Source organism: Monomorium pharaonis, chromosome 7 (assembly GCF_013373865.1).
Source record: "Monomorium pharaonis isolate MP-MQ-018 chromosome 7, ASM1337386v2, whole genome shotgun sequence".
In the NCBI taxonomy this organism is placed as follows: domain Eukaryota; kingdom Metazoa; phylum Arthropoda; class Insecta; order Hymenoptera; family Formicidae; genus Monomorium; species Monomorium pharaonis.
The window spans coordinates 519,067-728,872 of record NC_050473.1 but is presented as its reverse complement, the minus strand read 5'-3'; the positions used below and the strand labels follow the sequence as shown (position 1 = coordinate 728,872).

Below are 209,806 nucleotides of genomic sequence, written 5' to 3'. Positions count from 1 at the left end.
TCTGTTTATTAGTTTCTCATCTAATTTTTTTTTTAGTATCGGGGGAGGAAATTCTCATGGATAACCTTAGGCTCTCACATGGGATCGAAGATTATGCCAGACTCTTACTGACTAAAACCCCCTCGGGTGTCTTTGATCTGATACTTTAAGAATGTTTTGAAAATCACAACGTGTTGTTTCCAGGATGTTTTCTTGTCTAGAATTATTTTGTTGGACACGCCTTTTTTAGAGAGATTAGGGATGTATTTCTTTTATATTTTAAGGAAAAAATTCTAAAAGTAAAATATAAATGATATCGTATAACATGATCCAACAAAATCTTTTGTTGATATAGACAGATTTTTTGATATCACAAACAAAATGTATCGCTAATTTTTGTATCTGATGCTAAAATTTTGACTGTCACGTATAGAATTTGAAAAGTCTGCTTCTATCGGCTAGATTTATTAGATGCAATACATATACATATCACAGTATTTGCTATTTATTTATCTATCTCAGCAAATTTTTACCCACATATAATTTTGTTGAAGTTGCAAGACTTTTTTTCAAGTATTAACTGTTAACAACGTATTCTTAATTTTATCTGTTATTTGATGGATATTTTGAAAGCAATAATGTATAAAATAAATTATTTATTTAGTATTAAGTTAAAAACAAAGCATCCTATAAATATACCAAAATATTTCATGCATTAACAATAATTTTAAGAACATGTATTATTTAGGATATAATCTTATTAAAACACTGAGATGTTATTTTTTTTACATCTAAAGAATATTTAATTAATCATTTTGCATAATAAAAAAATCACAGATACTTCAATCAAAAGCGAGTTTACAATTTATAGTTTTACCATAAATTATATTATATATTATTTGATATATTGATAATAAATTTGAATTAATTAACTTGTTGTTGTATACGTCAAGCAAAGAAATTTTGTATTTGCTTTTTGATAACTTATTCTTTAGATGCTTTCTTTTTGTTTGAATGAACAATCAACTCCACAATAATAATAATGAAGAGATAAAATTCGTATGTTTAATCACTTTATTATATCTGCTTTATCATTCTTTCTCATTTAACGCCACGTAAGTGTATGTGCAATATTTGATTTTTGTCATATCTTATACCTCGAAATGCAAGATGCGTTTATTTACCGTAAAGAAATGCCAGCTGTTCGCCGAGGTCAAGTTACAGATCCCCTATAAAAAGAGGAAATGGAAATTGCTGTTCTCATTCCCAGTTTCATTTTTGATTGGGCTTAAGTTAGTTATCGATCATGCTACCATTTATTTTCTTGGTGATCGGCGTTCTCGCGCAGCGTAAGTAGAGGCATATGTTGCATAAACGTTTTGCTCATTAGTCATTTACAGTGATATGTACCGGTCTATAAAAAACGTCTAATATGCATTTTGATTTGCAGAGACGTTCGCCGAGGAACCCGAAGCGATCGTCGGTGGCCAGCCCGCCGCACTAGGCGAATTCCCGCATCAAGTTTCCTTGAGGGTGAATGGCAATCACATTTGTGGCGGCTCTATTATCGCCCCCGACACGATCCTGACTGCGGCGCATTGCGTGGAGGGCATTGTGTATCCACCCTACAGCAACCTCAAAATTGCCACTGGCACTATTGACGTTCGTGGAGGACAGCTCCATTCTGTGGCGACAGTGGTTGTGCATCCGCAATACACTGGCAGGAGGGAAGACTCTTGGAAAAATGACGTCGCAGTGATCAAGGTACATTTTGTTGCAAGATGGTTTGCCACTGCAATTTGCCTTTGCAATTTCAAAAGTTACAGTTAATAATTTCTTTCTCATTCTTCTACTATCGACCTTCCATTTTTCTTCTTTCATTTAAATCATTTGATTTGTTCGTTTCAGCTCAGATCGCGAATTCAATATAACTCATACCAACAACCGATTGGCCTGGCCAGCTCTTCTCCAAGGGGCGGACAGTCCTGCACCCTATCCGGATGGGGTAAGACTAGCACAAACGGACCGCTCGCGCGCGAACTTCTCAAAATGAACCAGGCTGTGGTAAGCAGAACCCAATGCCAGCAAATCCACCGTGGTATGCCTTTGACCGGCAGCCATTTGTGTGCGATGAATCGCTTTGGAATTGGTGCCTGCCAAGTGAGTAACGTATAAATGTGTGGGAACAATTTTCCCGATGACAATTGGAGACAATTGATTCACAGTTGTTAGAAAAATTTGATAGTTGAACGGAAAGTTAACGAAAATCATCTGTATTTTCAGGGTGACAGCGGTGGCCCACTCATCTCCAACGGTGTACAGATCGGTATTACTTCCTGGGTCATGCCTTGCGCACAGGGTGTACCTGATGTCTACACCGATGTCGCCTATCATCGTGGCTTCATCCAATCGGTCTAAAGAGACGCATAAAGACAATCTATCTACAATATAATAGACTAACTCGATGTATCATATCAATTGGTATCGCCGAAAAAATACAGCTGTTGCAATATCGAAATTACATGTAGCAACATACTGCTACATAATTAAAACAGAAGAAATACTTTTGTATTTTAATATTAATAAATAAAGTACAACGATTAGATTCATTAATGTTGTTGATTCTTACTCAATATTTCCCAGCAAACACAGAACATAGCAGCAACATTGCGGCAATGTTATAACATTGTAGCAACATCACAACAATATTACAACACGTTCCGTGTTTGCTGGGTTCTCCCCGTTTTTTTTTTATGAAATAGATCAAACTTTTCACGGTATTATTACTTTCTCATGTAACAAAATTTAAAATTTTAAAATTCTTTATTTTTATATAGAAATATCTTAGAGAAATATCCTTAGAAGCAAAAAACATTGGCGCAATATTGAAAAGTAATGTGAACACAATATTCCCAATATTGTAAAGTGGACGGCTTCATCTTATTCAACTAATTTGTCTAAGCAGCAATATTGGTTCAATATTGGTTCAGCATTGGGCCAATATTAAACCAATCGATTTTTTATATTGGACACTAATTACATTCTAATTTGGAGACAATATTTTAAAACCAATATTGGCGTTACATTGCAAAACATTGGGAAAACGTTGCCAATGCATTCCCAAATATTTAGCCAATATTAGCCAAATACTATCAATTAATTTATTAGAGATAAAATCTAAGAAGTATCTAAGAGAAATATAAATTACACGCAACTCATGTTGAAAAGATAACAGAGTATTATCGATCAAACGTCTCATAGCACAAGTTCAGACCGTAAGCCTGTTGTAATATTTCGGTAGACATATACAACAATAATTTGTACCATGCAATATTCCGGTAAGCCAACGAATTTATACTTTCGAAAATCTATAAGCTGCAGTATTTAATTTTACAAGTATTTTACTATATAATTATTGTATACATTTCTAATGACGAAGAAGCAGAATGCGAGGCTCTAGATGCTTCTCCTAGAAATCATTCGGAATCGGGGGAGGAACTCGATGAATTTAATCAAGGCAGACAATTACGATCTCCGATACTTGGCCATCAATGTCAGCTTCCCGATCTGCTAACGTGTTGCGTACCATCTACAATCTTGGACACATCTCTGCTATATGTAAGATTCAACCGCAATGTATTCGTTGCAAGAATTAATAAAAAATATTTCAATTTTATTTCCAGTGTTTTTAGTAATCTCGTCGCCACAACTGTCAACAACTGTCGTTGATAATAATTTTACTACATTAAATCGGTTTGCAGATTCCCATTTATACCCATTTAAAGATATACGACCTGAAGCCTGTGCAGCTGCCGGAGCCACCATCGATCTTACCGGCGTTACAATTGCAATTTTCGTAAGTTATTTTTCTTCATAAGTTTTTTCACATTTAATTATCTAATATGCCTTACTTTCAGAGAGGGTACCATGCTCAGCAAATCTTCAAAGGAAATCTCGTCAACTGCACGATTAAGCGAAGAAGATGGAATATCCGCCTTGTGCGTCAGTGCTCGAAATAGCAAAATTGCTAATAAGAAACGACGAGCAGAAATGTAAATTAAATATTAGCATAATAAACAAGAAACATATCTTCTAAAAAATACACTTTTTTATTTTTAATTTTTTTTGTCTCACAAATATAATTGGTCTCACGAATAATTTTTCGATACTTTAATCGATTTTTAAAAATCTTTTTATTTATTAAAAGTTATAAATCTTTTGTCTATTAACAATAATTACATAAAATTCTCGACAATGGATACCAAATTGTCCTAAGCGCGTTTGAATTTCGTTGTATCTTTTTAAAAGGTAACCAGTGAATTTTTCTTTTGATGTAAAATTGGCTACACTGTATCGGGCTCTGAAAACATGGTGGACAGAAATGTAGGCCGTTGAAGGAAGTGAGAGAGAGAGAGAGAGAAAGAGAGAGAGAGAGAGAGAAAGGAAAAAAAAGGAGCGGAGCAGCTTGACGCATTAGGTTATAATACTCGATGGAGTAATTCGGTTTTCTTTTCTACGCGAATATTGGCTCGTCGCCGTCGGCTCGGACGAGGAGGCGAGCGTCGGCAGTGATCAACAATGCGACAATGAGACTCAACGAGCTTCTCGCGATCTGTGTCGTGTTACAGTGCTTATACGGAGTATGCACCACACACTTGCTCATAAACGTCAAAAATCAGGTAGACAAATGTAATCTGTTTTATATTCATTATATATATCTTTCAGTTTTATCTTTACATAATTTATAATTTGTTAAAAATTATTTAAAAATGTCAAATATTTCCTTGAGTTAACCTCCAACAAAATTTGACACATATTGAATATCCTTTTTTTCACATCAACGTATAAACAAAATTTAAAGATAATTTTTCCTATTATTTTTTATTTGCAGGGCGGTGATATTCTTTTAGAAACAATCTCGTCTAATGTTACGGAAGATCTGATCACTCTCGAATTCCAACGTTCCGATGGCACACTGGTCACGCAACTCATTGATTTCAAAAATGTAATTATTTTCCACGCGTAAAGACTTATGAGAAAGAGAGGAGCAATTATCTATGATTTTCTTCTATAAGCAATATGGTTCTTGCAGGAAGTTCAAGTTATAAAAGCCTTAGTACTTGGTGAGGAGGAACGTGGGCAAAATCAGTATCAAGTCATGTGTTTCGTGAACCATTTTTACAAAGTAGATTTTATATCGTCTGACGCGATGTCTAAACTACGTCAGAAGAATCCAGGTACCGTACGCGTAGCGGAGGAGGACAAAGGTCATGTCAATTACACAATGGACTTGTTTCTGGACGTTTCTCAGTCCAAGGAAATTTCGAAGCACGTTACCACACTTTGTGCGGAAGCAGCTGGATCGACATACACCAGAAACGACGACATAAAACAGTGGATTCAAAGACCAGGTAATTATCTGTGATGTGAATACAATGCGATTAGTGTTGTGTATATGATATGCTGTAATACTATTAGCGATAACATTGTGATAACATTAATTTTGACTTGACGTCGTCAGGTTCCTCGGAAGAGTTGCTTATGGCAGCTGTATATAACTTCACAAATGTGCCGCAATCGGGCATGAATGACACAAGGTCATTATTGGTGTCTAAATGTGCTGACACGTCAAATCTTTGGGCACCTTGCACATGCTCCCTCGAATTATGTATCGGCTGGTATCCGTGTGGTCTAAAATTTTGCAAAGGGAAGACAGACGGCAAAAAGGTAGCAAGCACTTATCGATGTGGCATAAAAACATGCAAAAAATGTTTTATATTCTCATACTATTCTAAAATGAAACAGAACTGTTTATGGGATGAATGACATATAAGAACACTATAGATTAAAATTTTGAACATGAACTTATAGACAGTTGTTGCAGTGCAATAGAAAAAAAGAATGCTAGAAAAATTTTAATATCTCAACAAATTTTTCTAACTAATCTAGTTAGTTAAAATGAAATAGAATTCTCAAAAATGATAAACTAAAATTTCTAATTTTTTAAAATTAATTTTAATTTATGTGTACATAGATAATTTGTCTTTTTTTAGTAAATATGAACAAGATATTTATTAAGAATTTTCTTTCGAATTAATTTAAATATAAAATTTTGCTTTATACATTTTTTGCCTTTCTTTAGTAAACGTGAATAAAATATTTATTAAGAATTCTCTTTCAAATTAATTTGAATATAAAATTTTGTTTTATACATTTTACTTTAAAGTTTATCGTAATTAAAGCCAAAGCCAAATCGAGCAAAAGTATTTTTGCAAGATGAAATATTAGATTTAAATGGGAGGATTGTAGAACTTTATAACAATAGGGTTACACTTTAAAAGGGTTTGTGTAAACGGAGCGAACAAAATATTAATTTAACTCTTGTTTAGGGAAAAATCATTAAATGTTAAAAAATGTCATTTGTGGTTTTGTAGATCTTATTAATATACGATGCGTACATGTAATAACGTAATTATGTAGATTTTACTGAGTGGATATTTGTAACATTTAATTTCTTTTTTTTTGCCCAATTTACATCAGAATTTTATTTCTGTACATTCCAAGATTTGTAATAAAATATTTTGACATATTTTATTACAAATATTGTTCTTAATTCTACTTTTGTAGAATTTGGTATAATTCTGCTATAAGAAATTTAAAGAATGAAAAATTATCTATATATAGATAAAAATACATAAAACATTTCCTGTGATCAGCAATTATATGTTCCAGAATATTATTCGCAAATACTTGTTTCTATTGTAATTATTTATAACATTCCTAGTTACAGTATTTTTATTTATGACAAGTGAAATCATTCCAATTATATACCCGCTAATTTTTTGTATTAACTATCTAATGTTTTTCATCCTGGCTATATGTTACAAATAATCCATTCAAAACTCAGAAATGTTCTGTTTCATCTCTCAAACAGAAACGTAAAGAATTTGTACGTAGAGAATTTTATACGTGATTTGTAAAGCTGCCATTTATACACATTGTATGTGTGTACATTATATGTTATAATTGTACATAAGACATATATATACATATATATATGCAGAGTCACAAATAACAATATTGATACAATAGATACCGATGAGCTAGATATATATAAATTCATGTACATACAAATTCATGTTAATAGCCAAAAATTGTACAGTTTATGTAAGATTTGCAGTACTGTGCGAGACTTTATAAGAATATTAGCAATTTATATAATGATACGTGAATTAATCTAATTTGTAACGAATGTCTTTGCACGTTTTATTGAGAGAGCTATATCTAGCGGATCATCGTGAATAAGACTGTAAAATCTGTCCATTTAACGTATAGCGTTAAGCCATTGCTCTCTGAAATCTCTTACATGTACGTTATATTTACAGTAGAGATCGTTTTCGAAGCGAAGGAATACGTACGTATATACTTACGCTTGTAATCTGATGTTCACGAAATATTTATGATCATCTAGCAGTATTTGGTGTCAGGTTTTAGTCAACAACCACTATACTGCGAATAGAAGACGTACAATATGTTAATGCCGAGAAAAATGTACTCGGTATGATTCCCCAAATAGACCTCGCCATTTATAATTCTATTAGCAATTGATTGCTACGAAAGCAAAAATAGTGATAAAGAGACATTCACAACATAGCTATGAAAGAGCCGGGATTAAGCGATTGAAATTATTAATTATTAATCATTAATTATTCTAACGATTAAATTTATTATTAATCAACTTTAATATTTTTCTTAGATTTTCTTAGAAACACAAAATACGTATATAATTCTGTGACAGAAACAATGTCTTTTTTTTTTTTCATTTAGAATTGAAATATGCCACTGATTTTTTTCGTTATACGCACAAGTTAACAGAGAATTTTATATTCTTTCTTGAAAGTATATTTAGAATATAACTTCAAGTAAGAAAGAATTGTATATTACTAAAAGAATTCATTCTTTATATTTTTGTCTTAACAATCCTGGTTCTGCTACGAATGATTGATAAATTGCATCGAGCGACGTCAGCCTCCTTCACACATACCATATTATAATGGTAAAGCAAACATAAACGTCGCACAATTCGATTATAATCGTAAATATATTTACGTGTAAATCAATGGGGATTAATACATAAAATGTAACAAAAAATTCGTAAAAATACATTGTTTGCATAGAAATATATGCATGCTGATTTAGCAGGGAGAGTTGGAGATTAATTTTGAGATCTTACTTTGATATACTGACTTTAGCATTGATCATTTCAGTTATCAAATGGCTTTGCGACAGATATTAAAAAGGGCGATATGTGCAATAACAATTCCTAGATAACTCGAGGAAATATTTATAAATGTCTTATTGTAGACTCGATATTATAAAATATTTATAATAATTTATTTAATACTTGTTTTCTTCATGTGCCTGTTGTTTAATATAAATATATTTATTTAGTAAAAAAGAATTTATCTATAGATATCTGTGACCTTCTGGTGCGAGAAGCGTCAGAATTATATAATGGAAAATGAGAAATATTAAATATTTAATTATTGTATCAACCCCCTTTGATGTAATTTATGGATATCACTACACTACACTACACTATGTATGATTTCAGCTTTACACATAATGTTGTATCTTATACACATATTTTTTATATATATTTAATAAAAAGAATTAATATACATACATGTGTGTGTTTTAATAACATGGAAATCAATCCTGAAAGGTCACTTTTAATACATGTACGTGATTAAAAAATATATTAGCGCGATGTATTACCTCACGGGGATGTAATATTCTTTTAGAAAGTTATATAATTTTATTGTGTGAAACCCAATGAGAAATTTATTTTAAGTGACGAAATGGACAACATAATATAATATTTTACAATATAATATATATGTATGCATGTCTCATACATATATTGTGTGTAGTACCTACCACATACGTGTGCGCTACATACATAAAAGAAACGATATGCACAACAATATAAAGCGCGTCAAGAATGTGTTATATTTTTTATGGAAGGATATTCTTTGAAGAATATATGCAGGTAAATGTTTGTTCACAATCGATTCTATTAAGTACGATACATTTAATAATAATAATAATAATAATAATAATAATAATAATAATAATAATGTTAATAATAGGTAAAATTATAATAGCAAAATAATAGTATGATAATAATTTACCCAGAATTCTTTACACGTCTCTCTATACACATCGAAGACATTTTGCACCATTCGCATTTCTACAAAACTTGACGTGCAGACTTTGTGCACAAGTTACTAGAAACGTCACCCTGATGAGCAAGAAAAGGAAAATTTATTTACACACAAAAACATAAGTTTATGTAAAACCATCGTTTGTGACAATTAAAAATAAGTTTTTGGATGATAAAGCTCACAATGGTGTAGCACCAAAAGTAAATGCTGCTATCTCGAAGTAAATATGAGATGATCTGCTGATGCAAAACATTTCTTGACATGTGAAAGTTTTCTAATATAATAACATAAATTTAATATCTCTCGCTATCGCTATTATCTTTGCTACTGTTATCTTTGATAATGAAACTAATGTGACAAAATAATGTGACATCTATATGAGTATACAATTCTCTCTGCAATTTTAATGCTACATTATCCGTGCACCACCAGCCGCCTAGTCATTACGTTTTTTCAAGTCTTAAAGTGTTCGTATAAATTTGCAGATAAGATATCAGAAATCCAGGAAATTTAATATTTTGTAAAAAATTCCAATAAAACGATATTCATTGTAACGAAATATGATGACATTCTTGATCATATCAGGCAGTTTATCATTGTTTATATCGTATTATTGTATTCGTATCGTATTTTTATCGCAATTTCGCTTTCCGCAACTTGTTGACAGGCGACAATTGTACGTCACTGACTCGCATGAATATAATTTCAGTTGTACTGAAATCCATAAGAGATCGTGCTTATATTCAAGGGATATTCATAGACAAAGTTCCAAAAAAAAAACCAATTAAATATTTCCCGTATTGGAAATTGAATGAATCGATTTTTAGCAAGCAATATACCTTTTGCCCGACTGAGCCCGAAATTGTTTCTGAAGTTAACGAGAAGAACGTACCTTTTATCACGAGATATAAAAATGCTTTGATATATTTCGCGTAGCACCGGCCACGTGATGACTCAAAATGTGCACACAAGCATCCTGTCCTTCCCGACGGTGAGCGAAAGGGGAGTCCCTGAAATTCGCTTGTCGGTCCAACCCGAAACCCGTGGATCGTTCTATGCACTAGAAGAAGAAACACTAGCTACTGTAGCAAGTCTTGCGCACGTCCGCAAGTATAACACTGAAATCATCGTCGGTCTTGGGCACGTGTTCCATGCTCTGCTGTTGTTGCTGTTGCTGCTGCTGCTGTGGCTGCTGCTGTGGCTGCGGCTGTTGATGCGGCTGTGTCACCGAATGGTCCGTGTACTTGGACACCTCCAGTCCCGGATGATACTGCTCCATGGCGTGACCGATCGAGACGTTAGGACAACGAGCATCCTTGTTGCCATGCTGATCGTCGACGATGCATTGAGAATTCGGTATATCCAGCTGAGACTGCGGCGGTGCACCGTAGTAGCGCAGATCGCTGGCGTAGTTATGATTGCTGTCCAACATACTTTGCGACGACAAGCTCGAATGCGCCACGCTCGTTGTATGGGAATACTTGAAATACTTTTCCAGCTGGAGCGTCTGCTGCTGTTCGTCCTCGGCGCTCATACCGGGATCAATGTGACCGCCGAGAATCGCGTGTTGCTGCTGGCTACTGCCGGACGACGGGTCCGGCTGGTATTCCTGATGATGCGGCATTTGGTATCGGTGCGTCACTGCACCTGCAGAAGAAATCACGAGATTGAGGCTAAATAAAAGAAACGAGATAATAAATTACATCGTTATTGAGATCCCTACTATCATTCGCTATAAATAGAGATTCGGGAATATCCAAATATTTCTCTCTCTCATTTCAGGAGAGAACAATTTGACTTTTAAAAAGCAATAATATTATTTTTTTAATTACTCTTCTCTAAGCTTATTCAAGTGATTTCTCTTCTTTGTATATGTGTACTTTTCCTGCGAAGAATAATATTATCATAGTCCCCCTGACGTCAAGATTCTTTTGTCCTGAGCCTTTAAACATGCGTGTACGAGAACAAAATGTTACCGGAACAACTTTCGGCGGCCCCGCGGATTCCCATAGTCTGCTGTCGGCTGCCGGTGCATTGGACCGGATTGTAATTGCTCTCAACGGTAGGCTGCATCGAATAGTTCGTCGTGCTCTTGGACGACTGCGTGCCACTGTAATGCTGTAGCGATTGATCGTGCGGCGAGGCGACCGGCGGGTAAAACGTGCCCGTGACGGAGCCGATGTTGTCGAAACCGGAGCGTAGCTTATTGCACGACACCATCATACCGTTCGCTATGCCTACCGCGGCTATGCTCGTGGACTGTCTCTCGAAATTCAAATAGCCCACCTACATCAACGAGAAACGTAACAATTTGCTGAGTGTGATCCGCTCGATCTGATCTGAACAGCGAAATAATTCGACGCGAAGGAATCGCAAACCGGAATTTAAATTTATTAGGGGAAAAAAATTTTCATTTCATTAAAAAAAAAAAAAAACTGGCCGTAGATCAAGCAATTAAATTCTTAGTCTTACATTGTTGCTCGTGTCTCGACGAGCGATAGCTTATAAAAAGATTATAATGGCAACGCAACGTAGAAATGTCAGGTGTGGGCGGAATACGTACGGATTTCTTATACGTTAAGGTATCCGTGTAACCGCCGGAATTCTGACACGATGATATGCTAGTGTTACCAGCGTGGCCCGTGTGCAATTGATTGTCGCCACTCATAAAGGTGTATCGTTTCGTCTGATCGGCCATGTCTCCGTGTTGCTTCGAGGTGCCTTCCATCAGCTCACGCTCCGGATCCGGATTTTGTGCGGACGACAGATGGCCGCCGTCGCCTGGTAGATCAAATCATTTCGACCATTTCGTACTTACATTTATACAATATCAATTATTGTAAACGTTTTTCTTTTTTACGTTAACTAATTTTCTAATTTATTCTTTCGCGAAAAATCATCGTCTCGTTGTATCGTTAGTTTACCTTTTGCGTTTTGTCTGTAAGATAAGAACCTTAAATTGAATTCCCGATTACCCGATCAATTGTCGATTTTAAAAAATTTACCATCGGGCTCGGGACTGGCTACCGGAGATATGTCCGGACTGTGGATGATGGGCGTGTAAGGGCTGCCGTAGAGCGAATTGTTTTCTGATTTGTACTCCTGAATACCCTGCTGCTGTTGCTGATGGTACAGGGATGAGATCGGGGAATGGCCACCCCACGGGATCTGTGACATGCCCTGGTAACTGTCCATCTTGGACCTTAAACGATAATTATCGCACGCGATATATATTTCGCTCTCGAGGCAAACGTTGCCAGAATGTTTAAGCGGTTAAATCTCGAGCACAATAAGTAAAACTCCTTTGTTAGGTCAATCACAACTGGCCAATTTTTATTCTTCCAAATCGGTAAGCACCTTAAAGAGATTTTGACGAATAAAAATTGGCCAGTTGATTGGCCTAACAAAGGAGTTTTACTTATTTTTAATGTTGACTGATGACTACGAGGACTCTATTATCTCGAGTACAATGTTAACGTTGCCGAGATCATAACGCTGTCGTCGGGCGCTTCGCGTTTAAATCTCGGCGGAATCTCTCAATTAACCGCGGCAGTTAGCCTCGCACGTACCTTCATTAAGCGGAAAGTACGAGCGGCGGTATCGACTTACATGGAATGATGGATCGTCGGGCCGGCAGGATTGGATCTGTTGCCCGCGGTGGTGTTGGTCGCCGAGGGAGGCGAGGACGGTGCACCGGGTGTCCGTTTCGCGTGCTTCCTGCGCCGCGGCCGGTACTTGTAGTTCGGATGTTCCTGCATGTGTATAACCCGGAGCCTCTCGGCCTCCTCGACGTACGGCCTCCTGTCTTGCGGCGTCAGGCCCCGCCATTTCTTCCCTGCGAAGAAAACCCGAACGAGACCGCCAGAGTCAAGTAAGGACTGCGAGGCAGAAGGGGGAAACGAGAGGGAACCAAGAGCGAGGCGCGTTTAAGATAATTAAAAGCGACACACCGATGTACATTAGAGTGATTCTTACCGTCGTTCTGGAACTCCCTGTGCGCCGCATAAACAATCGAAAAGAGATATAAATACAATGAAATGTCGAGAATTAATATGCGGATGGCGCTGCAATTTTTTGTTTTTGATGGCGATAACGCGAAACAGACAACCTTAATGAGGTTCGACACGGAGAGAATGTTCTCTGAAAAATTACCCTGAAAATCGTGGTAATTGTGAGACAACGTAAACCCTGAAGAATTTTACCGTACTTTTAATAAAATTTTAATAAAATCTAGCAAAGTTTTAGTAAATTTTGTCAAAAGTATAGTAAAATTCCTCAAGGTTTACGTTGTCCTGCAATTACCACGATTTTCAGGGTAATTTTTCAGAGAAAATTCTTTCCGTGTAAAAGATACTTCGATACTTTCTACAGATCGACATGAAAGCTTAAGAAATATCTCCAAATCTCGTTGCTTGAAGTATCTCAAAATTATCAGATTTTGGAGCGGAGTGACGAGTTGGACGCGCGAATTAAAAAAAAATTATTCGTTAAAAAAATTCCGCTCGAGAAACGGATCGATCGTCAAGTTTCGTTGCCCGCTGCGCCTTAGAGGATCAGTTCATTAAATGACATTTGAAATGATTATACTATACACGTGAACGTTGTCGTCGCGCTTTAATACAACGATTATACGCGCGAAAGAATCTATAAATAAATTACGCTCCTCGAGCAATAATGGGACGAAGCCACGGTGTATATACGTCCCGATATCCCCCGGAATCCCGATAAAATCGTCGGTCGATCCCTTTGGCTTAACGACGCGCTTAATTCGACTCGCGAGAGAGAAAGAGAGATTACATTTCTCTCCCTTCCTCCCGCCGTCGCTCCGATATACGTAGCGCAAAACGAGCACAGAAATGATCTCTCCTCCCGTCGCACATACACGGCGTATATACACGTACGGATATACGTATTTACAGGTGGGCTTGGTCGACGGCGGCGGCGGCGGCGGCGGCAGCGGGTCTTGGCTCGACGGCCAAGCCTGGAATCTGCCTTAGTTGCGTTCAATATGCCAACATGGTAGACCGGAATATCATTAAGCGGGGCATAAGGGTTAATATGAACGTAAGATGTTTGCGACAAGAGCGGAAAAAAATTGAGGCGGATACGGCGTATCGCGCCGCATTACACGTATACACGCGGAACAACAGCATGAAAGTTAATAAAATAAATTATATAAAATGTATAATATTTCATATAAATATATACATAAATATAAATATAAATGATGTATTTATAATGTATAAAATATATAAATAAAATAATATACAAAAAATTTATATATATATATTATTATATAAATATATAATATTTCATATAAGTTATATATATATACATATATGTGTGTATGTGTGTATACATTCACAGAAAAAAAGTAATATAGCCAATAACATATGTAATTGTGGGCTATCAACTGCATAAAATACTCAATACAATAATATTTACTGTTAATGCAAGTACAATGTTGATACTGCAACAGCATATATTATTGTATTGAGTATATCTGTAGTTGGCAGCCCGCAACTACGTATCTTATTGGATATATTGCATTTTTTTTCAGCGTAGACCAGAATTGTAGTAACTAAGTAACTTTTAACTTAATTTAGTTAATTTCGAACAAATTAACTTTCAACTTATAAACTAGTTATTTTTAAAACACATCTAGGCACATTAATTTATCAACTTTTTCCCCTCAAGTTAAACATTTATTTGTGTAAAAAGAAAAAAATTACACACGAAAAAAACACTTCTTTGTTATTTTATAATATATATACGCATATCATATATACATAATATATATGTAAATGGATGATATACGTATATATACGCATACACACACGCGCACATATATATTATAGTTATGCGTACAGTCTTGTAAAGGTACATAGGCGCATGGGGGCGTAGATATGGGTGCGCCCGTGCCTTCAGCCAGCCACAAGGCACGAACCATTATTTCATATTTCATTTTGTATATTTCAACTCTCCGGAGGAGAGAAAGAGAAGAATGCCGACCCAGAGGACTTTGCGCGTAAGGGAGGGGCGGGGAATAAGGCAGGGAAGAAAAAGAAGGGAAAAGAACGAGCGCAAATCGATCGTTGTCGAAATCGCACTTCGTCGTGCCGTACCCTTCCGCTCTATTCGTTGATAATAAACAGTCGCGACAGAGAGCGTGCCTTTCAGCGTTCTCGAGAACGTTTCTGCGGTGAGAAAACGTGGAGAGAGAGAGAGAGAGAGAGAGAGAAAGAGAAAAGGACAGACAGAAAGAAGAAAAAAAGAATTCCCGCGAAAGAGGAGAACGTTTCTGTCGCCCGACAATGTTCCCCCTCGTCTAGCGACTCCTCTCGTTTCTCCCGGGTTCCGGCCAGCCGTTCCTTTCTTCAGCGAAACTCCTCGCCGAAGGAAAAAAAGAAAAAGGGAGAGGACCTACCCGGGACACAAATGAGGTTTTTGGCTAACAATAAGTACGCTTAATTTAATATTCCTGGGCGGGCGCGCGAGCGCGCGGCAGAGTTATCCCCGGCGGTGATTCATCATCACACCCGCGCACGCTGCGTCCCACCGTGATGTCCTCGTTAAGTATTCCAATGGCTGGCGTGTACCTCTAATTTACTGCGCTTAGGCCGCGGCCCGGCCCGACGACTTCATTAATTTCGTGATGTTTCGAGCAAAAGCGGCCCGCGCTTTACGTCGAATTAGGCGCGTCGACGGAGATGAAGGGGGGGGGGAGGGGGAAGGGGAGAGGAGGACGTCTGGGTCGAATTGTCGAGGCCTTGCGCGTAAATCGAACGATGGAGGACTCGATGCGTCTCTCTTGAACGGGTATACAATAGATTCAAGCTGGTTTTACCATCGAAAAATTACATATTATTATTACGAAAATTTCTGTTAGATGCCGGGGCATTGTTTAGGGACTTTTAAACATCGCGAGTAAAGTGGAAGGTGCACGTTGGTAAAAACGTGGTGTACAACCTGCTGACGAAACCATCCTCGGTATTCCAAGTCTCCGCGCTAAAGCCGACGCGCGCCTCGCCGTGGATATTTTGTAAGAATGTCCGATGCTAATAGGCTTTCCATTTCGCGATTTCTATCGGCTCGCGCGGTTCCATCTCTCAGCGTGGAGATTATAAATTAGCTGGAGTCGAGAAAAGGAGGGAGGGGGATCGGCGACAAATTGCGCGAGCGCCGGCAAGGAGCGAAATCGCGCGTGTCGAAAGGTCCCTCAGAGAGCCGAGGAGTCGGCGTTCCGTTTTCGCCGCGGACGACGCCGTTGACATTTTCCAGAAAGCTCGGGCCCGTTCCACCGCCTAATTAACGATTCCGCGGTGATTTACGCACGCGACCGCGCGGTAATTCACTTGGAACCAGCGATCGGCGATTAAACCTCGCCATTCTCCCGTTGCCGAGTGGTGCCCAGGCACTTGGGGGGGGGGGCAGGGGGGAGGGGAATTTCGTTATGGTCGCGCGGACGGTGCAGCAGACACCCGCGCGCGCGGATCGGCACGTGACATTTTCAGAATCGAGCGAGAAACCGCTCGCACATTTAGAATGCTCGCGGCATTTAGAATGATTAACCGACCGACCGATTCCTCGCCGAGGAATATTTCGTAGATTAGCGCTTGATTCTCCAGTCGGCTTTAATTACATATGGATTAACATAATATTTCCCTCTCGTCGCTCGAGCGACTCGACCTTCGCACTCGAGAGAGCGCGCGCGCGGCCGTGTCACTCTTGCGATTCAAAGTTCAGGAAACGCGAAATAAAACGCGTTAGAGAATCGCATGCGAGGCGTCGCGGATAGACGATCGCGAGCAGCGTGTGCAGCGGCGCGATGCGAGAGAGAGAGAGAGAGACCGGGGAGTAGAGGAGGTTCGAAGCGAGGAGGAAGGGGGGAGAGAGGAAGCGGGGCCCCGCCGCCGGAGCGAGGCCCACATCTCGGTGGGACCGCGCATCGCGCGCGCGTACCCCGCCCAACCTGGGTCGCCCACTGTCACCATTAATAATACGTCTCCCGTCCCGTGATGTATCTCATCTCCCTCGGCGCTGGTGTGCGCGCTCGCCCACCGACGCGTGCACAACGACGCGCGTTCACCTGTGTACAGATGCAGCAGGAGGCGTCGATGCGATGATCTGGGAGGGGTTCGTCGTTTCGACTCGAGACCCCGTTTTTTCCCCGAGTTCGACGAAAAAATTCATCGGGAAGGATCAGCGACATTGTCGATCATCGTGGTTTCAAGTCGGTTTAATCGCGATTCTCATCGATAGGCACGCGGAGGCGAGAGAAAAGTAGACCATTTTTTTTCACCCTTGAATTTAGACTTCTACCTAATTGGTACTAAATGATTGTTTATGATGGGGTATTAATTCTCAAAAAGTTTCAAATAAAGCCGGCTTTCTATTCGCGAGGTATGGAGGGTTAAGTTGTTAATTTTACCGACTTGCGTATTCGCTGTTTTAAGACATTGGAATGAAAAGTTACATAATAATAGGTTCTCTTGAAGAACTTTTTTATCATTACCATTTAATTATAAAAATAGATATCAACGAACGAATACGTTTACTAAACCTATTATTACGTAATTTTTCATTCCAATGTCTTAAAACGTAATATGCAAGTTGGTAAAATTAGCAACTCTGACCCTCCAATATCTTGGGAACAAAAAGCCGGCTCCAGTTGAAACTTTCTGAGGATTAATACCTCATCATGAACAATCATTTAGTACCACGTAGAAGTTTAAACTCAAGGGTGAAAAAATAGGCTATTTTTGCAGTCGCTCTTTTAACAGCCCCAGAGAAATTACTGGTCGCGACTTTAATAATGACGTCTATTGTGACAATTGTCCACTTGCGCCAGGACAAAGACGTCAGCTAAGCTCGTAGGTAGGCATCACACGAGTGTCCGTTCAAGCTCGTCTCGTCGTAGCGCCGTCGAGAATGCATGCCGACTCGAATAGCGGGCACGTGGACGAGTCGTATATATTTCGGCCCAGATCATATTTTACACAAAATAATTGTACACGATCAAAATACTCTACACAAATATATATTGTACAAAAAAAATTGTACGTGGAAAAACTGTGCACAAGAATTAGCCTTGAATTAAAAATTGCACACGGATATATTGTGCGTAGAAAAACTGTACGGTGGACAGTTTTTCTATGCACAATATATCCGTGTGAAATTTTTAATTCAATGAGAATTCTTATATTTTAATCGTGTGCAATTATTTTGCGTAGAATCAGTGATCAGTGCCTATATTTCGCGGAGACGCAATTTCCGAAGGGCGTGAAGTGACGAGGAAAGCCGGAGGAATTTTCATCTCCGTTCCCTTTCTCCGCGAGGACTCGAAGGGAGGAAAAGGGAACGGAAGGAATGGGGAAAGACACCGGCGTTTACAACTGGCGTTTCCGTCTCGGATTTCCTCCGCGAGGAATCGACCGGAAAAAGAGCGACGCGCGTTAGTCGCGCCTTCTGTTCTTCAGACACGCGTCCGCGAAAGAAACGCTTCCGTAGTCGGCGCGGCGGAAAGACGAGCGATGAGCACGTCCGTCGTCGTCGTCGTCGTCGGCGTCGTGAACCTCGGCCGAACTATTTGGCTTCGTGGACGAGCGAGAACTTGACGTGGGAAATCTCGAAAGCGATTCCGCGCACACGAAATTCGGACTCTAATTCGCCTCTCGTCTTGTTAATTCCCCCCCTCTCCCCCGTCTGCGAGTTCGCGCTCAAGAGCGACGGGACGAAAAAACGTAGCTTTCCAATCAAACTCGCCCACGCTTCGTCGCACCGCTCGGTAAATCACTCGGTACGTCGCAAGGTATCACAACACGCGCGCGTGAATTATCATATCACTTCATCTGTCGTTTTTTTTCTCTCTCTCTCTCCCTCCTCCCCTCCCCTTCCCGTCTTTTTTCTCCTCTTTCCGATCCGACTCGTATAGGCGTGGTGCGGACGATTCACGCCGGAGATCACGAGAGAGGGACAAAAGTCTCTCGGGAGTCGCGGATGAATCGGCCGACGTGCCCGTCCACGCTCGAGGGCTTCCTCCTTCCTTTCTTATCCCTCCCCCCTCCCCCCCCCCGCCCTCTCGCTCGTCCCCACGTGTATTTTCATAAATATAATAATTTATTTCTATCTCCTCGCGAAACCGAGCGAGGATAGATCTGGTCCTCGTCGTCCTCGCCGTCGTCGGGGATAGGTGGGGGTCGATCGTGCCAGGCGTCGTCGGAAGGTAAGGTAAGGGTGCGGCCGGACCCCGCTCTCGGCTCCACCTCATTACCCGGCATTCTATGCGGAGACCGCGCGCTTATGGCTTATTATTGCCTTAGCTTAGCCAACCCGTCGGCTCCTTCGTCCCTCTTGCGGACGGACATATACGCACGCCGCGATCCGTATACGTGGTATACGGTATTGTACAATGTGCACCACGCACGATGGGAGATACACAGGGTGGCGCGCGCGAAACGCGCGACGGGGCCGATATATCGTCGAAATTTCAGAAATCTCGGGAAGGGGTAGAAGGTGTCACAAGAATTCTTTCCTATTGCAGTCCTCGCCGCCCTCGCTTAAATTATTATCGTTAATATTCACGCCCGGATATCCGCGCGTGTCTTCGATGGAACACGCGTTCCAGTACACGTCCGCCGGCTCGTTCGTTCGCCCCTCATTTTATTATGTATGCGCAATTATTGGCCCCGATCTTGTCTCGGGGTTCGTTATGTTGCTTCGCCTACTACGGCTAGAGCGAGGAGGTTTTACTCCTCTGCTTACATGCTTTGTGCGTAATGCCCTCGTACGAAAGCGACTTTTGTCGGTACGTACGATCGATCGGATGCGAACGTGCATAAAGAGGTTTCGCTCGGAAAGGGGGAGCAAGAGAGAGAGAGAGAGAGAGGGAGAAAGAGAGATTCAACCGGGTGCAGCATTAGCGCCGGACTTGGTCGGCGAATGCCTGAGAGAAGTGTATACAACCACGATTACGCGCCAAATTTTTTTAAATACCTCCTCTCGCAACGTAACACGGACGTGGGGCCGCGTACGCCCGTGCCTGCGCCAAACCGATCTGCGCGATCGTGCCGATCGCCGAACAACTTTACTAGTCGATGATTGCCAGATTGATGATGATGGTGGCGGTTTAAATGCGCCCGATCGAAACGAGTTTACTAATGCGCGCGTGTGCGCGCGGATGGTATAGAGAAACAAATGAGTTTCGTGATCGTACGAGAGGCCGATCTTGTCTCGGATTAATCGAGCATCGCCGTAGAAAAACGAACAAGCTTCTCCGCGGGTCGAGCGCAGCGGAGAGAAGAGGAGGGAGAGAGACAGAGGGAGAGATGGGAAGACGGGGCATAACAAGGATAAACAAGTTTAATTGAAGGCGCAGAATCCAACTTCATTATCAAATTGAATTCAAAGATGAAGAAAGAAACTACTTTCCTGCGTAAATTTATTCTCGATGCGGGACGAGAAATAAGACCGCGAACGATTCTGTTACACGCAGCATGATTCGCGAAAAATTCACATTAAAAATTGTAATTGTTGGTTCAACGAGTTACAAGTTCATAGACGGTTGTATTTTTTTTTTATCCGTATGCTTTGATGAAAATACACGCGCAATTGTCAATTTTCGCGAAGGCAAATATGACGCCGTTAGACTCCAGCTTTACAATTTAACAATAAAAGCGAGTTGTGCCTGTATCAATCGGATACTTGCGATATTCTCGCCCGTGCGTAAAGTTACCAAACGTTATTCAATCTACCATGTTCGCCGTGTCGAAATCTCTCTCTCGCTCGATGATCCATTTTTCCGTACAATGGCGTATCAGCCGATCGAGACCTATATATCCACGCTGCATTTAGCCGTGCAGCAGGATGTAGGCTGCCACCTTAGAGATCGGCCCGACCTCTCCTCTCTTTCTCTCCTCTATGAATATTTTTACGAAAACGCAATTTACAGAGTGGGCAGAGCCCGATTCCAGTCTCAGAAGTTCATCCACCGTGCAGCCGAGGTGCTATTGTTCCGAGAGCGAACCCAGAGACGGGGAGGAGAGGAGAAGCGGAACGGAGGCCGAGGAAGAAGGGAGGATGGGGCATCGGGAGAGTGATACGTATATGCATTGTAACGTATGCGGAGAAAAGTGGGCCTTTCCCTCGGAGTTCAAACCGACTTCTTACGCACTTCCACGCGCGCGCGTCTGTTTAATTTCAATCGACTGCCAATCTTTCCCCGATCTATCCCGCCTCGCGGCGATACGAAAGGTCACCGCGGCCTGGCACGGCTTATTACGCTTTTGTTGTAGCCTAATAATGTATTTATATCGAGGAGGCTTGAACGTTTTTCGTGCGCTGGAAAACACGCGCGATTTCGTTAGGGGGGGTAAGTACCGATCGGTATCGTCCTCGCGAAAGTTTTTCTTTGTTTTCTTTTTTTCTTTTTTCCAGTTTCAGCCCGAATGTGCAATAATATCGGGCGTCGACTCTCTTGGGATCTTGAGAAGTTTTCGGAGAAAGGCTTTAGGAACGACGCGCGAAACGACTGGTATATACCTGCACGGCTAATAATTTTCAATCGGCGCACCGTCCCTTAAATCGACCGACGGAGGTTCGACGTTATCGGCCCTTCCGCGGCGGGCACCATTATAGTGAGATACCGTACACGCCGATCCGTCGTTTAAGGACCGCGAACGGAAGGCGGCCCGGTACTTTACGAGAGGACAAGTATCCACCTCTCGCGGCAGAGGAGAATGTACAGAGTGTCTCTCTCTTTCGTTCTTCGATTTGGAACAGTAAAACAGAAGGATCTTGCAACTTCAACGAAAATTATTGTGTGTAAAAAATAACTGAGATAGAAGAATAATTAACAAATACTGTGATATGTATATGTATTGCGCCTAAATCAGTTTAGCTGATAGAAGCAGAATTTTCAAAGTCTACACGTGACGGCCAAAATTTTAGCGGATACAAAAATAGGCGATACATTTTGGTTGTGATATCAAGAAATCTGTCTATATCAGCCAAAAATTTGTTTAGGCGAATAGCGTCTCGTTGACAAAAATTTCGACTGGATCCCTTAGCTTCTAACGACGTACAGCCGAGTAGAGATTGGATTTTCAAAAACAACAAAAAAAAAAACCAAAACGAGAAGCCAGATTCCGTCAAGCGTTTACAACTCCAAGATTAAGTCGATCGATTTCCTCTCGCATTTCGAAGGATGAGCCTGTCGTCAGGTTTGTCGCGTTTTTAGCGATCTCTCTCTCTCCTTTTCTCTCGCAGGCGGGAGGGGACATCTCGTATATACGCGTGTCGCCCGTTACACGGAGGGAGAGAGGGAAGTAATCGGAGGTACTAAACAACGATACGGCGCTGGCAGTTAGAGTCCTGTATCCCCGGCGCGCTGTCGTACAACACGCGCCCCGTATTATTTGCGGGCTGCCACATTTGTCGTAGGTGGTCCAGCACACGGCGCAGTGGCGTCGCGCCATTCGGCGTTTATATCTCGCGTATAAAACGCGACGCGTGTCCCGCGCGAAGCCGATCCTGCGGATAAACCGCCGTTATCCCGCTAATTAACGCCGGATTTAACGGAGACGTGTCGCCGGTCCCCGCGAGGATCGCACGGGCGATTTGGGCGCGCGAACGCGCCGATTTCTAACGCCCCGACAGTAGAGGTGGAGATCTATCGATGCGCTATCGATAATTATCGATAGTTTTAAGTATCAAAAATTATCGACAGTATTTTTGCAACCATCGATAGCTTTCGATGGTTTGTTTAATTTTTTATTGCCACTATAAATGCTATTACAAGACAAGTTTTGATAATGATAGAAGCAGAAAAGCAGAATGTACACGCAGAAAAACGAATCGTTACCGAAATGTGTCTTTAAAATGAGAACAGCTAATGTCGTTTCTGCCGAAGCTAAATTTATTAGTTCTTAAAATTTAGCGGTCGCAGCAAAAAATACTTGCTGCTAGAATCAAATGGTGTTTAGCTGAAATATTTTGATAAAGTTTTTTAATTTTTACGATCCAAATGTAATATAATGTATAATTCTATGTAAACAAATATAATAAAAACAAATTTTTTTCCATTAAAATTTTTTGTAAAATATAATCAAATCATAAATTTTTATTTTAACCACATTCCTTTCAATTTTATTAATGTCCCTAAAAACTTACAAATACATTCAAACATTTTAAAAAATTCTGTATTTATACGAAATAATTATAACTTAATTAATTCTATAAACGCGTTATATAATAATACACAAGATACGCTTTGCAAATATATTTTATATTATCGAAAACTATCGATAATTATCGATAGTTAGACATCGAACAATCGGTAATTATCGATAGTCGTACAGTTCTCCACCTTTATCCGACAGAGCTCCGGCGGCGGGATCATCATCGAGGGCGGGCTAACGGTGCGAACGGGGCGAGCGATTAATAAAGATGCGCAGGCACGCGTGTCACCGGATATAAGGTGCCCACACGGCCCCCATCGGCGTATATCGTGCGTTGCGTGCTCCGACACCGACAACAGCGACAGCGACTCTCTCTCGCGCGCGCGCGTGCGCGCACACGTACGGACCAGCCGCCGACGCAAAACACGCTCGCACGCGCGCGCTCCGTTGCACGCGCGTGTATTCGGGCTCGCGCGCGGACGGACGAGCTAACGGACGTATACGTACGGATACGACGGGACGGATGGACGGATCGACACACAGCACGCGCATGAATATGTAGGATGTCTGGAGAGGAAAAAAAAAAGAGAAGACGGAGGGAAAGAGTGAGAGGGGGGGGAGGGGAGGCGGCGAAAGACCCGGCTTGCATAGTAATCGGAGCCGCGTCATGCCAATAACATCGCGCCGATCGCCTAATGTTTGATCGATAAACCCGGCGGAGTTTTCCTTGCTCTGCGCGCCGATAACTCCGGGCGCGCGGCGAGGGAAGGAGGAAGCAGGGCAGGAGGGGAGGAGAGATTGGTGATTTACGGGTTTGCTCGTCGTCGCGGGACGACAGGGACGAGTGCGGGAGACAAAGAGAGTGGCGCGGGGGCGCGCGGGGGAAGCACGTGTGCACGCACGCAGCGCACACGCGCGAGTGTAAACACGCTACGCCTCGCCAGCAGGGCGCTGGAAATGGGCAAGCGGGTGAGGTAAAGAGGCAGGTAGGTAGGAGTGGAGAAGAAGTTTACAATTTTCTGCACGACGGCCGCCCGAGCGTTCAAATGCCAATAACGTTGCGGATGCCAATTGCCGATAATTCAAGGTGTACCTGCCCACGATAACGCGCGCGAAAAAAGGGAGAGAGAGAGAGAGAGAGCCGATCGGCGCTGACAGATCGTTAGGTACCGGATGATGGGCTCTCGGTTTTAACAGGGAGAGACACGCCAAGGATGACGGAGGGAGAAAGAAAGAGAGAGAGAGAGAGAGAGAGAGAAGAAAAAGGAAAGAATCGCAAGACCGTCCGCAAAGCTCTCTGGCTTTCGTGAAATTAACGATTCGTCACCGACTAAGCTGTGACTACTCGCCTTTCTCATCCCTTCCGAACGTCTGTATCATGTCGTTTCGGCGAGACGTCGAGCGATAAGAGAACGGGACAATTTCCCGTATCTCAATCGTGGATCACGCGATACGAGACGAGGCGAGATCGCGAATTGCATTCGCGGCGACTCTGGCGATTCGGCGGCAAGAGGCGATCGCGTTGACGAGTATTTTTTTCCCCCCTCCCTCGTTCGAGGGCTGCGATCCCCGGGGGAGAGCTCTCACCTTTCTCCTCGCGTTGTTGGAGAGAAGATCCAGCTATACGCCGCTAATGCGTAATTGGATTAATTCTACATTTTCGCCCGACGCCTGCAATTAATCTAATGATAACGCGCGCCGCGCGCAGCGTCTCCTTTTTTTCCCCTGCTTTCTTATTCCCAGAGTCGGTTTCCCGGCAGAAAAACCATTTTTTCCCGCGAGCAGCGTTAACATTGTTTCCGCGTACGTGTATTTTTTTTCTTTTTTTTTTTTAAAGAGCCGAGAGGTTGTAATCGCGCACCTCCCCGTCCCCGCCGTATCCGGAACCATTTTCCTATAACGAGGTAACCTCGATGCGCCTAATTACGTTTTAAAAGATACAATGTTTTTTTAATAAATCGCCCGATCTCTTTAACATAGAAAACCGAATACATTAACCGGTTATGATTTCCAGCGCCGTAAATGAATCGTGAGAATCCTATTCTCTGAGAAACTCAAGTAGCATTTATTCTCTTTTATACCTTATTAATAGGCCGGAATCGAGTTAAGCAGACAATTAATACATGTAAATGAGGAAGTTTCTAAACAATACTCTTTCATCTCGCGTGCTGCGTTTAACGTCTCGTCGATCACGCGAATCCCGGTTGACCAACGGGGACGTCGTCGTCGCGGAAACGGCAACAAGCAAGCCTCCGCGAGCGAGGAGGGGAATAAAAAAAAAAGGGAGAAGTGTTTCGTGTTGCGCACTCACCGAGCATCTTGCTGAGATCGGCGTTGTGGAGATCGGGATTCTCGTCGGCCAATTTCTTCCGCTCGACCTTCGCCCAGACCATGAACGCGTTCATCGGGCGACGTATCCGTTGCTCCTTGAGGCTCCTCTGGGCGGTGCCGCCGCCGGGATGGCACATCTTCACTCCCGCGGGAATCGGCGAGATGCCCGGCTGGTATTCCAGCGACGGGCCGGAGGCGAGCCAGGGCATGTCCTCGAGCCGCTGCTGCGCCGGCCCGGTCAGCATGCTCGGTATCTGGTTTCAGGAAACGGAAAGGCGTTCCATGAAATGTATATTACCCTCGCGGTGGACGTTTAATTACTCCGGGGACGCGTTTCGCGAAACATTAAAATGATCCCCGCATCCACGAATCCTACACGGAGAGAATTTTCTCTGAAAAATTATCCTGAAAATCGTGGTAATTATGCGACAACGTAAACCTTGAAAAATTTTACCATACTTTTAACAAAATTTACTAAAATTTTAATAAAATTTGATTAAATTTTAATAAAATTTATTACACTTCTAACAAAATTTACTAAAACTTTGCCAGATTTTATTAAAATTTTAGTAAATTTGATCAAAAGTCTAGTAAAATTCTTCAAGGTTTACGTTGTCTCACAATTACCACGATTTTCAGGATAATTTTTAAGAGAAAATTCTTTCCGCGTAAGCGCAAAGGGAAGAAGTCATTTGGCCGGGGAGTAATCGAGACGTTAGAGACGTGCCGAACGGTAGCGATTTATTATTTGGCCGAAGAGGCGCCGACAACCGCGTCGTCAAGACGCCGCGTGACAACTAAGTGACAAGACGAAACGTGGGACTCAATGAGCCGATCGCGTTCGCGTATCGGGGATACGATTTCGCTATCGTTCCCTCCGGCTGCCATTGTTTTGCTCGCGCGCGGCGACTTTGTACTCGCGGATAGTCATATGTACGCGCGAGGTTTGCCGCGAACGCGTTTTCACGTAGGTGTGTTTACAACTCCCGCCGGGCGCGGGAATGTAATACGTGGATAGCGCGGGCAACACGGGGATCTATTTCAGGGAACGAGACAGACTATACGGACGGGAAATTCCGCGCCGCGATCGTGCGGGCCCGCGCCGTACCGAGATGATTTGGGTGTCGATGGGCATCGAGCTGTCGTTGCCGTCGATGCCGGAGTCGATGTCGTAGGCCCTCGACGTCGGGGTCGCGTACAGCGAGGAATGGAGCGCCAGGAGCCCGGGGGAGCCGCCGTAACCGCTCACCGCCGGTGGTGGTGTCACCTCACCCCTGTCATAATTGTCCAGCATCCTGAAAAACAAAGTCGAAAGAAAATCGCATGTAGAATCCATAATTCCATCGTTCCACCGCGTCCCTCCAATTTTCTCTTAAAATTTACCCTCAAATCCTGGTAATTGTGGGACAATGTGCGACCTCGAGAAATTTTACTATACTTTTTAGTAAAATTTACTATATTTTTAGTAAATTTTATTGAAGGTGTATTATGTTTTACTATACTTTTAGTAAATTTTACAAAAAAGTGTAGTAAAATTCTTCGAGGTCACACATTATCCTACAATTACCACGATTTTGAGGACAAATTTTAGGAGAAAATTCTCTCCGTGTACCGAGCCAAAATGAACATGTCGTACAACAGCGGACACCAATTCAATAATCGTCCGGCCCGGTTCAAATGGCTCGTTGATCGTCGAACGGCGGGGTGTTGCAATCGCGATTCGCCGGGGGAAACGAACGAACCGCGGCGATAAGCCGACGGACTCCTCGAGGAAGTTCCCCGATCGATTCGAATCGGCACTAACCGGCATTCCCGACGATCGCGCGGCTGCGCCCAGCGCGCGGTAATTGACTCCGTGGCCGTTTTCTCCCCGTTGTCTCTCCTCTCGAGCGAGTGAAATCCCGCCGCGCCGGGTCGCTCTCGTGCCGGCGCGGCCGATTGATCTGTCAACCGCACCGTTAGGAAAAAGAGTTGATCGACATGAATGAATCCATTCAAGGCCACTTAATGGAATTCCCACGATTGTCCTTAAGGCATTATGCGACCGTGCGCCGGGTATAATAGTACGAACAGCTGTCTGTCGCGCGAGCGAGCGCGCGCGTGCTCGCGACACACGTTTTCGCAGCTACACACACACACACACACACACACACAGTGTCCTAGACAAACCGCGTCGGACGTCGTACGTAATGCACACGTACACGGTATTCCGCGAATGTGTGCGCGATACTTGCGCGCGAATGTTCCATATAATGGCCATTGTTTCATTCGGCGTTCGGCGAGATGCTACGACGCACGTCGGTCAAAAAAAAAGAAAGAAAGAAAGAAAGAAAACTATCCGGCATTTTCATTCAATAAACCTTATGCTGATTAGGCGCGCGCGTTTTTGTCACCCTTTATACCAGGAAGAAACACATAATCTAAGAAAGAGAGAGAGAGAGAGAGAGAGAGAGAGAGTCACGTTCCGTTGCTGATAAAACCGAAGTATATCGTATCGGGTACGGTCCGATACGAATCGCGGCTTAGCGAAGAGAACCGCGGTTTCACGTTGCGATTAAATAGATCGAGAATTACTCGAGGAAACTTTTCTGATATTTCCCGAAATCCTAATGGACGGGCTCTCGAGGTGAGAGCTGGGTGAGCTGTAGGTCTAGCGATTTTAACGAAACGACAAGATATTATAGGTTCATACACGTGCGATCTTATTTCCGTTGTGCGTAAAACGTGCTTCGTGTTTCGTTTCAGCGATATTTCTCGGATGGGCGATTTTCTAACAAACGAACAGGCCTGCACGCGGATCCCATTAACCGCGCATGAACCCGTTGGTTCTTGCCAACGTTGTGCGGGATCATTTGAAATCTACTGTCTACACGGTTCATTGACAACATTCTCCGTGATTTCCAGCAGACGTTTTCCGACACCAACACCCAGACACGACAAGAGGATAACAAGATCGAGGGGATGATTGCAGGCTTGGAACACGATAGAGGTCTTTATGCTGCACGAATCATCCACGAAGTAAACAGGCATGGATATAAAACGGGAATGGCTGTAGCTTCAAGAAATTAAGGCGACATCAATGTTAACAGGAACTTACTTCACTATTTCAAGTGCTAAATAATATCTAAAGAGAGCACTTGAAAGAGTGAAGTAAGTTCCTATTAACATTGATTTCAATGATACAACCATTCCCGTTTCATATTCATGCCTGTTTACTTCGTGGATGATTCGTGCAACGTAAGGAAAGTCCAACACGTTTCTCCACGTTACGGATTCTGCCACAATGTAACGTTTTCACATGTCGTAGAAAAGAAGAAAATTAAATATCCGCGCCTCTAGCAGGAATGAAGCTTCTCTCGTTTGCTGATTATCCTTCGCGGAAAAGCTCGTATTATACTCGGCGTCGAGATACGATACGAAATTAAAAGCCATTAAAGAGCCCGCGGCCATAGGATTCCTCCGGGTTTCGTTCGGCTGCGCGTCGGCGCAGCTGCACGCGCCACCCACGCGTACGATAGGTACGCCACTGCCTTCAGCATTGTTTCTTTAATGATTCATGCCGGGGTGACTGCACCAGGAGTAGAGGAAGCAGTCTCCAACCGCGAATGCAATGAGCCGCGCGCTTCGTTTCGAAAATATTAATTCGCCAGGGAGTCATCGTCGCGCGCGCGCGCGTTAAACGTCGCGTCCTTTGTCGAACAATTGGTGGGTGGTTGGTCCCCCGGCTCGCGGATCCAAGATACGGGAGAATGTCCGCGACAACGTCGCCAATGACAGCGGAACGTAATTAATTAACGGAATCCGCGGTTGCGTTAATTCGCGCGCGCGACGCGGCATGAAACGCGCGAGCGATGTTGATGTTTACTACCCGTGGCGAGGCGCGCTTGTACAACCACGCGTTTAATCGAAGTCGGCGCGCGGAGCTTTTGCCGACTGCCGGCGAAGGGGACGAATTTTAAGTTCCCCCGGGTGGTGCGAGTGCCATGCCCGGGAAGGAGGCCGCGAGGTTGGCGAGTTTGGCAATGCGTGTCAAGGAAAAGCGACAGTTATCCTTCCACACGCCTGAGAGAGAGATAGATAGATAGATAGATAGATAGAGAGAGAGAGAGAGAGAGAGAGAGAGAGCCACTGGGCAGACCTGGCACACGCACGCACGTCAGAGTCGGCCGAGCAGGGAGACAAAGAACACAACAGCCGTAGCGGCGATCCCCCAAATCGGCATGTCCGTTGAGCCTCATGAATCTCCGTCGCGGCTCCTCTCTTCTTCGCGGGGGAAAAGGAGATGGGAGGGCAGGGAGGGAAAAGCACCGGTATATGTCCTGTGCACGGTTCGGCACGCAGCGCAAACGGACGGCGACGCCGGCGACCGGGTCGCTCGGGCATCCGAGTTCCCTTCGTCATTCCAGTCGTCAACGACACACTTGTTCCACGGTTAAAATTATTCTTCCCCCTCCTACCGTTGGCTAGAGAGAAAGAGAGAGAGAGTTTTGTATCGCCGATGCATTTTTATTCAAATAATCGCACCGATCGAACACACCCTTGCATTGCCCGACGACGAGGCGACGACGAGATCTCGCGCGCGCCGCGTATGTAAAAGCGGCGGAACGACGCGTGGGCGGGAAATCGATCTGTATTCGCGTCGATACACGAAAACGCACGTGATCGGCGCCACGCAGAACGACCGGGACGAAAGAGCGAGCGAGAAATTTTGGCCGTCGACGTTAATAATAACGTTTACGGAACATCGGTGTACAGATAAATCGAGTGGATCTTTATCGACGGTGCGCGCGAGTCCTCGTTCTCGCATGAGGAGACTGTAATTTTATATAAGCCCCTGATTAAACTTTCAAATCGAATGGCCAATGCGGTTCAGTTGGTAAGCGGAAGTGACGACCCCAGCCGCTCACCTCTGCACTACTAACGCTCCGGCGCGTTTCAGATTTGAGAACGAAGAAAGCGCATCCCCGAAACCTTTACGACGTTGTTTAAGGCTGCGGAACGGACGCCGCGAACTCCGTCCGTCCGTCCGTCCGCCCGTCCGTCCGTCCGCCCGTCCGCTGTATCCCGTCGTATATACCCTTCTCTGACCTCCGAGAGAGCTCCAACTCGGCGGAGAGCCATTACGTACGACTTCCTGCGACCGAGTAAGGAAGAATCGAAGATTTCTACACAACGGCAAACCATCCTCACGCGGGAGGAAGAAGAGAGGTGTCCGCGCGCGAGCGCGCGATACCACGCGGAGATATAACGTCGAGCGAACGAAAAATTCCCAGGCTAGCTACGGGGACGAGGCACGGGAGAGGCGGCCGCCGCCTCCTGCCTCGCCGCGGTGGTGTACGGTTGCGTTAATTGCGGAACTTGTGTGTCGTGGCGAACTCTCGTGGCACGTAACGGTTCATAAAAATCCCACGGAGGTATTTCTCCGATTCGAGGCGCCTTTTTCGACCTGGCGCGGAGTTTCCTCCGCCCGGGGGGGGGAGGGGGAGGGGGAAAACCGAGAGCGATTTTTCTGGCGATGAATCCGACGACGTGACCCACCGACGTTGGCCAGCCAGTGCTGCGGAATGACACGCGGAATGAACGCGCGGAATTATTATAGCGTGCTTCGTGACGATCTGCTCGAAATGTATGTTTGAAGTGTTTTCTTAACGAAGCGCACCCGCGGGAAGCCAATATCCGGTATTTGTCATACCGGGACAGCACCTTAATTCGCTAATCCGCGCGGCCATTGTTTGCGACGATGCAAATTTACGTGGCTGCAAATGAGCCTCGATTCATCGATACGTCGTCGCCCCCACGTCGTCGCCGTCGCCGTCGTCGTCGTCGTCACGCGCGTTTGACGCACCGCGCGCGGGTTTACGACCGGCTCGTCTACCGAGGTAAATCTGCGAAAAATACGAAAACCGCGCGGGGCCGACATTCAAATTATATTAGCGCCGATATGAATCTATTATCTCGGCGATCTCTCTCTTTCTCTCTTTGCACGGTAAAATATTCGTGTAAAATAATTGGAATAGTTGTAAATTTTCTCGTGTTTCTACAATTTTGCAGTATACAAGTAAGAATAATTTAATTTGTAATAAATTTGCTTACAGTGTATACACAAGTGTGAAAAAACAAATCACGAAATTATTGCAAAATTTATATACACTACACAGAAAAAAGGGATATTGTTATTTTGACAATATACCTTTAGTTTCAAAATGAAAATCTTGAAATAAGATTATATTGCGTTAAATACAAAAAATTTACTTGAATGAAGATTTATTTTTAGATTTTATATAGTTTAATCAAAAAAATTATATTCTTATTATTTAAGAATAATTTTCTTGAATGGAAATGAAAAAATGTTGAATAGAAAATACTGTTCATATCAAAGATTATAATTTTTTTAGAATAAAATTATCAAAATAATATTATATTTTTGAAATGGCGATTATAGTATTGAAATAAGGCTGTAATATTGTTGAAATTTAAGATTTTCAAATTCTTCTAAGAAGATTATATATCGTTGCGTATATATGAAACAATGAACGCGTTCATATAAATTATAAGAGTTAATTTGACACTTGCTTTTTTTCTGTGCAGACACCACAGACGCGCGCCTCGCGCGCGCTACTTAACTTTTTGTTTTTTACTCTTTAAAACTAAATTACAACGATAATTGTATTGATAACCGCCTATATAAATTTGACAGGTGTCAAAATGCAATTGCAATGACAGCTACTCTCGCAACACGAAGTAAGCACAGCGAGAGAACCAATCGGCATCGCGGAAAAGCGACAATAAATTTCAAGAGATGCGAGCAATCGACTTTACATGCGTTTTTTCAGATAGGAAAAAAATTACATACGCATAAAAATTTACAACTATTATAGCGCATAAATTTACAACTATTATTACACAAATTTTTTTTACAGTGTGTATTCGGTCTACAGCAGGGGTTCCCAACCAGGGATCCGCGAGAATTAAATTAAGGTCCACGAAATAAAGTCACATTGATTTTCAATTAAGAGTTCTCTATTATAAAAATATATTTAAATATTATTCTAAGTTTAATGTGTTAACTAGTTAAAAGTTATGATGAAAATTTATTTTCAAATTCTCGGAATGCTTATTTGGAACCTTGGAGTCCCTGCATCGAACAAAAAGAGCCCTAGTGGTCCCTGGTCAAGGAAAGGTTGGGAACCACTGGTCTACAGAAACAATGGCGATGGCATTTAAAACGGAAGGACCCCGGATAATGGATTCGAATCACTCGATCGAATAATACAGACAAACACGATCAACCGCGGATTCGTACGGTCCTGTCCGCGCGCGACAAAATCGTACACGCTCGAAATAATTATAACTAACATCTCCGATCCATAATTAACTACCAGTCATTGCTTAATCGTCAAGTCACCAATCTGAGTCACGCCGCAATCGTGCATGGATTGCAAGGTTGTCCGTCGGCGACACGCACGTTCAGGGGTCAAACGTGACGTCACCGATTAATCGTGCCTATCGATCTCGCGTTTCGTTCAGGCGCAGCGGGAACGAAAAAAAAATTAATTAAAAATAATCCTCCGAGCGGAAAATCCGAAACAATTCCGAGAGAGAAAGAGAGAGAGAGAGAGAGAAAAAACAGACGGCAATTTTCTCTCCGCGAAGAGCCGCGACGACGTTCAGGTATTTCCAGTACGACCGCGGGTACCGAGAAAAACCGAGGCGTACACCTGTGTGCCACGGTGTGGCGTGGCGTATCGTTCGCAGAACTATTGACGTTTCGTCGTTATAATCGATGTTTGCAAATTGAGCTTGCCCCCGGCTCGATCGACCGTCGCCAAGCGAGCGCGCGCGCATCACGATATTAATTCGCGTCATAATTTATGCGGAGATCGGCGACAAATGCGAAGCAAACACTTGGATTTGATACTTCGATGATTGATATTATCACCGCGGGTGGAAGAGAGATTTGCGAGGGAGCGATTGGATATAGACGTGCATTTACACACTGAGGGGAGGGGGCGGATGCTGGTTTCAAATAAATATTTCTTTGAATAGTACTAATAACATATATTTTATGGAAAATCAATAATATTGATTTGAAACAAGTAATACTTTCTGTTATTTAGAAAATATTACTTGTTTGAAATAAATATTATTGATTTTCTCTGAAAAATTACCCTGAAAATCGTGGTAACTGTGAGACTGTAAACCTTGAACAATCTTACCATACTTTTAACAAAATTTACGAAAATTTAATAAAATTTGGCAAAGTTTTAGTAAATTTTATCAAAAGTATAGTAAAATTGTTCAAGGTTTACGTTGTCCCACAATTATCACGATTTTCAGGGTAATTTTTCAGAGAAAATTCTTTCGGCGCAGCATTTTTTTTTCTCAGTGCATCCTTTTGAAGAGAAACCTCGACTGACCGAAACTCCACGAATAAATTGATTCGCAAATTGACGCTTACGGACCGGGTAGGACGTTACGTCGACGTTTCGCGTAAAAAAGAAAAAAGAGAAAAAACTTACAGGAACCTCTAATATGCGTGCGTGCGTGCGTGCGCTCGTATGAAATAACGTGACGTGGTACGCGATCCGTGCGACGGCTGGGAGCAACGGATGGGAACCGGGCGGAACCATGTTAATGGAGCTGATTTTCGTCGTCGGAGGAAACGGTCGAAAGATCCGCGCCGCGTTGCGGTTACCTCTGGACACGAAATCCTTTTTTGGTGCCGCGCCTGTATACTCGACGCGCTAGTAAATTTAGATCAACAAGCCCGAGTTAAAGGTACTCCATTGAGAAATAAATATCGTTTTTTAAACACGCGTTTCTTTTTTTTTTTTTTAAAGGAATCACGCACCGAACTTTTTTTCTTCCTCCTCTCGCATCTCGCGTCTTCGGTTTCGTGCCGAGTTCGACCTCGTCGCGTCGTCGTTTCGCAAACGCGCGGTCGAGAAGCGACGAATGCTAAACGCAAGGTTTCCCTCCGCCATCCCGCTCCCCCTCCCCCGCGAGTGTACATCGTCGTAAGAGGGCAACGAGCAAATAAGACTGCGGGCAAACGAGATAAGAAATAGCTGAAATTATACGATACGTTAGAAACGCATGCCGCGGCCGGCAGCGCGCATGCTATTTTCCCAACCTTCTCCTTAGCAGTCCCAAAGACGGAGGAGAGAAAAAGAGAAAGAGAGAGAGAGAGAGAGATAGAGATGGAAAGAGTGAGAGCCACCTTTTATCCTCTTTGCTTTCGCAGTACGACGTAATGATAGTGAAACATTGAATCTCGAGCGTAAACTGCAATTTAATGGATTTCCAACACACTAACGTCCCGAAGACATACACGGTGGGGGAGGGGGGGAAAAGAAGAGGTAAGAAAATTTAGAAAGGAGGGAAACGCGCGCGCGCGTCGATCCCTCGGCGAGAGGGTTGAGGGAGAAACGCATATCGCGCGTCGCCTCGCGTATACATCGCCCTCCTCCTCGTTCACTCTCGGGACTCGCGCGGGGGATCGGCGATTGGCGATTATGTTAACCAAACACGCGCGGTACCCGCCCCAGCAATTTGCCTGGGGATCATCTTCCCCTAATCGCCGCGCTAATAACAGGATTACGGGGGTCCTGACCGCGCGCTACGTATACTTATCCCTAATTCGCCGTATCGTTATTAATATATACGATACAATTGAGAACGGGGCCCGGGCGACTCCCTCACTCTCTCTCTCTCTCTCTCTCCCCCCTCCCCCCTCACCCTCTCCCCTCTCCCCTTCCTCGATAAGCCCCGCGATATGTGCATATACGTACGGTATACGTACACGTACGAGGAGATCCCGTCCAACGCGCGTCCCGAATCGCCGAAATGCGGGCTTGGTTCCTTTACTCAAGTGAATCCTTCTACGACGTGTTTTATTTTTCGACGTGGAAAGCGACGAAGCGCGAGTCGACGAAAAGTGCGAGACTCGCCTAACGAAGGTGCGACGCCGCCGGCCGATCCGATCGTTCCTCGTCAAATTTATTGCACCGCCGCCGTGGCGCGCGGATATTCATGAAATAAATATGAGAGAAAGAGAGGAAAAAGAGAGAGAGAGAGAGAGAGAGAGAGAGAGAGAGAGATGAAAAAAGGGAGAGGCAGAAATGGAGACACTTACGTGTAGTGCGAATAAGACGGGCTGCTGGCTTGATCGATGAGAGCGGCGGTTGACAGGCCTTGCGCGATGGCAGCCGAGGGATCCCTAGCTGGCGAGGAATTCTGCGTCGTCGCCGCTGCCGCCGGTATAGCGTGATGGTAGCGCTGGCACATTTCGGCCAAGTTCCACCCATGGGCATCCATATATTAGCACTGCTTCGCTTTTCTTTGGCGTACCATCCATTTCACACGCGTTGCGATACACATACACACACTCTCTCTCTCTCTCTCTTTCCCTTTCCTGGTCCTTTTCTTTTTATTTCGTCTCTCTCTCTCTCTCTCTCTTTCTCTCGCTTCTTCCCTCGATAATTTTTCACTCGCGTTTTATGTGTCTACGTATGAGAGCAAACGGTAAGAACGACACTCGCGACGACGGTGACGAGGCGCGAGGATGTTCTGCCGATCCTCCGGTGACTTTGGTGTACCTCTTCGCCTTCGGCGGGGGGCACGCGCGCCGCCTGTTAATCAGGAGAACAAATCTATTTACTTGACCGTTAATGATGCGCGCACGCATTTCGAGAATAATCGAGAGGCGCTGTTGTTGAATGGACAAAATGATTAATTCAGTTGGAAAATTTAGATAAATTAACAGCATTTTTTCTCAGCGTATTCATGAAACTTAAGCTTTGCAAAATTCTGAACGTAAGTAAATTGCACATTTTATTTTGTTCCAAGGAAAAATACAGATTTCTAGAAATTACAGTTTCAAGAAATTCAAGAGTACGTTTATGAATTTTTTATGAATCATATGAAAAAATGATTGGACGTGAGACGCTCAGAGATAAAACTATAACTCCTTCACATTATTTTAAGAAGTTTTAGATATTTTCGAACCATCTTAAGAACCATCTTTTGAATTATAAAGATATTAAGAATAAAATCAAAGTTCACAGAAGATGCTAGTTTATATGCGGTGCGATGCAAATAATTCTGGCTGTTGGTGAATTAATAAACTTTGAATGTTAACAAGTTTTTTACTTTTGCTTGCGCTCGCAGCGAGAATTTGAATTTGCGTAATCGTAACGGTTTTTTTAAAAAAATGTTTTCCAGCAGAAATCGCGGCTTCAATAACTCTCCAACAGCGCTCGAATATCTAACCGCACAACTAAATCTTGCATTATATAACCCTTCCCTCCCCCCTTGCCCTCCTTCCTCTCGATCTAAATGCAGTTTAAAGCCACGGTTAATGAAAGTGTCCGTTTAATTTCTAACCGCAAGCGGGTTAGGGGAGGGCGGGGGGAGGGAAGGAGGTGTACGTAAACGGAGGGCTCGAAAAGCCGTGTGTCGGATAACGATCGGCATCTGGATCGAACGGATAGCGATCGACTTCCACTCGTGCCACGGCGATCGAGCGTTAATAAGCGTCGTGCAAAGGTGTATCTATGAAATAACTATAATAAACCCGCGCGGTGAGTTACGGCCGCACGAAAACGATCGTCATGTCGCATTCTTTTCGCGCTCTCCGTGATCCCGGGGAAATGAACGAGCAAGAATTCGGGCGCGGGTCGCGGAAGATGGACGAGCGATGCGCCATTTTCGCGGGGATCTCGCGGCAAGGAAACTCTCAATCGCGAAAGGACGAGAAATTAGGATACTCTTTGAATTTCGTGGAGTGAAAGCACTGCCACTACTAATTTTTTGAATGATTTCCCACTCAGGAGGAGTTAAAATTCACCCTAATAGAGTGAATTTTTAACTTTTATTGGAGGTGGAAATCACTAGAAAAACTAGAAAAATAACTCTTATTGGAGTGGAAAATTCAATCTATTAGAGTAAATTTTAACTCTTATGGAATGGAAAATCACTCGAAAAAATTGTAGCGGTAGTATTTTCATTCTAAGAAATTTAAAGCGTACAATCAAGATACAATACGATTAGGAAATTCCAACGTACGAGATTTAAAGCATCGCTCGAACGGTTTCTTTACTTTTTATTTTTTTTTTTAAATGAAATTTCGTGACATTTAACATACATTTGGATATTCACTTCATCAATTGACTGTACTCGCAATTGACGTTGTCCCCAGTATTTTTTCATCGAAACAAAAGAGAAACAACGATCGATTAAGCGTCATTTTATACATTTTGCGGAATCATCGGCCGACTCGAATAACCTGGACAAATACATACATCCTCGACAGATTCCGCGACACTTGTACCTTGTAAATATCCGATAGATACTCTACGTTAACTGGATGCCCGGTGCGGAACGGCTTATTCTCCAATTTACTATGTACTTGATGAATTCGACCTGCGAGCGCGACACACACACATACACATACACAGGCACGCGCGCGCACATATGCAACAAATAAACAAAAGCATGGGAGGGAATGGGACAAACTCTGTGGTTTTAATTTTCTCGAGGGATTAATCGTCGACTACTGGGCTGAGAACGTCGGGTATATACGTTCGAGTCGTTTAAGCGCTCGGACGTTAATCACGCCGTTAACCGGCGCGCGCGATATCGTTGCAAAGCGGACCGATCGACAGTAAATTACCGGGCCCGCGCGGTCGGGCCGCGAACGGTAAAACGCCCGCGTTCCCTCCCTCCCTCCCTCCCCCCACTTCTTCGCGGAGGTGGCAATTAAGCGCGATACGTTACGCGCGGGACGTCTCGAAACACCGAAAGCCACGGGGGGAAACCCGATATCCGCGGGCTCATTACGCTCGATCGCGACGACTGACTCGCATATTACGGTTTTGCCACGCCTTTTCCAACGAAACGTAATCCCAGGACTATCCGTTCGAGAGTTTTATCCCCCGAGAGAGAGAGAGAGAGAGAGAGAGAGAGAGAAGACTCGAAGATTCGTAAAGTATCGCGATCTCCGCGCGTAACAATAACTGTCGCTCCGCGCGAGCGACTCGTGTGACACGGAGGGGGGAGGGGTGGAGAAAAATCGACGAGGAGCAATAATAACGAAAATAATCGTTCGAAAACACGCGCGTAACGCGAGGCCACGGCGATAACGGCGGAGCGGGTTGAACGGCACAACGCGCGGCGATCGACGCGTTCCCTCGCTTCCCGACGGGGATCTATTATGTGTGGTACGTACGCGGATCCCGCGTACACGCGCGCGACGAAATCGTAAAGTCGCGCGTATGGTATGTACGCGCCACTGACGGAGGTCTCAATTCGTGATGCTCTCTCATACGCGCGTGTACACGGAGAGAATGTTCTCTGAAAAATTACCCTGAAAGTCGTGGGTAATGGTGGGACAACGTAAACCTTGAAGAATTTTACCATACTTTTAACAAATTTACGAAAATTTAATAAAATTTAGCAAAGTTTTAGTAAATTTTGTTAGAAGTATAGTAAAATTTGCAAAATTTTGTCAAAAGTATAGTAAAATTCTTCAAGGTTTTACGTTGTCTCACAATTACCACGATTTTCAGGATAATTTTTAAGAAAAAATTCTTTCCGTGTACCACGCAACATGCGCGCACACTGAAAAAAAGGTTTGGTCATAATAATCCAGCCTTGGTTAAAGTTACCCTGGTGAAATAGTTTCAACTAAACACAAAGTAAACATAACAAAATAATGTAATTATAACAAAATGTTTACCATTACTACCAAATGTTTTGCTAATATTATTATAATATTATTATATTGTTATTATTACTATATTTATTTATAACAACCAAGTATTTCAACGATATCATTACTAAATAATTTTACAAATTCACCAAGGATTTTTTTTCAGTGCATACACACGCATACACAGAGAGAAAGAGAGAGAGAGAGAGAGAGAGACAAAGGCGAGACGCGTAACGCAATAATAATCATAATGCCAGATCGATACAACGCGCGATGTTCGCTCGCCGCTCATCGTCGCGACCGATCGCGAGGACGCGCCGTTGACATGAAAGCGAGGAGGAATGCGCGCGACAACGACATCGGCTGGCTTCAACAACCAAGAGCTCGCTGAATTATTAGTTGCTGTACGCCGTCCCTCGTCCCGCGTAGAATCCCCCGCGCGTCTCTCTGCGATACGCATCTCCGAATCGCGTAGACTCGCGGCTGACGGACGCGCCGCGCGGCGCACGGAATAAACGCGCGATTATCGCGCGGACGGATGCACAGATATCCTCCGATGAATCGGCGAGATGCGCGTAAATCAATATTACGGCGCGTTTCGCGGGATATTAAGCGACTTCAACTCTCGCTAACGAGAATCGAGGGATCCGACTACCGTGGTCGATCGGGATCCCGACTCCCGACACGTTCGGGATCCCATAAAGAAGGGCTTGCAGATATAACTTACAATTAGATACCACGCCGTTTTAACTTATTTCCGCCGGAATGATTGGAGTTAATATATTGTATCGCGGCAGCTTATCGAACGTGTCATTCCGATGAGGGGAAACTTGATGCTTGGACGGTTCCGTCGAGCTTGCCAGTGGCACGATACATTGGCAGTACATTAGCCAATACATATGTTTAGCCAATGTTTTCCCAAACGTAACGCCAGTATTGGTTCCAAATTAGAATGCAATTAATGTCCAATATGAAAAACTGATTGGTTCAACATTGGGCAACGTTGAACCAATATTGCCGCTTAGACAAATTGGCTAAATAAAGTGAAGGGTGCCACTTTACAGTATTGAACCAATATTGGGAATATTGTCTTTACATATTGTTTAAGGTTTCGTGCTACTAGGGATAAATAAAGCCTCTCTCGATAATCGAAGTTGCGAAATTATCCGAGAAATTATCACCGAGATAAATTCCCTCTGTTGTTTCTTTTCTCCTTTCTCCGCTATCACATATCTACTACATCCTATTGTGTAATTTTTAACGTTATTGCATTATCATCCATTCGTCGAGTTGACAGCTCGTGCTCGCCGGGCGCGGATTTCACAATAATAGCCGAAATTCCTGCACGCGTGCCGGACCGAAGGTAGAAAAGTTCAACTATTATTACACGCATAATTGCGACGCCGCCGTCGCCGATCTCTCCGAATCGCGCCTTTCTACGTCGCGGTAAGGCGAAGCCGCGCATCGATCGCGTGCGTGATTCTATCGTGGATTTTTCAGGAGTCATTCGCGACGACGACTTTGCTTCGTCAGTGGTGTTCTCGCGCACGTTTCTCTCTCTCTTACTCTCTTTCTTTCTTTCTTTCTGGCGGACGGTTCTGTCTACTCGGATGCAATCGCTAAATAGTATCACATATCGAAAAAGCAAAGGATCCTTTCTACCTCTTTCTCTCGACAAGCTAACGAGTAACGTCGCCGACGCCGCCTAATGGTTTCCGATGATTTTCACATTGACGTCGTTACGGCGCTTTCGCCGGCGAGATCCTCCGGTTTCGAATCGATCCGATCGAAACGGGATTATCTCCCGCGGGCGACGGACGGCACGTGAGTCTAAGCCGAGAACGTTAACGAAGGTTTCACCGTGCATTTTTTTTTTTTTTTTTTTTTTTTCGAAAATCGCCTCTAGAGGCTGCGGCGCGCTCTGTTCCTCTCTCTGTCTCTCCCTCTCGCTCTCCCGACCGTTTTTCCATCCTTCTCTCTCCGATTTACGCCCACGCGCGCGCGGCCAACCACGGAACCGGCCGGCGGGTAAGAGAGAGTGTATTTCTCGCTTATTATCCTTTCCTTCGATTTTCTACCGAAGGGAAAAGAATACGCCGAGGGAAGGGTGCCGTCTACGTATATTGTTCGTGTGCGTGTGCGCGTAAATGTGTGTGTGTCGGCGAGTATCGTCGGTATCCGTGACGTGTGACTCACCCGCACACGCGGCCCGATGTACTCGCTGGGAGATTTACAGCTCATTACCGATTTCATACCCTGGCGTCACGATCGATTCGCCGAGCCGGTCGGCGCGGCGCGGCGGAATCGAGCGGAGCCGGAGCGACGCGCGACGCGAGTGTCGTCGTCGTCGTCGTCGTCGTTGTCGTCGGTATCGCGTGCCATACCGATACGTGACACCGCGCGAGCGATCGGGTTTCGCTCGTGGAAAACGCGCGCGCGCCCAATGGCTTTTCTCTCTCTTTACCTTTGTCGTCTCCTCCCACGAGGGCGAAGTTGGGCCACGGCAAAGTCGTCGTCGTCGTCGCCGTCGGATGATGATCGAGGCGCGAACGGTCCGGGGGGGAACCGTTTCGTTTTTTCCCCCTCGAGCCGAGGCGGGAATCGAACGTGGGCCGCGCGCGCGCGTTCGATCGATCGATCGCGCGCGAACCGCTCGGTTCGCGAGAGCCGAGTGTGGGTGTCACTGTCAAATTACGATGGGCAAAAGAAAAGAGAAGAAAGAGTCCCTCGTCTGCGAGCGAGCCGTGTTGTCAGCGGCGAAACGAATAACGCACTGTAACATTCACAATGGGGTTGCGTGTGCGTCGCACAGCCGCGGAAATGTCAAGCGACGAGGATGTTGGGACTTGCAGCAACAACAGCAGCAGCAGCAGCAGCAGCCGCGGCGGCGGCGACGGCGGCGGCCGTCGCTCGCGTGGGAGTGTGACATAATACCGCGCTCCGCTCCTGCGCAGGAATCCCTGCGGAGGCACTCACCGCAGAGAAATCTTCCGTTTCCTCCTCCTCCTTCTCCTCTTCTACATCTTCTAATCCTAAAATGGATGTCCAATCGCCAGGGTGAAGAGTCACCGGACGCCGATTTCAGACGTCGTCTCGCTATCCCCCGCGCGAGTCGCGCCCCGATATCCCCCCCGATATCTCACACTGCCGCAGGCAATAATAATAACGTGCGCGCGTTTCGGTCGCGCGCGACAATCCCGTATGTCACGTGCCCGTCAGTCCGCCTCTCGCTCGTGTGCACGGGCGCGAGCGAATCTGCTCGCAGCAACGGCGGCAACGCGTACATGCGTGCGTTGCGTGTCGTCGTCGTCGTCGTCGTCGTCTAGGACCGCGCGCGACAGCGGCCGGCCCATCCGCCTGCCTGCCTGCCTGCCTGCCTGCCTGCCTCGCCTCGCTTGCTTTCGCCTGCTGCACGGTCCGTGCTGCACAACGACTCGGGGCCGGAGCGCGAACTGAAGTCGGGCTCACGCGCGCGCTCCGCCGAGGTGAGCGGAGGTGACTTGCTACTCGGGCCAGGCCGGGGCCCGGCGCGGCGCGGCGCGGCGCGGCGCGGCGAACCACCACGAGAGCATCGGCGGCGACGGCGGCCAGTGGCGTCGAGCACGCGAGGAGGAAGCGGGCCCCGTGTGTATACGCGCGCACTCTCCCGAGTCGGAATTTTGACCCTACATTAAACCTTTAATTCTAAAACATAGTAGGAGCTAAAGATATGGAAATAGGTTCGATTAGAGTAATACGATTTGTTACTATAACTTTGACCCTTATAATGTCTGAAATTTTTTGTTTCACTGTTTTTAGCGTTAAAATAGGTTGATTCGTATAGTAGTTAAAGTAGCAAAATAGGTTTTATTCTAAACCTTTTCTGAACCTTTACCTGTTACATATTTCTGATAATTATATAGACATTCTGAAAAGTTTTCAAGTTTATAAAAAATTATGAAAAATTGTATTACAAATTCTAAAAAGTGTTTTAATAAAAAATTTTTTTCAGAATTTTTTGTATAACTTTTTATAATTATTATATGAATTTCAAAATTTTTAAAATTTCTGTATAATTCTTTATATTTTTTTTATAGCAAAATTAAATTAATGATGATATTATATATTAAAGTTTAATGTAGTTTAATGTTGCAATCTTTATGATACATTTTTTTAATAGCAGACAAAAAGTATACGGCAATGCATTATATTTCGTTTAATAAAATATAACGAAAAATATAAAGTTAAATTTGGTCAAGTGATATCCACAAGATTTATCATACATATAGAGACTTTTTAGCTTCAAAAATAATAATATTAATTACTTAATGTTACATCTCTTTAATATTAGAACTCTTAATTAGAACTATGTATTATATAAGAAAAAAGGGGAAAGCATTATTTACACAAAAGAAAGAAAGAAAGAGAGATAAGATACACATGCATATATATGTACATACATGCTTATATGTATGTATACACGTACGTATATATAGACATTATTACACAATGTTATTCTCCTCTCTCTCTCTCAATTTGACAATAACACTATTTTTACCACACATTAATTATAATTTATTTACATGTGTAAATGACTTATTTTATTTTACTCTTTTTAGTTTTTCTTACTTTTCTTAACTATTTCTAATTTTTTCTCTCTATTTCTCCTTACTGTCCATTCCTTTTCTTTTATTTATTCTTCTTTTACTTTAACTTCAAATAAAGCGTTTCTTCCTGTCTTTCTCTTAATATAATAATAACTAAAAATAAAACAAGGCACAAAGTATTAACTTATCTCAAAATACTTATTTCCATAAAAAAAAAAATGAAAATTTCGTATAAAAATGAAAATATACTTATGTAATTGTACAACGCATAGTGCGTTATACTAATCTTCGAATTCGGCGCAACCGTATTTTCCTCCACGATATAATATGCATACAGAAACAAAAAACTAATCTCGCGTATGTCACGTCATCCCGAACTGTCATATCATCACCGTAAAACTCTCCGCGGACTCGACTACCAATCGAGATATATATTAGGAAGCATATGCGGCTTCAAAATAGTATTGAAATAAAATGTGTAGAATATTACAGCTCAAAAAAAGTTAATGGAGTTAACGAGAGCATCAAAGTAGATTTAATAAGTGTAATTTCATCAAAGTAGATTTTTTAAATAGTTTCTCGAGTGTTTAAGCAGGTGCAAAATACCCTTATGTTAGGAAAGTAGTATCAAAATTTCGACTGAGGTACGCGCGCGTGTTGGTGGACACGGATGTACCTGGCGGGAGAAGGTGCCCCGTGCGAGCGAGCGAGTGCCCCCCGAGCGCGGGCCCGTGCGGATCCGCCCGTGCATTGGCGGCGTGCATCTTCCTCGCCGTCGGTCGTCGTCGCCATCGCCGCCGCGAAAGTTCCGCGCGGTGGGACGAAAAATGGATGCGAGTTCCGCGAAGAGGAGCGAGAGAGAGAGAAAGAGAGAGAGAGAGAAAAAGTGCAAGATGCGAAGGCGTATTTAAAAGCGGAGTAGGCGGTGCCTCGGGCGACGAAATTTTAAGGATTATCCCTTTAAGTGGGACGTTGGGAAGAAAGGAAAACGGATAGGATGGGAGACACGCACGGCGATCGCCTTTCGTTATTACGCGTCAGCCGCGCGCTTCTAATTAATTTATATGCCCCTGAGGATTAGATTGGATTGAATTTAATCGTCCCGGCGAACGGCGGGCGATTCGCGCCGCCTCCGCCGGTCGAGCGTGTGCTAATAATTTCGCGCGTGCAGTATGCAAAGTGCACGGAGCTATCGCGCGTGCGTGCGTTTCGACAGTCGTCGATCCTTCGAATGTATCCGCAAATGTCATTGCGGGATATGAGGTGGAATATGTATGTATATGGCGGGGGGGGGGGGAGGGGAGAAAGACGACGGAGGCCGCGATCGCACGCGGGGGGAGGTCGGCGCACGCGGTATGCGAGGCGCGGATTCCTGATTTCGCGTTTTTAAATTTTCGCGCTTGGCTCACAATGTGCGCGTTTACGTAATCGAAATGCGTAGGAAGCCACGCAGATTGATTAGCACACGAGAGAAAGAGAGAGAGAGAGAGAGAGAGAGGAGAAAGGTTGCGACCATATAGAATATATCGGCTGGCTGGTGGCTCCAACGCGAGTCGCGCGCGGAGCCGAACGGAGCGGAGCCGAGCGGAGCCGCGGCGGCGGCGGCGGCGGCGGCGGGACCACGTGGGTGTCATCACACGCGCGTGAAAAAAAAGCCCGAGAGATTATAGACGCACACTCTGCGTTATACTCTCTCTTTCTCTAACGTCCGGGCCCAGTGACTCTCAAAAGACGCGCCGCGCGGATGGGAAATTTCGACCTTGCGATCCAACGCGAAAGGAAAATCTGTGCCCAATGGGTCTCCCTTTCGAAAGTTTCCCGCTTGGCGAGGGTAAACGTAAGAGGTAGAGCAGCACCCGCGAATCGCCTCGCACGAGGGTAGCGGTCGGGGTCCGTCCCCTTCGGTTGGTCGAAGCGCTTCGCGGACAATAGCGCGCGCGCGTCGCGAGCGAAAAAAGGTTTGAGAACCGTCGGCCTAGAGTGTTAGAGGAGTGTAGGCACACACCGCAATATCGCCAAGGGACGACGGTGCATAAAGGATCCCGATAGCAATGACTATAAATTCGCTCTAAGCGCGAGTCTAAATATAAACTACGTTATACGTACCGCGAGTACGACTCAGCGTTGTTCCCGCGAGAGAAAAATCGCACATTTTTATCCTGTTATTATTACCATTAATGCGACCTTTCGCGATTGCGCGTCTCTCTCTCTCTCTCTCTTATTCCACCCGGTGTTGCATTAATGCAACCCACCTGCTTCGCTTTAACGCTTCGTTAACGTCCGACGCTTCGTTACGTCGAACTTTATCCCGTAAGCGAGCAGAAAAGTAAGTGTGTACGACGAGGGAGGAGGGGGGAGGTGGGCAAGAGGGAGGAATGCATTTTAATTAATTCGCGCGCGCGCGCGCAAAATCATGCGTTGGGAATTAACGTAAACAAGGCTGACTCTTTTTTGCGCGCGCGTAGGAGTCTTCGCTTTGCCGCGGCGCGAGTATTAAGTAGATTAAATTTTTTTTTCAAGAGCTAAATAACTTTTCGAACCGAACGGTATCGCCAAGCGCAACACTTGCACTTCCGATAATCGTATGCACTTAACGCGATACTGTAACCGCAGACAGCTAGGCTCTTTTGTTCCCTCTCTCTCTCTCTCTTTTCCGTGTGAGTTTACTTTAAAATGAACTATCAATTTTAATTAGAAGAATAATTTGAAAGCGCGGATTCCTCCTCTCTTCGAGGAAAAAACCAATCGCAGATCGATCTGCGGCCCGAAAAAAATTACTCAATCTTAAAATTGAAACTTATGTATTCAAATTAACGCGATCATTGTTTCACGTATAAGCAACAACATATAGTCTTCTTAGAAAAATTTGAAAATCTTGAATTTCAAAATATTATAGTCTTATTTCAATACTATAAGTGTTATTTCAAGAATAATAATATCATTATTTTAATAATTTTATTTTAAGAAAATTATTCTTAAATAACAGGAATATCATTTTCTCGATTAAACTATATAAAATTTTAAAATGAATTTTTATCCAAGTAAATCTTTTTGATTTAACGCAATATAACCCCATTTCAAGATTTCCGTTTTGAAACTGAAGACATTGCCAAAACAACAATATTCTTCTTTTTTTCTGTGTAATTGAAAAGTTAATATTACACGCGCGAATTCGCGCGGCGTATAGCGGCCGCCGATACGCCGTAGTGAATGTAAAACCGAGCGTACAAATTGAATATTTAAAAGATTATAAAGCAAATTGCGAGAGGATACCGCGGCCAGCTCACTCGGCTCGCGCGCGTATTGGCTGCTCTTTCGATAATACGATCGATACCGATCTCGGATGACGTAGCTGGCTCACATCATCGCGGAGCGCAAACAGAAAGGTAACGTCTGAAAAGAGTTCCTCGCGGCTAATCTATCCCTCGTGCGTATAATTTAGCGAACCGTCGGAAATCGTCGTCCGTTTCGATCTGGAGAGAGACGGAGAGGAGGCGAATACACAGACTAATAAAAAATGTAGAACAAACTTTCTAAACCTATCTTTTTTTCCCCCTTTTTTTTTGTTGGTCTCGTCGCAGATCAGCCCGCGAGCGACATCCTCGTCGACCGTGTACCGCCTTTCACCGGACACCCCGTATATATTATCACGTCTTCATGTGGCATAATAAAAATAGAGGTGGAACAGAAGCGATGGTAAACGGAAGAAAGCGACAACCGTAAGAAACCGTAAAATAAACTGAGAGGAACATCATGCTCGGGCGGCCGTCACTCACCTGAGCGGCTGGTATGTATATGAAACGATATAAGTGCATTGTGCTCGTTAATGCGCTGGCAAGCGCGTAATGCTTGCGTATGTGCATAAATATTTATGCTATTCGGCTGAACAATCCCTAAAACGAAATGAAGTCTCTGCAGCCGTGACAGGAAGGCTCGCGCGCGCGCGCGCGCATTATCATTGATACAATATTTCGCGTGTTGCTTCTTATTGTCAATCCCTTCGGCGACGTAATCCCCTCTCGATGCGGCTTGTCTTCTTCCGTTCTTGCTATCGGCGTTTTCGCTTCGATTAAAAAGTTCAACTCGCGAATTAATTTGTGCCACCAATTTGAGCGCTTTTTTTTGCCTTTCTCTTATTTATTTATTTACTACTGTCTATTTTGTACTCTTAAAAAATAAAAAGAAACGGCAAACAAACGATAGAAAAATAGACAGAACTTATTCGTCTACTACTGAAATGTAAAATAAATGTTTTACTTCAAATGTATGTTAAGTACATACAAATGTTAAATACTATTTTGCTTTTTTATATTTACTACGTGAAATACTTATTTCGGGTAGTATTTTTACAGGTACATCCTTTTGTCAAAACTATTTTAACAATGCAGCTGAGAAGGACCGGTCCAATTCGATGGTACAACAAAGCCACAGGATACGTATTCGTTCGGACATTTATGCTGGCTGCACGTATGTTTTTGGACGAGGCAAAAAGAAGCAGATAGAAAAAAAAAGCAGAAATGTTACATATGTTTATAAAAGGAGAAATATTATGCAAAAAAATAATAACTCGGAATTGTTGAATTCGACCCAACTGGCAATTTTAATATCAATTAGAGTATTACGTATAGAGTAGTACAAGTAGTGCTACTATTGATATTAAAATTGCCAGTTGGGTCGAATCCAACAATTCTGAGTTAGTATTTTGTGAATAATCTATCACCGGCGACGATAAGTTTAATTTTCGTTGAGAAATATTATATTCTTGTTATACAAAGAGAAAGAGCACCTCTTAGGAGCAACGTGAAATATACAATAGACGTAAAGCAGAAAATTCGATAAAGACACCAAGAACAAATAGAAGAGAGAAAAAGAAGGAAAAAGAAACTGATCGATTTCTGGCAAGAAAACCTTACAATTAGTAGTATTGTATAGCGTAAAGATAAAAAATATCAAGTAGAGACACAAAAATGGAAAATGGGTACAACAAAAGAGAAATAAAGCGACAAAGGAAAATGGAGAGAGGAAGAGAGAAAGACATAGAAGCGGACCAAGGGAGACGAACCCGGTCGAGCCGAACGCCACTTCTATCCGCTCCCGAGAGAGAGAAAAAGAGAGAGAGAGAGAGGTAGAGAGAGGAGACCCGATGCACACAGCTTAGGCGGCGTGTGCAAGACGGTGCCCCCTCCCCGCGAGTTCCGCCGTGCACGTGCATCCAGATCGTGCGCGCGTGTGCGTGTACAAAGTAGGTCCAGCGGCGCGGAGGAGAGCGAGACGGCGAGCGGGTATCGCGCCGTCCCCTCGCGGCCGGCGCGACCAATCCGCGCCGAGCGCGAGCTGCGTGAAGGCGGAACGCGTTGCTCTTTCGCGTATATATTCCGCGGTATTTATTATTCAGTTTGCAAATACGTGGCAAAAATGATCTCTCTCCCGCGCGGGCGCGAGTCTGCGCGCGCGCGCGCGTATACGCGCTGGATGTTGGCCTTGCCGCCCGGAGCCGGGAGGTGGAGCCAGAAGGCAAAGGAGCAGGGTAAACGGCGGAGATATCGGCCGTTAATTTGTTAGAAACGCCACCGGCACGGCCGATCGCGCCGCGTGCGTGCGTGCGTGCGTGCACATGCGACGTCGCGTCACGCTCAGACTCCATTCGAGGGACGCGAACCTCCCATGAGAGCCGCAACCATCGAAAGATATGCGCGGATCGTATCGGTGGTAGCTCTGTATAATAATGATAAAAATCGAATTAATATTCCGAAGGGGCAAAGTCCGTGTTTCGCGAATGGGAATTGAAGTTAATGCGGCCGACACGCGACGCTGCTAAATGACGCGTTCGTGCTTGTCAGTCACCGCTTTAAATAACGTGAGCGGCGCGTTCGGACGGAAAAGGAGCGTCGTCGTCGTCGTCGTCGTCGTCGTCGTCGTCGCAAAACACACCGTTTTTCTACGAAACGCGTGTGCATTCGCACCACGGTCAGTTGCGCCTTCTCCACCCGCGTGCGTGCGGTTCTCCGCCACGCCGCAACATTTCCGCAGTTAACACACTCGTCGGGGCCGATATCATCTCTACCTTTCTTTTCGCCCCGCGCCGTTCTCTTTGATGTCCGCCAGGCACGCCCGCGTCTCGGATTCCAAGGAAAAAAAACGCGATTTAATCGTTGCGATTGTAATTACAAAATTGCAAACGGCGCCCCCGTCCCGATCGTGATCATCGCGCGTGTCGTTGATTCTTTAATCGCCGATTCCCAGAGAGATCCCTGCCCGCGTTGTGGAGTATTTAACGCGAATTATACGGAGTCTAATCACGCTACCGAGAACGCGCGCGTAGGGGGGTGGGGAGGAGGGGGAGAGACGGAAGGGCTCGCTCGCTCGCTCATTCTCTCGCAAGTGATGCGGTCCATCGCTGGTCAGACGATGGTCGGAGGAGGAGCCACGCGTGGACGCCGCTCGAGAGATATGTCCCGTGGACGCGCCGCCTCGGCCGCGCTTCAACGAACTTTCGGAGGATCCCGAAAGGAAACCTCGGAGGGAAATTCAATTTCCCGGGAGGCGTGAAATGTAGACGAGATTGGGATCTCGATGACAGCCGGCGCGCGCGATTTATTATACCGTGGGAAAGTCTTGGCCGCAACGTCGCATCGCGAGCGGAAAGGTGAGGTAATCGAGAATATTATTTTGTTGTCTATATAGTTTCACTTTTTTCACGATATGTTAAATATTTGTTAATGACTCTAGGAAACGTTAAATTATGCGGCGCCAAGAGAGAGAGAGAGAGAGAGAGAGAGAGAGAGAGAGAGAGAGAGAGAGAGATCGTCGCAAATTAGAGATGGAGAACTATCGATAGTCACCACTATCGATAATTACCAACACTTTGATATCTAACTATCGATAATTATCAATAGTTTTTCGATAATATAAAATACATTTATAAAACGTATTTTGTGTATTATTACATAATGCGTTTACAAAATTTTTAAAAATGTTTGAATATATTTGTAAGTTTTTAGGAACATTAATAAAATTAAAAAGAATGTGATTAAAATGAAAATTTATGATTTGATTATATTTTACAAAAAATTTTAATGAAAAAAAAATTTACTTTTATTATATTTGTTTACATAAAATTGTATATTATATTAAATTGTATTATTATATTTAAATTGTAAAAATTAAAAAACTTTATCAAAATATTTCAGTTAAACAACATTTGATTCTAGCAGCCAATATTTTTTGCTATAGTTGTTAAATTTTAAGAACTAATAAATTTAGCTTCGGCAGAAACAACATTAGCTGTTCTTATTTTAAAGACACATTTTATTATAATAGCTATCATGGCTAAATTTTAGCTTCGGTAACGAATCCTTTTTGTGTACATTTTGCTTTTCTGCTTCTATGATTATTAAAATTTGTCTTTGTAATAGCATTTATAATGGCAATAAAAAAATAAAACAAAAACTATCGAAAACCATCGATCGTTGCAAGAATACTATTGATAATTTTTGATAGTTAAAACTATCGATAATGATAGTTTTAATTATAAAAGTGCATCGATAGTCCTTCATCTCTACCGCGAACGTTTCCCGCGGAGAGTCCTGCCGTTTCGCGACGTTGAAAGAAAAAAAAAAGAGAGAGAAAGAGAGAAAAGAAAGGAAGAACCGTGGCGGTTCAAAGTTCAAGGCACTTTACGCCCTACTTCCTCCGCGACTGCGTCGTTCGAGCCGTAAAACGGCCTCTCCCCGAGGATAGGCACAAATTAGAATCCCGTGGAATTCGCAAAAGTCACAGTCGAGTTGGCAACCGGTCCGTGTGTGAACGTAAACCGCGCAGTTTCAAACCGCTGTTTTCCTTCCGCGGATCTTCCCCCTTCCCCCCTTCTTAAAAATATCTTTTCCCTTTTTTCATGGTGCGAGACGAAACAAATTTAAAAGTCTCCCGTGGGTATCGCGAGGATCTCTCGATACGCCGTGTTCTCTGTCGCATAGAAATCGGTTTCGTGTATCTACATGGCTCGTTACGGCGCTTCGCATGGGATTCGAGATGGATCTGGGAAAAGTATAGAAAATTCCGCGAGCATCGCGCGCGTTCTCTCTTCCGGTCGCGGGGACATTAAAAAAAAAAAGGCCGATTTTCCGACAGTGCGGAGAATTGCGAGCGGCGGAGGCTCGTGGTACTCACTTGGCGACGCAAAACGGGAACGTTGTGAAAGCCCCGGTGCGGAGTGGCGCGGCACCTCAGTCTCCTCCTCCTCCTCCACCTCGTCCTCTTCGTCCTCTCGACGCCGCTCGACGTCCCCTCGCACGGCGGTGGCGGCGACGGCGGCCCTCCTCGCTAGGAAATAAGAAATTTTCTTGAGAGATGCGAGGAGCCTCTCCGTGCGAGGGAGGAGGCCTAGCCAAGCGAACATAGTTAATTTAGATTGTATCGCGTGAGAAGCAGGAAATGACGAAATATCCTGAGTGCTGACTTATGCACGCCGCCTCGGCCGCGCCGCGCTGCTCCTCGACCTCAGCCGCGCGACTCTCTGCTCTACGCGCGGGGCCTCCGACACGCAAGGATGATACCTTTTTTTTCCCCCCCTCCTCCCCTCGCGCATATATTCCTGTATGTTCCGATCTGAACGCCGACGTCGCGCCGCGCGTATTTGCGCTCAGGACGCCCGACGTCCTCCGACGTTCGCGCAATGGAACCTTCGAAAAGTTTGACACGCTGGAGGAGAGAGGGGTCCGTTAAATTTATTACAGAACCGTTCCATCCCAGAGTCGAGTCCCAGAGATACCGTGAGAAATTGGAGAACGTTTCGCCGTGGCAAAAACTTCGCGGGAAAAAAAAAAATTAACTCTTGATAATTTCGAGTGAGCGAGATTCCGGTTGAAAGATTACAAGCTGCGAAATGTGTCTTCACTTTCCCTTTATTTATTATAGCCGCGAGGAATCGGGATTCGATTAATTACAATTGTTGTTTCATCGCTGTCTCAAATGTCGATGCGCGTTTAGAATTGGGTATGGCTGCCAGACGGTCTTCCAGGTCGTACCCCGTACCGTGGAAATCTCGTCGGCGCGCTGGAGGAAGTGACGCGGGAATAATTTGTCACACGTGATTGGAGACGGCGTATAATGAAGGCTCGAGTTCCGAGTACAATCGGTGCCATCGGTTTTAAACGACCGTATATATATGAGGACGCACGTACAGTACATTCTTATACAAATAAGTCGCCGCGGCAAAGCCAAATCTAAATGTAGCTAAATTTAAAAGTTCCCGCATAAACAGATAAAGCGAGAGAGCTCATCGCTTTCTTTTTCGGTCGAGCACTTTTTTAGAAATACCTGGCGAAAAGTCAAATTAAATCCCTCACATTTTTAATAATAAGGTATACCCGTATTCAATTTGGCTCACCCCCCATTTTCAAATAGTTATACAACAAATTTCACAGATAACGCTAATATATCACTCAGGAATTCGATATGGTGTATTTATTCGAGTTAACTGGTCAATATCTGCTTTCTACGGCTTGTAATCACAAATTGTGTTCTTCCGAATCTAAAATTTCAGAGGTAAGTTTTTTGTTTTGTAGGATTATCATGTAACAATTATAAATATCCACAATTCATATTATTGCATCTCTTTATTTATGCTTTTCAACACTATATTCACTTTACATTTTTATTAAAACATCTTGTTTATAATTAAAGGAAGAAAGGTCTTTGTATTGTGAAACCATTGTGGCCAGGAACACTACTATCTTATTAATATACAAAAATTAAGATTTCGTTTCTTTACTTAATGCTTATTAATTTTTGATTATTATTTATCTTTCTTTAGTTATATAGTTGAAGCTTCTTGACAGGGAAAAATTAAGCTAACGCCCACGTAATAAATAAACACAGTTTCATTACTTAATAAATAGCTGTATGTGTAATTTTGTCCATAAGTATGTTAATAAATGCTTAATTAATGTCGATTGTTATTGTCGCATTTTTTCAAAAATATTTACGAAAAAGAGGAAAATACATAGCTGAGCCACATTGGGCTATGTAATCAACAAGTGCTATCTTTTTTAAAAATCTTTACTGTATAAATCTTTACTTACATAAACAATTGAAAATATTTCATATATATTTTTTTTTAGTTTTAGAAATATTTCCTTTTATCTGATTCTTATTTTTCAATTTCGTATTCATCAAAAAATTAGAAAAATCCCCAAAACCTAGGGGGGGGAGGTGGCATATTGAGCGCAGGTACCTTAGTGGAAAACGGTGAGAATAAATCTGTAACGCAATATGCGCACACGGAGTACTATACATGGCGATATATTTTATCGTCGGCGTAAGGTGTAACGGACATCGATGCGCAAGGTCACATCCCATACTTCGTTGTCGCAAGGTGAATGAGAAGATGCCCGTCCATAAGGCGTTATAGAGAGACGTGGGTACTGTACTTAATTCCGCGCACGAAACCGGGTTCTTTCCGTCACACTCCCATGGAGCTTGGTCACCTGAAGAGTTACTATGCCCAATTAACCCTTTGAGAACCGTACGCTCGCCGGGCATTGCCACTTCCGACGTTGCAACAGTTTTCTCTCTCTCTCTCTCTCTCTCTCTCTCTCTCTCTCTCTCTCTCTCTCTCTCTTCTTATTTGCCGCGCGATTTTAGCGAGCCCATTATCCAAACCACGCGATGAAAAAAAAAAATATTCATATCGCGGTTACATATTCAACGTGCGTGCGTGCGCGCGCAGCGCGCATGCGTTTCCTTAATTCTATCGCGAATAATGAATCTCGTCGCCAGAATTTTTGTACATGATAATATTTAAGAGAGCGAGCAACTCGATCCGTGTATACCGTCAATCGCGGCGAGTTATATCAAACGCGCCTTAATCGATGACGACTGCACGGGTTCGCGTGCAGGTCATACGAGTCCACGTTTCCACGTGAGCTCTCAACTGAAGAGAGAAACGGGGAACGGGGGAGAGAGGTCGGGACTCTTTAATCCCTCACCTGTGACCCAGATGATTCGCGATACGCGTTCACGAGTGACGAACGGAAGGGAACGATCCGATGTATCCCTCGAGGGGGGGATCGTGAATATTCCGTTCATTCGAATTTCCCCCGAAACGATCCCGAAATTAAACCTGCAGCCTAAGCGGCGAGTTTCCTCGCGTAATGGAGTCTCTCCCCCGCGCGATACGAAAATGGAGAACGTTCGCGTTTCACGTTTCGTCACCGTTCACTCCGCGGCAAAGACACGCGGGCGGAAAATTCATCTGCCGGGAAAAAGAAAAAACGACGCGGGTGCGCTACGAGCACGCTACCGTACCGCATCGATAATATTCCAAGGGAGGAGGGGGGGGGGGGGGAGGGCCTCATTAGCGATCCAGGAACGTCTCTCCTCCGCCGCGAGGTGTAATTATCTGTTACAACGCGACCGCGTTGTACGTGTGTATGTACGGCGTATAACAGCAGATCAGCGCAACGATTAAGCTCAAAAATAGTTCATGGGAACCCAGGTAAGCTAATCTCCATCGCATTAGTGTTGTTCCATACAGTATAAAATGCTTTCCGAGGAGGAAGCGGCATGCACGCACCTTTACCGCTCGCGGGGTCATCACTTTCGAAAGACCGCGAACGCCTCCCCGCGCGGCTGCCCGCGAATAATCCACGAGGGGAACCGCAAAAGTACAGAAATTCCCGCCGGGATTCAATTTCGTTCTCGGGTCCTCGAAATCGTTCTCGAAATCGACGCTCGAATCTGAATAGGCAAACCTATAGTCATTAACGTTCGTGCGTCTTCTTCTGTTTTTTTTTTTTTTTTTTTTTTTAATATTCGATATCTTCGATCGTCTCGCAAAGCATTCGTCTCGAGTCCATAAATTAATGCAGCGCACTCGCTACTGTACGATAGCTGAGTACGATCGCGTGCACGGAATCGTGCGCGTCGTTCGGTGTCTCTCGAAATCTACGAGCGCTCCTGGTGAGACAGGACAGGTCGGGTCCAACTCGTCGCGGGAAAAATGACGGGTTCACCATTGGTAATCTTACCCCGGTGTATGTGTGTGTGTGTGTGTGCGTGTGTGTGCACGCCGGTATACACGTATACAGGGTGTTTGCACGCAAGGTACTTGAACGGCGTTATTTCGCGTTTGCGGTTTCCGCGAGTTTTAGGACCGTGACATCTTTTCCGCGAAGAACCTTTTCTCAATGCCCGACGGTTATCGCTCGCGATCGATCTTAATTTTTCAACGTCGGATACACAAAGAGAATTTTCTCTTAAAGATTACCCTGAAAGTCGTGGTAATTCTGAGACAACGTGAACCTCGAAGATTTTTACTATACTTTCGACAAAATTTACTAAGGCCCGGTTCCACAACTCACGGTTAAATTAACTGGCCGATTATTCCATTGGAATTGGCCAATCGTATTTGTCGTTAAGCAAAATTAACAAATACGATTGGTCAATTCCAATGGAATAATCGGCCAGTGAATTTAACCGTGAGTTGTGGAATCGGGCCTTAAACTTTGCCAAATTTTATTAAATTTTCATAAATTTTGTTAAAAGTATGGTAAGATTGTTCAAGGTTTACGTTATCTCACAATTACCACGATTTTCAGGGTAATCTTTCAGAGAAAATTCTCTCTGTATATCATTCTGGAAATTTTTGTTTAAAGCGGATCTGTCGATAGCTCTCCGAAATCCGAATCAAGAAAGAGAACGTTCGATCAAGTCCAATCCAGTCTATAGTTCGAGGGAGATGGAGGGGGGGAGGGGGAATATTGAACGTCGGTTTTTGCTGAGAAAGAATCGCACGAAGGATTCGCGAGGTGAAACTCGTCGCGGAACACCCTGTATAATCTAGCTCTGCCGTATACCTCTACGGTACCTACCTACCTACCACCCGCAACCGACAACAGGCCAAGCCGGGGCAGAGTCTTAGGCCAGGCCAGGCCGAGCAAGAGTCGTGTAAGAAGGGGTTAAGAAACTCTCGAACTGAAGTGCCTACACCGGAAGCAGGGGCCTTGCTTTCTGGGCTAATAACCGTACCCACATCGACACGCGGGATCTGCGTGCGCGCGTACACGCTTAGACGAGAGGAAGAAGGAGCGAGTGAGAGACAGAGACAGAGCGAGAGAGAAAGAGAGAGAGAGAAAGAAAAAAAGAGCGTGAGAGGGAGCCGGGAGGAGGAGGAGGGGTCGGAAACGAGGGGTGGGAGAGAGAGAGAGAGGTGCAATATAGCGCGCGGCGGGGCCTCTTTATGCGTGCGCGTACGTATATACGCACGGAGACGGCCCCGGTGTGATGACGCACACACAGGTGCGAGGGGCCCCCTTATCAGCATGCAAAGCTAGATTTTATGTGCGATCGAATGCCGAGCCGGGACGGGATTCATACGCAAATCGCAATCGAGTTACGTGCACGCGAGAGTGCCGCCCGGGAAAACGTCGCGATGAAAACCCGCCGCCGCCGCCGCATCCTACGTCATTCGCGATACCGAAATCGATGTCTGCTCCGATACGGAGGCCTCATTACGTATACGAGTATATTTACGCTGTTTGATATGATTTACGTGGAAAAACATATCGATTATCCGAACGGCGGGGTTTGACGAGGGATTCGGGATTAGCCGAGCGTCGCGCGTATAATTCTTGTTTACTTATCATATTTGAGCGTATTACCGCTCATAATAAATGCACACGCACAATTTCCTGCGCTATAATTATAGCTGCCAGGTTTACGGCGCGTCAGTTTATTCCTTAGGCCGCCATAATTATAAATATGATTTCTCCACTTTGCGGGCGCGCGGGTAATTTTATGAAATGACGGATCTCGCGCCTGAAGTGGATCTTCTCACCGTTCGCGGTGAGATTGATTATCGCTCTCTCTAACTGTACAACGGATGGGTCTCGTAAACAGATAAATCTGCAATTAAATGCGAAATTAACCTGAATATGAAGCATGCGCGATTAGGTATCTCTCGCGGACGAGGTAACGTTACGGGATAACAGACACGGAGGAGTCCTCGTAGATAAGCGACATCCGCTTCTGAAATCCCGTCTCGAAAAAAACGTCCGGGGGGAAACGACGTTTCGGCGCTCAGGAAATAACGATTAATTGATCTCAAAAGGTATCTCGTAAACGTTTCGCTTCTCGCAAATCGGTACGCCCGGGGGGGGTAACACCCGATTAATTAAGCGTTATCGCGAATGATGCATGCACCCCACCTCGATTCTTCACCGATCCGAATTCCCCGGGGATTTTAACAGCATTTCTAACGAGCCGGTGAGATACGGTCGCCGAGACAAAGGGAGATTAATCGGAAAACGGTAGCGCGTTCGGTAGCTGGTCCAGCGAAGCGACAAACGACAAACGCGCCGCGCGTTCTCTTGCCATCGCGGGAGCAAATTTAACCTGACCGAGGGAACAAACGAAACCCTTATCGCGCTCGCAAAACGGTACTCCATCCCGTTTTCCGCTTCCTGCGCGCTCTCACGCGCTCTCTTACGCATCTCCCGTAGTACGCGTGTGAGATCAGAGAGAAGCTCTCGACCGACGGACGTGTCCTCGGTCCTTTTTCAATTTGCGAATCTTGATTCCTTCTTCGTCCATCATCTCCTGCTGCCCTTTGCACCCTTCCGTCCCGCGATACGCTCGCGCGGCAAAAAAAAGAAAACTGCAGCCAGGGTCTCTCTCTCTCTCTCCCCCGAGTGCAGGTATACATATAAGAAGGGAGCGGATGTCTGGTGTGTAAGGAACCGCTAAAATGGTGTTCGCTCTTATCCGAAGATCTAGAGCGGCGATGCGAAGAGAGGCACGCGGAGGGCTATACGTAAGGTAAAAGGAGGGCTCATGACTGGCTGGCTGGTCGGTCGGTCGGTTGGATGGTTGGTTGCCCGCTTGCTTGGTTGCTTGGTTGGTGCCGTGGCCGTTTGGTTGGGCTGGTTAGTGCCGTTACTAGAAAGAGGCCACCTAAGTTCGCAACAAGTGCTGAGTTATGCCTCGAACTTTCTTTATAATGAGACACCGGTCGACGAAATGACAAACGTAATTAAAGCGAGCAGCCACCGGAGGTCAGGGATCTCCCTGAGATTTTCACAATGAGAAACGCGAGCCCATACTGCCCCCCCCCTCCCTCTCATTCTCTCTCTGTCTCTCTCTCTCTCTCTCTCTCTCTCTCTCTCTCTCTCTCTCTCTCTCTCTCTTGCTCGTCATCGCCCGTTCGTTTACCACCGCAACATCTTCATTTACGTTGCTGAGATGTTATTGCGTATTTCAGGATGTGTTTTGTGTAGAAAGTTGATGTTAACGTCGCGTGAAATGCCCTGAATTAATATCGTTATGTTCGACGTTACTTTCTACCCGTTACATTTTGACACTTGTGTAATATAATTACTGTATGAAATTGTAGAATGCTTCTCTGTTGAAGGTTGACCGAATTGGTGGCCCGTAAGCGTCACACAGGTTATAAAATAACATCTATGGAACGTTACCAAAAAATACGGGAGAGCGCGAGAGGATTCGGAAACCGACTTGAACTTACATGTGGGACTTTTTTCCGAACAATCGCGAATGCAACCTTGCCCCGTTTTACGCCTCCCCGTGACACAACAATGGAAACGCAATGGTACAACACATTTCACTTTTTCGCAACGTGTGTACCAGAGGGGGGCCTAAAAGTATTGCGCGATTTCCTTACCGCGAGAGAATTCACCTCGTACACACAATGTAGATTGGAATTGGCCGTGTACCGTAAAAGCCTAATTAACATCTTTCGAAACCGAGGCGCGCGCGCGCGCGTCTTGTGTTTTTCGACTTCTACGCGCGAGCGGCAGGTGGCTTAAACATGGTGTAAACATTCGAAATTATAAAGGACTTCTTTTCCTCTGCGTTTCCCCAACCGCGCTGGACCCCATTCGGTTACTCCTTACTGTAACGTTAATAGAAACAGCAACGTTGTAACACGGAGGTCTCCCGATTAGGGTTGCCAGACGATTATAGGCTTTAATCGGACATGTCTGGCTTTTTATAGTTTAGGTTTTTATAGTTTTACACTGACATGTAAAGTTACGTGATAATAAATACGTTTTAATCAGTTTTAAAACTTTAAGAATTTTATACGACAAGAAAAAGGATGACTCTGATTTAAAAAATCTACTGACACATGAGAAATGATCCGCGTATTTTAATTCTTTAAACAATGCAGAATATTACTCTGAACAATTAATACTAGCGGAATATTATTTTGCTACTCCAGGCCATAACGCAAACATCGAAAGAGTGTTCTTTTTGATAAACACTCAATAGTGAAAAGAACGGAATAAAATAGAAATAGATACAATAACTAACATGATGTGCCTACAGTACAACATGAAATTAACGTGTCAAGAGTTTTACAAAATGATCTCTGAGGAAAATGACGTACTTAATAAGCTTAAATGCCAAGTACCTGAAGCCCATTAGCAATAAGAATGAGATAAATTAAGAGGATACCTGAACCTGTCCTGTTTCACCGATTATTTTGATTATTTCCAATTCATTAATCTTTCAATTGTATTTACAGAATTTATGAAAAAAAAGTTTAATTTCATTTACAAATTAAATTTTTTTTGTTTTTTGTATAAAATTCCTACGTTCACATTATGTTGCCATCTGTACTTTGATTTATGAGAACAATTTTTAATTCTGTAAATACAATTAAAAGATTAATGAATTGAAAATAATCAAAATAATCGGTAAAACAAGACAGGTTCGGCATTTCCTTAAGATTGAGTTTAGTTGATTTGTTATTGAGTACTGCTTTTATTTTCTTTATGTAATAATTATGCCAAATATTAATTACCTATTATTTTAATGTTGAATTTTAATTTAATTTAATACAATATTTTTTTATGTAGAAAATTGGGATTTGTTTGTATTATAAAGATTTGATTTCAGTACAAACTAAATTTTGAGACTTTATAATTATAATTATTATTAATAAGAAGACAAATGTTATTTTTGTAATAGACAGTGTTACATCGTTTCTTCCATAAAGAAAATGACAAAAATTGTTTCTCATTTTTATATGTGTTTAATATGCCAAATATTGATTTTCAGTTTTATAATAAACCTATTCTATATATGAAAAAACTAATGTTTTATTTTTTAATATGTATAATATTTTATGTGTGTGTGTGTGTGTGTTTAGTAAGAAATAATAAATGCTGTTTCCTAAATTAAAAAAATACTGTCCGGCTTTTAGGGGGTAAAATGTCCGACTAAATTAACAGCTGTGTTCGGCTTTTCTGATTTTTTATCTAACAACCCTACTCCCGACATGCTTCAGATTATCGCGGCGTACTCTCATTCTTGTTTTTTCTTTTTCCTTATCCAACGATCGCGACGCGCATTCCGCAATACATTGACCGGCAGATAAGATAGGGGAAGCCTCGAATATATCGGAAGTCGTGTCTCCTCGCTATCGTTCGCGCGAGGAGAAACCCGCAAAATGCCGAAGCTCTTATTTATTACGCGTCCCTGCGCGCGGAACGTCGCGCGTCGTTCGCGAATACTTATTTCCGATTCCTCGATCAGGGAGAAAGAGAGAAAGAGAGAGAGAGAGAGAGAGATAGGAACGGTCGAGCCGCGTTTTACATTCCAGGATCCTCCACGTGCACCGACCACGGCACCCACGCTTATTCACGCGCCGCGGGGGCCCGCATATAAAACTGCTCCCGAGTTCGGCGGGGTCAGGGATCACGTGAGCCGCGCGATAAGGATCTCGCGTGAATGATTGCCGATGATATTTCACTTAGGGATCGTCAGGGACTTGCCGACCGTTCCCGCCATCGCGAGCGGCCATCGCAAGTATCTGTACCGAAAATTCCAGAGGAAACGCCGTTTCCTCCTTCGCGTATCGAAATTGTACCTGCCTGTCTACGACGTCTACGTACCTCTCATGTTGATATTGCGCAGTGTCGTCCCAGTTATCGTTTTGCACGAGAACCAACCCCGTGAACGGAGCCCCTCGGCGGTATTAACAAATCTGAAAAATAAAATGAGAGATTGGTAAATACGTTAATTTAACCTTAACATAAATATAATTAATTTTAACAAAAGATGTAGTTTACTTTCAATGGTCGACATAATTCTTTCATAATTCTAACCCCCTTTGTCTCGCGGTTCCCTCTCCTTTACACTCCTTTCCGTGGTGCATATTGGTGCATATGCAACAGGAATCATGCAAACCCCCGTTCACCGAAATTGCGTTAATACATACACCTATCCGTATCGCCATCCCGAGCCGAATTTCTTAAACGCCGAGAGATCACGCCGGGCGCCTACGCACGTTTCGGTGGCGCCACCTCTCGCAAATTAACCAAATTAAATTCATGATCGCGAACGTACTCGCGAGTGCCATTACGAATTTGGCGCGCAAACGAATCCGCACGATAAGTAAAGTCGACGGAGCCGCCTCGATCTGCCCGTGCCGATCTGCGTATTTTCTATACAGCCGCGCATGGATCGCTCGAGAGCGACGGCTGCCCGATCGTTCACCGATCGCCATTTAATTAACTAAACGCGACGCGGTCCGATAAACGATACCGCGCGGAGCCATTAAACTCACCGGCGTTGCTGATAACGCTCGCCGTTGTCGTCGTCGTCGTCGTACGTTTTCTTCCTCTCACGATTGTTGATTTCTACCGTCGACGTCGGAGGCAGCGTGCTGCTTTGCGAGGAACGACGACGACGACGACGGAACGTTGGTTTCGAACATCTCGATGGAAAATCTCGTTTTCGGAGCGAGTGCAAACGCGGGCGCGATCGTTCGACTGACTGACTGACGGACGGACGGACGGACGGATGAACGGACGGACGACCAGACTGAAGGGCGCGGCGATATGCCGATATCTCGATCGTCGTGATCTTTAGCCGCGAGAATATCATAGTCGCGTAGACTATATGCCTCGCTTTCTCTTTAAAGGCGGAACAACGGACATAGGAAATCGTCAGAGGCAAAACGTTAAAATATCTCCAGCTGCCTCGTCTTGACCATTCCCGGATATTCCCGGATGTGGGAAAACCGCGACGAGAGACCCGAGCGACGAAAGGCGATCGTAAATCGCGTCGATTCTCCCGATGACGCAATCGAAGGAGACGCGCCTTCGGAGCGACTTCACGCCGGACTCCCCCCCCCCTCCCCCTTGCCGTCCTCCCTCCCGCCCGCGGTCGGGCTTTTTCCCCGTGCATATTCGCGAGGCCGCCAACCATTAATAATCCCTCGTCTATCTCTATACTCTTTTTGGCATCGACGACGAGGGCGAAGGAGGAGGGGGAGAGGGAGGGGGCGGAGGAAACGAGAGTCCATTTCCCCCCGCGACTCGGTGCGACTGCTGGGCGACACGCGGTCGTTTCTCGGGGCACGTTAAAATCGCGGCTTCTGTGTGCGTAATGCGGTGGATGCGCGCCTACCCGGTCGTCGTCGGTTTGTCCGACTCTCTTGACTCGATTTCGCGACCGCAACTCTCCCTGGGAAGATATATCTCTCCCTGTGTGCTCCGGCGAACGCCTCTCTCTCTCTCTCTCTCTCTCTCTCTCTCTCTCTCTCTCTCTCTCTTTGTTTCTCTTTCTAGCTCTAGCTCTCCCTGCTCTCCTCTCTCTTCTTTCCATGCTCTCGAGCGCGTCGAGTCTTTCCTTCCTTCTTCTCTCTTTCCGCAGCCGTTGCTCCTCTCGGTGATTCTTCGTCTCTCTCTCTCTCTCTCTCTCTTTCGTTCTCTCTCGGATGCGGCGAGGCTCGTCGATGGGACCCAAGGGGAGTGGGCCCCGTCGCGGAGACAACATAAAGATTTAAGACTGAGAGATGCGCCAATAAACATGCTGCGCCCCTGCCGCAGTCAGCTCGCGCTTCGCCGCTGTGTGTTCCGTTTCTCTCTCGATTCCGCTCCGTTCTGTTCTGTTCTGTTCTGTTCTGTTCTGTTCTGTTCTGTTCTGTTCCGCACGCTGTCCGCCGTTCGTTCGCAGCCACCGCATATATGCACGCTGTATATGCGTATGCACGTATACAGGGTGTCCTGGCTTTAGCAGTTTCGACGTTTTTTTTTCTTCTTTCTGCCTTTGGATTCCGCAAATCCCCGGGAATGGATTTTTTTTCTCTCTAAAATCGTCCTTGAATCGTCCAATTAAGTCAAGAAGAAAGTAAATCGGTCTGACTCTCTATCGGAACCCGAGTATACTTTTTGCACCACCTAATTCCACCTGCCGCATTACACGTCGTGAAAAAATCGTGCTAATTCGATTTAATTAATTAATTTCTGGTATATCGGGATCAGATCGCTCATTATCAGATTATAGGTTGTTATTCATATGCGTCTGGCGATTTATCTCGTTCTTGACGCGCCTCTAAAAATCTGTCGTATGATCCGCGAGCGGTGTGGCTCCTCGTCGGATAACGAGACGCGGGCTACACCTGCCAGCTCTCGCACACGGCGGAAATAAAAGCTTTCGCCAATGCGAAAGGACGGTCGTATACCGCGAAAGTGGTAGATCGGGGACGTTGCTCGAGCAAAGCGACAAGGGACTTGGAGAGTCGGGCCCGCTGCCGGTGCTGTCGACTCTCCTCTCTCTTTCTCTCTCTCTCTCTTTCTCTCCTTGCCTCCGCATTCGTCTCCTGCCCCTCCCTCCCCCTCCCCGCCTAACTTATTTATTCCTTTCTTCGTCGCTGGCTCCCTTTCTTCCTCGACTTCTTCTTTATTTCTGTCCTTTTGCCCGTTTTCTGCTTCCGCAAACGACAGCCGCTTATTTATATCCCGTCTTTACATCGCGCGGGGCCGAGCGAGGGTGCTTTTGCGTTTATTCGCTACTGCCGAGTTGTAGAGTTGCCGTTGCTGTTGCCGATCTCTCCTCTCTCCTCTCTCTCTCTCTCTCTCTCTCTTTTTCTCTTCTTCTCTCTTCCTCGTCTTTTAACCCACCGTTTTGCCGTACGTAACTTATGTTACGTCACGTCGTCTCATTAATCATCGCATTCTACGGACACCTCAACGGCTTCATTAATTACTAGTTGTTTATACTTTGCGCCGCGAGGCCTTGTCCGCACTAATTTACTATCGATATGTATGGCTTCGCGAGCGTTCCACGGATATAATTTGTTTCCGATACCTTCTCAGGCTTTTCAGCCTGTGGTCTTTCTGTCGTCTTTCTCGCGCGTATCAACAATCAAACGCGCGTTTCTTCGAATTCGAAAGGCAGGTCTAACAGCAACAAACGACTTTGTCCTGTCCCCTCCCTGTTCTTGCTTCCTCTCATGTCCTCCCGGTCCCGTCTTTATTTTCCTCCGAGGTACATTTCGCTCGTGACACGGTCAAGGTTGCCATCATCCGTCAAGGCGGCGCGCGGTAAATAATGTGCATCTACATTACGTACTGTGTATTATTTAGCGGATAAAAGAAATAATGGATCACGACTTTTTACATTTTTGACCTAAAAAGCATTAATTTTTCAATATTTTTTTTTTTAATAATATTAGCCTCTCCCTCTTATGATTTCTAATTTCTGGAGATGCGGTTTCTCGCAGACGAATCTCGCCGTACGGCTCTTGAGACGTCGTCACTATCAAACGTTCCTCTGGGATCGGACGAGAGCGATATCAAGAGCGAGGGGGATGGGAAACGCGGCACGGGGTACGCGCGCACCGTTCGCGACAAAAGCGACCGGACCGGGTAGAGGAGAGTCGAGCAAATAAACACTGAAAAGAGGAACAAAACCGACATTATGTGGCATTAACATACAAAGTATGTCAGACCCGCGATCCGTAGGCATAACATAGTATCGCGGGATTCGCATACTCCGCTTCTCGACGCAGTGGCTGTGAGAATAAGAGAAAGGGAGAGAAAAAGACGGAAGAAAGGAAGGAAGGAAGGAAAGAGGGCAGGAGAGCTGCCGTTGAGGGGGACGAAGGGGGTGAGATGACGGACGCGGTGTGTCGGCGAAGGGCTCGCGCAACAACAGGGCGAAAGAAGGAGTGGAAAAGGCAGTGGCGGATCTCGTTAAATAGGCCAGACGCGCCCTTCGGCGCGTTTCCCTTCCACGTACTTAATTGAATTTTATGCGCACGATCTCGCTGATTATTATGGCAATTTGTTTTTCTAAATGACGGTTTGTCAGCTCGACGTTAACACTCTGAACACACGTTTGTACGGCACGACTTCTTTAACGAACGTTGGGTCACATTTCGAATTTAATTTGTATCACTTTTATAAAGAAATATTTCCATAACTCACATGTACTTTAATATATCTAGGAAATATTTGCACGGTTATTTTTAAAAAATTGTATACAAATGTAATAACTAAGTACAGTGTCTGATTAAAAAAAGAAAAAAGAAAATTCACAAGATAAAGTTATCAATCGTATGTATATAGAGATACTAACGATAGATATCAATTTTATTGTTCTCATTGTTCTCAAATTTGAGAGTTTTGTTATTTTCGCATTTTAATCCGCCACTAGCGAGAGAGAGAGAGAGAAGAAAGGAGAGCGAGGCGGCGTTTACGTTATCCTTGCGGTCCTCCGAGGATCCTCTCCTGTCTCTTCGCTTCGTTGTTGTCTCTGCGGTGTATGTGTGTGCCACGCGGTGGCGGCTTAACGCAAAAGAGGGCTCCCGGCAGCGGGGACCGGGGCGAGAAGAGCGGAATAGCAGAATGGGCGGGTAAGGGAAAGATCCGAGAAGGCAGCGGTGCAAGGCGGTAGTAGCAAAGGGAAAAAACGAAGCGCATATATCGGGGCCGACCAACGACGACGACGACGACGACACAACGCCGAGATTACGCATACATATACACGCATGTATACACAAAAGGATCTCCTCCGATGTCACCACTATTCGCCAGACTCCCGATCGGCTACCGCTGCGAGCTGCTCGAGGACGATAAAACTATCGCACGTAGAAAGAAATACATATCGAGTGAAGCAATGGCGTGAAGTGAAAAAAAACTTTTTTCTAATTTAAAGGTAATGTATACTGAGTCGGATTCTGAAAATAACTTTTTTAATGACTTTTTCTTTTCAAGAAATTGCAATTATTTATTTCTCAAATAGTTTACAATAATCAACTATTGAGAATATTATTGAGATTAAAAAGAAAAAATGCATCGACAGAGATTACATGCTATAAAAATTTATACAAATTTATACAAAAACTACTAGTGCAAGAGCTAATCGATAAAATTAATAAGATACGTAGCGCAGTGTTGTACTATAAAATACTTATGTGTAACAGTAATACTATGTACAATGAAAAAAATGTTCAAAAAACTGTTTAAATATTGAATGATACTGATTAAATATTTAAAAAATTAAGTGCAAAACTTTGTAAAATATATTAATACAGAGATATCTGTGTAACAGCAAATAAAAAAAATTTTTTTATAGTACTACTAACGTTAAGGTTTAATATTTGACTTATTAATGCGTAGTAAGTATCCTTTTGATGACAAAATTCCACGACATTTGAGATGGATCTGATATCTTATCAGCCACTGCAAATAGACAGCGGTGCCAAATATGTTTTCTAACACTTCTTGAGGAAGAATTTCTACAAAAAGTAATATCAGAAATAGAATAAATGTTATTCTTAAAGCTTGAAATATAACAAACGATTGAACAAAAAATAAAAAAAAAGAATAATTCAATATGTTGAATAAGAAACATTTTATGTTTTTCTTATTCAATAATTTGAATTATTTCCTATTCTCTTATTCTGTGTTTTGTATCTGGACTTTGAAAATTGGTCATTTTAATTGAAAAATACTCACGGGTGGGATCACTATGCGTCAGCAGCTGAATATCATTTTCTTTAGTGAATTCCTGCAATGCTGGTGGTACTACGCAACATGTGGCTAAATTGATCTGTACAATATTTGGTTTTATCTGTAAACAAGTAAACATTGCAATGAGACAACAAAAATAGACTAAGAAGAAATATGCGCATATCATTTGTTTAACTTATTCTTACGTCAGCCCACTGAAATAGCTCGATAAAGGTATTTGTGTTGATGTCACTCAAACCAACGCTGGATAATTTGTCAACTTTTACATATTCCTCCACTACAGACCATATCTTTTTTAAGGATGGTAGCATATCTTCTGGACTCTCGGCACTTTTGTAAGCTATCACTAAAGATTCTATGGTATCTGTACATAGTGCTTCGAATGCTGTGAAACATAAGGTACATTAGGAATACATAAAAGAAATACAAATTATAATGACTGACCTTGGTCCAACGCCTCCTTCAACGAAACAATATCAGGTAATGAGATAAATACTTTCACAGTGATCTTTAAGTCTTTTCTTTCCACGTCCTGTAAACTCGTATCTCTCTTTCCATTGATCTAGAAAAAGCACAAATTTCGAAAATGACTGAATACTGAATCACCAAAAATCGTATACATACAACTGTCGTGTCGTCTCCCTTGCCCTGCGCATCATTCAGGATGATCTTCAGCGTCTCGATCAGCTGAAACAGACCAATGAATCTACGTCAAAGAGGCAACTTCGACGAAGGGTGCCGCGTGACATAACCTCGGCTTCGAAAGCAATAAATCGTTCGATGCCACAGTTACGGTGAAACGTAATACACTTGATTTATGTCATGAGGAGTGAAACGTTACGTAACAACTGTCAACTTACCTCATCCGTGGAATTCTGACTGGCCTTCTGCCTCGCTTCGCTCAGGGCGAGCACGTTCCCGGTGTTGACGAGCAAAGTGTGCGAGAGCATGTCGAGCGACTGACGCGGGATTCTCACAGAAAGTAGTCTGGCCTGTTGGAGGAAACCGCGTACATTTATACGCCTATATCGACGTTAAAGTGATGTCATCAATCGTGACTCTTCAATTCCGCGAGTAACTCGCCGCAAGAACGCTCGATCGCTCCCGATTTCTTCCGTCTCGCCTCGATCGCAATGAGATTTTTAACTTTCTAGATTTTTTGCGAACGTCGTGTATTATAGTCAATTAATTCGACGATATTCTCAGATAGAGAATGTATGAATTCGCGTGATTATCATAGACAGTGATATATATATCGATTCTGTGATAAGATATTAATTGACTCAATTAAAAAAAGATAGTTTTTTAAATTTATCAATTGATCAATTCGTATTGTGCAAATGCAACTTTGCTGTTTTTTGTGTAAAAGTATGCAATATATAATGCAATTGATCCAGTCGATGAATTAAAGTTCTCAGCGTGAGTAATCATTTCTGAATTATGGATTTAAAAAACCTGTAGCTTCAGAAGAGTGCACTTTCGATGCATCTCTTGATTGGCTTCGTAAAAAGTTTACCGCGCGATTTTCAAGGACTTTGAAAATATACCCAGCAAGCAAAATGCTAGCAGCTTGCCGGCAATATGCCAGCAAACTCGAGCATGATATCGCAGCAGATTTCAATCTGCTGCTTCCTCATTAAGCTTAGTTTCTACAAGCACAGATTATCAACAGAAAATATTGATAGAAATACAGCAAAAATCCAATATCATCTGCTACCATAACATGACAGCAAATTCATAGTAAATATCGAACACAATCTGACAAATTAAACTCTAAACGCAGAAAGACAGCAAAAACGAAGCATGAAATGCTATCACGCTGCGACACCAGAAACGCGGCGAAGATACAGCACGATGTGTCACATGAAGTACTGACAGCAAAAATGCAGCAGAAATCGAGCAGAGCCTGCCGTCATGACATGCCGGCGAAAACGCAGCAGATATAGAAAGCGATCTGCTTTATCGGTTGTGACGGCAAAAACATAGCAGAAATCGAGCACCAAGCTGTCGTCACAAGTAATCGGAAAAATATAGCAAAAATTTAACACGATATGACGTATTATTAATAATTTTTAATTAGTAAAATAAATAATTAATGTATGCAATGTACATATGTTTATTAATATTATTATTACATTTAATTTACATTATATAATTTTATAAATTTGATGATATTTAATTTACATATACATTACGAATTATATATTTTATGATTATATACTTAAATTTAAATGTGGCGTTTTCGACTGACTGCAGAGAGTTAATTAAACCCAAGATGATATCACATGCAAGAACCGTCCAATTTGAACTTTTTTTTATATAAAGGTGGAAATCTTTGAGAAGACTTCTGGGAGGATCAGGTCCGGGAAGTGTGGGATTCGACGGGAGACACGTCGGGCGATCAACCTTACTACCGCCCACTCACTAAAATCATCTATTATAGAGGATTCATGGCTCCTGCACACAGGACGCGGCAAAGCGGCATCGCGGTGGCCAATCACCGTCTTGCTTTTTTATTAAATACATATATGTATTATCAGAAAAGCAAGACGGTGATTGGCCACCGCGATGCCGCTTTGCCGCGTCCTGTGTGCAGAAGTCATCACACATCTGATGTAGCAAACTCGCGTTCTATACCTGCCGCGTTTTCGCCGTCATGTCATGACGGCAGGCTCTGCTCGATTTCTGCTGCATTTTTGCTGTCAGTATTTCATGTGATACATCGTGCTGTATTTTCGCCAAGTTTCTGGTATTGCAGCGTGATAGCAAATATGTCAAATTTCTAGCTACATTTTATTAATTTAATGTGACATCATGACATATCTGTTTTTTTATTTAATTTTTAGTGATATATTGTGTCAACACACAATGTCTGATTTTTGTTTTGTTAATGTCTTTAAATTTTGTTGTACTTTTGCTGCATTTTTGAGGGCACATTGTGACGCAAAGTCTACTCGATTTTTGTCGTGTTTCTGTTAATGTTAGTTGAAACGGCAAACTGTAATTGCTTGCTGTCCAACTTTTGCCAGCATAATATGTGTCAAAATTTTTCAGTTTGTGCTCTCGGCAGGTTTGGCTATCTGGGTAATTTTTTCGATGCGCTAAACAATGCGCAGACGCTGTTCTAAATTTTGTCTCCATTTGAATTTAGCAACGATTGTTGCTCGCAAATTTCCTCCGTCGTGTTCTCAAAGAAACAATAACGCGACGTCGTTTGAATAAAAATCGCATGAAATCGAAAATCGAAGTTGTGTCTCGTCATTCATTCCTATTTCTCGTCTTTTTCTTTTATTCCTGCGAATGCAGCAGGCATATACTTATTATATTTTCATAATTATCTAATTGATAATTTGCATAACAATGAAAGAAACGTTTGAGAAGGAAATTGAGCCGCCGTACACTCCATGAACGTTATGCAATCGCTTAAACGAGCCTGCAATTTCGCGTTATCGTCGACGCACGTGTGCATTATTCAAAACCCGACCTAACGCAAAGAGCATCGGAACGTGATTGGTCGACGAAGCGACGGATGGCAGCATTGAAATGACTGTGAAAAATTACGCGCGTCATATCCATTCACTACATATATTATTATTAATTATCGCCGATCTGTACGATGTTGTATTATCAGACGGGTGTTATTTATTGTAATTAGAGGCTCGTCGAGTTAATTATCGCGAGACGGAACGTGGAAGTAGGGAAAAGCTTCGCTCAGAAGTTTGCCACCCCGCGCGTAAAACTTCTAACAACGCAGTTGCTGGCGGTTGCGAATTGCAACCAATTGCAACGGTGCGCGATACACGGATGACGGAGGGAAATTGTTATCGCCCGTTTATCATCCGGTAATTACATAAACAGACATCGCACACGGCGCACGGAGGACGCTCGATTTTTCTTTTTGATCATCCTCTCCGTTCGAAAATGCCAATCGACTTCGTCGCGTTCGCATACGCCGCCGCGGTGGCCGGCGGCGGGGTGCTAGGTTACGTGAAATCGAGTGAGTTCGAATGTTGAATGTTGACTCGTCCGGCAGGTTTGATTCTCTCGCCGATACTTCTCACTCGCTTTACGCTACGTTCGGAAACATTAGATCTGCCCGCCCGTCACTTTACCTATAGGTTTGTTTTTTATTCCTGCACTGCTGCACACTGGTGCAATGAGTTGGAATAAGACAAATATATTTTTTCTCATTCTAACTTATTGCACTAGTGCAGCAATGTAGAAGTAAAAAACAAACCTCTTGTTGCTGCTGAGTGCCGAGCAAGGATAAAATGATAAAATAGATCTGTTTTTTATTTCTGCACTGCTGCATTGGTGCAATGAGTTGGAATAAGACAAATATATTTTTTCTCATTCTAACTTATTGCATTAGTGTGCAGCAGTGCAGGAATAAAAAAAACCTAATGTTTCCAAACGTAAAGCACTGAGGAGACTGAGTTAACTGATTTCTCTTGAACTCTCTCCAGATTCCATTCCTTCGCTGGCTGCGGGTCTCCTTTTTGGCTCGGTTCTAGGCTACGGCGCTTATCAGCTCTCTCAGGAGCCAACCAATATCGCGGTCTTCCTGGGAACCAGCACAGCCCTTGGAGGCCTGATGGGCTACCGATTTTACAACAGTGGAAAGATAATGCCAGCTGGAGCGATCGCTATACTAAGGTATCCCGATATGTGCCACTTGCGTCAGAATTTATGCATTGCTAGTAGAATGCTAACATTTTGGAATCATTTTCAGTGCTATTATGGTCGTAAGGACAGTCACGAGGTACCTGTCACCACCCTTGAAGACTGAGTGAACATTACATTTTTCTCTTTTCTTTTTCAATTATGATCACCAAGTATGGATTCTATCAGAACATTAATAGTGATATTGCATTTTTAATTTTAACATTTCCAGTACAAGGGCAAGGGGAAAAAGTGTAATAAAAGGATTATAGGCATTTGTATTTAAGAAAATATAACATTTTTTTCTTGTTGGTAGATTTAAATCATTTTGTTTTTCCAACACAACTGTTGAATTAGTTGACTTCCCCAGTTTGTCCAATTTTATTTTCTCTCTAATGTAAAAAGAAAAAATATGAATCCTGCAACAAGTTCAATTGAAAAAAAGAAAAATCATTGAACGCGCTTTTATGTCATGGTCACGATGTGAGAATACCTAGACATCCGAGTCGTCTGACTTGGTACTTCGCCAATTGCATGGTTATACACACCATCGTCGCCTGCACTCGGTGCAGATAAAACGGAGACAGACGTAGGCGCGGGAGAAGGAGCGACGCGGCAGAGTACAGGAGGTGCGGCTTGGTGCAGCTGCGCGAAACTGCAACCGACCTATCACTCGGGCTCAACGTGTCGTTGACGAAAACATTGCTATAAATTACTGTTTACGCGTCGTCGTCGCGTCGTGGGGCCTTTTACCGTTGGATATATGCGTGAACGTGGGTCGAGGGCCGTCAAGCGGATGTGAGGGACTCTAGCAGGGCCACTGCCCCAATTAAACGTGATCGCGCCGGCGACTTCCGGAGGCGCCGCTCCTCTTCGGAACTCGGAACGTCGTGTCGTGGGGCCACCCTAACGTGGACAGAAATTAAATTATCATTATTAGATAAGATCGAGTAACGTATATCCCGGCCCTCGCCGTTTTCACGCCGTGCCGATCGTCCGAGGATTCGGTGACTTAATTTCCTTCCGCATCACCGGTAAGATAATAATTTTTTTTCACTTCCTTCTTTGATAACGTTAATAACATCATGCGGTACAGGCTAATCTAACCAAACATTTATGTAAAGTGACGCGTCACGCCGCGGTCTTCGACGGTGTAAATTGCCAGTTTGAGGTTAAGTTTCGCGTGACTTGGTCGCGCTGTCTCTCTCGAACGCGTCGATTTTAGAGACGTAATTTTAATCGTCTTAAGAGTAAAATATTTTTTCTTTCACCACGTTTTGTGAGCCTTTTGATTTTCTTCTCGTTAGGCTTGCTTCGCGTCGTGCTTCGAGTCACGCTTAAGTAAATTAATGAATCAGGCGAAGGCTAAGGCTCTCTCTCATTTCGCTTTCCTTCATTTCAGGAATATGAGATGGCAAGAATCGTAGCGTGCGTCGTGTTGGTTTGCTTGAGTGCGTGTAGTATATTAAGTGCAGATGAGAGTAGCGATAGCAATGCCGGTGATGCGATACAGAAGCCGGCTTACAAAAGTCCAGAACCTTCCGGCTTCACTTACCTAGCGGAACACTTTGACAGTGAGGAGAGATTTACCAATTCATGGGTGTTATCCGAAGCGAAGAAGGATGATATTGACGAGGATATCGCCAAATATGATGGTTAATATGAAATTTTTATACCTTTTGTCATTATATCCTTTCTTTGTACAATTAATTTGATCCAAATTCTTTATTGCTTAACTCTTTGTTATTTGTTAGGAATTTGGTCTATCGAAGAACCTAAGAAACATAGTGAAGACGGAGATCTAGGATTAGTGCTTAAGAGCAAAGCTAGACATGCTGCCGTTTCTACTCCATTAGTTAAGCCATTTTATTTTGAAGACAATCCCTTGGTTGTACAGTATGAAGTTAATTTCCAAGAAGGACAGGAATGTGGTGGTGCCTATCTTAAGTTACTCACATTAGATGATAAACATGGGGACTTGAAACAGTTTCAAGATAAAACACCATATACAATAATGTTTGGGCCTGATAAATGTGGCAATGATCACAAGGTATATATTAGCATGTATGCTTTATTTCGTTTTAGTTTAAATATATAGTGACATGTTATAAAGAAAATAAATATGTCTGACATTAATACATTTGAAATTTATGTATTTATATTTTTTATCTTTAGCTGCATTTTATATTTCGACATAAAAATCCACTGAATGGTACAATCACAGAGAAACACTGTAAGAAATCAAAAGACAAACTGGAAGATTACTTCAAAGATAAGAACCCACATTTGTATACCTTGATTGTACGGCCTGATAATACTTACGTAATTAAAGTAGATAATAAATTATTAAACTCGGGCTCATTACTGGACGATTTCGATCCTCCTGTAAATCCGCCTCTGGAGATAGAAGATCCCAATGATAAACAGCCGGAGGATTGGGATGATCGAGAAAAGATTCCTGATCCGATGGCGGAGAAACCTGATGATTGGGATGAAGATGCTCCGGCGCAGATAGTCGATGAAGAAGATGTTATGCCGGAAGATTGGCTTGTGGACGAACCGCCTATGATACCGAATCCAGATTCAGTTAAGCCCGATGACTGGGATGTTGAGATGGATGGTGAATGGGAAGCTCCAGAAGTACCAAATCCAAAATGCGCGGATGTTCCTGGTTGTGGACCATATAAACAAAAAATGAAAAAGAATCCACGATATAAAGGAAAATGGTTACCACCGCTAATTAACAATCCTAATTATAAAGGAAAATGGAAGCCTAAACTTGTACACAATCCTGATTACTTTAATGATGAACAGCCGTTCAAGATGTTACCAATTGTATGTAAAAAAAAAAAGGGAAGAATATCTCTTAGCTATTTATTATAAAGATATATTTGATGCACGGAAATGTTTTAGAGCGCTGTTGGTTTTGAGCTGTGGTCGATGTCTCCCGATATATATTTCGATAATATAATTGTAACAGATGATGAAAAAATTGCGAAGGTATGGGCGGATGCTACTTTCGAGGTTCGACGTGTTAAAATTGCTGAAGAAAACGTAAGTATTCTATTATCCACAATTTATGACAAAATGTTTTCTTATTCTTTCTTATATGCCTCATGGATATACAATTAATTTTTATACCAGAAACATGTATAAAGCACATGAACATTAGTATAATTGTTTATATAAATTAAACTCTTGTTAAATTAAAAATTGATTTTTGAAGATAATTATTTCTTTAGTATGCAAATTATAATATGCAGGATTCTTTATGGGGTCGAATGATGAGGGCGATGAATTATAAGCCAGGATGGTGGGCGTTATATTTCTTGTATTGCGCGATACCAATTGTAGCTTACATTTGGTATCTATGCAAACGCGCTCGTGAGGTACATTCGCGTTGATACGAAAGATAAAAAATTGAACGATATTGAAAGTACTTGCTTGGCAACATTAAATATATATACGCTAATAATGTATATTGTAACGTATATATTTTTTGTACAACATTTACTTTATATTAGATTTTTTTAAGTCATAATAGTAATGTTAATTTAAAATTGTACAATCCTCACTGTTGCTTCTCAGTAAAAGAAAAGACCTACTCATTATTTAAGGCTCAATAATAGCTTTATTTCGATTTAGAATTTAAAAGCTTGTATAGAAGAGAATTTGTATATTTTATAATATGTATATGTTATACATGTTATATTAAAAATATTATTTGAAGTAGAACATAATTGTAATGCATAAATTAGCATATAATTAGAAATTACTCTGTATGCTTATAATGTATAGAATTTTATGATTATTTGATACAGTGGAGTACATGGAGACGAATCGCAGCATTTACTGCGGACCATCCATGGATGTGGGCAGTATATATATTCCTAATTGCAATACCAGTAGTACTGTTAATGTATTTTTGCTGCCTTTCTGAGGTATAATATCTGGTTAAAGTAAAATGATTTAAGTATTCTTGCATAGCTTATTTTTATAAATATTTAGAAACTTTGAAAAGAGAAAAAGAGTTTGTGTGCATGTGCGTGTGAGTGAAAGAGTGAATGAGTGAATAAGTATTTGATGATAATAGTTTCTTTGTCATGTCTAAAGTTATTATCTAAGTTATTATACAAATTATTATCCAAGACGTAATGCTATTTGCTTATTGTTAATACTATGTAAATGCAACTTAAAAGTGATAAAAATGTAATTTATTGTTTTCAAAATCTTAGGACAAAACAGATTTTAAAGATGAAGATGAAAAGCCTCTAGGAATGGCCGATGATTTCGACGAGGCTATGGAAAGTGAAGATTTGCAAGCTTTAAATATTGATCCAACCGAGCAAAGACCTACTATAGAAGAAATAGAAGATACAGAGAAAGAGACTGGAACAGAGGAAGTAATAGAAAGTGATAAGGTTGGTAATTTTTAAGTACTTCTTATGGCAAGAACTGTAATTTATATTTTAACACAATATTTAAGATATAGACAATGCTCTTTTTTTATTATAAATAATACTCAGTTAAAAGCATATTATTATTACAGGATACATCACTGATCAGTGGTGACGGACCACGACGAAGAAAACCAAATAAAGAATAGGAAGAATAATTACAAAAAATTTAATAAGAATATATTATTGCGTTAAGATATTTACGTAAACTGTCACATTCCACATTACACTTGCCACTGTGGATAGTAGGGTTACCAATCATTAGCAAATTCAGTCACTGCAATGTGATCGATATTTAATTATTCGTCTAAGAATATTTACATTTGATATCGTATGTGAAATCTTATTATATTTGAGAAAAATTGTCAGATTATACATATGCTTTTGTGTAATGAGTGATGTATGATGTATTTGTATTCAGAAATTCACCAGAGTGTTTTCCTTTAAAATGGACAATGCCTTAATATAGTATTTATGTTTTTTAGCTCTAACATTGTGAAATGTTGTGGTATTAAAGAATAGCATCTTTACTCAGTTTGTATATTTAATGTTATTATTGGACAAATTAATAAGAGCTAGAGATAAAGAAGTCAAAGAACTGTGAATGTAATATATGTCAATGCAAAGTACGCATGATCTATGTCCTGATGTAATTTAAAACGAATTTAATACGATTTAACGATTATTATTATACTTTAACTACTATGGCAGAATTCCATTTGATTGCGAAAGCAAACGAATTATAAGCATTTATCTACGGAATGTGCAAGTCAGCTTGTGTTCTCATAATTTTTTAATTAGTATATGCATATGTATAATTGTTTTTCTAATATAAAAATATTGATGAGAATACAACTGACGAGGTAGCTTTTGAAGTTGTTGACGTAAAACAATGTCACTTAACAATCGTACCATAGTAGTTTATAGTCAATGATCTGTTATTATATTATTTTATGTAATATTTAATGTGTTAATGATTTATTTAAGTTAAGAATAAGTCCATATAGTACATATTGTAATCAGGTACTATGTTGTTTGTATTAATTGATTATTTCAATGAAATAAAATTTAAAGAAATATAGAATTAATATATGAAATTGAAATAACACGATACACACACACACACACACACATATATATATAAAATATATATTATATTTATATATTAAATATATATAATATATATTAAATATATATAATATATATTAAATATATATATACAATCAATATACAATGTCATATATAAAATATGTACGGTTTATGTTATACATCAGGAAGTAGTTCAACAATTTGTTGCATTTTATGTTGTAAATCGCGAAGCGATTCACTTCAAATTGCATTTCATTTCCTTTTCTTACATTATTTTGCAATTGTATTTTCTAATTGTATTTTCTTACTTAAAAAAAAATTGTTTAATGCTCCCTTATGAAATATACAACAAATTTGTTAAATATAAGCTTCAGGTTTCAAGAAATTTTAATGCGTTATTTAAAAATATATTGTAAAAATATTTCCACCAGGGTGAGAAAAAGCTCTACGAGTAACTTATGGTTATATACTTATAAAGGGTGAATCGTAATTAATGGATGTCTTAATAAATTGAAAATTCGTACATTGAAAAATCTTTTTCAGATATTGTGTTGGTAATGAAGAATTTATTACATCAATGTCGATAATATCATTATTTTGCTCTGGTTCTCTGGTCCCAGTAATATAATGATAATCTGCATATGTGTCTTTTTTAATTAAATCTATATTTTTGAATTACGTAACTTGGTCGATCGACGTGATCGATCGTCTATCAGCTGAATTCACTCAAAGTGAATACACGTCTCTCTCTTTCTCTCTCTGTTTGTATTTCTCTTTCGCCGGATTCTTCTCCACGAAGCGCCATCTTCGCGGCCCCCTTTTCTCTTCATGCCGCGGGCGCGATCGGCGGCGGTGTTGCGCGACGTTTCGTTACTCAAGAGTTCCGTATCCCGCAGTATTGATGATTTCCATTTTAGGAAATCCCTCGCGTTTCGCCCTAGTATGATCACGAAGCAACCGAGACGACAGTCGGGCCTCCTACGTAAGCTGATTACCAGTGCCAAGACTCTTCTTATAATCGAGGGCGTGCTACTACTCGGATCGTACGGATTTTGGCGTTGCCTGAACACCTCGCAAGGTGAATTGCGTGCTCTTATAGTCCTCGTTTCCTCCGGACTCTCCGCTTCGAGTAACTCCGGGTAATCTGAACTCGTTCGGGTTAAATCCTCGCCTCTTGTACTCGAGATAAAACGGAGTAAAGGTTCGCTGCTCGCGAACGGAGGAATGCCGAGAGGCTACGGTTGAAAAGAAAAAGAGATCTCTCAAATATCTCCTCTCTCTTCGGTGTCCGGTAGACAAATATAGACATAGTGCCGGGACTTCCGCGTGAATTTACACTCGCGCGAACGGTCGCAAAGGTCAACTCGCTTTCCCGTCCAGTCGAATTTTCGGTTCTCCTCATTTCCACGCGTGGATTAGATTTCAGATACTACATCCGCCAACACTTCCCAAGCATATTGGAGGGTTACTACGCTATCGGGGAAAAGTTGTCGGGCAATGACCATTTGAGGGCGTTTGACCACAAGACCTGGACGGAGGATCGCAATGAGCATTAAATCTACATGGCGAACTTCCTGAAGTATGTGGCTGCAGGCATCCTCGGCGGTGGTATAGGATACGGTTTGCTCTGCTACGTTACGCCAAACGAGGAGGATATTATACATGTAATTATGATTATGTAATAGCCGAATCACTAAGTTCATAATGACAAATGTTGACAAATTGACTTTGATCTTGATTCAACTTACTGTCCCCGTTTCCTAATTCTTAGAACTGAAAAAAGGTGAAAGTGAGTTAAATCGATTTTAAAGTTATAATCTGTATTGGTGCAAATGCTTTTCTTTTATTGGTTTTATATGACAAGAGTTAGTATTGGAAAAGCCTTATTACTTTTGTATCTTGCAATCTCCCTTATTAATAAGGAAAATTGCAAGATACAAAATTGGCTTATAACATACACGATTTTGTGGACTATGCTTGTGATGTGCAGGATAAAACTAGAGAATCGCTGTTAAAAGATCAAAAAGAATTGGGCATTTCAATGAAAGCCAATTTTTACAAATTACTTATTCTTTAATAAAGAAAAACAGTCGACGACATTTAACAAATGTATATTATAAAAATAATTTCATGGAAGTTCTCGCGAAAGTTACACACTTTTGTTTAAAGGATCTGAATGTATAATGAAAAAATAAATTCACGTTTAAATCTTATTTTATTTATAATTAAATTGTTGCAGCATCTCCCGCCGTATTCGTCAGAGAAACACAGTTTGTTCAGAGGGTACAAACAGTCATCGAAATTTATGAATAAAGAAGAATCAAACGTTAATTTCAAGGAGTTTGAGAATCAAAGCGGTGTAAACCACACTGAGAAATAGCATTTGTATACCAGAAATGGATCCTACAGATTTTATAGAGGAGAGTTTATCGGAACGTCTCACTAAGAGGGATCGGGAGCGGAAGAATGTTATTGAGAGACGACGAGAGGAACGACAGTCGCTTGCCGTGGAGACCGAGCAGAGTGGCTACTTCAAGGATACGTTTCACTCTTCCTGTAAGAAGATCAAGGACATGCTGGACGACGCGCTCAGCACCCCGTCTTCGGCGTTGCCGGGGATTTTTGAGAAGTCCAACAAGGAGATCCAGCTGCTTAAGAACTACTTGTCGCAGTCTAAAATGTTCTTGAAGGTTTACGACATAAGGCGCGCACAGGAAAACTTGCAGTCATTGGAGCACCAAGCTTCTGAACTGGAGATGAAACTCCTGCCTAAGAAGAAATTTGGCTTTAAGAATCGTAGAGTCGTGAAGAAGCCGACCGACAAGGGTCACGACATCACGGACGGCTTGAAGGACCTCAAAATATCCGAAAGCATCGGGATGAACGGCACGACCAAGCAGAATAACAAGCTGTCGAGCAAGTATGGGGACAGTGCCTGCATGCTGCTGGGTAAAGTGAACGAGCGTATGGTGCTAGACGCCGAGAATGTAAATAAGAATGATATTCTACTCTCCGATTTGGTACGCTGTACCGTACGGATATACGGTACACCAAGCACCTTGCATATGGTGAACCTGAAACAGTGTACTGTACTGGTCGGTCCGGTGACGTCCTCTGTTTTTGCGCACGACTGCAGTGATTGTGTATTCGCCTTTGCATGCCAGCAGCTGCGACTACATTCGTCGACGGATTGTACTATTTATTTACACGTCACAAGTAGGGCGATTATAGAGGATTGCACGAAGATACGTGTGGCACCTTACAACTGGTCCTACGAGGATCAGACGAGTCATTTCAATCTAGCCGGCCTCGATCCAAAGATTAACAATTGGAATTGCATCGACGACTTCAATTGGCTGTCTAGTGAAAAGCATTCGCCAAACTGGTCGATACTTGAACCGGAGCTACGGGTAAAAACGTGGGATTGAAAAAAAAAACTTGAATACTGTTGTAAAATAAAGAGGGAGAGAGCAATTAAAACTGAACTGAGTTGTAGGAAAAGAATGTTTTTATGGAAACCTAATTCTTCTTTCTTTCGAACGAATCGATTTATTTTTACGTAGATAAATCGTCTAAATATACAGTATGCTTTTTCATAAAATGAAAATTATATACGCAAGTTTTATATACTTACGATATTTAATAAATTTACTGTTTGTGCAATATATCGGGTGCCCTATTTTGCAAGTCACGCCTGAATAACTTTGGAAGAGTGCTTACGAAAGTTTCCCCGCAAGAAAGATCATATATAAATATATGGTTATATATTTGAGAAAATAAAGATCTTTTTATAAAATTCTCCGCAGTTATCTGGGTTTGCTTTTTAAAATGGGACAACCCTTCTCTCTGAATGTATATATTATATATATAAATATGTACAAATTATCATGAACATTTTAGAAAAACACCTCGTCAATATCTTAATATTTAACTCTTTTGTTTATTGGACACAATAGAATATTTTAAATATTATAAAAATATAATTTTGCGTATACAGTGAAATTGATATTAATAATCTTACTGTTTAATTCGAGTGAGATAAATTTATTAAAGTTCGCGTTACACATACGTGGTAACTTATACTTTTTATTCCTTTATCTTTTTTTTTTAATTGTTCCATAAATCTATTTAAATTATACTTAATCAACGTCAATCATTTATAATTATTACATTTTCATAAAATTTGTAATTACATATTTTTTTATTAATTTGATTTTTTCTAAAAAGACGCGTGGCGTCTGTCACGACGTCGAATTTCGCGGATCAACATTGCTATCCCTCTCGTTTGTCGCTGCGCTGTGCGAAGATAACCTCGAACGGCGCCCAATCCAGTCGCTTCTCAGTCCTTAATTATTGGCTGCCGTGCGGGTTCTGTCAAAGCAGTTAAAGAGCGCTCGTGATGTCACTGTTTGCACCACTTGAGGTACGTGACGATCGGTGACGATTCCTCGGCGACTGGAACGAGATACGCGTCGACGGGATATCTGGTAATGTTCGCAGATTCCCTGGCCCTCCGATGTTTATGCGTCATATTACCGTTGAAAAACGGGCGATAAATACCGAGAGAAATATCGGTCTCCCGAGTAACGAGGTGTTTTTTTCTCTTTCATCGCATTGAAAGAGATTGCGGAAAACTACGTACCTGGTGGACAATTCAACGCGGAGAACATAATCGTCTTAAGTTTAACCTGTGAAGTTTGTAGATTGCAGTATTTCTTGGAGCTCTTGTTGAAGTTTCGGAGGCACGGACTGGACTACACGTGATTAGTCGATATTATGGGAATAGCGTAGTGCGATTGATCTGCATAGCGAAACATTTGCAAATTAAATCGATCTCACATATAACGTAAGATAAGGTGCGTTTTTTCCAGATGTTTTACATTTATATATTTTATATCTTGTATAATTAAATTAAATAGTGAAGGAGATGGGCTACCTCCCATCGGTGAGGTAGTCCGTCTCCTTCAGTATTACTAGTACAAGTTTATATTTGGTGTGTGGTTTTCCAGCACTATGGAGTGGCTATTTGGCAAGCGTATCACTCCTGAGGAAATGCTCAGGAAGAACCAAAGAGCATTGAACAAAGCAATGCGGGATTTGGACCGGGAAAGAGTGAGAATGGAGCAGCAGGAGAAGAAAATCATAGCTGACATAAAGAAACTTGCAAAAGATGGACAAATGGTAATATACAACACTTCTGTTTAATATTATATATTTTTTAAATTTAAATTAATATGATAGGACGCTGTGAAAATTATGGCCAAGGATCTGGTCAGGACGAGGCGTTATGTCAAAAAGTTTATGCTGATGAAGGCAAACATTCAAGCAGTGTCATTGAAAATACAGACTTTACGTTCTCAGAATACAATGGCACAGGCTATGAAAGGAGTGACCAAAGCGATGCAAAATATGAACAAGTAAGTATAATGCAATTTACCAGTATATTGATATTGTCACTAGTGTGTATCTTAATTTTATTTTATTTAATGCAACATACAATTTACTTGTACTTTTCAGATTTAAAGCAGTAATGGATAATTAATTTAATTATTAACTTAATCTATATTTTTTAATTTCTATTTTTTTACAGACAATTAAATCTACCACAGATACAGAAAATACTGCAAGACTTTGAAAAGCAGTCAGAGATAATGGATATGAAAGAGGAAATTATGAATGATGCAATAGATGACGCGATGGAGGATGAGGGAGATGAAGAGGAAAGGTATTTTATGCATAAGCATTATTATATATGTAAATTCTATTAGAATTGTCACTTAAATTAGTCTATATTCAATGAATTGTAGATAAAATTAATATATATCTTCTATTTATATATGTGTGTACACATTGAAATTTATTTTTCCAGTGACACTGTAGTTGCACAGGTGTTGGACGAGCTGGGCCTACAGTTGACAGATCAACTTTCTGGATTGCCACAGGCGTCCGGATCGTTAAGTGTAGCCGGATCGAAACAACCAGTCGCCGCTGCGGCGGGAGGTAACGAAGATGGGGGCAATCTCCCGGACGCTGACGCGGATCTACAGGCCAGACTCGAGAATCTGCGACGCGAATAAAAATCGAGATTTAAAATGTTAATTATTAATTAGATTGCTGTAAAAAAGGTGTAAAAAGAATTGGTTTTGCAGCGAAATAGAACAAGTTTTGAGAGGCTCGCCTCAAACGCTTGTATACTTAATGTACATGAATTGAAAACGAATATTGTTCGTATACAATTTTTGTATACAATTTTCGCATACAATTTTCTTAAATGATCGATCTTCATATTTTCTATGCACGTTGAATTTTATAAAAATGCTTCTATACAAAACATCTGTAAATGCCTAAGTTCGTAATATAGATATATATATATATATATATATATATATATATATATATATATAATAAGAAAAAGATGCTATATAAAATATTTGATGAAAAAAACTCTTTGTTTTGTGATCAGTTTTCTTTTTCACCATAATTATTTTTATTTTATAATTAATACTAATTCATGCTTGATAGAAATTTGGAAGTAAATTTTTAATAACTTTAAATACTTTCTGTAAAATTATCTCAGATATATCTTATTTAATATCTTAATATCTTTTTAATATCTAATAAAAATTATATCTAAATAATCTCAAATTATATATAGATATTTAAATTTTTTTTTTTGTATATGTATTAAACAGGATTGAATAAGAAATATTTTTAAAATTTAATTAATGTTATAAAAAATTAATTTTAAAATGCACTATTTTTTTATATTAAAATGTAATTTAAAAAAATTAAATTATTCTAAATAGCAAAATAAATTTGATATTTACTTGATAATCTATATTGTAATTTGATAATTTATTTGATAATCTAACTTTGTAAATTAAATTTCGTAGAAAATAAAAAGAAATTGCTTTGTATACAGAAATTTCACTTGTATTTTTACAATTTTTTTATTTAAATATATTTCCAACGTCTACAGAGCGCGTTCCAACACATTCTCACAACAAAACCGAGAGGAGCGCGCGTCGAAATACGACAGAATACGAGGTCAACTATCGTAGCGGTAACTTATCGACGTGGTCCACATTTAGCGATGACTTGCAGCCAGCAATTCTCGACATCGGCGATACGCACGGATGGTGATGGACGTTCGCGCCGGTCGAAACGGTTCTCTCGCTAGTCCTTGTGCGTTTGATTAGATAAGATTAAAATATTAGGTTTTCCTGAACGAGAAATCGAGAGCGACATGCCAGGTGACAAAAGGGAAACGGAGGACCAGCTGTAGCGAGCCAAGATTTAATTGAGAAATCGCGCGGTGACGAGGAGAGACGCAGAACGAGGAGGGCGGTGTGTGCTGCGCGTGGACTTCGGAAGGAGAGAGAAAAAAAGTAGATAATGATGTAACGAGTTGTCGTAAACGGCTCGTCAACGTATCGCCCCGCGACCACGTACGTGCCTACCACTACGTTTACGCCGTCGTGAGGAAAAATAGCACGTGGCGCACGTCAAGATAACTCTTCCCCCCAGCAGGGACTGGCAGGGACACTGGACTGGCGCACGGTTAATCGACCTTGTCGGGTCGACCGGGTCGGGTGATTGACGGGACCACGAGCGGGACTCTATCGCGCGGTTCCGTCGCGCGATAAAATACAATCGGAACATGATACGTCGTACCTGGACGGAGGAGCGTGACGTTCGCTGAAACGTCATTTGAATTCAGGTTTTACAAACGGTGTATGTACTAATGTCTCGGTAAATATTCTTTTTTTTTTCTTCGCTGAACGAAACGTACAGCCTCATGCCTACGTCCGCTTTTTTCAGGACACTAACTCGATTGGAACTGTTCGGATAAGATGTCCAGCCAGCTGCAGACCAATTTGATCGCCGCCGCAATCGGGGCGACTATCGGCGTCATAAGCGCAGCGAGTATTTTTATTTATCAGAAGGTTTTGGAGAAGCAGCAGCACGCCATGAAGAATGCCCACCTGGACGAAGTCGATCGCCGTCTTACGGAGCTACAAACAGAACTGGAGAGACTGAGGTAACAACAAGAGAACATTGCTGGTTCTCTGCTTTATTTATATATTCTATTTATATATTAGTTAATAGGGAATTATTAAGTTATAAAATTATTAATATACCTAACTTTAGTATGGCTAAATAGATATTTCTAATGAAATCTGAAAAAAAAAAACCTAAAGTATTTGATCAAATTATAATTTATCAATACTGATTATTGCTGATTAAATAGTTTATCTCAGTAACTTAGAAAGTTACCAATAGTTTATCTCGATAACTTAGAAAGGGCACATTTATATTTTTATCTTTTTGGATGATTGCTAGAGAGACAAAGTAAATTCTATTTTCTAGGGTTCATCTTTTGTTCAATTTAACTCAATGGTACTTAATCTCTGTTATTTTTAGAGCACAACAGAACCAACAGAGAAAAAAGAAGAAGCTTAATTCTAAACGCGACAATGATAAGACGTACACTACAACAGATAACGATACCGACGTGGACTTCTCAACGGCAGGCGATGAGGAATTTTTTGACTGTTCGGACAGCGAAAACGGTATAAGTGACATTGAGAACAGGTCAGTTTAACATCTGCACGTCTCTATCGTTCATGTGTAGCACGGTTATTGCGGCTGTAAATTTAATTTAGCGTTGCGAATAATTATCGCACATTAAATTGTCAATTTTGGATCAAAGATTTTTCCACTTGCACATGCACAAGAAATATAGGTTTCTTTTCTTCAAAAAATAATTATGTTTGCACGCTAAGTACATTTTGATTTTGCTTTGTTTTTATACCGAGTTACAACTCAAAACTTAAACGGGAAAGATTATACGCTTAGTGATGCAGGACAACTGAAGCCACCTGCCCTGGATTAGACTTTTCCGCTTTCGACGAGCGTCACCGACAGGGTGGGCACGAAGAGGATGATCATTTTCAGCTACGAGGTCTCGTAGACACATATTCAGATAGCATAGACATAGTATGGAGATATGCCAGAAGTTGTTATAATTATTCAAATTGCACCACTGATGCAAATGTAAAGGAAACTGTTATTCGTGCGGGTAATAACCGAAATGATATATAACTGTGTATTATCAATTATTAAAAAAAAAAAACACTCAACTACAACAAATTATTTCAGGAATTGAGGCCTGTGAAAAGCATCTCAATACATCAAATGCAGATCTGTACAAATGGTACGCTATACTCGTAGGCGTGAACGGTGATCTTTTGCCGATGGCGGAGAAAATACAAAACGGTTACCGTTTTAAGGAGCTCGTGATGAAAGCCTTGGAGATACGTCCGGATGATGCTGACCTGCATCACTTACTTGGCAGATTCAAATACGAGGTGGCTAACTTAAGTTGGATAGAAAGAAAGGTATATATCTCATCTTGATTTGATAGCTCTTGAGATACTGTGGCGTCTCGGTTATGTACAATCTTTATCAACTCTTTAATTAAGGTTGGAAGAATCCGTAACTCGAAGTAAACGTACGTAATGAGATAGAGTCTGTACGCAGTATAAGTAATTTTTCTGTGTAGATTGCTGCGACGTTATTTTCGGAGCCACCAAGTGCCTCGTACGAAGATGCGATCGATTGCTTCCGGAAAGCGGAGGACTTCTCGGTCGAAGTAAATTTAGAGAACAAATTGTTCTTAAGTAAATGTTACATAGCACTGGGCAACTATGAATTGGCCTGTCAGTGGCTAGAAAAACTTTGCGACCTATCGGTTACGAGAGATGACGACATGAGGATACAGAATGAGGCGCGTCAACTTCTTGTCAAGTACTTGAGTTATTGATAACGGAAATGTTAATTTTTTAGATCTGAGAATGTATCCATTCCATATATTACGAATACATTAATTGCGCGCGACAAATGTAAAGAATTCGCAGTTAAATGTGGGTGGGAAAAGGAAAACGCATAAGTAATTCTAATTATACGGAGGGAGGTACGCAACAACTTTACTATGGGCGAATTTTTATATTGTATATCAAATTGTATAAAATAACTGTTGCTTGTCTTAAGAGACGAGGATACAGTGAGAAAAGGATACAGAGCTACTATGAGGTGTTTAGAAAATAACTTGTGATGGAACACATTTTAGAAAATCGTCATTTTATTGTATAAATATTGGGCCTACCACATGGTTTATATTTTATTCATTACATAGACCTATAAATTTATTATGTTGGTTTTATCTTTCTATTGTCTGTTTCTTAATAAATGACACTATACGATAAACACAATCAAGTGTAATTATTTCACAAAAATTTCCATCAATGATTATATCTCTTTTTAAATTTATGAATTTTTTCCATTCCTCTTTTTATATTTATATATATATATATATATTTTTTCCCCTTATCTCTGTCTCTCCTATAACTTTAAATATATTTTATTTTACATGTATATACGTGTAACAACTAACACACGTAAAAAAAATAAAAGAATGTTTTTATGTGTCTAATGTCATTAAATATTTTTTGTGAACAATATTTAGCAATATAAAAAAATTAATATATTTATTAGAAATTAGATATTAAAAAGCTAAATGAAATAAAAATATATTAGTATATTAAAATAATATTAATTTATGTATAAGATGTGTAAGTTAATTATTAGCTACAGAAGTCTCCAATCTCTTCATTGAGATCGTATAGCCTCTGTGCTCAACAAATCAATAATGGTCCAACACAGCATCCAGCTCGGCGGTAAAGGTTGGATAGAACGCGAGGGTGAAAGGGGTAGCGGAGAGAAACCCCTCTAATAAAATCAGGAGGAAGCCAGTAAAGATACAGTGTTTCATAAGGAAACAGTCGAGATCCAATGTCCGTGAAAGGTGCTTTAATTGCACGGTGCACATGTGAAAGTATATAATTTTTATTTTTTAACGAAAAATGTAAAATTAAATCTGCTTTTTACGTGTATATCGATTGTGAAATATTGTTTTTATGTACGAGTTCTCACGAGATCATTATTAATAATCATCCTTGGTGGGAAAAAACGCAAATTATGATGCAAATTTAAATCAGAATACGAGTGTTAATATTTTTGCTCTCATGTTGATGCATTCTACATTATTTTCAGGATATCTTTTCTCAGACTGTAATGCGCGGATTTTTACGTGGTACATTATACTGTGCTCTATGGTATGGTAGTATAGCAGCAGGCTTTTTATTCATCGCCTGTCCGCTCTTCCCACTGTTGTTGCTCAGTCCACCGATATTTCGGAAATGCGGAGACTTGCTGTTCGCGTGCTGGGAACTTTATCCTGCCGTAAGTGCTTAATCTTAATAATTGCACAGATTTACGATTTAATTAAAATAATGAATAAAAGTCCAAAATTTACGGAATTATTTCAAAGTTTCATCGAAATCTACTTTTTTCAATTTATTTAAAGAATACTTTTATTCCTGTTTAAAATATCTTTTCTTTTACTATATTTTCCATTATTATTTTTATTTTTTTGTACGTAAATATATAGAAATTTTCTAAATTTTTTATTTTTATTTTGTTTTATGTATTTTAAATAGAAGAATCCAAATATCGTTAGCTATAATTCTGTTAATATATTATTTTCAATTGTGTGATCTTAAATGTTAATCTGGAATTATAAACGTTTCAGGCTCTGTTAAAATTCTTCGGTGTAAAGATCTATGTGTCTGGTGATCACATATCTCCTCATGAATCAGCCGTGCTCGTGATGAACCACCGCACGAGGGTGGACTGGAACTTCCTATGGGCGGCGATGTATCAAGCGTGTATGCCCAGCGTCGGATGTCATAAATTGAAATTTATTTTAAAGGATCCTATACGACACATTCCTGGTCCAGGTAACGTTTCAACATTCCAATGTATGCAACGTTCAAGTTGTTTACCAAGGTGTACATGTATATGCTTTTTTTCTCCTTGTTCACATGTCTACAACACACGCATCTATAACAGGATGGATAATGCAAATGAATGGTTTCCTTTACATAACGCGACGTTGGGAGGAGGATCGGGGCCGATTGTCGCGTACGCTCGATTACCTGGTTGCGTTAGATAGCCGCACGCAGCTGCTGATATTCCCCGAGGGTACCGATCTGACTGAGAGCAGCAGAGAGAAATCGGACAAGTATGCCTTGCAGCATCATCTGCCGCGTTACACCTACACCCTCCACCCAAAAACAACCGGCTTCGCCTACTTGACCCAGCACCTTCAACGCGCGAGATTCCTCGACGCCGTGTACGACATGACGATAGCGTATCCAGATTACATACCGCAGTCCGAGGTCGATCTGATCATGGGTAGATTTCCGAGGGAGGTGCATTTCCACATAAGACGGATATCGTCCGCGGACATACCGGCGCACGACGACTCGACCTTGAGGAAGTGGCTGGAGGACAGATGGTCTGATAAGGAGGCAATGTTGAAGGGATTCTATGAACGGAAGGCGTTCCCCACTCAGATCTGGCCGAAGGCGAAAACGTTGCCGTTGCAAGTCGCGTTCGGGTTTTGGAGTATATTAACAGGTAGTTAAAATCTTTTTTGTTCGTTCACGGAAAATAATGACAGATCAATTTTATTTTTAAGGGATGATGGTGCTTCTACTTATCGTCTCTCCGATCTTCCAACTATGGACCTTGATTCAGGCGTTGTTTTTTATCGGACTATCACTTTTCGATATATGCTTCAATCAAATTGAGATCGGATGGTATTGGCGCTGGAAAAACTATTCCTCTTGAGCTATAAATATAGTTAATCAAGAATATATTTTTTCGTTTTGAACGTATTATTAGAAAATTGTGTATTAATAGAAAAAGCTCTTTGTCTCTGTGATAATACTGTACATAAAATCATAATGTTAAAAGAGCAAATGTAATTTCAAGAATCTTGTGCAATATCGCAATTTTAATATGATTGTACTTAGTGATGGGTATCCTTCTCTTGAAGATTTTTAAACAGTTCGATTGTGCAAAGAGATCTATTGCTCCTATATATTTTTCAATTAAATATAACTTGAAATTGGAAAAATTCTTAAAAATCTTGAAAATTTTTAAGAGCCCTTTAAATGTTTGACACATTTAGATATTTTTTCTTAAAAAATATTTAAAATATTTTTAATATTTGTAAAAAAAATTAATATCTGAAATATTTTTCTTTAAAAACATTTAAAATTTACAAAAACAAAATTGTCTAAATTATAGATGCCTAAAATTGCTTTCTCTGTTAAAACAGAAAGTGGATTAAAATAATGTTACAATATTGTGAAAGAAGATATATTTTCAAAATACACAAAACTTTACAGATTTTTATATTGTATATTCGAAATTTTCGCAATATCTAAGATTTTCAAGACTTTTAGAAATCTGTTAGCTTCAAATAATATTCGAAATAATTTGACAATTACATAATGCAATTCGATGTATCTAAAGTCCTAAATCACTAGTTGCATATAATCGTTTTAATGTCTTAATGTCGCAGTGTTTTAAAAACATGATAACATGTAAGAGATAAGAGTAAATATAGTTCTCAGATAATAGAAATATATTGTCTCGCTAAATTGAAAAATATTTGCAATATTTTCAATTTGTGATATTTCTGTTATTGATTTTAATTTGCGGGAATTAAATTGAATCATTATCAAGAATTATGTATTTCGACACTCATCTTTTACCGCATTATAATTACATATTTATCATACTCTATTTTTAAGACGTGAGATTTACATTTCTAATCATATGTGTATATAACTACACACACATACACACACAAATATTACTTTGTGTTAAAGTAAAAATACATTTTTAACAAGAATATATTTCCAAATGTCTATATTTGTAAAATATATATTATATAAATTTTTCAGAGTTATATTAACAAAATTTTGAACAAAATATTCATTTTTATTACAATGACTTTCTAATAAAAGTTGATACAAATGAATTGAGTGTTAAGATACACACATACACAAGATGGTCCATTTACCTTTAGTATTTAAAATGTTTTTATTCTTTTTTAAGAATAAAAAAATGTTTGAGAAATTATTCTCGAACTCTTTGAGTGTTCGAAAGTATATATATTAAAATATTAGTATCTAACATCAAATATGTAATTTTCTATATTTCGACATCTTTTACTTCATACTAGTTTTTTAAAAGTGTTGTAACAAATGAATTTGATCTGAAGACTATAGATAAGATGACTTTTAAATGAGTACGAAAGTTCGCATTTATTAATTTCAGCACTTTTCAGAGCTAAAAACTCTATTTCATCAAAGGTTTAAATGAGAAATATCTCACATAGTAATATAATCTGTGTATGATTCAATCTATTCAATCTATGTGTTTGAAAGAATACTTATATTGCATGTAATTTGTAATTTATTATATGAAAATATTTATTTTTTCTAGTATTCTCGATAGATTAACTTATGCAATTTTGAGCATAACTAAAAGTGAATTCACGTGCCAAAGAGATATACATAAGCAGTCAAAATAGTTTTATAAGAGTTGGTTTATCCAATAAATATAGTTCTAGAAGATCTGTATACGTAATCTGTGTACATGTAATAAAACACATTAGAGGAATACTTTCTTCATATAATATAATTGTAATGTACCTGGAATATCATATACTCGATGTAAGTGAAAATTGTCTTATATAGTTCTAATAAAAAAATAACTAGAATTATAAATTGATTATAATAATCTGTATTAATTGTATGTGTCTTATAGATTGGCAAATTAAAAAAATTAATAATATTAATGTATTGAAATTTTTCTGTGCAAATAGATGTTTATTAGATTATCGTATAATAAAGAAATGCGTGTAATGTCTAAAGTTGTTACTATTAATGTCATAACACACGGAATATTTTATATAACAGCATATACTGCATCTTGTACACTGTTTAAGATTGTAATATTACACTACACATGTGTATCAAGTTGTATATGTATTCGAACAGTATAAATTTTTACATTATATTCTGATTGTTATGCAATAAAAAATGCAGTAAGATGCTTCAAATTGCAAATAAATAAACATTCACAAATAATGCAATAAAACTTACTCTATTGCATAACAATCATATTTAGAAGGTACATATTTATGCTACTACTCGTGCTACTATGCAAATTCAGTAGTAATGGATTTTAAATAAATGTATAGAGATAAACTATGATTCTATTTATTCTATTTATTACAAACGTATGTATATTTCTTTCGTGACATTTCTAATAAAACATTTTCATAATGCTGAAGTGAATAAAGAATTATTATTATATAAAACATTTCCAATAGCAGAAAAGCAACTTGAACCAGTAACAATTTTAACTAGAGCATCAGCCATATTAACCTTTGATAGAAGACAAACGTTGTATTTGAGAAGAAATGTCAAATTTAATAAAATGTGATTAATGTGTATAAGTCTCAATTTTAAAGGAAAACGTTTCTTTACAGTTCTTATCAACCATTTAAAAGTGCTTAGTTTTCTCATCAAAACAATTTCAGGAAAGTTTAAATATTATTTCGGGCATTATTTCTTATAAAATGGATTAAGTGGACTTGGTATAAAATTCATTTTTAGTACACTGGCCAATGGTTTTTTATTTGCATCGAACGGAATGCCTGGACTTTTGCGGACTTGTTGAAGATATTCGGACGTATGTTGTGCTGTATTTCGAGAAAGTCCAAATATTACCTTTTTCTTTTCCATCGGAGAATTGTTTAAATTAATTTGCTTCTTTATCTGACCCGATGATTCCTGCAATAAGACAATGAATGATTATACATAAGTTGTACATAATCATTGTCACAGTGATATTAAAGGACAAAATATATAACATCTAATTGATATTTACATTTTTCCGTGGCTTCTCTTTATGTACAATTTTATTTTTTGACAGTGCTTTCTTGGCTACAGATTTCTTAATTTCTTTTAACGGTACTTTTTTGTTGGAAATTGTCGAAATAGGAATACATTGATCTGTATTGTTAAATATTTGACTCTCAGGAATTATAGTTTTTGTTTTACAATCTACATTTATGTCTGCTATAGACTTTTTACTTTTATTTGTTTTAATTTTTGTAACTTTATTCTTTTTAGAAGTTTCTAATCGTAGCTTTTTTTTGTTTTCAATAATTTTGGATTTAGTACTAGATATACCATACATTGAATCACTTTTTTTCCTTATCTTAAATGGAGATGCATCTATATTTTGCAAATTAGCCTTTGTGATTGCTGTCATATCTGTTAGCTTGCTTTTCGAATCAGCATCTATATGTACATCAGATTCTAGGTTTAAGATATCTCCATTTTTCAAATTATTAGTAGAAATTTGATTACAAATTGCTTTAACATTTTTTTCTTTTTTCCGCTTTTTATGCGCCTTGTCGGTTGCATCGGTTAACTTGCTTTTTGAATCAGCATCTATATGTACATTAGATTCTAGGTTTGAGGTATCTCCATTTTTCAAATTATTAGTAGAAACTTTATCACAAATTGCTTTAACATTTTTTTCTCTTTTTCGCTTTTTATACGTCTTGTCGATTGCATCGGTTAACTTGCTTTTTGAATCAGCATCTATATGTACATTAGATTCTAGGTTTGAGATACCTCCATTTTTTAAATTACTAGTAGAAACTTGATCACGAATTGCTTTCACATTTTTTTCTCCTTTCCACTTTTTATTCACCTTGTCGGTTGAATCACTTTTTTTTCGTTTCTTAAATGGAAATGCATCTACATCTTGCAAATTAGCCTTTGTGCTGGTAGTTGTATCGGTTAGCTCATTTTCAGAATCAGCATCTATATGTATATTAGATTTTCGATCTGAAGTAGTTCTATTTTTTGAATTGTTAACAGAAATTTTATCACAAATCACATTATTTTTTCTTTTTCGCTTTTTATCCGGTTTATCAGAGAGCAAATCTTTTTCAAACTGGATAAGACGCAACGCGGCCTTTTTCGAATCCACATCTTTTTTCTCAAAATTTGGTTTCCTGATCCTCTTTATTCCAAGCGGCATGCGACCCTGCGACAATTCCGTAAATCTGAAAATATACATTTTTTAATAAATATAACTGATCGATAACTTATAAGTTAAGAACTCAATAAAACACATACTCGTAAAGAAGTCTCATGAGCTGTCTGCGAGATTTCGCTGTTGATGATGGATGAAATTTATAAGTCGAAAGCAACTCTACAATCTTTGCGGCGTTGAAAGGTATTTGCGGTAGTTCGACATTCACTCTACCCGCTCTTGGGTCTAATGGCTTTTCATTCGCGATTTCATTCTCAGTTTCGGAAAATTGTTCATCTTTACTATTGGAATTTTCTTCTGTATCGGATATTTCTATTTTTTGCATATCATCTATACGTGCACAAGGAAAACCAGCCTATGTAAAACAAACAAATTTTATAAATTAATAAATGCATTAAAAAATCATACTCTTGCTTAAAAAATGTGATTCAGCTAAAAAAATTATTTTCTAGAAAACAAAGAAAAAATTATTTTTCAACTCAGTAGAAAATTATTAATGAATCAAATAATTTTAGCAAAAAAAATATTTGTTTTTCCCCTTTTTCTGGAGACCTAACTTTTTGAGTTGTTACTGTTAAAGCAAAGATATGATATATTACATCTTTATAAAACAGTGTATTATTATATATAAAACTGTGTATTTTAGATATATATATACTTACGGCTCTCCAAGCTTGAAATTTTTCTCTGTAGTCCATACCAATATCCGATTGGAATATCAAGTTTCTAAAAACGTGTTGCGTGATATGTTTTATTTGTCGCTCGTCATTTGTGGTTATTAAATACACAGCAAATGGTTTAATAAATTCAAGGACGACATCCTCCGGTATATTTCCATTACTAATCTGTATAACATGACAATTTTTTATTAAAAATTAGACAAAATGGTTTGACCAAAAATAATATTATTTTATACAGATACCTTGGCAAGCTCCTCTAAATATATCTCCGTCACATGCAAATTAAATCCTATGGCAGTTTTCACTTCTAAAAAAAGTTGTGTAAATATCTGTGATATTTCTGTCACCCATTCCATGTTCCACAATTGGTTCTTACAGATTACAAACGTTTGACGAACAATTCTTCTGACTAACTGCAGGTGAAGAAATGAGATTATATTACTTTTAAATATTCAGATTTTCTTTTGCATGCATATTACAAGATGTATTTCAAATAAAGTACCATGGAGAATTTGTCCAATCTGTACTGATCTATGCCAAACCATTCCTTAGCAAGTGTCAATAAAGCGCAACTAGTGTAAAGTACAATGGTATCCTTTGAATTCAAGCAGTGCACAAGTTTACTGAGCGACTCTGCCAGCTCCTCCTGGATCAGCATCTTGTCTGACATCCACATGCAGTAAAAGAGGCCTTTCCATAGGCTCATAAAGTCAGCTTTTGTAAACACTATAACATAAAAAACACAGTGTTAGAATCCTTCAGAAGTATAGAGAAAGTGTACATCTTTTCATAAAATTTTTCATACATTTAAATTCTGAAATATTCTAAGATTTCTCTAAGCATTATAGAATGAGAAATTTTAGAAATCTTAAGATATTTCAGAATTTATATGTACTCGAATTGAAAAAAGATCTAGACTTTTTTCAAGATTAGCATAAACTAAAAAGACAAAAAATTTTTTTAACTGCAAAATTATACAAAAATTCGGAAAAATTCGGGAATTTACATAAAAAATTCTAAGAAAATTTTTCGCCAGAGGTAATTAAATAATCTGCATAACGAATTGCAAACCGACTTACCAAATGAACTCTGCGATCGTACTGTTAGCCACTTATTCAACCTTTTCAATACTTTGTCACGAACCCTCTTGTCATTGTTGGCCAGCAATCGCGCAATCTTAATTTCTTGCGCGATGATCAAAGCTTTCTTGTTTTTGTCTTTGGCCTCCGCAGGTTTTTTGTCGCCAATATTAGGCGTTTTCATCTCGTTCGTTCGCGGCGACTGTACACGGTCACCGTGCCGTCCACGTTTTCTCACCATTCTTTACATACAAATTGTTTTAATCAATTAAACAATGGTCAAATCAATTCGATATATGCAAAGATTACATTTCTTAATGATACAATGCTATTGAATTTTTTTCACGCGAGAAAATGTGTGCACACGATTCACGTGCCAGTAAAATGGAGCTCGAACATAACCTAGCGACAAACACGAGGTTTTCCCGTGCAGAGAGGAACCTGAGAGCGGTCATCGCTGATCGTGTCGTTTTAGGTGTTTTCATCCATCAGCGCCTCTATGTGCACAAAATGTGCACATTGAACTATGTAGTCAAATATCTATAAATCCCGTAGGTAATGTACATGACTTTTTGGGTCTCTTCTATGCTATGTCCACGTTTATTTGGTTCTATTTCATGCTATACCCGTAAATTTTACAATTATATGCATTCATATTTTAAATCTGTTTTATGCAAATGTGCATAATCGTGTTCTATAAATGTGCAATACCACATACACATGATATTAATTCAAATAATTGATTTGATAAAAATTCACTCACCGATTGTTGTCGCTGCTCCTGCTACATTTCTTTTCCGGAATATCGAGTCGCTCCATGGATGCCGCTTTCTGCTAACATCATCCTGCTGTATTCTCGAACTGCACATTAATAACAATCGCCCGATACTTTATTCGGCAATCCCGATATTACGGACAATATATCACACACGAGTAAAACGTAAACCGCGCGCGAGAATTTCACTTGGCGTGACCGTTACATTTGAAAAAATACGTGAAAAGGACGGCTCGTCTGATTGACGACGAAAATCAACATGGCACGAAAGTGGCGTGACGTCACGTAACTTCGTGGAAACGCAGGCTGAGAAAACCGTTTGAATGAAAATCACACGCCGAGATACAACGAACGGAGACAAATTCGTTTCGAGAATTTCGTATGCTCGACTAGTAGCACTTCACTTAATTGGCACTCGCGATATTCTACCGAACGTATTCTCTTCGAGCAAACATACACGCGAACATTTAACTCGAAATCGAAGGCAAACGCACGACGCCGCGTTTTACACATGAATACGACCTCTGCTATGTATGTACGATCTCACATGGCTCACAACACCGCACAATTCAATTTTGAACACGCGAGACACGCACGGAGTCGATAGAACGTCCGACTGGCGCCGGAGTGGCGTACGTGACTGGAGCGCGGAGCAACGGAGCAACATGGCGGCAGCGGCGCAGGCGCGGCGAGTCAACAAGTCGGTCGCCTAGCAACGCCGAGTGGCGCCGACTAGCGCCGAGTACCGCCGAGTCTGCCTGCCAGCGGTCACGTACGCCATGTTTCTTGGCGCTCTAGCGCCGGTCGGACGTTCCGTTGATTCCGTGCGTGTCTCGTGTCTTCAGATTTGAATTGTACGCAGGTACGGTGTTGTGTTGAGAGTGCCGTCGTGCTAGCAAACGATACGCGAGCCATGTGAGATCGTACGTAGCAGAAGTCGTATTTATGTGCAAATCACGGCATCATGCGTTTGCCTTCGGTTTCGAGTGAAGTGTTTGCTCGAAGGAGATACGCTCGGTAGAATATCGCGAGTGCCAATTAAGTGAAGTGCTACTAATCGAGCATACGAAATTCTCGAAACGAATTTGTCTCCGTTTGTTGTATCTCGGCGCGTAATTTTCATTCAAACGGTTTTCTCACTGTTTTCCTCGGCCTGCGTTTCTACAAAGTTACGTTACTTTCGTGCCGTGTTGATTTTCGCGTATTTCACGTATTTTTTCAAATGTAACGGTCGCGCCAAGTGAAATTCTCGCGCGCGGTTTACGTTTTACTCGTGTGTGATATATTATCCGTAATATCGGGAGTGCCGAATAAAGTATCGGGCGATCGTTATTAATGTGTGGTTCGATTCGAAATAGCAGGATGATGTCAGCAGAAAGCGGCATCCATGGAGCGACTCGGTATTCCGGAAAAGGAATGTAGCTGTAGCAGTAGCAGCAGCAGCATCAGCAGCAGGAGCAGCGACAGCAATCGGTGAGGGAATTTTTATCAAATCAATTATTTGAATTTATATCATGTATATGTGGTATTGCACATTTGTAGAACACGATTATGCACATTTGCATAAAACAGATTTAAAATATGAATGCATATAATTGTAAAATTTATGGGTATAGCATGAAACAGAACCAAATAAACGTGAACATAGCATAGAAGAGACCCAAAAAGTCATGCACATTATTTACGGGATTCATAGATATTTGACTACATAGTTCAATGTAGACTTCTGTCCCATGAGGGGTTTCTTCTTTGCTAAAGGTTCGTTTATACATACAGAACAATTTAGATTCTCATTGGAGCGTGGAGTTTGCTTTTCCGTTCGTACATGAATGTGCTCTCTACTTCTGCTTGATTTTCTGTACTTAAAATGGAAAAATACGCATGAAAAAAAAGATATTAATTGAAATAATTAAAATTAACAATAACAAGCGGTGTTTCCAATTTTTGTTTATTTGTAGCAAAACTATTAGGCAATATAAAATGAAAGAACAATCATGAAGAGAGTATCTCCTATATAATTCAATATCTAGTCCTCTTCAATAAATGTTTCTTCGTTCTCCTCCAACACTTTATTCGTCTCCTTCGAAGTAGATTTCTTAATTATAGATTCATAATAGCGCGTTTCTGCCGTTACTAAACATCTTCGTCTGTAAACAGAGATACATACGTTAAAATATAAAATACATTTAAAACTATAATTGATAAAATAATTTAAATAATTAATGTACACTTACATGTTAGTATGGTTATCCGGTGGTTTTTTCGTTGGATTCCAATTAGATACAGGTTTCTCGTTTGCCACCATCAAGCCGCGGATGCAATATGATAACGCAACTTTACTCAAATCTTTGCGATCCTATCATAATATTCGTAGTAATATAATAATAGTAATAATTATTTTGTATTGAAAAGACGTTTTAATTAAACTTACACTCCAATCAGAATTTAGAACATCAGATAGGCTCAATATATCGGACGCTACAGTAGCTTCCTCTATGGTCCTTATAGTTTTTAAATAATTTTCCTGGAGAAATTGAACAAATGTCACTGACAATGATTGGAAGAACGCTGCTATTTCCTCGGGATCGTGTACGAATTTGAAGGAGTCGCCATGTGGTACCTCTAATAAAGTCAGATACAAAAATTAGAAATGATAAATCGCGATTAACTCGCGCGAAAGTTCGGCAATAAAGTCCAATTACTTTTCGGATTTATGACCCTTCCGACACCGTGCGGCAGACTCAGGGTCTCTTCCCGTATCCCGCACTCGCTCTTCAGGCATCCTTCTGGCACTAATAATCATAGGAACAATGCAGATTCATGCTTATTGGTTGCAATTATCAGTGCATATACCTCTGAGAGAAACAAAAATCAGATTTAGAACGGCGCTGCGCACGTCGCCGATGCTGTTGGACAGTATTTCTTCGATGTGCCGCTGAGAGACGCGTAGCATGTCACCGGAAATGGCATTCAACGTTTTGGACACACGATTCAATACAGTTTTCATCGCAGCATGCGTGGCTGCGAAAACACTATACATAGCGAAAAAAATTACTGATTAAAATAAATATTTGTGTCCATTTCCATCAATGTAGATTAATTTTGATCTCGACTTAACTTACTCTTTATCATCTATTATTAATTCTTTTTTTTCTATTATAATGAATGAATTTTGTTTTAATTTTTTTATGAATTCCAAGATATCCTAAGATTTCTAAGATTTCTCATTTTATAGTTTCTAATAAAATTTTATGAAATCTAAAAAAGCATTTTTTTTTTAATCATAGAATATGAAAAAATCTTACAAATCAAAATATTTCACAAAATTTACACACATATATATATATATATATAAAATTCTAAGATGTGGACTTTTTTAGTATTTCTGAAGTGTTATAAATTTGTATAAAAATTTCAAGAAAAATTTCACTAGGATAAGAATAAAAGAACAGTAAGTTAAGCAAAGATCCAAGTCATTGACCATGTGAATTGTTATATTGATGAAAAATAGACATTAATCTTTCTGGAATTACGATTGACTCACTTGATGTGATCAATACAGAACTCTTCTATTATATGAGGTGGAAATAAGGTTTTCAGTTTCCAATTGCTGGTATCTGTGTAGACGAATATCACAGGTTCTCTTCCTAATTGGAAATACTTTCTAGAAAGAGATATTTGTAAAATATATATATATATATTGCAATAGTTTAAACAGAGCCTAAATAGTTTATTACAAAGTGACAACACTTACTCCAGAAGTGTGAGAAAGCTGTTGCAATCTTCATGATAGACATTCGGGAGGTCCTTAATGAGAAGTAATTGCTTGGAACAATCGCCCAGTACCGAGTGATAACGTGTCGCTCGTATCAGATAATCCTCAAATCTGTCACCTTGTCGCATTACGTATTCTAAAAATAAAATAAAAATTAATCCTCCATCTTAACATAATCATATTTTTACTTTCTTTGAATGCAATCTTGATCTTTGGTCTACTAAGTTTTTTCCAACTTGCAAAAAATCTAAAAAATTCACTGTTGCTTCTCATCATCTCTATTATGTTCTACCAAGTAGTTGTTTAATTTAAATGTTGATATCTCTATTCAATAAAAATTGTGAAATTTTGCTTGTGTCAATAGAAACTCAGATTGCAGGCAGAAAGTAAAAATCAAGCTACAGATAGCTTGAATTTGTGAAACTATTACTATTTTCATCTTCAGCTGGATCGATAGGTGTTATCCATTCTATGACATTGAAACCATTTTCCTTGGCGAGCAATTTTACGGCTACGGTTTTGCCACAGCCAGAAGGACCAGAAAGAATCAACATAGATGGTTGCCCTTCCAACACTCTGTCTTGAAGCCAGTTAGAAATCTCGTTCTGTTTTTTCTTGCTGACCGCCAATTCAGAAAGCGATTGGGGCTCGCAGGCTAGAAGCAACTTCGACAAGCTGGTTTCGTTTCTTTTTCTTCTCTTGAAGTTACTCTGCGTGAACGATCTGTCAAGTAAAGTCCCATCGTTTGGTTCCGCTGAACGTTTCATTGAGGGTTTGTTTACAGATTCGCAATCAAACGACGGGACACACCAAGTGTTGCTCCTCTGCGAAGAAAAGAGTTTATTTGAACCATTTGAGATTAGGAAGGCAGTGTTCTGTATCTATTTTGAACGAGACATGAAAAATATAAAAAGAAAAACAGAATGTAGCGTTTAGGTTAGGATGGAATAAGATAAGATCATCCAAATTTCACTCGTAGCATTAGAATATTTTTTATATCATCTTGATGATTACACTTAGACGATACTTACCTTTGATTCTACCATGTTTTCTCGTCTAAATTATTTATATTATAATTAATGTTGTGCTTTTGAGTTTAAAGGATCGCCTCTCGTGTATGCTCGCGTCTCATTCGTTTTTACGTTTGAATTTGAAAGTTCGAAATGTTCGAATATCTTTAGCGGTACAGAAACAATATATATAAGAACTATGTTTTAGAATCTTTAGATTGTTTCTTTTTTTTAATTTAAAGAAAAACTATAAATTGAATTTTTCTATTATTAATTTTTAAGCCTTTTAAACAATTTCTTTATTTCGCAGTTCAATTCTTATTATCTCCTTTCTGGTAGATAATTAACATTTTTGCAGCAGTTTGAAACTTCGAATTCATTCGGTGATTGCCTCAACGATCGAAATTACTAGCAATAAAATTTTTGTTCAAATATTATTTCAGTTAATTTTGGAAAAAACTAAAATATCTGCTTTACTGCTTTTCATTTTATTTTTTTCGATACTTTGCAAAGAAATTGCAGCTAAAATTTTCAAAAATGAAAATACTAAAAATTATAACGACAAAAAATATTATATATTATATTACATTAAAGTGTATTATTATTATATCGCATACATTATATTATACAATTTAATCGTCAGTAGGAAATCATAATCATATAATAATAAAAGTAAATAATATATATCTTGCAAAATTTATATATATTTAATAATAACGCTCCTCCATTTGTATATATATGTTTAAGATTTCTAAAAAAAAACCTATTTCAAATATAGCTTTCACATTTAAAAGTACGTTCGAAAATATAGTAATAGCATCGATAACGGTAAACATAGTAACTGTCGTTACAAATAAATCGAACGTGAAATAAACATTTCTTCTTCAGAAAGCAACATCTTGTTAAAGTTATAAAACGAACTTGTTTCTCATGAGTAAACGAAAACAAATATACAAAGCAATATACTAAGAAATGTGTCGGCGATACAAAATCGTCTAGTTCCCGAGGAAACGAGATACAGTCTTTAAAATTCGGTTTTATTGCAAATAATATGTCACAATTGTAAATATGCAATCAAGAAATGGCAGCTCAATCAAGTATATAGCTCTCAATAGTAAGCAATTAATAAGAAATAGCCGAGCAATCCAGGACGGAGGAAGAAGGTACGGTACGAAGGACTCCTGTGTTCGGTTTTTTGGTCGTTTTATTTTATGTATTCACAAACGTTACAACTACGCGCCCGCATTCGCAAAAGCCATCCTACACGCGCATTATACGCAGCACATTATCACTCATCCCCGTGGCCCCTTTCGAGACCCTCGCGCACCGATTACGAATATTATCAATCTCTCTCTCTCTTTCTCTCCCCAGAGTCCCTAAGCCGGCTTTCGTTTTTGCAGTTTACTCTTTGTGTGTATAAGCGTAGGTGTATATCTATATATCTATATATATATATGTATCTTTTTTGTTGTTTTTTTTATTTATTTACAATCGACGCGCGATGCGCTTAGCACGTTCTGCGAAGCCACGTGGACTGGTGGTACGTCGGGGCTCCGGTGTCTCCCATCCTCGACTCCGAGGATCTCCCGAGGCTCCCGCCGATCCAGGCGGCTCCTAGTTTTCTTTTTCTCGGAATTTGAAAAAATATGTGGTTATATCTTCAACGAAAGGCTTGGACTTGGTAGTTTATCCTTAGCTTATCGTCGGTCTCCCCGCCTTCGCATCCCGACCGGCTTGCTACAAGAGTTCTCTCCCTAGCGATCCTCTAAACGTTATTCCTACTTAAATTCGCGGCGCTATTTTATTCGTGTTTCTTTCTTTCTACTCCGGTTTCTTCCCTTTTATTGTGCATCGTCTGGAAATGCATGAGTAATGCGACTTTTTTTTTATTATTAACAGTCCGGAAGTTCAAGTTTAAGTTCTTCTCGAAGGCACTATTGTACGCGAACGGAAATGCGGCCCGGAAGAAAGTTTTCTCTGCCCGGTATCTTGTATCGCAGGTCGGTGATAGGATTCATCCGTACGACATATTCTGCGAAGTTAGATTCCGAACGAAATCTCCGAAAGTACTCAAATCGATAGGCGATGACACGAGAGAGATACCGGGAGGGGCTCCGCCAGCGATCGATTAAAGCGACTAGACTTTTTTATTTTAAGAACAATTTCGCACAAACGCGATCTCGACATTAATTGTGGGGACTCGACTGACTAAACGCGTAAGATAGGGGGAAAGTTGATGAAGCGAACGGTACGAGCTGATTTCGTCGTATCTATAAGTCGTAACGAAAGACTACGAGATAAAGTGACAAGTAATATATGATTACTAGGACGAATTAACGAAGTATTACGAATATGATTACTAGGACGTATTAACGTATTCGTATATAGACAACATCGCGTATCATAATTAACGTCGTTATTTCTTTGAGATCGGATCGCGATTGACGACTGATCGATGTCCGAGGGCAAAAAACGCGCGGATTCGTCTGTGATGAATAATGAATTTTGCGCTCGTCTTTCTTCACCGCCGAGGATGCCTCTCAAGTAAAATCATACATTCCTGTGCTCGTTTAAGGAGGGATCTCACTAACAAATTCTGCCTCTTCCAAGTCGACGCGCTAATTTGTTTTCCTTCTTTTTCACCAACGTGTTTACTAATTAAGAAACGCGAGAGCTACGTATCAAAGTATATAAAAATGGCACTATTACAAAATGGTAACGTTATAAATATAATTATATCTGTATGTCGTGTATTATCTGAAAAGGAATCCTAATGATCATCTCATTAGAGCGATATGAGCGAGTTTAGTCAGATTGTTGAAAGAAGCGAAAAAAGAAAAAAAAAGGATGAGATAAAGATACAGAATCAAAGTGACAGATCTAAATCCGAGATAGAGACCTTGAGAAGGCTAAATAAGAAAGGTTCAGCGAATCGATGATCCGAAGAAAATATTAATATAAGTAGTCCCTCCTCAAAACGCATCACATTTCGCGTAAATCGATACATAATTATCTCTTGCAATCTAATATAGTGTATGTATATAATCTTTATATGAAATATTTTTTATACATTTTTTTAGAGTTAAAAATTAGCAAAAGAAAACCCCACCCGTATTTTAGCCATATAAGCCTTAAATGTAAAATTAAGATTTATTAGCAGTATATAAGTAACAATGTAAAAATTTATATTTCATATAAATATATATATATTTATATGAAATATATATCTATATATATATATAATATATATAATATGTATATGTATAATCTTTTTTTACATTTCGGGGTCGATCTCGTGGCGTGGCTTTTATCAACTTTGGATAAAAACTATGTACATTATGTTACATTTGTCTCTCTTCTGCAAAAAAGGGGAAAGGGGCGAAACAACGTTGCACAATAGCGTAGCATATATTACATGCGAAATGGTGCATTACAATGAGAAAAATTGGCACCGAGTACTTTGTCGGAATCTTTTTTTCTTCATCAATATTGACATGTTTTTTAAATCTCGGAACTCATTTCCATATTCTCCTCCCGTATTTAACGAATGGCCAAAGCACGCCACGAGAAACAAGCCTGTAATAACATGTAAGCCGATCGTATATGTAACTTATAAACTTATCGAACTAAGATCTTATCTCGTACGCTATATAAAGACTTACATATATAACTTAACCCTACAGTCACTGGCTTAAAAACCTACAGGTACATCTAAATCGCTAAAGTCGAACTATGAAAGTATTTACAACAATTAATGAGCACGTAGTTTCGATTATTCTTATTATCTGTTCTCGCCTGGCACTCGTCATCTGTACATATCTATTACTATATCGCGACTGATAAATTGATAGGAAACTATTTGTGCTAACAACTATCTTTCGTCTGTTCGATGATCCTACATCTTTTTTTTCCCTTTGTTTGGGAAAAGCGTTTTCCTTCGTCTTCACTTTTCTAATTTATATTCTCGATTCTTTGTGGTAACTTGAAAAACATTAACGTATTTCGTTGTAAATCCGAAGTATATCAATGTGAAGTGAAAGGAGATGTAACATTGATCACACTGATGATTTATTTTTGCCTGTAAATCGAACAGCACGATATCGCGGTCCTCCTTGCCGGAGATAAAACGTCGTTCTCGAACAGACGCGGGACCTTCGATTGTCGTCCCATTTAAGAATCATTGTCAGCTTTCAATATAACTGTATGGAAGTAACATGTTACTTTCTTTTTTTTAATTAATATAAAGAGTAAACGTTACTCTCTTAGGAGTAAGACGCACTTTATTTTCTGCCGTTTAATTTCTTAATCATTATAACCAAATAAAAAATTAACAAGTGATATTGTAGCGTTTAACTTTTGTTACTATCAACGCGTGTGTCGTCCGTAATATATCAATACGTTAATTGTAATCTCGATCGACATTACGAAGCCAAATTTCGTCTTCGTAAAATTTCAATTTTTGGATTATATCCTGTCTCTAAATAGCGAAAAAAATTTCGTTGGAGTAACAATGGGAAGACGAAAAAAGACGGAAAAAACCCAAAGATTGCACGAGAATGCATTTGTATCGAACTCAGACAATCTTGCGCTTTATTGCCTGTCTATTGTTTCAACTAACGTTACGCAAACTCCATTCCCATTTTCTATTCGATCTCGAGATTGTGCTAATGTCGATATTGTGCAACTCAGACGTTTTAAAAGACATTTTGCGTGCGCTGTTTTCGAACGATTGAAATATTCGGCCGTAGTGTATCGTCATGTGTGATATTACACGGGTTATTTAAAATGTATATTAATATGTAAATCTATTTTCATGTAACAAATAACATATTGGTTAACGAAAAAAATCAAAGCAACGACAAAGATTACAGCCGTTCTTGCGTTCGAAAACGTTTAAAATCTGTAATCTTTTTTTTCCTAGTACATCTTTCTAATCAACATTACTACCGTTTACTCAAGCGTTATTGCTTAGTATTGTGATAATTGTATCATCTATCTTGATTTTTTCTCTTGTATAAATCATGTAAACAATGCGGGATACAGTACGTCGGCTCGATGCGTGACTAGTATGCTCAGGACGACATTTTATAGGATACAAACGTAAGCAGTTTCCCGCACGTTTGCGCAAAATTATTTCTCATCATCCTTCAAATATGCATTTTACAAACAGCCTAACGTGATCGACCATCTTATTCGCTTAAGGAATAAAGAACAACCATCGCTACATTTTATAAATTCGTTTTGATTGATAAAAACGGCCGAAGTGCGTATCAATTCTCTATTTACAAATAACTCTATGAACTTTTATCTCAGCTGTCTCATGATGCAAAATAAATATGATATAATATGATATCAATCTTCGTAACGCTTTCATTTCATCGAAACATTCATATATAATTATTGCATAGACAGCATATGTATAAACATATGTATATGCAAACTCGATTAGTGCAAATAGTATATTCGTAGGTAATATAAGAATTTATAAAGTGATTTCTATTAAAAACCATTCCAAAGACGATTTGAAATCGAGAAATCTGAACAATTTAATTAATGAAACAACGTTGACTTTTCTCACGTACTGTGTTGTAATGTTCATGCGGATGTTTTTAGTTTATTTTTATGAAAAATAAATATAGCAAAGTTAATATGTAAAAAAAAAAACAAACAATATTACATGGAAGTACATTGCGCAATTACGTTGAGTCTTAAAATAGAAGCTCGGGGTGTAACTTTTAATTGCTACTGCTTAGAGAATAAGTAAATATTATTGATATATTTCAATGATATAAAGAATATATGTGTCTCTTATAAAACATTTCTGTTAAAAAAGAAAAAAACAAAAAGGCATCCTTATAAAAAAAAGTCAAATACTCGCAGAAAAATTAAAATTTAGAGAATTTTGATAATCAGAAAAGACGGCACAACTTCAACAATCATTACATAGGTATATCTACATAACTAAGTATTTATGAATTATATGATTAATCTCTGAATTTACAAAGTAGTCAAGTGTATAATATTTAGGCGCTTATCTATTACATACATATTTATAGTCTTTATGCTGTCTTTTTGATAAAGGTAGCACTTCATCTTTTTGTACATCAGACACTTGCTTGAACAAACAGTATCTTACAACTATATCTTCACGCAGTACGATACTGTTCGCTTGCTCGTCACTGCAAGATAAATGAAATAAAAGCGTGACTGAAAGAACTAAGATACATACAGCCACATCATTAAACTGTTCCATGTATATACACGCATACATTCTCATTATCTTTCTATCTTCAACTCTATATATTGTAAAATAATTAAACATCGTAAATATGAGAAGCCAGTGAAAATATCTTTCACAACACGTTATAGGGGTTTAAATATCGACCGATATAATCTTAAACACTAAATCACGAATCTAAGTCTATTAGCAATTTACCTCTTTTGCATACTCCATAGCAACAATCTTCAAAATCACATGAATAGGACTGGATATACGAATTCCATTTTTCATTTCCCAATTACGACGTTCTACTGTTCAATAATATGCATTATCGAAAATACTATCGCCATTTCATCCTGAGGGCGATTCAATCATTTCTGTCACTTTTACAGAAATATTCGAAATTAGCGCACTTTTCTCGCGTTGCCGACTTTATTTTTGGGAGGCAGATGAACCATCTGCTTTAATCGTGACGGATTTGTTTGCTTCAGACTTGAAGCTGGTTTGAGTTCGATCTCTGGCAGTGATTTGTGATTTGCTCGTCTCAAAAGGCTTCGCAAAGAAACCAGTGCTCTGTCTATTTCGAAGCTGTTGCTTGTTGAGATCTCGCTGGCTGCTAGACGACAAGGAATCATTCCGTCGTCGCGAATGATACGATTTAGAGCCGAAGGAACCGGCCCTACTTCGAAACTGCGATAAATGCGACTCTTGCGCGTTTGGCAGTGTATTATAGTCGTCTGTGAGTAAGTAGCTGCATGTATGTGACTCTTCTGTAGCGCTTTCGGAAACACTTCTATTACGTAATCTTGCGGTTTGAAGCATCTCTTTTATTTGAGGCTAGAATAATACAATTATTATATAAAAATGCTATAAAAAAACAATTGTGATACACGTAACAAGTAGAAATCTTTTTGCAATAATACTTACTTCTACAACTCTGAAGTCTTCAATATTCTTAAATTTTGATAGGTACTCTTGCAATTTAGAATCTACACGAAGCTTATTAGAATTCTTATAATACTTCAAAAATGCCCAGAATTTTTCCAGTCCATAGAGCTGTCCTGTTGATGCAAACAATTTAATATATTCATATTACTATGAATGTAATAGCTTACATTATATTAATATATGTAAATCTTTTTTTTGTTTGTCATGTTATTACTAATCAAAACCAAGGATAAGAATATCCTTTTGAATACATAGTAAAACACTTTGCTTTTGCACAAATCTACCGTTTAACTACCATGTGATATCATAGTTAAACAACCTACTTGTGCTGAATTATTTACTTTGTATCAAAGAAATGCATATAATAAAATTTTAACTTACCGCTTTCATAATCTTGCATCGTTTCTGTTTCAAAATCTGTATACAGCGTATGTTTAAACTTTTTCTCCAAGCCATAACTATAAAATCTGAAAAGGCACTCTAATCCGTATCGGTATCCTGCACAGGCATCCTCTTTGGCTACAGTCCTGAATTCTTCGTACATAGTACGATTGAAGTTTTCTCGCAAGAAAAACGACCAGAAACGGAAAAGAGTGTTCATCTCTTGCGATTGTCCGATACCTAATCTTGAGCGTTCTGAGAAGATACAGTACATAAGTACAAATCTTAACTCAATATAATCATACAATTTGTTTAAATACTAGTCAGATAAAAGTATTTCCGCATATTTTTCCTCAGTCGGGAAAAGAAGACAAAAAAATTCATCATCTTATAATCATTCAAATTCATAACTTTAAAAAAATATCATACTGATACCTTTCAAGCAACGAGAACGATATTTGTGATATGCTTGTTGAGTAAACCCATTATCCTTTAACAAAGCGTGACTCGGGTGCTCGTAAACACTAGGAACGCTGCCGTAACTGTTAGCAAGATAACCTTCATTGGGACTTGTACCTGCGCTACTCCTGAAATAATAAAAAATATACTTAGAGTATATATGAAAAAGGGATTTAAATTTTTATTCGTTTTTTTTTATTATTCAGATCAAAATTATTCCACAAGATTTTCTTCAGTCGGGAAAAGAAGACATACAAACAAATGATTCATCACGTACATTTCATTTATACAAAAGCAAAAATCAGTAATATTTAATATAAATTAATAAAAAATAACTGAGAAACAAAAATATGAAACAAAAATTACATATCAGCAAACTTTTAATTTACAAACTATGTAATGAAGTTTTTCTTTATTCTGAGGAATTAATTATATATTTTTTAATTTGAAGTACAAGCTTCTAGTAAGTAAATATTAATATACCCCGTGGAATATGTTCGGGGACGATGCTCTCGAACGTCCATAATCCAACCAATATGGTGCTCCACTGGAGGATTATTACTGTGACGAGTTTTTCTTTTTCTTGGCGTTCTCGGATCTACAGATGGTCTGTCTTTCACAACAGCAAAGAAACGAGGAGCAGTATTTCCCCGTGCTTCTTTCGGATATAATTTATCACTCCAACGATTCTTTTCTGATCTGTAATCCTTTTTCTCTGGACTCGTGCTTGGAAACTGTTAAATAAATACATATATGTAAAAAAAAATCAACACTTTATTTTTAAAATTTTTAAATAATTAAGTTTTTTATAAGATAAATACAAATAAACTCTAAAACCAACATAGTGGGCTGTAATGCAATATTTTCCTTTCCTTTTAAAATGGGAAGTCATATTTGTATAAAATAAAAAATATATGAAGATTTTTAGAATTCTTTCACTTTGATGTAAAATGTTTTTCGTTGATTTAAACAAATAACTTATGTTTTTCCGCAAGACACAACAGACAGCGCGATAATAAAAATACAAAGATTAAGTTATTAAAAAAACAAAGAAAAATATACAACCGTAAGTATTAGAGTTGTAAGAGTACAACGCGGTAATTGGTACGTAATAATTATTTATTCTTATTAATTAATGTTTAATATAAAAATTGTAAGAACTGAATTGACAACCGCATTAATTTATTACTATGATGACGAGATCAGTTGTAAGAGCATGTTAAATTTGTGAGCATCCAGTAAAGTTGAATTAATTTTTTCTCGCTTTCTGAGCACCTAACTATAATTCCCACAACTAAATTATAGTTTGACCCATTCGATGGATCAAATGAAATGGATCAAATGAACTGGAAATCACAAATTTCGATCACTCGACTTATAAATACATTATACATCTTGACTCTGTCATCTCTTTTGTTATATTTCTATATTTATGTTTGTTTCCATTGATAATGACTCAAAATGTAGTCAAAACGCGTCCGAATTTTTAAACTGTATTGGAATTTTTATATGTATCAAACATTAATGAATAAGAACAAATAATTATTACGCATCAATTACCGCGTTGTGCTCTTACAGCCCCAATACTTAGGATAGTTTTTCTTTCTTTTTTAATTGTAAAGAGTCCTTTAACTTATTGCTTTGTATTTATTTATTAACTTAATAAATCGTCCTTAATAAATCCCGCAGTACTTCGTAATGATGTGATTTTTATTCTATCCTGTTTTTTACGATATTACAATTTGTCTTGTTGATATAAAATGTTGGTTTACTTTAATTTTATATCTAAAATCGCGCATTACAAGGAAAATATAAAAAAAGAAAAGAAAAAAAAGTAAATCTCACAAAATATAAAATACCTGTGACGACGAAATCGACTGCGAAATTTCTAAATCTTCTATGGCAGGAGGTGGTGGCGGAACCTCTGGATTTGCTTTTTTTGGCGCTTTTGGTGCCATTTTTTCGAAATCTTCTTGGCTAATCATATTAACCGTTTTGTAGCTCCCAATAGACGAAGAAGAGCCATGCTGTATTTTAACATTAATTAATACTCTGGGTTTGTTTTTAGAATTTAGGAAAATAAAGTCAATTTAATTTTAGCAGATTTTATATTTAAAAAGCCATAGATAAATGCATTATGGATTTTACTTTAATTATCTAAGCAGATCATGTTTTTGTAAGTATTAAAGTGCAATCTTTCGTTTTCGAAAAATACAAGAGCCTGCTTTAGGAAACTATGTCGATACGTATGAGTAAGCTTACTTTTCGTCGTAATTCTTCTTCGTAATAATATAATCCATCATTGATAAGTTGTACCAAGTCTTGAGTCATTTTTGTTCTCGTAATCCAATCTCCTGTTCTATCATAGCCTTCATGTTTTGGGATTCTAGTTGACGTGGCACAAGTTTGTGTAAATATTAATAGTTTATTAATATCTCTGTCCGACAGTTCATTGTCATCCTCATCTTCAGACCTGATTATATGTAATTAAGATGTAAGACATTAAAATATAGATATAACAGAATCTACAAATTAAAAAAAAATCTCTTAAGTAATTGTCCTCTCAATATCAACTAATAAAAATGCAATTTTTAATGTAAGATTATTTTTAAAATTTTTTAATTGTAAATTAAAAATGTTAAATTGATTTGATTGATTAATTAAATTAATGAGCAGAAATTTCTTTTATAAGCTAAAATTTAAATTAAAGCATATAAACTTGAGCAATAATATTATATTATATTAATTTCAACATTAATTTCAATATCAACAAACCATTCCGAAAAGGCATTATGTCGACCAGTAGGTGGCGGCGAATCGAATTCCTCGTCAAACTGAAAATGCAGTTCCTCTCGTACTGCATTTTTTATGGCTTCAGATTTCTCTTTATCTTCCGATCTATCTTTGTGTGGTTGCTTCACTCTTCTTCTCACCTATAATTTATTTCATGGTTTCCATTATTTTTAGGTTCTTGTAGTTCAATACGAAAAATAAAATTATTCAATTGTTACCTCTTTCCAAGCATTATCGCTCGATGAATCCGATTCTCCGTTCATTCGTTCTGATAAACTGTCTGAAGTGTGAATATCTGTTGTGGTAAGTAATTTGTTGTCTTCTTTTATCTTCGTAGGAGGATCATTCTCAGGAGAAAGCAGATATTTTTCTGCAATAGCTAATGTTTCCTTTATCTTTTCAAAGTGAAATTTGTTCTTCGTTTGATTGTTTTTATTTGTAGCTGTAACTCCATTAGCCCTTTCCGTTGTCGGCACAAATTCTGGCACATCGGGATTTAGAATCTCATTTGCCAAAGAATTTATCTCTGATTCGCTATGTCTTCTTACTGTCGAAATGGAATGGTAAGATTCAAACACACGAGGAACTGGGGGAGCAGGCATTGTAGATAAAGGTTTTGCGACGGGACAAAATATAGTTTCAGAGGTAGGAATTACTTCGTTTTGAGGTGGAACAGACTGTTGCATGAGATTTGAAAAGGTAATATTATTGGCTATGTCCGAAAGAGGCCATTTTAATGGCTCGAAACTTGTCCTAATCTGAAACAAAAAATTGTATTGTAATGAAAATTCGCTATAATGCATGTGTATGCAAAAAATATATTTAAGTGATTTTAAATTATCAAATTTAAATAATTGTCGGTACATGTAACGAGGTCTACTATCAAACCCCATTCATTGAACTTGAAATAAGCTCTAATGGTGTCAGCGAATCCTCTTCTACTTACTATAGCACAAATTTTGTGTCTTAACACATACGTAATATGCTAGACTTTTTTTAAAAATATGTGCTATGATCGATATGCATATAATCGATTTTGATCAGACAACATGCACTATTTTATTAACTTAAAACATGTTTATAATACCTGTTTAGAACCATCTTCTAATTCCATCAGCTCTAGTCTATCAGATTCTGAAACTGCCTCTATCACCAAATCTAAATCTGTCGTTAAATTTAATACACGTTGAAAAGATGCAATTAAATTGAGAGGCAAAAATCCTTCAGCATTCATTTTACGACGTAGAAAGAAGTCTTTCACAAGATTTTCTTCAGAAAAGTAATATTCTCTGTAAAAGAAATAAGATTGTTATCTAAATTACGATATATACACAAATTATATTGACATAAAAAATATAAAGATCAAACTTACATTTGTTTTCGTATATATTCTTTTAATGTTGTAGGATCTATGTAATTTGCATTATTAAAATAGCATGTTCCCATGTAAGGTGTAATCATATATGCACCGGAATCCGGTTCGTATTTATGGGTCTGCAAAAAGCAAAACAAACAAAAAACGTTATACCATTGTCTGTTGTGAAGAAAATACAAATGTATAAATTCGAAGGTTTTCAGTTCTACTATCATTTATTATCCATCAGAATATAAGAATATCAGATAGATTCCCACTTCATGATAACATCATTATCGAGGATTATCGCAACTCGCGATAATAATTTAAGCTGCGCTTATATCAGTAGGAAATTACCTGTATACAGTCCGCCGCATAATTTGAGTACTCATGATCGTATCGATGTCTAAAGCCACCACGACCGCGTCCGCCCCGTCCTCTACCGCGGTAATTTCTTCCACCGCGTCCTCGCGAATTGTATCCCGTTGATCTATCGTCCCTTTCACGCCAGTGCTCACCATCATTCGCTGTTTAACATAATACCGCAATTAATTTTATATTCGTTTGTCTCTATTATCGCATGATATCCGCACGCATTGCAATTTCAACACGCGCGCGCGTGTTGAACAAAATTATATATATATATATATAATATTACCTTCGCCATTTCTTTCTCTGTGATTTTGAAATCTCGGCGATCGCATGGTCCCACGATTTTGTGCCAAATCAATTTCAAGCGGAACCCATTTTTGTTTATTCGCTGTACAAACAATAATCAAAATCAAAATAGAAATTGAAAGTAACATTTCTCATTTGCATTTTAAACAAAGGCAATTTATTTAAAAGCAAACTTATTACACGATGTTAATTACATTATCCATACGTAGTTATCTTATCGTAAGAAATTCCAATTGCACAGACTAACTTCTCACCTTTCTTTTTCTTTTCACTATTATCCATGTGCTCGTCGCTATCATCTTGATAGCTAATCTGCTCCTTGTTTTCTTTGCTTTTGCTTTCGACAGTGTTAGACGCCTTAGAAGTACTTGGCTCACCATTCAACACACCATTTTGCTTTGGAGGAGATATGATTGCTTTTCTCTACATGAAAAAATAAAATGTTCCCGCATAAGTATGAAAATAAAAATATCATGAAAAAAAATTAGAAGTAAAAGATAGAAAAATGCATATGTACAAATATCGAACATATCTCAGACTCATAAAAGCTTCCTGAGATGACATAATATTCGACATTTCTCTAGCAAAATTTCTACACTCGCAGATGCACGAACGGATCATTTGCAAGCTCTAGATTTTGCACAGGTTACAACATATTAATGCTGTTTTAGAAATATTATTTGTGACATTAAAATAAATAAAGCTCAAATGTACCGTTCCAATAATTAGTACTAATATAGCACTTTCTCAATGCATTCGAATTAAAATAGGTAACTTGATTGGATATGATTGAAGGTAGTAATTTAACAAAAATTCGATAATACCTCTACTTGCGTTCCTAAAGTAGGCCAGTCTCCAATGTTCGTAAAATCGCTCGCCTATTGCAATATACAAAATATATACATATTAAAGAAACTTATTTAAATATATCAAAATGTTTGCAGTCATATATATTTAAAAAAAAAGATTAAATTAAAAAATAAAAATTTTTACATGATTTATATTTATTAATATTTATTTTACTTTTTTTGATCCTTAAAATATAATTAAAAACTATGCTATAGATATGTATTAGTAAATAAGAAATACATAATAAATACATAGTAAATAAAATTTACTTTACCATCGATATTAATAAAAGATAATAAGAGAAAGGGTAAAAGCAAGAACATATCACATACGTTTTGATTAATTTTCCTTTTATCCCTAGGAGCTCTGACAATTGTAGGCTGGCCACCATTCTCGACGCCATTTTCTGTGAACAAAAAACCAACATGTTCATATGAAATAATGTGTAATGTAATAAAAATAACAGTTATGTAAAATTAATATGTTTTTACAGTTATAGATTAACGTCACAATTTAATAATTCAGGATAGCGTGTCAAACATTTATTTTTCTTCGAAAGCTGCTCCAAATAATTATATCTTTATCGGCTCCTTCGTAACCTGTGTTCCAAACCGCGTGACCTCGATTATCTTTACCGACACACGCGCGTGTTTCACGAATATTTTTATCTGCAACATCCGACGTCAAGTTGGAGATGGTAGCCGAAATAAAATGCGAAATGCTAAGCAAAAAATTTCGATACAGGAATCACATCTTCTTTATTTACTTTAACTCGCTGTTTATTAAGTATATTAATTGTTTCTTCTTATTTGACAAAATATTACGATTATTCATGCATATTAATTGAGAGACCAGTCTCGAGAGCTGATATTGCCATTCGGGAGATAGTAAAATAATTAGAACAAAAATTAAATTGGAATTTAAAAGTGAAAGCCGTCGTAATGCACTATAATATATATTTCCGTGAATAACGAAGAGAGCTTGTATTATACGTTAATATTATACAACGCCTTTTTAACATATTTAGAATGTTGTGCTTATCAAAAATTAAATTCGATTAATTTTATGATTAAACTAGCTCTATTCTTTTCCTTTTGCATTTTCTTATTATAGATTTTCTTATTTCATCGTATTTGTTGTTTATCTTAAAGAATTGCATTAAAAATTTGTTTTAATACATTTAAATATGTTATTATGTAATAATGTGGTATTATTAATATAACTTTAAGTTTTCTTTACCCGGTTTTGCATGTCACGTTTAGAAGAGTTAAAGTGAGTTGTACAGGTTCAAAGATCAACAATAAATATCAATAACTCTTTCGCAAATCGAATTAGTTTTATTTTTACACTCAAATGTTATTTATAGTTATTTAATGTTAATTTTTCACTTACAGTTGATCCTATTTTTACATTTAATATTTACACTTAATTTTGCATCCGTGCCAAAGAATGCCGGATAATTATGGCAATTTGCCCCGTACGACGTGGGCGTTCAAAATAATAAACAACGATTCAAATGCATTCTCTCCCAGTAGAACGAACGCGAGATAAAACTTTTTTTTCGATGAAACAAATTATTTAAGAGTCACCTAATTATATTCAAACTTCGGAAATAGAACCGTTATTTTATGATTCTTTTACCGCAAATCTATTTTTTACATGCTCTTATTTTTAATATTCTTTAAAATTGTATTGTTTGAAAACAGTATCTTCTATTTAGAAATAAAAAATAAAAATAAAAACTTTCATTGTTCGAGCTTTAATAAAAGTAATAAACATTTATAAATGGTCTGTATGTACTGTACCAGAGGTGTGATTGCGTGACTCCGTGATTCACGATCGATTATAATGCCTCCGTTCGAAATTACGATCCTAACATTAGTCCAGAGGATAATGTGTGCGTGTGTGTGTCACAAGGTATAATAAACTCCACGTAATCACGACTCAGCATGATCTGAATATTACCACGATATTACCGAATGTAACCGGAAGTTATAGAACACAATACACGATGTTCGTACTTATAATTCTTGTGCAGCGATAAAAACTAAACTACACTCATAAAATATGAGCGCAAGATTTTACGATTCGGTTGAGTCGTAGATAAACAGGTTGATAATGTAGCCTGTGACAAAATGCCTTTAGCGACTTATAAGAGAAAAATATACAAGTTTACATGCAACGAAGCGTGCGAAAACGCTTAAAATAAGCCATTCGAATAATGGAGTTTAGTTTGTTCATTTTGTGAATTTACTAATCAAATCGACGCCAATCGAGAGAAAAAAATTATGAAATTATAAAGCAAAAAAATCACCTTTTCCTAGCAATGTTTGACAAAATTATAATTTCCTAAAACATAAAGAGAGTGAATTATAGTTTATATGTTCTTCAAGAGACTGAAAAAATATTACAAAAAATCTTAGGCTCCGTCGCCGTTTGCATTCACGAGCTGCAATATGGGGAAGACATATGGTATTCCACCGCTAAGAAAAGCGATTGCTCAATTCACTTTTTTTAAAATAAGTAACAGTTATCTTCAATAAGAAAAATATTATAAATTGAAGAAAAGTCAAAGTAATAAGTAAATCAAATTGTTATTTTAACTTAATATTCTTAAATAAAGTATTAAATTCTAAGATTCAGAATATATTTTTAACAAATTTGCAAATTTATGACAAACTTACGATAGATTCGAGGATATATAAATTTATAAATTATTTAAAATAAGCGACACTTATTTAATTCAAATACGTATTTTCTGTAGTTACAGAAGTTTATCTTAAGTAAATCTTACTTGTTTCAAATTAATGACGAGCGTATCTTAAGACCTATTCATCAAGAAGATATTCTTTGCAAAGGTAACTTAAAAGAAGAAAGCTAAAAAGTGAGAAACCGCTTTTCTTAGCACGAGACAAAATCTTTCTGTGCGCGGCGATAACGATGTCGACTCACTTTCAGGGGCGCCGTTTTCACTCTCGTCTATCTTCATCGCGTCGCGTGTATACACGACGTCTCGTCTCTCGGTTTGACAATCCGACCAATCAAATCCGTTCGGTTCCGTCGCCGTGATTGCGACCTAATTAAATTGCGGTCCTAATTGCATCAGCGACGTGAGTGCCCTCGGTAATATCGCGCGAACAAAAAATCGTCCTCCCCCTCCCTGCCGCATTTCGACGCGACAGACGACGACGGACGTCCGTAGGCTCCGCGCGGCACCAGATGCTCCAGCATCCGACGTTCGGTCCAGACGCGTTCGGTTCTCGCGTTCGCTCAATGAACAATTAAACGTGCGAAAGCGACGCTGATGAGATTTCAGATCCCTCGTCCCTCGGCAGTCAGACACACGTCATGGGGTCCTTGTAAGTCCGAAACTTGCACGAGCTCTCGTTATAACGTAAAATCTTGCAATCTCGGCGAGATTGCGCGACGTCTCGTGATCGAGCGTCGACGGGTCGACACTGAGGAAAGGCCAGCCGGCCTCGAGAGGCGGCGAATCGCGACGACGACGACGACGGCGGGACACAGAACCAGCCAGCTCTCTCGCCGACTGATGCTTTCAGCGTGGGCCGTACGGAGGTGCAGCTTCCTATCTCCGGGTACACGGGGAAAAAAAAAGAAAAAAAAAATCGCGTTAGAGAGCCGATGGGAAATAATCCCATCCTATTTCTTTCATCTCTACATTGCTATTCCCGCCTGAGGTCTATGTATTTATTTTTTTCAATTCCGGACGAGGATACGGGGGATTCGATCCGCGTGTAAATTTCCGCCGAGGGAGAGCGGAGGCCAAGTTAAATCGGGAGAGGCACACTGTTCTAGTAGCAGTTCTCGAAATGCCTCGCTGATCTAACTGCTCCTATCGTGCGCGCGCGCACGCGGGGCGGTCCGAAACAGGTTTCCGTTCTCGCGACTCTCACTTTCAGCGACATATATTTTAATAATGTGGATCGGTCGTGTTGCGGCAAGACCCAAGGCAAGACCTAAACGAGAGAGAGAGAGAGAGAGAGAGAGAGAGAGAGAGAGAGAGAGAGAGAGAGAGAGAGAAACGTTCACGAAGGCTGCGGAGGCGAACAACGGTCGTCCCGACGATCGCCAAAATCTCTTCTTCTCATTAAAGTTGCGCCGCAGCAGCACGTTAACGAAGTCGTTCTCTCGTCGGGTGCGCGAGATTCGGAATGCCGACACGTTGCAGCCGCGGATCGATAAGCGAATTCAAGACCGACGGACACGGGAATGAAACTCGAGGGACGCGTTAGCAGGCCTGTGTTCCTTTCAACTGAAGAACCTTCTGCACTGGTCTTCTCCTTTTCCCTTCCTTGAACAGAAAGAGAGAGAGAAAGAGAGAGAGAGAGAGAAGCGCGCGCAAAAAGTTCAGGTAAAAAACGAACAGATCCGTCACTTCCAAAAACGTATGCATCCTGGATTGCAGGTCATTTTTCTTTATTCCTTTTGCGAAACTCGATCGAGCGTGTCGTCGGCAGAAATTATTTATACGGCGTCCCTTTCTCTCTCTCTCTCTTTCTCTCCCCCCCTTCCCACCCCCGCACCGAAAGAATGAAGTATCCGATATCGAAGGTTTCTAGAAATGCAACGCCACCGATTCGATCATCGCGATCGAGTCGCGAGAGCGGACAACGTTGAAACACGTGGGCTGTTAGGTAAGAGGCGCGTCACACGGCGCGACGCCCTCCTCGTAATCGCATCCTCCAGACGCGACCCGCGGCGCAAAACGAGTGTCAATGTCGTTGCCCTCTCGCGACTCTCTCTCTCTCTTTCTCTCGCACAAGAAAGAGCCACCCTCATGCCGCACGGAATTTTTTTAAGCGCTCATTTTGATATTCGGCTGCTGAATTGTGGAATAGCATTCTTCCAAATGTCCGAAATGCTACCACAATCAATGCATTTAGGCGCAAATGCATTTATGATTATTCGTTGGTGTAATATTCAATAAACCGACCGACTACTTTACTGTATATAAATGTACAATATTTAAGTATTTTATTATTCCGTTCCGCGTGCGAGGATTAAGTTATCTGCTAACAGCATTTTGTCTTAATTGGAACTCGTTATAAAGTTTTATTTCGTTTTTCAAAAGTTTATTGATAAAATTTAAATCAAAGGACTGGTCGTTCCAACTTCTTGATAAATATACCTATCAAGTAAATATGTGTTTGTCTTTATTTATTTAGGAAAAAAAAAATAAAGATTCGGAACGAAAGAAAAACCTTTCGTTTGCTCGACGAATCGAATTTCTCTTTCTCTCTCTCTGGATATGCAAATAAATTGCTGCCGGTTCCCTCACGCCACACGGACACTTGGATGCCACGTATGAATACGGTTGAGACGTGTTGGCAGTGCAAAGATAACGTTGTCAGTCGAGCGCCCTCCCGAGCCTGCCAACTTTTATTATCGCGATTATCGAAACATCCGAAGTGTAAGCGGCGCGTAACTTGAATTTCTTTCGACTCGACGTAGCCGTCTCTCGGGTTTCTACGTTTAGCATCTCTACTGCAGCCTGGGTTTCTGTAAAATTATCGAACGATGTAGATTACGGCAACGTCGTACGATTCGCGTTATGTCAGAAAGAAATTCCCCGATTAAATTAACATATTAAGCGCGGCAGAGAGGTTCTTCCGCGACTGGTTTCTTAAAAACGCGCATACGTGCCACGCGACTCGCGTAAGCGGAATTTCTTTTCCAGAGTGCGCAAAGATAACCGAATCGATAAAAGATATTCGATAATATACGGAAACAGCGATCGCTCATTTTTTATCGCGTATTATTATTCTTTCCTCGATCGAACGGTTCTCGCTTACGAGCTACCGTTTCTTTTCCCGGTCTTTTAACGCTCGTATACTCATACGTTTCTATTTCTAATCTCGTTTCGTAATATATATATGTGTGTGTGCGTGTGTGTGTGTGTATCTTGTCCAAAACAGACCTGTAACACGATTTGTCACAAAAACCGTGTTCCATGTTCTTATAGCGCGTTTTTACAGCAAGTATTTTCAAGTGTTCTAAAAATATAACAAGTGTGCGCGATATTGTCCTTAACTTTGCGTTGGAGAGGGGGGAAAAAAACCATTTCGAGCGGTGCAAAGGTGTTTTTTATCGACGCGTTGAAAAATTTTCACTTTTGAATTGATTAAAAAATTCAAGGCTTTTGACGAATTAATCTGATGAATGATTATGATGACACAGCAGATAACTTTTCTGCCTTATCAAAAAATAATATGGAGTTTGATGATCGTCATAATGATCTTGAGAGAGCGATTAGTTATCAAAAGATACTTGTTGGTGAAAAATAAAATGTCATGGAGAATGACTCTCCGATGAGATTTTTAATTAAGAAAAAACCTAGAAAGAGCGAGAGAAGGATAAAAAGTCATTCCACACGACATCATGCATAATGCAATCTATTTATAAGCAATATTCCGTGGAATCGGATATTTCGACACGAATTCTCTCGAATTTCGGCGGAACTGCTCGAGCGCGAGATGGCACGCATTAATAAGACGAGATCGCACGGGTGCGTGACAAGTTAATAATTATGTAATCGTTATCGCGCTCCCGCGTAAAATAGCTATCGGGTGGGTTTGAAGACGAAAGTTTCCGATAAAGCCATTTTGCAATCTGCCCCAGGCGTAAGGCCGAGTGGGGACAGACAGATTGCAAAAATGGTTTTATCGGAAACTTCCGCGTAAAGTTCCGTGGAGCTTTATTAATCGACGGCGCAGTTATTTACCGTCAACCTCAACTGAAAACGCCGAGATCAGCACGCGGTGTTGCATTTCTAACGAATGCAAAGTGTGCCATGACGTTCCTGCAACAGGTGTCGCGTAAAACTAGTCGCCTAACAGTTTAGCACCTTCGAAGATTCGCCTCACGAAGGATAGATTTCTTTTGGAGATAATTCTTATCTTCACAGATCTGGACAGAGTTCCCCTGTACTTTTTCTCTCCATATATAAATCTTTAAATAAAAATAAATAAATGAAATAAACGTAATTTTTATATTAATTTCAATTCAATAAGAGACAAATATAAGATAGATATTATTAAATATCTAACAGCTGTTTTACGCATCTGATAAATTACATTGAAAACATTTTGTATTTGTGTTGAAATGTTGTTGAATTTTTGTGTTGAATTTTTAACATTTCTATAAAGTGTTTAACATAATATGTTAAATATTTTGTGTTAAATTGATGTTCAATTTGTGTTAAAATAACATGATTTATTTTTTATAATAAATGTTAATTTTAAATAGAGTGTAAAAACAGTTTATAAGTAAACATTTAAATGTTTCTACACTGCTTCCAAATTATGTCAAAGTTTCACAATTTTTTAATTACTTTTTCACATAAAACTTTCTAACATATTCATCTTTTGTTAAATTAACACAAATTTTTCAACTGCGTACTTATAATAGCTCGACGATTTTGTCAATGTATTCAAAAATTGTCGAGTGTTCGTCCTTTCAAAAATTATTCAACTTACCCAAGGTTGCGCCCTGCTGTTGCTGTTGCTGCTGCTGTTGCGGCTGCAGCACTCTCCTCTCCCTTTCCGTCGGTTTGTCGGATGTCACGGGGATATCGGAGGGTGGCTGCTGCTGCGGTTGCGGTTGCGGCTGTGGCTGCAGGGTCTTGGTCGCGGGCTGCTGCTGAGGTGCAGCCGGCTGCACCGACGACGTCCGGTTCCTCGTCCAGGGATTCACCGCGGGTAAAGGCGCCTCGACATACTTGACCGGCGGCGGTGGCGGCAAGGGCGCCGACAGCACCTCCGACTCTCCGACACTCTGCTCGTCCTGCTTGTGGTGATGATGATGGTGGTGATGATGATGTGCCTCCTTCAGGCCGTAGCCGTCGCCGGGGACGCCATTGCGGTCGGCGCGCTCTCTGTGCGACGATCTCTCGTCGCTGCCGCGTCTAACGGCGCCTCCGCCCCCGACGCCACTGGCACCACCACGTGGTGGTGCTGGCTGATGATGGCGGTTGTTGTTCTCGCGCAGCCGGTGACGCTCCCGGTGCTGGCTGTCGCGATGGTGCTCGCGCATCATCTTCTCCTTGCGACGGGCGCCCTTCGTGGCGACCGTCTGGAACTCGCCGTCCCCGTTGCCGACGGGGTTGATCAGCCGGTTGGAGTCGGGCCGGCCGTCATCCCCGCGCGACGCCGACGCCGACGCCTCGAGAACGGCGCCGACCTGCGCGACCGACGGCATGCTCTCCGAGGCAGCCTGAGGGCACCGGGTTACCCTCTGGTAGGACTTGCCGCCCTTTCCACTCGGCGCTAATCTCTCCCTCGCATTTGTCGTTGGCTGATGCGTATGTTGTTGCTGCTGGTGGTGCTGCTGCTGCTGTTGCTGTTGCTGCTGGTGCTGCTGCGACACTGTCACTTGATCGTCAATGTTCTCCTTATTGTTGCTCTTGAACGAGCTCGCGCGGCTCTGCGAGGCACCTTTCGGATTCAGGACACTGGCGTAGGACTGGCAGGGCCCCGCCTCCTGCCGCTCGCCGCTGCCGCGAGCGCCACCCTGGCTGGCTAACTTGGCCGCCATCTCGCGGCGCACGCCGTCACGGGGCAAAAAGCACGAGGTCCGCGGCACGAGGTCCACCGTGTCCGCCGAATTCGTCGCTGTCGTCGGCGACACTCGCGGAGACTCTCCTCTTCCTCTCTTCTTCTCTCCCTCTTCCGCGATGATTCTTCTCTTTTTCTCTCTCTCTCTCTCTCTTTCTCTGTCTCCTTCACTCACCGGTTAAGAGGAAGGAGGGGGAAGGAACTCTCGCGATCACGCCGATCACGGCCGCCGACGATGACTCTCGCGGAGGATTCTTCACGGGAGAGCTGGCGAACTATAACCTAGCGCGCGCATCCCCGCGCCTCATCCTAGGGGAAGGAGGGGGAGTCCTCGGTCCTTCGCGGTGCGTCGGGCGCAACAAAGGAGACGCGACACCGCGAGCCGGCACTCGCGGAGACGAATGGGCACTGGGCAGTTTCCTCACGCACGCACGCGCGCACGCCACGCGGTCGCGCGAACAAAGCAGATGTGGGCGCCTACGTGCGCCGCGTGCACGTCCCGGCGCGCGACACCCACGTCGTCACCCGGTCGCCGGCAACGCAATTGCGCGGAGGCGAGGCGAGGCGAGACGAGCGCGCGCGCGCGCGCGCACGCGACCTCGTGCTCGGATCCCGCGGGGGTTAGGGTGCGACGCTCCGGCGCGCTGACTCGGCGCTTTCGCCGCGATTGGTCCACGCTTTATATACCCTCCGCGCACACCGGACGGAAGCCCGAACGTCGGCGCCGTGGAATCGTAGATCACCGAGGAGCGGTTGTTACCGCTGCTACTGCTGCTGCCGCTGTTGTCGCTCCCCAGCTCCGGACGAACGCTGTCGAGGGGCGACGCGGAACGTGCACCATACGCGCGCGGCCCGGCTCACGCTAGCGAGAGCGGTTACGATTCCGCCTCTCTTCGTCCTTTTCTACCCACCTTCTCTCCCGGCAAGGGGACGACTACTTTGCCCGCAGCGCGTTGTTAAAAACTCCGCGCGAGAGACGGAGCACACACACGCACGCACGCACGCACCGCGCACTCTCTCTCGCGCGACGACACGCGGATCGCGAGACGGAACTTCCCGCACTCGTGTACACCCACCGCGCGGTTGGTCTTTTTACCAGCACCGGCGTGGCATCGCGTTACCGCGGATTACGTAAACGCGGCGCATTTTCGGCGTAGCTCTTTCCACGGGAAAACGATATACGCGAGACACATGTGGCCCAACGCTGGCGAGGCCTCTGAGCACGAGAGCGGGCCGACCGGTGTTTCCGGTCCGTACTCGACACGCGGACCGCACGCCAGGTGGCGCGCGCGCGCGCGCATCCCGCACTTCCGCGTCCGTCGCGCGTTTTCGAATTTGAAAACTCTCGCGAGAGGAAATGCGGCCAATCGAAGCCCCATTTTCTTTTTCTTTTTTACCGGAAGAGCGAAAATTTATTTGCTGCAATGTTCGTTTCGATAACTTTGTGCTGGCTAAGAAAATTCGGATATTTCGGAAATGTGGCTTCTGGCCACGAGATTTCTGTTTTAATATCCTTTGAATGAACTACTTACTATGGGAAGTAACACTTACAGTTAACGTTAATTTGTTTTCTATTTGTAATGATAATACCGTCGTTACATTTTCAAAATAATTTTTCCAATCCCTTTTTTTAGCCTAATGTTTGTTAGAGGCGAGAAAGCAAAGAATAAAAATTCTTCTAAGTTAATAAATATATATTTATTCATTTATTTTCAAATCTATTTTGTAACTGTAAATTGAAAGGCGAGCAAAGGGTCAATTTTAGTGCATAAGTAGCGAAAAATATCATGTGCAACACGTGCGGATCGGCTATTGTCCATTTGTGCAGGTGAACGTACTTGTAATAGCTGATTCACCGCACTTGTTACAAAATATACTATAAAAATGTAAGAACGTTATTGTTGCAAGTAACAAAAATATAATTGAATAAAATAAGCATAATTATGTTCATTTCAATTCGACTATTGTCACATAGCTCGTTTTTCTTTTTTATTTATGCAATTTCAAAATAATTTACTGATTACTATAATGTACAAGTTTTATATTTTATAAATTTAACTTTAATGTATTTTGCAAGGATTTTTTAAATGTATTTCTTCTCTCCTCCCTCTTCATATTTCTGCAATTAACTTAGAATTAAAAAAACTCATTTCTTTTCACTTTGTTACTCTGTACATTTTAAGAAAATTAATATTATACACATATATATACATGTAATTTATTATTGCATATACAGTTATATTACATAACATACAAAATATATATTTTTTAACAAATACTGTACAATATACAGCATTATTTGTGTATCAGTGATTTGCAAACGCAATAAAAATGTAGTTCGTTAATACATAAATCACACAAATATGTATAAATCTCAAATGTGTGTGTGCATGCATATATAAATATGTGCAGAGTATCCTCAATTTTAATCGAAACAGATAAAAGTTACTTAGTTTTATGTTATTGTAAAATGTTTTTAATTTAATCTCGCATTTGGCATCCTTAAGGATTATATAACTTTTCTTAAAATAAAACTGCATAATTTTTTTACACGTCATTAAAAATATAATTAATACAATATTTATTACTTTAACCCGACGCATATTACAAACATAAAATATCCAATTTCTCATAAAAATTTTTTATGTAAATATATCTATGAGAATCAGATTACAAAAGTTTATATTGTTTTAAACAAATGAAGGCGATTGAAAACATTAGCCAGATGGAAACTAAAATTATTTTATATCTTTCAGGAAACAAAAAATATTTTCCCCCTTTTTTCTTTTTCTCTTTACAAGTTAATTTTTTTCATTATAGAATACTCAGTGCACATATGTACATGTGTGTTACAACTTTTGTATCTATTGTGTCACATATATTATTGTTTTGATTTTGAATCGATAGGAACACTTGTTATAGCAAATTTTACTTATTCTATGTCTTCTATGTACTATATATTATAATATAGATTGTTATACTCGATTGAATTGACAGGAACAATTGTACTCTTTTGTAGCAGATAGTTACCATGATTTAAAAATAGATCACTTGCGTGTACATCTTGAGCATAGAAAAATACTGTTAATCATAAATCAGGAAATATTCCATCATCTAATTAAATCCAATTTAATACAATTTCGAAATATGTACACTAATTATAGTAAAATTTACAAAATCATCAACTGACTTCTGTAGGATACTTTTTCATAGATCGTTGAATACATTCTGCTATTGTGGATCTAAAATAGAATACATATTGAGATAAAAATTTTCTGTCTTAAATGTGAGAAGGAAATAAAACACAGAAAGTTATATTAAATAATTAATTTTACAATACCTGAAGACTTTCTGATGAAGAAGATATGCACTGACGTGTCCAGCATTGATATAACGAATTTCAGCTCCCGGCCATATTGTTTCCAAACTCATGCAACGATCTCGCGGTACGTAAGCGTCGTTCTTGGCGCAGACGGCGATAATTAATTCAGTGTCAACGGGTATCTCGAAATTCTTCAAGTGTGTGCACTCGTCCATTATACCGCGCATGAATTGCAACGCCTCGTGTTCACGCCATTTGTTGTCTAAAAACAACGGATGCTTCGGTACTGGTAATAGACAAACTCCTGTGGTGGAAAGATAATAATTGCATAAAACCATACTTACATATTGTTTAAAAGCAACACTAACAGATAACAAATATAATTATTTAGTTAAATGCATCTGAATAAACGTTTAAAATTTTTTAATTTTATTACAAAAATAAAAATTTACACACATACACACACACATACACGTGTGTGTGTGTATAAGGCGATTTATATCTTTTCTTTACAAACTACATTTAAATAATGAATTGTACACAGACATGCAAGTTACTTATATGAGATTAACAAGCACCTTTAAGAGCATTAGAATCCTTTGGTTTAAATCTGTTAGAAATTAAATTTAAAGGAAATATTTTGGCAGCTGCCTTCTCCTCTGCGATCTGATATCGTAGTTGATTGTTGCTATTTTTAGATTCGTTATTGTCAATACGATTATCGGTAGAATTTGTACTTATTGTATCACCCGTAGTATTGTCTTTGTTGCTTTCGTCGGATTCTTCCCTTAATTTATCTACCCTTTTCATGCTTGCAGGATAATGCTTGGCAAAATGTTGGCCAGCTAAAAAAGCATCCTAAAAACAAAATCAATAAAAATAAAAGTTTAAGAAAATTGTTAATAATAGAATTAAATTAATAGAATTATTAAACAAAATTATATAAACAAAATTCATACACTTTCATCATGATCGATAACTTTCACCATTTTTGCAAGATCATTTTGATATACTTCGTCTGAAAAATATTGCGTTTCTAAGAGGGCCCAATTTATCGACGCGCTCATTACTCCTTCCGTGAATACGGGCGAAGCGGTTGACCATGACAGACAAGGTATCAATGAGATTGGCTTCGGCCAGTTGGTAGCCGCTAGGGATGCCATCTGAAAAGAGGATAAGATATTCAGATACGTATGATACGACGAGTTTAACTTTACTTTAGAATGTGAAAACCTACGTGTCCGCCCATCGACAGTCCAGTGAGAGCCAACGGACCAAATCCATGCTGTTCGCACCAGTTCAACAAAACAATCGATTCCATTATTAGGCAGCCTCCCATAATAAAAATGTCGCACACATTGTGCAGACTGGAGCGTCTAACAATGCAGCAAGGAAAGAGAAGTATAGTAGAGAAAAATAAATCTATATAGAGTCGGTTATATAACTTTGTACTCTATACGAATCTTTCAATTAAGAGTGTTTCTTACTTTTGATCGTCCGGCTTTCTCAGACCGTAAAATGGATTTTCCAGCAGTATCGAGGCTATTCCGAATTCCTTAAGTAGCGGCTTAGCAATAAGATTTCTACGTCGCCAAAAAAACTAGTTAATAAGCAAAATATGTAAATATCTCGGTAGAGGATAGAGGCGTATACCATACTGTATACACGTTGAGAGATCAGATTAACAAGCGACATGAGGAAAAGGTAATCAATGGCATGCTACATACGTGATCGCCCGTTCCCGCAAGATGTAAACAAATCGGTTTTATTTTGTGAGAGGTCCATTTAGATGGCAAAACTATCTGAAAGTAAGCTGTCTTGGCCTTATCCGGCATTATCCCTGATAGATGCTTCTCGAAAGGTGACTCAAATTGTCCTTCAATTATATGACAGTCTGACCAAACTTCATCCTACAAAGAAATATACTCACGTATTATCATTACTCACTATAACAGCAGAATCTATGTTTAAAAAAAAAAAAGCAAAATACTTTGGTTATTTCTATTGGGTAGTCAAATGGTATCATATTGTAGCACGCTTCCCGGTTTGCAATAATTTTCCGGAATTCAAAAATTCTGAAACAAAATTATTGAGAGATGCTTAGATACTGCGTGTTTAAATTTAGACGATTAGAAGTATATCTATTTGGATAACGCATACTGTAAATATAGTAAATGTGTCATTCAGAGCTACGTTCCAAGACTCCACTCTGAAGAGTTAATTCTACTACTGTTCCAAAACACAAAGTAACTGACTATATGGACGGAACCTATTTATTCCAAAAATGAGAGTAAAGTATTTTTGAAATCAACTCCAAATCTTACTTTCAAGATGCGTTGAAAGAGTAAACTAACGTATATGTCATTCATTTAGATTACCCTTGTTGTAATATATGAAAATATTATAAATAATGGCCCTTAATTTAATTAAAATGTGTACATGCTGGTTAGTAATGAGAATGGAATATCACTTTGAGAAAACTTATTATGGATAATGGATATAAGAGTTAAGTGAATTGTGATTCGAAAAGAAATTATCATTAGAAGCATTAGTATTTAACAAAACAATTCGTTCCATCTCTTTACTTTTTAGCGTTTTATAAATTCATTCAATTTGAATAACTTATCCTCTCTCCCCATACTGTTAAAACTCTTTAGAGTAAACAGAGCAGTTTCGGAGCGCAGCTCAGGATTGACGGAGAATTAAAGTCTTGTCGCAAAATATAATTGTACAAAGAAATCATATAAATAAAAGGTATCCGCGTATCTCATTTACGCGTCCAAAAAAAAAAAAAGAATAGGAGGCGATGAATAGTATATTTTCTTTGGCGATGAACGTCCGCTGCAGTCATCGGACACCTCGCTCGAATCAAGTCTAATTAGGTCGACCTTATCGTTCTCTCTCAGAATAAAATATCTCAGATAAACGCTGAGTCACGCCGCACTTCGACCGCATCCTATACCTACCGTCGTTTCAAGGAGAGCAGATACAGTTTAGATGGTTATCTACATAAAAATAAACGATCTAACCGAAATCAATCGCGAGCCGGGATATGTCAAGCGTCAAGTGTTCAACTCAAGTGACGTTAGGCGCTAGAGGTTAGATCAGGTTAGCCACTCGCTCACCTCCTTAGATTTTGCGGATTACCCCAGCCCTTCGTGAAGAACTTGGTGAGCAGGACGCTGCGGTAGACCGCGTCCAGGCGGCTCGGCGGCATCGCGCGCGATGGCGTGTGAGGCGGACGTGCGGCGGTTACCCGCGTCTACTCCGTAAGCACCGTGTCGTTGTCGTCGCCGCGCGAAATCCGAGATCTTGGCACATATCTCACGCGACAACCCGAACGCTCCCGCGTCTACGTGTCATCCTCCTAGCCGCCGTATTTCGGCGCGCGCTCCAAAATGCCGCGAAAGAGCGCGTGAATACGTATGGTCTACCCGTCTACCCGCCGGTCTCTGTCCTCTGTCCTCTCACGGCGCGAGTATCATCGATCTCGCGCACGTCATGTGTACATACGTGGATGTAGATTTTTGCGCGCGGGGAGCCACCAATCGAGGAGCGAATGGACGATCACGGATGATAAGCGCGATCCAGAGCGCGAAGGCGCGCGAATGTGACGCTGCTTTCGGACGATCGAACGCCGCCCCGTGGCGCATCCTCGCGCGTAAGTACGAATTTGCTCTGCTTTCGACCGAGCTCCGATTTGCTCCGATTAGATAGCAATTAATTTGGCTAGTTTGATCATTTTCTTTTTTTAAGTAATTCTAATTAAGTAATTCTAAACGTTTTCTAATCCAATCTCCTTTGCCGTACGATAAATGACAGGAGAGATATTCTTAATAATAATTGAGCGCTTAATAATATTTTTAGATTAATTTATTAAATAGGATGTTTTAGGGTGTTTTTCTCAGATTTAGGGTGTTTTCTCATGCAGCAGAGAAAACGGAAAGAAACGGAACCAATTAGTTTTTGTTATGCATATAAAGGAATTCGATTTCACAATAACGAAAACTGTGATTGGTCCCGTTTTTTTTTTGTTTTTTTGTCTTACTGCAAAAAATTCAAATCCTTGCTGGGATATTTGTTACAATAATTTTGTTAAGATGCTTATAGTTAAAATTATTGTTAATCCCATGAATTTATTAATTAAAATTTTGCGATTTACACGGCTTAAGACGATGTACTTAATGATGATTGTCAATTTCAATATCTAAAATTTATCATAGGAATTATATATTAAAGTCATAGAAACATTATTTTTTAATATTTATTTTTCAACGTTCCTTTATATATATATATATATATATATATATATATATATATATATATATATATATATATAAGTATCGTATTATTATCGTAAATGTATCGTAAGTGTATTTTTAATGTGACTTAAAAACTAAAAAATAGTTTCATTACTTTATTGTTAAAATTTAATAAAAAACTGCGTTAGTTTATTAGACCTCACGTAAAGTACTGCTTTTTTTTCGGGCTACAATTCCCGAATTACATTTTACTCATATAATGTTGTTATATTTCCAACATTTTATCGAGTGATTTAATTACATATATTTTATTGTTAAATTACAATAGAAAAATCCTGTATTAGTTTCTTAGATCGCGTGTGGAGCTCTTCTTCTTTTTCTGGACTACAATTCGCCATTTGATTTAATAAATTGAATAATACCTTATTAGAAAGTGATCGCACGCTCGATAATTTCATGACATAACGTAACACAAACCTGAAATATATGGCATTACATTATTATCTAATTGAATTGTACGTTTTCATGGTGAATTACTTCGTAATGTAATAACAACTTACTTCCATATCTTATAAGCGATCCACTCTGCATAGCTGAGAGACGCGTGCAAACGCGGCATGTTGATATCAAGTAAATCTGTAAGAAGCAATATCGTGGACTTATAAGGCATATACATAAGGGGAAAATAATTCATCGGCTCGATGAGGCATCTCGTCATGTGTTCCCATTCGGGTGTCACTTCCCTCAAATTAGGAATCACCCAATATTGAAAGAAATCTCGCAAGCGTTGTTTTATCTCCTCGAGGCTGCCGCGGCAGAAGTTATACCTGTCAAGTGGCGTAATGAGGTTCAATTAGTGACATAACATTTTCCGCGTACATTTCAGAGGTGTACAGACTTTATTTTACACCGTTAAAAAAAAACGACTGAAAAGGATTGTTTTGCGATACGTACTCATCTTCTATTCCGAGATAATATCCGTAACATCTCCAGATATGACAGAAACCCTCGAGATCCTCGTCGGTTGCGTTATGCACTCCAATTTCTTTTGGACAAAGTAAAATGAAACTTACGAAGGAGCATTGAATCATCGCCATATCAGCGTTGTTTATATATCTCCGCTTGATTGGCAAATTGACGAACAATTTATAAGGACGTTGTTCGATCTTTTCAAATGGACACGTGAAATTGTTGAAATCTTTCAGGAGCAATTCGCGATCGGGGCACCATGGATTAGCGAATTTGCACGCGTCGTCGATTTTGTGATTATCAAACCGAGATAATTTATCTCTTATTGTCTTATGCTTTTTACGTGTAATTTGCATGTCCCAAAAAGCAGGCGTTCCTTTGACCCATGGTTCTCCGGCGAACCAACTCATTATCCGGCACATAGTTAGCAAATATCTTTGAAATTAATGCAAATTAAACAATTGTACATTAATTAATATGTATTTATAATGATGAAGACGTTTGCGCGTAATGTGTAAATAATTCATATTACGTGGCATATAATATAAACTATGTTTCTCGGATCATCTATGTAAAATAAAAATTTAATAAAAACGTAAAATTACATACAATAAAATTAATAAAAACGTAAAATTGCATTACAATAAAAACAACGTATAAGAGCAATAATAAGGTAATTGTATTGTTATATAGTTTTGTAAATATTTGCGAACCTATATTAGTTACCTAATAAGAAACAACAATATTAGAGCAACTTTACCTTTTGAATGCTAAATATGGCGTATGAGCGCGATCACCCAAAATGATTGGATTTAGATTAGTTTCGAAAGTATAAGCACATAAGAATGACAACGCTATGGTCATAAAAATTCCAATTAAATAATCCTGCGCGAATTTTTGTCCTTTGCGATACTTATCCATGTCCAGCCATTCGGGTTTCTTCACTGGTGAAACCTGACTGCAATCCCCTTGACGAAAGGAAGCCGGAATGAATTCCAGTAAAGACTCTGGCACGTTCGGAAAGAATTTGGAGAGATTCTTATTTATCCAGTTATATCTTTGACTCACTGTCCACTCATCAAAGTCACTCGGAAATAAGCTCCGATCGAAGTTTAGACCTTCGCGCAACATCTTCACGTATTCATACTCATCCGAATTTTCATTTGTTCTGTTGAAAGTGCACTCACAATCTTGTTTAAGTGTATCGTTAATGCCCGTCATCTTTACGACGTAATTTCTTGCCTCACGCAGTGAGAAGTGGCTTTACCAAAGAGGCTGTTCACGCGCAACTGTTGTAAGATATGAGAATCGTATATATTTTGCATATTATAATTCTACATAAATTATGCAATAAGTGACTCAATCCTACCACAGTTGTGGTTTTTTCCACTTAAAAAGTGTGTGTCACGAGATAATTCTCTTTTATATTATACACTGCATATACATTTGTAAATATAAATTTATCACAGTCAACTCTCTGAAGGCGTGAAGTTTTAATTTTTGTGTGGAACAATTTAAGATTGGAATTTGAAGTAAATTTTAACTGTTTGACTGGTTTGAAAAATTCCACGCACTACTATCTTTATTGGTAATGAATTAATCATGCAATCTACTAGGCAGTTCAGTAGCATTATATAATCACTTCATGCGTTCTTAAAATCATATTTTAAGAACGCATTTTAATCCCATAAATATGTTAATATTATCATTATATTTGTATTGACTATAAGATCCACATTTGCGATCTGCGACCTGTGTATTTTGCATTTTATGTATGTATAATGACTTATTCATATGTCAATATATAGATGTTTATATGAAGTATTATATAATTTAGATTCATTCAGCAATGGAATGAGTACTGCAACTCTCTATGATAGAAAAAACAACTTTTTATTGGAAAAATGACATCTAATAAATAAGATTAATTATTATAAATATTATGTAAAGGCTTAACTGATAAAAATCAAATAATTAATGAGAAAAGGATAAATAAGCCACTACAAGATTTCGATGTAGAATTTATTTTAGAATTGTCTTTGTAATTTTAGAGTAGGATTAATTATATATTTGAAATATAATTTATTTAACAAAAGATTATTTGTAAATACTAATATCAGTTAATGCCCAAGTAATACATAATAATATATAGTAATACGTAGTGTAAAACTCCGTGTCTATGTGCAGAGACTATTGGCCCTCATCTAATAGCGTTTTTGATTTGTTGACTCGACCCGACTCCGAGTCAATAGTCTGTTCCTTTTATCTTTATTTCTTGCACAGTTTATCTCTTTTTTTGCAGTGGAAAACAACAAATTGACTCGGAGTCGGGTCAAGTCAGCAAATCGAAAACGCTATAAAACTTGTTGAGATAGTTTTGTGAGTTTTTGGAGTTTTTCTGATCCAAAATTGTATGCTGTATCGAATGCCTTAAGAACTATTTTATTTAAAATTTGTCGTACAAATCGTGACTTTATGGCATAACGAAATATAAAGCTGAAATTATAGAAAGAAATCATATAAATATTATTATAATTAGGAATATAAATTTAAATAAGAGCAACAATACAAATGCGACGAATTTTTTTACTATACTTTAATTTTTTTTATGTGCTGTAAGTTGAACTTGGTATAATACGTTGCTTATAGTTTATCTTTATATAATTGTTAAATATTTCAATCTGTATAAAATTATCAAAAAAATAACATATATAATAAATTCTAATATTACACGGAAAAAACTATATGGTTGCCATAATAATATAAATAGTAAAATATGGAACAGCCATACTGTCGCGATGCGGCAAATATCATAGTTCTCGCTATAGTGTTGAGTGGTTGCCGCATCGCGACAGTATGGCTGTTCCATATTTTACTATGTATATTATTATGGCAACCATATAGTTTTTTCCGTGTAAAGATCGGAAAACAAAAGCTTGAAAAGAAAAGATGTTCTAATCTCTAAGTGCAACAACTCATTCCATGTTGAATACAAAAAGGTTCTCATCAATTTCTAACACTAATTTCTTAAGCTAACAACTATAATAAAGTATTTTTTTTATTTAAGTACTTTTTGAGTAATAAGGATTGAAAGTTGCGGTGCCATCGACATTGACATTATAGTGTATCATGTGGAAGTTGGGATATTGTCGAGTATTGCGGGTTCGTAAATATGTTGAGTGATGCATTATAATAAATATAATAAACATATGTTTATTTGTCTCACTCTAACTCGTTGCCTCAGTGTAGCAGTGAAGCGAAAAAGAACAAGCTTTTGGTCTATTAGTAAGCAAGTATGTAGAACTTGCGATAATTAGTATTCTTGCAAATTTTAATCTGATGTTATCAAACGTAAAATTATAAATTATTTTTGTTGATGTAGGTATACGCAAATCTGTGTAAATCGAGCATGTTGCGTTGTATGATAAAATTAATAAATAATAAATAAGAATAGAATAATATGAAATGCTAACAGCAATTGTCATTAAAAAAGTGAATACTTAGATGTAGGTCAATTTGTAAAGTGTTGTAAACGGTGAATATGACTTCTTCGTGATCAACGTTCAAATGATAAATGACATGAGACTAATATAAATTTAAAATGTAATTTTAACATAAATGAATAATGAATGAAGTTAGTATGTTATAATCAATATATTATAAATGTATATAATATTATTACTATATTATAAATGTTAATTTTGTTTTAATGTATTAATGTTAATTTATAAAAAATGTAATTCCAAGGTAATTTTTTCGAGATGAGTACTAATAAATGTCGAGAAAAAACGACTGTGGGTTTGGTTACATCAATTTGTTTTTACCATTTTTACTTCTTAATAAAAAAGTAAAGAAAGCATTGAGCATTAATTTTTCTAAGATTTAAAAGGACTTATACGGAAAAAATTTCTCTTACTAACTATATTAATTATTTTTTTATTTACATTTTATTATTTTTACTTTTTTACAATTTTATTTTTTCTATAATTCTTTGTTAACTAATTAAGCATTGCCAAATATTTAAATTTTTATGCGAAGTATTCTTGTAATATGAAAGATTCTGTAATAATAGAATGCACAGTGTAATTCTCTATTAGAAAAGAAACTCTTAGAAAAATTATATCAACAGTAAATAAGATTAACAGTAGATAAGATTAATTACGTATAACTTTAGAATATAATTTATTGAGAATAAAACATTTTTAAGAAGCACGTAAGCCACGCATGATGTTTATGCTCAAGTATTTATAAACAATTTATTAGAAAAAAATCAGAAATATCTTGACTCTATTATTAAGTTATTTTTAGTGTATTGTTATAATTAAAATTTTTTTTGGGTGATCAAAAAATGTTTTGAAAGTCGCATATCACATGAGCTCGCATAATATTGTATGAAAACTTGGTATTATTTGGAATCCTTTGTATTTGAATGCATAGTCTCCGGAAACATTTATATCTGATTGCTTTTGTTATATATTTAGCATCTCACAAGAACCACCCTTTTATTCTTTAACACTTTCGCTGTAGATGACACATATAGTCCAAGAGCTCGTGAAAAAAAGTTGCAAGAGTTTTGGATAGGCTGATATTTTAATATTTGATTATATTTATGGTAAAAATAAATATAGTACAGTCAACAGTAAAAACTTTATTTTTACAAAATTTTACACTTTTAAACACTTTTACAAATATACGTTGCACGAAACTTGGTCTTCGGGGGATTGTCGATACTGTCCCGAAATGCTATTTTCATAAGGCTAATTGTACTTTCCTAGATATACTGCGTTTCTTTTTGGCGTTTAGTTTGCCAGAAGTGTTTTTAGGATATCTCAAGTTAGCGATTGGTTACACAAGATATTGATAAGTTATCGGGTTATGTATTGGTAAACAATTAGGCTTTTTAATCTATTTTTATATCTTAAAGTTTAAACTATTCCGTTTTTTTAGATTACGTGTCCTAAATATTCTAGCTCGAGTCTTAATTATTCGCACATGTCCGGCTTTAATTCAACCTATCGAAGTCTTTCAAACATTATTCTCAAATTTTTATTATGTTCTTTGATTGTCTTTCCGTAAACAATTATATCGGGAGTATATACAAAACAGTTATTTCCTACTGGATCTTTTAATCCCTTGTTTATCATGCGTTGGAAAGTTGGAGGCGCATTCTTTAATCCAAAAGACATACTCTATCAGGTGTTGAAAAGGCTGCCTTTCAAATATTTTTCTGGCTCATATTAATTTAATGGAAACCCGAGACTAAATAAAAAGTTGAGAAATATCATGTGTTGACTAATAAAATTAAAGATTTTATTGATGTTCGGGAGCAGATAGGTGTCTTCAGTCGTTTTTTTACATGCTTTTAAAAAAATTTTACCTTGAAATCTAAAAGCCTTAAACAAGAACAATTTATTTAACAAAAGATAATTTGTGAATATGTTAATATCAGTTAATATACAAATAAGACATAATTTGTACTGTACAGAGGCTACCGGACTTTGTCTAAAACTTGTTGAGATAACTTTTGTAACTTTTGATGTTTTTCCGGTCCAAAATTTATTGCTGTATTGAATGCCTTATGAATTATTTTGTTTAAAATCTGTCGTACGAATCGTAACTTCATGGCATAGCGAAATATAAAGCTGAAATTAGAAGAAATCATAAATATTATTATTATTATTATAATACACATTATAATTTTTTCTATGTGCTGTAAGTTGGACTTAACATAATACATTGCGATAGTTTAGCACATAATTTTTTAAACATTTTAATTTGTATGCAATTATAAGTAGAAAATCGTATTTTTATCTCCATAATAAACTTTCGCATAATTTTCTCCAAGTAATAAAAAGTCTTTGATTTATGTCCAATCAAATGACTAGATGTAAATTGCGAATAAAGTACTTGATCTTTGCTTATTTGATCACAAATCACTAATAAAATAATAAGCTTTTCGATTTCTAATAGATATCATGGAATGCATTATATTAGTATTTGTGCTACTTAGCTTGTGATACTCACCGATGAAGTATAAGCTTAAACCGTTCAGAAAAAGTGAGCGTACTTCGCAAATGCGGCATATCGATGTTCAATAAACTAGTGACGCACAGTATGAACATTTTGAATGTAAGGTTACCAATATAATATCTTCCACCTTCTACGATGCATCTCAACATGTGTTCCCATTCGGGCGTTACTTGCCGCAAGTAGGGTTTCACCCAAACTTCGATGAAGTCGCGCGATCTTTGCTTAACTTCCTCCAAACTGCCGCGGCAGAAATTGTATCTAGGATATGAATTTTTGTCAAATATAGTAGAATTCTAATAAGGCAAATGACAAATAAGAGAACAACAATTGAATGACAAGAAATTTGTCGCATGAACATATGGGTAAACATACTTAAAATCAAGATGGAAAAGACAAATCAGAAACAGAAGTATGAAATTGTATAAAATTAGACTGATATTTAAATATATCGCAAATTTAAAAAAACGTTTTAAGATTTAAAAACGGAGGAGAATCGAAAAATTATCATTACGAATCAAATTTAATGTGGCAAATTGTTTTTATTATTAATGTTGCAATAATAATAAGTGATGTAAATTATTGTATGTAGTACTTACTGGTCTTCCATACCAAGAAGATATCCTATACATCTCCATGTATGGCAAAAAGCTTCCATGTCTTCATCGCTGGCGTGAATACCTAATTCCTGAGGGTACAGCAGAACCATTCCGACGAATGCGAATTGCGTGGCTGCCATATCAGCTTGATTTAATCCTTTGGGTGTGATCAGTAGATTGATACAACCTTTTTCTACGGTTGGATATGGACAGAAAGAAAAGTCTTCTAAAATCATGTCTCTATCCGGACACCACGGTTTCTGAATTTTAGTGGCCACATCGATCTCTTCATTTTCGTACTGGCAGAGTTTCTTTCGCACCGCACGGTGCATTCTACGCACAGTTTCTATGTCTTTATGAGCTTTCGTACCCGCAGTCCAGGGATCTTCCGTCATCCAATTTGTTACACGGCGACCCGTGGACAAGTACCTTTAACGATAACCGGAAATTTACAAATGTTTTACGTCAAAGGAATTTTAGATTGTGTGTGTGTGTGTGTGTGTGTGTAATAAAGAGATTCGAGAGAAATTTATTCTTACTTTATGCAATTAGAAAAGTACAAAAAAATATTATTTATATTTGAATGAATTTTAAGATATATAGATATCTTTTGCGAAAATTTGTTGTGCTTAATCTCAACAAAATTAATTAATATTAATTAATACAATTAAAATTTAATTCAGAATCAAAGTAATACTCGCAAAGGTATACCATTTTTTTTCTCATTTTAAAAAATTGATTTTTTAAGATAACTTGATAAATTTCCAATTTTTTAGTACGTACATTGTAAAATATTTCTCGAGATTAGTGACTCGTGAAAAGGAGAATTAATTTGTTTTAATGAAGTACAATTTCATAATTAGTTTTTACTTGAATCGCGCGATTACAAATTACAAATATCAAATTGATTTTCAAGTTTACCATTGAATTGTTACATATCTCAAAATTAGTTTAAACTGAGTTTTTCAACAGAAACGCGCTTATAAACAAGGCCAAAAAATTTTGCTGAAATCACATACCTCTGGAACGCTAAATACGGTGTGTGAGACTGTCGACTGAAAATCATTGGTTTAAGACCATCTGCAAAAGCGAATATCTCGAAAAGCGAGAGCATGTTAGCGAAAAAAATCGAGAAAATATGATCTTGGGCGAACTTTTGACCCCTCTGGAATTTTTCCATGTTCAACCAGAGCGGCTTGTCCATCGAATTTCGACCGCAATCTCCTCGATACAGAGCGGCCGGTATGAAAAATAACAAGGAGTCCGGTATACTCGGGATATATATTTCTATGTTATTTACTATATGCTCGTATTGTTCTTTGATCGTCCATTTGTCAAAATCTTTCGGTTTCGCAGAATTTTGATCGACAATATGCTTTATACGCTTCACAAAGTATTCGGTGTATTTAACAGCATTATTTGCCTCTGCAAGCTCATAATCATTTTCGATTTTATTATTTATGCATTCATCGATGCCATCGTTATTTTGATATTCTGGATTTGCTGTGACATTTTTCACGATGTTATCATGTTTTATGCAATCTGAATAGATATTATTCATAATTTTCATTTGGGTTTGCTTTATCCACTTATCATTTTTTTCTTCCATTTTCTACTTTTTTAAAATAAACCGATTGGAAGTTGCTTCTGAAATGTAAAATAAATTTTAGATAATATAATTAACAATTAATATATATGCTTACTCTGAAAATGTTGTTTACGTTGTTCATGTTTTATGTCAATTTATTCTATTAATTGTGTGCATGTCTTTCTTGATTTCTTATTTATCTTACATTTAAATTAATGCGTTTAGATAGAGGTCAATTTGTCGTTGTAATTTTTATCTTTTTAAATAAAAAAAAGATGAAAATCATGTTAAATGTATTAGTTCCTATAAGACCTAAGAAAAAAACTTATGCCAAATGCAAGTGATACGTACTTTTAATTTTTCTAAAAATAGCTATTCTTATCGAAAGATTGTAACATTTTAAAATTTGAAATTCTTGTTTTTCTTTAACATTCTGGTTGAAGAATATCGTAATCCGACGCATCGCTCTCATCTTTCACGTCGATACTTGTTGGTGTTACTGAGCAACGAGAAAATAGCTCGATATAATAGGTAGTTGATACAATAGGATATAATGGAGTTCATGTAACGTGATGGGGTACAGGCGCACAAGCTGTTATTTATGTATGGGAAACGCTCGCTCAACAGAAACGTGGAATCAAGCTTGAAATTAGACATTTCTTTATTTCTCGATCATATTTGTTATAAAAGAAGTGCTTCGAATAGAAATTCCAAGAAAGAGAGAACACATTATTTTCTAATACTCCTCCACGATGGAGAAAATATTATTATTGAACATAATACAATCTAACACGCGAAGAATTAAAGTCGAGATATAATACGTTTATATTTATTTATATAATATTGAGTGAAAAATGCTTACATGTGTATATGTGTGTTTTTACAAATCCTTTTATAAAATATTTAAAATTAAACTAATTACTGCATATTAATTAATCATAATGCATTCGGTCACAGAATTAGATTGCATTTATGAGCGTTTGATTTTGGGTTATCAGATCTGCTTGAAATTTGCAAAATGTCTTGCAGAAGAATTTACATAAATGTAACAGAGCTTTAGTGTCACAAATATGCATCCAGTAGCTCGTCCACGTCTCCTACGAAAATTCGAATAGCTTGACCAGGCGGCAGGGAGGGATACGAAGGGCCACGTGACCGGGCGCGTGTTCAACAGTAACAGCTGCACCGATGCACTCCTTTCAATTCACGTTGGACCTCCATCGAGGTAACATTGCTGCGGTCAGCTGAACAAGTTTTATCCCTCGATCGCGAAATCGAAAATATACATATTTTACTTACCGGACTTTGAGTGCTAAAATCGATTTAAGCCGCGTTTATTAATTCAAACGTCACAAATTATTCTGCTTTCCATCTCTAAATCGAGATCGGAGCGCGGGATTGTCCTCGTTTGAATATTCCAGATGCAGAATAAGTTATGAATATAACGTAATTATCGGGGGAAAAAAAAGAAGTGATTTTGATTAAAGTGGCAAGGTTGAAGCACGAAGAGCATATAAACATTGGAAAAACAATGGATAGTCGCGGAAAGCTAATTTATAATCGATGGGTAATGCTGGCAATCATCATCGTGTATACGTTGGCTGTAATTATTAAGGTATGTACGTGTGCTTTGGAATGATTTTTTTCGTTATATCTGCACATTTGTGTAATACACTAAAAAAAAAAAAAGATATTTAATCTGACTAAACTTGATTAAATTTTAATCAAGTCTAGTCAGATTAAATATCTTTTTTATTTATATTTTTATATCTTTTTTATTTTTATGACTAAACTTTCCAACTTGATTAAATTTCTTCGGTACTTGAAGTATTTACGTGGTTAACTTGAAATACATGAAATACTTGAACACTTATTCAAGTATTTTAATAGTTAACAGAAATACATGAATATTTAAACTGTAAAAATTTAATCAAGTTAAAAAATTTAGTCAAATTAACTACTCTTTTTCTCAGTGCAAGGATTTGAAAAAGAAAAAAAGATACACCTAATTAGATTTATCTAGGTATAGCAGTAAACGATCATAAAATAATCTTTATTTATTTATAAAAAGGAGAATTGCACGTATCCGATATGTTTCTTTATTTTCTTTTTTTTGAATAGAGACAAATTGCGCGGGAAAAATTCAGCTGGAATAATAAGATGTTTAAATAACAATGTCAGTTGAATGCAATCTGCTGTTAAAAAAGAATCGATTGCTCTCCTCCCTTTTTTTTGCTTTAAAAATTTCCGTAATCCTTGTGATTTATACGATTTCGAGTGTAATTTCGAGTGCTGCGAGAGTTCAGTTAAATAAGACGTTGGACTAATTATACGGGCTCGATACATCTGAATGCGGGAGGAGGAACAGTCCCGAGGTAGCAATTGTTGTGTGAAAGCACAGAATTTCGATAAGTTTCACGATAATTATTACTATGTGGTTTCACCTGGCTAAAAGATCACCGTCTGGATAAAATCAGTTCTCACATCCGTGAATCGCGACTTTGTAACAATGGGAGGGAGGACTTTGTAACAATGAGGGGCGGTAAAGAGAAATGAGAGCGAGCTTTTTTGCGATCAGAGTTGAACCGGAAATATCAAAATTGCTCGGACATATGGCGATTTTATCTGTGAACAAGACGTGATTCGCGTGGGAGAATTCGTGGCTGAATTCGCACACACAAAATATATTTTATCTTTTTGTAACAGTTACCAAGATTTTATCGAGGGAAATTAGAAAAATGTTTCGATCAACCTTTTGAGTTTTTCAGAATTTAACATTTTGTAAAAAATAAAAAAATATGACAATATAATCGTAATTTTAGAACAACATTGATATCATATGTTCTTCTCTAAATATATCGTTGAGGGAGTGAAAGCGAGATAGAAACTCGGCTAATTCGAGAAATACGGTGCGAATATCGATCAGTCGTCGCAAAAAATGGTCGTAATCAAATTTTTATTGCATAAATATATTATTATATAGGATGGTTATTGTGTACTTTTCTAGATATTTTATAGCGTTTTCGACCGTCTTGGGTTAATCGCTCCGGGAGCGATTAATGACGTCATAAAGCCAATCACAGCCATTCTTCTGAAGAAGGAAATAACTGTGATTGGCCAGTTCCAGAGGAAAAGGACCTGAGACGGGTTAACCCATTAGGGGTCGAAAACGCCATTAGGGGATGATTCCTCACCCTAATTCGAGATGAAAGCTTTACGTGTCTGAAACGGCTTGATTTCAGCGATATAGTTATAGTATATCAAAATTGAAGGAAAAATATATTGTTTGGAATTACTGTGAGGTAAATCATTACTTAAAAGTCTTTCAGAGTACTAAACACCTTGTATATTTTCCAACGCACCGGTATTTGTCGTGTACACGCTGGCGGAGTATTGCGGCAAATGTATGTATGTACATATGTTTTTTATGCGCGATTGTTAATGATCACACATGCGTCAGCGGATTATTCTGTATTTCTCATAACATAACACAATAAGCTGTATATTATCAACTTTTGATCTAAGATAAGGGGGCAAATTTCCTAACATCATGTATATACCTACAAGTTTAAATTTTTTTTTGATGCACCCAATGGATTACATACTTCAAATGCATCTTGATGTAATATTATTTGTAATGTATTTTTATTATTATTAAAAAATATTGTTTTTTACTACACTACCATTTTTTATATTACAAAGCACATTGCTATTATAATTATTACAACTATCGTACAAATTTAAACAAAAGTGTCGAATATCATAATTTTGTAATAACACTTTTATAGTTTTCAAAATTGGAATATAATGAAAGTAACATTCCTTGTGATTGTTGTTATATCCTAAATTATATAGGCATTACAATATTAAAATTATTTAAAAAATACTTATTCCTGGAATATGTGTTTCGAAAATAACCATCTACTGAATTATGAACATTAGAAAAAGTAGAGAAATTATTTTGAAATCCTTAATTTTTTCTTTAATATCATCTTGAAAATCACTCTTATTTAGACTTGTAATAAAATGTTCTTTAGCAAGTTTAACTATAGATGATATACTATCTAATACAAATTGTAAAGTAAATTCTGTTAGAAAATATTTTGTAGTCAAATGTAAATATAATTGTGATATTGCTTTTTCAAAATCATTTTCTCTCTCTGCAACAATTGAAATTTCATTTACAGTTCTTTCTTGCGAAAACAAATTGTAATAACTGCTGATATTCAAAATTTGTGACTTCTTTGTTAGTAACAATACATTTATCAGATTTATCAGAATTAAAATGATGTCTGCATTATGTATTGCGTAAATGCCAACTTTAAAAAAATTGTTTTACTAGAACAAATTGGATATCCACAATAAATCCCATTTTTATTTTGTTTTATATGATTATATAAATGTTTATTAAAAAGTATGTTATTTATAATAAAATAAGCATTACAATCTTTTTCTTACAACAATAAGTTCCCTTTTTATTATTTGTTGTATGTTGTCTAAGAATATGTTGTTTAAAATTAAGATATTTATTAAAATATTGTCCACAGTTTTTAATAGATAATTTTTAAATAAGGCGTGTTTTTATGAAGAATTTGATACTTGTTGTATAAAAATAGATAAAAATGTACTATTGCACATGTTACATTGAAACATTGTCAAATATTTTGTATATTGTACGAGAGAAAGGAAAAACAAAATTGAGATCTCAGAAAGGAAATTGTATGTCTATCCCCAAATAACTGTAGCATGTTTAAAAAATATTTAATAAAACAAATTAATAATTTTGCTTACAATTACTATATTTCTAAATAATATAATAAATCTAATAAATATAATAAATAAAAAATAGGATTTTTTTTTGTAAAATAGTGTATGCTTATGTATAGGAAATGTAAATGTAAAGGTACACACAGAAAAATATCATTCTTCAGCCAAGAAAAGTATTTACTCATTTTATTTTATTTCGTTCAGGTAATAGTTTTCTTCAATCAAGAATATTTTCTTAATATTAGTTTTAAAGTATACTTGTCACAAGTATTAAAAAACATTATTTTTAGGCCAATTTATATCTTTAAAACTTAGACGAGAGATAAATGTAAAAAAAAAACAATCTCGAGAAAATAAAGTCGGTAATAGTCGATTGTTACGACAATAATAATATATTAAGACTTACCAATTCGTCGATTTTAAGATGAAACTCAAGACAGTCAAATTAATATATTTCTAAATCTATGTGTTACCACAATAAGATACAATTATAATTTTCGACACGATTATAGTTGACAAAGCTTACGTTTTACACGTCTAAACTACTCGACGACTAACGATGGAATTGGAATATTCTTGCACCGATGTTTCTTTTTTGCCGGAAAAAAGCAAGATTTCACACCATTCATGCATAGCCACGACCCACATAACAACGGACATTCTATGTATATGCATTTTTTCCCATAATTAAAAAAATATCTTGTATGTTAAATGTATATATATCTCATATACATGATTCGAATATACATTATGGTATATAATATGTATAGCCATTAATGTATATTTGGTATATAAGGTATATATGTGCATTCACATAAACCTACGATATCCAATGTACGTCGTTTGTGTATCACTGTATGTATATAAGATGTGTCATATCCACTGATGTATATGCAATGTATATACATGTCAAAATGTTTTCTGGGGACTGCCAATTCTGATGTCCGAGCACACAAGCGGCCTTACATTTTTGTAATTCCACATGAGTTTTTACAGATTTCGATTTGAACTTTTCATTTTTACATCTATTATTGGTGGAACCACATAAATTTTTTATAGTGCGGTTCACTGGGGCACGCCGTGCTTTATGAGGCTCATTAGCATGGCGTGGGAATCCGGAGAATGGCGGTTCGCGCGATTTTCGCATCGCCCTCCTGATCCCTTCGCCTGATTCCTACATCTCCGCACGGGGAACATTCATAACGATGCGCTTCTAACAAAAGAAAAAAGAGAGAGAAAGATAAACGAAGAGAGAGAGCTGCGTATTACGAAGCTATTGTCGCAGACGCGTGGAAAAGGTGTTATTACTCTCTGCGCTGTGCATAACATGTGCAATTATCTCGCGTGGTTCGCGCATATTGATAAACATGCGGCGACATGACAGGTGGCGATAGAAAGAAAAATCATTTTATTACAAAATAATTATTTTGTAATACCCTCCCCCCCCCCCGTGTAACTTCAGAAGAATACGGAAACGAAACGTCTTAGTGCAGGTTGGTCTCGAGTTGCGCGATGAAGTGCAAGAAGTGAAGCCAGAGGGGGAAAGAACGGGGAAAAAGGGATACGAATGTCCAATTGCTGGCGCAGGGGAATTGCGGAAGGGAAGAGCGTGAACCCGTTGAAGTTTCATGTATTTTCATTGTGTCATTGTGAGCCATCGACGCGGAAGGATCTGTTTGGCGAGCGGCGCCTTGAAACTCTACAGGCACCGGTGCAGGAGTACGACTGTAAGGTGTGACTGATTGAGTCACCAAAGGGATACCGGGCTCTCATTAGCATCGTAAGAGAGGACTCGAAGAACACGGTTTCCTTAGCGATGCAATCGTCGCGACAGACCCTCTCACTGTCACCGAACGGACGCGGGACGCTCGTTCGTTGAACGGCGGACAAAAATTTTAACGAGCGTCTTGCCGACGATAGTTGCATTGCACAATCGCGCTACTTAATTATTGGCCGTCTTCTTCTTTTCTTTGTTTCTCGTTTCCCGGCGTCCTCGACTTTTCATTCGACGATTTGTCCCACCTCGTTAGCGCAATTGCGCGACGTACACGTTATTTTGCATCGCAAAGTATGAACTGCATTGGTGTAAATTGTTTAGAGAAAAGCATTTGAATCAGTTTTGATTAAGCGAATCAATTATCGATGAGATTTTACTCGATGATAATTAAACTCTTCACTGTGGAGAGGCCTGTTCTTTGTCGCTGCGCTACTGAACTGGTGCAACAAGTTAGAATGAGACAAATATATCTTTTCTCACTCTAACTTATTGCACCAGTACAGCAGTGCAGCTATACCAAGAACAAATCTGAGATCAAAGTCATTAAGGTGGATGAAAAATGTGAAGGATGTTACTAAATGTATTCAAAACCCTCAAATGCCCAGTTTCATTTTGATTGCAGATCCGTTAATTTATTTAACTATTAATAATTTTAGTTATATAAATTTTTTTGCCAGTACGCGCACAGACATATTTCACAGTGAAGAGGTTAAGAATCTTTCGCACTCCAAAAATCTTCTTACCTAATACTTTCTACTGAATAGGTTGCGAGGTGTTAGAATAACTAAGCGAACTATTTTAAAGACCGTATACATTATTTTAAACCAACAAACGTTTAATATAACGAAAACTGTGTTAAACCCTGAATTAGCATCTAGGTGAAAATTCACCCGCGATTGCGATTCTAAAATTAATCTCGGCTCTTCGCTATATGACACTCTATTTTCGGTGGCGCACGAAACCTTTCGCATTTCGACAACGCTCCGCGCTTTTGTCTTGGAATGCAGGTCACGCCGCTGACAGTGTCTAAACGCAACCGCTATATTCGCGGCAACAGTCAAAACAGTTACAAGAATATGCTTTCATCTCCTCCTCCCCCTCCCCCCCACCTCCCGCCTCCAGGTGCGTGCCATCCACCGATTTATGGGGATACGCGGAGTGGGCGGAGTGTTTCACGGAACAATAGGGTGCGTAGGGACCGACGATAATTATCGCGGTTCTCGAGGCAGCTGCGACTGTGGGTTCACCCCTCGGGGTAAACCCAGCAGCGTCTTCCTCCGGGAAGTAGAGGCGGCCGCGTGCGTGTGCTCGGAAGTCACACACGCACACGCGCATAAGAGGGGAAACGCATAGAGAGGGGGGGGGGGTAGCACCCAGTCTGGCGTGACTCCGCAGGTTTACCTGCCTGTTGCAATTTTTCGAGTGGCCTCTCCTCTAAATGTATCGGAACTTTGCGGTTCGCTCGGAAGCGGAAATAAGACGGTATATCGAAAAGACTATACGGATATAGTAGGCTCCGAAATATTATATACCCTCGAGTCTCTCCCACGTACGCACAATGACCCTAGCAAAAAGAAAATACAATGAAAAGGGAGTATCGAGTACTTTTTTATGTATAATATACATAAAAAGCATACGTATTCTCTACATTACTATTATGTTCCGTTTAAAAAGATTTAATATTCCTTTTCGTTCAACTTGATATTCGTTGATTGAAGCAACGAACACGATTTTTTTGCGTGTAAAAATGTAAAAGATAATGTTATTATAGCTTGGATTTTTGAAATCAACATTTTACACAATCGGTAAAACCGACAGGCGGAGAAATCGAAGGGATTCAATCCGTGATGATGAAGAATACGTGGGTCAGGGCGACGAGCACGAAACGTCTTATCCTGTAATAACGTTTGGAACGTGTCTCCATTTGGCTTCGAAATTACTGCAATTTTTTTTTCCTCGTGCCCAAGGTATCCGCCCCTTCCGCTGACAAATGGAAGTGGGCCACGTTCCTTCGGGTGAATCGGACAAGAAGAGTCCGCCACCCGGCGCCACCCTGTCCACATGCGCGAGTCTTTTCAGTCACCCTCTACGGTCAAAGCGATCGTGCACGCGTTAAAAAAAGTTCTCCTTCTTTCATCGTTAATTATCTTTGCGGTCGCGAGAAGACATAACGGAGCAGTAAATAATTACCTCTAATTCACGGGATGGATAAGTTTATTGAAAACCATTTTTTAAATCATCCTTGGATACCAGTGATGATTTGATTCCTCGATTACTTGCCATACAGGCCAGCCCCATATTCTTCAGGGGGCGGCAATTATTCGTTTCGTAAAAGCGTCTAAATAAAGTTGGAAAAAGCCGCTTTTAGCTAAAACTGACCGATCAAATGGGCGTCATCAAAGTTTTACATCGCGCACGTCCATTCGTTTGAAATTTATCGGTATCGACGTGCATTGACTAGAAAAAAAGAGGAGAGAGAGATAGAGAGAGAGGGAGGGGGAAGAGCGCAAGTAGGACACAAAAGGGACCGCTGCAATTACCGCTTCCGTTCCGTTCGTCATACCGGAAGTTTCTATTCATACTCGTTGCACTATGAGCGCAACGTTACTTCCGTCATCGTTGTTGCGGATCGTTAGCAGACCCCGCCCCGCTTTTGCCCCGTGGTCGAGTCGATATATCTCTAAAAAGTCGCAAAAAAAAACAACTTTTTTTTCGTTCCGCATTGCAAGAGGACATCGAGCCCGTCGCGTACGGTTACGCGGAATCTGGCATCGGCATCTATCACCACCGCGTTCTTCTTCCGGGTCGTAAGGCCCGGTGTTTCTACGGCGTACAATCCGTTGGTTGGCGGAGAGAGAGAACCGGCGAAAAGAAATATCGGAAATTGCCGAAGGGATGCTACCAACGCGGCGCGCGAATTCTCTCTCTCTTTCTCTCTCTCTCTTTTTCTCTCTGTATCGTTTGTCGAGCGTTTTGCGTCTCGAAGCTCCGAGGGCTTCGTCCCGAAGTACAAGTACACTCTGCGGTTTCCTACAAACGAGCTTTTTTTCCGATCGATAAATCCTGGGCAAAACCGCCGTGTCTTCTCGACTCCGTTGCGCGGAAGCCCTCAAGGGTATATATTTTCATTGAAGAATGCAACGTCCCACTCACCCCCGCCTTGAAGAGCGGATCCTTCGTAGAAGCCCCCGAAGATCGATGTTTCTTGCTTGTTACTGTTTCCCGAAGTATTTTCGCTCTCCGCTGAAATTAAACCCTAACTGCAATGCTCCGGTTCTTCTTCGCTCATCCACTTCGGCACCGCCAATATACGATTTTCCATTAAAATTCCAAACCACGAAAATAACTGGGGAACAGAATTTCATCTATACTTTGCTTTCACTTATGTTCCTCCCTTTTTCGGAAAAATTTTTTTCTCGAAAGATCCGTTTCATTCATTTATTATTACGCGGGCTGGTAAACCAACTCTCTGTCGAGATAGCTGTTTATTTTGAAGGGTTACGACCCTTTACTAGCTCAGTAACCGTAAATTGACAGCGAGCTTCCCTTCATGTGACGATGACTCACATCTGATCTGAGATAAAATGATGAATGTCCTGTTGTAAATTACTGAAAAAAAAACGTAACGTCCGTTTTTCCCAAAAACAATTTCGTGTTATCTACCACGCGCAACAAATGACATGCTACACGTAAATTTTTTTTCCCTTACGCAAAACACTTACAAATATATATTTATAAAGTTTGTAACATATTTAGAATAATCTTAAAATTTGTTCTCTAACTGTATCCATGTTATGCTTATATTAATTTATTTCGCAAATTTACGGTTTTGCACGAAAAGAAAAAACATATTTCCATAGAAAGAGCATTCTTGCAAGTTCCAAGAAACCCTATATTATACTTCATCTAGTTTGTCTCACAAACTAAAGTCATCGTTGCCTTTGTACGTCGACGAAACAAAATTATTTCTAGAAAAGACGGGAGTTATTTTCTCAGTAATCGGGAAGCGGCAAGCCGACGACACACGCTGCGGCGAGCAAGCGACCGGGCGGCGGTGTGTGCACAGAGGTAAGGTGAAGGGTTTCAAATTAAGGCCCGGTGCTTAACGATTCGCGTGATGCGCGGTGACCGTCGGCGCGTGCCGCGCGGAGCAGCTGCCAGCAGCTGCTGTAAAAAAAGGGATCGCCTCTCGTTCTTTACTTACTTGTTTTTACTTGGCTGTCTGTGGTCAAGCGATAACGTCCGTCCCCGAAAACTGCGGGCAAAAGTCTCCCGTGGTGAGAGAGACGTTCGAAATTCAAATTTTATTCTCCGGAAAAAAAAAGGAAAGAAAAACATAATGTAAATCCGGTCGTTGAGACTTCGTCGGTTCCACGATCGTGATCGTTCAGGTTTGTCCGGGAAGAAATAAATTTATTGGTATTACGGGAAGGGAGAGGTAATCGAGAAATAAATAAAATAATATGTATCTTAATTAAAAAAGAATTGTGATAATATTTTTCTCGATAATTGGGAAACGGAGAGAGTTGGCGAGTTGGCGCTCGATCGGACTCATTTATTTCGGGAAAAATTAGTCGGCGAAAGTGAACGCGCAGCGGATATCCTAACGTATTAAAAGCAGCATTTTATGCGTGAGAGAATACGGAGGCTCATATATCGCGTCTCTCGATCTGCCCGAAGTAGGCGGAAGAAAGGCGCAAGGTGTTCCCTCGAAGTCAGGTGGCCGCCTTTGCCGGTGCACCTGTTGTTGGACGGTTATACTTGCGTTTCATCAAAATTTATATTTAAAGGATGATAGAAAAATAATAAGTCGAGCGTAACAACGAGACCGACGACTCGTGTGATCCTAGGGTAATCCAATCGCTCGACATACTCGTGCAGTAAAGATTCTCTTTAAGAAACGCATGCAGAAATGCAGTTTGGACATATATCTTCTCACACTGTTGAGTAACAGTTAAAAGGTGAAATAATCAAGCTAAGTTTCTTCGTTATTCCACGCGGAAAGAATTTTCTCTGAAAAATTACCCTGAAAATCCTGGTAATTGTGGTACAACGTAAACCTTGAAGAATTTTATTATACTTTTGACAAAATTTGGCAAAATTTTGTAAATTTTACTATACTTCTAACAAAATTTACTAAAACTTTATCCAATTTTATTAAAATTTTATTAAATTTTCTCTGTGCGTGGAGAAAATTCTCTCCGTGCGTATAAACCTAATTTACACAAGTAAAATATTAAGTTCATTTTCGTAACTCGTATCGTTTTGTTATTTAGAAATAATCTATTTCTTTAATTACGACATTCTAATTTAATAACATCTATAAGTAATGCTTTTAAAAGCTTGGAAACTGAGTTTTTTTTCTAAAATTTGTGATAAGTATATTTCAAGGCTGTCACCAAAAAAATACTTCTCATCGAAGACTAAACTATTACTTATCACAAAGGAAAAGGTAAATCGAGTAATAATCGGCCTTTCCTGGCGGTGGAACAAATATTTTTCTGCGTGCCGTCTCACGCCGAAATTCTCCTCTCTCGGGGCACTGCACTAACCATCTGCCGCTCTCTGCGTTTTCCAGACGGCCGAGAGCAGGCCTCACATCAGGCACCACCGGGACGGCTCGCACTGCAGCAGATGCGGTCCAGGCTGGGGTGTGATTAGCCGCTGCGCTCGCGGCCGCGACACCGTGTGCGAGCAATGCCCCGCCGGCACTTACAGCCCGCATCACAGCACGCAGCCCTGCTGGAACTGCGCCAGATGCGGCCCGGGGCTCTACGAGGCCCATCCGTGCAGCTCGCGCTCCGACACCGTCTGCGACTCCTGCCATCGGCCCGCGCCGGACAATCCGGACTACCGGCGCAAGTGCGAGGGACGCGCGAGGTTCTTCCTAGCGCCGGAGGACGCGCGGAGCACCGCCGAGGAGAGCGTCCTGGTCAACGAGCCGGCCTACCGGTTCCAGCTCTACGACCGGGACCAGGTACTCGAGAAGGACGTGGAGGCCATCCTGAGGGACAAGACGGACGCCGGAGCGGACGTTCTCCAGAGGATCCAACCACCGTCCGAACGTTAATCCCGAATAACGAAGATTATGCTCTCTAGCATAGGTATTCTTGTTCGTCGGATAAAAAAACAAGATATAAAGGTTTCTCGTTTGTTCCGCGAAGAATTCTCGAAACTGGATCATTAACTGTCTGAGAAATAAAATGGAGCGTACAGAAGTATATATATAAAAAAAAGAAAACACGACGGATCCCGTAATAGAATTAGAAGAATAAATGTAACGTTCGATATTGATCGATCTTTCAATGCTAGTCAATTAGCGCTTAAGAGAATCAATTCTTTTGTGGGAGTAGCGTAACGACTTCGGTTACGAGTTCAAAAATGGGAATATTCATGAAATGAATATTCATTTATTTGTCCGCTGGAATTTCGATTGTTCGCGTTCGGTTACTACATCGGGCGACGCAGTAAGAGAGATGGAAAATACTCCCTGACCCCGCTAAGTATATTAGCATATAAATAAATCCTCCTCCTGAATACGAATAGACTGTTACATTTTTAACATTTGAATCTGTATTGCAAAGTCATATTACACAAATAGGTAATATCAGTGGCCACAGTTGTCTGTAGATTCGTAGATTATGTCCAAGTTCTTACACGCAATATCGCCATATCGTGAGACATGATTCTACGAAAGTTTACGCCATTTATTTCTGTGAATATATATGCGATTGTTGCATCTGCACACGGAGAAAATTACACAAGAAACATTGCTATGGTAAATGGTAATTACTTATGGTATAATGGTACTTACGGTGTAATTCTTTGAAATCTGTTCTTATCGTAACGTAGTAATTTTTACTACAAAATTTTCCCCGTGTACCGATGTAGAATATGTAGATTATTATCGCGACGACTGATGAAAGGAGAGAGCGCGCGTACGCAAATCAATATTCGAGTCTACATAAAATCGGCATATCTTTTTAATTTTCACTCGAAATTATATCGCGATCAATATTGGTAAATGTCAAGTCGATGTGATCTTTAAATGTTAATTTATCTGAAAATATTCTGGTCTTCTTGATCACGATACTCCGCTTTCCAATTCATATTTAATTGATACACTTTTTGGATCGCACATGCGAACCGTTCAAAGATATAAATATCAGATATAAATAACGCGGGCGTTGTAAAGTATAACAATGGACCGCATTGCGAAATACGTTTATATAACTTTCAACATTATTTTATCATTTATTTATACATTATTTTGTTAACGGATGCAAGTGTACATTGGCTTACAGTGTACTTAACACAATTTTTATTAAGTGTGATTTTGATTATCCTCTGCAAAAACTGACACGTACTATTTTTCTTTTTTTTTTTTAAATATATTGTTCTGATAAGAAAAAAATATTCACCACAGCCACTATTTCTAATTTTTTCATTTTTTCTCATTTAATTACTATAGATTTAATTTAAAAATAAAATAGAATTTATATTTTTATATAATATTTTATTATTTTTTAACGTTAAATTCTTTCCTGAAGAGGATATTGTTAATATATAGAAAATCTTTTTGTATCGTTAGATTTAAATCATGGAATATTTATCAAAATGTATGTGTATTCTAATTTTGGCAATCGAAATGGATCAGGATTACTTTCTTGCGTATATTTTTTCTTAATCGAACGACTTAATTTCGAGATTAATGAGTTCCACAAGCAAAAAAACTGACCCGTATCAATAATTGAGCTTGTACTAAATTTGACACATTTGAGGCAAAAGTTTTCCCGATGTGTGTTTTCTTGATTGACTTTATCGAATTACGTTGACCAAATTTAAAATATCTCGAAATTGTTAAATCATATTGTGACAGAAAATTTATTTATCTTCTTGCAAAACAAGGACACTGGAAACAGTTATCAAATATAAAAGCCGCTAGATTTCTGTCTCATCCATTTCTTTATATCTTTCATATTTTAGTCATATGTATAACGTCACGTGCGACTGATCCATAATCTGTGTAGCAATGTACTTTAAATTAAAGATTAAAAATAAAATACATCACACACACACACACACACACGCACACACACACACGCGCGCGCGAGAGATTCTAATAAATGTTTTCCGACAAACATCAGAGTTTATCCTGACATACATCGTTTCCTCTTAATATTTAGTAATGGGGTTTTTAAGGCCAGTTTTCTCACTGTGCGATATGATGTCAAAGGAAAGACATGATAGGCAATAAATTATTTACTATGTATTTATTTTTTAGTATTTTTTTTAATTCTTTAATGTTAAATTCTTTCCTGAAGAGGATATTGTTAATATACACTTTTTTTTTAATTTGTGATTTTTTTAAATAAAATAATTTCGTAATCTTGAAAAATATTATACTAAGAAAAAAGTTGTTTTGACTAAGTTTGTCAACTTAATTAAATTTTTTAATTCAAATACTTATGCATTTAACGTAAATACGTAAAATACTTGAACTTTAATTTATTTACGAAACTATTCTGTTTTTAAGGAAATATTATATAAAAAATAGCTGTATGTAGTAATTTATATTGTATATCATTTCTCGCCTTTGAAATTATTTAGACTTACCCTTATTTTCAATCTCAGTCTTCTTCCTCTTCAAAGTAACTCCTTGTCACAGTGACTTTAGCGATGCTTCAAATGCTTCCTGGAGATCTTTCTTTCTACTGTGTCACAACCATCGTCCACGATTCGTCTTGACTTGTGACTTTTGTAAGACTAACCCGAAAAATCTTAGCCATCGAGACTTTTAAAATCTTCAGGTGTTGAATGACGAAAGAAAACGGTCAAAGGTGATTAGCACAAGAAAAACGCAGAAAAACATTTCTATAGCTTCAGATGAAATAATATATGGACTCTGGTAAGAAATTCTCATTAACAATTTAAACATCACGTTGCATCATTACCAGGTTTTTATATTCCTGACCGCATCTAATAACAATTTATTTTGGCAATTAACTGGTCGGCTTATGCATTTCGTATTTGCTGGATTTAACTCTTTATAATTTTTTATTCTCAAAGAGAAAAATAAAATTCAAGGACTGACATATTGAAATGGTACATAAGATCAAGTTGAATCGCAAATACGCCACAGAAAAAGACTTTCAGAGAGCATGATTGATTGAAGCATGGCTAAAGCGCTGGAAAATGCTGTATCAAGTCATGAAGAAACTACTTCAAAGGAGATGGAGGTCAATTGTAAATAGAGTAAGTCTAAATTTTCTTATATAGAACTTAGAAATCCGATAAATTTTCAATACCATATAAAGTTCTCTCATGAATATTAGGTAAGATTGTAAACTATATTAATATAATGTTGACCTCAATATCTATTATTGATAAAATATTTCAAGTCAAATATGATTTAACGCATTAACGTTAAAAACTGCGATACATTTAATGTTTCATATATGCAAATCTCATTGCCAAACGGAGGCGTTATTATTATACGCTAGAATATGTTCTATATGGTCGGCCAACTATAAATTTTAGCGCTATAAAAATGTGTTGTATTAAATAGTACCATTAATTTATTTTAATACTGTAAAATGTATTTTTAAGAATACGTTGTAAATATATCTTAGTTAAATGCTACGTAAATATTGTCATTACTTCATTTACTTTATCGTATAATTTTTTTACATTAAACATAATTGTTTAAAACCACGCTCTCAATACATAAAAACCGCCATTTTCGTAATAAGCGACTTCCACACAATTATTTGTGTTTTCATAATTAGTTTCAATTCTAGTTCTGGATCCCTGATTTTTAGACTATTTCTTCGATAAAACAACTTTGTGTTCTTTCACTTTTTTGTCTTGTAATATGTATTTGCACAAAAAAATCCGCAGTCTAATTATAAAAATTATAATAATTCAACATTTGCAATAATTTCGATGATTAAGTAATGATTGAACTTGAAACAAAGAAAACTGCGTTGGAACATCAGACAGAGAGAAAGAGAAAGAGAATCAAGAGTTGGACAGAATACGCATATTTTTGTATGAGAGATAATATTTATGTATATATATTATTTTATGATATAAATCAATGTCTTAAAAACGTACATGTACATACAAAGCTAAACGATACAAAATAAATCGGTGATCCAGGAAAGAACGCTTGCACGATTTATTCTGCATAGGAATCCGGCTAAGAGCGATATTCGGAAGAGAGAAAGAGGGACGAAAACGAACGCACGCTACTACGGAACTTAAACAGTTGTTTTCGCGTAAAGATTGAATGTAGAAACTACAGTTGGTTTCTCTCGAACTTCTGTGAAGCTACCTGCGAAGCTCGGAATTCGAATGGAACATTAAATTGAATGACGAGTTTGCAATATATGTATACAAAGGAAAGTGTATTCGAACGATATGTGCCACGTGCATAACTAGAACGAAAAATCCGCCTACGAAAAACCCGCCGCGCATCAAGACAAGGGTAACGTAACACAGTTAATCGCAGCTGGAGATCAAGATCAATGTACGCTCGTACAACTTCGATTTGACCTCGAGGTCACCACGCGGTACGTACGACTCCCATGCATATGCATATATGCCTTCCTAAAACGAGGAAATAAATACGATGAGCCTCGTTAATTACAACGGGACGAAAGTCGCAATATACTATTATCATACAACACGCTCGCCCATAAGCGCGAACGAGGCGGCTCGTGTAGCCCCGCACTTGCGTCTTCCCCCCCCTCCTTTTTTTTCGCGCTCATCACCATTTCGGCAGTTGCTCTCGCGATAAGTCTACTCAATTTCTACATTAAATCTGTACACGATTAGACCGCAATGAAAAGGAGACAACGACATAGAACAACGGACGCGAAAAGGTAGACACTTCCGCGCAACGGTCAGACACTCTTTTTTTTTTGTTTGTTAATTTCTCTCGCGAACAAACGAGTATTTTTTAATACTACACATTTGAATGTCCGAATATTAGAATATCTCGATGTTCGCAAATAATTCGAGTAAAGTAGGAGGCGATAGGCAATCAAATGCAAGACGCGGGACGCGATTAATCACGGAGTTATTTCATATCGCGTTGCTTTGCACGGCTTTGTGAGTATTCGGCTTATCGAAGAGTTTCCAAACAGGTAACAACGAATCACGCGGATGGACATTCGAGATATTCGAATTATTCGAATATTCAGCACGTGTCGCAGTCAAATATATCGTATCGTATTCGACATCGATGGCTACCGATCGTCACAGGAGATCGGAGCATCGCCGCGTGATAATCTAACAACTGTGTGTCGCCACACATTTTTCTTAATATTTATATATATATATGTATATATATATATATAATTCATATATTTATAATATAAAGGTATGTATATTATATATATTAACGCAACTTTCATTTGAATGTGAAATGGCCCGTGCACGATCTATCGATCTGCATAAATTTAGTGTGATATTTCTCTAATGTATTTAATTTTTACGCATAGCTCGAATTTGAATTCGTGCAATAGTCTTTTGCAACGTAAACCGTTGGATCGTGCATGGGCCCTTTAAATCTAAGCGCAACACGATTCTCATTTCTATGTAATAAACGCGGGCTCTATATAATAATACGAATGAAGGGTGTTGTTATAAATATCGTTGACTGTGTCTTTCTTTTAAACGTAACGTTATTAAAGTTACTCGTAAAATCCATGACTGGTGGTCAATAGTTGGTCGAGGGTCCACGTCAATCAGTTTTGTAAATTCTTCTAGACGCATAAAATTCGGAAGAATAAAGCTCGATAAAAACGACGTAAAAACTTGTATACATTATGAGATTCATTAATAAAAATTTAATGTACGTATAAAATCAATAAAAATTACAAAATATTTTTAATGTATAGTTTGAAGAGAGAAATTTATGAACTTAAATATTTTAAAGTGTATTATTTATATATGTATTATGGAAATGAAATATTATAATATATTTTTTCATTTCAAATTATATACACTTTAAAATATATGTAGAAGTGGGAGAAGATGTATAAAATTTCTCATCAAATTTTCATCTCTTCGGTCCATTAAGAATTTCTTATTAAGAAAAAGATTTAAGGATTAAAAGATATTGAAAATCACAGTTCTACAGTACTTCATGAATCCTGGAGAAAAGAACAAGAAACAAGAAAACTGTCATGAAGGAATGTTTAAATTTGTGAAACGCTAACAGACAAATAACTCAATGATTACGGTAGTAAAAAAATGAACATTTGTATCTTCTTATTGTAATTTTTCTTGATTTTTTAGATTTTTAAGATAAAAATTTTGATGTAAACTCTTCAACATATATCTTAATTATCAATCTAAAAAAAATTACTAATTTAAAATGTATATACATATAGTAAATAAATTATACAATTTCACATATATTACATTTATACTTAAGAAATATCTATAATAGTATAACACAGTAAATGTTATGCTCTCTCTTTCTCTTTTTACTTTTAGCTTGGATTGTACGTATTAATGGTGTAAATTAAATTTTATAGCAATTAATATAGGTAGTTTAAATGAAAAAAAATATTACATTCTGTATATAATAGTTTCTGAACTATGAATTATTTTATGAGATCGAGAGGAATGAAAATATAAAACTCCCATCGTTTTCGTTTCACATTACTTATGATTTAACAATCGTAATAGTATATCTAATAATAAAATATCTGTATTGTAAAATAATATTACAAAATAGGGAAAGCTAATAATAATAAAATCTCATTATGCAATAAATGAAGTCATAAAAAACTGATAGTGCCATGTTCTCTCGACCTGTATATACTATATTAAAGTAGAGCTAATATACTATATCTAAGGGAAAAGGCATACAAGGGAAATATTAGAAAGGAATACAAGGGAAATATTAGACATGGATTTACACTACATGAATATGAAAAATATACATCTTACTTCCCTGAAAAATAAAGCATAATTGAAGAAACAAATTTGAGCTTGTATGGCTATGAATAACACAATCTATCTTGAAAATGTTTATAGCCATTTGTAATAAATTTCATATGTACAATTGTATGTGAAGCTTTATAAAATCGGTCACCGATAATGTGTCAGCGATTGTTATAAAGCAACATTTAAATCATATTTAGAGCTGCTCTTCTCGCTATTATTATAAAAAACAGATTCCGCAAAACTTCAACACATTAGTAAATATTCTGTACAGAGAGTACATTCTACCGAAATATACATCTTACGCAAGACTGAAGGTAATAAAATGTACTTCTATAGTTACAAATAACATGTAAACATTTAAATTTTAATTAATATAATGTACGATAATACCTTCCATTTCAGCTTGCAAATATAGAAATAACCAGCCATGGATTTATACATCAATGATATACAAAATATCAATGATATAGAAAATCTAGGACATTGTTCAAAATCAAAATCAAGAGAGAGACAATTAAATATAAACTATTAATTATACACAATGATTAATTTGCAGTTCCGTTAAATATAAGGATATCTATAGATAAACAGCTCATATTATACAATTATTGTTGTGCCCAAATCTACTCTCGCTCACGCGGCAATCTCATGGCAAAATATCTATGCAAGCAATTCATGAATATGAACAAAACTCGCAACGCGTAGGTACAAAATGAAATAAAATAAGGTAATGTGCAAAGAGAGATGTTCTACTCTTAACGATCAAAGATCTGTCAATCGATGTTTAAAAACTATATCAATTGTGTAACGATTCGGAGGGAAACTTGTATTATAAAACTCAGTAAAAAAAAATCTTATATACTTTGCTTCTATGATGCGGCTCGAGTGTTTCTACAATACGTACATATCCACAGCTAAAATATCTAGCTTTTCATTTTCTTTCTTCCCATTTCGTATTCTCGCTTAAATTGTAGATTGTAACGTAAGATATAGACGCATTCAAAACAGATCCACACCTTAGTATCCTCAATTATGAGATAATACTGTCTATCATAGCCAGTTCATATACATATTCCTCGCATTCTTTCCGTACCTGATTTCAATAGTCCTGATTCAAACTTGTGCCTCTTCATCATAAAATGATATACAGTAACACGAAATTCTCTACCTACACGAAGATATAGATCTTATATAAGAGCGTTATGAGTGTAAGCTTGGGTACAACGCAAATATTTCTTAACAAATAACCATCAGTATCTTTTTGAACGACGCGAGATGACATCACCGTTCGATAATGATATGTCCTCTCACGACGTAGTTACTAATTTCTTGATAATATTTACGCCTGCTAGGCCGTTTAAAATTGGTCCACCAGCAGGTCACAGATCTCTACTGACATCGATTCTTTACTCGAACGTACTGTTAAACGGAACATCTGCAGGCAAGGAATATGCGGTTAAAGAAAAATGCAAATTACACGCTTATTACGACATACTGAATCTTTCAAAAGAACTTGACAAATTTACCTGGGCTTGTTTATTAGGTTCAAGACGTAACAGGCAACCAACTTGCTGCGCTCTCATATGAATAATACCGGCGCAGACAAAGTTATCCGGATTTGGGTCAATTCCGTCAAGCAGCTGCATTCCAAATCCTTGTAATTTCGTGCGTACTTGTGCTAGATCCATCGGTTGCTGCGCTTTAAATATCTTTTGCGATCGTTGTTGATTAGCCCTAAAAATAAATTCGATATGTGATACACCGATCTGGAACTATTTGAATCGATTTTTTCTCGTTGTATGTTGCTCTTATGTCACATACCCGCCGAGATTTTTCCATCTCGCGAAGAACGATTCTCCATTCATTTCTGTCGGTTCGAAGAACTTGTTAATCGTTAATGGTAACTTCATCGTGATCTTCTGTGGCACATTATTGTAAATAAAAGAGATAAGCATGCTCGGCGAATCTATAAATAAAAGATGTGTAATAAGAAAACATTACATTAAAAATTTGCAGAAATATTAGAATAACATACCATTATAGTCGTCAATACATTCCGCATTAATCATTTGCTGGATCTGAGCACCTGCTTCCAATATAGGATCAACAGGTTTTACTTGTACAGCTAATTTCGCCTGATTCTCGTCTGCCCAAGACAGTTGTGGTTGAAAACTGTGCAATGCGTACTGTGTTTTATTACCATAAAAAAGACCTACACGTCCAAGATTTTGTCTAAATTCCGATTTTACACCGATCTGTATTAAGTCATTCTCGAATAAGACACCATTATTCTTACAAACAAACCTAGAAAATATATAGTCACAATATATATCAACGTTTTATAAAAATTTTATTACAAAATCCCTAATTGCATAATATATCTTACTTTTTAGGATTGTATGTATTTTGAGTGCCATTAGGAGCACCAAGTTTATTTGGCATATTATAAATATCTCCCAAAACATCGAGCAACACGCCTGTATTACTAGACGGTTGAGACGAAGGTGGCGTGGACAATCCTAGTAGATCGGCAGAGGAATTATTAACTGTCGCGGTTGTAGCGACAGCAGGAGTTTCAGTGTGATGATTAGTGTTTGGCGCTGGACTTTTGCTCTCTCTGATTTCGTTCTCTGGTACCCGACCCGGTTTCTTCTTCTTTAAAACTGCAAGAATAGACGATTCCCTTTCGGGGAACGCCGGCATTTCTTCCAACACGGTAGCCTACGAAAACATAGATTTATCATTGATTATTTCAAACTTTTCAATTGCTGCATATTACATACCAAGACATCAGTTGAAGCGATAATGCTCAATTGCAAGTATTCCGATGCTCTCTGTTGCAGCTCAGCGTCTGCGCTACGTAGATTACTATGCTGCCTGAAGACATCTTGTATCTGACTTCGTATTTCAGGAAACAGATTGACAAACTTTATGTACGTCGAAAGCAACAATGCTCGAGTCATAGGAGAGCATAAATGATACTGCAAGAGATTTATAGATATATGTATATACTTGATAATAAACGCATTTTACAAGTGGAAAATTACTTACTTTGGAATGTAGTAGTTGAAACTGGACAGCTGGAGAAGACCGTTGGTCACCAGCTATGAGATTACCGAACTCGCCGAGTATGTAGCCACCAACTTTAACCATGTTTTCGTGACAAGCGGGTGCTTGCAGTGCCTGCAATGCATAGCATACACATGAACATATAAAATAATTTTAGCAAAAGAACATATAAAATAATTTTAGCAAAAGAACATATAAAATAATTTTAGCAAAAGAACATATAAAATAATTTTAGCAAAAGAAAAAATATATTTTTTACCTCGAAGACGGTTTTCGCAGCATAACCTTGAACATCGTCTCGATTAATAACGATTTGAATAACTCGATACCAAACTTCCTCGGAGACGTAATCACCCGCTATCCTGATTAAGTTTAGGATAACGTCGACGTACCAGGTGTAATCGGACGCGTACTTTTCCGCTAGAATCGCTACTTTAAGGACCATTTCTTCTCTAATCGAGTAATCAGCCGTTTCCAAATAATTTAGCATTTCTTGGACAATCTCTTCAGCGTTACTTTTATCACACATGGCATATAACAGGTCTACCGCCTGCTGTCTCACAGAAACGTCCTTCTCCATCTTCATTGACAATATGACTACTTCTTGGTGTTTCTTTACGGCTTCGTGCGAGAATTCCGAAGTAGCTAGATGGCACATAGATTCGAGTGCCAGATATCGCAAATTAGTCTCGCGGTTCGATAAAAATTGGCCAAGCTGGTTGCACGCTCGTACAAGAAGATTCGGTTCGCTGTCGTTGTGAATAATTAAACTAATGGCTTCAAACAGTACAGCATTCTTTGCGTTTGAGTGCTGGACTTTCTTCGACTTTGGTGGTTCTTGAGCTTTGTTTAATATTGTTTCTAAACATTCGTTTAATCTGCCTCTCACACCTGGATCTTCAGCTACAGAGAGTAATAATAACATAAATTTATAATAAATTCTACAACGTATTATATGCACAATGTATTCCACATATGAATTAAGTACCTGGTGGTGTATAATTCTGCAGCAGACGTAGCAACTTGACAGATAACCATGGGGCTGGTACAAAGTAATATGTGTAATCCTGCAGATCTGTATAACTCGATGTAACAATCTACAATCGCGGAAAAATGTTTTTCAGATAACATTCTCACTGTTATCACACAATTAATGTATACTTCAATTAACAGTTTACATAACATACCCTACTTAATCTCGAAACCGCTAGACTAACACAACCCTTATACTCGTCGGGATTTCTTTTTACGAGAGCATCTATGAGCGACGCCGCAGCCGTTACGACGCCTAGATGTTGGTCATTCAGTAAGTGAACTATACGCGACGTCCACTCGCCGCCGGGTACGACGTCAGGAGCCGTCCGTAATAATCGTAAAAGACACAACGCGGCACTTTGTTTCACGACGTCCATAGTGTCTCTGTAGAGTAAACATTATTTGAGAAACTGAATAAAAATTTAATAAGAACTACCTGTGTGACTGTGTATGTGTAGTAAAAAAAAACCAAACATAATATCGTACCCTGAGACGAGCAATTTTGGGATCTCATTGCCGAAGGCTTCTGCCATCTCTTTGCTGCCGATATTGGCGATGCATTGTAACGCCAAATTAACATGAATCGGATTGCGTGAGGCGAGATCGTTTTTAATACTCTGTATAATTAACTTGATCAAATCGCTATTAGTGTTCACTAGGACCGATATGAAAAGATATCCCTACAATTGTGCATAGGATAAAATCATTATCTGCTATATTATTGTGTATATCGCCGACAACTAAAACGATTGTGATATTTACAATTTGTTTCTCCGAATACTTGTTTGACGAAAGTAGATTGACGGCTTCCATATGTCCGAAGTCGATATCATGGCCGAGAAGGAAGATGAACAGCAGCTTGCAAACGTACTTCTTTTTTTGGTATCCATCGAGTGTTTTGTCTCCTTTAAACTTGCTGCGTATATTTGCTAGTTCCTTGTTGATTCTCTTAATTTCCGCCTCTTTACTTTTGCCTGGTAAAATCAATATAATATTTTAAAAAGGAAGAAACTGTATGAAATCTTATTACGTGTTCTATAAAATATAAAATATATATTGAAATAGTAATTGTTTGCTATAATATATCAATTTATATTTTTGCTATATTATAATAAAAAAATTATTCACTCAAAAAGTAGTTCTGCAATTACAGCAAAAATTGTATACGTGTAGTGATTAACTGAGGTAGATAAATAATTAACAAATACTGTGATATGTACTGCACTTAATCAGACTAACTGACAGAAGCAGAATTTACAAATTCTATATGTGACGGTCAAAATTTTTGCAGATACAAAAATCAGTGATTGCGACATAGAGAAATCTGTCTACCTTAATAAAATATTTTTCTTCTGGGGTATCAAAATAAAATGCCAGCAGAAATATTTCATGTAAAAAAAACAACTCCAACTGGCTTATCATGGACAATCCTTTTATCTGAGAGATACAAAGTTATAAATAAATAATAAATATATACATATGTAAAACTATATGCTCTCTGTATATATAATCACGAGGAGACCTGCTTTCGTTTTTAATAAATTCTTTTAGCTAATGACACTAATGTACCACGGATTGATATTGAGAGCTATATCAAGAAGATAGCCTCGGTATCAGAACACCGCCCCCTTTCTCTTGCTCCTCGCGTCGTGTCAGACACGTCGCTCACGCCGCTTCAGTTTCAATGGCACATTATCGCACGATGAATGAAACGTCGTTGTTAAACGAGCACTGAACAAGCGGCGTTACCGCAGGAGGCACAGTGAGCCTACGGGAGCGGCTCGTGTTCAGGCCAGGATATCGCATTACATAATTCAATGATTAAATTAAAATAACGAAATTTGTGTAGCGGAGGAATATTAGCCGAGGACGACGGCCACGTTCATACTTACAATTCCTGATGTCCGATATGAATACCGCCAATCCGCGCATACCATCTCCTCTTACGGCCGGCATCTTGCCTCGTTCTGCTCGAGACTACCTGCGAACGAGAGACAGAGCGAGAATTATGAGGAGACACTCGGACGTTCATTCCCCTCCAATCTGAGACGCTTAGGCGAGATCGCGCTCCGCACACAGAGCGCAGATCTACTGTAATTGATATTTGTTTCGCTCACTAAAAACCTCCGGCGTGACGCAACGGCGGCGGCGGCGACGGCGGATCGGTCAGCTCCTGTCGCGCGCTCCCCGCGCGCGTCCCTACGTACGTACGTACGTACGTGCCGTCTTTTACAATCGCACAGGCAATTCTCTCCTTCTTCGTCCTCCTCTCTTTCTCTTTTTCTCTCTCTCTCTCTCTCTCACTGCGGGGAGAAAGAAACGTGCGTGTCGTCGTAGTACGTGGCGCCGAGCGGAGGACCCGGAGTATAAAGTTCAGGCCGTCCGGAACGGCGGCGGAGGAGGAAAAGGAGGAGGAGGAGGCCGCGCGTGATCGGAGCCGTCGCCGAAAGCGGTCGCGATTACCACGAGTTCCCGTACCGGCGGCGCGGTCGAATTTCGACGGCGATTTTTGACAGCGGCGCGCATCTCAATGACGATCCCGTCCCGGCCGTGCAGGCGACGGACGGGTGGGAGGGGGGAGAGGGGGACACGTACGCGCGAACGGACGGATCCGGGGGGAGGCCGACGATCGTCGTATCGATCGAGGAAACGGCAGGCTCGGAGCCGAGGGTGAAGAAGACGCTGCACTCTCTCCGTTTGTGCACCTTCGAGAGAGAAAGAGAGAGAGAGAGAGAGAAAGAGAGCTGTCTGTCTCACGCGCGCGGAGGGTCGTCCGTCGGGATTCCAAGGGCGCCGCGCGAAACCGGAGCAGACCGGCGTCGTTGCGTCCGGAGGTCGCGGGGAGTGAGGGGGGGAGGAAGCTACGTACCGATCCTGGGCCTCTGGGGCTGCACGTACGCGGCACGGCTCGGCTCGCTGGCACGGGGCGCACGGTAGGCGTGGAACTAGTCGCGAACCCGTGCCAAAGGCTTCGTGGCTGCCGCCATTTGCAACCGTCGACTGGCCCCGAGACGAGCGACAGCGACAGCGACTGCCGAAATGCCAGCGCGCATGCGCGATCCACGCTGGCGCGCTCCGGAATTTCGGATTTCGAACGCCGCTCGCCGCGCCGCGATTGATCGCCGCGCCGCGCGAAAGGGTACGCACGACGCCGACAACGGCTTCCTCTCCCTCGCTCGTCCGCGATCTAATGCGAAAGGTCGGCCGCACCGATAGATCAATTTGCCGCAGCGAAGTAGAATCTTTTTTTTTTCCAATTATCCGCGTGGCGTTCGTCCCTGCGGACGATAAAGGGCTCGTGTCGTATGCGAAAAATTAATTAGACGCTTCTGTTGAAGCACTGAAATTGCAATTTGTGTAAAGTTATCGCGCATCATTTTGGGATTCAAAAAATTCTTTTCTATAAATTCCATTTACTTTAATTTTCATTACATTTTATTAGAATCTAATTAATGCATACGAAATTGTCACTTCAATTTGCAAACCGCGTAATCACATGAAATATATATAAGATGTATAATAATATATATTATACAATGTATAATACGTGTATATATATATGTGTGTGTGTGTGTGTGTGTGTGTATAGGATGCGTTCGGGGAAACTATTAATGCTATTAGCATCAACGTCAATTTTCGTTGCTTATTAAAAATAGAACAAGGGTAGACTGATGCTGATAGCGCTAATAGTGTTCTCCCTGAACGCACCCATATATATAAAATATGTAACAATATGAATCATATTTAATAATATAGTGACAAAAAGCTTGAAGATGTGCGACAAAAAGTTAACAAAGTTTGAAGAAAACGTTCAATTATTAAAGTATCTTATACGAATAGCACTATGTAACATACAATATACATCATATACAAAACACTCTAATGCTCCTCAGTAACGTTACATTAGGCTACAATGTGAGAGATGATTGAATCAGTCTAACCAGAGATAAAGAAACTAAGTCGCGTTGCGTTGTATCTTTTCTAGCAACAGCTCTATTCTGCCCTTCATGACGGGCTGCCCTTTCCTCGTCTTCTTTGACAAAATCTTGAAATTACGTATTTTCTTTTCCTTGTACTTCCTCAAGGCTTCCTCCCGTTCCGCTTTCCTGCGAGCTGTCTCCTCGATCCTCTTCTTCTTCTCCTCCTGCTTCCGGTGGTACTCGCGCTTAGCCTTAAAATAGGCGCCGCCCTTCTTCTTTGACTTACTGTTCATACAATGCAAACGTATTCGATTAATGATAAATCTGTGGGCGAAGATTCTTAAAATAATTCTGCAAGTTGCACTCTATATACCTTGGCTCATCCGCATTCCTGGACGTATTGCTCAAGTTTAACGACGTTTCCGCGGAATTTTTCGGCTGATCCTTGTCGAGCTCTTTGTAGAACTGGCGTAACACGGCCTTCTTCTTTCTCTCCTCCCATTGTTCAACTGATGCAAGAAAGTAGCGTTGAATGAACTGTAAACTTAACCTATTCGTTGCGTATACATACTTTTATATTTGTTGCTGTACTTCTGTAACCTGTACTTCTTCTTGTCAAACTTCTTCTCCCGTTGCTTATCCTCATTAGCGTTCTTATCCACCTGACCTTTATCCTTGACATTCCTCACGTTGGTCTTCATGGTTGACGTAGCACCGCGTAAACACGTGTTAACAAACTTAACACGCATCGACGGTGTTTGTAATCACGCAATTTCGATAGGAGAGGAAAATTGGCCATGCGCTAGCGTCCCTCGCGGCAAATGTAGTAACTAGAATAAGAAGCAAGCGAAATGCATGGTAAAAAGATTGTATGTTTATAAGAGAAAGTGTTGAATTTTTTAAACATATATGTTTTTAAAACGTGTTTGGGATAATTTTAAGAAAACCGTGCTTGAAGTATTTAAGTATGTAATGTAAATGTACATATGAATTTTCTACATACGTGTGTGCATCGGAAGATTTCTCACGTGATTTTTAGCGAAGATCATATTTCTTAATTATTTATTAATGTTTACGCGTTTGTTCAGACCTCCGCTATTGCGAGAGGAGAAACATGTTAAATTACATGTTGCAGAAATGAAAGACAATAGCGATTTCGCGCGGATAACTTACACAAGTCTTTATTCGCGATCACCTGTCACCACACGTTACGTATGACTTTATTCATGGCGATGACATTGACTAATCGGCCGTGTTAATTTATAGACTTGATGATCGATCGCCGTTAGATCGGAAGCTTAGAACGGCAACGTTATGCGACGTGTCATCCGACGATTCATCTCATCGTTAGCGTCATCTTATACAATTCCACCGAGCATCATATAAATCGCACTTGCAAACCCTTGCGGTGGCTTGAATTTAAAAAAAGAATGTAGAATTGTTACATTGAAATTAAGCGTCTGACAGTCAAACAAAATTTCTAACAAAACGTTCTAATAAATAAAGTTCCTCTGTGACTTATATATTTGTTGGCTTTCCTTTGATTTTAATTATGTTGTATATTGTCTTATTTTATCTCGATTAAAATTTTCCCAATAGTCTTCATGGTCTCAAAAAATTGCTAAGTGTCGTTTGGGTCCGCGTCGTTCGCCGAACCGCGAGAGATTGGACAATTATTCATAGCCTGGTACGTAGACGAGGGAAACAAGGTAAACTGACGTCGCCGAAAAGATAGTAGCTCTTCGGTATGCGCCATCCGGCTATTATTAGCTGACAAAATCCGAGACGGGCATAGAATTCGAAGCCAGCATTCGTTCGGAAGGCATTCGCTGACCGTTCGATTCCTCCGACCGTGAGCGATTCAATGTCGAGGGTACAATCAACGAATGGATAGGTCGCCCGCAACGTTTTTTGCCATTCCCTTCCTTCCGCCCCTTACGCGAAGATATGAAGAGAAATAATAATAATGTCGATTATTACGAATTAATAATAATATTATATTTATTTAATATTTGTATAAAGATATTAGAAGATGTTAATAAGTTATAATTGCAAATTAGGAATTAAACTTTTGCACATGAATTACCGGCCACTAATTTGATTTGGCACACGAGAGACTGCTCGCTATAGGCTCGCGATTCTGCATGCTGGACGGAAATGTTTGTTTTATTAAAATAAAGAAATCAAATCGAAATTCAATGTCTCGAAACAATGTTTCATAAACCGTGAGGCCCGTCCTAAAGGCGTATCACCTCTGTATCTTGCGCAATTATGGAAAGGATCAATCGAGAAGCGTTATTATACACGGCGACCTTATCTTCGATCCATATTAGGAACCGCTGTGGCGCCTTTTATCGATCGGCGAAACCCCTACGGAGGTGACGTCATGACCAAGCCAGGTTTCCCCCCCACGTCGATGGCGGCAGTCCGATCTCGTCGCCGGTGTTTCAGAAACGAGAGAGGAAGTCCGTCGCCCCGTAAAGAATCTCGCCTCTCGGGACCGATGACATTGACACACTTTGGCGTCAACCTCGACGATCTCGTTAGTCTGATCCGCGGCGTCCTTTATTCCACCTTTATCGCTCGATCCTCAAAAGACTACCATTAAAATCTCTTGCGCGGGAGCACACGACGAAAATTCTCTTCCCGAGAGAGATGTGCGTTTGCAGTTTTAGCAAGCGTTACTACGAAATTTGTAAGGCGGATGATTTAAAGCTTCGTCGTACACCGGGAAGAATAAGAAATGAGAACAAGAAATACACACTTTGTTACACGTCATTGTATACAATACAGTTTTCTTGGCACACACTTTAACGTGAGGGATGATAAAACATCTAGGACAGTGTGGAGCCAATAATCGTATTTATAAACGAATACTGATAATGTATTAAGAGAGAGAGAATTGCGCAGATATATTGTAAATAAATTTGGACCAAAAGTAAATAAGACGACAAATCAAGTGTGACACCAGTTTTTGTTTACTGATGTAAATTTAATAAATATCTGAATACACTTGCGCTTCAAACTTATATAACTAAACTTGACTTATATACACTGAGAAAAATAAGTTGTTAATTTGACTAAATTTTTCAACTTAAATAAATTTGTTTAATTCAAGTATTTATGTACTGCAGTCAAATATATAAAGATTTGATTTAAAATTTAAATATTTTATGTATTTAAGTTAAATGAATAAATGACTTGAACTAAAGAAACTTAATTGAGTTGAAAAATTTAGTCAAATTAACAACTTTTTTTTTCAGTGTAGCGACAATTCTCATTGTGTGTGTGTGCTGTAAAAAAATAAAAAAATAAATTAAGACTTTTAATAATAGTTTTAATTAATTAATTTTATTTTTTTACAGCACACACACACACACACACACACACACACACACACAGTGAGAATTGTCGCTATGTAAGTCAAGTTTAGTTATATAAATTCGAAGCACAAGTATATTCAGATATTTATCAAATTTATGTCAGTAAACAAAAACTGGTGTCACACTTGGTTTGTCGTCTCATCTATTACTTTTGACCCAAATTTATTTATAATATCTGCGCAATTCTCTCTTTCTCTCTCCTTCGCTCCAATTCTCCCTTTAATTCATTCAATAATTAGTTCGAGACTTTTCGGCGGTGCTCTAATTCACGTGAGCGCGTCCTTGTGACGAGGCTAGGGCGAACGGCAGGACTGTATATGTCGATGTATTGTGTCGTGTACGAGAAATACGGGGGCGTATCAGTGACGTTTTCCATTCAGACGCCGCTCGTGACGACGCGAGACGCCGAAATAGCGTCGGCGTCACTCACCGCGCGACTCTCGGTTTCAATACCGTAAAAGAATTTTCTCGTGACGACGCGCACATGGTCTTTTAAAACGCTCCCGAATGACTCGATGACGCATCCGCAGAGCGCGATCGCCAGTTTTCGACGCAATGCGGGAGGAATGCGTTTTTAATCGGCTCTTGTGGACGCTAGGCATTCACCGATCGCGCAATATGTTTTGCCTCTGAAAAACTGACAATCGGACATACACGTGACGATGCAAACGGTGTCTTTAATGGCAACGACTTTGCCGTTGAAAAATTTCAATAACTGTTGTCTCACGAGAAAGTTTTAATTTCTGTCAATTGAAATCCATATTGATGACGATTACCATCCTTTATGAATCATTGACATTCGGAGACCTTTTAATTCGGTTTAATTAAACGATCAGCACCGTAAAAATTATTATCATCCGCCGTTGCAACTCGTTAAGAGCGCCTTACGTCACCTCCGAACCCTTTTATATTTTTTTCAGCTTGCGTTCTCTCACGCGAGCGTTCGTTCTTGCGCGTGACAAAATTTAACGAAACTTTTAAGTAAAAAAAAAAAAAAAGAAAGTAATTTTAAATATAAAACACTTTGTCAAAATATTGTAGGGGCTACTGTATAAAGTAAGAATATTAGTTTTGCACGCGGATGATTATTTTATCTAACATCTCCCCCGTATCGATTGTAAATACGAATAATTTCTATCGGAATGTGCGCGTGGAATTTACGAGATTGTTCTTTCGCGGGGGTCGTTCATAAGGAAATGATCGCGCGGATTTATTAGTCACGCTCTGTTGCGCGAGCAACGATGATTCGTTTTGTTACCCGTTCTCGCCTACGCGCGGGATCTTTATATGAACAAATTCCAAGAGGGAGGCCCCCGTTTTTGCATGACGTATTATTTGTTTTAATGCGAAAATAAGTCCGACCGCAATATACCAGGAACGCCAACACGTTGACCTCAATGAGAATTTCCTCGACGGACAAGGGAAGTCAATTCTCTCAAGTTTGTCAAAACCGATCTACTTTGTTCGAAGTGTCGTAAGAAAATTCACTTCTTTTCCATTTGTATATCTTTTTCATCGGATAGAAAGTAGAGCTGTGTCACTGGTATCCGCAAAACCTACACGGATGAATATACTTTTCTGAATTAAACGTTTCGAACTCATCTTAAACTGGAGAACGAATAAGTTATGCTGAATTTTCAAACGGCGGCCGCGTTCGTGAAACGTTCAGTTTTGCCCGCAGGCAGGATGTAGGCGGCGACGATTCCCCACACTTTCGTCTCGTCCGTCAACGACGCTTATCGTTAACGACGCTTCCGCGTACGGCGATTAACGTCTAATTAAATTTAGGGTCGTAACCGCGTGGCGTGCGTCGCCGCGGTCCACCCGCGTCGTGTCGCGAGCGAGCGGCCGACCGACCGCGTGGTGCGCAGTCACGAGGCGGGCCGAGCGCGGCCGAGGTTGGCCGAACACCCACGAGCGGCCTCGCTGGCGTCGCCGGGTATTTATATGGGGTCACCGGCGAGCCGCCGCTCATTCCTTAGACGGGAGCGAGACGTCAGGTGTGGCACGTGCGCGCGACGTACCGGTATATCTCTCGTATTGCTCGCGATCGAGCCGTAGTTGTTCGAGCCGGACGGTGCGAGTCCTCGTCATCGAGTGATACAGCGGACAGTGAGACGAGACACGAAAGAGAGAGAGATAGATAGATAGAGAGAGAGACAGTGTGCACAACTCGCAGGCGAAAACATGGCCGACAGTGGTATCAAGCGCAACATTCCCATCAAGCTCGGTGACTTCAGCGTGATCGACACCGAGTTCTCCAACATACGCGAGCGCTTCGACGCCGAGATGAGGAAGATGGAGGACGAGATGTCGCGGTTCCGCAGCGAGCTGATGAACCGCGAGAGCAACAACTTCTTCAAGAGCACCACCAGGTACGTTTCGCCGAGCCGGGACGCGCACCGCCCGGTATTCCCGCGAGCCGCCTAACCTTTTTTTTTTTCGTGGGACGCCGACGCGCACCGGCCCACGTTCTCCTCCTCCTCGCGCGTCTCCGCCGACGTGAATTGTACACCTTTCTTTCGCTTAAAGAAAAGCTACGCTTTTCGACCACGGTCTAGATAACTCGATCGCCTGGATCACCGGTGTGTTTACGACGGGCCGGCGTGTTGTCAAGTTCGAACGGTCGTTTTTCGGGGGGCGGGGGGAGGGGGATTACACATTGCCGTTCACGGTGCAAGTGCGTCGTGTATCGGCGCCCAGAGAAAGATCGATTATCGACAATTAGCGTGGGTCACGTGTAAATACGGTTGACATTGGCGATATCGATCATCCTTCTGTGCGTTGAAACGGACGAGTGGATGTCATTTTTCAGATCTCTATCGCGGTTGCGACGCGCGAGAGGACAAGGGGGAGAACTTTTTACGCGAGTGACCTTCGTCACGAGTTTCTTTCCTTTCTTTCTCTTTATTTTCGCCCGATCGCATCGGCATTCGCGGCAGGCAGGTTTTCCAATCCGCTTTAATTTTTCCGATGTCACTTTAAGGGGAAGGGGGGGGGGATTTCGTTTCGAGATGCTGCACGTCCGGCATTCAAATTACTCGCTCGATCGTGGATCCCACGGTTATCGACGGGGAATTAGCCGGGGGAGAGAAAATGTTATTCCCTTTTTGCACGACGAAGACTCGTGACGAGGTAAATTGTTTTACGCTTCACGAGTCGAGTTTCGCGACTCGAGCGATTAAGGAGATTAGCAATCTACCGATCGATCGTACGCGTTATCTTTAAGTGATGATTCGAGATTTCATTTCCAAGCGAGAAGCGTAACGTACAAATATAGTAAAGACGTGAGCCATCTCGGTTTGGAAAATTCCGCCGCAGAACCACCGCAGAACCACTGAAGACAAGGAGCCAATCGTATTAAAGGATTACCGAGCGCTCGTTGAGTCTCGCATGTGATTGGCTCTTGCGTTCAGTTATTCCTCTCCGCATCTCTGTGACAAAATCTACGAAATTGATATATCCCTATAAAGGCAGATTTCACCAACTCCGGTTACCTTAACCGGCCGGTAATTCCGTTGGAATTGACCAATCGTATTTGTCGTTAAGCAAAATTAACAAATGCGAACGGTCAATTCCAATGGAATAACCGACCGGTTAAGGTGACCGGAGCTGGTGAAATCGGCCCTAGGCCGCACGGTAGAGAAAAGCAAACGATGATATCACTCGTAGCTCGACGTAAGGCCGTCCATTCCAATTTAAACTCGGAATGCTCTCGCTAATTTCAACGTTAAAGCGTCGTCGCGCGGGAAACGCGCGGCTTTCCACGAAGACGTATAGTTTTTCTTTGTTCTGAATCGTTATCAGTAATAATTATCGCCGGGAAACGAGTTTCTCGCGCTGATCTCGCGCGGCGGGACGGGGGGAGGATCGATCGCTCGATCGACCGATCGCCGCCGACGATTCGCATATTGGCTGCGCGTTTTTGCATCCGATATATACGTACAGTCGTTTCGCGCATTTCAGTTTCTATTTATAGAGATCCCGTCACTCCGCGTGCACTCTGCGCACCGCGGACCAGAGGGAGGGGGGGCCCCCCTTTGGCGGCTCGATCGCACCGCGCGGACGTCGAACGCGGATCGAGGAGCGAAGCGGACGGTCTCGGCGCGCGCGGGGAGGCCCCGGAAATTTTTGCATACTCCACGCTCGTTAGCCGTCGCCGGTCACTTCTTTCGCGAAACTTCGTCGTGGAAGTCGCACGATTATCGCGATACTATCAATCATAATAATTGACGTACTTCGTAAAATAATTGTTAAATTTAGCTCTCACCTCACTCGCGAGCCGCGTCTCCTTCCTGACAATATTACGTTATTAATTAGTTGGCCAAGTAAGCTAAAACTATAGATTAAATTTCTTACGAGGCAAGAACAATGATTGGGGAAAAAATCGAACAGGGAAGACAAGACTATAGGTTTTGTAGAATAATTATTTATGTTATATATGTGATAAACAACAACAGATTAAGCTACTTGAAAGCAGTCAGTTTGAACTTATATACATAAAAATATATTTTTCTTCATGAAACTATATTAAATTTGTCACGCACGATTGTTTTACATTATGTTCATTCTTCGCAGACCTACACTACACAAAAGAAAGCTTGATTAAAATTCATTTTTTTTTTAAATTGAATATCCAAAAATGTTTTAATTCTAAAGTTCAATCTTCAACAGACCTGTTTTTCTAACTCGGTTTCCGCACGAAAACATCTTTTTCTTTTCGCGTTGTAGAGGAAAAGAGAAAGGACGTCCAGCTAAGAAGCAAGAGGACAGTCCTATTGTGTCGGACATCCGAGTTTTACGCGGCAAACAGTGATGATTTCGTCACGCGACATTCGTTAAGCCCGGCCACGTTTTGAATGTAGGAAACGCGACTGTGTTATACGTGCCGCCCGTGTAATTGCAAGCGATGTCTATTACGCAATTACATCGCATGCTTCCCGCTGGACGCACAACGGACGCGTTCACCGCATTATTTTTCCTCCACACGGTTTACCACCGACACGCGCGCACACGGTCGCGACTTCTGAATGCAGCCTTGTCGTCATTCAAAACAGCCCGGTTTTGAAGAAGCGCGCTGGGGAGGGGAAAAAAAAAAACGAACAAGGTATAGTTCCGGGATTTCGGCCGCTCGGGGAAATAAACGTACCAGTCAACGTACTCGTACGAGTCCCGCTTCCTAAATAAACATTCGGTTCAAGAATTGCGTCTATTGAAATTGCACACCGCGCTCTCCTGCAGTTTACGCGCGATGTAAACACATGATGCAATCGCCGCGTTTATGCATCGCGCGCGCGTGTCGCTAAGTGAATTAACGTCCGTTTCTTGGTCTTTTTTTTTTTTTGATGCAGTACTCGAGATAAGCCGGCCGCTTTGTATGGATGCACTTTTTTTTTTGTTGTCGCGGTGCATCATCACGTTATTGTGTCGATGCGACCTTGACATTGTATCGCGCCGCGCGATCGCGAACGGCCCCCACGTCAAGCACCAAATCGCGGCGCAGGAAAGGTGAGGAGCTTGCAGGGAGCTCATCCTAGACGAGCGGTTTTACGCAGTAATTTTTACGACAGCGTCGAGGCGGCCGCATCGGCGGTCGTCGACGGTCCGCGCTTTAAAGCGAGAGCCTCAACGAGCATCGAACTTTTCGCCCACCGTCGCCGAGGATCCATCGCGATGATTCTGAATAATGAGGATCTCTATCCACCTGCGCATAAGACGGTCATCAAGCTTCGGTATGTTGCGCGATTGTTTTTTGTCTCGTTTGTAATCCGAGGTTCGCAGATTTTCATCACCTGGCGATTCGTTCGTAGTCATTATACCGTGCAATTAATTTGATCAGTCATTGGTTCGTTGGCAACCGGCGCGATTGTCGTTAGATCTGATGGACGGGTTCAAATGTAATTTGATTATCATAACGATAGATGTATGCACTGAGAGAAAAAAATGTTAATTTGACTAAATTTTCGAATTAAATAAAATTTTGTCTATTTAAATATTTATATATTTCAATTAACTATATAAATACTTGAATTGAAATTTGTGTATTTAAGTTAACTGCGTAAATTCTCTAACCGTTAAAATTTTATTTTAGTTGGAAAATTTTGTCGAACAAACTTTTTTCTCAGTGCAGACTTCGCGAGACATTGCCTTAAGTTTTTTTTTTTACACATTGTAAACGAAACATAATCCATCAAGGGGAACGTGATTGATCAAGATTATATCAAAAATTACCATGTACTCTCTAAATTTCATAGAGTGGAAATGCTACTACAATTTTTCGAGAGATTTTTCCACTTTAACTCGATCTCATTAGAGTGGAAAATTACTCGGAAAAATTGTAGCAGCAGTATTTTCACTCTATGAAATTTAGAGAGTACGTACACTGAGAAAAAAAATGTTAATTTGTGACTAAATTTTTGACTAAAGTATTTATGCATTCAACTTAAATATATAAAATACTTGAACTTCAATTTAACTATTTATATATTTGACTGAAATACATAAATAGTTGAATTGAAGGAATTTAATCAAGTTGAAAAATTTAATCAAAACTTCTTTTTCTCAGTGTAGCAATTTTTGATATGAAACTTTCCCGGCGTAGTCCATTCATCTTGATCAATCGCGTTCCCTTTCATAATGTCCTCGAGAATTCAGTCTTGCGGATCGTAACCAGACTTTTTCGACGAGGAGCAGCACACGCGTGCGCCGTCATTGAGCATGAAAGATTCTGCCTGGCGCGATCTATAAATACGGACACGCGCCGCGGTATAAGCAGGTGCTGATCTCGCAGGTTCTCGATGGAATCACTCGTGGGAGGTGAATATGGTCCATTACGAAGTCCGAATAATCACGTGCTTCTGACGTAATTTCTTGCGTTCAGGGACGGCTACCGCAAATAGACAAGCGCCTATGGCACATCACGCGCGGAGTGCCTTTCGACGCGAACGTGTTATTAATGATAGACGCCGCCTGTCTAATGGACAGACAGCAAGATACACAGACGTTATCGACTTTTCGTGCACCTGTGCTCGAAATTCTTTTCACTCCCCGTCACTACCTGAATTCGACTTTGCGATAATTGAATTCGTACATTTCGGGGTTGATTTAGAAACGGTGACGACACTGTTTTGTAACCGATAATATTTTTTATTGTTAAATAACGGAGGCGCTGAAATTATTTGGAGAATGTAAATCTGACGTATGAATTTAAAATGCGCTAAATTAAAAACTTTGATAGATAACGATATTGCGCAGCTTTGATGCTTCCATGACGGACAGATTTCGGGCGTCAAGGTGCGAGCGGCAACAACAGGAAATTACCTCTTGCAGGCGGGGCAATAACTTGCTAATTGACTTTGGTGAACTATGCTAAACTGCATGCTTGAACTTTCACGAATAAACTGACGTGCGGGGCATCGCGATCGAAGGCCCGACGAACGGCGAATGCATGCGTGCCAAAGGGAGATATTCACTTTCCGCTCGCTCTTCCGCGCACTTTCCCACACGCGCGCTCCTTTGTCCTCGTGGTACAACCGTGGTCTTTCTGTTACACAGACAATGTGCCGGCGGTGTGTGTACGGACTGACTGTGAGTTAAGCGATTCATTGACTCCCAGCCGACCATTGGCATCGCGTAATAGCTAAATATGATTCCGTCGAAACGTGCTCGTAGTGCTGATTATCTTATTCGATAAAGTTGATTGATTAAACATGATTTGCGATGTGGATAATACATTTTTTGTCGTTCGTCGAGCAAATCGGGATACGGTGAATAACAACAATTGCAGTTACAATTCTATAATTCTATAATTAGAATTTTTATTCGGAGATTTTCCATATGGTTATTTTTATATTTTATTTTCGCAATCAAATTTATAAAATATATTTTTAAAAATATTTCGATCGAAGTGACAAAAGTCTCCTGATAGATTTTTTTTACCTAATAATATTTACATTTTATTTTTGTTATATTTTGTGAAATAAAAGCGAAGAACACGCGGAGGAATGATATTATGTATCCCGTTTATAATTTCTGCAATGGAAATCTGCGCTCGAGTTGATACTTTGATATGAAATTGTGATATACTGATACAAGACTTCGAGACTGATACACAAGTTACGCCAATCACTTTCAACGATTTCAAGTAGCAAACATAGCTAGAATAAACAGATTAGATAAACACCGCTTAGTCTTTACATTTAACGAGTCCACTACTGCTTCGTGTTTAATATCTTTAGTATAACTTTTAGTAACTAATAAAACTTTTTTTTTTAATGACACTGCATTTTTATTAATTATTTTTGCTATATCTGGTTAAAGTGAGCAGTGATGAAAAAAACTACGGCGTGAATAATAACGCCGGTAAAATAACGCGACTGGAGTTTAGAATTTGTTATTTCGTGATCTCCGCGATTCGTTTAGCCTTTTCACTCCGACGAGTCGGGTTTTGTAAAGAGAGCCTGCGCTCTACACGGTTGACCTCCCTCGACTTCACGAGACGAGAACCGACCTTTCTCTCTTGTCTGGCATATAATTGTTCTCTACTGCATTTCTCTCTCATTCTTTCCCACGTAGTTTTCCTGCGGCTCCACTCCGAATCCCCCCTTTGTGCTTCCCGTTGGCGAACGTCTTGTGATATTTAAATGTTACGAGTCTAGATTCAGTCAGAATCTTGAGAGTAACGTGTATCTCTGGATTTCTGGAAAAGATACAAATGCATATGCGCATTCTCGGTAGATTTGCCGAATAGTTTGCACGGCAGTCGACTGGGATTTATTTGACGGCGGTCCCTCTTTGTTCGATATACTTTTTACGCACGAAGGAAATAAAGCGCGGAAAACAATTGTTATTACTGTTGAACACGGTACATCGCGTGACGGGATATAGTGACATTTCGTTCTTAGAATCGTTTTACTCTGTCGTGGAATTTATTCGACCGTCGTAAAATTTTATAAACGTCGTATGCGATCTCATTTCTTGCGAACATCAATTTCTGTCGGATATTCGTTTCATATGCGTTACCTTTTACAAGAATATATCATTTCCGCTCATGGAAGGGTACAACACATTTCGTTGGAAAAACTGTAATAATAACCAGGGAATTTTTCTCGCAGCTCTCATGAAAATTTTGTAAGGGAAAACATTTGTGTATCACAATAAATCATCTCTTCAGGTTTACACGAGCGGAGTTATATCACGAGAGAGAATGATTCATAGCCGTGCTATTTAGAATGTTAAGCTAGCTAGGGAATTCTCCTGACTCGCCGAGACTTCTTTCGAAATCCGTGTAAATTTCGAGGAACGATAAGCGAGGCTGGAAAACAGTGCGGTGCAATTGGAATTAACTTTTAAGTCGGAGTTAATTGTGCGCGATAGGAAGGTAACGTGAATAAAACGTGACTTGAGAAATCACGATCACCCCTTTCGCTGCGACGACGTAATTGCGTACTATTTATAGTATCTTCCGTGGTAATGGGTCGACGACCTCTCTCTCTCCGAGAAGACAAGGCAGGACACTTCCGGTTCGTCGTGATATTTAGCCCGACGTTGTTTCGCGCGAAGCAGCTACAAGTAATCTCGCCCTTAAGCACGTTTACGATCGATCGGAATCCTCTAGGGGGAAAATCCGTTAATAGGATTAACGCCGATTATATCAGCGTTAGGTAATAATAATAATGCAGCGATCTCTCTCGCGTTTAGAAGGATCATCCGGATAAACGCGCAACTCAAGAAATTTTATTTTGTTTTTCTTTCACAAGCGAAAAATGTTCTCTTTTTTTTCTTTCACGCGAGTAATGGAACGGATAAGATTTATACGTATGCATCTGCGGAGTGCGCTTCTTAATCCTTTAAGTTGTACAAATAATTTGTATATAGACTTTACGATTAATTTGCTGCGTGTTTGACGTGTGTCGATTGTCTTACTGCTTCTTGTCCTTCTTTCGGAAGCGATTTTCCAGCATCCGTGAATATTTTGGATTTGCGTTTTTAGGTTATTAGTTGTGTAGTTTCTAGTACGTACACGTGATACGATATTTTTATTTAATATTAAAGATTTAGTGCTGATTTCTATGATTTATTTTTATAATTTTATACAGTTACATAAGGTCCCTATGGATATGTAAAAGTGTGATAAAAGATTAATAAAACTTAAATTTATTTTTTTCGCAGTTCAACGTTGAACATTTTTAAGGAATCGTATCGGCATTTTTTGTGTAATATTTTTTAATTAGTTAAAATAACATTTAATCCAAAAAGATAAGAGTACGATAAAAGTAAAGAAGTATCAGAATTTCAATTAAATCTTGCTGGGAACGTCGCTCGCTCATTGTTTCTTGGCGAAAATATGGCTCTTAATACCAAAAATATGTTTAATCCGTTAATATAACAATTTCATACAATTCGAAGCGACATTTCTTTGCCAGAAATTAATCGGAAATTCAGGATAATTATATCGGCACAAAATCGTAATTTGAACGAATGGTTTTCATCAGCGGCGAATATAAACTTTGACCAGTTATTCGTAGATATAATAACGAGCAATCGTTATTATAAAAATAGAAATAGACGTGAATGGATTCTCAAATAGACACGACTATTTACTTGAAGTCGAAGGAAGGAACTGGTGCTGGTTGATGAAAATGATAAATGGCGAACATGAATTATCTGTCGTTAGTGAAACCAGAAGGTTCGGAAGAGATCTTAGAATTATCTGACGAATAACTGTCGATTCTTTATTTTAATCATAGTTTTAAAATCTTTTATAAATTTTTTTCGTGGTGTTTTTTTTAAATAATACTTAACCACTTGTGCGTATTGTAGCGCAATTTATACAGAATAAAAGGAAATTTCGTGGGCTTCGCGATTTTAAAACTGTGATTTCGCGTTGAATCCACTGTGTAAAAGAAAGTTAATCGCTGATGAAATCCACTCCGAGGAAACCGCGGGGCGGAGATTAATCCGAACTGCAACACCGCCAAGAAACACAGAAGCGAAGACCACGTAACCGCTTGGATTAACATTAAATTCGGACGAGACTCCGTAACTGTCAGAGTTAATCGATATAATAATAATAACAACAAAAATCCCTCTTCCTGCGCCCGTCTCGCCTACCGAATGGCTCTCTGCATTGGCACGTGACTAACTATGAAGTCGGCACCACACGAGCACCAGCGAGCACCACACGTCGACGACCTCGAAGAGCGAAGGTTGGGACAAGGTCGACCCCGCAGCACCGTCGAAGCGGTCCGCGTTCGACAGCTTCAAAAGGTGACACTCGTAGACAGAACAAAAAAAAAAGAGCAAACACGCACACAGAAAAGCACGAGAAAAAACGAGTCGATCGATGTAGGGACGATCGGTCTACGGGATCGGAAGGATGTGGCGCGTCATCAAGGGCGCGCATCCCCCGATTATAAATTTGCAAAGCTAAACCGGAGAGGACCAAGTAGATCGATGCTTCGTTTTTAAAATACTAGTAGTTAAATTAGACCACCGCACCCCATTTTTACGTTACCTCCCAGAGTGTTTATCCCGCACTGTGTCGTTTATTTCTCAGGTTTACGTCTTTAACCCTTTGTAGAATTCGAAGAATAAGGTGTAGGAGGTTAACGCGCGAAGATGTGTTCAAATAATTCGATTAGGCAAGAGGGAAGTAAAGTCTTGTTGTCGATCATTGATGATTTTATTGTAGCAAAAGAAAATTCGAAAATGCGAGGATTTAATAAACTCCTTTTTCTGAATGTCAATTATCAATATTTGTCAAATTTATTACGTTAACGTATATAATGTGCTTAGGAGATAATAGCAGAGATCTAAATTAAAAATTAATAGCGTTTTTTTCTACAAAGGGTTAATGCAGTTGTAATCGTGCCAGAGCGCGAGTACAACGAATATAATGTTTGCACGTTTTATTACCTCAAAGTTGAAACGACGATTTCGTTGTCCCTCTTAACATTATTCATATATTTTATGTTCCTCATAGTTCTGCATAGATTATAGCACTGCGTGCAAAAGTTATAGTAACACCAGTTCGGTTAACGCTAGAGAAGGCAAAGCGTGAATTAATCGCTAATTAGCATTTCAAACGAATGATTCGATTTTTTATTACACAAAGTTATGCAATTTTTTTATTCATCTATTTCTGCATTGAGGAAAAAAAAGTTGTTGATTTGACTAAGTTTTTCAACTTGATTAAATTTCTTTAATTCAACTATCTATGTATTTCAGTCAAATATATAAATATTTAAATCGAAGTTCGAGTATTTTATGTATTTAAGTTGAATGAATAAATATTCGAATTAAAGGAATTTAATCAGGTTGAAAGATTTAGTCAGATTAACAATATTTTTTTCTCAGTGTGTACGAGATGATAACGAAAACGGTTACAAATGGTGAAACGCTGACCTTTTTAGCGTTAACTGATATTAACGCATTTTATATTAATGTCAGTCTTTTGCGTCTATTTATTTGATTCGTACGTCCATCGTCACCGTAAGTAAGGCTTCATACTATTGCACCAACCGTAGTATAGTCAACAGGTTTTTTTTTCTTTTTACGTTAACGGATACGACGTCGCTCATCACCGCTCCATCATTCAACGTGTCGATCCGACGATGCATCTCATTTGTTCTCGTTTCTCTGGACTTTGCGTTACCGTACTCGCCGGCGTATAATCGAGTCTTTTCTTTTACATTACAGCACCACCACACAACAGTCCACTCAAAACAGCAGTTCTCTGAATCCCCCTCAGCACGATCATGCCTGGCTGGACGGCCTCAACAGTCCCCTCATTCAGGACGAGGGTGACAACAAGATGCTGAAGCTGCGCTTCGACGTTTCACAATACACGCCCGAGGAGATCGTCGTCAAGACCGTGGACAACAAGCTATTGGTGAGTTGGAGACCGTTCATAGTTCAAGTACGGAAGCGATTCGATGTAGAGGCGAAAGTCTTGCCTTTCGTAAGACGTAGTAAGTTGACCTATTTGTTTCCCGCAGGCAATAAATATCGCGCGGGGCCTGAATCTTTTAATTTATTGTCCCGCGCGACTTTTTTCCCTCGATTCATCTGGCAGCTCGAAATTATTACGCGGGATTGACTCATCGCGACATGTGCTTCGCCGCCGCCTGGGCGGTCTCTTGCGCAACTTGGCAAGGTGCAAATCTGGCTCAGGTTTTTGCGCAATTGGCGAGGATTGGCGCGACACAAAGTTGTCCGTCACGCACAATGTGCTGTCATAAAGTGAAGTTAATTACTCGCAAATTGCGCGGCGCAAGTTTTTTTTTTATTTTTAAGAACCTATTGATTTACGCACGCCTATTACGTTCGCCGAGGAGCAAGTGACTCGGGGGATACCCGCCGGGAAGACCACCATCAATTTCCATTTTATTTACTCGCGCTATGTGGAAAAGAAACCTGAAGAGTTCGAGATAATAACACGAGCCGTTAACATAAATCGATTGTTAACTAAGTAATTAAAATGTAAAGTTGTGGCCGCACGGTGTAAAGATTTTTCAAAGAAACACATCCTTACGGCGAAACGGAATGGCAAAAACGTGCGGAGTTACTTGTTGTGGTATTTGCGGATCCTTATGAACTGTGCGGAACGTCGTAATTGATTGCGTTACGTCACTTCCCGCTCGGAGAAGCCCGGCCGGTCTCACCGAGGTAGCGCGCGATCGAATTCGAAACGAGATTTCATTTTTGTTTCGTCGCGATTGGCTCTCTCTCTTTTTCTTACTTTCGGCGAAATTCTACTCTCTACTCGATCGATCGACGTAGATTCAAACGAATCTGCGCGCGCCTTCTCCTCGGCGTTTGCCGCCGTGTCGCGGAAGGGAAATATTTTGGAGCGAAAATTCCACGGGGGGGAGATTTCTATCGCGCGCTACGTCTCTTCGAGATCCTTCTCTTCTAACGTTCGTCGCGCGCCGGAGACCTGGACGGAAATAACCGTCGCCGAAAATAAATTCACGCCGGTCGTCATACCGGCGGACCGGAATAATGTGGCTCGGCCATTGTGAGCAAACAAGCCGAGGAGCGCGAGGGACGTATACGCGAGATTACGCTTATGAATTACACAAGAGAGTCGCGCGTCGCGTAAACACGTATTTTCGCCAGAAGCAACGTGACTTTGTATCGGGGCCGCGTTAAATTTCGCACGAACTTAATGATCGAATACTAAATTCGATTTAAGGAAATTACGTTTTAATACGATCTTACTTGGCCACACTTTATTGTCACATAATTCGATTACTTCCGTTTTCCACGGCGAGGGTTTGGAGAGTCGAAGGCGCCACACAGTGTGGCTTTGGGGACAAAAAGCGCTCGACAGTTCAATTCTTAATCAAATTCGTTGAATTTTTTTTTTAATGCATGTCAGATGATCACTATAATGAGGCACTGCGGCAATTTTTATATACACATACCCAACCTCAGAAATGAGCCGACATTACCTTAAACACTAAGAAAGTTACATTTAATTCGCGAAATTTTTTTAGTTAATTGTTTAGGGTTGGATAATCTATGTGTATTAACCCTTTAAGGCCCAATGATAATTATAGTTACTAGAAACGCATTAAAAAATTCATAACTCAGCCAAAAATCAAGATATCTTCGACTTTTTGCCCTTGTAAAGATAAATTCTTCTGTGAAAAGATGCGACATTGATTGTACATAGATTCAGTTAAGTTTTCGAGACGGAGCATCAAGTATAAAATCATGTTTTAGGCAAACACTTACACTGAACCAAAACTGTACATAAATTCCAATGAAATATTCTACTAACGAAAAATTTATTAAAACTGGTCCAATAAATTATTTTATTATCATAATGTTTTATTTATTGTAACAACGAATAATTCGTTATATTAATAAATTTATGTATGGCTAATGAAAAGGTTTAATGTAATATTTGTACTATTAACAAAAAGTTTATTGTATCAATGAATTTTAGTTAGTAAACGTCATACATCGATACCATGAAGAATATTTTTTCAGTGTAATTATAGTGGTTAAAGCTGTTACTGAGGTATATGTATATAGAAATTGCCGCGGTGTCCCGTTATAGTGGATTATCTAACATGCATTAAAAAACAAATTCATCGAATTTGATTAAAGATTGAACTGTCGAGCGATTTTTGTCGAAAAAGCCGCACCGTGCACCAGTGCGATATCCGCCTTTTCCTGTTTGCAATACGAAACTAATCGTGATCATAGAATTAGCTACTTATTTCAATATGAGAGGTAATGGAGCGGAAATGGAGCGCTCCTCTCATCTCTCTCTCTTAGGCATGGTACATTGCAGAAGTTCCTTCCACCGTTTATGCACGGAGATCGGATGATGAGGTCGTTGTACTCGTCGTGCTCGTCATTCTTCGGGATGAGAGAACGATCGTAGCGATGTAAGATTCGCCGTGGAACAAGGCGCGGCACTGTCCTGACGATTTGTTTGACAAATGGCTGCGATCGAGGGTGTCTCTTTTCATTTCTGTTTCTCTTAAAGAGTTCACGATCGAAACCGGGAACGTTTCGGAGCTCGCGCTTCTCCCGTCCGATCGGAGTTTATTTACACTTGCAGCTCGATTTCTCTTTAAAGAGAACGATTTTATCATTGTTTTCCTTAGCATTGGCGGCTTCGAGTAGTTCGTAGTAGCACGGTGGAAGTGCGCGGCTGTCAAAACAACGTGTCTCCTGTCTGGATTGTCTGCACGTTGCACAATTCTCCCCGTTTCGATTCGAAGTGGTTATTCTCGATTTCGCATTCGTCGTCGCCGTATCCGATGGCCGTCTTATCTTTCTCGAACGAGGTCGTCGTCGCCGGTGTATCAACGCTCGAACGAAATTCTTCATCCACCTCGGCATCCGTTATACATTCTCCGAACGTTCGCGGGCAACCCAATTTTTTTCGTTCGATCGATCTCTCTCCTTTTCCGTTGGGGTAATCCATCGGCGGTTCCATTCCAGGGAAACATCGATCATTTATCCTCCGCGGTCCGGAGGTCCTTCTGAAATAATTTCGAGGGAATGGAGGGAGCGGTCTTCCATATTAAACGGACCTTCGCCGGACCTGAACGGGGAACTTGAAACTCTCCCGCCTGTCGCGTAACGTGGTCAGGGTCCGGCGAATTCAGGTCGGCCGCGCAGCGCGAGCGGACCTTAAAGGGCTCGACCAAGGACGACGCTGCGAAGGACGAATAGTCCGGGCCGCCGGACGCGTGCAGGAGTTGTAGATCGTCTCGTGAATTTACGGCCGGTTGACGTCACCGCAGAAGCAGCGATGTCTCCTTTCTCGCTTTGCTTACCGCAACACGTGTAATATGCGGATTCACGTCGGGTATACCAGATGGCTTAACCGAAGGATATACGAAAAATACCGGATGCATGTTTATGGTGATGTTTGAAAAGTTGATATTTGAAAAGTTATTTTACACGAGAGACGATGGTTGATTAGGTTCATACGTTGATAGAAAAACGGATGATATTTGCATTGTAAAATATCTTTAGTCAGGGATATCATTTTTATAGTAACTACTGCTAAATATTAATAAAAACAATATGTTTATATGGTGATGCCAATTATGAAGAAATTGTACTATAAATTATATATTATATAAATTATAAAATAATAATTACTATAAAAGTGATATTCCTGACTATTTTACTATGCAATTATAGTCACAAATACAACATATTTTTTTTGTTAGTGTACGCTGGTTGATTATATCACGTTAAATTCTGTTTGACGGAGGGATAGATTTTCCAAGCTTGTCAGTTGCAATAGATATCTGTGTAATTGATGGATTTTGTTCGACGATCCGGGAATATGATCTTTCGTTTTCATTGTGGAAGGGTGAATTTCATTGAATGCCTCGGGTTGATATATACGGGGCGCTTTAATCAACTTTCGAAAGATTTCGGATCTGTTTCTCATTCGCGCAAAAGCAGAAGTGGGAAGTAGGAACATCAAAATTCACGGTTATATTTAGTTGGTGAGTCAGAGCTGCCAGCGGCTTACGTTATTTTCGACAATCGCGGCACCGAATTTCGAAGAGCAGCTATCACAGATAACTGTTGATATCAAGAATATTCTAGTATTCTAGTAAAAATCCCTTAACGATAAAAAAAATGTACTACAAAATTACATTATTACACTCGAAACTAACGCAAATGTGACGATGCACGTGTGTACGGTGTATTAAAAATTCGTTCTTATTCTTTTTTATTACTATACTTTTAAATTAAAGAAAGTTATCACGTATGCGTAAACACACCGCGTAATAAAACAAAAATATTTATAAAATATTAATGTGATCGGCCCATTTTTGTGCCACAACCTTGATATGAAAATTTTAAGCGTTTAAAAACTGAAAAAATATTCCAAAAAAGCTCGATAATATAACTGAAACCGACGTCACCGTGTGCACTGAACTGTAACCCAGATCTCGTCGGCGAGCAGTTCGGGGGTGCTGAAGTTTGGCAAATCGCGGCCGCTTCAATGACTAGTGGTTTACAGTTGGTGGGGTTGCGTAATGTTGCTCGTTCCTCCGTAAGACGATATCCGCCGTGAAAACTTAGATCCTACGGGGAGTTGGGTTACCGTAGTTCGTGTGTTCTCTCTTTCCTTTTTCGTCTTTCCTTCTTCCTCCTTCCCATTTCTTTTTTTCTCTCTCTCTCGATCTCGCGGGGATCTAGGGTTACCCGCGCGCGCTTTTCCCGTGGTAGCAGTTTTGTTCTTTTACGGCCGACACGATCGATATCTCAAGGAACGTAGCAACAAGAGAACCGCGTTAACGGATGACCGCCGTCACGAGAGAGAATTCATTTCGTGGCTCGCTCGTTGAGAGAGGAGGAGAAGAAGTCCTCCGGTATTCGATATCGATATTTTTACATTGCCGTATCGAAGATCAACTTCCGAGAGACCAGCCGAGTGATTAGAAGGACGCTTTTTCTTTGGCAAGCCGTTGTTGCAAACCATTGAGGAAAATCCGAAGGATCGTAGAATCGTAGAATTATTTTGTGTGAATTAAGAAAAAGAAAATTGACCGGGCTACTGTCTCTTTTTCCAAAACCTAGCTGGTTAATTCAGTCTTCTAATTACATCAGCCGCCTTCGTTATCTCGGGTACTTTTACATCCGTTTATTACGTCGACTCGGGCGAGTGCCAAGGAATTCATATCATCTGATCAAAAGTTATGCGGGGCAGCGCGACACGCGTCTCGAAATCAAATACGTGCCCGTTGCAGGTTTTACCGTACGGCAAACAGAAGGAGGAAGAGAGGAAGGACACAGAGGGTATATGGATTGCATCGCGGAGTTGCCAGCCCCCTCAGCTTTTCAACGCGGCGCGCAAGGTTAAGGCTTAATCTCGTTGGCTGGCATGTGTCGCGGCGCGATGACAGATCGTTCACGGCGACGCGGCGGAGGACGCCGCTCGTGAGAGGCGAACCGAAACGAACGAGTTGTCTAACTCATTAGCGGCTTTTACGCGATGCAATTAGCAGCAGCGGCGCGGTAAGCGGCTCCGTACCTTCGATGTTGTTTGCCGTTCTAACGGGCGTGGCACCGCGCGCATATCCTGCGTGCACCTGCATTTTTCTCGCGCGCACGACGAAGACACGCTTCAAGAGGTATCGTCGCGATTAAGGGCGGCGAGGCGTGACCCCGCAGAATCAAACGTTGCGATTTGCTAGCCCGGCGAAACTGTTGATTCGTAGTCATTCTATCGGTTGTTCGAGTATTCTTTTTTCATGCGGTGTATATTTTACATATTTGACATAGTGTAAAAAATTTTTTGTAAAATATTTTTTACACTATGTCACACTATTATAATTGTAATTCTATAATTACAGTATAGGCATTCTTTTGATTGCCTTTTGAAAAAAACTTGATTTAATGCAATTCAATTAAACCTGTTATTCAATTCAACTTAATTTAATGTAACTCAATTAACTATTTTAGTTGTAATTTTACAGTAATTTTTTTACAGTGCAGGCATTGTTTTGATTGGCTTTAGAGAAAACATAATTTAATGTAATTCAATTAAACTTGATATTTTTTAAAATTAGGGCAATAATTACAGGTTTAACAAGCCTTTGTTAATTTAAGAGCTTGTCTTGTAGTATCAAAATTAAAAAGGTTTTTTTCTGACGCGTTGAAACTTGCTTGAACAAAAATTTAATTTAAATGAGCTTTTCTTTTAGAACATTCTATTTATTAAACACTTAAGATATTGAAAATTGGAGGGGTGGGGAATTTTCCGAGGCGTCGAAAATACAATTGGCTAATTAAATTAAAGTCCTGTCTTGAGGTATTTTCTTAAATTAAAAGAGATTTTATTTAAAAATTCAGAAATTAATTCAGTTAAGCTTTACCTTGGGACATCTAATTAAGGATTGAGATTTTTTTTTCTAGCGCCGTCTAGGACACTCCGTGTGTACACGGCACAAAAGTGTAGTGCTACTTTTGTCGTTTGATCATGTGAGTCAATACCGTGTACTCACCGCTGATCCTCTTCTTCAAGGCTTCTTCGCTCTCGCGCTGCCATGCAAACTCCGCGATTTCTAAATACGTCGCTGATCGAACACTCGCCACATTAACATGATGTAACAGCACCGTCATGTAATAACGCTCGTTTACACAAAACTCAAGCGGCGGCGCTATCCGCGAGTGTGTTGTGTAACGTTTGCACATCCTCGGGCGGCCCACCGCGGAGTCCTCTGCGCTTAAATCTTAAATCCTGTTTTAATCTCAAATCCATCCAAATGTTACGAGGAATAAAAAGACGACGAGAGCGCATAATGAACTGAGATAAAATCGAGTCGACCCCGTAATACCGAACGCATGTTTCACTCGGGCGCTTTTTTTTCTTTTTCGTCGATAGAATCTAAGGTGAACTGCTTCGCGCGACGAGAAAAACGAATAAGCAACGAGCGTAGTTTGAAGAATTCGGAGGGTATGTAAAGAAATATCCGGCCGCGATTCCGTTTCGTGATAAAATGTAAATCATCATCGATCGCTGAGTCAACGAAAACGTGCTCGATTGCACGGAAGGGTTCTAGTTGCGAAGAACACGGGGCTCGAGACGGACATCGCGGCGAACTGGATACGTTTTTTGCATTGAATATCCCCCCCCCCCTCTCTCTCTCTCGTGAAGAGTTTGTGTGGAATAAAAAGCCGATAGCCTGCGGAAAAGAAACCACAGGGACGAGCAAGGATGACTCGCAAGGATAAGCCTGAAAATATCGATTCGCGTCGACGTGAGGTAGAGGGGTGGAGGGCGACGGCGGTCATACGCTCCGCCATCTTCCCCGCGTCTCGTCCCCCTTCGTCCCCGGGCTGCGTTTCGACCCCTTTTACGACAGCTTACACGGGCTCACGTAAGACGCAGGCGTCTTACGAGATCGCGTCGCGGCTCTCATAACCCACTTTCGTCGCTGTGAACGACGATCCTTCACCCCGGTCTCATTTCCCATCCCGTCTCAATGAGTTCCTGCACAGCCATTTGTACTACTTGCACTGTATTTCTTTAGTCTCGGAGTAAGAGAAATATATGAAGAATTTGCAGAATAAGACAGCGTCGCTATAAATTTCATTTTTATTTTACATGCGTTTCTACACCGAGAAAAAAGTAATTGATTCAACACAATTTTTTTGTTGCGGGCTGCCAACAAAAGATATACTTAATATAACAATATTCGTTGTTAAATTCAAGTACAACGATGTTGATTGAACTATGTATTTATACTGCAATACCATATATTGTTGTACCGAGTACATCTTTTGTTCACAGCCCGCAACAAAAAAATTGTGTTGATTCAATTACTTTTTTTCTCAGTGCTTATATTCTATTTTTAAACTAATACTTTATAATCCTTTATAATCCTTTTTTTTTTTAATTTGAATTAAAATGTGTTGTAATTATGTGGCTTATAATCTTGCAAATATCTTTGCATTCGTGTCGGACTGATAAATAAGCGACACTTGAATTTTTATAAAACTCCGAAAAATCTTTTACGAAATAATGAGCGCCGTGCTTCTTCGCGTAGAAGCGACATCTCGGGTGGATCTGCAATAAGCGTAATAATGCGTAATGCGTCAGTCGCGGGTGGAAAGATGAGATCGATGTCTGACACGTTGTAACAAACCTACGCGTCCACCAAGGAGACGAAACCTACGCATGGTCGAACGTAGCGGGCGTGACTCATGGGTCGAACGCAATGAGTAATACGGTCACACTATTACGGGGCTACTTTCGTTGTCCTATTTCTAGATCGCTTAGGAAAATTGCTCGTTAGAGAGTCACGGAGGACACTTATCGAGCGTATCTGTCCTTGCGGTTGTCATTCGGTGAAAATTCGAACGCGATGGACAGAGCCGATAATTCTTCTTGCCCTCGTGGAAACAGAGAAACGTACGTGTGACCGTGAAAAAGGCAACGTCGGGATCGTCATTCCGATGCATTCGCAATGACGAAAATCAATCGCGATGCCCTTTAGGCGCACGCGAGGCGAATATTAACGAGGACTTGTAAATTCAATAAATCAGCAAGCCCGCGTGACGCATACGCGTTTTGCAAGGAGATCGCAGACAAAATATTAGTACGATTAACATCAGTAATAATTAATACTCTTACTAATAATAATCTCACCGTAGTATGGAATAATTTGGCTACTGGCCATAATATATTTTAGTTTCAAGGCGGCAGAAGCTGCCGCATTAAAAGAGTTGGTTGCAATCGTGAATTAATTTCTATTAAAAACATTTTTTTCCTTCTCTGCACAGATATTTTATAAATATTTTATATATGAAATAAAGAACAAAAATTATTTAAACTCAGCTTATTTAATTTAATCTGTAGTTTTTCTAATTGATAGTATGATTGATATAATTCGAATTATTCGATAACTTTTTACGATCTCGCGCGCGCAATTCAGTTACGTTAAATTGTCAATAAATATAATTAATATAAGTAGTGATAATTGTAAAGTTCATGTCGTCGTATGACTATCGTCGATTTCATTTAACGTAATGCAATTTCTGTTTGTCCAGGTCCACGCCAAGCACGAGGAGAAGACGGAGAGCAAATCGGTATACAGAGAGTACAACCGGGAATTCCTGTTGCCGAAGGGAACCAATCCTGAGACCATCAAGTCTTCCCTGAGTAAGGACGGTGTCCTTACCGTGGAGGCGCCCTTACCAGCAATTGGCTCGGGCGAGAAGCTAATCCCGATCGCACACCAGTAAACCCAATGACGAACTGCGGAAAGTTGATTTCTAATTTTCTGCCTCGAATTCCTCCCGTTTCCCATCCGACTTATCCAGATTGGACCTTTCCTTCGTAAGTCCTTATATTTTTCTCTTACTATTATTACCTTATAGTAAACTTAAAGAAATTGATCTATTCGTGCGAGCAATTTTGACCAATTTTAACTAAATAGCAAAAAGAAAGCGACTACGCCAAGTATCTGGTGCGTGTCGACTTTTCATGAAGAATAAATCAAAAATAGAGCAATTTCAAAGTGCTGTAAATGTTGAAAGAAAGTTAGCTAAAATGTTTGATAAAATGTTTGATAAAAAATTTTTTCCTTTTTTCATACGAGCAGCTTTATTCCTTTGATACACAAGATATTTCCGATTTCCTCGTGTAGAAGTGTAATTTTTTTTCCAGAAATGTGCATTACCTTTTGAACCAATGTATTTTAGTTAGACTTTTTTTTTTTTTTGAGAAGCTGTGAGCTGCATTGCTTACTTGTGCACTTGCGTATCAACGAATTGAAGCTCATAAATCAATGGAAAAAAAACGGCCGTTTGCAACGGCTAACTTATGTATGTGTTAGTTTAGGTGTACGTATAAAAAGACTATAACACAATGCTTAGAATATATGATCATTATATTGATATTATTTATGAATATTTTAATATTTCCGAAATATGCGCAACACACATTTAACAAATACACACAACACGACACATACACACATGTACACTCGAAACATATGACAAGCGTAATATTTAAAGGTAATGCGAACGCAAATTTAAATAAAAATCTATGATAAATCTAATAATAACGAATTTATATTTTCTTAACGATAAAAAATAATAAGTGAACAATTATACCTTTCCTGATAAATACTCTAGGTAATATTGTTCAAAGTTGAATACGATTTTAAATATAAAAGCAATTTGGTACGTAAAATATAATTTCTCAACACGATATTGACAACAAGATATATTATCACTTTGTCTTTATTAACAAAATATTTGTATACATAAATAAATCTTTAACATTGAATTGTTATAAAATTGTTACACAAGTTTTTTTTTTATTGAAAAGATTAAACATTCATCTCTGAATAAATAATATTATGTAATTTATGACTAAATCACACTAATTCTAAAAAAATACCGATAAAATCATATTATGAGTAGTGATCAAATAATTATTCATATATAAAATACAATAGATGCATAGATTAATTCATTGTTGTAGATGATCGATGAAAAATCTATGTACGAGATCGATAAACAATCTATGCACGATATGTATAAAATAACGAAAATTTTTGCAAATTGATTTCACGAAACACATCCTGTTTGTATATTTTTGTCATGGATTGTGTACAATTTTATTTGCTTGTAAAAAAGATGTTTTATCTTAGATTTATACTTGAGGTTATAACACGAAAACTTCATAAAACGTATTGTTTCATTTTAGCATTACGCTCTTTGAAGAATCACGATAAAAATAAAAAGTATATTCTTATTTGCTTACGTATCGTATCAATAAAACTATCAAATGTACAATAGAGACCAGAAACAATAATTTTTCTCAAAGAAGAAAAGATCAGTCTCTTAATATAAAATCTACATATATCATATTAAAACATTTTAATAAACATTTTTTTGTTTTCGAATTTAAATATTTTTTAAGTGTAACACGGGTTGGCGCGATAAAAGAGAAAACGATAAAAATTTTTATACATTCGGAGTCTCGGCGGAGAACAGCGGTGCGCCGGATGCGGTAAACGACGGCGATTTACCCTCTCGCGCGATGCGTAAGGCTTGATGAACCGACACGGTATCGAGTTCCCTTTGATTCGGCTTTTCATTGTCCAAGCATATGTCTGCGGCTCTCTTACCAAACGGCACCAGTACTTTGATTCTATAGTCGACTATCGTCGACACCGGGTTGCCCGTTAGCCTCAGGTTTTCCAGACAGGGTAGGTGACCGATGTGTTCTACCTCCTCGATCTTCTCAATACGATTACAGCTCACGTCCAATCCCTCCAGCGAGTACATCTTCGAGAAGCTGGCGAGCGATGTGAGTTTGTTTTGCGACAGGTCGATGTAAACGATGTATCCGAGTCGCGTGTGAAGGTCGTCCGGCAGACTGGTGAAGTTGTTCGACGCCAGGTACAGTTGGGACAATCGCGGCAATAGCGTCGCGTTGGATATCTCGGACAAGAGATTGTTGTTCAGCGTCAGGCATTCTAATTGCGGCCATAGTTTAATCGCCTCGTCTATGACTTCGATGCGATTGTCGCTGAGATCCAAGTGCGTCACTTTCATCCACACGTGAGAATCGTTGGCGTTCTCAATGTTTTTGTGAACCTCCTCGCACATGGCCATCTCCACGATATTCCTGAGCTTCGCGTTGGTGACTTTTAACGTGATTACCGTGTCCCGAAGATTTCCCATATGGTAAATCTTGTCGACCGGGTATTGGTCAATTGTCAGGTTTTGTACATTTTTAAAGGTAGACAACTCGATAGACACCGAAGACGGATAAATATTGCTAAGTTTGTAACGCTCCGTGTAACTTCCCTGGATCGTGAGATCGGTTAAACGAGCATTATAATCCAAAACGTCACCGAAGTTACACGATTTTTCCACAACTTCGAACAAAGGGCACGGCTGCTTCAATCTTTCGCTGATTGCGTACAGCTGAAAGTAAAATAAAAAAAAAGACATCGTCTTCGTAAAAAACTACCGATTAGGAACCAAGCCATTTCTTTCAATTACCTCTACTGGATTGAACGTATAAGATGATTTGTTGTTGCACATTGCATAAAACTCATACGCCAGTTTTTGCATCATGTAATATATGTCGTAATCATCTAGGTTCAGAAATACGACCAGTTCCTGGGGCATTGCTTTCTTCAGGTAATTATAAAGGGCGTTGAGGTACACCTCGAGATTCTGCCTGCGCTTCTCCACGAAGGCCTCGCACTTGTTGCCTATGAGCTTCTTCGGTGGCAAAATGTCTTTCTCAACGCAATACTTGGAGACACAGTCATCGTGCAGTGCCGCAAACGTGCTGTACCTGTGACACAAAGAAAAGTCGTGGACTTCTCCCCCTTTTTACATACATATTCCACCTTAATGGATATGATAAATACATCTTGCGCTTCTCTTCACTTTAATTTATATATATAAAATCTTGGCTTTTTAAACACATAAAAACCCGAACAGTCGAACGAAAGTAAGGCGCAAAATGTGTCGCTCGCGACAAGAAGAGCAAAGGCAAGTGCCAGAGTGTTACCTGCGTACGACATCCCACTTGACCGACCCGACCGTAACCTCGATGTTGTAATACGTGATCCCGCCCACCGTGTTGGTCGACTTTATCTTCAGGTGTACGTTGTCCTGGTTCTGCAGCACGCACGCCATGGCGGTGGTCCGGCGACGGGCGAGAGAGCGATTTTGCTGCGTTTCGCTGCGGCTACGTGTACAACGTGGCAACACAAGGGTCTCGCTCCTCTCTCGCGGACGACGAAGGGGACCGGAAGGTTATCCTCTCTCGTGCAATCGGCGTAGGTCGACGATGTATACGGTGCATCTAGGGGCAGGTCCCGCGTGGCATCGCGATCACGCACGTACACACGTCTACGCGCTTATCGCCAGCGTACGATGTCGCTCCGCGGAGCGGAAGACGGGGCCGCGAGAGAGCACGAGCGGTGCGCATCTTTGACAGCTGTCACGAATCCGCGAGCGATAAGAGGAAAAAAAAAGAAGGGAGGGCAACTCGCGTGCGCCGCTGCCATCTGACGGCGACGCGACGCCCGACCGGCGCGACGTTCGGTCGGTCGCGATTTCATTTTTGAAACGCTTCTAAAAGATGCGGGCATTGTTGAGCAATATATTAGCAACTAAATGTCTATAGAAAAAAAATTGCTTACAATTAACTTTAATTTAATTATAATTTAATTACAACACAAAATCGTAGATAAGTTATCTACGGAACTCACGGAGCGTCGGCCACGTAGTTCAATGTCCTGCCGTTAGAGGCGGTCGAAACCAAAGCCGCAAGCCTAAATCGCGCGATGTCCCGGACGGAGGAACCTCGCGCTCTCGAGAGCTCGTTGTATCGGAATCTCATCTCGTTTCCATCGACAACTCTATCTCGATTCGGAGGCAGGAGACAGGTAGATCACTTTCCGCGAGGCGGCACGGATACTCCGAGCGTAATGTATACGCGTTATTTGTCATTAAGTAAGCGTGACGAGGAATCGGCCGGAGTAACGCTGTGTTTCGCTTTCGAGCGGAATGCCGATACCGCAAATCAGTTTCCTCGCGCGCGGATCGCGATGAGTCTCTCTCTCTCTCTCGTTATATTCGTCGCGCTTCGCTTTATTCGCGTCGTTGTGTTGGCGCGCGACAAGGCGGCATTCGCGCGCACATTTCTCAATTCTCCTGCGTCACGCCGTCGCGGCTTTGAAGCGCGCGATGGATGATTGGCAATTACGTGTACGCGCCGCGCTATCAGCCGGCTGGCTCCTTCGGCACGCTCTACCTACCTCCGGCCACGTTCTTATCTCCCCTGACTGGCAAATCCATTTCTCTCGCCGGTGTAGAAAAACGCGGTTACGAATTCCTGCGAGGCGACGGCAGAAACGGCAGAAGCGAGTGTATTTATATTCACTCGCGGTCTCGTCGGAGGGGAAATCTTCGAAGGCGAGTCCCTGGAAAATGGAAGGAAATAAGATTCCGAAGGGGGGGGGGGAGATCGAGAGATATGCAGATACATACGTCGTCGCGTTTTTTAAAATGATTAGAGAAATACAATTCCTGTAGGCGGAAAAATATCAATTTCTGCTCTTCAATTTTTGTATTCTCGATGGCGTTAATTCACTTGCTCGTCAAAACGAGGTTATATTTAGCTTATTATCTTCGATACAATTTGATAAAATATTTTTGAGAGAGAGTATAAATTCTTTTTCTATATATAATGATTTCACGAGTTCTTTTAAAATTGACAAGTATTTTAAAACTATAATCAAAAAAATATGCTTTGCAAAGAAAACTAACAATTGAACACTCAATCACGCCTCTCTTAGCACGAGAGAGAGAGAGAGAACACTGTGTGTAGTTTCTCTTGAATTTTTATTTAAAAAAAAAAAAAAAAAAATATCCTTGATCCGGTGATTTTGACAGGGAACCAGACACTCTCTTCCGCGATCGTGCGGGTCCATGATATTCCATCGTCGTCGCGATAAGCCACCCACCGAGAGGGAGAGAGAGAGAGAGAGAGAGAAAGAGAGAGTGAGAGGAAAGAAACGGTTTTGCGTATTTATCGGGCGCGGATTACGGAGAGTGCAACGACGAACGATCGCTGCGCTCCGGCTCTGCCTAATGCCAGGGGCAGGTTGCCGCGTTGCCACGAAACGAGAGCCCGCGCTCATTCATGGCAGCCACCATTGGCAACAACCTGTTGCCGCAGTGACGTAACCGGCACTTCCCATTCGGTGGGGGCTACGTACAAACAATACGATTGATCGCGCCGACGACGCGCGGGGATTATTAGGGTGCGCGGAAGGAGTCGTGACTAATGGTATATACTAACGAAACGCAAGTAAACTTCTGGTATCGATTTCAAGTATCGAGGTGTGATCGATCTCTTCGGGGAATTCTTTCCTGTTTCTCTTCCTCCCCATTTTTTTAAATTCTAACGTGGTTGACGGAGACGAACGACGTCTGTCACGGGACTTTTTATTCTCTCGACGCTCTTCGTTCCTTCATATCTAATTGCTACGGAATTTTAATTGAGTTATGAAACAAAAGGGAAATAAATTCTTTTCTTCCAACTTAAAAAATTCTTAGCATTTTTCCAATCGTGAATTAGGATCCTTGGCTCTCAGCTTAAAATTCTCTTCACTCAATCGTTATAAATTCTTGCGAATTATGACAAAGAGAGAACCTCGAGCGATCTCTCTCTCTCTCTCTCTACACGATTAACAATCTTGCGAGGAGACCATTTACACGATTCCGTTAAAACAAACGAGGACGGTCGTTAGAAGTCCCCCCAAGGGGCCCCGTTAATTACGCCACTGGCAGGTTGGATGCTGCGTCAGGAGCAATGGCGGCTCACCTGGCTGGTTCGCCTGGCTGGCCCTGTCCCCCCCCCTCCTCTTCCTCACCTCCCCACCGCTTCCCCCTTTACCTGCGCCGCGTTCCTCGGGGCGAGCCGACGAACCTGTTGCCCGCCCGTTCTCCATCCAGTGTCGTGTCGGTTTCGTTCTTACGCGGTGGTACGCGGTGTGCTCTCGCGGGGCGCGCGCCCGCGCACGCACGCACGCACGCACGCACGCGTTCAGGTGTTTCTGTGCCATTTGCGATTTCGGCGGCGGCGGCGGAAAACGCGCGGCGGAGGGAAACGAGGCGCCGCCAGGTGCGGAATCGGCGGCGGTGGCGAAAGAGAGAGAAAGAGAGAGAGAAAGAGAGAGAGTTTCCTTCGCTTCTCGCCGCGTCGAGTCGGCGCGTCGGCCGCGCGTCCGGCCGATCCTCGGAATATGAAACGACGCGAGCGTCGTTCCTCCGAATCGCTCGTGTCTACGTGTGACGATCGCATATCTCGATCCCGACGGAATGTCTTCTTTTTTTTTCCTCCTGTATAAGTGGTAGCGATCGCGAGTGGCGCGGAAGGTGATGCGTCACCTCGATATCGTTACGGAGGGAAGGAAATTGACCGAGAGAGAAAGAGAGAGAGAGAAAGACCGAGAGTTTTAGTGGACTATAGGTAGCTCGCCGGAGGTGTGCTCGCCGAAAAAGGATCGCGTCCGGGTGTGCGCGGTGAATCGAGTGCACAGTGAGTGGATCGGCGCCTGTCGCGATCGGCAGGGACGTCGTCGCGCCAAGCTTGACGACTTGCGCACGCTGCGGTGATCGAGGACGGTGAGTTTCGCAATCGTGAGTACCGGTCGATCCTTTCCAGACAGACATCCTTTCCACACCGTAAAAAATTATTGTAGAATTACAACTATAATAGCGGGTAATTTTGAGACCAATCATAATAGTCGTAAATTTTCTCTCGTGTCTATAATTTTACGGTATACATGTAAAAATAATTTAATTTGTAATAAATTTGTTGTTTACAGTGTATACACAATTGTGTAAAATACAAGTTAAGAAATTATTGCGAAATTTATATACAAAATTACATACACGTAAAAATTTATAATTATTATAGTTGGTTACAAAATTACCCACTATTATAGTTGTAGTTTTACAAAAATATTTTACGGTGCAGCTGCGCAAAGGTACACTGAGAAAGGAATATTGTCGGTTTGACCACAAATTTTCCAACTAAATTGAAATTTTGTCAGTTGAATTTATGCATTTAACATAAATGCACAGATTTCAATTCAAGTATTTATTTACTTAACTGAAATATGTGAACAAGCTTATGTAAACAAAATTTAATTTAGTTGGAAAATTTAAGTCAAAGTAACAACATTTCAGTGTAATTTTCACTAGCACCAACCAAAATATTAAGTTTGCCTAACTACGAAGAAAAAAACCGGTCGAAGTTTTTCCCACAGCACCGAAATGTTTCACTTTCTTTTTTTTTTCCTCTCCTCTTTCCGACACGCCGCGCGTTTACACTCTATAATCCGCGCGAGGGTTAATCGCGTATACGTGTTAACGCGACGCGTAAGAAAAAGAAGCGCGCGTGACTCATACAACCATAAGTCACAGGTAGATATTTCGGTTACGTGGGCGTATTCCAGCATTCCTGTCACGTACCGACCGAACGAAGAAAAAGCCCGAGCGCGTCTCCTCCGAATGACGCTCCTCTACGAGGAGGTGGGGAGGGGAATCATGTAAATGTGATCCTTAGTCATCGGCCGATCAAAATCGCGCTGGAATGCGCCGTGGAGCACCGACAAATTTTTTCGAATATACGTACACTTGCGTAATATGTGTAAGGACAAGGAAATCGGAGTACGTACACAGAGAGAAGGATTATCCTTATGTTTAATCGAAATAATTGAAAGCAAAGAGAAATGTGCGTTCCTTGGAATAGTCGTACAAAATTGTTTATTTATTGAAGAAACAAAAATACGATTTATTTATTTATTAATAATACTGTTTCATTGAATGAAATAATATCTTTTTTTTAGTGAGTAAAGGTAACGTTCTGTATTATGTTGTTTAAATAAGATAAATAATGCGAGTAAATCGAAATAAATAGAGAAAAATGTTCGAGAAATCGAGAATTCTCTTTACGTAAGATTTGAAACTTTTTTTAGATTAATCCACTAATTTGTAATGCTAATTTTAATAAATCGTTGTATCTTTGCTATTCTCACAATTTTTTAGCAATACTTTTCGTACAAATTTTCTGATATTTTATATTATCTTACAAAATTTTATTTATATTTATTCAGACTGTTCTGAAAATAAATGTATATTTTGCGAAGTTTACTGTACAAAATTTGTATAAAATTGCACTGATTACAGTAGGTAATTTCCAGACTCATCACAATAGATAGGTTTTATGAACTTGGCACCCGACTTGCAGCGATTGTTTCTTTTTAATTTTTTTTCAAAAGATTTTCGTATGTAGTTAAATGTAGTAACATTTATTTTGTTTGCAGTAGCGTAGAAAAAAAGAGGATTAAAAAAAACCGTCATTCTCCGACTTTGAAATTAATCAATTTCAACGTTGTTTTATTGAAAATTGTTTGTAGTGGATTGCAGTGTTATTTCCGTTTGTAGTTGCACCGTTCATGGGATATAATTATTTAAACAATTTATTAATAACGATATTGCCTTGTAATTATTGTATAGTATTCTGTAATATTCTACATTCTTTATTTAAATCCATATTTATCTTCTTTTGTAATTCTAAATCTGTTTGTAAAGTTGTTAATTGTTTAGTATGTTCTAAAATCAGTATCTCTTGTTTATTATAATTTTCCTTATATTCGCTCAATTCACGAGAAAGATTTGTACATGATTTTGTCGATAATTCTAAATCCGTTTGACTTCTTCTTCTTCTTCTTCTTCTTCATCGTGTAATAAGCTTAGACGAGAACGAGCGTGGTGTAGCGAATAGCGCATTGATTTGTTACGCCGAAGGTCCCAGGTTCGATCCTGGCCAAAACCAGAAATTATGTTTGTTGTCAATTTGTCATACGCTCGTCTCCTCTTGATTGGAATGGTGGCAGGGCCGGTCAAGATTTAGTATTCTATGCCCATAGATCTCTTTATCGGAGTAGACATCAAACTGTAGGTCCCCTACTGTATGTATGTCTGTGTACATGCGCATCACGGAAGCGTACGCAAGAAAGAAAGGAACAAGCTTTTCTAAGTTTATTATACAGAAAAAAAGAATAAGAATCTCTTTTATCGTTCGTGATCGAACTCGGCAGAATTTAGAGTTCGCGGACGAACTCTGTAACTCTATGGAGTTCGTTCACAAACTCTAAATTCTGTCGAGTTTGACCATGAGCGATAAAAGAGATTCTTCTTCTTTTTTTTTTCGTGTAAATAAGCTTAGAAGAGCTTGTTCCTTTCTCTCTTGCGTATGCAAAGTAACAATTGGTTAACAACAATTTGGCAGTAATTTTCTACCTGAGTTAAAAATTATTGCAATAAAAAGCAGAAAAATGCTTTACTGAAAGGGTATTAAAAAATAATACAAAATTTTGTACTTTTTTACTTAAGTACTTTAAATATTTAAGATAATTTATGTAAAGTTTCATCACAATACAGAAATTAGTTGTTATGCAAATAATGTTTGTTTATTTACAGAATATTTAAGCTTAGAATTGCAATAAAATTTTGCATAAAACATTTTGAATACTTAAAGGGCTTATACAAAAAAAATTAGATTACTGTTATTTAAAAAATTTGAATTAATATAACAATAAAAATCAATGTAAATTGTAAATAAACCACATATGTAAGATTCATTGGTAACAATATTAATAAACATTCTCAATGCTCGATCCACTCTGTACAGCAGTCAGGATGTAACACATATTTGATACATCTTACTCATAGATGTAATGCGTCCTTAAATACTATTACGTCACGCGAAGAATGTCCGCCCCGGGCATGTTGGTATTTATTATTAATAAATTGTTTAATTAATTATATCTCGCGAATGGTCAACTACAAGCAGAATCAAAATCACTACAAACAAGTATAAACGATTCTGAATCGAGTCCCGCAAGCGGATTTGAGGTATCTTTAAAATAAAAAAAATTCGTTATTAATAAATTGTTTAAATAATTATATCTCGTGAATGGTGCAACTACAAACGCAAATAATTAATATACTACAATCCACTACGATTTTCTATAAAAAACAATCGTTAAAATTGATTGATTTCAAAGTCGGGGGATGACGTTTTTTTAAAATCCCCATATTTTTCTTTCTACGCTTTTACAAACAAAATAAATGTTACAACATTCAATTACGTACAAAAATCTTTCGTAAAAAATTAAGGAAAAAATTGCTGTATACAAAAGTGTAAAAAATAAATTAAGGAAGTATTGCACAAAATTTATATAAAATTTATACAAAGTTATAACACGCGAAAATTTATAACTATTATAACAGTGGGCAATAGATGCAATTTCACACAAATTTTTTACCGTGTACGTAGGGAAAGGTTTGTGGCAACAGACGTGTGAAAATATTATAACCAAAAATATTACATGAATTTTATTCCGCTAGAGAAAGAGAGTCGATTTTTCACAGCATCTTGCTGCGTAATCGTCTCTTCATTACACGGGCGCGATAAAAAAAAAAAAACTCCATTATTTCGTAAACGTGGAATTTTTCTTCTTCCCCGGCATTACGCAATTTCCTCAATTTCTGAACTCCATTTCGCGATTGTCTACTTCTCTCTCATGCGCCCGCGCGCGCATTTGAAGATTCGCGAATAATTTGCGGGAATTGTTAGCCAAACTAGCGCGTATTCACATGCCCGTTCGAACAGTGCCCTTCCTTTGGCTTTAAACTTAGTACCGTCGTCTTTCTCGCAGCTCGCCGTTTCCAATTACGTACTCGGAACGGGAGAGGAGGGAGAAGAGGAGAGAGGGGACCGAAGAGGAGAGAAAGAGAGAGAGGGACCAGGACGGAGGACGAAGAGGATAGCCCGGCGGACGGGAGAGAACGGAGGATGCTGGATGCCGTGAGACCGTTCGTCGAAGCAATACCCGAGATCGCAGCAGAGGTGAGTGTCCGCTCCTTTCTGCCTGGAATGTTGCGTTGTTTCTCGTCTCCCCCGTCTCGGGGAGAGCAAAGCGAAGAAGCGAACCAGCTCTTCCGATTAGACGATCTCTCCGATATCCTCGTGTCACCCTTTTCAATCAGAACCGATCCGAAACTCGCGTGAGAAAGAGAGAGAGAGAGAGAGAGAGAGAGAGAGAGGCAGCTCGGTCTCTCTTTTGAACGAGAGATTTATTTTGTTCTCTCGCGGCCTGATTCCTCGGACGTCGACGGACGGCTTCGTTAATCTCCCCGCTAATCCAAAAACTTAATCGAGCAGCCCGACTATTTCCCCGCGTGTCGCGCGTGTCCATTTTCTCACGGCAATTCGACGGCCGGAGAGCAGGCAGAGCCACATCACGCTGGATCATTTCGTAGTTCACCGGTTTCCTCGGCGCCGAATTTGATTAAGCAAAGTGCAGCTGCGCTTTGCGGAAAATAACGCAATTAAGCGCGCCGAGTGCGCGGGCCGGCGATGGTCGAGTAAAATGTAATTTACACCCCTAGAGCGCCCAAAATCGACGGGAAATATTCCTCGCCCTCCCCTCCCCCTCGTTTGAGCTCGTAGTCGAGTCACACGTTAAACGAAGGGTCCAAATACTGATCGCGAAAGGAGAGAAAACGTTCAGAGAGATAAGAGACGCCTGTTTTAAGTCGAATTAAATAAAAACGTCACCGCGAAACGAGGTAGGGTGATTTGATTTAATTTTCGCAAGGGCCGGGAAGCATTTCTCGCGGCGCGAATTGTAACGCGCGGTATTTCCGACGTGAATTTAAAGCGGGCTCCGTTGCCACACGAGCCTACATCCTGTATTCTTATCGATGCACGCCACAAAGCCACCTTTCAGTCGCAGAACGCAGCAGACGTGCTAACTTGCGAGGCGAACCGCCTCGCGGTTCTCATATCGGGAGGGCTGAATTAAGAGAGATAACTCGCATCACGCGGGACGAAGGTGTCTCTCTCTCAGTTTCCCAGTTCGTTCGCTCGAGAGTCGCCTCTCCCCCCGTTTGCCCTCTGCTTTTCGTGACGCGACACGTTCGAATAGAAGAAAATTGCTTGTCGGGGGGTCAATCCGTTTTTCGGAAAGAAGAGAAAAAAAAACTGCGAGACAGAGCGTTTATTTGTAAACGTCGAGGCACGACGAATCTAACGCCAGTCCGACTACCTGAGGCCTGGCTCCTCTCCTAAGCTTCGTAAACTTCTTTCGGTCGCTTCTTTCAACGAAAAAAAAAAAAAGAAGAGGCCGTAAAGCTGTACGAGGCACGTCCCAGCGGATCGAAGGAAATGCTCGAGGGAAAAGGAAACGGGGAAGTAACAATAACAATAATAACAACGAGTGATCGTCGCGCGAGAAATGGCGGCGTTAAAAAAAAAAGAAAAAGAACAAGAAGAAAAAGAAGGAAGGAGAGGGGTCGCAAAACGGGGGGAAACCCATTCACGTTCGGGGCCTCTCACGTAGCTCGTCCACGGTAAGGATCCCCCGTTAACGTAGCGACGAACCCCGGAACATTAGAACATGCTCACTCTCGCGTTTCGTGCCCGTGTGCACTTGGGCAGTAACCATAAGCCGGTTCGCCGTTGCAGCTCGTCGACAGCAGCAGCCTCCGCGTACAGCACATTCGGTGCGCGCTCTCGGCTGCCGCGACCAGACGACGACGACGACTCACCATCTCGTTTCACTTTGATGTTGTGACCGCGCCGCATTCCTTCTCTCCTTCACCACCGCGTCCCCGTTTCCATCCGTTTCCTCCATACGTACGCTCCCTCTGTATTCTCTCTCGAACCGGCTGTGTTCTTTCTCTCTCTCCCGCTCTCTCCTCTCCTCGTTCTCTCTATACATATGCACTTGCGCGCTGATGCACACAGAGGGAATACGCCGTATAACGCCCGTGAGATGAGGTCGCATCGAGACAGGAAACGTCGAGGGACGCATCGCGCGCGTGTTTCCCCCCGCCCCCCCTCCTCCTCCTCCTCCAACAGAAAGCCCGAGTTTTCCGTGACTCTAACATCTCTTGTTCGCAGCCGCTGCGATAATTCATCATGACGATGTTTCTTCCTAAAGCAGCATGCCCGCACGTGCGAAAAGCAGTATTTCCCTTTTTAATTGTGTCTCCCCGCACTTCTGCCCCACTTCTACCGGACTCGCTAACTTTCCCCGGTCCCAGCACGGAGATAATTCGTTGATGTACTATGATACACGATATGATATATAAGTACGAAATGTCTTTTTTTTTCTGCTGTCTAGCTAAGGTTTTAGACATCACCGGTTTAATTAACGCGATCTCGCGAAGAGTCTCCTCACTTAAGACGGCAAAAGGTATATCGGGTCGAGGTCTCGTTTACCCTTTCCTCTCGTGCAGCACGCGAAACGTAGACTTTGCCGTGTACGTTGCCGCGGCCCATCCGTTGCACCACCGGGGCTCATCGTTTTTGCCAGAAGTCCTCTCGGTATCGGCGCGATACTGCACCACCACGTGGCTGCTTTCTCGAGTGCACTCGATTGCAACGGGCACGCACCAGCCCGGGCGAAAGTATCGAGGTAAGAGTGCTCGACGGCGCCACGGTGAATCCACACGTTTCTCTCTCTCTCTCTCTCTCTTCCTCTCGTCTTCGCTTCGACTTCGCTCGCTCTTCTCCTCTCGAGGTTTTTCCTCGTGGACTCTCGGTAGTCGTTTCTTGCCCCCCCTTTCCCACCCGCATGGCACACCCGACCGGTGATCGATTAAAGCTCGAGTCCTTCGATTGGAGGCCCCCCATTCCTCGCTTCCAAATTCGAAGTGCGCTGCGGAATATCGATCCTGAACTTCGACTTCTCGCGCGGCAATTCGCGCAAGATAGTAACCGGTAGGAAGGGCGTGTAATCTTGGGACTGCTCGATGTGATCGGATTCCGTGAGCTACCCCCTTGAAACCCTTGGCTTCCCTCAACCCGTCGCCGCGTCGTGTTTCCACGGAACATCCCCCGCCAGTTTCCTATTCTCACTAGCCAAGATTCACCGAATGTACTTCCAATATCTTCTAAACCCAAATCACACGGAGAAATCCCTTTTGAGGAATTTTTAGAATAAAATACGATATGTAAAAGAAGCGCAATTGAAATATCCTCCTCTTTTCAGTGGCCCTCATATCTTATAATGGAATATAATAAACGGCGCAAAATGAGCGAATATTGCTCTTAATGCCTTTTTAAGTCGTGAAAGGAACAATTCCTCCGTAAGTTAAAGCTAGATCTGGTTACTCATATTAATTAATTCTTTTTCCGCTGCGAACGTGGCGATTAGCGAATAAAGGGCGTTTATCGAGGCGGGCAAATTACAATGGGGAGATAAAAAGGAGATTTTCCCCGCCGCGGGAGTTATGAATGCATCATGCTTAACAGATTTTTGTAAAGCGTCTTTCTCTCTCTCTCTCTTTCTTTCCCGCAAGAACGTTAATATTTCAAGGAAACTGAACGGAGAGCGTTACACAAAAGGGCGTTTCTTTGCTCGCGCTTTTATTTATTTTCTACGTATAGCCCGAGACGAGTCTGGAGATCGGCGGAACAATGTGAAAAAACCGCTGCGATTATGTTGCGACGAGCGGCAAGGAAATTTTTATTATGCGCGTGGTACAATGCGACTTTCGAGTCTCGTCCTTACGCAGATTTTCGTCCCGTTCGCAGTTGGACTCTTCGAAGAGTGCAAAGATCATCTGGAAAACCGCGCTGCGATTCTAGGTACAAGCTAAGTATAAGTGGTAGTAGGTTCGCGGAATAGAGAGTACACGATATTGATTTGTGGCTCCGCATCATCGACCATAAAATGTGAAATATAGTTCAGTTCTGGCTTTAACTTACAGATAAATTATTGTTCCTTTGAAATTTGATATGTCGCCCGATAGGGAAACGCAAATATTTCCCTTCGATTTCAACCTCTCTTAAGACACATTTTTTTTTCCACAAGTTCCCTCACGTTTTTCGAGAAAACATCTGCTTGGAAAAATATT

The 209,806-nt window shown here is 39.8% G+C and overlaps 23 protein-coding genes and 1 long non-coding RNA gene across 41 annotated transcripts; 11 read left to right on the top strand and 13 right to left on the bottom strand.

Moving 5' to 3' along the window:
* Nucleotides 1–1,221: 1,221 nt before the first annotated feature.
* LOC105828448 (chymotrypsin-1) lies at nucleotides 1,222–2,588 on the top strand. Its single transcript, XM_028191471.2, has 4 exons — nucleotides 1,222–1,328; nucleotides 1,430–1,743; nucleotides 1,888–2,139; nucleotides 2,263–2,588. Exons 1-4 carry the CDS (start codon nucleotides 1,286–1,288, stop codon nucleotides 2,395–2,397), a joined length of 744 nt encoding a protein of 247 aa, XP_028047272.2. The 5' UTR covers nucleotides 1,222–1,285; the 3' UTR covers nucleotides 2,398–2,588.
* Nucleotides 2,589–2,835: 247 nt separating this feature from the next.
* Nucleotides 2,836–4,052, top strand: LOC105828449. 3 transcript variants are annotated; one of them, XM_036289887.1, is made up of 4 exons: nucleotides 2,836–3,317; nucleotides 3,425–3,597; nucleotides 3,741–3,835; nucleotides 3,897–4,052. In XM_036289887.1, the coding sequence occupies exons 1-4, from the start codon at nucleotides 3,305–3,307 to the stop codon at nucleotides 4,033–4,035; spliced, it is 420 nt and encodes a 139-aa protein (XP_036145780.1). In that variant the 5' UTR covers nucleotides 2,836–3,304; the 3' UTR covers nucleotides 4,036–4,052. The 3 variants fall into 3 exon arrangements, with proteins under 3 accessions (XP_036145780.1, XP_036145779.1, XP_036145778.1); XM_036289886.1 differs by having other exon boundaries at nucleotides 3,422–3,597; XM_036289885.1 differs by having other exon boundaries at nucleotides 2,854–3,317; nucleotides 3,419–3,597.
* Nucleotides 4,053–4,370: 318 nt separating this feature from the next.
* LOC105828450 (out at first protein) lies at nucleotides 4,371–5,881 on the top strand. The gene is made up of 4 exons (XM_012666775.3): nucleotides 4,371–4,658; nucleotides 4,871–4,984; nucleotides 5,072–5,390; nucleotides 5,501–5,881. The coding sequence occupies exons 1-4, from the start codon at nucleotides 4,566–4,568 to the stop codon at nucleotides 5,803–5,805; spliced, it is 831 nt and encodes a 276-aa protein (XP_012522229.1). The 5' UTR covers nucleotides 4,371–4,565; the 3' UTR covers nucleotides 5,806–5,881.
* A 1,071-nt stretch (nucleotides 5,882–6,952) lies between these two features.
* On the bottom strand, nucleotides 6,953–36,148 carry LOC105828451 (putative transcription factor SOX-15). The gene is made up of 8 exons (XM_028191392.2): nucleotides 35,850–36,148; nucleotides 26,823–27,009; nucleotides 25,695–25,968; nucleotides 12,816–13,041; nucleotides 12,212–12,408; nucleotides 11,770–11,987; nucleotides 11,183–11,492; nucleotides 6,953–10,853 (listed from the first exon to the last, which is right to left on the bottom strand). Exons 1-8 carry the CDS (start codon nucleotides 36,029–36,031, stop codon nucleotides 10,282–10,284), a joined length of 2,166 nt encoding a protein of 721 aa, XP_028047193.2. The 5' UTR covers nucleotides 36,032–36,148; the 3' UTR covers nucleotides 6,953–10,281.
* LOC118646737 lies at nucleotides 36,147–63,262 on the bottom strand. Of its 3 annotated transcripts, none has more exons than XM_036290304.1 (4): nucleotides 62,601–63,262; nucleotides 61,927–62,018; nucleotides 52,181–52,333; nucleotides 36,147–36,345 (listed from the first exon to the last, which is right to left on the bottom strand). In XM_036290304.1, exons 1-4 carry the CDS (start codon nucleotides 63,242–63,244, stop codon nucleotides 36,212–36,214), a joined length of 1,023 nt encoding a protein of 340 aa, XP_036146197.1. In that variant the 5' UTR covers nucleotides 63,245–63,262; the 3' UTR covers nucleotides 36,147–36,211. The 3 variants fall into 3 exon arrangements, 2 of the variants coding, with proteins under 2 accessions (XP_036146197.1, XP_036146198.1); XM_036290305.1 differs by lacking the exon at nucleotides 62,601–63,262 and adding an exon at nucleotides 62,104–62,583; XR_004964189.1 differs by lacking the exons at nucleotides 52,181–52,333; nucleotides 61,927–62,018; nucleotides 62,601–63,262 and adding an exon at nucleotides 41,890–43,443 and having other exon boundaries at nucleotides 36,261–36,345.
* A 3,737-nt stretch (nucleotides 63,263–66,999) lies between these two features.
* Nucleotides 67,000–69,302, bottom strand: LOC105829913 (glutamate--cysteine ligase regulatory subunit). Its single transcript, XM_012668996.3, has 6 exons — nucleotides 68,658–69,302; nucleotides 68,422–68,484; nucleotides 68,242–68,359; nucleotides 67,983–68,182; nucleotides 67,783–67,897; nucleotides 67,000–67,562 (listed from the first exon to the last, which is right to left on the bottom strand). Exons 1-6 carry the CDS (start codon nucleotides 68,745–68,747, stop codon nucleotides 67,411–67,413), a joined length of 738 nt encoding a protein of 245 aa, XP_012524450.1. The 5' UTR covers nucleotides 68,748–69,302; the 3' UTR covers nucleotides 67,000–67,410.
* A 2,091-nt stretch (nucleotides 69,303–71,393) lies between these two features.
* On the top strand, nucleotides 71,394–72,774 carry LOC105829914 (transmembrane protein 14C). Of its 2 annotated transcripts, none has more exons than XM_012668997.3 (3): nucleotides 71,394–71,794; nucleotides 72,264–72,453; nucleotides 72,530–72,774. In XM_012668997.3, the coding sequence occupies exons 1-3, from the start codon at nucleotides 71,719–71,721 to the stop codon at nucleotides 72,588–72,590; spliced, it is 327 nt and encodes a 108-aa protein (XP_012524451.1). In that variant the 5' UTR covers nucleotides 71,394–71,718; the 3' UTR covers nucleotides 72,591–72,774. The 2 variants fall into 2 exon arrangements, with proteins under 2 accessions (XP_012524451.1, XP_012524452.1); XM_012668998.3 differs by lacking the exon at nucleotides 71,394–71,794 and adding an exon at nucleotides 71,797–71,830.
* LOC114254668 lies at nucleotides 72,745–73,088 on the bottom strand. Its single transcript, XR_003625988.2, has 2 exons — nucleotides 72,953–73,088; nucleotides 72,745–72,878 (listed from the first exon to the last, which is right to left on the bottom strand). It is a non-coding gene; the product is annotated as an uncharacterized LOC114254668 (long non-coding RNA).
* Nucleotides 73,089–73,159: 71 nt separating this feature from the next.
* On the top strand, nucleotides 73,160–78,004 carry LOC105829912 (calnexin). 4 transcript variants are annotated; one of them, XM_012668993.3, is made up of 8 exons: nucleotides 73,173–73,493; nucleotides 73,862–74,114; nucleotides 74,214–74,509; nucleotides 74,635–75,294; nucleotides 75,373–75,513; nucleotides 76,281–76,400; nucleotides 76,695–76,880; nucleotides 77,009–78,004. In XM_012668993.3, exons 2-8 carry the CDS (start codon nucleotides 73,871–73,873, stop codon nucleotides 77,063–77,065), a joined length of 1,704 nt encoding a protein of 567 aa, XP_012524447.1. In that variant the 5' UTR covers nucleotides 73,173–73,493; nucleotides 73,862–73,870; the 3' UTR covers nucleotides 77,066–78,004. The 4 variants fall into 4 exon arrangements, with proteins under 4 accessions (XP_028047243.1, XP_012524447.1, XP_012524449.1 ...); XM_012668995.3 differs by lacking the exon at nucleotides 73,173–73,493 and adding an exon at nucleotides 73,657–73,800; XM_028191441.2 differs by lacking the exon at nucleotides 73,173–73,493 and adding an exon at nucleotides 73,691–73,709.
* An 812-nt stretch (nucleotides 78,005–78,816) lies between these two features.
* On the top strand, nucleotides 78,817–81,670 carry LOC105829916 (tubulin-specific chaperone C). Its single transcript, XM_012668999.3, has 3 exons — nucleotides 78,817–79,083; nucleotides 79,425–79,669; nucleotides 80,245–81,670. The coding sequence occupies exon 3, from the start codon at nucleotides 80,402–80,404 to the stop codon at nucleotides 81,431–81,433; it is 1,032 nt and encodes a 343-aa protein (XP_012524453.1). The 5' UTR covers nucleotides 78,817–79,083; nucleotides 79,425–79,669; nucleotides 80,245–80,401; the 3' UTR covers nucleotides 81,434–81,670.
* A 531-nt stretch (nucleotides 81,671–82,201) lies between these two features.
* On the top strand, nucleotides 82,202–84,387 carry LOC105829919 (charged multivesicular body protein 2a). 2 transcript variants are annotated; one of them, XM_012669004.3, is made up of 5 exons: nucleotides 82,202–82,861; nucleotides 83,015–83,186; nucleotides 83,247–83,422; nucleotides 83,596–83,730; nucleotides 83,875–84,082. In XM_012669004.3, exons 2-5 carry the CDS (start codon nucleotides 83,019–83,021, stop codon nucleotides 84,080–84,082), a joined length of 687 nt encoding a protein of 228 aa, XP_012524458.1. In that variant the 5' UTR covers nucleotides 82,202–82,861; nucleotides 83,015–83,018. The 2 variants fall into 2 exon arrangements, with proteins under 2 accessions (XP_012524458.1, XP_028047296.1); XM_028191495.1 differs by lacking the exon at nucleotides 82,202–82,861 and having other exon boundaries at nucleotides 83,019–83,186; nucleotides 83,875–84,387.
* Nucleotides 84,388–85,068: 681 nt separating this feature from the next.
* On the top strand, nucleotides 85,069–88,279 carry LOC105829917 (regulator of microtubule dynamics protein 1). 2 transcript variants are annotated; one of them, XM_012669001.3, is made up of 6 exons: nucleotides 85,069–85,757; nucleotides 85,827–86,046; nucleotides 86,430–86,600; nucleotides 86,873–87,087; nucleotides 87,168–87,406; nucleotides 87,571–88,279. In XM_012669001.3, the coding sequence occupies exons 2-6, from the start codon at nucleotides 85,859–85,861 to the stop codon at nucleotides 87,829–87,831; spliced, it is 1,074 nt and encodes a 357-aa protein (XP_012524455.1). In that variant the 5' UTR covers nucleotides 85,069–85,757; nucleotides 85,827–85,858; the 3' UTR covers nucleotides 87,832–88,279. The 2 variants fall into 2 exon arrangements, with proteins under 2 accessions (XP_012524455.1, XP_012524454.1); XM_012669000.3 differs by having other exon boundaries at nucleotides 85,072–85,739.
* Nucleotides 88,280–88,743: 464 nt separating this feature from the next.
* LOC105829920 (lysocardiolipin acyltransferase 1) lies at nucleotides 88,744–92,855 on the top strand. Of its 2 annotated transcripts, none has more exons than XM_012669005.3 (5): nucleotides 88,744–88,902; nucleotides 89,121–89,309; nucleotides 89,659–89,866; nucleotides 89,979–90,548; nucleotides 90,610–92,855. In XM_012669005.3, exons 2-5 carry the CDS (start codon nucleotides 89,142–89,144, stop codon nucleotides 90,759–90,761), a joined length of 1,098 nt encoding a protein of 365 aa, XP_012524459.1. In that variant the 5' UTR covers nucleotides 88,744–88,902; nucleotides 89,121–89,141; the 3' UTR covers nucleotides 90,762–92,855. The 2 variants fall into 2 exon arrangements, with proteins under 2 accessions (XP_012524459.1, XP_012524461.1); XM_012669007.3 differs by having other exon boundaries at nucleotides 88,748–89,026.
* LOC105829918 (ribosomal RNA processing protein 1 homolog) lies at nucleotides 91,286–97,250 on the bottom strand. Its single transcript, XM_012669003.3, has 7 exons — nucleotides 96,823–97,250; nucleotides 96,246–96,469; nucleotides 95,986–96,156; nucleotides 95,726–95,908; nucleotides 95,147–95,418; nucleotides 93,882–95,073; nucleotides 91,286–93,784 (listed from the first exon to the last, which is right to left on the bottom strand). The coding sequence occupies exons 1-7, from the start codon at nucleotides 97,061–97,063 to the stop codon at nucleotides 93,557–93,559; spliced, it is 2,511 nt and encodes an 836-aa protein (XP_012524457.1). The 5' UTR covers nucleotides 97,064–97,250; the 3' UTR covers nucleotides 91,286–93,556.
* Nucleotides 97,251–99,526: 2,276 nt separating this feature from the next.
* On the bottom strand, nucleotides 99,527–102,554 carry LOC105829510 (cell cycle checkpoint protein RAD17). Its single transcript, XM_012668419.3, has 9 exons — nucleotides 102,404–102,554; nucleotides 101,803–102,196; nucleotides 101,352–101,508; nucleotides 101,142–101,261; nucleotides 100,451–100,629; nucleotides 100,300–100,389; nucleotides 100,029–100,219; nucleotides 99,832–99,953; nucleotides 99,527–99,744 (listed from the first exon to the last, which is right to left on the bottom strand). The coding sequence occupies exons 1-9, from the start codon at nucleotides 102,416–102,418 to the stop codon at nucleotides 99,624–99,626; spliced, it is 1,389 nt and encodes a 462-aa protein (XP_012523873.2). The 5' UTR covers nucleotides 102,419–102,554; the 3' UTR covers nucleotides 99,527–99,623.
* A 1,014-nt stretch (nucleotides 102,555–103,568) lies between these two features.
* LOC105829511 (la-related protein 1B) lies at nucleotides 103,569–125,901 on the bottom strand. 2 transcript variants are annotated; one of them, XR_003625966.2, is made up of 18 exons: nucleotides 123,561–125,901; nucleotides 116,397–116,470; nucleotides 116,040–116,093; nucleotides 115,470–115,638; nucleotides 115,196–115,297; nucleotides 114,895–115,064; nucleotides 114,556–114,677; nucleotides 114,271–114,472; nucleotides 113,402–113,941; nucleotides 113,166–113,323; nucleotides 112,653–112,863; nucleotides 112,250–112,417; nucleotides 110,874–111,124; nucleotides 110,367–110,518; nucleotides 109,932–110,186; nucleotides 109,530–109,663; nucleotides 108,819–109,439; nucleotides 103,569–108,561 (listed from the first exon to the last, which is right to left on the bottom strand). XR_003625966.2 is itself a non-coding variant. In XM_028191334.2 (17 exons), exons 1-17 carry the CDS (start codon nucleotides 124,615–124,617, stop codon nucleotides 109,035–109,037), a joined length of 4,224 nt encoding a protein of 1,407 aa, XP_028047135.2. In that variant the 5' UTR covers nucleotides 124,618–125,901; the 3' UTR covers nucleotides 103,569–109,034. The 2 variants fall into 2 exon arrangements, 1 of the variants encoding a protein (XP_028047135.2); XM_028191334.2 differs by having other exon boundaries at nucleotides 103,569–109,439.
* Nucleotides 125,902–126,839: 938 nt separating this feature from the next.
* Nucleotides 126,840–131,619, bottom strand: LOC105829225 (protein ABHD18). 4 transcript variants are annotated; one of them, XM_012667919.3, is made up of 9 exons: nucleotides 131,085–131,619; nucleotides 129,950–130,034; nucleotides 129,687–129,869; nucleotides 129,447–129,559; nucleotides 129,197–129,335; nucleotides 128,919–129,122; nucleotides 128,538–128,817; nucleotides 127,978–128,221; nucleotides 126,840–127,879 (listed from the first exon to the last, which is right to left on the bottom strand). In XM_012667919.3, exons 1-9 carry the CDS (start codon nucleotides 131,174–131,176, stop codon nucleotides 127,819–127,821), a joined length of 1,401 nt encoding a protein of 466 aa, XP_012523373.1. In that variant the 5' UTR covers nucleotides 131,177–131,619; the 3' UTR covers nucleotides 126,840–127,818. The 4 variants fall into 4 exon arrangements, with proteins under 4 accessions (XP_012523373.1, XP_012523372.1, XP_012523374.1 ...); XM_012667918.3 differs by having other exon boundaries at nucleotides 127,978–128,263; nucleotides 131,085–131,176; XM_012667920.3 differs by lacking the exon at nucleotides 131,085–131,619 and adding an exon at nucleotides 130,926–131,067 and having other exon boundaries at nucleotides 127,819–127,879; nucleotides 127,978–128,263.
* A 744-nt stretch (nucleotides 131,620–132,363) lies between these two features.
* On the bottom strand, nucleotides 132,364–135,859 carry LOC105831185. The gene is made up of 5 exons (XM_012671163.3): nucleotides 134,560–135,859; nucleotides 133,951–134,479; nucleotides 133,176–133,625; nucleotides 132,782–133,048; nucleotides 132,364–132,698 (listed from the first exon to the last, which is right to left on the bottom strand). Exons 2-5 carry the CDS (start codon nucleotides 134,409–134,411, stop codon nucleotides 132,536–132,538), a joined length of 1,341 nt encoding a protein of 446 aa, XP_012526617.2. The 5' UTR covers nucleotides 134,412–134,479; nucleotides 134,560–135,859; the 3' UTR covers nucleotides 132,364–132,535.
* A 1,959-nt stretch (nucleotides 135,860–137,818) lies between these two features.
* On the bottom strand, nucleotides 137,819–141,445 carry LOC105831183. Its single transcript, XM_012671161.3, has 4 exons — nucleotides 140,836–141,445; nucleotides 139,817–140,245; nucleotides 139,215–139,478; nucleotides 137,819–138,832 (listed from the first exon to the last, which is right to left on the bottom strand). The coding sequence occupies exons 1-4, from the start codon at nucleotides 141,423–141,425 to the stop codon at nucleotides 138,679–138,681; spliced, it is 1,437 nt and encodes a 478-aa protein (XP_012526615.1). The 5' UTR covers nucleotides 141,426–141,445; the 3' UTR covers nucleotides 137,819–138,678.
* Nucleotides 141,446–142,587: 1,142 nt separating this feature from the next.
* Nucleotides 142,588–154,189, top strand: LOC105831184 (tumor necrosis factor receptor superfamily member 4). Its single transcript, XM_012671162.3, has 2 exons — nucleotides 142,588–143,019; nucleotides 153,527–154,189. The coding sequence occupies exons 1-2, from the start codon at nucleotides 142,936–142,938 to the stop codon at nucleotides 154,016–154,018; spliced, it is 576 nt and encodes a 191-aa protein (XP_012526616.1). The 5' UTR covers nucleotides 142,588–142,935; the 3' UTR covers nucleotides 154,019–154,189.
* A 3,804-nt stretch (nucleotides 154,190–157,993) lies between these two features.
* LOC105831182 (AP-2 complex subunit alpha) lies at nucleotides 157,994–168,043 on the bottom strand. 2 transcript variants are annotated; one of them, XM_012671160.3, is made up of 14 exons: nucleotides 167,885–168,043; nucleotides 166,908–166,996; nucleotides 165,778–165,989; nucleotides 165,502–165,695; nucleotides 165,168–165,399; nucleotides 164,969–165,077; nucleotides 164,240–164,883; nucleotides 163,963–164,094; nucleotides 163,695–163,892; nucleotides 163,298–163,632; nucleotides 162,947–163,215; nucleotides 162,733–162,877; nucleotides 162,438–162,645; nucleotides 157,994–162,346 (listed from the first exon to the last, which is right to left on the bottom strand). In XM_012671160.3, the coding sequence occupies exons 2-14, from the start codon at nucleotides 166,969–166,971 to the stop codon at nucleotides 162,269–162,271; spliced, it is 2,820 nt and encodes a 939-aa protein (XP_012526614.2). In that variant the 5' UTR covers nucleotides 166,972–166,996; nucleotides 167,885–168,043; the 3' UTR covers nucleotides 157,994–162,268. The 2 variants fall into 2 exon arrangements, with proteins under 2 accessions (XP_012526614.2, XP_036146183.1); XM_036290290.1 differs by lacking the exon at nucleotides 167,885–168,043 and adding an exon at nucleotides 167,133–167,848.
* A 368-nt stretch (nucleotides 168,044–168,411) lies between these two features.
* Nucleotides 168,412–183,463, bottom strand: LOC105831180 (thyroid transcription factor 1-associated protein 26 homolog). The gene is made up of 4 exons (XM_028191489.2): nucleotides 179,639–183,463; nucleotides 169,507–169,765; nucleotides 169,309–169,444; nucleotides 168,412–169,220 (listed from the first exon to the last, which is right to left on the bottom strand). The coding sequence occupies exons 2-4, from the start codon at nucleotides 169,682–169,684 to the stop codon at nucleotides 168,971–168,973; spliced, it is 564 nt and encodes a 187-aa protein (XP_028047290.2). The 5' UTR covers nucleotides 169,685–169,765; nucleotides 179,639–183,463; the 3' UTR covers nucleotides 168,412–168,970.
* Nucleotides 174,506–195,384, top strand: LOC105831179 (alpha-crystallin B chain). Of its 2 annotated transcripts, XM_012671156.3 has the most exons (4): nucleotides 174,506–174,693; nucleotides 183,470–183,586; nucleotides 185,018–185,210; nucleotides 194,369–195,384. In XM_012671156.3, exons 1-4 carry the CDS (start codon nucleotides 174,506–174,508, stop codon nucleotides 194,561–194,563), a joined length of 693 nt encoding a protein of 230 aa, XP_012526610.1. In that variant the 3' UTR covers nucleotides 194,564–195,384. The 2 variants fall into 2 exon arrangements, with proteins under 2 accessions (XP_012526610.1, XP_012526611.1); XM_012671157.3 differs by lacking the exon at nucleotides 183,470–183,586 and having other exon boundaries at nucleotides 194,369–194,563.
* LOC105831181 (nischarin) lies at nucleotides 195,029–198,330 on the bottom strand. Its single transcript, XM_012671159.3, has 3 exons — nucleotides 197,862–198,330; nucleotides 197,342–197,642; nucleotides 195,029–197,263 (listed from the first exon to the last, which is right to left on the bottom strand). The coding sequence occupies exons 1-3, from the start codon at nucleotides 197,987–197,989 to the stop codon at nucleotides 196,295–196,297; spliced, it is 1,398 nt and encodes a 465-aa protein (XP_012526613.1). The 5' UTR covers nucleotides 197,990–198,330; the 3' UTR covers nucleotides 195,029–196,294.
* Between the last annotated feature and the right edge of the window lie 11,476 nt (nucleotides 198,331–209,806).

Coding starts and splice junctions, on each gene's coding strand:
- LOC105828448 (XM_028191471.2), top strand. CDS start 1,286: ATGCTACCATTTATTTTCTTGGTGATCGGCGTTCTCGCGCAGC. Junction 1,329..1,429: donor GATCGGCGTTCTCGCGCAGC/GTAAGTAGAGGC, acceptor TTTGATTTGCAG/AGACGTTCGCCGAGGAACCC. Junction 2,140..2,262: donor TTGGAATTGGTGCCTGCCAA/GTGAGTAACGTA, acceptor CTGTATTTTCAG/GGTGACAGCGGTGGCCCACT.
- LOC105828449 (XM_036289885.1), top strand. Junction 3,598..3,740: donor TGGACACATCTCTGCTATAT/GTAAGATTCAAC, acceptor ATCGGTTTGCAG/ATTCCCATTTATACCCATTT. Junction 3,836..3,896: donor GCGTTACAATTGCAATTTTC/GTAAGTTATTTT, acceptor CCTTACTTTCAG/AGAGGGTACCATGCTCAGCA.
- LOC105828450 (XM_012666775.3), top strand. CDS start 4,566: ATGAGACTCAACGAGCTTCTCGCGATCTGTGTCGTGTTACAGTGCTTA. Junction 4,659..4,870: donor TCATAAACGTCAAAAATCAG/GTAGACAAATGT, acceptor TTTTATTTGCAG/GGCGGTGATATTCTTTTAGA. Junction 4,985..5,071: donor AACTCATTGATTTCAAAAAT/GTAATTATTTTC, acceptor TGGTTCTTGCAG/GAAGTTCAAGTTATAAAAGC.
- LOC105828451 (XM_028191392.2), bottom strand. CDS start 36,031: ATGGATGCCCATGGGTGGAACTTGGCCGAAATGTGCCAGCGCTACCAT. Junction 27,010..35,849: donor CCGTCTTATTCGCACTACAC/GTAAGTGTCTCC, acceptor TTTGTTTTTCAG/GATGCTGGACAATTATGACA. Junction 13,042..25,694: donor CGATCTCAGCAAGATGCTCG/GTGAGTGCGCAA, acceptor TTTTCTTCGCAG/GGAAGAAATGGCGGGGCCTG.
- LOC118646737 (XM_036290304.1), bottom strand. CDS start 63,244: ATGGTTGGCGGCCTCGCGAATATGCACGGGGAAAAAGCCCGACCGCGG. Junction 62,019..62,600: donor GAGCGTTATCAGCAACGCCG/GTGAGTTTAATG, acceptor TTTATTTTTCAG/ATTTGTTAATACCGCCGAGG. Junction 36,346..52,180: donor TTCCCGTTTTGCGTCGCCAA/GTGAGTACCACG, acceptor CCTGATTAACAG/GCGGCGCGCGTGCCCCCCGC.
- LOC105829913 (XM_012668996.3), bottom strand. CDS start 68,747: ATGCTCTCGCACACTTTGCTCGTCAACACCGGGAACGTGCTCGCCCTG. Junction 68,183..68,241: donor GAAGGAGGCGTTGGACCAAG/GTCAGTCATTAT, acceptor TATGTTTCACAG/CATTCGAAGCACTATGTACA. Junction 67,563..67,782: donor GACGCATAGTGATCCCACCC/GTGAGTATTTTT, acceptor TACTTTTTGTAG/AAATTCTTCCTCAAGAAGTG.
- LOC105829914 (XM_012668997.3), top strand. CDS start 71,719: ATGCCAATCGACTTCGTCGCGTTCGCATACGCCGCCGCGGTGGCCGGC. Junction 71,795..72,263: donor GCTAGGTTACGTGAAATCGA/GTGAGTTCGAAT, acceptor AACTCTCTCCAG/ATTCCATTCCTTCGCTGGCT. Junction 72,454..72,529: donor GGAGCGATCGCTATACTAAG/GTATCCCGATAT, acceptor AATCATTTTCAG/TGCTATTATGGTCGTAAGGA.
- LOC105829912 (XM_012668993.3), top strand. CDS start 73,871: ATGGCAAGAATCGTAGCGTGCGTCGTGTTGGTTTGCTTGAGTGCGTGT. Junction 74,115..74,213: donor GGATATCGCCAAATATGATG/GTTAATATGAAA, acceptor GTTATTTGTTAG/GAATTTGGTCTATCGAAGAA. Junction 76,881..77,008: donor AAGTAATAGAAAGTGATAAG/GTTGGTAATTTT, acceptor TTATTATTACAG/GATACATCACTGATCAGTGG.
- LOC105829916 (XM_012668999.3), top strand. CDS start 80,402: ATGGATCCTACAGATTTTATAGAGGAGAGTTTATCGGAACGTCTCACT.
- LOC105829919 (XM_028191495.1), top strand. CDS start 83,019: ATGGAGTGGCTATTTGGCAAGCGTATCACTCCTGAGGAAATGCTCAGG. Junction 83,423..83,595: donor GCGATGCAAAATATGAACAA/GTAAGTATAATG, acceptor ATTTTTTTACAG/ACAATTAAATCTACCACAGA. Junction 83,731..83,874: donor GAGGGAGATGAAGAGGAAAG/GTATTTTATGCA, acceptor TTATTTTTCCAG/TGACACTGTAGTTGCACAGG.
- LOC105829917 (XM_012669001.3), top strand. CDS start 85,859: ATGTCCAGCCAGCTGCAGACCAATTTGATCGCCGCCGCAATCGGGGCG. Junction 86,601..86,872: donor ATAAGTGACATTGAGAACAG/GTCAGTTTAACA, acceptor TTAGTGATGCAG/GACAACTGAAGCCACCTGCC. Junction 87,407..87,570: donor TAAGTTGGATAGAAAGAAAG/GTATATATCTCA, acceptor TTTTCTGTGTAG/ATTGCTGCGACGTTATTTTC.
- LOC105829920 (XM_012669005.3), top strand. CDS start 89,142: ATGCGCGGATTTTTACGTGGTACATTATACTGTGCTCTATGGTATGGT. Junction 89,310..89,658: donor GCTGGGAACTTTATCCTGCC/GTAAGTGCTTAA, acceptor TAAACGTTTCAG/GCTCTGTTAAAATTCTTCGG. Junction 89,867..89,978: donor ACGACACATTCCTGGTCCAG/GTAACGTTTCAA, acceptor CATCTATAACAG/GATGGATAATGCAAATGAAT.
- LOC105829918 (XM_012669003.3), bottom strand. CDS start 97,063: ATGGTGAGAAAACGTGGACGGCACGGTGACCGTGTACAGTCGCCGCGA. Junction 96,470..96,822: donor ACGATCGCAGAGTTCATTTG/GTAAGTCGGTTT, acceptor TTTATGTTATAG/TGTTTACAAAAGCTGACTTT. Junction 96,157..96,245: donor GATTGGACAAATTCTCCATG/GTACTTTATTTG, acceptor CTTCACCTGCAG/TTAGTCAGAAGAATTGTTCG.
- LOC105829510 (XM_012668419.3), bottom strand. Junction 100,630..101,141: donor TTCTGTATTGATCACATCAA/GTGAGTCAATCG, acceptor CGCTATGTATAG/TGTTTTCGCAGCCACGCATG. Junction 99,954..100,028: donor TTCTAAATTCTGATTGGAGT/GTAAGTTTAATT, acceptor ATATTATGATAG/GATCGCAAAGATTTGAGTAA.
- LOC105829511 (XM_028191334.2), bottom strand. CDS start 124,617: ATGGCGGCCAAGTTAGCCAGCCAGGGTGGCGCTCGCGGCAGCGGCGAG. Junction 115,639..116,039: donor CTTTAGGAACGCAAGTAGAG/GTATTATCGAAT, acceptor TTTTTCATGTAG/AGAAAAGCAATCATATCTCC. Junction 112,418..112,652: donor AAGAAGAATTACGACGAAAA/GTAAGCTTACTC, acceptor GTTAAAATACAG/CATGGCTCTTCTTCGTCTAT.
- LOC105829225 (XM_012667918.3), bottom strand. CDS start 131,176: ATGCCGCCGAGCCGCCTGGACGCGGTCTACCGCAGCGTCCTGCTCACC. Junction 128,818..128,918: donor TTATCGATCATGATGAAAGT/GTATGAATTTTG, acceptor TTTTGTTTTTAG/GATGCTTTTTTAGCTGGCCA. Junction 128,264..128,537: donor GGATTCTAATGCTCTTAAAG/GTGCTTGTTAAT, acceptor TTTCCACCACAG/GAGTTTGTCTATTACCAGTA.
- LOC105831185 (XM_012671163.3), bottom strand. CDS start 134,411: ATGACGGGCATTAACGATACACTTAAACAAGATTGTGAGTGCACTTTC. Junction 133,049..133,175: donor TATCTCGGAATAGAAGATGA/GTACGTATCGCA, acceptor GCCACTTGACAG/GTATAACTTCTGCCGCGGCA. Junction 132,699..132,781: donor ATCGCTTATAAGATATGGAA/GTAAGTTGTTAT, acceptor CATATATTTCAG/GTTTGTGTTACGTTATGTCA.
- LOC105831183 (XM_012671161.3), bottom strand. CDS start 141,425: ATGGAAGAAAAAAATGATAAGTGGATAAAGCAAACCCAAATGAAAATT. Junction 139,479..139,816: donor CTTCTTGGTATGGAAGACCA/GTAAGTACTACA, acceptor TTCATATCCTAG/ATACAATTTCTGCCGCGGCA. Junction 138,833..139,214: donor TTTAAGCTTATACTTCATCG/GTGAGTATCACA, acceptor TTCTAATTTCAG/CTTTATATTTCGCTATGCCA.
- LOC105831184 (XM_012671162.3), top strand. CDS start 142,936: ATGGATAGTCGCGGAAAGCTAATTTATAATCGATGGGTAATGCTGGCA. Junction 143,020..153,526: donor CGTTGGCTGTAATTATTAAG/GTATGTACGTGT, acceptor TGCGTTTTCCAG/ACGGCCGAGAGCAGGCCTCA.
- LOC105831182 (XM_012671160.3), bottom strand. CDS start 166,971: ATGCCGGCCGTAAGAGGAGATGGTATGCGCGGATTGGCGGTATTCATA. Junction 163,633..163,694: donor TCGCTTCAACTGATGTCTTG/GTATGTAATATG, acceptor ATGTTTTCGTAG/GCTACCGTGTTGGAAGAAAT. Junction 162,878..162,946: donor ATGTATTGACGACTATAATG/GTATGTTATTCT, acceptor TTTTATTTATAG/ATTCGCCGAGCATGCTTATC.
- LOC105831180 (XM_028191489.2), bottom strand. CDS start 169,684: ATGCGTGTTAAGTTTGTTAACACGTGTTTACGCGGTGCTACGTCAACC. Junction 169,445..169,506: donor GTACAGCAACAAATATAAAA/GTATGTATACGC, acceptor TTCTTGCATCAG/TTGAACAATGGGAGGAGAGA. Junction 169,221..169,308: donor AGGAATGCGGATGAGCCAAG/GTATATAGAGTG, acceptor TTGTATGAACAG/TAAGTCAAAGAAGAAGGGCG.
- LOC105831179 (XM_012671156.3), top strand. CDS start 174,506: ATGGCCGACAGTGGTATCAAGCGCAACATTCCCATCAAGCTCGGTGAC. Junction 174,694..183,469: donor TTCTTCAAGAGCACCACCAG/GTACGTTTCGCC, acceptor CTAACTATGAAG/TCGGCACCACACGAGCACCA. Junction 185,211..194,368: donor CCGTGGACAACAAGCTATTG/GTGAGTTGGAGA, acceptor CTGTTTGTCCAG/GTCCACGCCAAGCACGAGGA.
- LOC105831181 (XM_012671159.3), bottom strand. CDS start 197,989: ATGGCGTGCGTGCTGCAGAACCAGGACAACGTACACCTGAAGATAAAG. Junction 197,643..197,861: donor AAGTGGGATGTCGTACGCAG/GTAACACTCTGG, acceptor TTTGTGTCACAG/GTACAGCACGTTTGCGGCAC. Junction 197,264..197,341: donor ATACGTTCAATCCAGTAGAG/GTAATTGAAAGA, acceptor TTTTACTTTCAG/CTGTACGCAATCAGCGAAAG.